This window comes from Antechinus flavipes, chromosome 1 (assembly GCF_016432865.1).
Source record: "Antechinus flavipes isolate AdamAnt ecotype Samford, QLD, Australia chromosome 1, AdamAnt_v2, whole genome shotgun sequence".
Classification (NCBI taxonomy): domain Eukaryota; kingdom Metazoa; phylum Chordata; class Mammalia; order Dasyuromorphia; family Dasyuridae; genus Antechinus; species Antechinus flavipes.
In genome coordinates this window covers 340581196-340841416 of record NC_067398.1, presented here as the reverse complement: position 1 = coordinate 340841416, position 260221 = coordinate 340581196, and the positions used below count along the sequence as shown (strand labels likewise).

Below are 260221 nucleotides of genomic sequence, written 5' to 3'. Positions count from 1 at the left end.
ATGTCAGTGGGTCCAGAGAGAATTGGATGGAGACTACTTATAGTCAAAGAGGGTTCTCAGCACAGTCATACCATGAGGGAGGTTTGAATTTTGTAAAATTTGTAAAATGAGATAACATCTGCACTACCTACCTCACAGAGCTGTTGAAAGAGTCAAAAGAAATCACATTTGGAAAATGTTTTCCATGCTGTAAGGACCATACAATTAACAGCCTTGATGTCTTCTTCAGAGGCTTCATGTATCCTCCAAAAGAATGAAACTTAAAAGGTGCAAATTCTCTCCAAAAGTACACATCACAGCCCATCTCTCATTCTCAGCAGTTTGTTTTCATGTTCCCCTGTAAACCTTCAATTGAAGATCTAACCAATGTTAGTTTATGTAGTTTATGTTAGTTTATGTCCTCTTGTTTATGATTATGATTATGATTCAGGCTCTGCATTCTTGGTCTCTATTTATCAATCTCTTGTTCTTACTATATGATTGACCTGCATCCTTTTCTAATCATATTTCCTGGGTGGTACTTTTTAGGCTACTTCCTAAAAAATAAATCTTTATTGATAATATGTTGCAGGCTTTATTTTGTGCTGACTAGGGGCCTCTCTAATGCTTTTTTGGGTCCCCAGTTCTGATTGTTTGGGTATATCTATTCTAGCATTTGCAGTCATATAGCATCACCAGAAGACTGATTGTATGAAAAATATGGGATTTTGTGCCATCGAATAGCCTGGGATCTGTAAAAATTCTGGGCACTTTCCCAAATGCAATTCAGCCCTTTATCTTCTTTCTGTTCATTGCTGACTTCAGTTGATTATTCATCTTCAGTGCCTATCCAAGCCTAAGGGCAGTATGGACTGATTACATATTCAAGGGATTTTCATCTGGTTGCATGGAGGAAGATAGACGTTCTTCATAGATTTACTTTTCCTGTGTGTGTTGTTAGTCTGATCTTCTATAAGTAGTTGTGAATAACATGAAGAGGGTTATTATATACCATTCTTAGGTGTAAACAGTACTTATTAGGAGCTCCTCTAGGACTTCATTTTTTCCCATTTGATCTCTCCTTTTCTCTTGTTTGATGTCCCATTTAATATGATAATCAGATGATCATTGAACAAAGTTATTACTTTATCTGTATGGATTGGTAGTTAGTGAGTGATGTCTCTTCAATTACTCAAGATTGGGAAAGGGATGCTAAAAAAAAAAAATTTTTTTCCAAAATCATTCAGCAACCTCTTAACTTTGAGATATCCTAAGAATAATTTCTTCAATATTTTGTAAATTACATTACCTCCAGCAGAGATTTCTTTTGTGTATATCTGATTTGGTCCCGATGCTCTTCTTATCATCATTTTCTTTGATGCCTTTGCTGTTCCCTCATGCAGCACATTGAGTTTTCAATGTTTTAAAACCTCCATCTGTGATTCTAAATGTGGATGATTCCACCCTCATAAAGGATGATCCTACAGAGTTCAAAGAGAAAAAGACAAGGTCTTCCAGGAGTTCCTATTGTTATATCTACTACAGATAACAAAAATATGCTCTTACAGCACTGTTGATAGGTATGTTTCATTTTTATTTGTTTCCTTACAACTGCACTCCTCCTCCTCTTTTTCTTCCTCCTCTTTCTCTTTTCCCCTTTTCCCCCTTCTTTCTTTTCTTGTAAATTTGTAGGATGAAAGCATTAGCAATCTTTCATCATGCTTAACTATAGTATTTTACAAATGAGTTGATAATCCAAACTAGCATAATTTTGGGTTGTCATATTTCTTCTTCCCTCTATCTAGTGATAGAGTATTTGCTAGCTGACATAGTTTCTGAGCTTTTTTGGCCTCCTTATTGTGGCAGTTGCTTTAATTTGGTTAAAATACTATAGAAAATGGTGATAGGTCATGCTAATATCTTTTCCTCAAAATGTTTCCAATTTTTTTAATCAATGGTTTGTTTGAATATTTAACAAAAGCTTTTTTGGATTTGCCATATTGTAATCATTCTAATTGAATTCTATACCTTCCTATCTTCAAGCTTCTAATTTGGTGGTGATTTTGACTTTTTCTTAAGTAGTCTTTGCATAGTAAAGTGCTTGGCTTGTAACAGGCACTTAATGAATACTTACTGATTGATTGAATTTAAATAGGTAATTCAGAAATTTCTTTGTGAAAGGGCCAAACCTCTTCCCACCTCCACCAAAAATAAAACTTTATCTGTTGAGATGCTTTTTTCATAATGTCTGATAATTTAAGTTCTATGACCCTATTTTTTAATGTGCATAAGAATATGGTTTAGTGTCTCAAAATATATAAGTACTTTCCTTCCTCATTTTGAGAAATGCAAATGAATATATATTGTATGTTATATACATGAATGAACAAATTTATACACAGTTATATTAATAAACAAGGCCTTTTTAGAATCTTTGCACGTATCAAAAATGTATTCTTCTTTCTGCTATGAAATTTTAGTATTTCACAAATACATTCTAACAGGAAAAGACCATAGGTACCTCTTAAAAGTCTTTGACTTCTCATTTGAAATAACAAGCCAAGACTACTTTTCTGGCATTTGCCATATGATTGGCACATATACCATAATTTATCTGATGCTTCTGGATTTCACCCCTAAAATCAGAGTTCTCCCATTCTTTTTCCAGTAATTTCATAGATGAGTTTCTGTCTGACTTAGATAGTACCTGACATTTTAGAAAAGATCCCCTCCCCATGCTTCCTTTGTTAGTTAACCTTGAATAAAAAAGAAAATATTCCAGGCTAATAATGTCATTCTCTTAAACAATTATTTTACTTAGAGATCTCTAGAAGCAGAGATAGAACCAGTTACAATCCTGGAACTCTTGAAAAGTAAGGAGTATCTCTAATATACATGCAAAAAAAAAAAAAAAAAAAAAAAAAAAAAAAAAAAAAAACAACAAAACTTTTCCAGTACAAAAAGGTAGAGTTAACAAGCTGCCTTTGGAGCTTCTAAACCATGCTTACTAGGGGGAACTGCCATATCATTGCCTCAAACTGTCCACAGGCTTATGGGTGGGGTAGCAGACTGCTCCTATCTCTAGCTAGTTATAAAAATTTCCTTTAATAAATCTCCCTGGGATGTGCAAACTAGTGCATGGGTCTTCTTTTAAGTTTCCTTGTAGATGTTTGTGTACCACATAAGCACTCATTTGAGGAGACATTTTCTCCCCAATTAAAGAATTGGAATGGATGGGAGAAACTGATCATATTTCCTCTCAGTTTTTGACTTCCTCAGACCCACGGAGTCCTTATGTCATTTTTCTACAGTTAGTAACCTTAATTAGTCCCTCATGTAGGTAATCAATCATCTCCTATTTTAAAATATATTTATATTCAGTTAGTTTTTATACTGTTGTTTTGTATTAGCCAAGTTATATCTTCAAACTATTTTTGAAATATTCATGATAGATGGGATTTTGCATCGTTTTGGTAGTCTTCATTATTTTTAGATAAGGAACTATTTTTGAGCTTAGGAAAGGCTGTGTGAATGTAGAGAAAGGAATAGGTATGAAAGATGTTATAGAGGAAGACTAACAAGATTATAAAACAGAAGGAACAGATTTAGAAGGATGAGGAAGAAGGAAGAATAGAGAAGTTGGGACAAAGTGTAGATTTAAGGGGAGAAGATAACAAGTTCAATTTTGTACATGTTGAATTTGAACTGTCTATAAGACATTCAGGTAAAGATTTGAGTTTGGAGTTTGGGACATAACAGGTTGGTTATGTGTATTTGTGGGTAATATGCTTAGAGATGATCACTGAATCCATAGGAATTGAGAAAAAAACAAAGGAAGCTGCAATGATCGCATATTTAAAATCAGCCGGAGTCAGGAACTCAGGTTAAGGGGAAAATCTTCAGTCTTTATTGAAGTGAAGAGGTGAAAAAAGATTGCGATAGCAATATGGGCAAGAAGGATTGCCTTAGCAATATGGGCAGCTGCGACAGGAAGCCAGCTAGCAGAGAAAGTGGGGCCTGAGCTCTCCCCACTGAGCCATCTCCTCCCCTTCCTCTTTCACTCCCCTGCCTCCACCCACCAGAATCGTCATTTCCTATACAACACATCAGGACTTGCATAAAGAGTGGGCGGGGGCCATTCTTTCTCCAAGCTTATATATTAATAGAGTATGGTCCAATTACTATTTAGCCTCATGTGCTTGGGACCTCAGTGCATCAACTCAAGCCTCAGCCCATTATATCTCCCGCTTTCTTTTGTTTTAGAACACAGGTGATCATGCCATCCCTGACTCCTCAGGGAGGTCAGAGCCCCCAAGAGGAGGTGATCATATCCTCCCTGACTTCTCAGGAAAGGAGGTGAAAGCACCGAAAAGGAGGTGATCATGACCCCCCTGACTTCTCAGGAAGGGAGGTGAAAGCACTAAAAAGGAGATAATCACGCCCTCCCTGACATCTCAGGAAGGGAGATGAAAAGCACCAAAGGGAAGTGGGGGTTGCTAGCAGGTTTCTGGGCTCAAGGATCTTATTATGTACAAACCCATCAGCATGGGAAGTATTACACAAGCACATAGCAACAACGCAGAGGTTATTAGTGATGACTCTTCCCACAGTCAGTGCAGGCTTGATGTGGTGTAACAAACATGAATTATTCACCCAATTAATGGTATAACAAACAATATAAATCAACATTGTGTTGTAAAAGATTGCCAGAAGTCCTAGAAGGAGAGTATGTAAACAGCAGTCACACATACACCTTCTTCAGCAGCCAAGAGATAGTAAAAAACCAATCTATTGTCCATTGCTTCACATGTCAGGGAATCCAATGATCCCCCCAAGTTTTTGAAGTCCAGCAAAAGTCTTTTTATGTCTTAGGGAATCCAATGATTCCAGCAGATTTTGACATCCTGTGACAGTCTTATAATTTCTCAGAAAATCCAATGATTCCTGAGGGATTTAAAGTTCTACAACAATCTAATGTCTCAGAGAATCCAATGATTTCTGAGGGTTTTGAAGTCCAATGATTTTCTATGTCCATGAGTCAAACGCCATAACTGCCACACTCTTTCAATGGTGAGTACAATCAGCAACAGAACCACCCGATGTTTCTTGGGTCTTCTCCTTCGTTTCAAGGGTCTGCTCCGTCTCTCTGAGATGGACAAGGTGAATACGGCTCGTTGGCACCCATCTGATTCCTTCTCCACCTGTAGAGATACAAGCAAACCCTCTCCCCCAAGCAGTTAGCCTATCTGGTCCCTTCCATTCACCACTTTCTGGGTCTCTCCACATCACCTGGTGATTATCTAAAGATAGTGGAGATGCTCGCACTGGACACTGACCTTCCAGTGGGTTATTAAACCTGTCTGCTGGAACCAGTGCATCTTTGTCAAAAATCAAGAAGTTAATAGTATAAAGAGCTAGATTTAGAAGCTCTCTAGGGTTACCTGTGGCTCCCCCTTTCTTTTGTTTTTGGAGCAGCGTCTTAATGTCTCTGTTTCTCCTTTCTACTATTGCCTGTCCTTGAGGATTAAAGGGTATGCCAGTGGTGTGTAAAATCTTATACTGTGCACAAAAGTGTGCAAAATGTTTGGAGGGGTATGTAGGACCATTGTCTATTTTTATTGCTTGTGGTACTCCCATAATGGCAAATGCTTGTGTGAGGAATTCAGTGACCACTTGGGCTGTCTCTTTTGTTGCTGGTATGGCAAAAGTGAATCCTGAAAAGGTGTCTACCACAACATGGATAAAAGACAGACGACCGAAAGATTTATAATGGGTCACATCCATTTGCCAGATTTCATTGGGTCTCAAACCACGAGGGTTCTTCCCTGGAGTCAGTGTAGGAGTGTGGAAAGGAAGGCAAGCTGTACAGCTTTTTACTATGCTCCTAGCTTCCTCTTTTGTAATCCCAAATTGTAAACGCAAAGCTCGATCAGCCTGATGGTATTTAGAATGGGATTCCTGGGCCTCCTGAAATAAAGGCGTACTGGCTAACATAGTTAAAAGGCTATCTGCCTTTGAATTCCCATCAAAAATAGGGCTTGGGAGTCCACTATGTGAGTGGACATGCAAGATATAAATCTTACCTGGATGTTTTCTCACTTGCTCCTGAAGTTCCTTAAAGAGCTGATATATATTAGAAGCTGCAAATTTTATTTGGGCTGTGACAATTCTTTGTACCACACCTACTGAATAGGCTGAATCAGAGATTATATTTATGTCGCCTGGATAATAAGTGAGAGCTAACATGATCGCATATAATTCGTTCTGCTGAGTGGACTGAAAAGGAGTTCTGACTACTCTCTTTATCATTAAGTCATGAGAGTATACAGCACAAATATTGTGTTTGGACGCATCTGTAAAGATAGTTGGTCCTTTAAGAGGAACTTTAGAAACTTTTTCTTCAAGAATCCATCGCCAATTATGTAAAAGCCTGGTTATCTTTAATGGAGACCCATGTGTAAAATTTGGAGCCATGGCTAATAAAATTTGCCACTCTGGGATGGTCTCACAACACACATTAATTTGTGTATTGGTGTAAAAGGTGTATATCTTATCAGGTCTTGTCCCAGATAATTGTACTGCTCGCTTAATGGCCTTTAACAAAATTCTAGCCACAAGCACTGGGTAAAGAGTAAGGCTTTGTTCTGGTTGTGCCGGGAGGTTCACCCACTCTATCACACTGTCTCCTTGATGAAGGACTGTTGTGGGTGCCTCTTGTGTGGCAAAAACTGATATTTCCAGGGGTTTTTGAGTGACTCTTTCAACCACATTGGATAAAGCCAGTTCAACTTCTCTCAAAGCCTCTTGAGCTTCTTTTGTAAGCTGGCGTGGTGAATTTAAAGCACTGTCTCCCCTTAAAATATCATGGTTGTAACTGATAGGTAGTCAAGCTAACACTGGTCGCATCCATTGGATATCTCCTATCAATTTCTGAAAATCATTTAAGGTGTTTAGCTTTTCTGTTCTTAAGGACAGTTTTTATACTGTAAGCACCTTAGGGTATACTTCATATCCTAAATATTGAAAAGGAGCATGTCTTTGAATTTTCTCTTCAGCTATGTATAATTTGCAGTATCTTAGTGTTTCTATTGTCTTTTGTAGACATGCTTCTATCATTTGTTCCTCAGGTGCATATCCCAATATATCATCCATATAATGTAATAGCATAACTTTTGGAAATGCTTTTCTTATTGGAGCAAGAGCAGCAGCAACATACATTTGACACATAGTGGGGCTGTTTTTCATTCCCTGTGGCAAAACTGTCCATTCATATCTTTTATAAGGCTCAGCTAAGTTAACGCTGGGCACTGAAAAGGCAAATCTTTTCATATCCTCCTTATCCAGAGGGATAGAATAGAAACAATCCTTAATATTGATGACCCAAAGAGGCCACTCTCTACAGGAAGCAAAAGGACTTCAGGACAGAGAACTTAACTAATTTATCCTTAAGAAAATGGAAATGAATGAAGGTAGTTCAGTGGATAGAGCAAATGACTTGCAATCAGAGGTTTGACCCCCATCTCAGATACTTAGTGATAGTATAATGCTGGGTAAATCACTTAAGTTCTATCAGCTTCATTTTTCTCATTTTATATGGTTGTTGTGAGATTTAAATGAGAAAAGTTATGAAATTTCTTGAAAACTTTAAAGCACTATATTAATATCACCTATGCGTATTATACAACAAAAGAAACTGAGAAGCAGTGGTCAGACAGGTAAAAGGAGAAACTGGAGAAATCAGGGTTATGAAAACCCAAGGAAGTGGGAGTAACCAGAGGGAGAGTCTGGTCAACAGGATCTAAAGCTGTAGTAGTAAAGAGGACTTCAATTCAATTATTAGATTTAATTATGAGAACACTGATAACCTTGAGGAGAGAAGTTTCTGCTGAATGGCATTGTCAGAAGTCAAGCTGTAAGATTTTGGTAAGAGTGGGAGATAGAGAGACAATGATTGTAGGACTTTTTTTTTTCCCTTTTCTTTTTCTGTAAGTGCACCTATGGTAGGAAAAAATGGTATAGAATGATAATTTGAGTGGTTGGTTTAGGTTTAAGATTGAGGGAAACTTACAGATGTTCATAGATACCAGAGGAGAGTTGGAAATTTCATATACTCGTTCTCTAACCTCATCAAAGGTGCCCTTAATTTTATACGAATAGGAAAGTATGTAGTATATAGTAGGATAATAGCATATGCATTGCTAACTGAGACTATTTTCTCATGATCATTGGAGAGAGGTGGTCAGAAAAGGAAAGGCAGCAAAGTTGCTCAGTAGATATACCTCTGGGTATGGAGTCAGGAAGATCTGAGTTCAAATATCACCTCAGACTATAAGAGCTGTGTGATTCCGGGCAAGTCATTTAATCTCTGTTTACCTTGATTTATTAGGGAAAGAAATGTCAAACCCTTCCCAGTATCTTGCCATCCAAGGAATGGGATCAGGAAGAGCAGAACACAACTGAACAATAGATAAAGAAGGGAGAAAGGAAGAATAAGAGAAATTATCAGTAGAAGGAATCAGTTTTGTCAACTGTTATAAAAGGAGGAGAGATTGGGGGAATAAAAAAATAACACAAGAGAGTTTTGAGGTTTAAATTGTGGAAAAGAGGAAGTTACTATGTATCTTCTTAGTAAAGTAAGTGTGATCCTCTGCTGATAGCAGGGCGGGTAGAATAAGGAGGCTCATAGAGAGAAAATAATATTTTTGAATTGCTCCCATGGGGAGTATGATAGACTTGTAGTTCACTCACAGCTAGCCACACAGGCAGTATAGCCTGTGCCTGTTGTGCCTAATGTGGCACTTGTATCTCCTTTTCTGTTCCTGGATTGATAGGTACCTCCAGACCTGAGCTTATACTAGCAGGTCTGGAATATTTTCTGGGAATGGGAAGGTGGAGGAGAGATGGCCAACATTACAACTTTGTGGCTGCAATTTCCCCTCAGAGTCCTAATGATAACCTTGATTTTGGGGGATATGCTCTTACTATTCTAAATTATTTAATCTTCTGAGCTCCCAGAAGTGTGCTTTCCCATTTACACAAATTCACTTACCATAACATTATTGATTTATATTAAATACTTATAAAATGGTAATTATTAAGAATATTTACAATTTGTTTATTAGAATAGAATATAATAGAATAGAAGATAAAGTAGAAATAATCATAACAGCAGAAGATAAAGAAAGGAATAGTCAAAATATAACAAGTTTCTGAGGCAGCTAGGTGGCACAGTGGATACAGAGTTGGACCTGAAGTCAGAAAGACCTGAGCTAAAATCCAGCCTCAGGCTTGAATACTTGTGTAACCCTGTTTGCCTTAATTTCCTCACCTGTAAAATAAGCTAGAAAAGGAAATAGCAAACCACCTTAGTATCTTTGCCAAGAAAACTGCAAATGGGAATCACAAAGAGTTGGACACAACTGAAACGACTCAGCAATAACAAGTTTACACCAAGGCACATGGATAGGGAAACCCATGACTATGGACGGAAGGCCTTAATGTCCTAGATCTCTGGAGGAAATTTGTATTATATGTAATGGCTTGACCAAGTCATTTCTCTGCTGTTTGGATATTTTTTTGGTCCTGATAACTCTCTTCCAGACAAAGCTGCTATTTTCCCTATTTTTGAGCTGATGAAACAGTGACAACTTTTTTTTTTAAAGCAATGACAAGCATTTTTATTAAGTCAGACAAGTGTCAAACTCCCCAGATTTTCTCTGGGGCTTCGAGGAGCTTCTTTTTCTCAAGTTATAGTTAGTGATGGGGCCATGAAATCTTCCCAGACAGATTTTCAAATAACTGCTTTGTTCAGTAAGTTCTTGTATAATTTTTTTTCCTAATTGTGTTCATTTCACTTTGTATTAATTCATATGTCTTCAAAGGGCTTTGAATCTGTCCCTTTTCTCATTTCTTGTGGTACAATAATATTTCTTAATATCCACATACCATAATTTATTTAGCATTTTTTCAATTAATGAGTACCCAGTTTGGTTCTTAATGATTTCAAATGTTTTAAAAATATGAATGTTAGTTTCTTAATTTTTTTTTTTTTTGAGAATTACCTGGGAGCAGCTAGATGGTGCAGTAGATAGAGCACCAGACCTGAGTTCAAATTCAGCCTCAGATATTAATTGTGTGATCTTGAGCAAGTCAGTTAACCCCCCCCCCCCAAAAAAAAAAAGAGAATTACCTGTTTATATTTTGTGATCATTTACTTATGAGGCTATGGTTCTTATTCTTCTTCATTAATGATACTTCATTTTGATTAGTCCAATTAGTTTTTTTAAAGACTAGTTTTTATTTATCAATTCAATGGAATTTTTTAAACTGAATTTTATTAATGTCTACTTTGATTTTCAGAATTTTTATTTCAGTGTTTATTGTTTTTTTGTGACTTTAAAAATGTTTTTCATTTTGTACTCAATTAAATGACACATTCTGTCTCTATTTCTTTACATAACTGTCCAGAGATATAAAATTTCTGCTAAGGACTACTCTAGCTGTTTCAAAATTTTTTTGTCATATTATAACATCATTTTAATTGTCTTTGATTAGTTTGTCCGTGCTTTCTGTGATTTATTCTTTGACTCACCAAATCTTTAGGATTAAATTAGTCTCCATTTAAATTAAATATGAGACTTTCTTTAAGGGCCTTTCATTTTACAATTTTTATTGCATTGTGGCTAGTAAAGGATATATTTAATATTTCTGTTTTTCTATACTTGTTTATGAACATTCTATATGTTCTCCCTGGACAGAATAGACACTACATTAATACCATAACATTGCAGTCACATAGTTTCTGGGAATGGGAAAGTGGAGGAGAGATGGCCAACATTACAATGATGTGGCTGCAATTTTCCCTCAGGGTCCTAATGATAACTTCTTGAGGAAACAAGAAATGGTGCTGGAGAAAATAAAGATAGGGGAAATAGTTGGACTAGATCAAGTACATAATGGAGGTCTGTAGTGGAAGAAATACAATTCTGGCAACAATGAGAAATTGATTCTCAGGCTATCTGAAGGACATAAAGATGATAAAAGTATGGGAAACACTCAGAGCTTATTTTGACATCTAAAATGGTCATGAGAAAATATTCTCAGCTAAAAATAAATATGACTACTTTCACATTTATATGAAATCTAGGGCATCCTTGATGAGACTAATGAATGAATGAAAATGCATTTATTAAATTCTCACTATGCACTAAGCGCTATGCTATGTGATGGAGATACAAATAGAAAAGCAAGACAATCCCTGTTCTCAAGAATCTCACATTCAAAAAGAAAAAGCAGTATTTTTCAGGGAACAGACAGATTTTGGGAAGATATTCCATGGCAGTCCATACCTTTACCATCACCTAATTTACTGAAATGTATAGATTACACATGATCCCACTCTGTTTATTGTTGGTCATTAACAATACCTATTTCTTTTGATACAAGGACAAAACCTGATTAGCTCTTTTCCAATAGAGCTTATTTATACAAGGTTGCTTAAAACATTTAATCAAAGACAATTTTCTTTAGCAATTCTTTGATTATTAATAAGAATTGGGTCATAAAATGAGTTTTGTGTTTCAGCACATAATGGAGTAGATCCAGTGCAGACATCAACTCATCTAGAGATGGTGAGGTCTTCTGGATGCTGCAGATGCAGATGGCATTGTGCTGATTGCTTCCAGTCCAAGATCATTGCAGAGGCAGTTGAAATGATTCATAGTCATTAAAAAGATTTTGGTCTAATTATCTATTCAAAGCAAAAGACACACAAAAACGTGGAGCAAGAATGCCCTTTTTTCAGAGTGTATGATATGTATCTTTATGCAGCCTTTAGAACTGATCTCTGATCTTTATGACAAATGAATATATTTTAAGAACTTGAAAATTGAAAAGGAGACTAGGCTGGATTGCCTTTGGGGATAGTGCAAATTATTTTGAATTATTCACCATCTTTCCCAGAAACAAAAACTCATTGTTTTAGTATTGCATCCTTTTGGCAATATTGTATGACTAGGAGTCCTGAAATGGCAGTTTCTGAAGAACTGGATCTGAGGCTTATATATAGGGTAATGAAGAGGTACATGATTAGTGTAAGGGATATCACTAAATAAATGTATGGACTTGGGGCAGGTAGGTGGTGCATTGGTTTAGAACACTAACCCTGAAGTCAGGAGGACCTGAGTTCAAATCTAGCCTTGGACACTTAATACTTCCTAGCTGTGTGACCCTGGACAAGTCACTTAACCCCAATTGCCTCAGCAAAAAAAGCAAAAAATAAAAAATAAAAAAAAGAGAAATGTATGGACTAGAAAAGAAAGTAGACTAGCCATATTATGAGAGCAAGGAATAGCCATTAGACAGATCTTATGCTCCGCTGGCTTCCTCTCACTGTCAAGAAACAGCAAAGAAGATTCTCAATCAATTGGAGAGAATCCTTGGGAACTTATAAAGAACATGGATAAGAGCTGTTTAGTATAGGCAGACATGGACAGTTACAGGGGTCCTCAAACTTTTAAAATAGGGGACCAGTTCACTGTCCCTCAGACTGTTGGAGGGCCTGACTATAGTAAAAACAAAAACTTTGTTTTGTGGGCCTTTAAATAAAGAAACTTCATAGCCTTGGGTGAGGGGGATAATCATCCTCTGCTGCCGCATCTGGCCCACAAGCCATAGTTTGAGGACTCCTGCTGCACTGTTGGAGGACTAACAATATGATGAGATTCTGCATCTCCCTGGAGTATTGCATTGGTGGTGATAGTGGGAATCCCCTTTAGTCCACCATAGAAATAAGAATAGTTTTGCATAATCAGAGATTGAGTATGTCTGGTAGATTTTGGGAACAGGTTTTTCCCAATATTCCTTTGGTAGGCAAATCCACAAGTTCATGTGTTATTAGGTAGAAGCCATTCCCTCTTTAGGATCAAGAAGGAATAGATGAGAATCATGATGGGGGAAGGTAGGCTTGGAATAGCTTTGTAGAATTGTCCAGAAAATTGAATAATTTACTACCTATGTGACCTTCAACAAATCATTTAACTTGCCTTGGACGAGGTCTCTGGGTTTTAGTTTTCTGATCTCTGACTGGAATTGGACAAGAAGTCTCTGAAGTTCATTCCAACTCTAACATTTTTGAACTTATGATCTTATTTATTCATTTATTCAATATGAATTAAATATTTAGTGTAAGAAGAACATTGAACTGCAATTGAGGGCTTTAAAGCTTAGATATTTAGATTCTTAGAGTTTACAATCCAAGAGGAGGAAAAGTCAGAAACACAGATAATTAATATTACATAAAGTTACATAATAAATGATTTTTAGAGGGTCAAAGGAAAGTGTTATGTAAATACTGAGGGGGAAAATACATGGTTGGGTTATAGTTCTCACAGATCATTTGACTTCCAGAATCGAGGATTAGAAGTAAGATGAAAATGGAAGGGGAGAGGACAGGAACATAGGCATCTAATCAGACTTCTCCATGCATTTCCAGCTCTACTTCCTCCACCTTCTTCATCATCCCCCTCCATTTTCAAGAAGAGGGCTGGGTTGACCCTATCCTCCCTCCCTCCTCTACTTCCTGCCCTTAGAGGATAAGTAGAGGGCTAACTAATGGGGAGGACACAATAAGGGAACTTGGACAAGGTAAGAATCCTAATCCTTTACAATAACCTGATATCTAAAACTCCACCTCCTAGCCCCACACTTCAGAGGAGCTTTAATTCAGCCCCTGGCATCCAGGTCTGCACTCTGCTGACTTTAGTTTCCTCTCTTTTCCTTCAGATGTTATGCCTGCTGTTCCTGACCCTTCCCCTCCTGGGGAGTTCAATCCCTCTGATTCAAGGTGATTTTCTCTGCCTGATCTTCAAGTACCTAGCCTTGCAATAATCTCATGACGAGGGAGACATATGAGGATGCTTCCATTCTTCCTCTAGGATGGGATGAGGAGTCCTCGGGGCAGTGGGAAACACTGGAAAACGGTGTTCCTAGCATATGGCATCAGAAAGGCACTCACATTCATTTCCCATCACTGATACTTATTAGCTGGGTGGCTCTGGGCACTTATTCTTTCTTTATGATTGTCAGTTTTCATATTTGTTAAATTACAATTCCTTTAATATCTATCTCACAGGGTTGTCGTAGAATCAAATGAGATTATATAGGTAATTCACTGCAAAACTCACTGAGCTATACAAGTGTCAGGTCCTTAACAAATGTTGTTGATCATATCATCATCATTAATATTGCTGATAGAATTCTTGTTATGGAAAGGAATGTGATCCCTCAGCTGAAACTCAGCAAATCATTTTGGAAGAAGAGGATGGTCCCTGCAGATGCGTGAAGCCTTTGCAGGAAAGCTGGATGTCCGAATACATCCTGGCACAGTCATTTTTCTCTCTGCTTAGACAGGGAACAAGTTGGCATTGTTGGAGGCCAGGAAGCTACAAAGGGGATGTGGCTCTGGCAGGTCAGTCTCAGGATTTTTGACGGTCTGTACTGGATGCACTTCTGTGGTGGCTCCCTCATCCACCCCCAATGGATACTGACAGCTGCCCACTGCTTTGGCACGTAAGTCTCCCCCTCTCCACTCAACTGGATGGATATGAATGAACCTATCATGGGAGGGAAGGAAAGTGGAGGCAAGCTGAGGGCTGGGAGTCAGGAAATCCAGATTTTCCTAGACTCTGTCATTGAGTCACTGTATAGCTTTGGATAAGTTGTTTACTTATTTCTTTAGATCTAAATTTCTTCCTTTGAATAACAGGGATAACAGTCCTTGATCTGGTTTCCTCAAAGATGAAAGTTGAGGGCTATGCATTTTTTAAACCAAAAAGCACCTTATGCTTGTGGGGTACCATCACTATTATTTTACTGGGAAACCCAGGAGAGAGAAAGAAAGGTGAGCTGGAAATCCTTAAAGCTTTAGAAGATTGTGGGAGGTCCAGAGATGCTCAGACCTTATGTCTGCAGGGATAAGCATCAGGGGATGAAGGTGAGAGAATTGAGTCCTGGGGTTGTTGAACTTAACTGTAGCTTCAGGTGTCTTGAAGGAACATTTCTTTCTCTCTTCCCCCAGCATTCCAAGGGAGCCTTCACTATTTAGGATCCAACTGAGAGAACAGCACCTTTATTATGAGGACAAACTACTGCCCCTGTCAAAGATTATTATTCATCCCAACTACACTTTTGTTAATCGGGGTTGGGATATCGCTCTGCTGAAACTGAAGAACCCTGTGGAGCTGTCCAGTCATATCAAGCTTATTAGTCTTCCTAATGCCACAGAGACATTCCCCTTGGATTCGGAGTGCTGGGTAACTGGCTGGGGGGATCTTAATTCTGGAGGTGAGCATTGAGAAGGAAATGGGGCTTCATGGGGCTTCTCCGATTCCTCTGTGCTGGTGCAGGACCAGGATCAAAGCTAAGCATGCTAATAACTGAGGGGGGGAAGGAGGGAAGGAGAAAAAGTTAGAATTCAAACTATTTCATAAGAATTATGGGTCCTTAGCTCCATGGACAAAGATGTCTCAGATCTGTGGTTCCATCTCAGACTCCTTGTTGTCTGTGTCCCACATCTCTCTTTTTAGAAGTATCTTTTTTTTTTTTTGTTTTTGTTTCCTGAGGCAATTGAGGTTAAGTGAATTGCCCAGGATCCTACAGCGCTAAAAGTGTGTCACGCCTAATTTGAACTCCTGTCCTCCTGACTCCAGGGCTGTGCTCTATCCAGGAGCCACTTAGCTGCCTCTTCCATGTCTCTTATAGCAGCAGGCTGAATGGGTTGGAGTTAAAAGAACCTGTGTTCAAATGTGGACTGTGCTACTTATTAGCTATATGAACTGATGCATCCTTTTCTGAGACCCAGTATCTTTGTTTATAAAACGAGGCTATTGAATGAATGAATTCATGAATGAACAAAGCATTTATTTAGCACTTACTAGTTTCCAGGACTGTGCTAAGCTTTGGGGGTTAAAAAAAAGTGAGACAGTCCCCCTCCGTGAAGAAATTACATTCTAACAGAGGGAGACAATACATTATTATCATAGAATTTACATAGCACTAAGCTTTGTGAAATACTTTACAGATATTTCATTTCATAGTCACAATCTTCATTTTACAGATGAGGAAATTGAGGCAGCCAGAAATTAAATGACTTGCTAGGGTCACATAATTAGGAAATATCTTAGGTCACATTAGCACAGTCCTTTCTGATTTCAGATACTATCCACTGTATCTATGGTGCCACCCAACTGTCTTAGATGGGTCAAGGTAGCCAGGGAAGAGACTTTAGGGCTGGAGAGTTTCAGGGATGGTGAGCTGATTAATAAGATAGTTAATTGACTCCTCTGTGACCTCCTATATGATCTGGACCATCACACAGACCTGATGATCTCTTGTCCCAATTTCTCATTCCCCTCTCCAATTCTTTCCAGAAGCCAGGGTAGTACTCACTCCTTTGCCCAACTCAACATAGCTTATTGTGCATCATGGCACTTGGGTACCAGTTCCCCCAGAATGGAAACATTGTCCCATAAATTGGGACTACCCAAGCTTACCCCTCCAGCACAGAGAAGATGGGCCTCAGATTTGGGCTCCATCCCAGCTCTTGGTTGCCTGGTCCTTAGACCCCAAGGAGAGATGCTTTTAATCCCTGGGATCTCTTCTTCCTCTCTGGACCAATATTCCACTGTCTCTTTCTTCTGCAGTACACTTGCCCCCACCCTACACCCTGAGGCAGGTGAAAGTGCCTTTGTTGGATACACATTATTGTGATGAAGAGTACCACAAGGGAACACGCACTAGCTCGGATATGAAGATAATTAAGGATAACTTTCTATGTGCTGGCAAAACCCAAGTAGACTCCTGTCAGGTGAGAGACTCTGGATGGCTCCCTCTCATCACAGCCTCCCCCTTCCCTTCCTGTTTCCACCTCTACCCCATTACACCTCAGAGTCCCCCCCCCCACTGAAAACTTTGGATCATGCTAACAGATGCTCTCCTGTTTTTTAGGGTGACTCTGGGGGCCCTCTGGTCTGCAAAGTTGGGGACTCCTGGAAGCAGGCTGGGGTGGTCAGTTGGGGATTAGGCTGTGGCATTGCCCACAGACCTGGCCTCTACACACGTGTCTCAAGCTTCGTGGGTTGGATCAACGAGCATATTTTCCCATGCTTCCCTACAAGCCCAATTAATGTCTAATCCCAGACAGTCCCATTAAGTCATCCCAGTTCCTATACTTCCCTGTCTCTTTGACCCTGTGTCTTTCTGAGCCTTTTCTCCTTGAAGCTTCCTTCTCCAAATCACAGTCTCCTCTTTGATTGCCTCAGAAGCTTCCCAGTCCTAGACACATGGGGTCTACTTTCCTGCTCTTTCCATGACTCCCTCTGTGACTCTGGACAAGTCCTTTCATGTGTCCTTCAGTTTCATCCTCTGAAAAAATGTGTTGAGAGTGTGATCAGTTTTCTGGGGTTCTGTCCTCCTGCGAGTCACTCCTATGAGTGGTCTTGTAGAGGTTGATGGATGGGGCAAGAAAGAAAGAGGGGAAATGGGTTCCTTTATATGCATCTCATTAAACTGTCTGCAAACCCATCTTGTTCTGGAAGCAGTACTTTCTTTGGGTGGGCTCAACCTGTGAGCTTGTTTTTCCACTGTTATGGGGTCCTCTATTAGGGAAACAGTTCTATCTCTTCTCCCTGATCAATGGGAATTAAGGGATATCAAGAACAACTTTCCACAATCAAAAATAATCTCATTATCTAAAAAAAAATACAACATATCTTTGAAAGATAAATCACATGTTGAGTGATTTCAGTCACGTCTGACTCTTTGTAATTTCATTTGAGCTTTTCTTGACAAAGATATTGGAATGGTTTGCCATTTCTTTCTCTAGTTCATTTGACAGATGAGGAGAGGCAAACAGATAAAGTGATTTAATCCAGGATCACACAGTTAATAAGTGTCTGAAGCCAAACTCCAGGAGAGACTTTCTGACTCCAGGCCCTGGAACTTTATCCATTGCACTATTTAGCTAACTTCTATCACATGCGCCTGCCCCAGATAACCCAGAGTACCCCAGGAATAATCAATATGGAGCCATGGCAAAAACTTAGCCACAAGAATCGACAAAACACCAATTGTAGCCACTATTCTTTATCAGATTCGCTAAAGAATTCAACTCAGCTAGGACCTCCTCAGCAAGATACCTACAAGCAACCCCTATATCTTCTACTCTATGTAGCTCAGCTCTCTGGACATAAATTGAACTGTAGCTAAGTCCTGCAGCTAAAACCTCAACTATCCCTAAGATAAAAGATAAAAAGAAAAGAAAAAAAATAAGATTTTTGAAAAGTTTTAAAGGGGGAAAGTGAAGAAGAATATGGAAGATATGGAAGATGTAGTAATGGATGTCAAAAGTTTGATTTGAAAGAGTTTCATGGAAAGGCTTGGCCTTAGGGCCTGCTTCCTAACTCGATGGCAGCCCACACAGCAAGGAAACCCATTTCAGGGAAAGGCTCCTGGAGAGAGAGAGAGAGAGAGAGAGAGAGAGAGAGAGAGAGAGAGAGACAGAGAATGAGACAGAGAGGGAGAGAGAGGAGGGAGGGGGAGAGAGAGAGAGAGAGAGAGAGAGACAGAGAGAGAGACAGAGAGAGAGAGAGAGAGACAGAGAGAGAGACAGAGAGAGAGAGAATGACTTGGGTAGGATTACCTAGCTAGTAAGACTGCGACGTAGCATTCAAATTCAGTTCTCCCTGATTCTATGTCTAGAGCTCTACCCATTAAATCACCCAGCAGCTAGTTATTGACCTCAGGGTAAGTTCTTAGCCTTTAAAAGCTCACTGTGGTGGAAGGTACAGGAGAAGTCCTAGTCTCTCCCCTTAGAGCAGGTAGGTAGGAAATGGAAGAGGATTGATGACCTAGGTCCTGCTTATGTTACAGTTACAGTCTGTGGGAGATAATCAGAGTATAAGATAGAAAAAGTCTATGCTTGTAAAAGCTTTGCGACCATAGGCTTTAATGGGCTGAGAAACTCCTGGGAACCCAGTCCTGGAGGAACTTTTTTCTTCCATCCCTTTCCAATTGGGGGCTAACCTGGCTAAGTGTGGAAAGGCTGTATCCTAGGAGATTAGTTGCCAAATGACAGACTGATCTGGGTCATATCAACTCATGAAACAATGGAAAAAAGAGATAACCCAGTTCAGAAATAATATACTCATCTATGTCAGCCATATTAAAATTATTTTAGATGTATGTGTATTGTATATGTGTATATATATGTGTATATGTGTATATATATATGTATATGTGTGTATATATAAATGTATACATAAATATATCCATGTTTAACTGTAGCCTGCTTGGGGAAGGTTTGGGGGGAAGAAAGTAAGTGGAAAAAAAGAATAAAGTAAAAAGTCCACAGCAGAACCTGTAAGGAAGCAAAGAAAAAATGGACACTTCTGAATATGTCTTCTATTATATATGTGCTTTCTTAAAATGGAAATTTATTGTTAGATATTTTGAATCCCCCTGATGTTCTGCTGTGTATCTAACAATATTTTTTCTTTTTATGCCTTTCTTTCTCTTTTGTTTTTATTATGTATTTGTTTTGAATAAATATATTTAATTAACAAAAGAAAGAAAAAAGGAAATAATATATCAAGCATTGGGTTATTAGAAAGGAGTGTTAAAAAAAAATCTAACTACTTGGTTCCAGACCTGCTGGTGCCAAAACAGTCTTTTAAAAAACACTATGAACTATTAATACTTGCAAATATTTTTATTACAGTTTACAAATTTATTTTGAATTATTAAATATTGAAAAATAATTTAAAATCTAATGCTTCCCTCAAGCTGCATTTACATCTACCTGGGTCTGTAAAAACCAGGTTAGAAGTTTGCTGGTTTCTGAAAGCTTTAAACTTTTTCAGAATACATAAAAATAAAATCTAATAATTGATTATATGTTTTTTATTTAAAGGGGAAAATGAAGAAGTACTTTTCTTTAAAAATTTCGAAAAAGATTTCAACTCTCTGAAGCACCCACCCACACCCATCTACCCACATTCACCTCTAAACCTTTCACATTTTTCACTGCAACTTAAAATGGTACCTGAACTTTTAAAGATACTGTTTCACTATATGTCAGATAGCTTAGTTTTTGACTCTAATAAAAAGAGTCAAATAGTCAAATGGTTCTAAAACTTTTGTTTTCAATGTCTTTATAGTATTAAAAATTATTGAGGATATGTCCAAAGAATTTTATGTGGATTATATTTATATATATTTACTATATTGAAAATAAAAACTAAGACCCTCTGAAAGGGTTTCAGAGACCCCCCAAGATTCTCTGAACCACACTTTGAGAACCAGTGTCCTAAAGAAATGTGAAATAAATGCTCACTAATGAATGCCTAACTCACTCTCTACAACCTGGAATATAACAACCCTCTGAAAGTATACAAGTATAAACTTCTCTATTGCAGAGTCACACAGCCCAGCCCTCAATCCGTTTCCTTGGTATAGGATCTGGGAAAGGGGAGAGCTGAGTATAGGTGGCAATACTCTTACAAAGCTACCTGGAGAAAAAATGGCTTTTGGAAGAGCAGTGAGTTTTAGGAAAACAGATGGCCTCAATTCTGAGAGAGGGAAGGATATTTAATTAAAATGAATTTAGACTAGATCAAGCTCTCTTTAAATTATGTATTGCGATTCCATAAGGGATCATGTAACTGAATATGGAGATTGCAAAATATGAAAATATCCATCATCTCTGAAAAACATTGAAGATGCTCTATGTTCTGTAGTATCAAATGTTCTACCAAGATTTAATTATAATTATATTATTGTCTGTCTGAGGTCAGATTTGAACTCAAGTCCTTCTGACTGCAGGGCTGGTGCTCTATCCACTGAGCCACCTTGCTGCCCCCTAGATTTAATTCTTTATATAAAAATAAACAAGCACATCCATTTCATTAGTAAGCAAATTTGCTTCCATTTTAAATAAATGTGTACCAAAAATTGTTTTAAAATAAATTTATGATTTATTATCAGTAAATCAATAAATGTTTGATCTGTATATTATTTTATATATCTATGTACCCTGGGATATATAAAAATTTCTTAGACAAAAAAGGGATCATGAGTGGGAAAAGTTTAAGTTGCCCTGGACTAGATGATTTCTAAGGACTCTTCAAATGCTAGTAAAACAATATTCTTGTTTAACATATTTTGGATTACTTGCTGGCTAGGGAGAGGGTAGGGAGAAGGGAGGGAGAAAAAAATTGGAACACAAGGTTTTGCAAGGGTGAATGTTGAAAATTATCTTTGCATGTATTATGAGAATAAAAAGCTTTATAAAACAAACAAACAAAAAACAAGGTTCTGGGCTGTCTCTCAGAGGTCCTCTTGTACATTCCCTTGGGCCACCATCTACCTACCCAGGGTTCTAGGGGTACACCTGAGGTGTTGAGATTATGATTCTGTAATACTATTAAACAGACAAACCTTCTATTCTAGTGTTTCATCACTGTCAACTTATAGTTATTGACACTCTAGTTTTATTTAACTAGCTTTTACAAAGTTAGTTACTACTAGCTTTCAGAGATAGAAAAACACAAAAGAAATAGTCCTTGTCCTTGAGAAACTTATATTCTACCAGGAGATAAAAACATATACACTGAGAAGCAACAAGATAATTGAGGAAGGAGGTAATGCTAAAAACTAAAAACTAGGGAAATCAGGTGAAATTTCTATTTGGAGGTAGCACTTGAGCTGAATCTTGAAGGAAGCTGAGGATTGAAAAAAGGAGGTTTAATTAAATAATTTCTAAAGTCTGCTAGCCTGGATACTTCTGGCTTTAAGTTCTGGTGGTGAGCTGGGGAGATGGTGATGGCTACTTTTATGGCCTTGGAGTCTATAAATGTACTTTGGTCCACATTGGGATAGTTCTCCCTGGCCATCTCCTTCTTCTCCTGATGACTAAATAATTCCATATTTATCCTAAGTTCAACTGAGCTTTAGAAATTGTTCTTCTCCAGCAGCAGAGTTAGCCAGGGGGTCTTTCTTGGGTTTATCTCATAGGGATATTGACTTATCATATATACTAAACAATCATGTTTATCATTTTATCCAGTTCAATCCAATCCAACCCAGTCCAAACATAGGAATTCAGTAAGCATTTGTGAAGTGCCCACTGGGCAAGGAGACAGATGAAATGAGTATAGTTCTTACCTTATTTAAAAAAATCTTACTTAAAGTAACTACAAGTCTTATACAATGGGCATATTAGTCAGCCTCATATAGTGGGAAGAGCCCTGGAGTTAGAGACAGAAAAATTATAGATTTGAAGTTGGAAAGGACTTTAGAGACCATCTGTTTTACAGAAACTGGACTCACTTAAGTGAGAGTAAAAGATTCAACCAAGGTCTCACATGTAATAAGTAATGGTGGAATTTGAACCTAGCCCTCCAGGTTCCATAGTGCTCACTCTTCAGTATCTTTTTTTTTATATTACAAAATTTATTTTATTAAAAAAAAGAATAAGAAAAAAGAAAAACAGAAAAGGAATACAAAACAAAATGAAATAAAACAAAAGAGAACATTGTCATGTGCTCAGGAGAATATCAGGGAGTATTCAAAATATATAGCAACAAATTAGCAGATCAAGAAAGTATATATATTAGTAGAAGAAATTATATTCATGAGTGTCCATCTTTTCTTTACTTCCTTGTAAATTGTTTTTGTTTTCTGCTGTGCTTCTTATTTACTTTATTCTTTTCCCTCCTTTTTCATCTTCCCCACTACTCCCAAGTAGGCTGTAGTTAAGACAGAATATATCTATGTATACATATGTAGATATATACATATATACACACACATCTGCCCCTTCCCCTCCCACATATCTTTCCTATCTCTGCTGACTTTTTGCTTTAATTCTGCTCCTAACTTGCCTTGCTATTAGTTAACCTTCTCCCGCACTCATGGATCCTTCCTTTGTCTTCCCTAATTTTTTGCTTCCTTGTCTTCCCATCCCCCCTTTTTCTTTATAGATTTTGGAGGGTGGTATATATATGCATATATGTAGGGCCTATTGAACTCATTCCCCATGTGAATAGGTTTTCAGAAATATAAGCCCTCCTCTCCCCTCAATGCCTCTGTGTCTATTCTTCCTGTGCACCTCATTTACATAATGTAATACTATTTTTACCTTAACTCTGCCTCAGTCTTTCTTTTGAGCTGCCCTGTTGTTGATGTCATTCTTTAACATATGGTATTCATTTTCCCTGTTAAAAAACACACAATTTGTCCATGTTGAATTCCTTGAAACTGATCTTTGATATTGGTTCCTATATGTTAAATTTTCTATTAAGTTCAGATTTGGTTGATAGAAAGTCTCGAAAGTCGGCAAATTCATTGAATGTTCACTTTTTTTTCTAGTTCAGTATTATAAGTAATTTTGCTGGATATGATATTTTTGGCCACAGATCTAATTCTTTTGATTGTCAGTAGATATGAATTCAGGACCTGTAGTTTTTTATTGTGATTATGATAAGTCCTGTACAATTCTAATTATAGCTCCAGCATATTTGAATTGTTTCTTTTCTTGTTTCTTGCAAAATTTTCTTTTTGATTTGGGAGTTTTGAAATTTGACAATAATGTTCTTATGTGTTTTCCACAAAGGATCTCATCGAGGTGGTGATTGGTGGATTTTTTCTATTCCTACTTTCCCCTAATGTTCTATCACTATAGGACAATTTTCTTGGATTATTTCTTGCATTATTGTGTCAAGATTCTCCTTCTAGTCACAGCTTTTAGGTAGTCCAATTATTCTTATAATTTTTCTTCTTGATCTATCCTTTAGATCTGTTGTTTTTCCTATATTTCACATTCTGTTCTATTTTTTCAATTTTTATAAACTATTTTGTTATTTCTTGTTCTCTCATAGCTTCATTAACTTCCCCTTGCCCAGTTCTAGTTTTCAGAGTTATTTTAATTTTTGAGACTCTATAGCTCCTTCTCTAATTGGTTAAATTCCCCGCCCCCTCCAATCTTCTTGTTTTTCCTGGATGGTTTTTATTTATTTATTTTTAAAAGTTTTTCCTCAATGTCTCTCATTTGATTTTTAAATTCATTTTTGAGTTCTTCAATAAATTCCCTCTGAGCAGGGAGCCATTTCACACTGCTCTTTGGGATAGAAGCTTTTTTTTACTCCTCTGAAGATGAACTCTGGTCTTCTCTGTTTCCATTGCATGTTTCAATATTGGTATTCTTTCTTTGCTGGTTCATTTTTAATAAGTATTAGTGTAAGCACCTCTAATCATGGAGTGGGGGGGGGAGGAATGGTATCTGGGGCTTCCCTTCAGCTCTCCCCTCTGACCAGGAACCCCAAATCAAGAGTTCCACTCTCCAGCAAGTGCACAGCATCCCTGCCCCACTGCTTTTGCACTCACCAGGTGCTGGTTCCTTCTTGCCCAGGGCTGCATCCTTGCAGCACAGCTGGATCTGATATTCCTAAACAGCCAAGGTTTCCTCAGTCTTCCCAGACCCAGACCCTGACTCCAGATGGTGAAAGTTTCTGTGGTTCGAAGGAGACTTCAGTCACACTCTGCTAGCTCCGGGGCTCCTCACTTGTTTCTACAGAGCTAGCCTGGAGGTGTTTGCACTTCACACAGAATTACCCTGACCTGGCACCTGGAGTACCCCTGTTCTGCCCAAGCTTCCTTGATTTTTCACCAGTCTAAGTTTGCCCTGAGGTGCAAATCTGTTCTATTTGTGAGGGAAATCTGGAAAGCTTGAAATTTACCAACCTACTCCATCATCTTGTCCAAATCCTCCCATTCACTCTTCAGAATCATGCTGTTTCTTTGTATTAATTTGACCCACGATTCAACCCTAATTCTGTTTCTTCTTAGCTGGTTGACCATGAGCAAGTCACTTCTTTATTGATCTTATTGATAGGTGAAAGACTGATTGTTAAGGACTAAATTGAACACATCTAGACCATCATTGTTGATGTCCACTTAAGGTTGAAGATTTGTTCAATTATTTGTTCTAAGAGATAAGAAACTTGTGCAAGCGTGCCAAGGGCTGGTGGAACGGACTCATATCTTGATTCAAATGACGTTAGGGACTTATCTTTCTTTTAGACCACTTGATGTACCGCTAAGAGGGTCATGACATTGTGAATGAAGATGTCTTGTTCTCTTTACTTGATGTATGCCCTAGTAATCATATAACTATCATGAAACTGTTCCATCTCATCATATCAAGTCTATAACTAAGATAAGAGCTGGATTACTCAGTTTTGGGTTCCATTTTGAGCAATCTCTTATGGAATAGATGCAGTGATATGGGTTAAATGATTGTATGTCTAAGTAGATAGAAGAATTAGTTTCCAAACAGGCCAAATGCCCAAACTCAAAAAGTAGTTATTAATTGTTCTATGTTGGTTTGGAAGGAGGTCTCTGTAGAGTCCTATGGATTTATGCCAAACATTTTTGTCAGTCAGTCAATAAGCCTTTATTAAGTACTTACCATTGTGCCAAATGCTAAAGATTCAAAGAAAGGCAAAAGTGGTTCCTGCCACCCAAGAACTTATGTTCCAATGGATGAGAGAATAGGTAAACAACTAAATGTACATGAAATATATGGAAGGTAGTCAGAGAGCAAAGGCTTTGTCATTGAGGGGAGGGAATGTGGAAAGACGTCTTGCAAAATGTGGCATTGGAACTGAACCCTTAGAAAAGGATAAAGAGGTAAAGAGAACATTCTAAGCACAGGGGACACTCAATCAAAGGCAAAGAGTTGGGAGATACAATATTGTGTTTGAATAACTACAATTAGGCCAGGTTAGCTGGATAGTAGAGTGCATCTAAGGGAGCAAAGTGTCAGGATACTGGAATAATAGGAAGAGTCCAGGTTAGGAAGAGATTCAAATCCTAAAAAAAGTGCTTATATTTGGGTTCTGAAGGGAATAAAGAACCTCTGGGGCCCATGAATAGGGAGTGACATGGTTAAGCCTAAGTAATTGAGTGGAGGATAGATTGGAGTGGGAAGGTAGTTGAGTTAGGGACACTAGTTAGGAGAATATTACAATGATCCCAGTGAGAGGTGATGTGGGAATATATATAGTTGTAAAGATGGAAAGAACAATAGTTGGCAAAAGGTTGGATATGTAGGAGAAGTACTTTCCCCCTGACATTATCTCCAATTTATTTTGTGTATATCATGTTTGTACATAGTTATATCTCCCATAATGTACTCCCTGGATATTGAGCTCCTTGAGATCAGGGGCCATTTTTGCCTTTCTTTTTAAACTCATTGCCTGGCACAGAGTAGGTGCTTAACAAATGCATGTTGACTTGACTTGGTGAGTGTGAATGAGTTGAGGATGAGGTTATGAAGCTGGGTGATTAGGAGGATAGAGTTGGGAAGGTTGGAAGAAGGGAGAGTTTGTTGGGAAAGATTATAAGTTCTGTTTTGGAAATGCTGAGTTTGAAATATTTATGGGGCATCCAGTCTGAGGTGTCCAAATTATAGCTTGGGAGAGAGAATACACGTGTACACACACGTGTGTGTGTGTGTGTGTGTGTGTGTGTGTGTGTGTATACACACACACTCACATATGTATATATACAAATATGTATGTAGATATGTGTATATATTTATTTATCTATCTAATCTGTGTGTATATATTTGTATGTGATAATCAAACCTGTGGTGTTCTCTTCTTTATAATATAATATGAAGCAGGTTTCTTGGGGAGGTAGCCCTAGTATCAGTTCAGATCAATAATCACCCCAAATGCAGCCAGGGATTAAAGTACAGTCTTTTATTGTATCTTATCTCCTTCACTTGGGACTCGGCTAGTTTTCTGGAGGCCTCTCTCTCTCCTTGGTTCCAAGAGCTCTTGCTGCTAGTCCTTTGCCTCTGCTCCCTTCAGCCTCCAGCCAGCACAAAGGTGGAAGATGGAATGAATCTCTCTTGCCTCCGAGAGAGGGACGCTCCCCTCTTAATTTTTTCAGCTGAAGTCACTTGACTGGCTCACTGAAGCTCTATTTATGTTCCTTCTCCGAGAGAGGGATTATGGGTTTCCTCCCAGAGTGCTCTCTGGCCCTAAGAGCTTCTTGCTTATATGAGCTCTCTAAAGGTGTGAACACAAGCATTGTTTCTATCAGTATTAGCGACTTATCATCTTGTAAGTATTCTCCCTAAGGTGTGAACCAATAAGCATTGTATCAATTCCATTGAGTTAACACTAGGATTCTAACATCTCCCTTGAGTTATCACCTTGTTTCAAGTTGAGTTAACACTAGGATTCTAACAAAACCCATGTAAATTGATGAGATCACCAAGTAAAAGAATTGATGGGGGAAAGGAAAAAGGTCTCCAATCAGACCTTTGGGATATATCCGTGGTTAATTGGTATGACTTGGTGAAAAAAAGCAAAGAAAACTCAGAAGGAGGAGTTAGACAGATAGAAGGAGAAACTGTTACAAAGTCTGGAAACAGCAGCCACTAATTAATTAGTTAACCAAAATGTCACAAAGCCTAGAAATGAAAGATAGGAGAAGGTGAACAGCAATATCAAATGCTGCAGAAAGGTCCAGAAGAATCAGGACTGAGGAAATACCATAGATTTGGCAATTAAGAGATCATTGGTGCCTTCAGGGAGGTTGTTTTCCATTGAGTGATGAATTAGGAAGCCTGAATTCAGAATGTTTAGAAGAGAATCATAGGAGAGGAAGCTGAGGCACTTAGTGTAAATGACTTTTTCAAGAATTTCAAAGATTTATTCCTAAAGATGAGAGATATAGGATGATAGTTACCAGAGATGTAGGATCAAGGGAGGGTTTTATTTTTATTTTTATTTTTATTTTTTTAGGATTGAGGAATCATGGACATGTTTGTAGGCAACAGGGAAGTTGATAGGAAGAAATGGAAGATTAGAGAAAGAGATTGAGGATTATAGTGGGAGCAATCTGGGAGAGAAATAAGGAGGGCATGGCCACAAAGGTTCAGGGGAATAAAGGAGCAGATAGAAGGAGGAGATATCTGAATGAAGAGAAGAGGAGAAAAGAAATCTCTCCATGAGTGGTCCATGAAGGCATCTTTATAACCATCCAATCCAATCCCTTCACTTTACAGATAAGAAAAATAGGGCCCAGAGAGATGAGTTTATTTGCCCCAGGATCATGCAGATGAATAGCAGTCAGGATTGGAACTCAGGTCCTCTGATGGAGGCTGCAGTTGCTGCTATCACTTCTCAGATTCCTAGAATTCTAGTCTCCCATAGTGCCCCTTCCCCAAATCCTGTTCTAATCAAATCAATGTGTTTGGAAACTCAATACAGTGGCCACATCTTCACTGATATTTCTGGAACCCATGCAGTGTGTGTGTGTGTGTGTGTATGTGTGTGTATGTTGATAGTATGGTAGCTATAGAGGAGAAAGTCTCTTCCCTAAAAACTCTCTCAGTACATATAGCTTTGAGGAGATAACTAATTCTACATTGACACTCTGTCTGACTGTCTTTGTCTCTGTCTCTGTCTCTGTCTCTGTCTGTCTGTCTCTCTCTCTGTCTCTGTATGTCTGTCTGTCTGTCTGTCTCTCTGTCTCTGTCTGTCTGTCTGTCTCTCTCTCTTCTCTGTCTCTGTCTCTGTCTCTGTCTCTGTCTCTGTCTCTGTCTGTCTGTCTGTCTGTCTCTCTCTCTCTCTCTGTCTTTCTCTGTTTCTCTCTCTGTGTATCTTTCTCTGTCTCTCTCTCTCTCTCTCTCTCTCTCTCTCTCTCTCTCTCTTTCTCTGTCTCTCTCTCTCTGTCTCTCTGTCTCTGTCTCTCTCTGTCTCTGTCTTTCTCTCTGCCTCTATCTCTGTCTCTCTCCTCTCCCCCCCCACCTCTCTGTGTCTCTCTGTCTGTCTCTCTCTGTCTCTCTGTCTGTCTTTCTCTGTCTCTCTTCCTCTCCCTCTCTGTCTCTGTCCCAGGAGTTAACTTCCTGGGAGGTAAGGGTACAGTGGCACCCCACTGTACAGACGACTGGGCCTGGGGTCAAAAAGACCCATCTTTCGTGTCCAAATCTGGCCTCAGATACTGAGGGCCAAGTCACTTAATCCTGTGTACTTCAGTTTCCTCTTCTAGAAAATGAGTTGGAGAAGGAAGTGGTAAAGCACTCCAGTGTCTCTTCCAGAAAAACTCCAAATGGGGAATTGGAGAGTTAGGCTAAATCTGAGAGATAAGACATAGTTCTCTGTTCAAATGCCATTATTTTTCCTTTCCCTTAGGGATGGGAGCAACTGGAAGCAGTTATGTCAATGACTCTAGGGAAGTTTAATTTCTGACTTGAGAGTGGTGTTTAGAGATAGAATCAAGATAAGGCAGAGTCAGAGATAAATGTCTTCCTATCTATAGGACTGTTAGAGTTTCTTGTCATGGGGTAGAGGGAGGGGCATGTTTGTAACTAGCACAGAATAAGTCAGTAGATAGAGAAAATGAAAAAGAGAGAGACAGAGAGACAAAGAGAGAGAGACATAGGCACAGAGAGAGACAGAGATAGAGATAGAGATAAAAACAAACACATAGAAACAGAGACAGAGAGAGATAGAGATAGAGAAAAATAAAGACAAATCAGACAAAAGGGAAAAATGAGAAAGAAAAGTAAACAAAAACAGAGAAAATAGTATGTTCCAGTCTGCATTCATTCTCCATAGTTCTCTCTCTGCATGCAGAGGGTATTTTCCATTTCAAGTCTATTGGCATTGTGTTGGATCACCATGTTGCGGAGAAGAGCTAAGTCTGTTTTAGTTGATCATCACACAATCATGTTGTTACTGTGTACAATTTTCTCCAAGTTCTGTTTACTTTACAGTGTCAGTTCATGTAAGTCTTTCCAGGAAGAGACACTTTTCTAAGGAATAATTGAGGGAAATTAGAGTAAAGTTCTCTGGTCTATCCACTTGCCATTTTGCTTTTCTATTTGCCTGGTTGTGCACTTGTATGTCTGCCTTTTCATAAAGCTGCCCATTAGTTACCTGTCTTTCTCTTCACTGACCAATATTACCTTCTGATTGCAGAATGGTCCAGAAGTATTGGGACTAAGAAAATGCTATAGACAATTTGGAACTATGCTCAAAAAGTTATCAAACTGCGCATACCTTTGATCCAGCAGTGTTACTACTGGGCTTATACCCCAAAGAGATACTAAAGAAGGGAAAGGGACTCGTATGTGCCAAAATGTTTGTGGCAGCCCTGTTTGTAGTGGATAGAAACTGGAAAATAAATGGATGCCCATCAATTGGAGAATGGCTGGGTAAACTGTGGTATATGAATGTTATGGAATATTATTGTTCTGTAAGGAATGACCAGCAGGATGATTTCAGAAAGGCCTGGAGAGGCTTATATGAACTGATGCTGAGTGAAACGAGCATGACCAGGAGATCATTACACACTTCAACAACAATACTACATGATGATCAATTCTGACAGAAGTGGCTCTCTACAACAATGAGATGAACCAAATCAATTCCATTTGTTCAATAATGAAGAGAACCAGCTACACCCAGAGAAAGAACTCTGGGAAATGAGTGAACCACTACATAGCATTTCCAATCCCTCTGTTTTTGTCTGCTTGCATTTTTGATTTCCTTCTCAGGCTATTTTTACCTTATGTCTAAGTCCTATTCTTCTTGTGCAGAAAAATAACTGTATAGATATGTATACATATATTGTATTTAACATATACTTTAACATATTTAACATGTATTAGTCAACTTGCCGTCTAGGGGAAGGGGTGAGGGGAAGGAGGGGAAAAGTTGGAACAAAAGGATTTGTAAGGGTGAATGCTGAAAAATTACCCATGTATATACCTTGTAATTAAAAAGCTATAATAAGAAAATGCTGTAGATTCAGCAATTAAGAAATCATTGGAACGTTGGGGAAGCTAATTTCTATTAAATGATGAGTTAGGAAGCCAGAATTCATAGACTAGAAAAGAATCAGAGGAGAGGAAGTTGAGGCACTTGGAGGCCCAATCTCTATGAAGAATTGCAAAATCTTGAGTGTCCCACCCTGCATTGTCAGGGACCTCAGAAGCCATGTAGTCTGTCCTACTGATTCCTGGAATAAAAGTCTCTTTGAAATATTTCCAACGAGTGGTCAACTATAACACTGTAACTAAAATACTTGGCAGATTGTGATAATGACAAGATAGATTTCCTGGCGAGACTGTAAGGAATATTCCCCTATTTAAATTAATACTATTTTAAGCCTGTGGGATAATTGAAAAGAAGCCATCGCTTCTCTTTATATTTTCCTTCCATTTAGTAGCAAGTGCCGTTCTAAATGAATGCTTTTTTACTTAAATCTGTGTCTACATGAGAAGGGATAAAGAGAAAGGATAGGTTCATAAATAGATAAGACCTTTGGAGGCTGGAGATATAAGTTTTGAGGTTCATGTGTTTGAGAATGTTCTCTACTAGCTACCTGATCTGTACAGTGTTAGAACAGCCTGTGGGGTATAGAGCAATCAATTAATAATTATTTATTAAGCACCTACTGTGTAGCTGGGAAACAAGTAACCAACATGGCTTCCTGATTTGTCCTGTTTATATAGGAAAAATCTTATCTGGATGGAAGGTAGCTAGGAGACATACTGGATAGAGTGGTGAACTTAGAATAAAAAAGGCCTGACTTCAATTCCTGTTTGGGATATTTATTATCTGTGTGACTTAGGGCAAGTTATTTAACTTTTTTTCAGCCTCAATTTAATCATCTGTTAAATGGGCATATTATTAACACCTACCTTCCAGGGTTGTTATGAGAATAAATAAGGTAATATTCATAAAATACTTAATAATACATAAAAATTAAGATCATTGTTGTTCAATTACTTTTCAGTCAAGTCTGACTCCTCATGACTCTATTTAGGGTTTTCTTGGCAAAGATACTGGAATTATTTGCCAACTCCTTCTCCAGATCATTTGATAGATTTGATAGAAAATTGAGGCAAACAGGAATAAGTGACATGCCGGGGTCACACAGCTAGTAAGTATCTGGATTTGAACTCAGGAAGGTGAGTCTTCCTAACTCCAGGCCCTGCACTCTATCTACTATGTCACTTACCAATCCCATTTATTATAATTTTAAATTAATTTATTAATTATTCATTAATGGTTATTACTGATAACTCTTTTTAGTCAGTGACATTTTACTAGTTTTCCTAGCATTTCAAGGATTCTAGGATGTTAGTGATTGTCAGGGAAGCAAGCAATAGTATTTTATACTATACAAAATTCTATTTAGTTATTAGTGTTAATATTTGTACTTACGATCCTTGTGTTTTGTATCTGATGAGACAAGGAAAGGAGAAATAGAAGGAGAGAACAAAGTAGGTTACATTCTAGATAGTTTTATAAATTTGTTGTGCTTAATAGAGATAGAGGTCTGTCCTTATGGCCTTTACTGGACTATGTAAAACATTTATCTGAGAAATTTCAGTCCAGAGGCTCTTCTTTCCACACAGGTGTCATTTGTTCATAAAGGCTTTCTTGGCAAAACAAGAAGAAATGATGTCATTGCTTTTTTATGGTCTGAATTTTTAATTTTGCTCATCTTTCCTAAATGTGTATGTCAGAAGTGAAGTATACAGGTTATGAATGACCTGTATATGTAGGTTATATTTGTTGCGGTGGATATAGTATAGTCCTGAAGTCAGGTAGACTCATCTTCCTGGCTTCAAATCCAGCCTCAGACACTTATAGGGATGTGGCTCTGGGCAAATCACTTACCCTATTTGCCTCAGTTTCCTCATCTGTAAAATGAGCTGGAGAAGGAAATGACAAATCATTCCAGTATCTCTGCCAACAAAACTCTAAATGGGATCATGAAGAGTCAGCCATGACTCAACAACAGCAACAAAATATGCGTTATAGTGTCTTAGAGTCCTCTCCCCCTTTCCTAAGATATAATGACAGAAAATTATTGGAGCCTAGAAGAGTCCTAAAGCACCATTGTAATCCTCCCTTCTAATGCATATATTTTCAGACTTTTTTCAATGTATCCAACAGTTGTGCTGTTTTTTCTTTCTAAAAAAATCCTACTTATCATATGGGGCAGGAAAGGGTAGAGAAAGGGGTATTATGGTGATATGAGAAACAAAAAATATCAGTAAAAGTTTATAGAAGATAAAACATAATAATCAGTTATAGGAAATTGGGAAGTTATCTTTCACATTGTGGGTAGAAAAGAATTTTCTACTAGGCACAGGGAAAAGAACATTTAAAAAGACAATAGAAAAGTAATATTCTTTAAAATTAGAAAAGTTTCAAGATAACCAAAATCAGTGCTACTAGAATTAAAAGAAAATATATGAATCACAAAAAAATCCTCAACAAAAATCTGATATCCAAAATCCATATGGAATTAGAACAAATCTGTGAGATTAAGAGTGATAAACAAGCAGTCAAAAGATATGAATAGACAATTTACAAAAGAAAAAAGTCAAACTGTTGGAAGTCACTTGGGAAATTATTCACAGTCACTAGTCGTCAGATAATATAAATTAAAACAATTCTGATATATTGCCTCACACCCATCAAATTGGCAGGCATGATAAAAAATGAACTAATTCAACAAGGGAAGGACTCTGGTAACTCATTACAGGTAGAGCTATGAATTGTTTCAATCATTTGGGAAAAAAATTTGGAATTATGCAAGAGAAAATTACTAAATTGTTCTTACCGTTTGATTCAGTGATTCCTCAATTAGATTTATGTCCCAGAGGAATGATAGGAAGAAAGGTCCTTTCTGGACCAAAAAATTCTGAGCAACAACTCGTTTTAGTGACAAAATTCTGGAAGCAAATGCTGTGCCTGACAAGTAGAGAATATCTGAGAAAATTATGGAATATAAATATGAAACTCATAGCTTCTGAGCTTATTCTCCCAAACTCCACTAGGACTTACATATTGGGTCCCCAAAAAACACTATTGTTTCTTTTCTCTTTTCTTCTTATTTCTTCTTTTCTCAGGAGTAGCTAGAAGAGACTGGGTGGTGGTTTTTCTAGTATTATACTTCAGAAGTACTAATAGTGTTCTTTCATTGATTATCTTTTTATATTTATTAGTCAGCTTGACTCAATTAGTTTTTTATAAACAGGTTCTAGGATACAGATAAAACTATATGCTCAGCTTTCTTCTCTTATATCACAAATTGTATTATGGAGTGGCTACTTTCCTCTATGGTTCCCATCTACTTTAGCAATGAACTTCTTATTGATGGGAATCAACTTCAGAGTAGGAGTTTGTTTTATTGGTTCCTCTATCTGATCTACTATGTCCCTAGAATCATAACCATGGGATATTACAGGCCAAGTAGCTACTCAGGAACCAGGGAGCTACTGTTCAGAATTTCTCATGTTTTGTGGTTTTCTTGATCTATAATGGTTTTCAAAAGAGAAGACTCTGTATAAGGTTGAGATTTCAGAGGCATCCAATACTATTTAAGAAGTTAAGCTGAGTTATGACTACTGACTATTGCATATTTGATGGGATTAAAATGGAGATATACAACCGAAGGCATGTGAAAGAGTTAATCAGGAACAGTGCAAACCAAACAAAATCTGGAGTCAGGTGGGATGAGGTGGTAACTAGGTCAAGTCAGGAGGAGCGAATCAGTGACTAGAAGGACCTGGGCTAGTTGAGGAACAAGAATCAAGTTAACAACATCTTTCTTCCTTTTTCTCCAAAAACCCCGCAGAGAACCATGTCATTGCCCATTTGCCAGTCAATCTTTCACTTCCTGTGTTTCCTTCTTTTGATTCATAGGAGAAAAGCCATTTTTGTCTCCTCACTTTTAGATGAATTACTCTTTGATTGCTTATTTTCAATGTCATTTAAATGTTCTATAAAAACAAAACAAAATTTTATGGTCATCAATCTGAGCTGTTTGTTTACTGAATTCTTGAAATGAGGGGAACCTGAAAACCTTAAAGGGAAAGGAAATTTTTAACCCTAAACTAAAGATAGAATGGGGACAGGGCCATTTAGGAAGCGAGAGAAAGAGAGAAAGACAAATTCGGATGAATCTATGCATGTTGTATATATTAATTACATATAATATATTGCATATATACATGTGATATATTAAAGATCATTTGAATTCTAGGTATTCCTTCTATTTCCTTTTAAACAATATACTCACTGTGAGAAAAAAAGGGCAAAACCATGATAAGAGATGAAAGCAGTCTTTTAATTGTGAAGGTATCTTAAGGATGACTAGGTGGTGCACTGGATAGAGTGCCAGACTTTATGTCTTCATTACACGTACTAGCTGTACAACTCTCTTTGCCTCAGTTTCTTCATCTGTAAAATGAGTTGGGTAAGGAAATGGCAAACCACTCAAATACCTTTGCCAAGAAAAACCCCAAATGGGGTCACAGAGACGAACATGACTGAACAACAGAGCTTTCAGGTGACTCCCACATGCAGCTGCCTAGCTGAAAACCTGGCCTGAGGTGAAGTGATTTGACTATGTTAGAACTTCTTCTAGGCCACAGCTTCTGGAACTGTTTGGAATTAATGAATTTCAATCACTGAGCTTGTGAGCTACAGAGTTTTCAGTGAACTATCTTTTAGTTCTCAGAGCTAGAAGCCTTATTACTCATACTTTCTCCCTAGTGGCTAGATAAGGACATTATCAATTTTTTAAAAATTAAATTTTTTAAATTTATAGAACAAAATAAGTAGTTCCATAACAAGTTTTTCCACAAAAAGGTGATTATGAAGATTATCATTAAGGACATTATTATCTTTATTTATTTATTTAATAATTTATTCCCAGTTACATTCAAAAGTTTTAAATTTTAAAAAAATTTTTGAGTTTTAGATTCTCTCCTTTATCCCCACCGACAATTAAGAAATCACATGTGAAGTTATGCCAAACATTTCCATAAAAGTCAAGTTATGAAAGAAAACATAGATCTTCCACCGTAATGAAAATAAAAAAACCCCAAGTTAAAAAAAAAGAGAGAGAAAGAAAGAATGCTTCAATCTATATTTAGAGACAATCAGTTCCTTCTTTGGGCATGAATGTGATTTTTCATCATAAATCCTGCAGAGTAGTCGTGTATGATTGTACTACTGAGAATAGCAAAGTCATTTACAGCTAGTCATCCCAGAACAGTGCTATTACTTTGTGTATAGTACATTTCATTTTGCTTGGAGTTCATGGAGTACTTTCCAGATTGTTTTTTTCCCGAAAGCATCTTTTTCATTATTTCCCATAGAACAATAATATTCCAAAATCAACACATGCCACAGTTTGTTGAGAGAGATTTCTAGAAGATTTTTTTGTGAAACTAACAAGGGACAATAGAAACTTATTTTCCCAGAGAGTGAATCTGATAAGGGGTCTTTAAATTGAAAAGAGGACAGGGGAAAATAGATGGTTTTGGTAAACCTCTTACTATGTAGATTAACAAAGAGAACAAGGAATTCATAAAAGAGACACCATCCAAGAAGTAATGGTGAAATTCATTATTCAATATGAAATTCTGCTAATAAACAGGGTGACTTAGACTTCTTAAGTAAAGGAGGAAAATTTGACCTCATGTGTATCATAAGACTTCATGAAACTGGATTTGTGACTGGGGGAGTTTATTCCATGAAGAAGGAACAGAATATGTGAAAGGGACAGTAGACTATTAAGAAGATATTGTCATCAGATGAAATTCAGAAAGTAAATGGATAGAAACTGGATGGAGAGTGTTAGGATGATAATCATCATCAGAAGAAATAGAAATGTGGTCTACAGACCACCTAAATAGAGGGAAGAATTAGATAAGGGGTTCAAAAAACAAATTACAAGCTTTGTATGAAAACACAATATTGTTATGGGATTTTCGTCTATTTTTTTTCCTAGGGAGGACAATCTTTGGGTTGGAAAGGATAAAATAAAAATGGTTAAAAATTAGTGAAATTCAAAATAAAGGAGATGGATTTTCAGCAAAATCTGCGATCCCGAATGGCCAAAGCCTAGCATATATTTCTGAGCATTTAGAAAAAGAAGCAGTGATCACTGAGAACAAGGTATAGCTTCATGTGAGTATCTGATAGAATCCGGATAAGGATTTGAATATATAGGTTTAGGACTGGTTATTATTAAGGTCTGCAAGTGAGAGCTAGCTAAACAATGATGTGGTAGTGCAGGTATACGTTATATGGGATGGTTTCAGAAGCAAGGAAGGAAACAAGTATTATTAAGCACCCACTATGTGTCAGGTCCTGTGCTAAGAATTTTACAAATATTTTCTCATTTGATCTTAATCATAACTCTATGATGTAGGTTATTATTATCATTTAATAGTTGAGGAACATCAGGCAGATATGTGTTAGAAATAATATTCTGAATCCCAAAAAGGGAGAAATGAATGAATAGACTTATCCTAAGTGAAGCAATTTAATCTTTTTAATATGATCCTAAAGACACAAGTGTGAAAACTCCATGTGGGTTTATATACACATTTTCACAGGTATCAGAGCCAATAGTTAAATCTTTTAATCCAACCCTAACTCTCTTCCCGTTTCTCCTTAGAGTTGGAGGAGATCCTTGAGAAGTTCCATATGCCATTCTACTCCTACTTCATAAACTTTTTAACACGTCCCCACTCTCTGATCACACATCCCTTGTTCAAAATTGGTGACTAATCCTGTCCTTGGGGTATGTCAATTAAAATGCATGGGATTTATTAATCATTTGTCTTTGCTAAAAGCTTATATCTTGTCATCGATCCCACTGAGTCAGTTTTGAGCCAGCTTGAGTCCTGATCCCCCTTATCAGAAACTTTTGTGGTTTAGCTAGCTTCTTGAGTCACAAGGTGATTGACTGGAGATATTTTAACAGGATGTTTCACTCCTCCACCTAGTCCTTCTTTGCAAGATTTGTGGGAACCTAACTTGTGAACTGACTCTCTCCCCTATCAGAAAGAAGCCCAACCAGCTATTATCAGGCTTTACCAAGTCCCAGACTATCTGTTTGTACAGAGTGATTATAAGGCGGGAACTCTTTATCAACCTCCATTGTCTATCCCCCAACTTCAGTGTTTAACAACCTTTGAGATATTGATTAGTGTATCTTTGGACAGGTATTCCATCTGGCTCCTCCTTGACCCCTCCTGAGCTACCAAATTCTTCCCATCTGCTCATGATGAAGATTTTTGCTAAGTCAGTCAATGGCATATTCCTTTTATGGATTCTTCCAAAGTCCTTTTCTTGATAATGGTAACCCTATTGCTCTCCCAATTCCTTTTCCTATTTGCCACTCCTGGTGCCTATTTTAAAAACTTATTTTGTCTATAGCCTCTTTCTCTAAATAAAGCTACCTTTTGACAGGGAGTTTGGCCATTGTGAATTTGTCACCTGTTTATTTTGAACCAGAAATTGCTACTCTGACCTCATCATAATTATCAATATTTCTTACATAGAGGTTAAGGGATTTGCCCGGGGTCACTCAGTAAATGTCTGAGGTTAGATTTCTACTTGGATGTTTTTGGTTCTGACCCAGACCATTTAACTACTACACAGCAATCCCTCCAATAGAAGCAGGTAATGGCTCATTGGAGAAAGGGATGTTTCTGGCATCTAGTAGGTGCTACATAAATGCTTATTTCCTTCCCCAAAACTTAGATTCTATGATTGATGACAATAATGCAGGAAGTGAGACCCAGAGAGAGGGATAGGCAGACACAGGGAGACAGAAAGGAAGAAAGTCAGGTTAGGGGAACAGATAGACACAGAAAAGGAGAAGAATATACAAGAAGGCACTTGAAGGGATAAGTAGGCAGACAAGTATATTGGATGGGGACATTTCTGAAGGTTGTTGTTTGTCCTTTGTTTTCAAAAATTACACAATAAAATACCTGTAAACCTTACCATATCCATAATGTTATTTTAACTAATGGAAACTATAAATTGTTGCTTCTCCTTCATTCTTGAAGAGGATCATGATAGGAAAGTGATGTTATAACATGCAAGTGAATTGGATTAAGTGAGGAAGGGCTGGGCAAGATCACCTGCCTCACTATCCCCTCCAGAGCCAGTTGGGACCAGTGGTCAGAGAGAGAGATCAGAATGACTGGGGAGATGGCTCTGGATGGAGTGGGAGACTTTGACCTTTAGGTCTCAGTTTGACCAAGGCCACACTCATTCAGTGATTACTTTATGGCTAGTTGCTACTGAGGCAGCGAAGCTTCTCTTTCACCTAGTTTAAAGAAAATCTAAATAAAGAAAAGAAGAAATCTGAGAGGGGAAGAGGATTTCTGGCAAAAGCAGGATTGATTGTCATTTACATTCAATTTGAATCATTCAGGACCCAAATAGACCAAATGGGTTTGGCCTGAAATTCTCTTTGTAGATGGACCTACAAACTGGTAAGCAGACAGAAAAGCAGGCTATTGTTCCTGGGAATGGAAAAGTACTAACTCATTTGGGCCACCCCCTTCCATAACTCCCTGCCCCAGCTGGGGCTCTTCAACCTAAGAAATGTCAGATAGTCTCTTTATCTATCTTCACCCTAGACTGTTAATCTCAACGGCTGTTCTTGAAAAGAATCAGACAAAAGGTTCCTATTTTGAGATATTTGCTAAAACCTGAATGAGGCTTCATAATTTCCTTCCTGGGCCACCTATGGATGGAAGTAGTAACCTAGGTAAAGACTATTACCAAGTTTTCCCTTCCCTCAGTGGGATTTTCTCTTTTATCTTCAATTCAATACTAATATTCTTCCCTCAGTCAACTCAGAGTAGACTAGGAGTAAATGATATTAGCATTATATACAAAGGATGAAGCATAATATTACAGAGCCTGGGATAGAGAGAATCATTAATAGCTAACATTTATAATTGAATTTCAAGGTTTTCAGACTACTTTATATTTATTATCTCATTGGATTCTTATTACAACCCTTTAGGGTAAATGCTACTATCCAGATTCTACAAATGAGGAAAATGAGATTCAGAGAATGTATCTTTACTGTGGTCACCCAACTAGTAAGTGCTAATAATGGTTTGGAGTAACTGTTAAACTTAGGTCTTCCTGATTCCAAGCCCAGCTCTCTGTCCATTCTGCCATGCTTTCTGGAGACAAAGAAAGTTAGGAAGATAAGTATGATTGAGTATAGCTTCCAGGAGAAGATAGCAGGAATCCTAAGACCCTCTGACTTAGAGTGCTATTGTTTTCATAATCTGTCTATCAATGATCCTAAAGTCTTCTGGCCTTAGAATAGCCCTTCAAACATTGCTGACTGTCAGATAGCTATCTGTTGGTCAGTGACAACCAAGTTCCTGAGACAACAGTGAACAGATCACCCCTCAAACCTACCTGTAAGCCATAAAATTAGTAAGTAAGTAACATGTAGTTCTGGTCTTTCTAACTTTGTCCTATAAATTTATCTTCTTTCTCCTGGTTCTTTTCTAAATCCTTTTGGAACTTGCCCTGCTTCAATTGGAGTTACATTTATAATAAACTGTGCTTCTTGACTTGGAGATGAGTTCAAACCTGCAAATTCTTTTGAGATACCTTGCGACACTAGTCTACAGCCCCAACCTTTTGGGGTCTCCTTTTGAACCTCAACAGATAGTCCTCTAGATAGAACTTAAACTTTTGACCCCTTTTCTCCTGAGAAATTTTTACACAACCCTGGATATAGAGGTATATAAGTATACAAATAAAGCATTTACGATAATAAATCATAATTTTGTGATGCTCACATTAAATTATGTGACTCCCTATGGGGTCATGACCTACAGTTTAAGACAGGCAGAAGACAGGTAGAAAGACAACCATAGGCAAGTAGAATTAGAGAATTTTAGAGCTAGAAGGGACTGCCCAGTTCAAAAGAACAAAAAGATAAATTCTGCAAATACTTGTTGCTGCTCGGCCATTATTCAGTTGTGTCCAACTCTTAATAACTTTTTCTGAGGTTTTCTTAGTAAAGATGGTAGAGTAGTTTGCCATTTCCTTCTCCAACTCATTTTACAGATGAGGAAACTGAGGCAAATGAGGTTAAGTGACTGGCTTAGGGTCACACAGTTAGTAAATGTCTAAGGGCAATTTTGAATTTAGGAAGCTGAGTCTTCCTGACTTCGGGCCCTGCACTCTGTCCACTGGGTCACCTAGCTGCAAATATAAACCTATACAAATCCCATAAATTAAAAAAGAACATCAACAAATCCAAAGACTGAGTCATACATTTTTCTTCTGCTTTGTTGTTACTGTTATTATCCTTGCAGTTATTTTTCTGTTGCCTTCTTCTGAGTGGATCAGTGTGGAGAAATCCCAGTGAATAGTCTCCATGGATATTGATCAATGATTCATTTAGGGCACATTCTGAGATCATGGGGCCCTGAGAAAATTGATGATTTGCTCATGTTTGCATAGCTAATGTGTGTCAGATCTCAGACTTGAATCCTGGTCTTCTTGACTTCAAGGCTATCACTCTACTCACACATATCTATTCAAATGAATGCTTCTGATTTCCCTTCAAATTCTCTCTGAATTTTTTTTCATGTACCTTGACTACATGTGCCTCTTACAAATATGTCTCCTCCTTCCCCATTCGTATTATCCAAAAGGGAGAGTGGGAGACGAACTTGGGATTTTTTGGAAGGAGTGTTCCACTGATGCTTTTTTTTTCTGGTTGTATTCTTATATAGTCTGAGTGTGACACAGCACCTCCATCTCGTGCTCTCCTGTCTGGCTTGCTTACTCTTCACTGCCTTTACTCTGGCAGGTTTGGCTGAGCATCCTAGAGAAGCATCGGTATCATGCAGCTGTGGGATAACCCTGTTGGAAAGGGGAATATTCTTCTACTTTCCATGGTAGCTTCTGAGCCTCAAACACAGGGCTTCCCATTTATACAAAATTTATATAAATTTATTATATTTAATATAAATGAATAAAAATAAAATTTATATAAATTCCCATTTGTACAAAATCATCTACCATACCACCAATGACTCTTAAATCAAAACTATGCTTGGTGACAAGACGAAAGAACAATCATAACATCATAGTTACTCAAAGAGAAGCAAATGTAGCAATAATGAAAGCATTAGAATCCATCCATAAATCTGGGTAGACTATCTCTCCAATGCATGTAGTGTACGTAGTGTAAAGGAGAGTGGTCATATACTTACAGAAACCGTGCAGGAAGTCATATGAGTGGGGAAACTCATGTGCTTAGGGCAACTGTGGACCTGGATGACATTTGGTGGCTTCAGAAATACTAAGTATTACAAAAAGCTTCTTCTCTTGCTTCTTCCCTTTCGATCCTTCTGATGGACAGAATTGCTTTTTTTTTTGTTTTAGACCTGATGAATGCTGTTTTCTTTCCCAACCATCCTTATTGGGGTGTTGAGAGAATGTTATTTTATTATAGGGATGAACAGTTTTCTTAAACCAGAGAATTACAAAGTTCCCCAGGCTGGCTCTTTGGGCAACAATGACAAAGGCAAACAATTCTTCATCCATCAAGATTTTGGTTTGTCTAATTATCCCCAAACATCTTCTCATAGTAAACAAATTTAAGATTTATCTTTTCTCCTCTGTTTCTTCCTCTCAAATTAAAGAAGGCAGTAGAGAATAATGAGGCACCTCTGAGAGGTTTCCCCTCAAATTGTAAATAGTGCTGGAAGGTGACAAACTGAAATATCAGATTCGTCTCTCTCCCAGTGTGCTTCCCAGCAACTGTTATCTTTTTTAAGCCAATGCATACACACCAAAATATGCCTCTTTTCTGATCATCAAGCTCCCAGCACAATAGCTGAATATTTTCTGTCAGTGGACTGTTCTACTATCTTCTTCATTTTTTAGTTTATAACAAACTGGCTTAAAAATATTCCCAAGGGGCAGGTAGATGGTTCAGTGGATGGAGCACCAGACCTGAAGTCAGGAGGACCTGAGTTCGAATCTGGTCTCAGACACATAATACTTCCTAGCTGTCTGACCCCGGGCAAGTCACTTAACCCCAATTGCCTCAGCCAAAAAATAAAATTCCCAATCTCAAATTAGAACCTCTTGGATATCAATGACATATTTTTTCTCTATGAGGCAAAACTCACAAAATCTTTCTTTTTGTCTGGCACAAACTCAGCAGTCCTTATTCCATTTTCTGATAGTCTCCAAGCAGCTATTTGATCTCATCAATTATAATTTTACAAAATTTCCAAACAACATATGCAAATAAAATGAAGGACCACAGTGTTTTGCAGCTATTAATAATAATAATCACTCAATCACTTCTCTTTCTTCAAACAGTGCATTGTTCTCAGGGCAAGTTCTGTGTGCCAAAGCTTCTTAAACTGTGGGTCATGAACCTATATATGGTCACTTAACTGAATGTGGGGATCATGAAAATTGGCAACGGTAAAAGATATCAACTATTCCACCAAGATTTAACTCTTTATGTAAAAATAAACAAGCATATATATCTCATAAATATGCAAATTTGCTTTCATCTTTAATAAATGGTAAAATCATATATGTGCTAAAGAATTATTTAAAAATAAATTTCTTTATGATTTATTATTGATAAATATTTGATTTATATACCTATTTTATGTACCTGGGGATATATAAAAATTTGTTGGACAAAGGAAAATGTTTCACAAGTTCTACTATGTATAGTCTTTCCAACAGTCTTGGTAGCTTTTCTAAGGGTCCCAGGATAGAAAAGGAGCTGCTATACAATATAGAAAGCAAAATTCAGATCAGGAAAAAAAAAAGTATATATATATATTTATTTTATTTTTGTTTATTTTTAAAAATAACTTCATATTGATAGAACCCATGCCAGGATAATTTTTTTTTTACAGCATTATCCCTTGCATTCACTTCTGTTCCGATTTTTTCCCTCCCTCCCTCCACCCTCTCCCCCAGATGGCAAGCAGTCCTTTACATGTTGAATAGGTTACAGCATATCCTAGATACAATATATGTTTGCAGAACTGAACAGTTTTCTTGTTGCACAGGGAGAATTGGATTCAGAAGGTAGAAATAACCCGGGAAAAAAAACAAAAATGCAAGCAGTTTATATTCATTTCCCAGTGTTCTTTCTTTGGGTGTAGCTGCTTCTGTCCATCTTTGCAGATCAGGAAAATATATTAACAGAAAACATGCTCAAAGCAAAACCTTCCTACACATGTGTGTCCACTGGGGTAGTGATGGTTTCTATATAGGAAGGCAGTTGGAAATATTCTCAGATGGGTGTCATAAATAGCTTTGTATTTTCCCCTTGGCACAGCAACCAGGTGAAGAAGACATTTGGGTCAGCTTCTAACCACCATCTCTTCCTTATTTCTCTTTGACCCTTCTTCTTCCAGCTCACTATTTCTATTTTTTTTTGTCCCAAAAATTCTCAGTTCTTTCTAGTAGCCACAAGTTTAAGATTCCCAGCAGAGGAAGGATGAAGTTCCATAGGGCTACCAGAGTTTGATGGTTTCAGAACCTCAAGTCTGTTATCAGAGGAGGGGGAGCAGGAAATCTCAAGGTTGGTGCCTGATAGTGTGATAAAGCAACAAAAAAGCAAGATAAGTCTTTGAACTCACAGCTCTCTCCTTTTTGCCTCTAATTTCCCTTTCTCCTGTCTCTTCCAAAAACTGCATCTCAGACCTACTGAAAGAAAGTCTATACCAGTGGTTCTCAAAGTATGGTCTAGAGAATCCTGGGGATCTCTGAAACCCTTTTAGAGGGTCTACAAATTCAAAAATAGTTTTTATTTCCAATATGGTAAATGTCTATAAATATAATCCAGATAAACAAAAACTCTTTGGAGAGATCCTCAATAATTTTTAATAGGAAAAGATACTGAAAACAAAAGTTTGAGAACCACTGGTCTATGCAATTAAGGTCATTTATTATTCCTGGCTGTGCTTTGCAGGTTTCTTGTTTGTTCAGTCATTTCTAACTCTTCATGACTCCATTTGAGGTTTTCTTGGCATAGATGCTGGAGTGGTTTTCCATTTTTTTCTCTAGCTCATTTTACAGATAAGAAAACCAAGGCAAAACAGGGTTAAGTGACTTGCCCAAAGTCACACAGCTAGTAAGTGCTACATTTGAACTCAGGTTGATTAGTCTTCTTGATTCCAAGCTCAGTGCTCTGTGCACTATGGCGCAATCTAATTGTCCTTGCAGGCTTCAAGCCCATCCAGATAGAGTCCATGCTGGGGCTGCATTATCACGCCACCTTACTCTTGGGCTATTCCAGAAGCAGCTACTAATAGTATGGTGATATCTGCTCTGTTGTGTCTTCTTTAAGAAGAAGTAATGTTAAACTAAACATATTGCCATTTTTTAACATAAATTTTGGCTAAATATTTTCAGTCTCCTGTGCACTTCTTGTGGGAAAGATGGAAAGCTTCAGGATAATAATTGTATGATTAGATAGATTCTGAGATGGACCCAAGAGTTCACTAATTATTTAATATTAATTTGGAAGGAGATCCATCTTCAATGGAGTGCTCTTGGTATTTCATCTAGGTCTTTAACAATTTTATTAGTTATTTGGTTGGTCTTATATGTTTACTAAATTTGTAAATGAGAAATCTAATATATCATGTGAGAGGCTTTAAAAAAATCTTACATGTTAGAACACTAGCTTGAATCTAATTAGATAGAATTGTATAATGATGAACATAAAAGCCTAAACATTTGGATTCAAAAATCAATTTTGTAAATACAGGATGGGAAAGAGATGTCTTTTCAGCAGTAATTGTGTGTGTGTGTGTGTGTTTACATTTTATACTGAACCTAACAAACACCAATAATGTGATTATATATATATATATATATATATATATATATATCAGAACATAGAAAGGGAATTGCACATGAAACTCAGCAGTTCTTTGAAAAGATCTGAGAATTTTACTGAACAGCAAGCTCAAATTGTTTCCCCTGTATAATATGGCACCCAGCATCTATGGAGTTAGAGGTTCTAATTCTAAGGATAGGCTCTCTGAAGAATTTCTTTGAACCTCCTTCTTCTAACTGTTACAGACTAAAAATCACCATATTATTATTATTATCTATACTTATCTCCATTTTTATCATCTCCATTTTATAGATGAGAAAACTGAGGTAAATGGAAGTTAAATCATTTGTCTAGGGTCACATATTAAGTGTCTAAGGCTAAATTTGATCTCCAGTATTCCTGACTCTATGTCCAGGATCTATCCACTTTAGCACCTAAGCTACCTCTTTCTAAGCGTTGCAAAACAAAGAGCTCTGTGACATCCCCAGATGTCCCTGTCCCTATTATGATGAGCCATACGGGTCCTTCCCCATCTTTCAGAACCCAGGAAATGGGAGAAAAAACTTAACCTCTGAGCACATGCTAATTAACTGATTGGTCCTTCATTCTCAAAAAGGACCAAAATATCATTACTATATTAGAGTCGAGTTACAATGTATTCAACTATGATTGATCAGACCAATATAAACTCAGAATGCTGTACACAGGTACAAGCCATGTGAACATTTGGGGTGGATTCTCAAATTTGTGCATCTTGCATTTCTTTTGAGTTACTTCCATTCTGCTTTGCTCATAGAGCACAGCACCTTTTTCCATGTAGATTTGCCATGTTGGGCGGTCCTTTGCTAGCATCTCCTATATCATGCAATCAATTCTAAAGTTCTTTAGAGAGACCTTGAGAGGGTCCTTGTAGCACTTCTTCTGACCACCTTATTGAGTGCTTGCCTTGTTTGGGTTCTCCATAAAAATAGTCTTTTAGATAAGTATACATTTGGCATTTAAACAATGTGATAGCTCATTGGAGTTGTGCTCTCTGCAGTAGAGTTGGAATGCTTGGCAGTTCAGTTCAAAAAAGGACCTCAGTGTCTTGTACCTTATCTTTCCAGGTGATTTTCAGAATCTCCCTAAGAAATTCACATGGAAGTGATTCAGTTTCCTGGCATGGTTCTCCTCTACTGTCCAGGTTTCCCAGGCATACAGCAATGAGATCAGCACAATGGCTCTGTAGACCTTCAGTTTGGTAGTCAGTCTAATATCTTTTATCCCACAGTTTTCTTTGGAACCTCCTAAATACTGAGCTAAGTCTGACGATGTGGTCACATTATCAGTGTGTCATTATCCCAGGGAAGTATACTGCCCGGGCAATCATATACGCTTCCTTCTTCCTTCTTTCCTCATCCCCACCCTTAGAGGAGAGCTGAGCTCCCCTCCTTTTTCTACTTCCTTATTTTAGAGAATAAGTAGGGTGCTGACTGAGGGGGAGGAGAGAGCAGAAGAAGCTGACCATGGTAAGTGGCTGCTTCTTTCCTAGCTTCTGACTTCCAGGTCTCTAGCTCCCCTGTTATGCCACATCGAAGATCTTCTCTGCTCCATCTATTGCCCTGACATCCAGTTGTCCACCTCCTCACTCTGAAGATTTCCATCCTCTCCTTTGTCCCATTCTTCCTCTAGGAGCTGTTTCTGCTGTTCCTGACTCTTCCTTTTCTGGAGACCTCAGTTTCTATGCCACAAGGTGAGCCATTTATCCTTTTACTGGTCCTTGAGGTCCCTCTGTGTCCTACTACCACACTGAACCATGATAGTAAGTTGCTCATGGGAGAATATGATAAGGCTACAGTTGAGTTCTGGGGAAAGAAAGAGTCTAGCTGCTAGTAGACTGAGCCCCTTGAACTGGTGGTAGCCTCTATGTGGATCTAAGGACTTGATCTCCCTCAACCTTGTTTTACATAGATGAGAGGAGGAGAATCGCAATGTTTACCTGTTTGGTATCAAGGGGGACATTTATAAATTCATATTTATAGAGTATCATAGGATTAAGATCATGGGAGAAGAGCTGGAAGAGGCTGACCTTAGAGGCCATCTGATTCAACTCTTCATTGTTTAAATGAAGAAACTAAGGTACAAGATTAAATGTCCAGGTTCCCCAAGAGTGATGAGAGGCCAGTTAGGTCACTTAATTCCAAAGCCTTTCCTATATACCGCATCATCCTATGGAGATGTCTATCATTGAAATGATGTCTATTATTGTTGTTGGGATGCTAGGTGGCGCCATAGTGAATAATGCTGTTTGTCCTTGGTTCTCAAGGAGGACCATGACTTCAGGGAGATGATGCTGTGAGACGCAAGTGAATTGGACTTACCTGAGGGAGGACTGGGCAAGGTCACCTAGATCAGTTTTCTTTCCAGAGCCATCTGAGTACAGGGGCCATCTGAGTATCTAATCTATATACACAATTGGAGTGTATCATGCACAGAGCACTGGACCTGAAGTCAGGAATACTCCTCGTTCAGAGTTCAGATTTGGTCTCAGACACTAATTGGCGGTATGGTTCTGGCAAGTCACTTAACCTTATTTTGGTTGCCTCCGTTTCTCATTTGAAAAATGAGCTGGAGAAAGAAACGGCAAACCACTGCAACATCTCTGCCAGGAAAATCCCAAATGGTGCCATGAAGAGTTAGACCACATCTGAATAACATCAAATTATTATTGTTATTTTATTTATAATAATAATCTCTTAACTGTAGGCTTAACTGTGGACCTCAGTATAGAATTGGAGGTTATAGAAGGGTGACAGGGGAAATAAATGGAAGGAAGTGGTCACTGAATTTGATATTTGAAGTCCAGGGAGGAGAGATAAATGCTTGGGTCTACAGGACTGCAGAGGCTTCTTCCATCAACACATCTCTCCTGGAGGGCAAGGGCTCAAATCATTGGGGGTGAGGAAGCCCCAAAGAAGGAATGGCCATGGCAGGTGAGCCTGAGGAAGCAGGAAGATTATGGGGAAGAAGCATTATGGAAGCATTTCTGCGGTGGTTCGCTTATTCACCCTGAGTGGGTATTGACTGCAGCATCCTGCTTTTTCAAGTAAGTCTGTCACCTGCATTTGGTTCAGCTGGATAATTATTAATGGATTTGGTGGGATGTGGGCTGGGAGGTGAGAGACTGGAGCAAGATGGGATTTAGGAGTAAGGTTTTGAGACCAGATTCTTACTGACTCACTGAGAGTAAGGCATTTCTGCTCTCTAGACTATTACTTTTCTTGTCAAATAGGGAAATGTGCTGAATTTTTCATTTGTGTGAGACAGACAGACAGATAGAGACAGAGACAGAAATACAGAGAGCCAGAGACACAGAGAGAAAGGAACATAGAGACAGAAAAATAGAGACTGATAAACACACACAGAGAAACAGAGAGACAGAGACAGAGAGACACATACACCCAGAGACAGAGATAGAGACAAAAGAGAGACAGATAGACATAGAGATGAAGATAGAGAGACAGAGAAAGAGAAACAGAGTCACATAAATGGAAAATTTTGCCCCTGTGTAGACAGAAAATGGAATAGTGAGTAAATCCTAGAAGACTTAAGTCCCCAAATCCATGATTGGGAGCTATTGTAGGCTAGGAATCAAGGAGTAGGGTTGTGTCCTGAGGCAGCCAAAGCCTTGCACCTCCAAGCCCGTTACCCCTAAGGAACTTTCTTTTACTTTCTCCAGTGAGGAAGAGGAACCTTCCAGCTATAGGGTCCAACTAAGGGAGCAACATCTGTATTATGAAGACAATTTGATGTCCTTATCCAAGATTGTGGTCCATTCCAACTTCACTTTTGATAATGAAGGTGCTGACATTGCCCTGCTAAAACTCACAGAGTCCGTCCAGTTTTCCAATCAAGCCAGGCCCATCAAGCTTCCTGCTGCCTCGCAGAACTTCTCCAACACAGAGTGCTGGGTGACTGGCTGGGGTAATACCGGTTCTGAAGGTGAACAGTCCCTACAGGAAGGATGCTACCTCCTGTATTTTTTCTTGTATTTCCTGTTTTTGGGAGCTGGTTCAGGGCCAAGACTCAGAATGCTAAGGACTAAGAGAAGGGAGCAGAAAAGTTGGGGGAAATCATTTCTTCCCCTTTTTTTATCAAGATAATGGTCCTGGGCTTGTGAATCTCAGGAGATTCTGGGGGGATCCCCTAGTGCTGCACCTATGTTTAGTCTGTTGGTTTGGGTCATTTGATATCTAAACAATAGCATAAGCCTCCAAGAATACAAACCCCATGCAAGTCCATAGGAAAGGTGCAAGGATTAGAAATAAAAAAAAATCATTTAATCAATGAAGCATTTATCAAATACTTACCATGTTCCAGACACTTGCTAAATGCTAGGATAAAACAAGAGGAAAAAAAAACAAGCACAACAACAATAAAATGTAGTCTGGATCCTGAAGGAACTCTTATTCTAACAGGCAAAATGCTATTTCTATTCAAGATACATACAAGGTAAAGGTAATATAATATTAGAGAGAAGACAACAGGAGGGAGAATTTGGGAGTCTGGGATACCTCTTGCAGGTCTCTTGCACAAGGTAGGATTTGAACTGAATTTTGAAGGAAGCTGGAACAGCTGGGAGGTTGAGGCAAAGCAAGGAGAACATTCTACATATTTGGGACAATCAATGAAAAGAAACAGAGTCTGATAAGATGCTCTCAAGAACACTCCGAGGCATTCCAGGAGGCGCCAGGGAATAGCAAATTTAAACAATACGATTTTTACTGACTCACCAACTAGAGCTATACCAGGGAGGGCCAATCAACCAATTAACAAGCATTTATTAAACTTAATATGTGCCAGGCATTGTGCTTTGGAAAATATAAAGACTAAATAAAAATAATCTGTGCCTTCAAGGAGTTTACATTTTAATGAGGGAAGAAACATGTATAATAGATGTGTATCCAATGGGGGAGACATGCATATATTAAATTTATGTTAAATATGTATACATCTGTACATATATACATACATAGATATATAAATAAATTTTTTGAAGGGTGCCACTGTCAAGGAAGGGGATCAGAAAAAATTTCTCAAGCTTTTTGAGGATAGGAATCATCTTATTTTTTGTGGATTTGTAACCTAGCAAAGGTCTGTCATTAAATAGGAATTAGTAAATGTTTCTTGTCTCTATATTCTGTGTATAATCAACCCACTGCACAGTATGGTGTGGGTATATATATATGAGTAGGACATTTTATTTGATTCCTAGATTCAAATGCCAATTCTGTTGCAGATTACTCATGTAATCTGTGATCAATTACTTCGCTTCTCAAGGATCATTCTCTTTCTTAATAAAATGAAAGGGTTGGGCTAAGTTAGCAGTTCTGACTTTTGGCCTCAGAGTCCCTTCACACTTTAAAATTATTGAAGACTTCACACAGAGTTTTTATGGGTTATGCCTTTTGATATTTACCCTACTGAAAATTAAAATGTCTTTAATATTATGAAAATAGCTTTGACTTTGAAGATCCTTTGAAAGGGTCCCTGAACCTTGCTTTGAGAACCTCTGGATTAGATGATCCCTAATGTTTAAGTAATAAGTCTATCTCCCTATAATTTCATGCTTTCCTTTATAGAAGTTCTGTCCCCACCATTCTCCCTGAAGCAAGTGCAGGTCCCCATTTTTGACAATCATGACTGTGAACAGCTTTACCATAAGGTTTCTACCATTGCTGAGTCCACAAGGATAATTCCTGAGGATATGATATGTGCTGGTAAAAAAGGACATGACATCTGTGAGGTAAGTTTCTTCCTCCCTTCTCACTGCTTTCTCCGAGGTGCCCAGATTGCTTGCCAAAGTTCTCTCCTTGGGCATCTCCTGTTTTTTTTTTTTTTTTTGGCTAAATCAGCAGTTTCTGTTTTCTCTTTTAGAGGGATACTGGATCACCTCTTGTGTGTAAAGTTGAAGACTCTTGGCTTCAGGCTGGTGTGGCAAGCTGGGTAGAAAATTGTGGTGAAAATTCCAACCGCCCTGGAGTCTACACAAATATCTTAAAATATTTGGATTGGATCCAGAAGAACATTCAGGGAACTTTGGGCTCAATTTCTCCTCACTCCCTTCCTAATCCTGGACTCTGAATCTATTGTAAAGCCAAACAAAACCCTTTCCATATTTCCCTGTTCTTCCTGACCCATGCTACATCCTAAAACCTTGGCTGGGAGTTAGAAACCTGAGTTCTAGTTCTTTGCCATGATGTAGGTTCCATGTATGACCTGAAGAAAATTCCTTCTTTGGTGTGATCCCCATTTTCCTCCTCTGTAAACCAAATTGTGGGAGGTTTTGGATCTGACATTATATGATTTAGTGAGCCTATTCAACTTGGACATTGGGGAATCTTATTTTTGCAAGGGAGTGATTTGGAGGACAAGAAAAAAGACGGGGAAGTTGGTTGGTCTACATGGCATTATGTATATCTCATTAAACTGTCTGCAAAATCTTTCTGTGCTGTAATCTGTATGTTTTCTTTGAATTGGCTTTGTCTTTGATGAAGATAGCCAGAAAGAGCCAGAAGTTAGAGGAAATTACTGAGATTAATCAAAGGAACATTCAGAGAGACAATTTTTTGTTTGACATATCCTGATAATCTATTTATGGGATATTTTGGGGAGCTGATGAGAGCTGTGAACTTGGTCCTCTTGGCCATAAGGAACTTTTCTCCAGTCCCCAAAGGAAAAACTGCCCCAATATGGTCCAATTTCTCAGTGCCACACAGTAGAAAAACAATATAGACTTTGATAAAGGTGCTAGCTGTGCTTTAGCAGGGATCATTCATTCTTGGGGCTTCAGTTTTCTCTATAAAATTAGGGGATGAAACTGAGGAGGCTGTGGATCTCTGGATCTATTTTTGCTAATGTGCATGGTTTCACTCAGGAGTGAGACTGCCTTCAGTCCATGGTCAGATAGATGTCTTTTTTTTTTTTTTTAACAGATTGGCTGAAGATACTTTTTCAAATTATTTTGGGACTTCTTCAGTTCTGAGACGTCTAGAACGGGAGGGTCCTCAAACTTTTTAAATAGGGGGCCAGTTCCCTGTCCCTCAGACTGTTAGAGGGCCGGACTATAGTAAAAACAAAAACTTTGTTTTGTGGGCCTTTAAATAAAGAAACTTCATAGCTCTGAGTGAGGGGGGATAATAGGCCTCAGCTGCCTTATCTGGCCCGCGGGCGTAGTTTGAGGACCCCTGCTAGATCTTAGGGTTTTCCTCTGGGAGGGATGAATTGGGAAGGGCTAACTGACAGATAATATTTCTAGCCTCCAATACCAATTAAAGATGGAGGAAATAATTGTGGATTATTCAGGCCTTTTGCTTAAAGGCTTCCTCTTCTAGGAATTTTTCTTTCCCTTAGTGTCCCAGACTATAGCGAGCTTTTATTCTTCTGATGCCATGCATTGTATCCTCCTAGCAACGGTGGAATGAGAAGCAAAGATCCATGAGGCATTTCTAGTTTTAAGGGAGGTCCCTTTTTCTGGAAAACGCCAAAGCCCTGGTATATTATGTAATGGGATTAGGGAAATTTATCAAGTTGATTCCCACTACATTATCTGAATTTAGTCCATCATACAATTAGCACCTTATTAATTTTTTCCTGATCACCAGGCAGCATGACAAAGGAGATAGAAGTTGCTGTTGTTTGTTGTTTATTGAAGGACCAATGACATTAGAAAGATGATATCTTGACTTGTAAGTGAATTGAATTTAAGTGATATAGTGCTGTGCAAAGTCACCAGCTTCACTCTCTCCTCCAGACCATCCACTGTCAAAACATAGATCAGGATGACTGGAGATGGCAATCTCCAGTGGGATACCTTGGTCCTTTCAAAATTAAGGTCTTTTCCAAATTTCAGTTTCTCTGAAGGAACATTCCAGCAGTGATTACAACTAGGCAATAAATGTGGCAAAAAATGACCTAATTTTATCTGCTCAAAAAAGAAAAAAAATCAATCTGGGAGGGGTTTCTTATCAAAGCCAGCAGGTTTTCTTGTCAAAAGAAAAACAATTGCTCTTCATATTCACTCTGAGGCATCAAAACCCTAATAATGACCAAGCAAGTCTTGGGCTGATACCTATTGGTGACCAATTAGTGAGAGCCTGAGTAATTTGGGTTTAAGGAAGAATCAAGAGCTCCATTGGAATCCTAATGGGCTTCATCAAAGAAAATGGGTTTTCTAATGCTTTATTTCAAGAAATCATAAATAAAATTACCTGGGGTAAACTAGTTAATTATCCCAGTTTTTTTTAAATAATTGAATAAATAAATAGGTAAAGAGAGAAAAAAGATCCAGTCTGTAAAATTCAAGATATCTTGTGAGGATTCAGCCATCAAAATTTATATTCTTTAGGGAAGAGTGCCCACAAGTAAGGGTATGATTCCCTATGTGGATGGAGGGAAAGGAGGAAGAGAAGGGAGAAAAGAGAGGGATGTAAAAGAAGAAAGGAAGGAAAGAAGGGAGGGAGGGAAGGAGGGAAGGAGGGAGCAATGTCTAAATGTAATATAGCTAGTTGGGTCCCCATTGGGAAAGCTACTCCTTCTCCTCACAGATTATTGTTCATTTTTCATTCTCCAAGAGGAGCAATGACATCAAGAAGGTGATATCTTGACTTGCAAGTGAATTGGATTGAAGTGAGGCTGGGCTATACAGTCTCTAGCCTTACTCTCTCTTCTGGACCCATTTTCTTGTGTAGCCATCTGGGTCCAGGGGCCGGATATAGATCAGGATGACTGGAGAATAGAAGTCTTAGAATCAGTAAGAATTAGTTCAAATTCTTCTTCAGACAGCTACTACCTGTGTGACCTTGGGCAATTATCCTTAGTTGTCTAGCCATCAGTTTTCTCATCAATAAAATGAGGGGGTTTACAGCCCTCTTGAAGTGTTCTAAGGTCCCTTCCAATTCTAAATCTATGACCAGAGCCTTGAACTTCATAATGTATCTTCTTGCTATGGATTGTACTGAGTACTTTGTAGCACTTGTTAATTTTTAAAAACCAAAGCAAATCAAAATGACGAAATGTCAGAGCTGGAAGGAGTACTAAAAATCACATAATTTAATCTCTTCATTTTATAGAAAGGAAAACTGATGATCAGAGGGCTAGCTAATCTTCCTTGGCCAAGATTACCCAGTAGGATTTATGTGAGAGTCAAGACTTAGACTTGGCCCACCCTTCTCCTTTTTTCAGGCTCTCTTTTCTCCTGTCCCCATAATATTATACTACTTAATGCTGTGTTATGGAAGATGTTGGCAGAAGCACAGGGACCCTGACTCTTCAAGATGCTTCAATAAGGGTAAAGTGTCATTAGATATGAACAACTGCAAACCTTAGGTTCTTTCCTTCTCAGTCTTTTCCTAGATGTGAGACCCCCAAGAATTATGCATATCTTTTCAACAACGTGGTAATTCAGACAATTCCAATAGACTCAAGATGCAAAGAGCTATCCTCATCCCAGAGAAACTATGGAGATTGAATGTGGATCAAAGCTTAGTATTTCCATCTTTTTGTTATTAATTTTTTTGCCTGTTTTTTTCTGTCTTGTACTTTTCTCCTTTTGATATGATTTTTCTTGTGCAGCATGACAAATATGGAAATATGTTTGGAAGAATTATATGTTTAACCTATATTGGATTGCTTGTCTTAGGGAGGGGTGAAGTGGAGAGAAGAGAAAAATTTGGAACACAAAGTTTTTCAAAGGTGAATGTTGAAAATTATCTTTGTATGTATTTGGAAAAATAAAATGTCAAAAAAGAGTTGTGTGTAAATTGAATTGGGATTTGCTTCTTCTCTATTCTTTAGATAATCACTGAGTTGGAAGGGAGAAAGGATCCCAGAGGTTACCTAATTCAGCTTTTTCTTGAATTTTTCTGTATCACTAGAAGCCTCTCTATATCACTGGAACACAGTGGACAAGTAGAAGGAAGGAAGGAAACAAGCATTTATTAAGTACTTACTATATGCTAGATGCTTTATAAATATTATTTAGTCCTCACAAGAACTCTGGGAGATAGATAGGTGTTATTATTCCCATTTTACAGTGGAGGAAACTGAGACAGATAGCAGTTTAAGTGACTTGCCCAGGGACTCACAGCTAGTGTCTGAAGTTAGATTTGAACTCAGGGCTTTCTGACTAAGTTCACTGTACTATGTGGCTACCTCTCATCTAGCCCTCACTTGAAAGTCTTTGAGGGATGATCAATCCACGAATTCCCAAAACAACCAATTCCTTTTAAGATAGCTTTTGTTGTTAGGAAACATTTGCTGCCTTTGCTATATAGTGGGAAAAGTGGTGATTTTGACTCAACGGGTCTGGGTTCAAAAACCAGTTTTGCCACATATTACCTGGGAGAACTCAGGCAAATTGGTAAACTTTTCTGGGTCTTGACTTTTTCATCTGCAAAGTGGGAGGGAAAAGGAGGAAAGAGTCAGATTAGATGGTCTTTCCAGCACCAAATCTATGATTATCTGTGTCTAAAATAAATTTAATATTAGATAATTTCCATCTGCTGTTCTTCACTCTAATCAATCATATATTTATGAAGTATTTACTATATGTGAGGTACTCTGGATACAAAGATAAATATCCTGAAGGAACTTATATTCTATTAAATGACATAACCTATACAGATAGAGTCACAGGTAGCATGTACAAGGTTGTGACAAGGTGATTTTGGGGAGAAGTAGCTTGGGGTGGAGGGGAGGGATGAAAGGCTGCTTCATGTGGAAGGGGATAATTGAGCTGAATTTGGATAGATGCCAAGTATTCTAAGAGGCAGAGAGGGAGAAGGAGGGAGCACTTGCCTTTTAATGGCACAGGGCAAAGGTACTAACATTAAAATTGGAGTGAGAGAGGACATATTGTAGATGTGTGAATGGAACATATTGTAGAATAAGACTGGAGAGGCTGCCTGGGGCCAGGGTGCCTTGGGGCCTGGAGTTGGGTTGAGTTCAAAGAGCTGTGTGCTCTTGGGCAAGTCACTTTATTCCATTTATCTGTTTTCTCAATTGTAAAATGAGTATTGTAATAATACCTGCTCATAGGAATGTTGTGAAGAAGAAATGAAATATCCATAAAAGCATACAAGGCCTAAATAAAATGCTTTTTATTTTCAAAATATATGTAAAGATAGTTTTCAACATTTATCCTTGAAAAATCTTGTGTTCCATTTTTTTCCTCCCTTTCTTCTACTCACCCCTTCCCCTAGAGAGCAAGTAATCCAATATATGTTAAACATGTGCATTTCTTCTATACATATTTCCACAATTATCATCTTACTAATAATTAAGAAGGCTTTGGTTTTCTTGATTTCTGATCAAGAATTCTATCCACTGTATTTCTATCCACTGTATCATCCAGTTTCTCTTGTTTTCTCTAAATCTTATTTTCTTTTTTCAGTGTTAAAATCCTTAGCTCCTTCATCTTGACCTCATGTGGTCTGACTTGGAGTCCCTTCATCTTTCTTGTTGCCCCTCTCAACATTTTCTTTAATTAGTCAAAGTCCTCCTGAAGTTTCCTATTTTGAGTAGGTCAGAATATGGTTCTACCATTATCTCTCTGGTCTTGGATACCATGCTTTTCCTTATTCTGCTTCAATTTGTATGAACTTTTCCAGCCACCATACCCAAATAACTGACTCAACTTGGGTCTGTAACCCTCTAAAACCTCCAGATCTTCTCAAGATTAATCACTCAATTGGTAAAATAAAATCAATTGGTCAAACTTCTGTCTAAGTAAGCCTTCTTCATCTTACCTCTGGGAAATAACTTTTTGAATTTACATGAGACTCCCCATTGACCCCAATTAAATAACTTTTGATTTGATGGTCAATTTTATCTTGGATCCCAACTGTCTTTCATATTGCTGATTCCTCCCTCACAGCTTTGTGTCATCTGCAGAATCTCTAAGCTAAGAATACCACTTTCTCTTTATTCACCCTAAAAACATTAATGGCACAGAGTAAGCATAGGTTTTTCTGGGGTATTTACAAGAGATGTTCTTGACATTGAGCCATTTGTGTCTTCTCCTTGCAATTTGTCATTCAAGCTATTTTGAAGCAATCTAATTGTTCCATCATATAGCCCATGGACATCTTCATCTTGTTAACAACCACAAAAGGCTTTGGAACATGCTTTGATAAGATCTAAGTAGATGTCTATACAATATCTCTAATCTATCATCCAGTCTAGTAAACTTATCAAAAAAGAAAATAAGTTGATCTTTTCTTTATGAAATAGTTTTGGCTATTTGTGATTACTGATGCTTTTTTGAGATGTTCTCTAACTAACCCTTTAGTGCTTCATTCCTTTTAAAAATTACTGTTTATGATTTTTGGGGATTGAATCTACCTATCTTACTTACTCTTCCTTTCTATTCCCCTCTCTCTTTCCCTGTCCCTCTCCCTCTAGGCTAGAAGTACCATGGCTTCTTGTAGGTTCAGTCCCTTTACCTATCAGTACAGGAACTTTTGACCATTTATGACCTGAGCTTATTTGCTCTATTAGGCAGCCTGCTTGCCCATTGATCCTCACCATACTGGTGCTTGATTTAGCACAGACACCCGAGTAATTTAGTGCATTGTAATCTGGTACCCTGAGCTTTAGTGATCCACTAGTCTCCACCTCCTTGGTCGCAGGGATTACAGCTGTGTACCATCATGCCCACTAGCCTCAACATTACATCAAAAACATTTTTAGGAATCCAAATAAGAATTGTTGGCTTACAGTTTTCAAATTATACGATCTTTAAAAAAGAGCTATTTACACTTCTTCAGTCCTCAAACATAGAATGCCGACAGGTGATTGATTGGTAATCATATCCACTAGTCCTTTCAATACCCTGGGATTTAATTTATCTGGGCCTATTGATTGGAACTGATTAAGGGTAGCTAGCTTCTTTTTATTCTTTTCTTATTTAGTTTGGGTTCTTTGAGAATGAAAGACAAACAACAACAACAACAACAAGAATTTCAATTATCAATTGGATATTTTTCTTCTTTCCTTCCTAAGAGAAAGATCATCTTCCATGGCAGAAAAAAGAGGCACAAAATAAGATTGGAATTCTCTGCACTTCTCTCTGCAATCTGTCATAAATATGTCATCCACTTTGAGATCAGGTCCTATCTTTTGTAGGACCTGGGCTTTTTATTCAGCCTTCACCACTCTCCTAAACTTTAGTCTCACATTTCTAACTGCTTATGGACATCTTGAACTGGGTGTCTTATTGACAGCTTCAATTCAACATGTCCCAAATTGAAATCATTATCTTACTTCTCCCTTCCCTCTTTCAAACTTACCTATTACTGTTGAGGATACTGACATCTTCCCAGTAATCCAGACTTGTAACCTGCATGTCATCCTTGACTTCTTGCTCTCTATTATCTAATCTGTCCATTGTATGTTCTTCTTTCCTTTTTCTGAACTCTGACACCACTGCCTTGATATAGGTCCTTGTCATCTCACATCAAGAATATTGCTCTAATCTTCTGATCGATCTCTCTGCTTCAAATCTTTCCCCATTCCATTCCATTGTCCATCAAGTTATTGAAGTGATCTTCCTAAATCACAGGTCTGACCATATTATTCCCCTAGTCATTCCCTCTTGCCTTCAGGTTTAATATAAAATTATCTCTTTAGCTTTAAAATTGTGTATAACTTGATCCTTTCTTACCTGTTATTGGTGGTCTTTCCTCTTCTATTATTATAATCATTGTGTAATTGTTTTCCTGGACTTGCTGACTTCATTTTGCATGAGTTCAAACACCAGGGCTTCCAGACATTTTTAGGTCATGGACCCTTTTGGCAGTCTGGCAAAACTGATGGATCTTTTCTCAGAATAATGAATAATGTTTTTAAATGCATAAAATAAAATAGATAGACTCTTCCCACTGACCACTTGGAAAAAATATTAGAATGTTAATAATATTAAGGAGTCCAGAGTCCATAAAAGCTGAGGAAAGGTTTCAGGCTCCTTCTATTATAAGTAGAATTCATAGCCTTGATTAGTTTTACCTACATTTCTTCCCTCTCATCCCCCCTCCCTTACAACTAAGGTCAGGAACAGAATTGGTCTTTTCTTGGGTTTTAGACAGGATTCAAAGTAGTTTTTTCCTCCCTCTTTCTAATCATAAGTTCCTCAAGGGAAGAACACGGGTTTATTTCTCTAGTTTTACTCTTCTAGACTTTGGGAATGGAAAGACTTGTTCTAATTAGCTCTCCATCAATAAGGTGCAAATGGTGGAAGGGCTGATGTTGAGTGAGAAATGATTTAAAAAAGAGCTAGACTGATGCTGAGTGAAATGAGCAGGGCCAGAAGATCATTATATACTTCAACAACAATACTATATGAGGATCAATTCTGACGGATGTGGCCCACTTCAACAATGAGATGAATCCAAATCAGTTCTAATAGAGCGATAATGAACTGAACCAGCTACACCCAGTGAAAGAACTCTGGGAGATGACTATGAACCACTACATAGAATTCCTAATCACTCTATTTTTGTCCACCTGCATTTTTGATTTCCTTCACAGTATAATTGTACACTATTTCAGAGTCCAATTCTTTTTGTACAGTAAAATAACTGTTTGGACATGTATGCATATATTGTATTTAACGTATGCTTTAACATATTTAACATGTATTGGTCAACCTGCCATCTGGGGGAAGGGGTGGGGGGAAGGAGGGAAAAAGTTGGAACAAAAGGATTTGCAATTGTCAATGCTGAAAAATTACCCATGCACATATCTTATAAATAAAAAGGTATAATAATAAAAAAAATAAAAAAGGAGCTAGACCTTCTTGAGAGAGAGCAGAGAAACATCTTCCATGAACAGGATTGGAACATACATTAGAACATGCATACTACATGTATAACAAAAATATCTATACTCTTTGACTTGCTAGATATATTCTTCAAGAAGGACATTGATAAAAAGAAAGGCTTCATTTCTCCCCAAATAGTTAAAGTTGTACTATTTGTGATTCAAATAATTAGAAATAAAATAGGGCAGCTGAGTGGCATGGAATCAGGAAGCCCTGAGTTCAAGTGTGGCCTCAGATACTTATTAGGTGTGTAACCCTGAGCAAATTGCCTCAGTTTCTTCATGTGTAAAATAAGACAGAGAAGGAAATGGGAAACCATTCTGGTATCTCTGCCAAAAAAACCTCAAATGGGGTCATGAAGCAATAGATATGATTGAAATGACTGAACAACAACAAATGCCCTTGGATTGTAGAATGACCATATAGCATATGAATGTAATGGAATATTATTTTATTGTGAAACATGTAGAAAATGGTGAATATAGAAAGTCATGGAAAGATATATAAAATAATGAAACATGAAGTAAATACAGCCATAATATAATCTATTCAATAGATACAAGTGGAAAGAACAACCACTACAAAATAATTGAAACTAAATGTTGAAAGAAGAAATATTAATCTTGACCCTCCCGGAAGAGATAAGAAGACAGCTCCCACCACTCTTCTGAGGAACTGAAGTCCATGATGTGGTAATTTTTTTCAGTGCAATAATTTTTGTTGATTTTTTTTCCTTTTATGGGAAAAATCCTCATAAAGCATGGTTCTCTGGGAGGAAGCAGGGAAGGAATACAAGAGAAATGTAGAAATGGAGGCAATGTAAAAATATGTCAACAAAGATCTATTTTTCAAAAGAAAGTCTAGCTTTTGTGTTATTTCTAAACATTCTCCTGGCCTTTGGGCATAATAATGCAGATGTGGGCTCATCAGGATAAAGCTCAATGGAACTGTGGCCTCTCTTTCTATCAGGGAGTGTCATCTATGTTTCTATTAGATTTTTTGGCCACCACATCACATGACTAACTCATATTTAGCCTGTCATCTGCTAAAGTCCCTAAATCATTCTCACATGAACTTTTGTCAGTTCATATCTTTCCCATCCTGTACTCGTTCATTTTATTTTTTTGAATCCAAGTATAGGACTCAACATTTATTCCTATTAAATTTCAACTTACTAGATTTGATTCTATATTCTAACCTATTGAAATTTTGAACATATCATACAATATATTGTCTGTCTCCCCATGATTAGCTGTTTTCCAGCTTCCTATCCATAGCAAACTTGGTGAGCATGTTCTTCCTATCTCCATTCAAGTCAGTGGCCATCCCCATGCAGAGTCCACTAGAATCTAGATTCTTTCCTAATCTTTGGCATAAATGTCCACTCTGACATATTTGTTATGTTATGCTTTGTTTGACCTGATGGGTCATTGTCTGCATTGGATGGAACCATCTTAAGCATTTCTTGGATGTTGCCTATTATCATATAATACCAGTACTGTAACAATAAGCAGTATTCTTAGGCTCTATACTTCTCATAAATATATCATGACTTATTTCCCTAGCTACTAAAAAAACACTTTCAGAATCCTTAGAACTTTGATGACTGGTGGATGAAGCCATCTAGGATCAGTCCGAGAATCAAGGCATCTTTGCATTAGTTCAATGTTCTCTGGGAAACTGACTCCCAGTGACTCCTTTTTCTAGAGAAATTAGATGATTTGTCTTGAGACTTTAGTGTTCACATTGTAGGATCTTCCTGAGAGGAATCTAGGAGGAAAGACTTGGGAATTAGAAGATGTGGGCTCCATTTTTGTTTCTGTCACTTATTAACTGACTTTGAGTTAATCTCTGGAGTTCAATTTCTTTTGCAAAAAAACTCCCCAAATGAAAAACAACAAGAGATTGGTTTATATAAGATTGATAGTTTTTTAATAGCTCTAACCTTCTGTGATTCCACCTGATGGTAGTACATCTGACCTTGAAGAACAGATAGAAATTCCATCAGAGACAGAAAACCTGTTGCTCACCCATTAAGGGCCTATCAGAGGTGTGGAAATTGGTATTTGAGGAGTAAGTAAAGACATAGACAGAAAGGGAAAACGAAAAGGACTAGCTGGTTGCATGTGCTGAAAATCAGAGCGTGGTAGAAGGAAAGCACAAGGAAGGAGAATGGAGAGACACAGGTGGGCCTTATGCTGCTCTTGCTCAGGATTCAGAGGGTCCTTATTCTGATCTCACCTCTTGCTATTTTGCTGGGATGCTGGGAGCTTTTCATGCTTTTCTTTACCCATTTTTTTTTTTTCCTCTAGAGAAGAGGGAGTTAACGTTTTGGTTAGGTCAATAGATAATTCATGAAAAAAAGTCTATTGTTCTGTAACTGTCTGTCTGCAAGTCAGATTACTTAACTCTAGATCTTAATTTTATCATGTGTAATGCAAGAGAATACCAGCCCCACTGACCTCACGTGTGTACTGCGAAGATTTCAGAGATAGAACTCAGAGTCTTGTCCAACTTCTACATGAAGCATGAAATATGCTTTCTACATGTCGGACAAATGGTCAAATCTCTGCTTGAATACCATGAAGGATGGGAAATTCCCTACTTTCAAAATATTCTGTCCCATTGTTGGGAAAATCCTCATTAAGTTGAGTCTAAATATGATTCCTGTAATCTCCATTTATGGTCTTAGGTTTTTCTCCAGTGCCAAGTAAACAAGTTTGTTTCCTCTTCTGTAGTTCTATAAGTATTTGCAATCTAAGGCATTGCTCCTAAATCTTCTTTTCCAGGCTAAAGATCCCCAGCTTCTTCAAATGATTCTTTTCTGACAATTTTGAGTTCTCTAAATTATTCTTCTCTGGTTACATGCCATCTCGTCAAAGACCCTATTAAAATGAGAAGCCCCAAAATGAACATAATGAATCCACCAACTATAACTTTCCCAGAGCAAAAAAGAGGCTTTCACTTCCTCAGCTCAGATTAGATTTTGTTTGATATGGACCAAGATCAGTGGAACATTCTTAGTTATATCACATCATTGAGTCACATTCAGCTTTTGGTCAATAAAAATCCCAGGTCCTTCACATATGAATTATTATCTAGCCCTATCTCTCCCATTCTGTGCTTGCATAATTGATTTTTTGAACCAAAGTCACAATTTACATTTGAGATAATGAATAGCAAAACTTTTTTACCAGCATCAGAGTTGACATCCATTAAACTTAACAAACATTTATTATGCACTTACTTTGAGCAATATTCTATATTAGGCATTGATATAAAGGTACATATAGCATATTTTTTGCACAAGGAGCTTCTAATCTAAGCTAAGGAAGGAAAATCTAAGGAAAAGATATGTGTGTATGTAAACATACTCTTACCCAGGGTGACTTGCCCAGCTAGGAAGTGTTAGGTGTCTGAGGCCAGATTTGAGCTCAGTCCTTCTAATTCCAGGGCCAGTGCTCTATCCACTGTGCCATGGCAAGCCTTCCAACTCTACTGCAGAGGCATGACTCCATTGGGCTATTTTCTTTGTTCAAATAACAAATGTATGCTTGCTAAAAAAAATTATTTTACAGAGAACTCACACATGGCAGGCACTCACTCTCAAGGTCTCTCTTAAGAACTTTAGAATCAATTTTATGACATGGAAGATACTGGCTCAGGACTACCCAGAATGGAGTGCTGGTACTGGGCTCTATGAACAAAACAGAAGTGAATTAGCTCAGAAAAACAGGGGATACGCAAAGTTATCTATTTGTCCAGTGGCAAAGCATTTCAAGCTCGTGTTGGTCAGTTCAACCCCAGTCAGTTACACATTGTAACTCGAGTCTAACATAGGGATGCCATTTTGGTGCTCTTTGAGAATGAAGGACACAAATACCAACCAGGTTACATGCTCTTTTTATCAATCTTTCTTCTAATGATCTATCCAAAAAACTATGATTTAAGAGAGAATGAAATAAATGCAAGAGGGATGCTGAAGAGGGATGAAAGTGAGTTACTGGTAATGGCAGGATATTAGTTCTGGGAGATTCCAAGTTTCAACACCCCATCCAATTCTTTCCCCACTTTACTCATGCTCATCCATGATGCCCTGGGATATTTATTTTTCCTGTTTCCTATCACAGGTATTTTTCCTTCTATCATTTGGTAGCCAAGGGTAGGGAGGAATTGCAAGCTGGTTCCACATTTTATCCCTTCAAATGGACTGGAGTCCTGGTGGAGAAAATGTTAGCTTAGCAGCTGCCAGGTCCGAGTGTCACAACTGCTTAGGGTCTTTGGCTGCCTCCCCTTCAGAAGCCATGTTTTATTGGAAAAGCCAGAGATATGAGTGAGAATTCCCAGGTTATACCAGGTAAAGCTTAGAGGTCGGCTTTATCAAGTAAGCTAGTAAGGTTTTTCTCCTGCCCTTTTCTACCTCCTAAAACTGAACTAACGTTCATTCTTTGGGGGTAGGATGGAAATGGTGGGAAAAGACCACAGGACCACAGATTTAGAGCTCTACGGAATCTTAGAGGTCATTCAATCCAACTCCATTTTACAAATGAGGGAACTGAAGCCTAGAGCAGTGACATTCAAGGTCATATAGTGAATGGAAGAGTTAGGATTTGAACATAGATCATCTGATTCTGAATTCATGGACAACCTTTTGCTCTTGTGTCCCAGCACTTAATACAGTGTTTGACACACAGTAGGTGCTTAATAAATACCCACTGGCTGACTTTCCACTATATGGAGTTGCCACTATTCCTTATGGTACTCTATACATGTTTGCTGATTGAATGAATCAATGAATGAATGAAAAATCCCACTTTTCTTAGATTTAGCACTTAGGTTTGGGACAGAGCAGAGACGACATCAACATTTTTAGCCAAGCCCAGGTCTGTGGGTGAACACAGGACGTCCCACCCTTTCAACTTAGAAATTCACTCCACACTTCCAGTTTATATAGTTTAATACATGTGAAACAAGATACATTTTTCTCGTTTGCATAATGAATGCATCAATAACAGACGGTACAAGGTGAATGCATGAATATGAGGCGTCTGGGGATTATTGGCAGCTGATGGCTGATTGCAGAGAGTACCATAATGCCAGGTGGATTATCATTGTGTTTGTCATCATTATGATCAGGTTCTTTTTCTTTTCTTTTTTCTTCTTCATAAAACAACAACTTTCTATAGGTGGAACCATTATATGGAGAGGGCTAGAATGGGAAGTAAAATATTTCTCCAAGGGGTGGAGAAAGAGCAGGACTAGGGCACACAGAGGGTAAGGTCAGCTAGAAGCTTCTTAGAGGCCCTATACTACTCGCCAATGCACACATGCATGGACACTTGTGGTCATTCTTGGGCATCACCTTCCCCCCCAATACTGGCGGGGAACTGTAGTAGGGAAGAGAGTGTGTGTGTGGGGGATGGGGCTGAGGTGGGGAGAGGTAATAGAGGAGAACTGGAAGAACCATTATCCATACCCTGCCCTCATTGTTGGAGAAGGCAACATGAGCTTAAATGCTCAACAAGAATGGAACCCAGGACAAATGTGTTCAACCTTTCCATCTGGTGCCAATAACTTATTGTGACTGCAGCAAACAAAATATGTTTCTTCAATAATTTAACGTTTATTCATTTCTATTCCCCCTTGCCCTGACTCCCCTTCTCCACCCTCTCATCCCCCCTCTACTTTCTCCAAAGTCCTTTGTCCCAAGAAACTAAATTTGAGTACATCTTTTCAGATTATTGCAACATTTAACCTGAATTGGTAGGAGGAGAAAACGTCAAATAAAATACCAAAAAGTCACACATACTATGGGAAGATTACTTGGGGATGGGGAAGGGACAAGAGGAGTGAAGGATGAAGAAGGAAAGGGATGATGCTATATTATTGCCCTAGACAGTAGTGGTTTGGTTATCCCCAGAGGGAAGACATGATGTGTCTCTAAAGTATGATAGCAAGAAAGACTTGAAGAAAGAAAGGAGACACTCAAAAAGGTCCCCTAAAGTTGAGAAGATGACAAGAAGAGAATGGGAAGGGCAAAGGAAGAAAGAGAAAATGAAAAAGAAATTCACTCCCACATTAAACACAAGGAAACACCACTTAGTTGTGGAAGGAGGTTAATGGCCAACATTTTGGATTATTCTCTATAAAAATATGTGCATTATGAAGACAGATTTTTTTTTATCATTTTCTTTTTTTTATCTCACAAATACATTATTTCTATTTATAGAACTGCTGATATACAGACACTGTACAGCTCACGTCGCCCGGGCACTTTCACATACTGTGTCATTTCTACACAATAAGGTGCCGTCTAGAGGCGGAAAAAAAAAAAAAAAAAAAAAAAAAAGAACCCAAACCTGAATCAATGTGATTGAGGCTTATGGGGGGCAAAAAAGCGACTTCCCTGTACTGTTTCCAAAAGAAAAAAATGTTTGCATTGCCCTCCCTGCCCCCTGGCTGGGATCGGCTCCAATGGTAGGCCCCACTGCCTGGCCCTCCTGCCAACCTACGGGGTCATAGCCCCGGCCTGGGCCCGGGCCCTGGGCAATCCCAGCTCAGCCCAGCTCTGCCAGAGTGGGGCTGCATTCTTGCCATCCCCTTCTCTCCCCCTCCCCTGCTGGGCATGGACCTAAATCTGAGCATCAAAGCCCTTAGTGACACCCATCCCCAAAGCTATACTGGTTCATCTATTTGGTCATCTGTAGTGGGTGTTGTGGGGGGTGGTCCTGACTTTTTCAGGGGGCTTTTGGGAACAGTGAGGAGGAGTTCCTGGCCTTTCTCAGGAGGGTCTCCGGAAGATTTGAAATGCTCTGTTTTTTGGAGTTCCATGGGAGTTGTTGCCCCCACGGGGGACTCTCCCGCATCTGGTCGGGAGTTGGCAGCCACGGACTGGCCACTGTCCAAAAAGTGACTGCCACTTGGAGAGCTTGCATCCGGCAGCTCAAAGGAGAAGTTGGGAACCATTAGGAGCTCCGCCCGGCACTGGGCAGGGACCCGCCACTCCCCTTTGGGGGGCATGTCAGCCCCACTTGCCCCACTCTCTCCCTGCTCCAGGGAGTCTCTGTGGGAGGCTGCGGGAGTCGGGGTCACCTCACAGGATGGTGTCCTCCTCCTCAGAGTGGTCGCACTGCTCTCAGACACCGGGGGACGGGGAGCCGGGGTGCCCTCATCCTCTGCGGGAGGATCAATGGAAATACAAGGGGGACTCATCTTCTTCTTCCTTCGTACCCCTGGAGCAGGCTCAGTCTCTGCTGGGCAAGATGCCCTGGCCTTTTTCTCCCCAGACTCCTCATAGATGCTCTCCCCATCACTGACGGATGAGCAGACCTCCACGGAGTGTCGCCGCTGGTCATCAGCCCAGTCGGGTTTGTCCAAGAAGCCCTGAGCGTCCACGCTGTAGAACTTCTTCAGGTCTCTGTCCAGCCCGCCGCCTCCCATGTGGCCCTCACTGGGGGAAGCCGAGGGTTTGCGGGCCGGGGAGGAGAACGTTGAAGCCGAGTGGCTCCGCGCTTCAGCCTGCGGCCTCCAAGCCCGCACCGAGCTGTTGATGTGACTCACCTCCTCATCAGCTGGGTCTGAGGTCTCAGGGTCTGTGGGGGGGTCTCCACTCTGTCCAGTGGGTCGCTTGGCAATACTTCGTTGGCCATAGGTGTGCTTACGGGTACGGACGCTGGCGGAGCGGGAGTGGGGGGAGGAGGTCGGAGAGCGAGGAGGGGTCCCGGGCAGGGAGAGGGGGCTGAGGCACATCAGGGAGGCACCCAGGGTGCCTGCTGGGCCCCGCTTTGGCTGAGTGTTCTCACTGGGCTCCCCTGTAAGGTTGTCCCTGGAATCTGCAATCTGGCCTTCAAGGGAATCAGTCCGCAAGGCTTCCTGTAAGTCCAACACAAGATAATGGGCAGGTTAGGGGATATCTTCCTGGGGCTGTCTGGGGGAGTCAAGGGGAGCCTCATGTATCAAAGCTGTTCTCTTCAGTTGATCCTGGGAGCAACTACCCGTATCCAAGATAAACTACCATCAGGGTCTCCGTAGGGTATCCTGCTCTGTAGCTGAAAGTTGCCCACCTCAACCTGTGATTCAGAATGTGGGATTCAACTTTGTAGATGCACAGACCCCCAAAAGAAAGCTGAAGACCTGGGGTGATGTAGGAATGAGTAGTATTTCTGAGGATCTTATAGTCAACAATATAATCTGGGGACAGATTCACTCAGAGTCCGGGAGATTTGGAATCTAGAAAAGCAAGTAATGCTAGACTGGGGATGAGTTGGGGAGGTACCAGGAAATCTGGGCTCTAGTCCCAGCTCTGCCCCTAATTCACTACTATAGAAATGTGCACTTCATAGAATCAAAAATCCTTGGAGACAAAAGAGACTTAAGTTACTTAACCTCCAGGGCCTTTAATTTCCTCATCTATGAAATGACAGGGAAATAAAATTGTCTCTTTCCTTTTCTCCTTCTCTCCCAGAACTATTGTGGAGATCAGCTGAGATACTTTATAAAGTGCTGGACCCATACATGGAATGAAGGCAACCCCCAAATCCCCCCCAAACAAAAAACTCCAACAACCCCAAAACTTTAGATTAGGTGGCTGGAGGGAGAGAAATCATAGCCAGTGGCTTCCTACCTGTCTACAGAGCAGTCTACTCAGGCTGGGTGACCTTGGAGTACTTTGTGAGGACCTTGGAACCTCAGCATTGGCAGAAAGGGAAAGTCCAGATGCAGCTGACACAGATGTATTTTCCACTGGGACTTGCAGGGATGAGCAGGATTCCACAGGCTGAGAGTGAACAGAAGTGACTGAACCTAGAAATGGAGGGGAAAAACAAAAAATGCCAAAAGTCATCCTACATGTACAGGAGCAAGACCCCAGCTCCATCTTTGAGATGAAAAATGTGAGAAATTAATATGGAGCCAGGGTAGGGCTGAAACTGGGGTTGAGTTAGGGATCAGTTTGGAAGTAGGATCAAGGTTTGAAGGCTAGTATTGAGGTTAGGTGGGGAACAAAGATGCAGTTGGATGTCTGAGCCAAGGTTGAGGGATCAATTAATTGAAGCCAGAAGACAACAGTGGTCTGAGTCTTTGAATACAGTGTCCAGTGCCCTGGCACTAAGGCACTTTACCTAAATATAATTTGGTCAGTTGCAACTAAGAAAGTGTACCTGCCATCTATGACCCCTGAATCATATTTTAAAATCTCACACATATATCATCTTTCCTTAGACTACTGTGAGCGCCCTTGGAGGCCCAGGCCTCCTTTTTTGTTACTTCTTGTCTTGTAAGCTCCCCAGGTACAGGGCCCAGAACTGCTCCTTCCTTTTTTTTCCTAATGGGGAAGACTCCAAATTTAGGGTCCGGATCTGTTTTTTCTGTATCTCCCTGATTGTGAACTTCTCAAGTCTGAGTATTGGGTTGTTTCTTCTTTCCACCTCCTCCAATATGAGCTGTTTGAAGGTAGAGTTTAGTTTTTCTCTCTCTTTGTTCCCAAAGACTAAGTTTTCCATAGTCAGGACCTGGGTCTGCATCTTCTCTGTCTTTCCCATGGAAAAGCTGAACGCAAAAATGGGTAGACAAGGATGGAGATTAAGTGTGATTTTATGAGTCTATTGACAAAAGAAGGTACTGTCTTCTCTGTGTCGAGAAGAAAGTGGATAAACATTGAGTTCCCAAAATTCTCTCAGAAATATATATGCTTTTTGGTCTTACCAACAGAGATGCCTCCTTCCATTTCGACAAATAAGCTGTTTTTCCAGGAAGAAAAATTGGGGATAATAAAGGAATTTGTTTGTTCAGGGAAATATTGCTTTTGAGGCCGGGTCTTACATGAAGGAATGTGATCAGGGCCTGGGGTCCTGTGGGGCAGGAAATTTATAAGACTCAAAGCCATAGTCAGATGTGCAAAGATTTATGGACAAATAATTTCAGATTCAAGTTCAAGAATTATTTGGGGATGGGGTGACCATCACGGGGTCATAGTTTATAAATTGTTATCTATAAACTCTTGATGTTTTGAGCTGATGAAACAACTGGATAAGATGTTCCCTTTCCTTTTCTTTATCTCAGAAGTTCTTAAAGTGTGGTCCTCAAGATCAAAACTTTTTATAATGACACTAAGATAGTTTAGTTTATAATATGGCAAATATCAGTGAAAATAATCTAAATAAACAAAGCTCTTTGGGAGGGTTCCCAATAATTTTTAAGAGTGTAAAAAAATCCTGAGACCAAAAAGTTTGACAACTTCCGCTTTATCAGAATGATAGGTCCTCTGATTTTGGTTATGTGGGAATGAATGGAGGAACACCCTGAATGGATGTAGTCTGGCATGGGATTGGAAAATTGACAAATGGGCTCTGGTACAGGGCACCTAGGAAGGCCAACCCATAACATTTCACTAAAAAGAAAGAGGTTATTTTTGAGTTGGGTCAAGGAAGAGCCTGAGAACAGAACTCTAGAAACTTAGAGAAATATAAAGGGTAGAGAACTTGATTCCTTCAGTTTGAGATATATTAAGAGAGATTAATAAACTTTATAGTAACCTAGCTTGTGATGCAGAAATTTCTTTCTATGTAATTTCTGTCATTTGTATCTTTTTATGTCTTAATATTTTTTCCTTTGAATCCTTAGAATTAACATACAGAGATATTGAGGTGACTGATGAGATCCCTGTTCAGTCACATCAATTTCTTTAAAGATTTCTCTTTTCTTGCTCTTTAGATTCATTTGCAATTACCAGATCAGAATGTCTTTTTCTGAGCTTCTCATTTTTCAAGTCAGCCTTCTCTTTAATAATTTCAGGATAGGATCCTATCAATCCTTTAGAATTATGTTTTCCCAAAGGCAAAGGTACATGTCAAACTATGTTTAGTATTCTTATGATAATGAACTATTAAAATGCCATGGTCATTGTGTCCCAAGGATTTTGTTATTTTTACTTCTCCAACTAGTTCTTCCTTATAGGAGTTCCGCTCATCACATTTTCCATCTTCTGGAATTTAAAGATATCAGCAAAGCAAACCAAAGATTTCTCAGCTGTTCTCATGGTGGCAAAAAGGGATCTGAAACAGGTCTCAAAACTCTATCTTGCCTTTGTTTCAGCTTGTTATCTGTATTGGAAACTCATTATCCATTTCCTCCATCTGGCTAGACAGTACATTTCCACTCTGTCATGTCAATTTAATCTTTCTTCTAACCATGATACTTCAGATTTGTGGATTATCATATTATTATATTGTTTTTCTCTAACATCCTACTCATTCTCCTATAGACTGTGTTTCTGACTTTCCTGGATATGTCACCATACCTGTGAAACCTCACCATGCCAGACCCCTTCTCCCTTTGATGAATTCAATTTAGAGGATTTTATTTTGGGATAGATCCAAGCCAGTTGTACTTCGTTTCCCTCTTGAATATGCTTCTGGCTCTCCTGGACTTTTCTACCATGCTGGTACATCCTCCCCTCCATCCTATCCCATCTTGTTTCCCCCCATTAGATGGCAAGCTCCTCGAGAGCAGGAACTATCTTTTTGTTTGTATTTGGGTTCTCAGTGTTTAACACAGTCCCTAGCACATAGTAAGTGCTTAATACATGTTGTCTCATTGCTTTACTGTGTATATATAATTTGCTGTCTATTTGAATGTCTTTCTGTGTTATGAAAATGACCTTGAGTTCTTGCAGTCTATGTCAGTGGAATAAAAAAGTCTGGCAGATCCTCTTCAAGATGAAAAAGTTTTAAATATGGGCCCAGACATGCAGATATCCCTATTTTCTGAGGAGCAGCCTAGCTAAATTTAGAGAGGCTTATCACCAGATGGATGAGTTCCAGGTGATGGAGTTTATTGGCCATAATAACTCATGAAAAGCAAAGACACGTGGATGAAATCCCAGATCCTTGTTTAAAGGACCTAGACTAGATGAAAGGGTCCTTAGAAATCAAGTATAACCCTTTAATTTTTACAAATGAGGAAACTAAGCCAGAAATGTGGTGATTTGCTCAAGATCACAAAGATATAGAATACTAGTCTGTTACTTTAATTGGTTAATCTACTTCTTCTGTACACGCTATACCAGTATAATACCCTATTATATCACAAGTTCTTTATCAACTATCTCTGATACCTATCAGTGAATTCTTCTCATTCAGATATTTAGTTTACTCCTGCCCCCCCCCGGCCCCCAGTCAATTTACACAGGATACTATCATATAGGTGTCTGAATGTGCAAGAACTATTTTAGTCCTTCTTCCTCGTTACTGATTTGTAGACAGCTATTATTATTGAGTCATTTTGGTCATGTCCTACTCTCCATGCCCCATTTGGGGTTTTCTTGGCAAAGATACTGAAGCAGTTTGCCATTTCTTTCTCCAGCCCTTTTTATGATGAAAAACCTGAGGTAAGTGATGTTAGGGTCACATAGCTAGTATGTATCTGAGGCCACATTTGAACTCAGGTCTTCCTGATACCAGGATTGATGCTCTATTCACTATGCCACCTATCTGCCTTCATTTCTGGGCAGATTAGTATTACATTGCTATTTTTCTTCTTATGAGAGAACGTGTGGTAAGGCATAATAATAATAATAATAATAATAATAATAATAATTAGCATTTATATAGTGCTTTACAAATACTATCTCATTTTATCCTCACAACTCTGAGAGGTAAGTGCTCTTATTATCCTATTATACAAATAATGTATAATTATACATTATTTAATACATTAATGTCTTAGTAAGACAAGCAGAGACTGAGTGATTTGCCCAGGATCACAGTAAGTAAGTGTTTGAAGCTATATTTGAACATTTGTAGATAGCTTCTACTTTTCCTTTCATCTTACTTCATTTCACCCCATTCAGCTGCTACTACTATCTGCTACTATCTCTTTCTTCACCCTTGTCTCTCATGAAGAGGCAGCCCTTCTTGCCATGGCAAATTCCGCTACATGAACGAGAAATTCAATTTTATTTCATGTTCTCCAGCAGATTGCTCCTTTGATTATGCTCTCTCTCTCTTTCTCTCTGTCTCCGCCTCTCACATCTTCAATACTCCCTGTTTATTGGCTTCTTCCCTACTGCTTACAAAATGCTGTCTTCCTTATCTTCAAAAAAGCCTCATTTGATCCATCCACCATTGCCATCTATCATCCTATATTTATTCTCTTTTATGGCTCAACTCTTTGTAGACAACAAAGATAGCCTTTGTAGGCTATCTATAATTGATATTTCTACTTCCTTTCCTCTTCTTAACCCTTTGTATATTAGCTTCCAACCTCATCATTCAATAGAAAGTCTCTCCAAATAGAAAACTCTCCAAAGTTACTCATGATATCTTAATTGCCAAGTCTAAAGGCCTTTTCTCAAATGTTATCCTTTTTGACCTTTCTTGCTTTCAACATTATCGAAAATCCTCTTCTTTCTAGGTGACATGACTCTTTCCTATTTCTCTTCCTTTCTGACATTGCTTCTCAGTCCGCTTTGCTGGATGTTCACACCACATCATAGCCACTAACTGTGGGTGTTCATTCCTTAAGCCTCTGTCCTAAATTGTTTTCCTAGTGAGCTTTCACTTGGTGAGCTTCCATGGATTCAATTATCATCTCTATGTAGATGATTCTGATATTTGTCCAGCCCTAATCTCTCTCCTGACCTCCAATATCACATTTCCAATTAGTGAACATCTGATAAATCCTAATGAACATCTCAAACTGGATGTTCTGTAGATGTATAAAATTCAACATATTCAAAACAGAACTTATCTTTCTCTTAAATCTTCTTCTCTTTCAAATTTCCCTATTACAGTCAAGGGATTCACCATCCTTCCAATCACCCAAAATTGAAAACTAGTGTCCTTTTGGACTTTCTTTCTTTCTCTCACCTCGCATAACCAGTATGTTGTCAAATCTTATTGCTTCTGTCTGTCTTTTTTAATCTTTTCTTTTCATTAGATTTGTAAAACTTAGGGTGAATAGTTTCAAAAAACCTCTTATGATATGTACTCCATTTTTGGTTAAGAGCCTCTCATTTCTATATTTTAATCCATAGGTCAGAGAACTAAATTCCATTCTCAGGCATCAACTTCTTAACCAGTTCTTCACCTTCTCTTATGAAACCTTAGTCTTCAATTGGCAACAGTGACAAACACAGCCCTGTGGCCCTAAGTTTGTTATGTAAGACTTCATAACCAGCATCAAAGCTTCTTTTATTCACTGTGTCCAAGGAGATAACAGTCATCAGAAGTGGGCATCAGTCATTAGATCTGAAAGTCCTGAGGGGATCTGTTTATAGCTTAGATATATACTCAAAGAGATGCAGATTTCTTTGTTATTAGTTAGATAGACAACCAATCCATCGCTTCCTCTTTTTTTCCTCTGATCTAAACAGATGCTTCCTTTCTTGATTGCTGGCACTCATGGAGCTCATCCCTTGGAGGACAAGCATCTACTTCGTCTGTAGGGGCTTCAGTTTCTTCCATTTTGTGTCATGCACATTATCTATTGTTGTTCAGTTGTTTGATACTTTATGACCCCATTTGTTTTGTTTTTGGCAAAAATGCTAGAATGATCTGGCATTTCTTTTATAAATGAGGAAATTTAGGCAAACAGAGTTAAGTGAGTTGCCCAGAGTCACACAACTTACTAGCTGTCTCTGAGACCAGATTTGAACTCAGGGAGAAGAATCTTCCTTCTTGATTTCAGGATCATCATATTATCTACAGCATCATTTAACTGCCCAAAATAAAGAGAATAATCAGGACTGCTGAATTTGTGGTGAGGTATGAGGTTTGCAGAGTGTTTTCCTCACAGTCTGCCTGTGAAATGAATGTGTGTGTGTGTGTGTGTGTGTGTGTGTGTGTGTGTGTTTCAATTATGTCTAACTTGCACCCTGATTTTGTGGTTGAATGATTGTGTTATGTGAGTGTATGAATAGAACACTTGCACTAGTGGCCATTTCTGATTGGCTGAAGGGGTAGCAAAACTTTTTCAATAGAGCAATGTTCATAGCCCATAGCATAGAACCCCAAGTTCCCTAATCTACCTCCTGGCTTTCTGGTCTGCCAAGCACAGATGCCTGTGTTTGGAATCTCACTTACTTTGGTTGAAATTTAGCTAGAAGTGACCCCACATAATGCAAGAAGCTATTGGAGAAAGTATCCTGAATGCCCTGGTCCCAGCATTGGCTTTTGCTTTAATATCACCTTCTCTTCATCACCATCCTTCCCTCAACTCTTGAAATGACAATATGTATTAATCAAAGAAATGCAAATTAAGACAACTCTGAGATACCACTGCACACATGTCAGATTGGCTAAAATGATAGGAAAAAATAATGATGAATGTTGGAGGGGATCTGTGAAAACAGGGACACTGATACATTGTTGGTGGAATTGTGGATACATCCAGCCATTCTGGAGAGCAATTTGGAACTATGCTCAAAAAGTTACCAAACTGTGCATACCCTTTGATCCAGCAGTGTCTCTATTGGGCTTATATCCCAAAGAGATACTAAAAAAGGGAAAGGGACCTGTATGTGCCAAAATGTTTGTGCAACCCTGTTTGTAGTGGCCAAAAACTGGATAATGAATGGATGCCCATCAATTGGAGAATGGTTGGATAAATTGTGGTATATGAATGTTATGGAATATTATTGTTCTGTAAGAAATGACCAGCAGGATGATTTCAGAGAGACCTGGAGAGATTTACATGAACCGGTGCTAAGTGAAATGAGCAGAACCAGGAGATCATTATATACTTCAACGATACTGTTTAAGGTTGTATTCTGATGGAAGTGGATTTCTTCGATAAAGAGAAGATCTAATTCAGTTTCAATTGATCAAGGATGGACAGAAGCAGCTACACCCAAAGAAAGAACACTGGGAAATGAATGTAAACGAATTGCATTTTTGTTTTTCTTCCCGGATTATTTATACCTTCTGAATCCAATTATCCCTGTGCAACAAGAGAACTGTTTGGTTCTGCACACATATATTGTATCTAGGATACATTGTGATATATTTAACATGTATAGGACTGCTTGCCATCTAGGGGAGGGGGTGAAGGGAAGGAGGGGAAAAGTTGGAACAGAAGTGAGTGCAAGGGATATTGTTAAAAAATTACCCAGGCATGGGCTCTGTCAATAAAAAAGTTATAATAAAATTTTTTTTAAAAAAATGACACAATGTGGGATCATGCTTTAGGAATCAGCCAACATCCATATTTCCCTGCCAAAATATGGCACTCTGGGCTTGGGACCTTTCCTATGTGTCCTCCAGAGTGCTGTGCCCTCCTAGTAGAGGCAGATCCTTTCCAGGATTGATCCAGCAAGGAAAGGGATTCCCATTTCCTCATTGCTGGGGAGGATCCCATTTCTTCATTTGTTGATCTTTACTGATATGGTACAAAAGACCCTGGGCCCTTGGGAGTTAAGAGACCTGGCACTCAGCTCTGCCACTAATTTCTTGTGTTATATGGGCAGGAAACTTTCAATAGGTCTCAGTTTCTCTTTTAGAATGAAGAGAAGAACTCCTACATTATCTATCTTCTTTCCAAGATTATTGCAAACAGATGCAAAAGTACTTTATAAACTAGAAAGCCCCGTGACGAGGGAACAAACTTGTGCAACATAAAGGAGGAACCTTAAAGATCTAATCTTATTCCTTCATTTTTTACAAACGGGACACTGAAATTTAATGAAAGTATGGGACTTGACCTGTCTCACATTTAGCAGAGGAGGGATCAGATCTTCCCAAACCAAACCAAGTTCTTTCCATCATTCCCTTCCCTCTTTCCTTTTCCTCCTGATCTGAACATCCCTTCCTGGTCTCCCATCCTCATAAGGCCGATGACTAGTCTCACTGATCAGGCCCTTCTTGACCTGCTGGGGATGATAGTGCTGCTGGTAGTGGGTGAGATATTGGGGTCAGTCCTCTTCCCATACCTGTTGGGGCTTTTGCTGGATATGTCTCCATCTCCACTTCTTGCAGGGTGTTTGGGGCTGTGGCTGGTACCACAGGCCGGAACATATAGCTGTCATTGGGTAGGGAGTGCATCCTGGACACAGCAACCTTGTGCACCATAAGGAAGTTTTGGGACTCCCTGGAAGACCCAGCTCCTTCCTGTAAAGACACAAGTTAGTGGGCTCCTGAATCATTCCAGGCTTACATCCTGGGCCTCTCATTCAGTTTTAAACTCTGGATCTGGGCATGTGGAGCCCCATGAAGATCCATGACATCTTCCAAATGTCCTGAGTCACATGGGACTGGACCTTACCAGAAGCAGACCAAGCTTAGAGACTATAGTAGATCTGAACTCTTTGTGTGTGTTATGTATGGACCACTTTTAGCAAGAAGCCAATGGATTCATTTTCAGAATAGTGTTTTTAAGCGCATAAACTAAACTATATAGGATTACAAAGGAAACCAATTATATTGAAATAAAGAAATAATTTTTTCCTCACCCAAATTTACAGACCCTGGTTAAGAACACTTGGTCTACAGGATTCAACTGGAGGTTGCAGGGAAAGGCCCCCTATCCAGAAATAAGTCTGGCTGTGCTGGCTCCCTGCTGAGGAAGCAGGGAGATAACCCAGGTGTGCTTACCAGGACTTGCTGCTTCATAGACAGAGTGGACTCAGGGCTCCCAGTCCGGCGATTCTCTCTGGATGGCCGGCTGTCTGGAGCAGGGGGCGGCCCTGGGCCTCGGGCCAGAGCAGCAGGAGCCGTACTGCTCTGTGCCATCTCCAGCTCAATCTCAGCGTCCATCTCAGCATCTTCCCGGGCCTCCTTGTTACTTTCCTCCAGGTGTTTCATCAGTACGGCCACCACCACATTGACCAGCACAAACTGGGCAACCAGGACGAAGGTGACGAAGTAGACAGGAGAGATGATGGGCAGGTAGCTCAGGCAGTGCTTGTCCTCTCGGGCACACTCCCGTAGCGTGTCCTAATCACAGAGACAAACCTGGGATGGCACCCAAGCCACCCTTCCCCTGCCCTGCAGGCTGGCTTGGGTTACAGGCAATACTTCTGCTGGCCCTAGGTATCCACTTATTTTAACCAAGGATCCCAGGGAGTTAAGCCAGATAAATCCTGCTTCAGATTTACACTGAAAGTCCTTTATCCATTGCTCTCCAAACAGCTATCTAAACTTACCCTCTCCTACTAATGCCCATCTACCCCCTTTCATTCAGCTAAACCGGGCTCTTCATGGACCCCTTGCACCCAACACTCAAATCCCCCTCCTTCACTCATGCTATGCTCATTCCTGGAACATCCTCCCATCTCTTCCAAGGCTACCCAAGCAATCAAGAGCTGACATTTCTGAAGCACCTCAAGAACTGCAAAGTACTTTACACATGCTATTTCATTTGATGAAATCCTTACTCAAAGAGGTAGAAGTTATTATTATCTCCATTTTACAGATGAGAAAACTGAGGGTGAGAGTGACTTGCCCAAGTTCACACAGTTAGTCATATCAGCGGCAGGATTCAAAGTTAGATATTCCTGACTCCAAATCCAGTGTTTTATCTATTATACCCCCTACTTGCTTTGGGAAGCCTTCTCTGGCTACTTGACCTTACTCAGAAGTCTTTCTAATCCTGAATCAGAAACAGATTTTCATTGATCCTTGTAAAACCTGTCTTATCCAATTCTTTTTTTATTGTGGGCACCAGGAGGGTAGGACTTGGGTCCTGGTCTGCCTCCCTTTGAGGGCAGGGCAGGGCCCGGAGTTCTGTCCCTCCCTTCTTCCCCCAGAAGATTAGGGGGTGGAGGTGAGGAAGAAGCATCAGCAGTTGGCCACTGTATTACCTGGGAATGTTGGTTGTGGGCACTTTGGGGCATCAGGGAGATACCTTCATGATTCCGTTCCAGTTGTCCCCCGTGGACACCCTGAAGAGGGTGAGGAAGGCCATGCCGAAGTTGGTGAAGGTAGCGTGTCTGCTCAGGCCCTCACATGGGTTATCTTCACTGCAATCTAGGAAGCAAGAAGAGACCACCGGTCTGGTCAGACAGCCCAGGACTTTCCTAAGAGACAATTCACTCCTGGCCTTTCTTTCCTGGGGGAAGGAAGAATCCTCCCAAGGATCTTGTCCTGATCAATGAGTATAAACAGTTGTGTAGAATGAATAAACAAGTAATGGTACAACAGAATTAAAATCAGGACAACTGGGCTCAAATCTTGACTCTTACTGTGCAAATTTTATTGCTTTTAGTTTCAGTTTCCTTATCTGTAAAATGGAATGATAATATTTAGGAGCACAGTATCATCGAGTTGGGATGTCAAGAAAGGGATCATACAACAGACCATAAATCTAGTGATGGAAGGAACCTCAGAGATCATCAAATCCAACTCTTTCATTTTTCAGATGAGGAAACTGAGGCAGTAAGTTTCTGAGGTGGGATTTGAATCTTTTGCATTTACATTATCTATTTTACAAGATTTTTGGAAGGAAAGATTTTTGGATTTTTTCATCCACCTTTGCAGAGCAAAAAAAAAAAAAAAAAGCTAAAGAAATGCATTATTTATCTGTAGAGTTAAATCTAGTAGGACAGTTATCTAAATCTTATCCACTCTGTGGCTGAGCGCACAAGATTTCTATAATAAATGAATGAATGAATGAATTTGTTTAGTCATCTTGTACAGGAAGGGGAAGCCAAGGTAATCTGAGCCCCTGGATGCCTGGCTTTGGTATCTGGCTATCAGCAGCTTTTGATATAGTGAGTCTTACCAAATGCCCCACCCTGGACTTTGTATTAGAGATGGGATGGGTGTAGGGGACTTTGTGGCCCAGGGGCAGCCCTTGGAGTCCCAAACCCAAGGAAAGTCTTATAGCCCAGCAATAGCTGGGCACCTAAACCTCAGCCTTCCATCTTCAAAATGGGTTCAGACTTTGCAGCTCCTCTCCTGTTATTGTAGCCTGAGGATTATTTTAGGAGAAGTTGGTGTCCTCATATGAAACTCACAGTTTCAAGAGAGATTCCAATTATTTCTAGTTTTCGAATAACAAACTGGGGATCTGACTTCCAGATATTTTCTTACATCCATCTTGGTTCTCTTTTATGTCTTCATATCTCTTGATTCACTAAGTTTTTTTCCCATCCCTGTGAAGTCAAACATCGTGTGGGTCTTTCAAATCCCCTTTCTCAAATTTGCCACTGAGTAATTGTCACTGTTTACCTATTTCCTATTTGTGCCTATTTTGGTACCTCTCAAGAGCTTCTTCCCTATAAAACCTCTAATCATATTTTCATGAAAGCCTCATAAGGGAGGCAGGGGAGGATAAGGATTGATATGCCCATTTTTGCAGATGAGAATACTGAGGCCAAAATAAGTGATCTTTTTTTTTTTTTTTTTTTTTTTTTTTTTTTTTTTTTTTTTTTTTTGCTAAGGAAATTGGGGTTAAATGACTTGCCCAGGGTCACACAGGTAGGAAGTGTTACATGTCTGAGGCCAGATTTGAATTCAGGTCCTCCTGACTTCAGGGTTGGTGCTCGATATATATCCATGGTGCCACCTAGCTGTCCCGAGTGATGTGTTTTTTAAGGTCAGGTAGTGATTTCCCATCCAGAGCTCTCTCTTAAACATTTCACTGTTTCTTGTGAAATGCAAATTAACATTGGGTAGAGAGAGATCTATTCATCCAAAATATATCATAAGGTTTAGATCTGGAAGAGCTAGTGTGGCTTATTGGTCCAACCAGCTTCTTCATTCTATAGGTAAGGAAACTGGGGCCCAGAGAGGAGAAAAATTTTGCCAAGATCACACAGCTCCTAAGCAGTCGATAGAGTTCAAACCAAGGTCCTTTAATCCCAAATTCAGTGCTTTTTCCATTAGACCATATTAATAGATGGCCACCTGTAAATGGCATCTGAATTTGAAGCCATTTCTGTTCATGGCGTTAGTTCTGTTTTATATAATGGGGAAGGAGGCACTTCAGTGCATGTAAGTCTGGGCAGGATAAGGATCAGGGATGAAGATGCCTACTTGACATGGAGAAGGCCACTCTTTTTTTGACAAGACATTTCAAAGGCTATTAGAAATTAGGCTAATGAACATTCAGGTAATGTAAAAGAAAGAGCTTTGCATTTAGCATTAGAAAACATGGGCTTAATCCTACCCTAGATCCTTAATGATCATTTCCATGAGCATGAGATAGTTTTCCTGTTAATAAAATAAGGGTAAAAGTACTACATTCTTTGTAAGCCATACAGTGCTATAGAGAAGTATTATGGGCCCTTACAGAAGGATACTTTGAGGGAGGCTTCATGATCAGTTTTATGGAATCAGTCTAGCTTGTTCTCAATTATCTAGAGTACTGACACAGATAATCCAAAATCTTGGATAATCCCCAAGCTATTATCTATTTAATGTAAGGTCTATATAATAGGATTTCTTTCTGGTACCAGATTTTTCTTCCCAGCTATTTTTGACTTAGGCTTCTATAATGGTGTGTTTGCTTTCATTCATCCCATACCCAGTGGAGGTGGGGACAGAGGGCTCTGGTCATTCTAAAGAGTCCCCAGGGGAGTTGGAACTTTTACCTTTAGTAATGTGGGCAGTGGTGGCAGTGGTTCCCTAGGAAGCCCTATTTCATTAGAAGAGCCTCTTTCCAAAGAGCCCTAGTTCTGGTCTACCCTCCCCCCTTGCCATGTAACCTTGAGAAAAATCACTTTCTCCGTTCCCCCATGTATATGATAAGGATTATCTCTCTTGTCCAAGGCTACTCAGATAAAGTGCTTCATGGGAATGAGTCCCATAGGCATGAAGAAAAAGCATGATGACCCCTAGCATGAACTTTGGAAGCCACATCCCGGGTGCCTAACTGAAGGAGTCTTGTCTGAGAGGCAGAAAGATCAGGGTTTCTCTTTCCTTATTTGGTAGATAATCAGATATGCCATGTGGCCAGGAAACCCCATGAGACCAAGGGAAGGAGGAAGTCAGCTGCTGATGGATGGGGCCAGAGGACATAAGGAGAATGTAAGTTCCGGCTAGCTCAGAGCTCCCGGGACATGCTCTGATATTTAAAGATTAATTTAATGGTAGAATTCCCTAGGGAACTATGCAGATGTATATTCTTGGGGCAGCATATACGCAGGAGCCTCTGCATAGTAGATGTGGGTGATTACGCGTGCATACTTCTGACAACTGAAGCATTCATGTGCGTGCATGGGCATAAGCATCTGCAAATAAACACATCATGTCCATTCATATTCATCTGTATGAAGCCAAATCCCTTGTTTACATACTGATGCTGAGGGAAGATGGTGTGATAGAAAAAGTAAGAAGGTTTAGTACCAGAGAATCTGAATTCATAACTCAGCTCTGCTACTTAAAATCCATATGATCTTAGTGATGTAGTAGGTAGATTGTTGGGACTCAGGCTCAGTAAGATCCAAGTCTCAAACCTTCCTCATATTCCTATTTGCTGTGTAAACTGGAGCAGTCTCAGTTTCCTTATCTGTAAAATGATAATAATAGTCCTACCCTCACAGGGATATTTGTAGGGATCAAGTGAGATAACATTTATAAAGCACTTTACAAATTATAAAACATTATAGAAATGCCAGCTGGGTAACCCCAGTTTCTTCCTCTGTGAAATTGGATTGTTGTTCTGCTATGTTCTTTCAAGACAAAGGATGAACAACCACAATAGTTTTTAAGAAGAACACCAGGGGGCATCAGGAGCTCTGGGAAACCCAGCTCTTCTCATTCCTTATGTGATTCTGGGAAAAGTCCCTTCCTCTGTCTGAGCCTCGGTATCCCCATGAGTCAAATAAAGGCGCTTAAATTAAAATTTGACACCATAGACAAACAAATTTAGGGCTATGGATCTTTGATGATGAAACCTATGTGTGTGTGTGTGTGTGTGTTCATCCAGAGATGGTGCTGGAGGTAGTAGGTATGAGAAGGGAAAAGATTGAAAGTAAGGATGGTGGCCATTATCCATTCCATTTTCTGAGCTCAAATGTCCTCTTTCATCCATAGTAAAATAAGTGGGGGACAGGAATTTTGGGTTCTGGAGGATGGGATCCATCAGCTGGGAGAGGAGGTGCCAGGCTACTGGCTTCAGAGACACAGACCTTGGCTGCTACTTACCCAGCTTTCCAAACAACTCCACTCCCAGGGCAGCATAGATAAAAAACAGGAGCATGAAAAGCAGGCCAAGGTTCCCTACCTACATGAGAAGAAAGTAGAACAGGGGTCAGGCAGGCTGGCATCATGCCCTGGTGTTTCCCATGCACAGCCTCCACACACGCCACACCACGCCTCCTGGGTGCGCCCCAGCCCCCCGGGACCCTGCAGGCTCAGGAATCCCCCACGGGGGTCATCCACACACAGACTGGCCATATCCCCCATGCTTCTTACCCCTTGTCACACGCCAGTGTCGAGGCAGCCCGAGCCTCCTCCCTTCCCAGGCTCACCACATCCCATATGCCATGCATACTTCACAGAGCCAGGACCTACAGCATCAGATGTGCTGGCACTGCCCATGGCCGATACCCATGCACAAGCTCAAAGGTAGCCTTGGAGGCTCAGCTCCTTTAGGAAGCCTCTCCTGAGCCCCTTAGTTTCTCCCTTCTCCCTCTCTTAATTATCCTGTTTTTATTTATGATTACATATTGTATCCCTCGGTAAAATGTGAGCTTTTTGTTTTTGTTTCAGGACCTAGCATAGTTACTTGCACAGAATAGATACTGAGTAATGTTTGTGAAATTGAATCAAATCCGTGGGTACATCCTTAACCAGCTTATCCTTGACAGATTCATTCAGAAAGGATCTAGTTACCTTGTATCACTGCTTTGGAAAAAAGCCTTCCTTTCCTTTCTCAAACATAAAACAGGGTTATTTCTAACTGCTGTGGCCATACAGATGTAGCCTGCAGTTTTGGGTAGAACTGGTTTTTTCAGGCACTATTTTCTGTATTGCTTTGTCCCCTAAAGACCAGAGTAGGAAATTCATTGGAGTCCTTGCTCTCTGAGCTTGCTGTGTTCTTCTGGTTTCCTCATACTGGAGTCTCCTTTTCTCAGTTTCCCATTTTCCCAATGTCCCCATTGGTCAGATTCTCTCTAGGCTTACCTTTAAAGGACACTGCTGAGCCCTGGGGCTAACTGGGAGTGGGGTACTACATTGAGTTGTTAGAATTCATTGGAAATTCTAGGAACATGCAGGGCTTTTTTCTTGAGTGGGAGATAATGTTAGGGAGCAGTGAGTATAGCTTAGGGAAGTTTTTTTCCCATAGCTTTATTTCACTGATGTTTGGCTGGGAAACTCTTAATCATATGTAGAGGAATTTAACCTAGGGGTCCTTAACCTTTTTTGCATCCTAGATTCCTTTGGCATCCTGATGAAAACCTTGAATTCTTTCTCAGAATAATGTTTTGTTTTTTGCTTAAATTTTTAATTGGAAGATATACTAAATTTCAGTTAGAGTTCACGAATACAAATATGTATTTTTTTCTTACCACATTCATGGACCCCCTAAAATCTGTCAGTGAGAAAGCCTTAGATTAAGAACAATTAGCACCAGCTGGTAGAGCTATCTCCTTTTTCAGTGATTTCCCTGCTCTTCACTCCCATCCCTGCCTACAGCCCATAGATTGTCAGGGAGACCACACGAGTGTGGGACGATGGGCCCTCATGGTGGTTATAAGTCTATGTCTAACCAAGTACGGGCATTTGATGGTAATTAACCTGGACTCTGTGAAAATTTTTTTAGGAGATCCATGAATTTGAGTGGGAAAAACTTTGCCTCTTTATTTTCACTAACCTCTAATTGAGATCCAGCATTTCCTTAAATTATGAATAAAAAAATATGACAAAAAGTCTATTGGAAAAGAAACACAAAAAGTCATGAAACCCTAGTGGCCTTTATTACTAGCTTTACTGCACATTTCTTATCTCCTAGATGGGAGTTTTAAAACATCTTTTCTGTCACTGCAATTGCTCTGTGCAAATCTCACTTCTCAAATCAGAATGTGATTTTCAGGGTGACCCTTCTTTTTTATCTTCAAACTGTGAGATTTTTAATTTAAGGGAGCAACCTGATCAACACTTCGAGGAAGGCAGAAAGAATTAAAAAACTTGAATTCAAATCTTAGTTCTTCCAATTGCTAATTATGTCATATAGACAAATCCCTCAACACCACTGGGCTTTAGTTTCTTTATCTTTAAAATGAGAGGATTGGTCTAGATCCAAGCTTCTTAACTATTTTGTGTGTCACGGGCTCCTTTGAAGTTTGATGAAGTCTATGGATTCATTATCATAATGACAAATAATTGAAGGAAATGCTAAATTTCAGTTAGGAATGAGTGAAAATAAATATAAAAATTTTCCTGTTATGTTTACAGAATCCCTAAGATTCATTCATAGATCCCTTGGTTATAGTGAGCTCTAGGTTGAGAACCTTTAGCATAGATTATCTATAAGGAATCTTCTAGCTCTAAAACCAGGTTCAAGAATCCCAGTTTGTCTCTCACACAGCCAAACCACACACAGAGTTGACATATGAGATGATTAATAAATAATTGTTGAATGAATGTTTTAGGTAGATGGATGGACAAATGGATGATCCTAGTGACTCAGGTAAAGTTGCCACTGGACTTTTGAGTAGCATCTGGGATCAGAATGGTGTATACTAGATCCTGAAGATTGGTAAGTAATTGGAGAAAAGGCCATCTTCAATAGACGGGACCCTACCCTAGTTCTAGAGATCTTCTTCCACCACGTATTCAAGGGTATAATCACTTCATTATTGGCATTTATTTTGTGACTCTAACCCAAATCTGTGATGTTCAGTGTAGATTGGCTTCCTTAGTTCATGTCCTGTGAAAGTTAACATCTATGCCTCTGTCAGAGACAAGAGACCATGAGGACCCATCCCATTGCCCCTTCATAACTTTTTTCTCTACTGAGTCCACAGCTCTAAGTTACAGGCAGCCCTCTGACCAGTGGGCTGAGTTGACCAGGGCATAGAGACAGAGTCCTAGGACCTACCTGGGGTAATGCCTGAACCACAGTGTCCAGTAGGGCCCGCATCCCAGTGGCCATTTTCAGAAGCTTCAGTACTAGGAGAGAAACCAGAGGTAGAGCATAGATTTACAGAGTAGGAAGTCAGCCCCCCTAGAAAAATCTGGGCCAGGTCAGAGTCTGAAGGAAGGGGAAATTGAAGAGGGGAGGCAGAATGGTGGGTTGGAAAGGATGTAGCATTCAGTCAGAAGCCCTACGGTTTTAGCGCTGGTTCTGTAATAATTCACTGTATGGATTACTTAAGCTCTTTAGGCCTGAGTTTCTTCATTGGGATCATGGGGATGGTAAATCTGTTTACTTCATTGATGGGATGTTGGCACTGAGAAAAAGAAACAAGACAACTAGGGCTACAGAAAAAAGCCCTATTCCAGGTTCCTGGATTTTAATCTCAGTTCTAATACTGATTTGGTTCCTATCCTTGAATGTTTAATTTTTTTCTTAACCTCATTTAGTGAAAAAATAAATGATGTTCTGTGATTCTCTGATAATTTTGCAAATGATATTTTAACCTCTTTGAGGATTTTTAGATTCATGAAGGCAGGGGCTATGTTTTATCCACATCTTGGATCTTCCCCAACACTTAGCATACAGATATTTTATGAATGTTGAATGAATGAATGAATCCAACTATTCTCTCATTTGATCCTAATGATACCTTCCATTTTATGTGGAAGAAACTGGGGACCCTGAGAGGGGAGGTGACCTAGAGCCACAGAGCGAGTGAGTAAGTAGAATAGTAATCCATATCAAGAACTTAGGTCTTATAGTCCATATCTAGGGAGTTTCCTGAAAGGTTCTGCCTTTGCTAGAATAGGCTTATTAATAGAATTCTTCTCTCTCCTCCACCAAACTCAGCATGGCACCTTTCCCCACCACCACGGCTTCTTCTCCCCACCTCCCAGTAAATGACAGCTCAGTTATGGTAGGTTATCTGGTGGCAGACAACATTCTGGGCCCCAGGTACTGCCTACCTCGAGCAATGCGGAGCACACGCATGATTCGGATGATGGTAGGGTTAATGGGTAAGGCTGCATTCATCTCGATTTCCTCCAGGGTGATGCCCATGATGGACAGAAGCACTATGGCCAAGTCGAGTTGATTCCACCTGAGCAAAGGAGTGCCTGGAGTTCATTGTATCCCCTAATTCTCCCTTCTTCTCTCAATCTATCTCTTTCCCAAGAGGACATTAAGTTTTGGGAACTTCCTGACTTTGTTTCATATTACCCAAACTCCTTTGAGGAAAAGCTCAAAGTTTTAAAGCTAAAAAGGCCTTAATCTTACAGAAGGCGAAACTGAGACCTAGTGAAGAAAACTGATTTTGCCAAGGTTATCAAAGGATTTGGGATGGAGATGTCTCTAGATTCTCAAGCCAGAGCTCTTCCCACTGTAACACAACATAGAATTCTCCTGCTATCAGGGCAATCAGATGACTTTCCATGAAGTCACTGGCTCCCATAATTTTTATTTCATCATTTCCTGTCCAAGGATCCACTGCTTCTAGAGGAAAGGACATATCCCTTACTTTTTATCTTTTAGTTTAGCTGGACTCCCACTATTCTACCACCTCTTCTTCTTTCCTTCATCTTCATCCTTGTCTTCTTCCTCTCCCCAACCCCTCATACAAATATGCATCCCACCTAGCCTCATTCCCATTTCAGAACCTTCCTTCAGCCTCTTGCTCCACTTAGAATGTTTTTCCCTCTCCTTTCACCCTATCAAAGTCTCAACCTGTCATGTAGAGACCAAGTCCTCTGGGAAGCTATTATGACCACTAGAGGTCGCAGTGATCACTCCTACTTCACATCTCTCATTAGCACTTATAGTTACTGAGTATGGACTACTCTGTCCTGTTCAAATCAAGGTTTTCAGGATATAGATCTTGTCTTTCCTCAGTCTGTGGCTTTATTTTGAATAATTATGTCCTGGACTTTTCTCTATCTTTCACCACAACTGTGTTCCCTGAATACAAGCCTGGGTCTGTTTCTCCTGTTTCCCCCATTGTTCATCTGAACTGATCAATCAGTCAAACAGTAAGCATTTGTTAAATATATACTACAATATGAGGCATTGTGCTAAGCCCTGAGAATATGAAGTCTCTGGCTTCAAGAGCAGCATGGCTAATTGGATGGAGTATTGACTTTGGAAGACCTGAGTTTGAATTCTGTCTTGAATACTTATTCACATTTTGGATGAAACACTCTTGCACCAGACAGGGACTTTTTAAGCCTCAGTTTTTTCATCTATAAAATGAGCATGTTGGAGTTGATCTCTAAGATTCCTTCCAACTCCAAATCTATGATTCTTGGAGTTTACCTCCTAACAATGAGAGACAACCTGGAAATGAATGAATTCATACAAGGTAAGTACAGGGTAGTGGGCTAGAAACCTTAAAGGGGGAGACTCTGGATGTTGGGGAGATTGGAAAGACAATTCCTTATGCTGACCTTATTTAGAGAAGTCAGAATAATGACTATAGTTGAGTCCATTTTTTCAAATTTTGCAGTTATAAAGTAGTTTGTCTTTAACCTTTTATCCTTTTTTCCCTATCCCATCCCTACTTTAGGGAAATAATCCTCTCTCTTCCTTCTTCAGTCTAGGGTCCCTTCATCCCCACCTTCTTTCCCCTCATCACACACCTGTCCTTGAAGAATCGACGGAACCCAAAGGCCACTAGTTTCAACATAGCCTCAAAGACGAAGACGATGGTGAAGACATAGTTGCAGTACTTCAGGGCTTCATCCAGGGACTGAAAAGAAGCTCAGTAGTTAGTTCAGCTCCCTTGACAAAATGAGACATTATAACTGCTTAGAGGTCATCTCAGGCCTTTTCTGTCATTCACTTGCCAGGGCTGTACAAGAAGGGATTTATGCTCACTAGAAGATTGGACTATATGACCTCTGAAATCCTTTCTTAGGGATTTCAGATATTAATTCTGTGATTTAGTTCAATTAGTTTTATTGAAGATGAAATGATTTGCCCAATACAGTAGACAGTGAGTGGGGGAGAGGCAGACAGTGACTAATGAACTTTGTTTTACTGTACATGGCTCTTATAAGGTTATAGGATCCCATGGCCCTTTCTTCCTATGGCCAGATGCCATTATATGTACAAATTAGAGCTTCTTTTTTTAAATTGAAATTTTTTACATAGCTGATAAACAGAAGAAAACCACAAAATATACTTCCTGAAAACATAAGTAATACAACACAAAAGGCAGTTTTTTCAAAACTGGGAATGGACTCATTGGAGCGGGGGTAAGGAGGGGACTTGACTTCAGAAGCCCCTTTCAGTGTTGATTCATGATTTTTTGGTCTTTTACCATTTCACACAAGTATCCCTATGTTTCATTTATTTTCTATGTGCTAAAGGGATGGAAGGTTGTATACTTTAGCAAGACCATATCAAGTTATCCATAACATTTAACCTGAATTGCAATAATGTCTCTTTCATCAAAATGGTTGTAGTCAACATGCATGTTGTTCTTCTGGTTCTGTTTTTTTCCCCTTTACATCATTTCATATACATCTTTTCATAGTCCTTGGATTCTTTTTATTTTCATTCTTATGGGGAAATAACATCTCATTACATTCATATTCCATTCTCCCATTCACATTCCATGTGGCATATTTTATTTCCAAACTTTGCTACTACATATAGTGCTTCCATAAATGTTATTTGTATCAATAGGTCTTTTCTTCCTGTTCATAGCTTCCTTGAGGTATACACCTAGTATTTATATCATTGGGTCACACAGTAGGAGTAATTTTATTATCTTTATTTTATAATCCTAAATTGGTGTCCATAATAGTGGAAATAATTCATGGTTCTACCAATAGTGAGTTAGCATTTCCTTTTTTCCCCCCACAACCCAACCAATACTGATAATTTTCATCTATTAGTATCTTTGCCAATTTGCAAAGTATAAAGTGATAATAGAGAGTCGTTTCAATTTGCATTTTTCCATGCATATTAATAATTTTGAATAATTTCCCAGATGGTGGTTGATTATGTTTCTTCTTTTGAAAATTGCTTATTTATGCCCACTTACATATTGAAGGATGGCACTTAATCTTATAGATTTATGTAAACTCCTTGTAGATTATAGATGTCAGACTTAGCTTGTTCATAGCTTATTTTTATTTCACTTTTATTTCCCAGTATATCTTTTCCCTCCATGTAAACACCCTTTGATACAAGGAATGGAAAAGCAAGATACAAAAATAGTTCAGTAAAGCCAACCATCGTATCAGCCAAGTTGGATGTTCTATGCCAGGTTTTATATTTGCATTCTTCCAACTTTTGCAAAGGAAGAATGGAGGTAGATTCTCATCTCTCTTCTTTGTGGCTTAGTTTAGTCATTTAGATTTTTCACCATTCAATTTTGATTTCCATTTATATTGTTGTTGTCATTTTTATATTATTTTCCTGATTGCTTCAGTCTGTATCTGTTTATATAAATTTTCTCATGCTTATTGTTATTTATCATATTTACCATTTCTTATGCCATAATAATTCATATAACACAAACCATTCATATACCACAAGTTGCTTAGGCATTTTCCCAATTAATAGGTCTCTACTTTGTTTCTAGTTTTGTATACTACAAAAAGTATAGGTGTCAGATTTTAAAAATCAAATATAATACAACAATTTCCCACATCCTTTATCTTTTCTTCTAGCAGCAGTGCTTTAACTGGTGAACATTTTATTTTAAATATTTCAAAAACATGTGTAAATCAATCATCAAACATTTATTGAACACTCACTACATGCCAGACTCTGATCTATAAGCTGAGAATAGAAAGAAAGGCAAGATCAGTTCCTGCCATGAAGAAGCTTATAATGGGAGAGACATATAAAGAAACAGGTACACAGGAGATATATTCAGAATAAGTAAAAGGCAATCTTAGAGAGGAATTATTTTGTCTTTTATAATTTCTTTTCTGCTTGGCTAATTAAGACTTTTTCCAACTTCCTCATTTGTAAAATGGGGATATTAATAGTACCTACCTTGCAAGGTTGCTGTTTTGTTGAGTTATTTGTAGAAAGTGCTTAGTGCAGGGCCTGGAACATATTAGGCATTATATAATGCTTATTCTCTTCCCTTCCTTTCCTGTTAAAAATTTTTGCAGCTCCAGCTAGGGTCCTACAAGCTTTCAGTGCTCCCAAAGTACAATAATCCAGTTATGGGTATGTTCACTGCCCTCCTGCTCTGAGTTCTAAAAATTTCTGATTCAGGTTTGGGTTTGTCAACTTGTTCCTAATTGGTAATTTAAATAGACTACTGCTGGGCTCAGTCACTATTAGTCCACTGGTAGGTTAAGAATAATTGAATTCTTATGTCTCTTTTTTGCTCTCAGATGCTGAGTTCTGCTTCTGGAATCAGAGCCTAACAATTACCATTTGCTTCTTGAACTTATTCCTTCCTCACTACACAGCTAAAACCAAAGTTTATGACTGCTCCTCTCTGCCCTGGATCTGTGACATAGTACTGGGTAGTGGTTGATGGAGCTTCCAGATGGTATTCATTCTTGTACCCAGTGCTTGTTCAGGGATCGCTTTCGGTCCCAATGTTTCTGCCCTGCTGCTCATCTGGAGGAGGAGCAAAATAACTGTATCTATTCACAAATGTGTTAGAAATTGTTTTCTATAACCTTTTGTTTATTTCTGTACAGATTAAATCTTTTACTATTATTCACTGCCTAGGTCTTTTAGCATGGTTAACTAGAGAATTCCTTAATCTGAACTAATTTAGAAAGCTTCTAGTTTTTAATATGGAGAGAGGCAACTGAGCCAAGGTAGATAAATTGTCATTCTACTAACTTAAGTCTGAAGAGGAGCTATAGAATATAGGTACCTATGTGTTATGCTTTATTTTCTACAACCAGGTCTTTTGGGCAAAGTCCCTTCTTTGTTATTGAAAATAATTTATGTATTAATGGAAATTGTTTTTTAAAATAACTAACATAATTCATTTATAATTCCATCTGGTTCAGTATTTTTTACTCATTGAATTTCATTTATAGCTTGCTTCTCTTTTTAAGATATAGAGATTTCAGGTCTCAATTTCTTTTCCATTAAATAGGATACTTTGTATTATATATATTCAGCCATGTCATTAAAACGCTGTTCTGTTTGCACAGAACTGAATATATTGATTTCTGATTATTTTCTTTTTTGTATCTCCATTTGCGATGATATTCTATTGTATAATTTAAGATAATTTGGTCTTCCTTTCTCTTTTTTTACTCATTAGCTAACACTCTATCACTTTTATTGGTATTTTAAAAATATGCCTCTGGTTTATTAAAATCAATTTAATTTCCATTTTTGATTCTATTTGAGCTTTAATTCTCCAAATTTCCTCCTTCATGCTTTTTTTTTGGGGGGGATTATTAATTTGTTAGATTTCTAATAAACAAATGCTCAGTTCATTAATTCTATCTTTTGTTAATGTAAGTAGATAGAAATTGCCTCTAATGACTGTTTTAGCTGCATCTCAGAAATATTGATATGCTATTACTGTTAGCATTCATTTTGATGTAATATTTATTGTTTTTTATACTTATTGTTTGTTCAAAATTTTTGTCTCTGTAACTTTAGGTCTGTTAATTTCATTTATGTTTCTTTTATTGCTTACTACTGGGCTGCTGTCTGTAAAAGATGTTTAAATTTTATGCCTTTATTCATTTTATTTCATATTTCTTGTTTATTTAGGAGGGCTTTAGAATATGATAGATTTTTGTGAAAGTAGCATGGTTGCTCCTCAAACGAGCACATTAAAAATCACATTTAATGATTTTTATATAGGTCTTTCAATTAAGTTTTTCTGACATTGTTCCCAATCTGCTTTTTTTCTTATTTAACTTTGTTAGATTTATCAAGTTCTTAAACTAACATCTTCATCTTAACTGTTAATTATTTTCATGTTTACCTTACTATCTGCATCTTTCATATTTCAGTTGGTTTTTCCTTAAATACTTAATTGCTAAATCAAATATATTTCAAATATACATAGTCAATATATTTATTATTACTATTATTATTATATTTGTATATTTCTTTGTTTTACAAAATGCTTTGCATTTTATATTATCTCATTTGATTCTCACCATCTTGTAATGTAGGCACTATTTTTAGCTTACATTACAGATGAAGCAACTAAGGCTGAAGAGACTAAGTCACTTGTCAAAGGTTACATAATAAGCATATGGGGCAAGACATGAACTCAAATCTTCCTGACTCCAAGACCAGCATTCTATCAGATATGCCAACTAGCCATCTTGATATTGTTTTATATTATGTTATGACTTCAAGCATGAAATGGTTTTTCTATTTTTTAAGTTATTTGTTTTAGCTTTTGTCTTATCTGAAATTATGACTGCAATTTCTGTTTTTTTTAATCAATTGATCCATAATATATTTTATCCAAGAAATCCATCATAAGTTTACAGATAGCCCTATTTCTGCTATGTTTTCTGGAGGCTATATATTGTTGAGCTGTTTTCAAATCTAGTCTTCAACTCTTTTTTTCCCTTGTAAGTATGCTAAAGCCATTTACATTCAAGTTTATGATTATTAAGTTTTCTCTCCATAATATCCTGCTGTAGTGCATTTAGTGCTGTTCTATGTTGCCTCTTTTTGGGAGGGCTTCATTGGGCATATCTGGAAGGTTTTCCAGATAGGACGGGCTCCAGGAGACAGTCAGGGACTAGGAGGAAGAAGGTGCTATTCAGCCAGACAGCTGGGTTCTAAACTGGATTTAGGCAATTTTGGTCCATTATAGGATTCTGTGCATATCTTCCTTCCACACATTACAGCTTTCATGACTGCTCTGGCCTATGATGATTTTCTAGAATCTGCACCTCTCCCTGGTTCATGGTTTGGTCTCCTGAGTCAGACCATGGTCTACCTGAATACAGAGCCCAGGTCTATCCCTCTCACAGAGCCAAGGCTATGAGTAGAGCCAGGTCTACTTCTTATCTCCCCCAGCACAGCTAAACAACAGCTGAGACAAAGGGGACAGGGGAAGTAAGCAACATCTGTTACAATGGGATGGAAATGGAGGAGATCTTAGAAGGCAGCAGAGGCCCTTTAACTCAACAGCCTGTTTCTCTCAGGTTCTTGATTAAGTCCTGCTCCTTACCTTGGGCTGGTTATAATGTTCCATAGACATGGTGATCACATTGATCCCGATGATGAAGGTAATGAACAGGTCCAAGTAATGGCTAGTGCACAGACTGTGGATTGATCTCCGGGTGGGTGAATAGTCAGCATAGTACGGCCTGCGCTGGGCTTCTGTGGAGAGGAAAGGGAATGCATAGGGGCTGGTGAGTGTGCTGGAGACCAGCCATAGCAGAGCAGGGATGGGGTACAGCCGCTGACGTTTCCTTCCTGCCCTTTTCCCATGGCTCCCGATTGGGGAATCGGGGCTTGATATCTATCCTCCAGGAGGCAGATCGGGAACTTCTGAGTGTCCTGGACTGGGTCACGCTCCATGCAATGCTTGCCCATCCAGCACCACCAGCTCCCAAACTCCCTGTCCCAATGCTGAGAAATGCCCGATCCCCATGCCCAGGAAGCGTCTGGGAACACATTTCCAGATACAGTGACTAGAGGATCCTGTGAAGACAGCCTTTTTCCTGGGGATTTCTGAGCCGTCCGGGGACCGGCCTGCATTGGAAAGTGCAGAAATATAAGGAAAAGGACTAGAGGAAAGAACCGAAGGGGCAAGTATAGGGATGAGACAAAATAAAGAACCAAATGTTTCCACGCATCTGGCCTGCATGGGGTAGCACAGGAGAAAAATCATCTAAAATTTTAACTGTGTCAGCTTTCTAGCTGAAGTATGCATTTGGGTCAAATGGGTCTCCCAATAGTGCCTTTGGAAATGGCTTTTTTTTTTTTTAACTGTATATCCCTTGTTCAATCATTTCATTTTTGTCTGACTCTTCATTACCCCATTTAGGATTTTCTTGCAAAGATAATGGAATAGTTTGCCATTTGTTTCTCCAGGTCTTTTTACAGATGAGGTGTAACAGTATTAAGTGACTTAAAATTACACAGCTAACAAGGTTTCCTTTGAATTCAGATCTTCCTGATTCCAACTTCAGCATTCTATTCACTGTGCCATTTAGCATAGTATATAGAGGATAATATAGTATCCTTACATACTGAGTAATATCTATAAAGATAAGTACCCTCTGTGTAGTCAGCTCTCAGTTAACCATGCTAGAGTCTCTTCTCTAGGGATTATCTAATTTTTTTTTATTTTCCACCTTTTCTTTTCCACTTTCCTACTCAGTGCTTTCTGCTCAAGAGGGAAGCTTGGTCCCAGGGGAAGAAACAATAAATTGGAGCCAATTAAAAGGTGAAAATCTAGTTCAAATGGATGTTTGGATTTCAGTGACACCCTGTGGTATTTGCACCTCTCACTAATACAGATAATTGAGAGATGGTATCTTTGACCTACTATGATTGCTATTTATAGGATCATGTGATTATTGATTTAGAGTTGAAAGGGGTTTCAAAACCACTACCCAGATATTAGGAGTAGCTAAGTGGCATAGTGAATAGAGTACAAGGACTCATCTTCTTGAGTCAAATCTGGCTTCAGACACTTAGTAGTTGTGTGAACCTATTTGCCTCAGTTTCCTCATTTTTAAAATGACTCAGAGAATCAAATGGCAAATCACTCAAATATCTTTGTCAAGAAAACTCCAAATGGGGTCATAAAGAGTCAGACATGACTGAAAACAACTGAACAATAACAATAACCCAGCTACTAGGTATAGAATCATAATATTAAAGCTTCAGCAAATGCTATTTCCCTCATTTTACAAATGAAGAATTGGAAACCTGGATTGGTTAAATCCACAAGTAGGTATTGAACCCAGGAACTGTGAGAAAATCCAGTGTTTTTTCTTTAATCTCTCCACTATGTAATCCATGGTCAGTGCCAATAAACCTAGTTGTTGTTCAGTTGTGCCCAGAAAAAGGACATGTGGGGAGACTGGGAACCTGTGCCTGCTTATTCAATAGGTCAGAAATATAATTCTAGGTCTAGCCTAAACATCAGTTTTGGTTTCATCAAAAGAATTTGGTTAGATTTCAAAGTTGAGAATCGAGAAAGTGGTTTGTCATCCAGGTGGCCTAGTAGATAGAGTGCTAGACTATGTAAGATCTGAGTTTGAATCCTGCCTCAGATACTTACTCAGATACAGTCACTTAACATCTCTTTGTCTCAATTATCTCAGCTGTAAAATGGGGTGAATAATGGCACCTACTTATTGGGAAAGCAATAAAATTTTAAAGAAATATATAAATATTTTATTGTGAAATTCAGGGGATATGGGGATTAGGTAGAAATGTTGTGGTGTTAAAGTAGATCTTCTTAACCTAGGACCCATGGCGGATTTCAAGAGATCAGGGAACTTGAATAGGGAAAAAAAAATTTTAACTGTATCTTCACTAACTTCTAAATGAAACTGAACATTTTCTTCAGTTATCAGTGTGGGCAATAAAATATTCTTCGGAGAAGGGAGAAGTCCATAGACATCACCAGACTTCCCAAAAAGGTTTCTGACATAAAAAGTCAAGCTCTTTCATATTAGAAGTGAGGGATGGGGAATAGGAAAGTTCTGTCTTCTTTTTCTTGGCTGTGGATGGAGATAAGGGAGAAATTTCTAAGTAGATGAATAACAAACACAAACCAGTCATTCAATAAAGAGGTCTCTTTTCAGACTTAAGGTGAGCCTCAGATAGAAGAACTGACAAAGTCCACTAGCTTGAAGGCTGATAAAACATTGATAAGTATTCTCACATTGAGTGAATACAATAATCTTTTGAAGGAGAGAGAATTGTTTCAAATGTCCATTTTACAGATAAGGAAACTGATGATTAGTAAAGTTATATGACTTCTCCAGGGTAACATAGCTAGTAAGAGTCTGAAGTAGGATCCTAAGTTCAACAGTCCTTCCACTGTGTCATTTTCCTCCCTGGGAAATGACTTCCCCAGAGTCACACAGCCAGTAAGTATGATAGCTAAGTTTTGAATTCTAGGAGATATCACTATAGAAGGGGAGAGGACATTAGTATAGTCTCCTCAGGCATGGCTGAGTAGGGCAGTGGTATGATAAGGGAACTACAATTTGGAAACCCCAAGAAAGTCAGAGGGAAACATTTGATAGTCACAAGGCACTCATGTACCATGGTCATACAGGGCATCATCACACACATGCAGCATGCATTGCATGCTGGCAGGGGCTAAGTGGGAAGGGGGAGCTTATGCAGAGGTTATGGTGGGAAGGGAGATTGCTGGTTTGGAGCCACAATTCTGGTTTTCTGATTCATGCATTAGCCATTTGCTGTGGATAAAAAGTCAAATGCCTGTGTCCTTAATCCAAGGACACCTGATATAGCAAAAAAGCTTAGTCTAGGGAATATAGCAGAGAACAGGAACTTTGGGGTTCCACACTAGACCAATTCAAGAACTCCCCATTAAGCATGGCCTCTAAGACTGAGAAAGACACATCGTACTTAATGCTGCACATGCCACTTGGGACTCTGATGAGCATGCAGAAAGACCCCAGTTGCTGAGCAGAAGGTAGGATATGAGAGATAAGGCTAGGAGAGCATTCTGAAGCAGAATAGGGGTGAGTCTAGGGAAGCAGGCAGAGGGAAGTGATCAAGCACGTCCTCAGTGATGCTAGGAGGCCAAAAATTGAAGGCAGGGGCAGCCTCTTCTTGTCTCTGCCCTAGCCTTCACATTGTGAGTCAATAGAACCACAAAACTCACTTTTCTTTCTTCACCCAGGCCTGAGTAGAATGGAAGTTCTCCAGCTCAAGACCCAGCTTCATAGTAGGTATGAAAATATCTGTCAGCTGACTGACTAAGCTCTCAGTGGCAGCTAGAGCTGTGCTGAGGTAGACAGGGCTAAGGACAGGCTAGAGAGGAGAAGCTAGCGGACTACCCCTCTACATTTTCCTTGGGTTTCTTGTTTCCCCTTCCACATTTTAATACTTTTCTAACAGCCCTGGAGGGTGGCTCTCCTTGAAGCCTCCCTTCTCCAGAGGTTCATTTCTCCTGCCCTACTCTGAGTGAAGAAGGGTCAGGGAAACTCGTGGCTTTCTCTCAGAAACAATGGCCCCTCTGGCCTAATAGCACCGGCTGAGCTGCTCCGATATTTGCCTCTTTAGGGAATGCTAGAAAGCAAAGGAGGCAGAAAAGTGAGTGCCCTACGAGGCCAAGGAAATACCTGTGTTAGGGAGAATGCCTGGAAAACAATGGAAATGGTTTTTAGCTTTCAAAGGGAAATACAGATGTTCTAAAAATCTATCTATCTATCTATCTATCTATCTATCTATCTATCTATCCATCTATCTATCTATCATCAATCTATAGAAAAACACAATCTTTCAACTCCCTTTACATTCTTCACAGCTTCCAACCTCTTCTCAAAAGTTTTCCTACTCACCCATATTAAGCTGTTGTTCCCTTGACTTTCTGCAATATGACTTGCCCAACTCTTTATCACAATTTGACACTTACTGCATATTGTCCAATATTATCCTCTAAATCATTCTTTCCTAACTGAGAACTTCTCAAGGCCAGCCTTTCTTAGTCACTTCCCCAAAATCCCTATTTGTGAAATCTCTGAGAACAAAACATTCATCTTCCATTCTCTCTTCCTAGAGAATCAACTCTTTGGGGCAATGCTCTGGGTGTGTTACTTCTCTTCCTAGTCCAGATTGGGAGTTCTCTTAGAGCAGGGCATGGGACCCTTTGGTTTCCCTCAGAGAATGAGCTTCTGAAGAATGGGCTTGGATCCTCTTCTTTATCTCTTCACATCCAGCATGTCATCAGAAGTCTCAGTCATTTTACTTACTTCCCTTTTTCCTTCCCAGCTCACTCTGGTCTTTCCCACTTATACACCAGCTGCCTTGCCTCCCTAAGGATAACTATATTTTTGGGTCCAATTAGATGACTGATGAGTCTTTTCCTGGATCGCCACTGCCTTGCTGGCTCACTCCCTGTTATGTCCAACCTATATACTATATGCCTTGGATCCTACATTGGATCTGTCCATTACAGATTAATGATGGCAACAAGCTAATACATATATGCCAAACTCTAAGCAATAAATATAGTACAGAAAAAGTCCTGTGTCCTGAATTTCTAATGTCTATTAAGAGGTCCAAAGACTAGACATTTTCTAGAAATTCATTCTCTGCCCTGGTTAATTGTATTAATTAGAAAGATACTCTCCTCCTTTCCCTTCTCCCACTTTCAATGTCTCTTATAGGTATTGTCTGCCCCCATTAGAATCTAAGTTCTTTGAGAATAAAGACCTTACTCTCTCACTTTTATATCCCCAGAGCTTAGCAAACCTCCTGGAACAGAGTAAGTCTTAATAAATGCTTTATTTGTCAATCTAATTATCTGCCCCAAATTGAGAGCTTCCTAAATGGAAGGTCTATACATTTTCAACCTCTCCAGATGGACCTCCCTGAGGACAGCATCCTAATCTTTCCTTTTCACTTATCTCCTTGACAATGTCATTTCTGAGCTGAGAAAGGGCTCTTAACTCTGAGACATCCCAGGGGTGAATAGTCAGTCACAGATTCTCATAATTAGAGGGCACTGCAGAAACCAGAATCTAGTCCAGTGGAGTCCTCTCTATGACAATGCATCACCTAACTTCTGCTTAAATATTTTCAGTGACTGGGAGCTCACTATTTCCTGAGATAGTCCATTCTATTTTAGGGCAATTCTAACATGAGAAAATCTGTTTTTTTTATCTTTTTAAAAAACCCAATCTGTAATTCTATTTGTGTAGGGAGCTCCTGGTGAAGAACTTTTTCTACTGACCTATAATCTATACCTTCTTGGCAAGTTATTGTCTTCAAGACTTGCCTGAGGGCACTAAATTAAGTGACTTGCCCAGAGTCACAGTCAACATGTATCAGATGTGAGATTTGAACTGAGGTCCTCCTGATACCAAGGTAATTCTTTGTTTACTGAACCACTCTGTCTCTAACTTTTTCTTTATTTTAAGTCAGATTTTTTAAAACTTTCACTCTAGTTCTGCCTTCCAGCACTGAGCAGGACAAGTTTCCTGTGTCAGCCATTCAAATACTTTATAGTAGCTATCATATCATCTCCCCCCTCCTCCCATCCCAATTCTTCCCATCTCTAGGCTAAATAAGCTCAGGTCTTTCAATTCATCATGCCCACTTATGGCATGATTTGTATCCCTGCACCTTTCTCTCTTCTCTACTGGAGACTCTTTCAGCTGTCAATGTCTTTCTTAATCCTTGGCCTTTAGAACTCAACTTCAGATATATTCTGATCAGTACAAAGTACAATGGGATGCTCCTTTTTCTCATTCAGGACACTTGGCCCTTCTATGTAGTCCAAGACGGAGGTCATCTTTTTGGCTGCTTCTTTATGCTATTGCCTCATATTAAGCTTGTTATCCATTAAAACTTTCAGGTCTTTTTCTTCCTACTCTAGCCAGACTACCTTCAGTCTCAGTAATTAAATTTTTGAATGCAAATGGCAGCGGTAGTTGTTGTCCTTTGTTGTCAAAGAGGACCAAAATGACATCATTATGTTAGTGACAAGTTGCATTGTTTATGACAATGACTGAGCAGACCAATACGAGCTCGGAATGCTTTACCATAGGTTGCACACAGATAGTCCATGTGCACATTTGGAGTATATTCTCTTACCAAATTTGTATTACTTTTGAGTTATTTCAATTTTGCTTTGCTCATGAAGAACATCACCTTTGACAAGATCATGCCATGTTAGGTAGTCTTTTGCTATTGTCTCCCATGTCATATAATCAGTTCTAGAGTTCTTAAGAGAGACCTTGAGAATGTCCTTGTATTAGTTTTTCTAATCACTGTGTGAGCACTTGCCCTGTTTAAGTTCTTCATAAAATAGTCTTATCACAACATTATCACAAAAAGAAAAAAAAAGATATCACCCATATAATTTTACTATGCAAATGAAGGACTTTACAATTACTTCTATTACCTTCATTTTTTATCGGAGCTCTAGCCTGTTCTAGCCTGTCAAAAATATTTTTCAATTCCATCCCATCACCCAATGCATTAGCCATCTCACTCAGTTTTATGTTATATGTACAGTTGATAACCCTATGTCTATGTCATTACTAATATGTTGAACAGAACAGGGCCAAAGCTTCAGGGAATACATTTCACTTATATCTTGGTATAAAACTTCCCACCTAGCCTCTTTATATGTTTGGGCAGATAAGCTTTCTCTTAGGATTTAAGGAAGTCACTTTTATTACATCCTGGAAGAGAGGGCATTCTTCTCAATTTAGCCAGTACTTTTCATCAATGAGTGAGATTTTATTTACTTAAAGATACAAAGAATCAACCTTGACAATAGATACACTCACAATACTGGAACTTGCTAATGTTCTTCCCTACTATAGCCAATAGTCAGAATGTTTTTAGTCTATGTCCTACCAGGAAAAACTGCATTTATGTCTTACCTCCCTGGTTTTTTGTTTTCCTATGCTGAGTTATACTCTTTATTACTCGCCCCCTCTTGTCCACATCTTAGTTTTCATGCCAAAGTAATTAATCTGGTAAAGGGAAATAAGAAGCTGGGGGTGATGACAAGGAGAAAAAGAAATGAGGGGATGAAGAAGAAAAAATAGAGAGGAGCAAGGAGAGCAAAAGGAAAAGAAGAAGAGGAGGGGAATAGAAAGGAGAAAAGGAAGAGGATCAAAGGAACAGCAAGAAGCAATCTTTTTTGACCCTTTCATTTTATACAAAGAAGTCGAGGCTCAGGGAAGTTAAGTGTCTTAACTAAGTGTCTTAGTCAAGTATGAGGAGGAGAAAGAAGAGAAAGAAAGAAAGATGAAGTAGAGGAGGAAGAATAGAGTAGTTAAAGTAGGAACAATAAAAGAATCAGGGAGAAGAGTAGAAAGAAGAGAACAATGAGCAAAAAAAGAAAAGAAAAAAGAAAAAAAGATGCCAAATATGCTTTATCTGAGGGACTTGAAATTGCTTTCTGTGAGAATCACTTGAAAACTTTAAGGATGTTTTTAGCAGGGAGAAGAGCAGACTGAGAGAGTTCACAATCATTTTCTTTGGATAGGTAAAGGGTCCTGGAAGGCAGAACTAGTAACAATGGCTGAAAGTTATAAGGAAGCAAATTCTGGCTCAATATAATGAAAGTCTCTTCCAATAACTAGAGCTATTCCCCCAATGGGATGAGTGTTCTTGTTAGATAAGGAAATCCCTGACATCAGAGGTATCCTTACAAGCAGAGGTGGATTACTGGATCAGAGAGGATCACTGACTTTGGGTGATAGCTTTGATTAGCTGACCCCTGAGGTCTTTTCTGGGCCCAAGATTCTATGATTATTAATATTTGGTAGACTTAAAGACTATGGGGAAATCCAATTTCTCTATCACAGGAACTCCTCCATCCCATCTTTTCTTCTTTACTCCGCCACTGTCCTGGGCACCATGGGTCATCTTTTCTAATGGCTATTCTGTGCTCAGCCATATCTTGAAATACACTCTTCTCCACTCTAGGGTATTGGAGGCATGCGGGGTCATGCACCGACACTCAGAAACTGAAAGACATCGCAACTGGTTGGGAAAAGGAAGAAGGCAAACAGGGCCAAACCGGAAATTTGAGAGAGAAAACACAGGCTACTCTAAGTCCCAGGGCACAGAGGTCCCCCTGGTTATCCTCCAGGGAGGGAGGGAATCCTGATGCCTTTGGAGGCCCACTTGGGCCCATATTAGGCTCTGACGGTCAAATACCAAATGTATTTGCTATCATACACGACACCGCTTTTCCAAGGCCACAAGCTGACTCAGCGATCCTAAGCACCTTACGTGGAGACCCCACCAGATTCAAGGAGGATAACGTAGGCTTGGGGAAAAAAAAAATCCGGGCTTTCCAACCGTGGGTGTGGTAGGTATGCCAGGAAACACGGTTTGCGGGGGGGATCATTCCACAGTTGTCCTACAGGCCACATGTGGACATGGCTGGAGTCTCAGCGAGGCTTGTCCAGGGAATGATCCAGTGGCCTGTGACTTAGAGCCCCACCGCCCCCAAGTCCACAAACCAAGACAAGGTGTTTTTTTCTCAACAGGCAGGGCTCAGAATGAGTCTACTTGGTAACGCAATCTACCGACCGGACACGTATATCGCCTTACTCCTACGCTTCTTCTCCAGCCTGCGGAGCCTCTTCTCTTCCCGCCGCCGCGCCTCCTCTGCCTCCTGGTGCTGCCGGCACTTGTGGAAGTTCTCCACCACCACGCCCACAAACATGTTCAGGACAAAGAAGCTGACGATGAGCAGGAAGGAGATGAAGTACAGCAACATCCAGGGATTGTGGTTCTGGATGGGCTGATGGCCCGCGGGGTGGCCGGCAGAGGAAGGAAGGCAAAGGCCAATGGGTCATCGTCCGAGCCAGGCACCGAGCAGTGCCCGATCCCCGGAGCCATCGACCCGGGTCCCAACCCAGTCTGCATTCTCTGGGCCCCGCCCTCTTCACCTCCCCCTATCTGGCTGTCTTCTGCTTTCCTCCCCCGGGGTGGGCTCTATATTCTTAAAGTGGACTCAAAGGAAGGAGATTAGAATTTCAGGCCCCAGTGAGAGAGATTTTGGGGCTGGAGGCCTTTTTAAGGGCTGCACGTACAACATAGGTGTTTACCTAGGGGAGGTTGGCTCCATTTCCCGGATGTCAGCAAAGACTACCTTAAGAAGTGTGTGTGTGTGTGTGTGTGTGTGTGTGTGTGTGTGTAAGAGAGACAGAGTCAGAGAATGTGTGTGTGAGAGAGTGTGAAAGAATATGTGTGAGTGTGTGTATGTGGGAGAGAAAGAGAATGTGTGTGAGAAAGTGTGTGTATGTGTGTGTTTTGTGTGAGAAAAAGAAGGTGAGTGTATATGTGTGTATTTCACAATTTCACTGACACTCCTGGTTTGGAAACCCTAAATCTGACAGAAAAGGGAAAGGGAAGACATTTGGGGGGCAATAAGAGTGAGGAAGACCTTACTTTTCTAAAAATGCACTGGGATTCATGCTGTCCCATGGAAAACTCTGCCACCTTTGACCCCCTAGGTACCTGTTGGTTGATGCCCACGGCATCCAGGCCATCATACATGATGTTCACCCAGCCATCCTTGGACGAGAGCACAAAAAGGGACATAAGAGCCTGGCCCAGGAAAGACAGAAAGAAGTGGAGTCATGACCCCTGGATGCAAGCAACCACTCCCAGAACCTCCCACTCTTTATTTTTACCATCTAAGAAGAGGAAAGCTAGGGATTATTGGAAGCAGCTAAGAATTCCAGCTTATTGTGCTTCATCAAGACTACAGCCTATACAAAGATGTCATAGATTGCTAAAGTTAACAAAAATCCTGAGGGGTAAAAGTGAGCATTCCTGGTTTTACAGTCCTAGTTTTCCCACCAACTTGCAGGGCAATTCTGGGTAAGTCATTTACTCTCTGGGATTCCGGTTGCCCCTTTGTAAAAATAGCATTGTGTGGAATGCTTTCTATATCCTTCATTTTTGCTCTGGCAGTCATTTTGCTAGCACTCTGAGTCTTATATGTCACATGGACATTTTGCAAACTTTCTCATTTCTTGGTAAATAAACAGATCTGCTTAAAAATTAGCATTTTGCATGTTTATAAAAGGAAAGAGAGACAGGTATATCAGAACTCAAAGCACCCGGGTAGTGCCATTGTCAGGAAGGGAAGGAGCCAACTGGGGGTCTAGAGTGTAAATGAAACCTTCAGCAGAGGGCAATTGCAATGTACTTTAATTTTACCAAATATTTATTAATGAATCATAGCAGCAGATCATGGGTTTAGAGCTGGAAAGAGGTTCAGAAGTCTTAGTTCAAACTCATCATTTTTTAGGTAAGGGAACAGAAGCCTATGGAAGTGGATTATAAGGTCCAAAGTCACAGAGGGAGTTGTAAGTGATAGAGATGGGATTCACATAAAGGTCTTTTACTTCAAAATCCAGCACTTTAGGGATTAGAGGATCATAAATTTGGAGCTAAAAAGGATGTTAGAAATTCTCTATTCTAACTCCATGGTTTCTCTGATGAGGAAATTGATAGGTATTCATTGGCAATGTTAGGAACTGAATTCAGGTTGTTGGAGTCCAAATATCAGCACTCCTTCCAGTGTTTTTCAGAAAGTGCCTATTCTGTGAAAGTCTTATACTGAGTACTGGGGAGAGCCAGACCATGATGACACAGGCCCTTCTCTCAAGTAGTTTACAATCAATGGGAAGAAGAAAACATACACAAACAATAATCTAAAGAGGGCGAAAAGATGAATAAGACTAGAGGTAAGGAGAAGTTTAGGCAAAGTGCAAAGAAAAATTTGAGGAGGGGAAGATAATTTTCAGCTGGGGAAATGAGGTTAAGAAGGGCTAGAGAAAGGGAGAATCTAGACAGGGTCTTGAAAGAAAAAAGAGGAATCTATAGGTAGAGATTATTATTGTGGTAGGGGTGGAGGGAATACATTTGCGGCATGGGACATAGTGTGGGCAAAGATACAGAGGTAGGAGAGCACAGTATGGGATGGAGGAGGCTAGGAAAAAGGACAATAGAGGCCTGCAAAACAATGATGCTGGACCCAGATGTGGTTTAGCGATCTAGCACTATTTGCATTCATAAATAACACTCACTAAAGGAGTGGTATACAGTGGATGTTAGGGATCCAAAGATGGATATGACAGAAATCTTATTCTCAAGGAAGCTTAACAAATATAATTGGGGGGTAGAGAAAGGGAGAGACATATCTACAAATATAAATACAAGAGTGAGTGAAATGCATGTAAAGGAGAGGGTACAGGAAAAATTCTAGGATAAATTAGTTTTTGGAGGTAGGGGTAGTCAAGGAGGGCTTCATAGATAAATACAGATAGAATCTCAATCAGAGCTCTGTCTCTTTATCTTATCAGATAATCCCAAAAACATTTATTAAATGCTTACACTGTGCTAAGTGCTGGGGATACAATTAGAAGAAAGACAGTCTCTGCCTTCAGCAGGCTTATAACCTAAAGCCACATGATCAACAGTGGCGGAATATAAGCTTCTCAGGAGTCTGGCTTAACTCTAAGGTTATTTGATGTTATTATCAACCATAATAATGGTCCCAGCTTCTAGCAGTCTTATGGAAAATTTTATTGTCAATATGATTACTACTGCTGATAACAGTTATATGTCACTTTAAGAATCTATATAATTCAAATTTTACATAGATTATCTCATTTGATAATAACAACAACCCTATGAGGTGGGTGATAATATTATTCTCATTTTACAAATAAGAAGAGAAAGCCTGAGAGGAAATAAATAAATGCCTTTGCCCTGGGTTACACAGACAATATGTATCTGAGGAAAGTCTTCTTGACTTTAGGTGCAACATTCAAGCTATCTATTATATTACTTAGCTGCTGCTGAGTCAATTGTGTACAATCTGTACTTCTTCAAGGGACTAAGACAGTATCAACATCATAAAGACCTGCTGGCTGCTCAGATCCTATTTCTGCCTGGCTCTGGCCACAGAAGAAATATTTGCTTGGGGACCTTTCTAGACATGATATTCTGTTTAGGGGAGGAGCCAGCTCCAGATGGGACAGGAAAGAAGGTCTGCACACAGTGGGAACTGTGAGGTACGCCTGATATCAGTGGACTTGGTGTTGGCCCTGGCGTGGCCTGGCATAGTGCTCACCTGACCCAGGTTATCGAAGTTATATTTGCGCCGGATCCAGCGGTAATGGGCTGCACAGCAGTCAGCTTTGGTGGTGATGTTTCGAGTGTCTGGACCATCGCAGTAATAAAACTTACCCTTAAAGAGCTAGAACAAAGAGATGACAGCTTATCTCAACCAATATTTGTCAATAACAAACACTGATGAAAAGCCTCATATACAATGGATGTCAGGAATCTAAAGATGGATATGACAGAAATCTTATTCTCAAGGAAGCCTCACAATATAATTGGGGGATAATGGAGAAAGGGAGAGACATATCTACAAATATCTATGATACAAGGGTAAATGAAATGCATGTAAAAGAGAGGGTATGGGAAAAACTTAAGCACAAATCATTTTTTGGAAGTGGTGGTGGTCAAACAAGGCTTCATAGAGAAGTGACAGAGGAGTTAGGTCTCCAGGGAAAGAAAGGATTAAAAAATAGTTGTAGTTGGGGCAAGGAATTTCTTTCAAGAATGGAGGGACAGGAAGAGCATGGGCAAAGGTTTAGAGATAGTTCTGTATTTTTTCCAGACCCCTCCTGGTTCTTTATTTTTTTCATCCATCAAATGGAAATTCATAAATTGAGCTTTATTTTCTCCCAGAAATAGAATCACAGAATGCTAGATCTGTGAGGGGACCTTAACTTTTTTTTTTTGTCATGGACCCTTTAGATAGTATGATGAAGTATATACTGAGTACTGGGATACTGAGTATATCTTCTCAGAACAAAGTTTTTATCTAAATATTTGCATCTAAAAATACATGGGAATACAAATGAAACAAAATAATATTGCAGTAAAGATGCCTTCCCTCCTTCCTCCATCCAAATTCACAAGCCTTCTGAAATCTAACCACAGATCAGATTAAGAATACTTACTAAAATCCAACTTCCTCAGGAACTTAGATCAGCCAGCTCTTTTATAGATGAGGAAACTCAAGGCCCAAGAAAACTTAGTAACTTTTCTTTTTAAAAAATACTATTTTATTTTTCTCCAATTATAGACAATTTTTAGCACTCAGTTTTTTGATAATTGAAAAAAATAATTAAAAACAAAATGAAAAAATCTTTAAAGCTCAAGCTCAAGAAATGAAAGTGGCCAAAGATGCAAAACAAAATTTCATGTTTAACTACTTAACATAACATTCATCTAATGTTCCAAATTTTCTCTTTTCCTCCTTTACATCCCTTTCTCCCTAAGACAGTATCAAGAAAATTTAGTGACTTCAATTGTATTAAATGTAAGATTAGCTGAAGCTTAGGGAAGATAACAGTTTTGGCCAAGATCACATCCTGAGTTTGTAGCAGAACTGGAGTGGAAGCCATGCCCCCAGGTTTCCTTAATAGTACTTATAACACTACACAACTAGGAAGTGTAAAGAATACTCTTACCTGAACCCCAAGAATACCAAAGATTATAAAGAAGGCACAACAGATGAGGACAATATTTCCAATGGGTCTGAGGGACGATATCAAGGTCTCCACCACCAACTTAAGGCCTGGGGCTCGGCTGATCACCCTGGGTTGAGATATTATAACAAACTAAGAAAAAAATTTGAACATCCATCTCTGGCATCCTTGTTGGAATGCAGTTTCCAACCTGATGGCTACATGGTAGCCCTGATAATTACAGTCATCAAGAATCTGTGCTAGAGATGAATAGATGAATGAATGAAAACACATTTATCAAGTGCTTACTAGTATAAGTGCTTTGTTAAATGGAATCCAATGGAAGAGCACTTTTGTTGCTATTGTCATTCCTCCCCCACCCCAATCCCACCAGTTATATCTATTTTTCTATGAAGCCAATTTTTTTTTTTTTTGAGCAAAGATACTGGAGTAGGTTGCCATTTTCTTTTCCAGAACATTTTACAGATGAGGAAACTGAGGCAGGGTTAAGTGCCTTGCCCAGGATCACACAGCTGAGACCAGATTTGAACTCAGGGAGATGAGTTTTCCTGACTGCAGATCAGGCACTCTGTGCACAATGGCACCCCTTAACTGCATGTATACAGCGCTTTCTAGATCCCAAGATCCATGTGTCTGTGGGTTATAAGAACTGCCACTAGATGATACTGTTGCTCATTTTTGGTAACCCTAGTTCAGCAATTCAACTTCTCTGATACATTGTTTGGAGAATAAATTATATATCACTTTGATAATCAATCTTCAGTGGGATTATGCAAACTCATCGCCACAACTTTATATATATCATCAATCAACCAAGCAATTAGCATTTACTAAGCATTTAATGTGGTAGTGGCAAAGGTATGTTGATAAGTATTTTATAACCATTTCTTTGGATTTCCATTTTATAGGAACTGGAATGTTTTCTCTTATCTCACTCACTGGCTGAGATAACAGGGAGTTCAGCTCCTCCCATCATTTCCCTGCTTTTGTCCTATCTTGTGTAAGATTCCTTGCAAAGCCACCTCCATGGGAATCAGTCACATCCATAATTGGTATGGTGACAGGTTTATTAATCTGTCTTTTATTTTTATTTATTCATTTACTTATTCATTCATTTATTTATCATCTATCTCATCTACTTATTTATATATTTTGTAATATAAATATTTATTTATATATTTTGTATATTTCACATTTATTTTTTATTTTATTTATCATTTATTATATGTTATTATATAATTATAACACAATAAATTTGTATTTAAATAATATACAATTATTATTATATTATTATTAAATTTTAATTTAATTCAATTTTATTTATTAATTAAAATTAATTAATTTTAAACAGGGTTAAATTGACTTATCCAGGGTTACACAGAACGTAAGTGATTGAGGCTGGATTTGAACTCAAATCTTTCCGAACAGGCACAGCACTCTAATCATTGGACCACCTAGTGTCCTAGTTATTGCTATTGCCTTATGATTCATACTTGAACACTGATTGGTTATCCTGTTAGATTAATGCATTAACTACAAAGAAAATTCCTTTTTGGAGAAAGATACAAAGGACAAAATACTTATGTGCTTTTTAATATCTCTTAACTGTTTTCCTCTTCCCAATTTCAAAATTTTGAATCAAATACTAGTATTTGCTGGTTCCTTTATAACTCATCAGACCTTTCCTTGAGGATTCAAAAGTGCAGAGCAAGAGTTTCCCGTTAAAATAAGGATTTTTTATTAGACCTTTAAAGTCTTCTCTATGGTCTGCCATCCTATACTCTTGATTTTTAACAGATGCTGTTTGTGTCACTGGCCATTAGGCAGGTGTGTGCTGGAAAATATTTAACAACCACCTCTCCAAAACAAAAAGTATTCATTGTTAGGATTCTTACAAGGTGCTAAGTCAGCTGTCTAACTTTAGCATTGTGCTTAGCAGTTCTCTGGTTCACTAATGTATTTAGTACTCATTGGAGTTCTATAAGATTCACAATCTAGGAGATTCACAAGTTCAGTGGAGGAGATTCACAAGTCGCAGCTCCCACAATCCCACTTTCGGAGGAGGAGTCAACCTTTGAGTTCACACCTTTAAGAGATCATATATAAGGAGCTCCCACAAGCCAACTAGAGACTTTGGGGTGATTGAGAAGTTGGGATTCAGTTGGGCAGAACGAAGGATTCAGAGAGAGCGAGAGGCTGAAGCTGGAAAAGGCAACAGATTAGCAACAGGAGCTCTTGGAACCAAGGAGAGAGAGATAGGCCTCTAAGAAAACTAACCGGCTATTTTGGAACAGACAATAAAGGATCTGAACTTTTAACAGCTGGCTGCATTAGAGGTGATTATTGATCTGAACTGAAACTAAGGCTGCCTCCAGAAGCTCCCCAAGTAACCTGCTCACAGAGAACAATTATATTTGAGAAAAAAGAACATTACAATTCATGATATACATTTAAGTTTAACCTACTATATTAACATTTTCTTCATCATTTGCTTAAGCCTGGACAATCATCAAAATAGTAATTCAACTCTATCTGTAGCATTTGCTGATTTCTGAGGTGTAAAAACACATTCTGAAAATTATATTTCAATGTGGCTTTTACAATCACATCCCCACAATTAGGGACATTAACCTCTTAGAGCTCAACTCAAGAACTCATGATTTGGAAAAGGTCTTTGGAGATGAGTTAAATATTTCAAGATGGCCTTGGGGATTGGGCACAGAGTATAAGGCATCTGTCTCTTTCTACAATGCCCATCCAGTATTTTGTTCATTCATGTGTTCTCCTCTCACCTGGCTATCAAGTAATCCCTGCTAGGGCATGAACCAATAAAGACTCAGTGGTTTCCCTTATTAGGTACAACTACACGCTCATATTGGTCTACTAGAGGTGAAAATGCCTTTGTAACAGTAAAATTTCAGTCCAGTTGAGGAGATATTTGTAGAAGAGGAGGCAGGCCTAATATCTCTCATATCAGTATCTTATTCCATTTACATGTAAGGCCGACCATTATCTCAATTTCTTGGCCTTGTCACTGGGCAGTCAACTGACCAATGAACATTTATTAAGCATTTATTATGTAGTAGTCACTGTGCTAAGTGTTGGGGATTCACAGAAAGGCAAAGCATCTGTAGCTGCTCTCAGAGAGCTTACATTCCAGTGAATCATACAACATATAAATAAATAGGCATACAGAAGCTGTATATAGCATAGATAGAAGGAAGGTTTAAAGAGGATAGATCTAGCAGTTGGATCTAGCCTTCTGTAAAGGTAGCATTTGAGCTGGTTTTTGAAAGAACCTAAGAATGCTAAGAGGTAGAGATGAGGGAGGAGAGAAGTCCTTTGGTTAGCATTGTCAATGAGGATGACTAGCAGCAGCTGGTGGCAGAGAGTATAGAATATAAGACCTGAAGTCTGGAAAGATCAGAGTTCAAATCTTGCCTCAGATATTATGGCTCAGGACTTGTTTAAATCTCAAATTCAGTTTTCTTATCTATAAAATAGGGATACTAATCATTCCTATTTCATCAGGTTGTTGTAAGTTAATGTATGTAAAACATTTTACAAACTTTAAAACATTACATAATTGCTAGCTATTTTAGTGAAAATTCTGTCTTAAATAATTTTACTTCAGGAAAATGGACATGAGCTTGACCTTCTTTTATTTTACTTCTTCTGATGATCTTTAGAGGCTCTAGATTGGCTAAGAGTCAAGTAGAAAATGGAGATGATGTGAAAATCCTTGAATAAATCTTATAATGGGCTATGTACACTTAGATAATTGAGAGCTGGTTGTAGGAAGAACCCTTTTTGGGTATCATCCTTAATAGTACACCTTCATCCTGTATCTGGTACTACTCAGAAGGAACAGATTCCAGAATGCAGTACATACCGAAGTGGTCTCAGTGTCCTCAGCAATCGCAGGACCCGGAGGATGCCTAGGATCTTGGCCCCACCAGCTGAAGCCATGGAGACAATGATGTCGATGATGGAGACAAAGACTAGTAGTCCATCCAGCACATTCCAGCTGCTTTGCAGGTAACTGTTTTCCCCAGAGAAAAAGCCCAGAGCCACCATCTGGGAAAGGAACAACAGATGTTGTCAATTCAAGAATACTATTGAGGATGTACTGTGTGCACAGCCTTGTGAGAAGCAATTTACTGGATGCTAGCTGTGTATGCTGGCTGTGTAGACAACCCTTATTTAGCTTTTACTTATCTTTGTATCTCCCTTAGGATCTAGTGTGGGTTCTCACCCATACTGAGAAAAAATGTGATGGCCAAAAGAGCTTTGGACTTGAAGACAAGAAGTCTGAATTAAAAGCTTTCACAAAAATAATGGTGTTTGAGCTGGAGATCAAATAGGATTTTTTTTTTTTAGCAAGGCAATCAGGGTTAAATAACTTGAATTCAGGTTCTCTTGACATCAGGGCCAATACTCTAGATTCATTGGACCACTTAGCTGCCCCTCAAAATAGAATTTTAGTAGACAAGACATTCTGTGGGAAGGAAATTTCAGGACAATGAATAGTTGGGGAGTACTAGACCTAGAGACTTGGAAAAATATATGGAAGTTTTGGCTTTTTCTATGGGCTATTTTCTAGAATCTTTTGAAATCATAAGCCATGTTTATTAGGTCTCTGAGCAAAAGCCATGTGAAAGCTTCCCCACCCCCTGCCACTTCCTTCTCTGTGCCCTCATCCAAAAAAAAAAAAAAACCATCTTGATGTCAGATACCTTCACCATCATTTCAGCCACAAATATCGCTGTGAAGATGTAATTGGAAACACTCAGGAAGACCCGCTCCTGTAAGGAAGGGACATGACATGAGAGTTCCACAATGGGAACCCAAAGCATTAACAGGCTGGAGCTATGTACTTACTACTCATAAATGATTAGCACTCAGTATATGAGGAAATTGGGAACATTTATAGCTTATATGTCTAAGAGTAGAATATTTTCAAGAGGGAGGGTGTAGTTGAAAAAGTCCTATACTTTGATCTGGGAGATTTATATTAATTCTGATTTTTTCCAGTGAGTTGATTTAGGGTGATCCCTATTCCCAAAATGTCCATTTCCTCATTTGTAAAATGAATGTTAGCATGTTTAATTAGAGAATATTTAAGTCAGTTTAGACTTCCATTCTTCTGATCATGTAAGTTGCCTTACTGGTGATTTTCAGTAAAGCCATCAGCTGCAGAACCATCTCTGTAGAGTGACAGAGACCTCTATGCAGTGGGGACTATTAGTGCTGGCAAATCTGTCTGTGTCATTCAGGAATAGTTCTTTATATATGATAGCTTGACCATGCCTAAGCCACTTGCCTGGATAATTCAGACAAGCCAAAACCCAATTTGAGGGAAAGTCCATTTGTCTGTGTATGTGTATTTTTGAAGAGAGAAGGAAGAAAAGTGTCTACAATGTGCCAAATACTGTGCTGGGGTCTGGTGATACAAAGACAACAATTAAATAGTGTCTGTCCTCAAGGAATTTATATTTTAACCCCTCGATCTTTCTCCTTTCCCAAAACAAAGAACTGTTGTATGGCTATTTCCAAGGTTACTTTAAGGTGAGTTATAAATTGAGCCCAGAGCTGAGAACTCTGTGAAAAAGGGACCATTGCAGTGAAATGGGGGTACTTACTGTGCTATTAGGATCAATGTCAGGTCTCTCCAGGGCTATTGTGATGCAATTGAGAAAGATGAACACCAGGACCACATGATCAAACATCTTGTGGGCAATGACCTTCTGACATGTGACCCGAGCCCTGGATACAGTTAAAAAAAAAAAAAAAAGATTCAGGAATCAAGGAAGAACATATGGTTTCAAGAGCTGATGTTGCCAGTAAATGAGCACTTTAATGGAAATGACTCTGGATTGGGGGTTACCGGAGCTGCATTTTACTCCTGGTTTGTTGCTAACTGTGGAGCTTAACTTGAGTCCTTCCCCTTGCCTGAGCTTAAATGAAGTTCATCCATCTGTACAAGAAGCATAAGTAAGCCAATTTGCTTCCTTCCAGGGTGGTGGCAGTGAGACAATGGCTCTGGAAAATGTAAAGCCTCATCTCACCTTGGGAAATAGTGCAGCCAAGGTTTGAACCCAAGTGGCCCAGCTCCAAGGCTTTCTCCATGATGACATGCTAACATCATAGCAATGGCTGGATTTCAGGCACTGGTCAGCAGTAGTGAATGTGGAGAATTTGGGGGGTAATATGAGAGCCTTCTTAGAATTTTAAAGGTGTGTTTGAAAATGGTCAGATTCATTGTGCAAATTAATCTTTATTTTAGTCTAGCTTGCTGATGTTATTATTTGTCCTTTTCCCTGAAGAAGATCATGATATCAGAGAGATGATGTCATGATGTGTGAGTAATAGGGAGGGCTGTGCAAGGTCAAATTTCATAGTTTCCCCTCCAGAGTCATCTGGCTCCGGTGGTCAGATATAGAGCAGGATGAACTAGAGATAACCCAAGATGCAGTAGGACAGGTCTCCTATCACTGTCTTTCTGTCTCTGTCTCTGTCTGTCTCTGTCTCTGTTTCTCTCTGCCACTCTCTCTGTCCCTGTTTCTGTCTCTGTTTGTCTTTCTGTCTCTCTGTCTCTGTCTCTGTATCTCTCTCTCTCTCTCTGTCTTTGTCTTTCTGTCTCTATCTCTGTCTCTGTATATGTTTCTCTGTCTCTCTGTCTCTCTCTGTCCCTCTCTCTGTGTGTCTCTGTCTCTGTCTATCTGTATCTCTTGACTAGATAAAGGAGGAAAATCTCTGTCTCACTTATTGCTTAATAACTGATTGGCCATTGCCTCCATTAAACTGAAACTTATTAAAGTCAGCTCTGTCACTATAGAAGAAGGGGAAAAAGGAAGTGGATAAATATTTACATAGTACCCACTATGTGCCAGGCACTGTGCCAAGTATTTTACAAAATATCATCCCATTTGATTTTCATAACAACCCTGGCAGGTGGGTGCTGTTATTATCCTCATTTTAAAGTTGAAAAAACTGAGGCAAACAGAAGTAAAGTGTGTAAGGCTGACCTTAAATTCACAGCTTCCCAACTTCAGGCTTGGCACTCTATCCACTGTACCACCCAGCTGCCTTCCTGACCACTAATTTGTGGTATAACTCTGGGGAAGTTCTTTCCCCTAACTAGTACTATATATTGTTGTTGCTGAGGCTGCTTCAGTCATGTCTGATCCTTTGTAACTCCATTTTTTTGGCAAAGATACTGGAATGGTTTGCCATTTACTTTTCCAGCCAATTTTGCAAAAGAGGAAACAGAGGTGAAACAATGACCTGTCCAGAGTCACACTGATAGTAACTCTCTGAGGCTGAATTTGAACTTGTCTTCCTGACTCGAAACTCAGAGCTTTATCCACTGTGCCACCTAGTTGCTTCTAGTGCTATATATTCTTGACTCTATTATAAAAGGGGTAGATTTAACAATTTCAAGTTCTCTTCCACTTTTGACAACTCATGTTCCTTAGAACTGTAATTCCTTCCAACTTTTTTTTTAATTCTACATTCTGGGGTTCCTTCTACCTCTAATCTTTGATCTATGATCTGAGTTCCCTTTCAGCTCTGACATTCAATGTTCTCTGTCCTGAAATTCCTCTGAGCTCTTACATTTTATGTTTTATATTCTGAGGTTCTTTCAGTTCTGACATTCTTTGTTCTTTGATCTGAATTCCCTTCTGACATTCTACACTCTATGTTCTGTTACTTCCATCTTAAAAACCATATTGCATTCCATGTTCTAAGTTTCCTTTTACCTGTGGCATTCTATGTTCTATTTTCTAAGGTTCTTTCATTTCTGATATTCTATGTCCAATATTTTGAGATCCAGTCCAGCTCTAATAGTTTGTGTTCCAAAGTCTAAGTTCCTTTTCATTCTCAACATCCTATGTCTGATGTTCTCATATCTCTTTTAGACATGATGATTTACAATGTATATGGTTCTTTGTATTGTTATTATTATAAATAAACATTTAGGTATCTGGGTGGTATCATTATAGGAAAATGTTTGGGTGCAACATCAATTAGTTTTCTGAACTATAGAAAGAAGAATTAAGTAGGATTAGGCTTCCTTCTCTCTCCTATTTGCCTTTGATTAGAGATGGAGTACAGTATCATAGAGGGTGATATGGGAACTTGTGGAAATTGGCAGTGTCCTATGTGAGGCTTAGTGGCACAAGGTGGTGAACCTGGACATGGGTTTGACCAATGCCACTTATGAGATCTTAGAGAGTTGGGGCCACACCTGCTTCTTGAATCATATAGGGCTACCTTTGAAGGCTGATGCTGCTATATACCCAAAGGAAGGCTCACCAACATCTGCAGCTGATGGGAACAACTTCTTACCGGTTCTGAGGTGAGAACAGGTAGAAAGACCAGTCTTCATGGGTCTTACACCATTCTGGCTTGTATGGCTCTAACATCTTTTTCAATCGGAAGCAGTAGCTCTGGAAAAGAAAGAAGATCAAATGATCATGAAATTTAGAGCTGGAGAGGATTTAATGGCTATTTACCCCAAAAACCTTATTTGTCAGATTGGAACCATTGCTAGTAATCTTGACCTATGCCTTGATATTGCACCCAGATGGCTCTCGATGAGGATGGTTACATTCTCTGACTGCACAGTTCTGCCTCACTTAAATGCAATTCATTTGTAAATCAAAGCATCATCCCTTTCCCCTTAAAGTCATTGGTCTTTAAGAATGAAAGATGGACAAAAATATGTCACATGAAACCAAGAGAGCACAAAGAATTTCCCCAAAGTTACATACTTTGTAACAAGGCTACCATTTGAACCCAAGTCTTTAGACTTCAAATCTAGTACCATTTCCATTATACCACACTTCCTTCCATAAAACCGTTTGCTATTGGGGATGAGAGGAAACAGTATTCCTTTCTCTGCATATTGATCACAAACCCTATCCTGCCAATATGTAGCCTCTGTACCAACTCTTGGAGAGCTCTTTAAGCTAAAGAGTCTTCTTCTGAGTCCTTGGGAAGTTAGAGAAGTAGATTGTTCCTTTTACTAGTGAGAGGCAACATGGTGTGGTGGAGGCAGTACACGAGAGCTGGCTCTCCCAACTTTACTACAAATTTGTGGCTGTCCTTAAGTCCCCTCTCTAGGCTTCTACTGTCTCATCTGCAAAACTAGTAATGAGTCCAGATGATCTCTGAGGCTCCTTTAACTCATACAATCCATCATTTTAGTTGAGGCCCTAGTGCTTCTCTCCTAGACTACTGCAAAAGTTTCCTAATCAGCCTCCTTAGAGCAATCTCTCCCTGCTCTAGTCTGTAACAACATCAATATGAATAATAACAACTATCACTTATATTGTGTTTTAATGTTTGCAAAACACTTTACAAATATTAACTTATTTTATCCTCACAACAACCCTGGGAGTATTTTTGTCCTAATTTTACAGATGAGGAAACTGAGGCAAACAGGTTAAATGATTTGTCCAGAGTCACACTAGTAGTAAGTGTGTGAAGCTAGATTTAAATTCAGATCCTCCTGTCTTTAGGTCCAGCTCTTGATCTGTTGAGCCATAAAGCTGCTTATCTACCACATAGATTCTTCTTAAGAACAGACTTGACCATGCATTACTCAGTAAACTCCAGAAGCTCTCTATTTTCTCTAGGATAAAATGTAAACTCCATTTGGTTTTTAAAAGCTTTTCGCAACCTTGTTCCAATTTTTTTTTTTAAGCTTCAATCTACATTACTCTCACTAAATGTGGATTGAAGCACAGTATTTTCACAATTTTTTGTTGTTGTTTGTGCTTTTTTCCTTTCTCTTTGTTTTTTCCCCTTTTGATTTAATTTGTCTTATACAATATGACAAATATGGAAATATGTTTAAAAGAAATGCACAGGGCCAGCTAGTTGGTGCACCAGATAGAGCACCAGCCCTGAAGTTAGTAGGAGCTGAGTTCAAATTTGGCTTCAGATACTTAACACTTCCTAGCTGTGTGATCCTGGGCAAGTTACTTAACCCCAATTGCCTCAGCAAAAAAAAAAAAAAGAAAAAGAAAAAGAAAAAGAATTGCATATATTTAACTTATACCAGATTGCTTGCTGTCTTAGGAGAGTGAGGTAAGGAAAGGAGGAAGAAAAAGTTGGAACACAAAGTTAAAAAAAAAAAAAGAATGTTGAAAACTATTTATACATGTATTTTAAAATAAAATACTATTAAAAATTAACAATTAAAAATTTTAAAGAACTACATTATTCCCAAACTCTTATCCTATAATTTAGCCAAACTGGCTTTTCTTCTGCATCCAACATGGCATTTCATTTTCAGACTCTGCATCTCTGCACAAATCATGCCTCCATTTCCCCCACTCCCTCAGCCTACAATTCCTCCTTACTTCTGCTTTACAAAAACCCCTTTTTCCTTCATGACTTGGCACAAGAACTATCTTGAATGTGAAGCTTTTCTTGATCCCCTCAACTGGAGAACCTTCCCTTTCAAAACCTTGTATTAAACTATCATATTTATTTGTATTTCTACTTTTTGCATTAATTTGCAATATAACTAAGTCCCAATTGTTATGACTAATGAATCCTTTAAAATGGTTGTATTCACATTATTCACATTCACATTATTCAAAGTTATAATTAAATAAAATGGAAATCAGTTCCAGCCCATATTGAGTACTAATCTAAATAATGATGGCACCTAGATGGGACAATGGATAAAACACTGGACATGGAATCAGAAAGACTTATCTTTGTGAGTTCAAATCCTCTCTCAGACATTTACTAGCTGTGTGACCCTGCACAAGTCACTTCACCATGTTTGCCTCAGTTTTCTCATCTGTAAAATGAGCTAGAGAAGGAAATGGCAAACCACTTCATTAACTTTGCCAATAAAACCCCAAATGGAGTCACAAAGAGTTGGACATGACTGAACAACAATAACAACAACAATCTAAATAATGAGAACAATTCAAGGAATTTATTATTGGCACTCATTGGGACCTAGCCAAAGACTTATATCTGTACTTTTTGTCTCCCTGCTAGAATGCAAGGTCTTTGAGACAAGGAATCACTTCCATCTTTGTATTTGTCTTCCCCATGCACTGTAGAGTGTCTGGCACAGAGTAGGCACTTAACAAATGCTTGGTTAATTTGAAACATTTTTGGGTTCTCAATGAGACAAGGGAAGGAAAAGGCTTCTAGAAATGATGACTATTATGATTTATCAAAGCTATTGTGGGACAGTGGAAAAAACATTGAACTTGGAGTGAAGAGACTCCAATTCTAGTTCAGAGATTTCGTAGTTGTAGGACTTTAAGCAAGTCACTTAAAATCTCTGAGCCCCCATTTTTTAAATCCATAAAACGGAAAAAAAATGTCTCTGTGGATGGTTTTGAGCAGTGGTTCTCAAAGTCTGGTCCAGAGCATCCTGGGAATCTCTGAAATCCTTTCAGAGAGTCTACAAATTCATAATTAGTTTTTAGTTTTAATGTGATCAATATCTATAACTATAAACCATATAAACAAAAACTCTTTGGACAGATCCTCAATCATTTTTTAATAGGATAAAGATATTGAGAACAAAAGTTTGAGAACCACTGGTTCTGAGGAAAGTGCTTTGCAAATCTAAAAGTACTATAGAAATGTGAATTGCTACTTTGATGAAAAGAATAGTATCAATTTCATCATCTTTTCATCAACTTCAACATCAACATTAGCATCTTCCCCTCACTTCTCTGAGAGAGTCAGAGACTTCAGGAAAGGAGACATTCTCATTGCTCACATCCAAGTGACTTAATTTGTGATCCAACTCACATCATCCATGTCATCATCATAATCTGAAGGGTCCTCCTTGTGGTTGTCGATGCGTAGGAAGAACTCACTGGGCATGTGCACCATCTGGCCATTGCAGTCCTGGTACTCAAGGGGCAGCAGAGTAGTTGGGCGTGGGGACAGCCGCTGGAGCCCCTCTCGCAGGTCCAGCGTACTTCGGTAGTCCAGGGACTCGGCTCGGCGCAGTTGGGATGCTCGGCCTGCTGAGCCTGGTTTAGCATCATCTGACTCGTCATCTGTGCTGCCTTTGCCCTCCCCGGAGAGTAAGGACTCTCGCTCCCCACATTGGCTCTTCTTCTTTAAGCTGGGCGCCCGGCCCAGGCTGTTCCAGCTGGAGCGCCTGCTGCCCCATGTACTATTGGGGCCCCAGTTGGCACAGGGAGAACTGCGTAGGCTGGACTGAGAGACAGTCAGGGAAGGACATGACATGAGGGAAAATAATAAAAAATCAGTGACATATGAAGTCCTTTTTAGTTTGCAAAGTGTTTTAGATATTATAAATCTGTTCACAGTTTACAAAACACCTTGCTATCTTCAAAAGGTTTAGGAATGTAAGATGATAGAATTTAGACACAGAAGGAACCCAAGAGATTATCTAGTCTAGAGGTTCTTCAGTGTCTTTTGTCCTGGACCCTGTGGTAGTGTAATGAAACCAATGGAGCACTTCTCAGATTATTTTTAAATTTATAAAGTATAATGAAAACCAATTATACTGAAATAGTTTTCTCTGTCTCTTTTAAACAAGTGCATGGCTCCCAGATTAAGAACCCCTGATCTAATTTCTTTATTTTATAGATAGGAAAATTGAGACCTATAGAGGGAAGATGACTTGTCCAAAATACTATATGATAATAGTAGAACTGAAATTAATTCATTTTCTTAACATGAATTCATCACTCTTTTAACTACACTATAGTTTGTTGTTTCCTTGATGGTTAACAAAATTATTTTTAATTTACTAAATGTTTTCATATCTACTGTCTCATTAAATTCTCATAACAAGGTTTAAATCTAGGTCTTTTGAGAGAAGCAGAACAGGAAACATAATTTCTATTCACTTTGGGAGGGAAAGCTCAAGGTCAAATAATGAATTAATGATAGAGTTAGGGATAGAATCCAGGGCAGATCTCCCAGGCAAAGCTACTTTAAATACAATAACATAAGAATACGTGACCTTCAGAGATCAGGCTTGACCTAGGATCTCAAGTCAGACAAGAACACTAAAGAATAGTTTAGGGAAGTCTGTGTTTAGGGGAAAAATATGGAAATAGAACAGAATTGTAGCTACTGGGAGGATTTGAGAAGTTTAAGGAAAGAAAGATTAAAACTGAATGACAAGAATATGTAGGAAAGAAGAAATTCATAGGTTTTAGGGTAAGAAAAAGGAAGAAGAAAGGAGCAGGAGGGAAAGAAAGATAGGAGAAAAGGAGAGCTCTAGCCACAAGAATCAGGGAGAGTTATGATGAAGAGAGGGAGAACTCAAGGAGAAGGAAATTGGTAAGACACAATAAGTTGGTAAATTGGCTACTAGGTGGATATGGTCGATAGAGGGCTAGATCCAAAGTTTGGAAGATCTGAATTAAAATCTGACTTCAGACATTTACTAACCATGTGACACTGGGTAATTATATCATCTAACCAATCTTTGTCTGCCTTAGTTTCCTCATCTGTAAAATGGGGATAACCACAGTGCCTACATTCCCCCTTCCCCAGATTGCTATAAAGATAAAATGAAATATTATATTAAAGAATTTTGAGACACTAATTATTTTTGGCAGCAGTAGTGGTAAGAGAAGGGAAGGGAAGGTGAATGTGGCTGTTAAGGAGCTAAAAATGGTAAAGAGCTACAAAAGAGAGAAGGGAAAGTAACATCTGAATTAAAGATAGTCACTGGCATCTCACAATTGTATAAGATCATAGATTTAGTGATGGAAATCATCTTCTCCAACTCCCCCATTTTCAACATGAAGACATTGAGGTCTCAAGAGTTTAAGAAAATGACATGGTCACATGGTTGATGTCAGAGTGGGGATTGGAACTCAGCTCCTCTGACCCACCTTGCCATGCGGTTTATCCTATCTGTCTCAGCCAATTTTCATGGAAACATTTAAGAACCACAAAGAGATTAGTATCCCCCTTTCAGCAAGGATGCAGACTAGAATGAATTTTTCAGTGATCTGCAAAGAATGTGTGATGCTTTTATTTCTGCTATGACCAAATGACTTATCTTTGCTCAAAGAAGTCTTTTTTCCTTCATAGAAAAGAAGGTTAAAAAAAGATAAAGGTATTTTAAGCATATTTCTCTATTCTCCAGGCTATCAAGGAAAATGTAGTACTTAAAAACAAAATAAATTATAAGAAAAGCTTTTGTGTGAAAACAAAAAAAAATGCAAAAGATCTTAAGAGACTGAAGGGAATCCTGATACATTTCTAGAGTTTGAAGTCCCAATGATAGAATATGATACAGAGAAGAAAGAGAATTAAAAAATGTGTTTTTATGTGGCTCAGCAATACATATGAGTCTCTTCTCGAAGAAGAGGGAATCGTATCCTTTAAAAAGGAAGGCATTTCTTATTAAAGAATGGCATGTATCCACAGGATGAATAAACATCCAGTAGGGTCAGAGGAGGAAGAGATGAGTAGAAGCACTTGGTGACTCTCTGATGAGAGATGATGAGGAAGATGTTTGTCAGTTTGACAGTAATAATAAAGAGATTTCTCCCTATGGCATATATTTTGAGTGTTATGGGGAATTTCTCAAGCTTTGCCATACCTGATGATTGTTACATAAATTCGATGATTCATCTAGGCACAAACTTAAAGAATAAATTTAGAGAACAATGTTGTAGATTATGAAGTCGTCAGCAAAAAGCTGAAGCTTAGAGACAGAAGAAAGAAGCCATCCACAGCTTGGAATAATACTATTAGCACTTTCAGGAAAATGGCTGAGAGAAATACTTGATTCTGGACACATGCCAGGAGAAAATCAGTCACAAGCATTTACTATGTGTCAAGTGCTAGAGGTACAAAGAAAGCTAAGTTAACAAATATTAGTTAAGTGCCTACTATGTGCCAGGCATTGTGCTGGCAGTCCCTAGCAAAAACAGTTCCTGCCTTTAAGGATTTCACATTCTAAAGGGAGAGAAAAAGCTCAAAATTGTACATGTAGTAATCACTACTTCCAAATGGAGACAGATTCTGAAGGAAAAGGCATTTTGGGGTCAAATATTTGGGATGTGAATAACTGGTTAAAAGAATGGTCTTTAAGAACAGGATTTAATAACAATAATAAAATGAATTTGGACTTAGGATTTAAAATATTTAAGGATGACAAACTCATTGACAGGGATCAAGTTCACTTAATGAGGGCTTATAAGAATGGCTTAGCATAACTTGCTTTTTTCAGAACATGACTAATATGGAAATAGATTTTACATGATTGTACATATATAACCTATATCAAATTGTTTACCATTTTAGGGAGGGCAAAAGTGAGGTAGAAAGGATGTCCTCTACCAACATAAATTAAAAAAAAAAAGATACACAGAAGGAAGAAGAGATAACGGGGTGATTATAAAAGGGACATAGTTCTGTAAAGATAGTGATAACAGTACTGAGACACAGAATGAGGTCAGGTTGGCAAGGGAAGTTAAAAACAGCAAAAAATGTTTTTAAAACTATACTGGGGTTGGGGGAGCAGTTAGGTTTCACATTGGATAGAGCACTTGCCCTGTTCACTTACTGGGAGGAAGAAGAGGAGGAGGAGGAGGAGAGGAGGAGGAGAGAAAGAGGAAGAAGAGAAAGAAGAGAAGGAAGAAGAGAAGAAGAATAAGAAAGAACAGGAGAAGGAAGAGAAGAAGAAGAAGAAGAAGGAGGAAGAGGAGAAGTATACAGGGGAAAAGAAGAACATCAAAGAAGGGTCAGAGGATTGGGCTTGGAGATAGGAAGACTCATCTTCCAGAATTCAAATCTGGCCTCAGACACTACTGATATTCAGAGACTAGATATGTGTCCACCTTCTCCTCCTTAAAGAGGGGTCCTTGTCTCTTGTGGTAAGGCCCAGATAGGTGTCTAGCAAGAAGTGAGTGCTCTGTAGTATGCCATGGCACAGGTGAGAACAGAGAATGCCATGGGCCTCCGAGGGAGAAGAGAAATTTATTCCTCCTTGATGAAATTAACACTAATTTGCAATTTTTGACTAAGCAGATGGTATGGGGATAGAACTTTTATCTTCCATTAACACACTTTGTCTTCAGAATGCAAGGTAGCGATAGGGTTGCAAGAAGGGGGAGATTTTGAAGTTTTGAGGTTTTAGGCGATGAACTAGTTTAGAGTTAAGATTAGGCTAGTTTGAGGGTTAGGATTATATCTCCATTGAAAGGAGTAAGATCAGGGACAAAGTTAGGATAGCATTAGGGACAATGCTAAGATTAGGAGCTTACTCAGGTTTGCCAGAAATGGTCTTTTTCATTTAAATCAGTACCTTTCAAAGCATTAGGGGTCCCTGGAGGATTCTTGAGACTTTTTCAAGGTATCCATGAGATTAAAATTATTTTCATAATAACTCTAAAAATGTTTTAATATGTAAAATGTAACTCTTAATAGATAAAGCTCACATAAAAGTGCTTTGAAGGATACTCAATAATAATTAAGAATGTTGAGTTCTGAGACTAAAAAGTTTAAGAACTGCTAATTTGGAGACCTCCCTATCCATGTTTTCAATTTTTCCCTAGTATTCTGTGCAGATGATGTTTTCAATCCCACACAATAGTTCCCCTTTAGATCTCTAATGATTATTGGCACACCTGGGTTGCACAATTCCTCTTTTCTACTTGTGCAGTTCAGGCTAATATGGCAGTGATTTTGTTTACTCTTAGTTTCAGAGAAAGTAATTAAAGCAGTCTAACATTTTCCTTGGAGTGGTGGTTAAGATGGGAACAAGGTGTCCTAGTATCTATAATTTCTTGTGAAAATAGGTAGCAGAGAAGTCAAATAGTTTGCAAGTGAAGCAGTTCTGGATAAAGATTTATCACAAGCCTAATATTGGCACTGGGTCTGTGGGCAGGAAAGTAGAAAGTGATGACCATGAAGGCAGGAGAGAAGAGAGTGATGGGCATGTGGGCAGTAGAGAAAAGAGTGATGGGCATGTGGGCAGTAGAGAAGGGAGTGATGGGTGTGTGGGCAGTAGAGAAGAGAGTGATCTAGGGGCAGTAGAGAAGAGAGTGATGGGAATGAGTGTGGGCAGTAGAGAAGAGAGTGATCTATGGGCAGTAGAGAAGAGAGTGATGGGAATGAGGTCAGGAGAGAAGAGAGAAGTACTGTGGACAGTAGAGAAGAGAGTGATGGGCATGAGGGCAGGAGAGAAGAGAGTGATGGGCATGAGGGTAGGAGAAAAGAGAGCAATGGGCATGAGGGCAGGAGAGAAGAGAGTGATGGAAGTGTGGGCAGTAGAGAAGAGAGCAATGGGCATGAGGGCAGGAGAGAAGAGAGTGATGGGAGTGTGGGCAGTAGAGAAGAGAGTGATGGGCATGAGGGCAGGAGAGAAGGGGGTGACCTACCATTGACTTCTGATCATAGTGCTGGGGGTCTACAGAGACACTGCTGCCTCTGCGTGAGTCCAAGAGGTTGGGGGTGGAGTCCACATTGGGAGAACTCTTGGGCGTCAGCATGGGTGTAGCTGCAGTACGCATGATGAGAGGTGGAGGCAGACTGCCACGGCCCTCCAGATGCCCATTGGGTGTCATTGCCAGGGAATACATCTTCATCTCTGTACATGGGAAGGATGGTGAGAATCAGGGTTATAAGCATGCCAAGAATTCTGCATAAATAGGGATGTGGAAGGAGTGATGGGGCAGTTAATGAAAACTAGAGAATGGGAACCACACCATTTCCCTGTTTTCTCTGAGTGCCAGGTTGTCTTGACTGGCAATGACAGTGCAGTGGTTTCAGGATTTTGTGTGCATTACCAGCTCTGAGTATTGACTCCCTTGCTGAGCATCCCACCTGGGGTGGCACTTGTACAGTCATTTCAGCCATGTCTTACTCTTTGTGACACCTTTTGTGGGGGGGTTTCTTTAGCAGCAATACTAGAATCGCTGGTCATTTCCTTCTCCAGTTCATTTTAGAGCTGAGGAAATTAAGGCAAACAAAGTTAAGTGACTTGCTTAGAGTCACACAACCAAGAGCGTGAGACCACATTTGAATTAAGGTCTTCTTGATTCTAGGTCTGGTGCTCTATCTATTGTTCCAGCTCACTGCTGGTGTTCATAGATATGCATGTATAAAAAGACACGGTGGAGCAGGAGGACCCTGGCAAGTGGGGAGATAAGAAATAGCTACAAGTAGAAGGGATTGCTGGAGCTGAGTTTTGAAAGAAATTAGGGATTCTGAAAGTTAATAGTAAGCACAGGATGAGGGCCAATTGGCCTGGACCACCGAGTGAATGAGTATGTATAATAATGAATGTATTAAGGTTGGGGCCAGGTTGTGTCCCATTGTGACCTGTCTAGGTATAGCATGACAGCTTGATCAGCCAATGTGAGGGTATGTGGTAATGCAGACACGTGTTGCTTTTCTTCCCTGCTGCTGACTCCACACAAGAAGTAAATTCAGCGCAGAGTGTAGATGTCTATACATGGAAATGTGCCTGGAAATGTCAGGCCCCCTGGAAGCCTCATAATTCTGTTTCGTGTTTCCTTGGGCATACTGTAACTAATTTGGAGGAAGCTTCCAATTAGGACTCAGAGTGAAAAAATGTCCTTTCCCTGTCATTTGGGAAGAATGTGGGTGGGCAGGCCTATATTTGATTGTATGTGGAGACTTGCAACCTAGAAGGGTCTCTGGATGAACAACTGTTTTAGTTGGGAGAAGAGGAAGGAATCATTCTGATCTTAAAGATGGGAATAGAGCCTTATACTTGGGATAAACTGATGATGCCTGAAAGTATGTCAGAAGGGCCACTATTTTCCACCAAACAGTAACTAAGGAGCTAGTTTTGACCCAGACATAGCCAAATTTTTCAATAGTATGTTATACAATCTACCTATGAATAGAGTCATGCAAATTTAATTATATAATTAAGGACAGGAATAGGTACTATACTCTTGCAATTTCTTTGATATATGGCATTCCAAGATGATCTCCCTCTATCATATATATCAAGCACTTTCTCTGCCTTAGTCTCCCAGAACACTGAGTGACTAAGGGATTTGTCTAAAGTCATATAGTCATTAGATGTCATTGACAGGATTTCTTGAATCCAAGATAGGTTTTCATCCATTTTATCTCATACTTGCTATAATTAATCATAGGGATTGGAAGATAGGAATTGGGCTTGTAACTTCATAAGTACACGGATGCTTGAGTTTCAGTGTTAGTCAGCACCTTCTTTGCCACTTATAGCTGAGAGTGAGCATGGGATAATCCAGCATCTCAAAGGCACTATGTGTTAGAAGCTGATTGAAGTTCAGGTTTTTCTATCTTTGATGATGCCTCTAGGGTGGTATTATGTGACACTGTCTCTCTATTAGTCATATTCACTTTTAATTAACATTGTAGAAGAAATAGCCCTGTTCTTAAGCCCCAAAGACCTCTTGGATTTGAATTTTGGCTTTGGCTTTTAAACTAGCTGTGGGCTAATTAAGTGGGTCTCTGGTCATCGTGCCCATCTCCCACCTCCAGAACCTTGAGCAGCACCTGAGACAGAAGACTCTGATAGATGTACTTACGTTTATCTTGTCTAAAATAAAAGCCTTTTCCACTTCCTAGCTATCTGTACATCATGACCCTAAGCAATACCCACTTTTATGATCTTCCTACTTCTTAGCTTTCTCAACATTATGCCCAAGGCAAGTGCCCCCTTTTCTATTTTCTTTGTTTTCTATCTTTCTCCCAGATATGGTCTCCTCCCCTATTAGAATACAAATTCTTTGAAAACTGTGCTTGCTTGTATTTGTATCCCCACATTTAGCACAGTTCTTGATTTTTAATAAATTATCTGCCCATCTACAGGGAGATTTGTGTTTGAAACACACAGGAAGTAAATAGTACTATGTGAATTTGAATTCAGGGATTCTTACTCCAAATTTGGGGTCCTTTTAAATTAGCTGCCAGACATAGTTCTTTCCTTTAAAATGAATGCATATGTGAAGGGAGACAAAAATATTTATTAAATATTTACAGTGTTGTACTCCAGGCACTAGGCTGTTTGCCCTGCTTGCTAGTTCAATTTAGTACATAACTGTATGTTACAGGTCTCTGTGCTTATGTAATTGTCTAATAGGCGATAAAGTTCTCAGGGACAGATATTGAATTTTATTTAGGCTTTACTATAATTTTTTGTACATATTGGATGCTTGAAAAACATTTTTGTCTTTTTGTTTTTGTATTTTGTAGATCCCAAGGTCTAGCACAATGACATGTATATATAGAATTGGTGCTTAATAAATGAACTGAATAGAATTAGGCATAGCTCATGATAAGTACCTGAGCCTCTGTGTCTCAATAATTCTGGTATCTTTCCATTTTGTCTTTTTTTGATCTTTGTTACCAGTAAAATTCTTTTGAGAAACCCGTCAGGGAAGGAAAGTGGTAACTACAGAGCGAAGATCTAAAAAGATCTTGACAGGCTAGAATATTGGCCCTAATCTAATAAAATGAAATGTAACAGAGACAAATATAAAGTCTTACGCTTGTGATTTTAAAAAAATTGCTTCACACATACAAGCAGAGAGAGGTATCGTTAGCAGTTTGTCTGGAAAAAGAGTTGGCATTTAAGTAGAATGGAACACTCCAGAGATGAGGCAAAAACTGATAGGTAGAATTGAAAAAGCTGGGGAAGGGGCTTCTTATCCCCCTCTCACATAAGTGTTAGGAACTTGGAAGTGGATATTGAGTTTAGAAGAGAAAAGTAGAAAAATCCTGGAGTCCTTTCAATCATTCTTGGTATCTCTCTCAATGGATCAGGGTCTTACAACCTTCAACTGAGAAATATCCAAACAAATAGGGAAGGGTTCAAGATTGGCTAGAGAGCGCAGTCCTGATCTTATGACATAGCACTATCATGTCCTGAATCTTTGTTTATCCTGTGTTTGAGTTCTCTGGCTGTTGCATATAACTTTCCTGGGAACAAACATCACATAGGAATACAAAGAAAGCCCCTGGGGTAATCAGAGTCTTTATGGCCATGCTGTGCTTCTACAATGGAGTTTCTCTGGTCTCTCTTGTTCCTCCTGCTTCTGAAACACATGATCTGACCATGGCAGTGGAATAGCCTAAAAATCAGGCCTAAATCCCTGCTGTTAATTGTAAGTCAGGGACTTTGGAAACTATAGGCTAGTCAATTTACCTACTGGTGGCTTCCCTGGCGGAGTTTTACAGGGAGAGATGTGAGGAATAAGGGTTGGGAACAAGTAGATAAATCCTATATTGAGGATATCTACATATATAACATCAGAACTCTAATTGTGTGGTTAACCATTTGGATTAGTAACCTAATCCTTGACTAGGATTGGGGATCAGGGCTTAATATGGGATTAGGCAGTCTTAGAATGAGAGAGATGGGTGTCCTCACTAGGGCTACTGGCCACCACCTGTTGTCTTCCTTGTCTCACTAATTAAACTGTCCATTGCCAGTGATACGGACCTATGTTTTGCCACTTGACCCAGGTGACTCAGGAGGACAGAGTGAGGCTGGTGACAGTTCTGTCTCACTTAAATCCAGTTCAAGACATCATCTTCCCCTGATGTCACTGGTTCTCTTCAAGAACAAAGGATGAACAACAACAAACTGATCTGCCTCCTCCAATAGGGGTAAGAGCCTTAGAGAAAAGTCAGGAAGTCCTGGTGGCTACTCATTGCTGGCTCAGAAATGATCACCTTAAGGCTTAGGCCTTCCTGGATCAGAATTTCACTTCTGTCTCATAGACATAGGAAATTTGGGTTAAATGGGGTAATGGATAGAATGTTGGACTTAGAGGCAGGAGGGCCTGGCTTCCTGATCCTGCCTAGCTTCTATGTGTGTGACATTGGGCAAATCCCTTACCTCTCTAAATTTGTAAAATGATAGGTTTGCATTTGCCGACCTCTAAAACCCTTTCCAATTTTATATTTATGATCCCATAATCTGATGACATCAAGACTTTTTCTTGCTTAGTATTAATGATCTAGGTTTAAAATTAGCTATAAAAGAGGTTTCTTATTAGTTAGGAAGAACTCCACCCACTGACACCAGTAAGAGAAGAAGAGTCCTCTTTTACAAAGTAGCTCAGACAAGTGAAGCCAACAGCCCAGGTTACAAACTATATGAGTTTCTGATTTCAGGAAATATTTAGATGTAGAGTCTTCCAGATTTTCATTTAGTCCCACAAGATATTCTACCAATGAAAAATTACTTTTCCTAGGATGTTTTGGATTTGAGACTTAGCTCTGTCACTAATTTATAATGTGATCCTGGATAAATAGCTTTCTTGGTCTTCAGTTTCTCTTTCTGTAAAATCAGGTGATTGAGCTATATGATGCCAAATGTGCCTAAATCTGAAATTCAAGTTTTTGTGTTCTAAGGCCTTTCCCAGCTCTGATAGTCCATGTTATATGTTTTAAAACTCTTTTGCATATTTGCTATTCAATGAGTCTATCAATTGACTACTTTCACTGCCACCAGATCTTTTTATCAGAAGCTAATTTTGCCTAGAAATATGCTGAGCACTGTGATGGAGATAGGGCCTTTTTCATTTTTCAGAGTCCCTCACTCATAGCTTCCCATGCCTCTCTCCACATCTCATCAGCCTCTAAAGAAATATACCTGTGGCACGTAAGTCTCTCAGTTTTTCAAAATCCTCTTCAAAGTTGGCTGATGTCTTGTCCTCATCTGTGTCAGATCTATTTGCATCCCCCTGCCAACCAAGAAAAACAGGAGTTACTAACTTTATACTTTGTTTAGAATATCAAGGAATGGGAATGGTTGTATAGATAAGATGACTTTGAATCTAGCAAGTGTTTTCTAAGCACTAACAGATAGTTAAGATAAGTTCAGATTTAGCTCCTGTCCTCAAGTAGTTTACATTTTGGCTTTATCTGTAAAGATAAAGCCAACCATCTTGGCTGTAGAGCAATACATCTATAAAGAGGTAGTTCAAAGGGGAGGAGAATCAGAAGTTATATTATATCTGTAGATGGGGAAGATGGGAAGAATGGACTAGGAAGTTTACTGGAGGAGGTGTTGTAAATCCTTGACACAGCCTCAGAATGAATCCCAATTACATCCCCAATCAAGGACTAGTCCACTGGTCATAGGGTTCCCACATGCAGCACGTGGCCACACCCACACACATATCTATATAAATATACACACACATTTATATCTATAGCTATATACATACATATATCTATATCTATTTAGAGATATATGTAGATATGGGGCTCTAGAATGGGATATGTCTACGTGTCCCCATCTTCTGTCCCTCACCTCTGCCTGGAAGCCCTCCACTAGGATGGCCACCAGTAAGTTGAACAGCACATAGTTGCCAAAGGTCATCAGCGCCACAAAGTAGAGAGCAGCCCAAGAGGAAGTGGAGGCCATGCCATTATAAAGCACAACATTCCAGTCTTCTTGAGTGAGAATCTGTGAGAAAACAGAGAGTGATTTTCCCCATTTCCCTGTAGCACAGAACCAATGGATCACTTTTTGCACAAGTGGTATTCAAACCATCCCGATGAAATGACTTTGAACCCAACAAGAATATTTTGAGGTCCCACAGAAATCTTCCTAAATATGAGGCAATACTGCTTTAGCTACTGTCTCTCCAGATCAAAAAATATTCCCCATCCCCATTCCACTCCCACTATGAGCTGCTGTGGATTTCCTATTTAAAGTAGAGCTAATGAGTTAAAAAGAAGTTAAAGAATTGTTAACAATGCTTAATCAACTGATTCACATTCATTCAATTTAACAAAAATTTATATGTTCCTATTTTGGCTAAGGCACTGCTCTAAATGTCATGGCTGCGAGGAAAACAAGTTAAACAATTCTTTCCTTCAAGGAGCTTATATTCTTCTGGGAAGAAAAATACACATATTATTTGAGGGTGGGAAAGAATCTCAAAAACTTTGTGGAGGGGAAGATTAGGGAAAATTTTCCATAGGCTGTACCTAAAGTGAGCCTTGAACATCCTTAAAAGGAAGGTAAGAATTTGGAGAGGGAAAAACAAGAAGACAGTAAGTACCAAGTACCATAAGGGAGAGAGAGAGTCTGTGAAGATATGAAAATGGGAGATAGAATGCCAAGTTCAGAGAATGGATAGTAGCTTAATTTGGCTGAAATGAAAAAAGCATGAAAGGAAGAAATGGTCTGGAAATGTAATAAGGTCAAAGGAAGGCTTTAAATGCCAGCCAGAAGAGTTTATATTTCATGCATGAGGAAGAAAAGGAGCTACTGAAGGTTTTTTTTGAGCATGGAGTAATCAGATTTGGGAAATTATTTTGGCCCTATGTAGAGAAGAGATAGTAAAGAGGTGATGAAGAGCAGAGAGGGACTGGGCTATTGCAATAGTGCCAAAAAAAGGTAATAAGGACCTGAGACAAATGAACAGCTATGAGAATGGAGAGAAGCGGGCTAAAAGACATGGAGGCTGAAAGATAAGATTTGGAAACAGAGGGGAAATGAAGGGTAAAGGAGAAGGAAGAGTCCAGGATGACTGGGTGATGAAAACCTGAAATACTAGAAGAATAGTCACATCATCAACAGGAAGATGGATGTTTAGGAGGAGAAGTAGATTTAAGAGACAAGAGAATGAATTCCATTCTGGTCATATCAAATCCAAATAATTAGTTAGAATAATAAAGAATAATGGCGCACAGATCAGATAAATAAAAGGGTATAAATAAACAATTTATACCTTCTTAGGCCCTATATTAGAATATTTCTCCTTGCAATTCTAAATCCTTTTTCTCCCCTTTTTTCCTCTCCATTTTTCTCTTTCTATCTTTTTTTGTGTGATTCCTGTTTTTTTTTTTTGGTGTGTCTCATTTTCCTTTTCTATAGCTATTTGTTTCTGTCTGTCTATCTATCTGTCTATTGCTCACTTTCTCTTCTACTGACTTCTTCTGTGATAGAAAGAAGATCAGGACCCAAGGAGATCTAGCTTCAACTTCTTATGTTAGTTTGGTCAAGTTATTTGAATTTTCTGTCTCAGATTAGGTGATCATTAAGGTCCCTTGCAGCTCTTGATATTTTATGATTCTTTGTCTACTGAAAGAAGAGATGACATCTTCTTTCTCCTCCTGGTATCTAACACAGAGTTGAAAGCAGGAATATCTTGTTGGCGTGTTCTAGCTGAACAGGACTTTAGTTTACAAAGTTATTCACCATAGAGAAAACATTTTGTAGTTTATAGTTTAAATTTTACAAACATTAAGTTATCTATTACAGTGCTAAACACAGGAAATACAAAGATTTTAAAAATGACAGTTCCTGTCCCCTAGAAACATATATTATCTGAAGATATGACATGTTCACAGATAAGTATAATATATCATTGGGAGTGGAAGGGTTGAAGGAAAGATCTAGGCAAAATACTCTTGGAAAAGCTGAGATTTGAGAGAACACTGATTTCTAGAAGTACTGTGTCATGGGAAGCTTTGAAGAAGATCCATCATCTACATGAACATAAAGAAAGAGCTGCAAAGTGGAGATAAGGATGAATGCATTCTGGGAGAGGGACACACTTTCCAATTACAAAACTTTTCACATGTTCTCTTTTAACAATCTTGAAAAGGTAGGCTCTACATGGATGAAAACTTCTATTTTAGAGTTGAGGAAACAAAAGCCCATGTGGTACATTTAAGGAAGAAGCAAGACCAAAACCAATCATTGTCTCCAATTCCTTTCTACTATTATGCATCACCACCTTCACTTTTATTTCATGCCTTTACTGTAGTGAATGGTGGTGGCTAGGATAAAGAAAGATGAGTCACTTCCCTAGATGTCTAGACATGTGGCTAAAGTATGGCTCTCACTTGCTGTTCAGTGATCCCAATTTCAATAGAGTCCAATTTGCCTTGTGGGAAGATACCCCAGGATTTGCACAAAAGCATAGAATCTCAGAGATGGAAGGGACCTTGGAACTCATCATCTTGTTCATCTAGGGCAAATAGAAATCTTTCTTATGTTCAAAAGTTAGACAACAACTTGTCAGGAATGCTTTAGAAGAAGTTCTTAACCAGGTATTGGTTGTATTTTATGACCTTTGTTATGCCTCTCAGCTCTGATTATAATCACTCAGATTCAGCTTGAATGCTTCCAGAAAGGGAATTTACTATTTCATTAAATCACTTGTTCTATCATTACATAGTTCTCATTATTAGAAAGTTCCTCTTTATGCTGAGCCAAAGTTTTCCTCTTTATGATTTTCCTTCACTGTACACTGGTCATAATTCTATTCTTTGGGATCAAGAACAACACATCTGTTCCTTTTCCTCCATGACAGCTTTTTAGATATTTAATGACTAAATGTGTCTTTACCAAGTCTTTTATTCTCCAAGATAAATATTCCTAGTTCCTTCAACTATTTTTATATCACATGGTTTCCCTTCCTCTCAACTGTCTTCACTGCCCATTTCTAGCTTATTAAAGTTCTTAAAATATGGAACTCTAAATCAGAACAATGCATTTAAAATCCAAGTTCCTTATGTGAAAAGTTTTGTATATTGTTGGTGAAAATTTTACACTAATATAAATTTAAGCTAGGGGAACATTTTTCTATGGAAAGCCATTGAACTAATTTCTCCATGTCTGTATTTCCCCCATCAATAGAAGGTCTCATTAAAATTTTTATTTTATATTTTTTCTATGTCTCTAGAAAAAGTTTATATTTCCCACATTTTAAACAGATATATAGGAACACAAAACATTTTCAATTACAACAAATTTGAACAAATATATTTTCATTAAGTTTATGATTGATTAACTCAAAGAACAGATGGATGAGAAAAATAGGGGAAAGGAGAGAAACAAGAGTGTAGAGAGAATAAACAAGAACAAGGAGAAGGAAAGAATAGTGCAGGAAGCAGAAAAAGAGAGAAAGAAGTAGATAAAGGAAGGAGAGATATGGAGGCAAAGAGAGAGATAAGAGAAATAGGGTGAGGGACATAGGAGTAGACAGTTTTTTATCCCATAGGCATCACATTGAGTTACGAATAATAGTAACAGTAGGTTATCACTGATCATCAATGCCCCATTGAAATACAATGTTACTAATTACCTATTATTCCTAGCTCTACAGCAGCTATAATCCTTAAAACTAGAAGTACCCTTCTGAGGGGAAAAACCACAGCAGCCTACTATAAATGGGGATTTTGCTCTAGGCTGAAGCTGTGAAGGTCTTGGCAGGAACACCCTTGAGGAACAAAGGAAGTCAATCAGAAAGCTGCATGTGGGGATGGCTATGACAAACCTACTCCTGCTAAGGTTCTAGACTTTACCTGGAACACAGTGACAATGGCCCAGAGCAAGGAGTCAAAGTTCTTCCTGTCGGGGACGGTATCTCCAGTGTCAGTTTTCAAGCTGAATTTACACCCGAAGAGGTGCATGCCAAGGATGCTGTGGGTGAATGAAGTTGAGAGAGTTAAGGAGCCATGAATCAGTGTGAGATGGAGGGAAGGAAAACACTGCTCCCCCACCCCCCACCCCCAACCAGGGACACTAAGCCATAGTGGAGAAGAATGGACTTTCCCTCCCAATCTTTAGCTCTTTTTCTCTTTTAGCATTTAGGATTGACACACAATAGAATTTCAATAGGAACTGCCTTGTTATCTCACTATTTATAGCTGAGACTTCTTTCTCCCAATTTCCCAGGAAGGCTCTCTGCTGTGGACCTGCTCTTTCTGCTTTCCCTAACCATATTTACTCAGCACCATGGACAGCGAGAGGCATTGGTCCCCTTTCTTCCCTCCACCCTTTGCTGAGCTGCAGGAAGTTGTGTGCAGGGCTGAGGTCAAGGCTGTGGGGAGAGGTTACCTAAAGATAAAGATGAACAGCATCAGGAGCATACAGAAGGTGGCCACATTGTCCATGGTTTTCATCAGCACCACTAGCTGTCGTCGAAGGGCTGGCATAAACCGAACCAGCTTCAGCACCCGAAGGAGCCTAAAGGTCCGGAGTACTGACAGGCCCCCATCTGACTGTCCGATAATTTCCCAGACACTTTTGGTAAAAGGCACAGGAAAGAACATGTCAGAAAATTAGGTTCCTTTTCATCTATCTATCTTCAAGTTACAGTTTGAGTACCTTTCCTCCAAAAAGCCCAATTGGATTAATCCAGTCTTTCCTTTGTCTCCAATTTTCCACCCTTGGGCATCCTCATAGTATGGGAATGGTATATTTCTGTATATTACATGAATATTAAGGGAGTAACTTTCCTAAGCTCAAAGGGGAATTAGAGACAGAAATGGGTCTAGAACTCAGGTTTTCTGACAATTACTCTTGGTTGTTACATTACATTGCCATTCCTATCAATAGATTATAAATACCTTGAGAGAAGGGAAAGGACTTCCTTCTAGTTTTGTATCCCCAGAACCTAAGAGAGATATGCACAACCCATATGGTACTTAACAAAGAAGGCATCTGATAAATTGTTGAACTGTATTGGATTGTTCATCCCCTGATAGCCAATGAGGAAAAAGTCTACATCTTCGGGGTGGACAGGTTTTGATTAACTAAGAATCCTTTTGTTTAAGCAAAGAATGAATATCTTTCTTGCCCTGCAAAGATTATTCTATGGCCCCTGGGAAATACTCAGGCTTAGCTAACATATCACTTCCTTAAAAAATTCCAGTTTCACAATTCACAGAAGGTTAGAATTAAAAGGTTCACTTAGGTATCCTTTAATGCAACTACATTATTTTTCAGTGAAGGATACCGAATTATAGAAAAATTAAGTGATTTGCTCAATGCCACACAGCTGACAAATGTGACAGCCAGAGTTTGAACTCATATCTTGTGATTCCCAGTTCAAGACTATCACTATTTATTTTGTGTAAATTACTTTCCCCCCTCTATTTCCTTAATGGCAAAATTGGGATAGGACAAGGTCTCTTTCAGCTCTATGTCCTGTGAGCCCATGGCCAAAATTTCTGGATTGCTACCCCAACTGAGTTTGGGAAATATTTAAAGTTTCTCACAGATTTCAGCAGCCCTATGCTTTCTTAGCTGGGTGAATTCTGGAAAGGAAACTATCTGTTTTTTGTTGATTCAGCTTTCAGTAGAAGTCTTCTGAGTCAATGTTTTTCACCTGCCTACCTATTTCAAAGGGAGAGGAAAGATCTAGTGACCAGAATAAAGTTTTATACTGAGGATTGGACGATGTCATAGATTCAGGCATTGAAGCTACTCTAAGCACTTAGAGCTGTACTCCTTGGTGTCGAAAGAGGCACCATTGGATTCAGATACTCCTGGAATCTTCCTCAAGTTCATGGCATTCTCATCTCTTGTCCCATTCCCCAATCATACATATAATCACCTGATAACAACGATGATACCATCAAAGATATTGTAAGGATTCCTGATGTAGCCCAGAAGCCCAAAGGCCAACAGCTTCAGCAGCATCTCCAGGGCAAACATGCTGGTGAAGACGATGTTGCTGATTTCCAAGGCATTGGTCAGCTCTTCAGGCTGGGGAGTACAAAAGACAGTGGGTCCCATTGCTGCCCTAAGAGCAAACAAAGGCCAAAAGGGCCAATAGGATAGATCTCCACTATGAACCAAATGAGATAATATTTATAAAGTACTTAGCACAATGCCTAGCACATAATGGAAATTAAATTTTTCTTCCTTTTTTCCTTCTTTCCTTCCTCAAATGACTGAATGAAAAAGCATTTATACATACACTATGTGAGAAATACTGTGCTAAGTTCAGCTAAGACTTTGATGGCCCTTCTCATCTGCACCACACAATCTTTCCCTTCTTCATCCAGTCTCTTGCTATCCTTTGATTGTTTCTCCTGTAAGCATGTCTCCTAAAATAGAGAAAAGCTTTCTAAGAGCAGGTATTGGCTCTTCTCTTCCTCTTGTCTATTCCATTCTGTAGTCAAGCTCATCCCTGGGAAGGAAGCTACTTCCCAAGAATAAAGGCACAAAATGATCATGTAGAAGGGTACCTTGGTGGTCAGTTTTGCTGAACAATTTCCTTTTCTCTTTTTACCCTTTGTCATACAAAATCCCTGGGATGGGAGGGATCTCTTGGACCACAGGAAAAGGAATAAGCATTTTTATAGGATCTTTTTGTTCCAGGCATTGTGCTAAATACTTTTTGCTTTTTTCAAAAAAGAGTATTATCTCATTTGATTAGAAGATCTTCAATCTAGAGCTGGAAAGGATCTCAGAGGCCAGCCATCTAATTCAAGCCTCTTATCTTGCCGATGAGGAAACCAAATAGGGAATGAAGACTTGCTCCAGGATCACGCAGTAAGTATAAGAGGAAAGATTCAAATCCAATTCTTGCTACTCCAGTTAGCATTTTCCCCCCCCCCCCACTGTCTCACACTACTTCTAGCAAGTACTTAATACTTGCTGAATAAATGAATGAATGAACCCTAACCCAACTTTAGCCTGTTTGACCCAGACTATATCCCATCCAAAATTTTTAGTAGAAACTTCTTAGTTAATTAACTACCATACAAAAACAAACAAGCTGATGCTAGGTGACATGAGTTATTATTGGATTAATTGAAAGTGAATGCAATTAATCATATAATTAAATTCATATGACCTTCCCACATGGATTTTTGACCATATGGCTTACTATTGAAAATCTTAGGGGTTCAATCTTCTGATTTTCTATGGGGGAAAATTCAGACTCAGAGCAGGGGAGTAACTTGCTCAAAGTTAATGCCAAAAATACCACAAGCAGCCAGATATCTCAATGGTCCTCATTACTCACTTATATTCTGAGAGTACAGGCTTCAAAACACCAACCATAGTGCTTCCAGGTACTTGTCAAACAGTCTCTGGGAAAAAGGTGTAGGTGAGTTGTGTTTTCTACACTTTAAGAATCCATGTAAGCCCCTAACCATTGACTAGGTTGATCCATAGTAGGCCATCAATGGTTAGTACCATAGACTCAGAGGTTAGAATGGGTCTTGGAGGTCTACCTAGTTCAACTCCAGCAATTTTACAGATAAGTTTCTGTACACCAAAGTGATACAGACAGAAAGTAGCGAAGTTGAGATTCAAACCCACTTTCTTTGCATCCAAATTAATCAAATTGAACCTTCTTCAATAAGCGCTCCCCTTAAGCTCTGATGGCTTGACATGCTCCAATATTTATCCTAAAGGAGTTCAATCCAAGGCTCTTCAAAGACAGAGGGCAATGATATTGGGCTCAATATAAGCCCAATGGTGAGTGAGATGGCAAAGCACTTTTGATAAGTTTTCTCAGTCTCTTCTTTAATTTCTTCCTTTGTAAAATCAGGGGTTGGATTAGTTGAACTAAAAGGTTTCCTTTAGCTGTGTATCCTCTGGTTCTATGATCCAGTAAAGTTATTAATTTCATCTGGAAATCTCAGAGCACTCTTGTTCTGTGGATGAACACTGATGATATTTGCATTCATTAGTACCAGAAGCTATTTTAAAAATTCAATGGCACATGGATGCTCTAGATCAGGGGTCCTCAAACTATGGTCCGTGGGCCAGATGCAGCAGCTGAGGACGATTATCCCCTCCACCCAGGGCTATGAAGTTTCTTTATTTAAAGGCCACAAAACAATGTTTTTGTTTTTACTATAGTCCGGCTCTCCAACAGTCTGAGGGACAGTGAACTGGCCCCCCCTATTTAAAAAGTTTGAGGACCCCTACAGATCATAAGGCAAATTCTCCACCTTTCAGGGCACACTATATGAGTATACAAAGACGGCCATTAGTGGGGTGAACTAAGGATAGAGGTCAGGTTTCTGTCTTGTCCATAAACTACTGCAATCCACTAGGCTATATTGAGTAATTATGAGGATTTCATTATTTATGTCCTGTTCTTGAGCTGGGATCTCTTCCAAATCAGCTCTGTTTATCCAGAACTTTCGGGATTAGAAATCAAGCTAGAAAGCATTCAGAAATATACTTCTCCAGAGATATTTCATAAATCTGACTTCAGTTATTCTCTAATCATGTAAAAGTTAGGCCTGGAGAGGATCCTATTCCAACTTGCATTTAAAATAGTTTGGGAAGCTTTGGAATCTAGAGTGGCAAACAACAGGAGTAAATAAAGGGAAGTCCCCAAATGTTTTTGAGTAGAGGACTGCCATAGTTTAAGATCTATGCAATAGGAATACTAATCTGCCAGTGTGTTAAGACTGGATTGGTGAGGGGAGGGGCCAGAAGCAGAGAAACCAACTAGGAACTTATAATAGGTATGAGAAGGTGAGGGCCTGAATAAAGTGGGGCCCATCATGGGGAGAGGAGAGGATGAGTAACAGATGATTTGAAAAAAAATGAGAGAACTTTGTGAATGTTCTATCCTTGAAAATGGGGCATGAGGGAGAGGTCATAGACCACTGAAACTTTTAGTCTAGCTGCCTGGGAGTATGGTGATGAGCAATGCTTCTTTTTATGACCTTTTCCAAAATTCTCAGTTCAGAAGTCTCACCTGCCCCTTAAAAAACTCACTTCCTGAGATCACAGATAAACATAATGGGTGATGCTCAGATACTTTGTGCTTCCCTTGCTGGAGGCAACTGAGTTTCACACATACACTCACAGAGATTGGGGACCGAGAGGAGGTGGAGCAGGTGGTGTTGTTAACACAGCTTGTCCTATTCAGTAGTTTGAATTGTTTCTCCTGGGTGTATAAAGACTGAGTCTTCCTGAGCTAAAGAGGAAGGAAGCCCTGCCTCCAAGCAGGGACAGACCTAGAGTGCAGTTAGCTTCAGCTATATGGATAAAATAAGGGTTAATTTTTTCCTCAATTGCTTTCCAACTTGAAGACATTTCCTAGAAGGCTTTGAAACACTTGTTAAGTGAAAGCAGAGGAATCAATACTCCTGTTAAAAGCAAATCTAGAATTCATAGTTCAGGAAGTCCAAATCTGCTGAGGTAGTGAATTGTATTCTCTTGCTGATAGATTTCTCCAGTTTCTACCAGCCAACGCAAAGGCAGTCAGTACCTGGATCACCTAGCCCATCCCTTCCCTGTCCTGTCTAAGATCCAAATCCAGATTTATCTGGCTTATAATATCTCTTGTACAAGGCCATCTCACTCCTGATTTCCTCACTTGGATTCTTCTTTATTTCTAATGGTCTAGGAGTATCTTTATCAGTGCTCCCCTTCCATTATTTCTCCCTCCCTTCAAATCCCAATTGCTGAAAAAAAAAACCCAGGCTTTTTGGTGTTATAAAAAGAACTTTGAACTAGGAGCTAGGATCCCTAAATTTGGAGTTCAATTCAAGCTCTGACACAAGTTTTTGGTATGATTTGGGACAAGTGATCTTCCTTCTCACACATATTCACATTTAAAGGTATAAGGGGCTTGACCTGAAAGGCCATCTTTTGAACCTTCCCTTCCCCAAGTAACAGATAAGGAGGCTGTAGTCCAGAAATAGTCAGTGTCCAGAAAGGGCAATTCCAGGTTCTGGATCCAGGTTCCTTGACCCCAAATCCACACACTTTAGAGTCTTGATTTTCCTCTTTAGTAAAATGCAGAAATTGGATGAGCTGATGTCAAGATCCTTCCTGGCTTTGATGTTCTCTGTTTCTATGTACATTATCGACACAGACTTCACACACAGACAGACTCCAAGCTGATTTTAGCCTCAGAAACTGTGAGTTATTTGACTTACAAGATCCCTCCAGGCTCTCTGATACTGAACAGTATCTATTACCAGGATGGGGACATTCTTGAAAGCCTTTAAAACCGAAATCTTAATAGAAAAAGGTTTTATAAGAGCACTTTTTACAGTCAAGGAAGAATTAGGATGGAGTTATATCTACCTCAGAGCTTTGATGATGCAGGGCACAATGTCTGGGAAAGGAATGGATGTCCTTATTATTAAGAGTTTGTTAGCCAAGATGATTCCTTCCCTCCCAATGCAAAGTGACATTTTTAAAGATAAAAGAATCATAGAATTTTAGAATGTCAGAATGTAAAGGACTTTAGAAGTTACCTAATTTTACAAAGGTGAAAAATGGGGCTCAGGGGTGATAATGACTTCCTTGAGGTTATATGGAAAGTTAATGACAATGTTAACCTCAGTGTACTTACTTCCACACTATGGCTTCAAGTTGAATTTATGACAAATACTAGGTGGCACAATGGATGGCCTTGACTAAGGAACACCTTCCTTCCTGAGTTCAAATATAGCCTCAGACACGTCCTAGCAGTGTGACCCTGGGCAAGTCACTTAAACTTGGTTGCCTCAAGTTTCTTCATCTGTAAAATGAGCTGAAGAAGGAAATGGCAAACCACACCAGTATCTTTGCCAGGAAAACCCCAAATAGGATCATAAATGGTCAGAGGCAATTGAAAAATAAATGAACAACAAACAACAATAACACATACATGTTCTGATGTCAAGCAGGTATTCTTAAATCTAGGTTATGATCTGTGAAACTTGCACTGGCTCTGCTGTATCTTGTGCCTTTTTGATTTTCCTTCCCCCCCATTACCAACTTCTAACTATTTGGATTTTCTACCTCACTCCTCTCACAGAGCCCAAGCAGCTGCTCAGTCAAGCTAGGACTAGGCAATACCAGAATGACTCTCTAGAGAGTGGGCCAGCAAAACAATGTTACTTGATCCACTCCAATAGTTGTCAGACTAGGACCCTCTAGACTGTGTGTGAGTGTGAAAATCTATAAGTTTTGTGGGTGGTCTGATGATTGATTTCCTATTACCAACATTTTCTACTTCCTTGTGAAGCATCTCATTTTGGAGATGCTTTTACCTCTTTGGCCTTTTCCTTTGATTGGTGAATTCAGTTCTGGGAACACTATTTCCTCAAGTGCCCAGGCTATCTATATTCACTTCTCTTCTGATTCCATTCCTGAATATTTTGAAATTTTTACCCATTCACTAGCACTCTTAGTTCCTTTTATTCCCCTACTCCCTTATCTTTTTATATCTGTTCTTTTTGAGGATAGAGATTATCTTTTTTGTTTGGATTTATATTGCCAGTACTTAAAACAGTGCCTGGCATTGGGAATGTGCTGAATAAATCTATCTATTTATCTATCTATCAATCAATCAATCAACACTCTGGCCATCTGGAAATCACCTACTCAGATGTTCATTTATGCAGAATCCAAAAAGAAGTCTCCCTTCTTCCTGCCTAAAAGAAATCTCTGACCATCAACATTAGGAATAGAAAGCCCGTGATCAACTGTATTCTTAAGATCCCCTCTTTGTCCTATTAACACTAATTTTAAATAAAATCCTAACCAGTTTGAAGATCTAATTTTCCAGTCTACTATAAATGAAAAAGCCAGCAACAGAGCTGCTAGAGGCAGATATAGTGAAAATGAGAGGCGACTTTTGATAGCTTGGAAATAGAAATAGAAAACGATATTCAAAAACAGATCCAAAAACTCAGAAAGCACAGCCATTATTGAAGGTTACAGATGGTCCTTCCCACTTTAATAGCCAATATTGACAAGGCTTAATATTCATTATGAGATACTAGGTCTCTACAATGGTTTATGATTTATAAAGGAATCTTTTTCTCTGTTCCTCAAGTAAGACACTTCTAATTCCTAATTCTGGGCATAGTCATTACCTATTCCCCCTTCCTGGAATTCTCTCTCTTTCCATGTCCACTCCTGGCTTCCTTCAAGTCTCAGTCTTCTGCAGGAAGCCTTTCCACTCCTCCTTGATCTTAGTATCCAGTATTTGAGATTAATCCCAATGTATCACATCAATTTCTTATTTGTAGATAGTTGTTTACATGTTACCTCACTTGTTATATTGTGAGCTCTTTGACAGCAGAGACTATATTTTACCTTTTTTTTGTTTCTTTTTGTATCCCTATCACTTGGCAAGGTGTCTTATAAGTAATAGATACTTAGTAAAATGCTTATTGACTTGCCTAGACTTTCCTTGCAACAACTTTGCTAGGTAGGTGAGAGTAAGTGTTAGTTTCCCCATTTTGCAGATGAAGAAACTGTTTCAAAAAAGATGAACTGATATGACCACAGTCACACAGAAAATAATAACTAATATTATATATTCTTTCCTTCCTTCCTTCCTTTCTTCTTATCTCCCTCTTTCTCTTCCTTCCTTCCTTCCTTCCTTCCCTTCCTCCCTCCCTTCTTTCCTTCTTCCTTCCCTCTCTTCTTCCTTCCTTCCTTCCTTCCTTCCCTTCTTCCCTCCCTCCCTTCTTTTTTTCTTTCTTCCTCTTTCCCTTCCTTCTTTCTTTGCTTCCTTCCTCTCTTCCTTTCCCTCCTTCCTTTCTTCTTTCCTTTTTTTCTTCCTTCCCCCTTTACATGATTATCTCATTTAATCCTTACAACTAATGTGAGAGATAAGTGCCATTTTACAGATGAGAAACTGAGTTAAACAGAGACTTGGCGAAAGTTACACAGCTAGTAAAATGTCCTACCCTGGGATACTATGAGGCTCAAATAAGACACTGGATTTGGGGATGCACTTTGGAAAGCCTGATTATTTTAGCAAGCAATGGACTTGATAGAAATGACTAGAGTGAGCTGATGAGTTGAAAACTTTAACAGGACAAAGTCATAAGTCTTTAGATCCCGGCACAGATTAATGTTTTCATCTTCTCCTCTGTCCAGCATCCCCTTCCCCCCAAAAGAGTGGCTTGCTGCCTGATTTTGTATTGAATCCAGGCATGAGGGATACAGCTTATTATCCTGGTTGCTTAAGTTCATACCCCTGTTCTTTCTCTTATTTTCCTTCTGCGGGCTTCCTGGAGAATAAGGTCTGGGAATAGGCCGTGCCCTCTGTCCTACAGACCCGCTGTGACTCAGTTGCTCTGGAAACAATCACCATACGGGGCCTGTTGGCTACACAAAAGAACTATTCACAGGCATCCCGCCTGGGGCCGGACACACAGAACAGTTGTCAGCTGTGAAAAATGTCCAGCCAAGAGCTTCCAATTTAGGGCTGTTTGCTGGGAATAATACATTTCAGGATCACCATTGCCTATGTTTCTTTTGCCTTCCCCGATCAGGTTGGAGTCAAGCAGAGAACAGAAATCAGAATCTGCTCAGATGCAGCCAATTTACCTTTGAAACGAATGCCCTGGCTCCTTGAATGAACAATGGCCCACAACCTTCTAATTAGCATTCTTTTCCAATACAGTGGGACGACAGAACTGGGTCATTCAAGCCCATACATCTGCCCTGGGAGGACATTTGACTCAGAAGATGGCCTTAGATTCCACAGAAACTCCATTCCCTTTATTAGCAAGTGGAGGCCTCTTCTCTAGTCTGGGCTCTGATTCAGATCTGGCTCCATCCCAAAGGGTATGGGGCCAGTGTTGCTCACTATGTGGCTAACAACTGTGACCTGAAACCTCAAAGAGGCCAGATCCTGGCTTGCTGAGCCATCCTGAGGAAGCAGGACTGCCCTTAGAGGAATGCTGACCTCTCAGACCCAATGCCAGATTACCTGATGGACAGTAGGCATATGCTGGGAGTTCCCAAGAGTTTCAACCATATTGACTTCCATTCTCTGAAACCTACATCACAGATTACATGTCAAACCACAGTGGAGTCATTTTGTTCTTTGTACACATCACTTTTGTCACAGCTTTGCGACATGAGCCTTCATGTTCTGACCTAATGTTGAATGTAATAATGGGTATTATTGCCATGGGTAGGGTAGTAAGGTTTTTGGTAGTTATGATCTCTAAGGTTTTCTGGCTCTTTATCAGACTGAAATTTAACACCACTTCCATGAGTTTTAGGGCAACCCAGACCGTCTGTCCCAACCTCCTTCTCCCTTTCTTACTCTCTTCCTTATTTCTCTTCCTTCTTTTCCTTCCCTCTCTTTCTCCCTCCCTCCCTTCCTTCCCTTCTTTCTTTCCCTTCCCTTCCTTCCTTCCCTTCCCTTTCCTTCCCCTTCCTTCTTTCCTTCCTTCCTTCCTTCCTTCCTTCCTTCCTTCCTTCCTTCCTTCCTTCTTATCTCCCTCTTTCTCTTCCTTCCTTCCTTCCTTCCCTTCCTCCCTCCCTTCTTTCCTTCTTCCTTCCCTCTCTTCTTCCTTCCTTCCTTCCTTCCTTCCTTCCTTTCTTCTTATCTCCCTCTTTCTCTTCCTTCCTTCCCTTCCTCCCTCCCTTCTTTCCTTCTTCCTTCCCTCTCTTCTTCCTTCCTTCCTTCCTTCCTTCCTTCCTTCCTTCCTTCCTTCCTCCTTCCTTCCTTCCTTCTTATCTCCCTCTTTCTCTTCCTTCCTTCCCTTCCTCCCTCCCTTCTTCCCTTCTTCCCTCCCTCCCTTCTTCCCTCCCTCCCTTCTTTTTTTCTTTCTTCCTCTTTCCCTTCCTTCTTTCTTTGCTTCCTTCCTCTCTTCCTTTCCCTCCTTCCTTTCTTCTTTCCTTTTTTCCTTCCTTCCCCCTTTCCTTCTTTCTCTCCCTTCCTTTTTTCCTTCCTTTTCTCCCTTCATCTTTCCCAGAATTATACATGGGTAGGTTGGGGTCAAAGAAGAAAGTACTATTCTTAATTATAAGCAAGGGAAAGATTAGCATCACCATATAAGTAAATAGAAAATGAACAACTCAAGAATTAAAGCAAGAATTATCCCAAGGTAGCATAATTAACGATCAAAGTAGTCATTCTGAATTCATGCAATGAATTTCAAAAAGGGAGGGGTTCAGAAAGAGAAACTTGTGAGTGGAAGGGAGATACAATGCAGACCTTGGGGTCAGGATGAATGCAAGTCTTTCCTCAGACACTTATTAGATGCATAATCAAGTTTCCTGGGACTCAGTTTCCTCCCTTATAAAAGGAGTGAGTTGGACTGAATGACCTCTAATGGAAAGCTTCATGGGAATATAATTCACAAGCTAGCCTTGTGGGTGCGTTGTGCGTTGTGAGAGACAGGGTGGTATAATAGATAGAAGGCTTACTGTGAAAGCAGGAAGAGGTGAGGGTGAGTCTGGTTTATAATAATTAGTAACCATGTGACCCCTGGCAATAAATCACTTGATTTAACAGTCATTTAAACTTTTGGTGACACCAGGCATCTCTCTAAGACTAAATTACAAATTAAACTTTCCATTGTATTGCTGAAGGGAATTTCCACACTAGTTGTCCTTTCATACCCATTGAAATAACAGGTGAGCAGCAAAATGAAGGGGTTATAGAGTGAGGGCAGGGAAAAGTATATGGGAAAACTTAAAAGTGGAGTGATGAAATGCAACAGCTATAGAGATGGCTATTATATGGGCTTTATATGGGTAAAGAAAAAGGTGGGGGACTGATATCAAATTATTGTATGAGGAACTAGATATTAATATAATGAGTTGGTTTAAATCTAGGTGGCAGTGAGCAGTCAGAAAAACTTGAGTTCAAATCTGGCCTCAAAGACCTACCTACTAATTGTGTGCCTGAGCAAATCACTTAATCTCTATTTACTTCATCTATAAAATAGGGATAATAAGAACACCTACCTTTGTGTTGTGAGGTTATTGCATTGAGTTGTTATAAAGACTAAGTGAAATGATAATTATAAATTACTTAGTATAGTGCCTGATATAGGGTAAGCACTATATAAATATAAGTTATTAATTATCATTAAACTGAAGTTCACTCATATAAGAGTTACACAAGCTAGGGTTTATAGCATCATAGATTTAGAGCCAGACAGAATCTTAGAGAGCATCTTTCTGATCACTTTACAAATAAGGAAACTGAGGCCCCCAACTGGCTATATAACTGACTTAAGGTCACAAATTTTTTAAGCCTTGAGATAATAAATTTAGTGGTAGAGGAACCTTAGTCATACACAGGTTGTAAGTTACAGAGCTGGATTTAAATCCAGATTGGTTATTTCCCCGCTAAGATGTCACATTAATTCTATACTCTAATAAGCTCATGGTTTAGGGGAAAGTGGATATGTGGATATGTATGATAACTCAGCTTCTGCCCAAGTCTCAGTTATTACCCACTGAGAGGCAGAGTAAGATGATATAGAGTAGTTCTGGGACATAGCTTCTAGTTTTGGCTCTAATAGTAACTTGATTTCTGAGTTTGAGTAAGTCACTATATCTTTGTTGGCCTCAGTTTGCCTCTCTCTGAAATGGGGATGATGGTCTCCGCCAAATTTCCTTTACGAGGCTCTAATGAATAAATGTAAAGGTGTTGTCCGGAGGCTGCAATAACTCCATTTTACCACAAGGGGGAACATTGGTACAGCAAAATTAGTTAATTGCTTGGATATCAGAACAAGACTGAGATTTGGCTGCCCTGGTAAGACTGAGGATTGTTAGCCTGGAGTGCTGCTAGAAAGGAGGACTGAATTCTTCCTTCCTTCCTATACAAAATACCACAAGGTGGGCTTAGACATTTCCATTGTTTCCCATTCTAAAACTCTTTTATTTGGCATGGCTGAGATTTGGACCTGCTCAAAGTTAGGGGATGATCTAGTTGATTTTCCCTTCTTGCTCCAGTACTGTGCATGGTTTATAGACATACCATGTCATGAGCTTGTTTTGAGTCAGCCTTAATGTGATGATGCAATAGAAGAGGTCTCAGAATAAGCCCGGGATTTAGAAATGGCCTTGCCACTAAACCCTTCGGTAAATTATGCCCCTTCTCTGAACCTCATTTTCTCATCTCTAAAATAGGGGAGGGATTAAATTAATTCAACTTTACAAGTCTGTTTCAACTCTATTGCGAGTCTATAATTTTATGATCATTTATTTTCAAAACATTTGCCCAGAACTTATTTATAGAGCATGATGGACATCTGGGATGTTTGCCATGCAGGTCCACGAATCTTTGCACAGTGGGTGAGTGAGGGTGCAGAAGTAGAAAGGACTACAATCAAGCCAAACTCCTGCCATTTCTAAAGTGTCATTGTCGTCGTCGTCGTCGTCGTCGTCGTCGTCTTCTTCTTCTTCTTCTTCTTCTTCTTCTTCTTCTTCTTCTTCTTCTTCTTCTTCTTCTTCCTTTTCTTTTTCCTTTTTTCAGAGCACTTTCCCATGTTATGCTCCACCATTTCACCCCTTTCCTATTTCATTATTTACTTTCAATACCAGAACATCAATGAGTAGACTCAATAGATTCAAATTGCGAGCTTCCCAAAGTCAGGATTCATATCTCCTCATTTTTTATCTCTTTATAGGCCATAGTCTATAGACTTAAGCTCATTGCTTGGGTCTGTTCCTTCTCTTATTTGCTTTCCAGCATAATGTTGTATAGGGCTGGAGACCTTGTATACAGGTTAGGGCATGGTGGCGAGGGGTAATATCCATGAAGACTTATTGAATGACTTTTATCCTTTTTGAATTCTAAATGAATAATAATAAATTCCATTAAAAATCCTAATTAAACATAAATAAATCCTATTTATTCACCTAAGTAATCTGTTCATTCCATTTTGCAGAAGGGGAAAACTGAGATGAAGAAGAAATGAAGTGGCTATTCAAGATAACATAGTTGATGATAGGGCTAGAACCTAGGTGTCCTGACTCCTGGAGCTGTATCTTTCCTCTGGAACATTGTAACCTTCTTTCTGGATCATGTTGCTCACAATTGAGCTGTTTGGAGTAAAACATTATCTCCTTTGGCTCAGTCTTCAGTCGTGTCCTCCTCCACCTCAACATACAAAGATCTAAGTAACCATTCCTCAGTTTATCTGGGAAGACAGCGTCTTTGGAAGGGAAGCCATAATTTGCAGCTAAAGCAAGTCCAGGATTTTGTGAGGGAAATGAATGAGTCAATATTCTTTTCCCCTTCATCCACCTAGAAATTTTTTTGAGTAAGGAACTCCTAGTATAATGGCTGGCTAAGTGACTCATCACTCCCATTGTCTTTACTCAATCCACCATTAGCTGAGAGCCAATTGACCAATTCAGAGAACATTCTGTCCTGGACTTGAGGACTATTGTTTCATTGTTGCCCTGGATTGATCTGAATGGTAGGCCTTGCTCTTCAGATTTCCTCTCTTGAACAGTCCCCCTTTCTTCTGTGTACTGAAGGATTCCTCTTAGACCTTCAGCATCAGGGATGGTGGTAGACTTGAAGGGGGAGAAACTCCAACATCATTAAGCACACTGAGGAAGAATCAATTCTGTAGAATTTTAGGGTTGGAAGGAAAGACCCATTACAATCCATCCAATAAGTAGCTATCTAGCTTCTGACTGAAGGACTTCAGTGGAAGGAAGGAAGAGTCAACTGAGGAAGGCAGAGATGAACTGCCTTATACAAGGTCACAAGTGATTGCCTCACTAAGCAATCCACCCAATTTCTGGTTGACTCTAATCCATGGTAATGGTAAATTGACTATTACTAAGGTAATCCTTAGGACAGCTGATGTTACAGTGGATAAATAGCTGGGCCTCAAGTCAAGAAAATTCATCTTCCTGAGTTAAAATCTGGCCTCAGACACTTAATAGCTGTGTGACTCTGGGGAAGTGACTTAACTCTCTTTGCCTCAGTTTCCTCATCTGTAAAATGAGTTGGAGAAGGAAATGGTAAAACCACTCCAGCCTCTCTGCCAAGAAAACCCCAAATGGAATCATGAAGAGTCAGAAATGACTGAATAAAATCCATGGTAAATTTTTTCCTGACTTTAAGCCTAAATTTGCATCTTTGAGAGTTCTATCCATTGCTCCTAGTTATGCCTTCCAGGGCAGACAAGCCCAATGAATCTATTTCCTCTTCCACAGCCTTTCAAATGCTTGCATGTAATTATCAAGTTCCCCAAGCCTTCTCTTTTCCAGTCTAAAAACATCTCCCTTTTCTTCAACCCATTTTTGTCTGACATGGATTCAAGACTGTTCACATTTCTAATGGTCCTTCTGGACTTTCTCTACATTATCAATGTGATACCCAGAACTGAAAGGAATAGTTCAGATATGTTCTGACCCATGCAGAGTACAGACGAGTCAGTGCCTCCTGATTCCTAGAAGCAACCCTGAAGATCTCAATAACTTTTTGGATTGCTGTATCACGCTGAAGAAAAAGGACGAGACGAAGCATTTATATGGCACCCACTGTGTTCCAGGCATTGTGCTAAGCGCTTTACAAATATTATCTCATTGATGCTTACAACAACTCTTCGAGGTAAAAGCTGTTTCATTATGCAGATGAGTCAACTGAGGCAGGCAGAGATGAACTGCCTTGTACAAGGTCACAAGTGTCTAATACAAAATGTGAACTTTGGTTTTCCTAACTCCAGGCCCTATGAAATTTGGTTTTCCTAACTCCAGACTCAGTGCTCTAACCACTGTATCACCTAGTTGCCTCATACTGAGCTGCTGATTCATATGGAACTTGCAATCCACTAAAAACCCTGAGATCTTTTTCTGATCATATATTCTTCTCATCCCTGAATCTTAAACTTGTAAAGCAGATATAAGATTCCCTCAAAGAATCATAGATTTAGAACTGGTATTTAAAAAATGATTCAGCCCAACCTGTCATTGTACAAGGGAGGAAATGGAAGCCTGGAACAGGCAAGGGAAATACCAAGGTCACACTCAGTGAAAGATGGGCAGATCAGGGCTAGAACTTTAAGATCCTGATTCAAGCCCAGAGCTTTATTTTATAATAGGCAAGTTCTTGGGATCAGAGGCTCTTCTTCTTAACTACAGTCAAGCCCTAGGACAGGAATTCTAGACTAAGAATACTTTCTTAGGAAATCAGAGATGGACTAGGCAGAAGATTCAGGAGAAAACTCAAAAATCACAGATTCTCAGAGCTGGAAAGAGCCTTAGTGGTAGAGGGTATATTCAGATATTCCCTTTACACAATTCATGACAAATGGTCCTCAAGCAGTCTCCAGTGATAGGAAATTCATTACATCTTGAGGGAGCCTATTCCTTTGTTGTATTGCCCTGACTGTTAATAAATTGTTACTCATATTGAACTGAAATTTGCTTCCTTTTTACTTCTTTTCTCTGGTCCCAATCTTGTCCCCTGGGTCCACACAAAAGAAAGCAGATTCTTTTCTATGTGACAACCTTTTAGCCACCTGAAAACAGGGAGCCTTTTGTTTTTTCCAGGTTCCAAGTTACTAATTCCCTTAACTAGTATTGGTATGGTAGGACTGAATCCCTCTTGGATACACCCATTTTCTGATGTCTCCAAGACCTCACTTTTTATCTCAATCTAGGTTCTCAGGGGACAAATGACTATCTCTAGTGACAAGAGCTATTGTGTTTTATCTACAGAGATAACCAAGGTGAAGGCAGTGGATAATGGAAGTCCACAGCCCAGACAAGAGCAGTCCCAATGCAATTAAGGAACATAGGATTCCTCCCTGTCTTGTCCCACATCTCCAAGATCAACTTCCTGAAAGAGAAAGTCCAAGGGATGCTCCAGTTAATTTTTCCTGAGCACAGTGTTTGCTGTGAACCCTATATTTTTCCTGGAAGGAAAAGGGGGATAAGATAGTTGAAGAAAAAAACAAAGTCCACATGCATGTTTGGGTCCCAACTCTTTGCTTCCTTTGAAGGAAGAAGAGCCAAAGATGCTTCTGGTCCAAAGGCTTCATCCTTATACTTCTAGGCTGTATAGATCCCCAACTTCTAGGCTTAAATACCTGGGGAGTCCAAAGATATTTGAGAGTCAGAGAGACCAAGCTGAAATAGCTATATGATTATGGACAAGTTCCTTTCCTAAGGCTCAATTTCCTCATCTGTAAACTGGAATTACTAATATTTATTATGCTTATCTCACAGGAGTATCATGGAAAAATGCTTTGTAAATACAAAGTACCACAAATTGAAGACTTACTATTGTTCAAACATATTTCTTTTGTAAGATGGTTTTCTATGTGGCCCGGGGGATGGAGTAGGGAAAAGACTCCAGATCTCAGAGGAGCTGCTGTACCCAGCTCTGTTCCCAGCCCGGGATCCCTAGGCAATGGACCCTCTCCAGTCCTTGCTCACAGTGCCTGAAACAGCTGGTGCCAGCCTTACCTGCTCATGGTGTTCTATGCCCATGCTGAGGGTGTTGATCAGGATGGCGATCATGATCCCTCGGTTAAAGTACTTGCTTTCCACAATCCGCTTGAGTTTGTTCCCAAAGGCTGCCCAGAGACAGGCCACCCCACTGCGGTCCCCCACCTTCTTCCTGGGGACCCCTCCCCGCCGCCTGGACCCACTCTGCGGTGGGGCCTGCTGGGGCTGCTGGATGGGGTCTCGGTGGTCTCCATGCCGCAGGTCTTGTGTGAACTCATAAACACCATTGGTGTCGGAGTCATAGCTCTCCAGCTCACTCAGTTCAAACTCAGGATCCTCCAAGATGTTGGCACAGTAGGGACAATTCTGCAGTTCGCATGTCAGCATAGCTGCTTGGGGACTGGGTAGGGAGCAGGGCACGTTCAGGCCTGATAGCCTGCTGGGAGCCCTGCAGAGACCTATGGAGAGAAAAGCAGGGTTGGGGTCAGCACTTTGCAATAACCCATGTACAGCCAGGTATTCATACCCCTCGAAGTGGGTTTGGTAACCATGGTGGTTCTGTTTATGGCCTGGCCCATCCCACAGCTCACAGATAGGTAGAAGTTCCATTCTGCAGTGGATATTAGTGGTCTAGAATCATGGGGTTTAGAGCTGGAAGGACCCTTGGAAATCAACTAATTCAATGGTGACAAGCTCAAATAGAAACTGCCGCATGTTGATTTAGAAAACCACAGATCCTTATTATCTGTGTTATATTTTTATTTATTTATGTTAAACATTTCTCAATGACATTTTAATCTAGTTTGGGCAACGCTTGGGAATTTTGCATCAGAGTTTGATGCCTTTGAGGCAGTTTAATATCTTCATTTTAAAGATGAGGAAACTGAAGCTTAGAAGGAGTAAGTGATTTTTTCATTTATTATTTTTGCTGAGGCAATTGGGGTGAAATGACTTGCTCAGGGTCATACAGCTAGAAAGTTTTAAGCATCTGAGATTAGATTTGAACTCAGATCCTCCTGACTTCAGGGCTGGTGCTCTATCCACTGCACCACCTAGCTGCTCCTAGGAGTAAGTGATTTATTTAAGGACAAAGGCAGATTTAATCGAATCCCACAAATCTGTGACATTTCCACTGGGCCACACTATTGAGGCTAGAACTGAGGTGTCCTCAAGCCCCAGTAATGGGTAGAGAGGATAATTCCTGGGCACACAAAGGGCCATGTCAATCATGTCCAATGGAGAAGTCTATGAAAGAGATAGGGCAAGAGTGATTAACCCCCTGTTCAAAAGTAGAATCTGTGTTCCAGGGACATGACCTCAGGTAGCTCGTTTATAAAATAGGTAGATATTAATTTCTGAAAAGGATTTTGTATGAGACTGAGAGTCTGGATAATGGTTTGCCCAGTTGGTTGAAAATGCATTTCAAGAAGAAACAAGAAGGTGGATGTTTTGATGCTGCCCTGGTCACTGACTTTCTGTGAGACCTTGAACAATTCAATTCTCTCTGAGTCTTGTGAAATGGAAGGGCAGGAGGGGCTGGGACATATGGTCTTGAAGGTTCATTTTTCACTCTAGGATTTTTTGATTAAGAGATTCTAATCCAATTCAATTCAGTCAAAGTCTCTGGAGGCTTCTCTACGTGCTGGGCACCATTCTTCAGCACTCTCCACTCTGACCTTGCTTCCTTTCCCTCCATCTGCTACCAACTCAACCGAAAATAAACACCTGGGTCGGCTGTCCCTGAGTTCAGCCCTCTGGCCTTGGGAACATTGTGTTCTTGTTTATTTCTGTTCTGTTTCCTGGCTGGACGATGCCTCCTCCTCTTCCTCCCCTGCGTCTCTTTCATTTTTGGTGGTTTCTCATCCTTTCCTCTCAGTTCTAGGACTAGGGAGTCCTAAAGGCTTGTCATCTTCCAGGGTTTGGATTAGAATCTCTGAGGATGACCAAATGGGTGCCCAACATCTCTTTGGTATTCTCCCTGATCCCAAAGCCTCTTGATTCTCAACTTTCTCTATCATTTCTTACACCCTAGTGTGAATATAGGTCACATACTCATTTAGTGGTAGTTGGAATATAGTGGAGAGAACACTGAATTAGAAGCCTGAGAACTTGTATTTAAAGTCCAATCCTATTACTTTTTTAACCATAGGAATTTGAGCTGACTTGATCTATCAGGTCTTTAATTTTCTTATCTCTGAAATAACTCAATTGAAATCAATGATCTTCAAAATCCTTCTAAGACAAATGATCTCCATGAAGAACCAGATATGATCACAGGAAGAAGTTGACCTTGTACACCTGAAAAAAAAAGTGTTTGGCATACTTCCTATTCATAAAAATTTTAGTCATCTACCTAACTCTTAGGCAAACCATGAATTCTTAGAATCATACAATTCTTAAAGATGGATGGGTCCTTGGACACTATTTGTTCTTAATAGATGAGAATTCAGAAAGGATCTCATTGCCCAACATCTCATAGCAAATAAATATCAGAGCTTGATTCTCAGTAGTGGAATAGTGTTAAAATTACTTTACATCATCTTCCCATAGGAAATGATCTTGCAAGGTCATCAAACCTAATCCTCTACCTCTGAGCAGAATGGGATCAAAATGACCCCAGATCTATTTAAGAAATCCCTACAGCCCATCAAATCTAATCACATCATTTTATGACTAAGGAAACTGAAGCACAGAACACAGTTACTTATCCAAGGTTATCCAGAAAATCAGTGGCAAAGTTGGGGCTGTATTCAGATTTCCTGCTTCTCTACCCAGGATTTTATTCAATAATTCAGTTTTATAAACATTATTAAGTGTCTATTCTATAGAAACCATTGGGTCAGGTATAGAGGAAAATGAATGCACTTTTCCCTTATACTGAACTGTTCTCCTCCCACAGAGGAATTTGTCCCAAATATGGCACCATCACTCCAGGAAGGCCACTTCTCCTTAGTCCTAACAAAGGACTCACTCTTTCTCCAGGGAGAATACAGATTGTAGGATCAGAGATTCATGAACGTTACAAGCTTGGAAGGGACCTTTGAGAGTCTCTCTGAAACGTAGTAAAGGAAGCATTTAATAAAGCTTGTTGACTTCTTGATATTTAGACACACCTCTTAATCATAAGATGAAACCTGTAAGATCTCACATCATTGAGAGGTTGAGATTGGGCACAGATCAAAGAATCACTAGAATGTAACTCTACAAAGCTTCTCTCAGGAATAGGGAAGAAAAAAGAGAGTTTTTGTGAAGATGGGGCAGCTAGGTGGTGCCATAGTGCATAGAATGCCTGGCTTGGAATCAGAATGACTCATCTCCCTGAGTTCAAATCTCATCTCAGACACTTATTAGCTGTGTAATCCTGGGTAAGTCACTTAACTCTTAGTTTGCTCATTTGTAAAATGAGCTAGAGAATGAATGGGCAAAGTTCTTCAGTATCTTACCAAGAAAACTCCAAGTGGGGTCATAAGGAGTCAGACACGACTAAAATAATTCAATAACAACAAAGATGGGGGCTTGGTGACCTAAAGTTGGAGGAGTGATTTGTGCCAATTGCTTCTCTCTTTGTTCTACCTCATTTCAATAACTCATTGAGATAGGTCAGGGATTGTGATCCTCCCTCCTTCCCATCTCTTTACCTCTCAGTCTCCATTCTCATCTATTTATTAGTTTTCACTCCTTCAGTTTTTCTTGTTTCCTTCCTAGATCTGGAGCTAGAAAGGGACTTTTGGTTCAAAACTTTCTTTTCCAGATGAGAAAAACCAAATCCCAGAAGAGCAAAGTGGTTTGGACCAAGGTGTGGCAGTAGTAAAGGGCAGAGCCAGAATTCAAACACTCTTAGTTGAATATATATTGTACTGTGTCTTCCTCCTACCCCAGCCCCTTTTAGAATGATAGCTCCTTGAGAGCAGGAACCACTGTGTTTTTCCTTTGTACCTCCAGTGACTAGTATGCCTCCTGGCACTTACAAATGTTTATTGACTCACTGAATGATCCCTATTTGATGGAGAAAACTTAGGCCCACACAGGGGAAAATAGTGAGTGAAAAGCAGAGCTGACTATGACCCAGTTCCCCCAACTCATTACTGGGAAGATAGTACAGGGATATTGTGGAACAATAAAAAGTTAGAAGATTTGTATTTGAACCAGATTTCTGCCACCTACTACCTGTGCCACTTTGGATCAAAAATTATAGACTCAGTTTCCTCATCTGTAAAATGAGAGGGCTAGATTTGATGACTGCCAAGGTGCCTTCCAGTTCTAAATGGATGAGCCTATGATCCTATAATCTCCCAGCTCTGGGCTCTCCTCCATATGCCATGAATTCCCAGAGCTGAAGGCATCCCCCCTTTCCTTACCATGTTCCCCAACCAAGTGTTGCAGCTTCCCATAGGCGTCAGCACTCAAACTCACAGAGCTGTTGTTCACTACCGGGACAGGCGGCCCACTGCCCTTCTTCCCCACAGGACCCAGAGCCAAACTACCCTTGCCCCCTGAAGCTGAAGGCAGGATGGTGGGGTAGTTCATGCTACCAAGTCCAGTGGCCAGTTTGAGCCTTGCAGCAGCCCGGGACACTCGGCCACCCTGATCTTGTGGGGCTTCCACGTGGCAATCGGCATGGTAGATGCTGTGAACTGACTCAGCATCATGAGGTGGGGATGGGAGTCCCTGTGGGCCTGGGGACGGGGGAGGCGGCAGCATGAGCCGGGTGCCAGGCTTCCCCCCTCTGGGCTCCACATCCCCGCGGACCTCGGGGCTACCGCAGGGGCCCCTAGGGCTCCCGTTGCTGATGTGGTAGTGATGATGGTGGTGGTGGTGATGGTGGTGAATCAGGTGGTGGATGGAGGGGACCCGTTTGCGGCCACGGCGCCCGACCCCCTGTCCGTGGAGGGCACCGTTGGGGTTGACCTTCTCCCGGCGCTTCTTCTGCCAAGTGGCATACAGCCTCAGGGTCCGGCGCTTCACTTTTCGGAAGATGTGACCAATGTATTTGAGGAGCTCCTCATAGCAGCTGCCTGGTTCGGAGAAGCTGGCAATGGTGCTGTCATTGGAGAGGTAGCGAGCCCGTTGCTCCTGCATCAACTGGTTCTCCCGCTGCTTTGTTTCTGAGAATTGTGTGGCGATCACCACCAGGCACAGGTTTATCATGAAGAAAGAGCCCACCTGCCCATGAAAGGAGAGAAAGAAGGAGTCAGTCCAATGCACATTAGTGCTGACCACCTCTGTGGCAGCCCAACAGCCTCATTGTACCAAAAAGAAAATGAACCCAGAGAGGGAAAGGGGGGCTTAGAATGGAAACTCAGATCCTCTGGCTCTACAGTGCTCTTTCTATTTATTACACTACACTAAATTTTGAGACCTCAGTTGCCTCACTTGTAAAATGAAAGTGTAGACTTAGAAGACCTCTGATGTCCCTTCTAGTACTAAACTTATAGTCCTCAACAATGCGGGCTTCAAAGTACATCTTAAATGTCATCTCTTCCAGGAAGCCTGAATCAATTCATCTATCTCTCCCTTTCTGGGATCTCCTAAAACACTGGTTGTACCTCTTTTGTATTATAGCGATGTGTTTATGTGTGTATAGTGATGTTTTTTATTCCACTGCCCCCAATCCTATTCCCCATTGGATTGTAGATTCATTAAGGGGAAGGATTATAGTCTATGTTTCCTGTTTCTCTGCACTGAGTACAGATCTTGGCACAATGGGAATATCTATCTATCTATCTATCATCTATCTATCTTGCTGAGGCAATTGGGATTAAGTGATTTGCCCAGGGTCACACAGCTAGGAGATGTTAAGAGTCTGAGGCCAGATTTGAACTCAGGTCCTTCTGACTTCAAGGCTGGTGCTCTATCCACTGCACCACCTAGCTGCCCCACAATGGAAATATTTAATAAAATATTTGTACGTTGAAATCTCCCCATGTGGAAAGCCCTCTCTATTTAGTTACATTGCTGGGGAGACAACAATAAAAAAAGACTTCATTCTCAAAAATCCAGTATGAGATAGGTGCTATTACTATACTCATTTACAGACAAAAAAACTGAGGATGAGAAAATTTAAATGAATTGTCCCCAGTCACAAAATTAGGTGAGTATATGAGGCTGGCTGTGAAGTCAAGTGTGTCTGACTCCAAATTTAGCACTCTATCCACAAAATGTTTGCAGAAGAGGAAAAAGAAGATGTCCCCTGAAAAAATGCCCTCAGGGGATAATTTGGGTGATCCAGTTTTAATTCCTGATATCCCTACTGAAGATAACATTGGTGGAGTTGTTTAAAACAGCTATTGTTAACTTAAAAAACAAGTACTGTAGAAAAGAATAATGAAGACATGAACAATAATGGAAACATGGCTTTATGGTAAGAACACTGAATTTGGAGTCAGAACCCCAATTCAACTATTTACTACCTATGTAATCTTGAACAAGTAACTTCTCCTTTCTTTGCCTATTTGTAAAGTGAGAGGTTGGACCAGGTGACCTCCAGAGTGCCTTCCAATTCAAACATTCTTTGTTCTAAGATCTCTTCAAGCTCTACATCCAATCAATGTGAGTTATTGCTATTATAATTACGCTAAGTTCCAAGTAAATGGCCCGGACCAGTGGTAAAAGACTCAAAAAGACATCTTTGCAACAGCATATTGACTTAGAAAGCCACAAATTAACATTATTGCTGTTGTATTGCATTTTTATTCATTTTGTTAAAACATTTCTCAATTAATTTGGTCCAGATTACAAGTTTGATAACTTTGGGAATAAGTATTATGGGAAAAAAAGAAGGTAAATAATGGGCTAGAAAAGTTGGGGAAGACTTCCTGAAAGAGGGGGTTAACAGCTTCCTAAGGTACAACAATGACATGAGGCATTCTCCTCCCCAGGACTAAGGGCTCTCTCTCCATTCAGGTACTAGTGATTTATTACATTGTCCAGTCCATGTAACATTCATTTTAGGTACACATTTCTATTCTTTCTTGGACTTTTTACCTCTGGAGTTTTTCACTGGTTTTCTCCAGGTTATCTTCCAAATACCAAACATCATTTAAAACTTAACTCCTACAGGAGGCATCCATGATTACTCAATCCTCACAATCTCTTCTTCCTCTAGGATTCTTTAACTTTGGAAGCTGAATTATACCATTCAGCACTTGATTATTCACTGTTGGCTCACTATCTTAGTGTGAGTGCTGGCTCCCCTCCAGGTATGAGCTCCTAGAGAGCAAGGCCCAGATTCATTCCTTTTCTGTCTGCCCTACCTCAAGTATTTAACTTCCCTAAGGGCCGGGTCTTGATCTGCATCCTCAGGTTAGGGACTGGATGGGAACATAGGAATAGTGGTGATTTGTCAGGAAGAGGAGAGAGCTCAGTAAATGCTTGTTCAATTAAATTGAAATTCATAGAACTTTAGAACTGGAAAGGGATGCAAACCACCACTGAGTACAACCCAAAACTAAACAAAAATCCACTCTGAAGCATAACTGACAAGTGATCTTCTAGCCTTTGAAGAACATATCAATTACCTTTGCCTTTACCTTTTATTTAATACATACATACATACATACGTGTGTGTATATGTCTATATATACATGTATGTATGTATGTATGTATATATATATATTTTTTTCCAATACCACCTTCCAATGAGTCCCAACTCACTTTTAGATAGCTTTAATTTCTAGGGAGTTCTTTTGGTTACATCAAGCACAAATCTGCCTTTTGGCAACCTAGCCAAGTAACCCTTTTGAAAAATAAAGATTACTAACTCACTAAGACAAAATCAATCAAGAGAAGAGTGAAAATTTAAAAAGGCTACCAAATTCATATTTTGTTTTCAAGAAGAAAGATATATAGATAAGATTTCATTTGGTTTTAAAATTAAGAACTAGGATATGAATAGTTATTCTCCAAATGAAACTGACATCATAATCCCCCCATTTCATTCCATCTTGAGGAATAAAGAAGTAGATGAGGAACAGATATGGGGGACAGGATAATGGCAAAAGAGCAAAAGGTATACTTAAGTAGAGAAAATTATAGGAATGTTCAGAGTGATCTGATACACTAGGGAATAACTTTCTCACTATTCAATACCCCGTTGTTTACTTCAGTGTTATCACTTGCTATAGCCACCATTTGAAATGTTAACTGCTGCTTATAGCTCTTTGACTTCTCTTTATCTTTAGGACTGCAGAGGTTCTATTTTTGTGTGAGAAAATCACGATACACTTAAGAGAACAAGTAAAGGGGTGGTTTTGTCATTTTTCAGGCTGAAGTGGTCATAGCAATATCACTGTGGAAGGATTGGATCTATCTGGCATGGACAGAGTTTTTCTATCTCTACCTTACCAAGTAATGCCTTGGTCCCTATTGGGAGCCAGGTTCCTGTTGCCTCTTGTGGGTTCTTGGAACAATTCTAAGTCTTGGCCCAATGGGACTCATGGTTTTAATGCCTGAACTTGCCACTGGGTTGGGATGTTTGAATAGCATGTTTGATATCAGAGGACATAATCACAACTCATACTTACGATTATTAGTAATATAAAATATATAAAATTATAAAAAGAATGTGCATCCATGACATAATACATGATGTCAACCCAGCCTTCCAAGGTTATAACCTAAGAAAGAGAGAGAGAGAAGTAAGAATTACTAAGAAAGCATATCTGTCTGAGAGAATATAGATTGTCTGACCTTTGGTCCTTCTCCCATCCAGCCCCCTTTCCCTACAACTTTCATATGTCTCCACAGAGTCTTTAAATTGGGATGTTCTTTTTCTTGTTTGGCCCTACAATGTAGTTTGATACAGCCCCAAAGAATAGTGGTGCATCTAATTATAACTGTCTCTAAGATATACTGGATTCTGAACTACTTCAGGAGTGGTGGGAATGGGGCCTGGGGAACTATACAATATACAATATCACACTTATACCAAACTTTTCATCTAGTACTACTTCCCTCCTCACCTTCAGGAGTCTTTTTTTATACAAACCAATGTTAAACCATCTCTTCCAAATCCTATAACTGATTTTTTTGGACTCAAGGGCAGAAATTCACATTGATTCTTTTCAAATTCACTTTGTTGGCTTTAGCTCATCCTTGCAATCTGAAAAAAGATCTTTTTAGATTCTGATTAATGTTCTATTCCTTTAATAAGCCTGAGGTAGGGAGCAACCTGGGGGAAGGAAAAGTAGGGGGAGGAGTTCCTGGCTCCTACCTTGATATTACCTGAGTTACTGCTCAGATTCTCCTCTGGATATGGGTACACATATAGTTAGTAGAAAATGTAGCCTCAGCCAATTCTGTTCCATAAATTTACCCATGAAGCTTTTTTGGGATCAGGAGATCACAGCATTTCTCAGAGAAAAAATCTCAGAGATCCTATAATCTGATCCTCTCTAGTACCTTTGGTCATCCAACCCCTGCTTGAACTGCTCTAATGCTATATCCCCTCAAGGTAGCCTCTTCTATTTGTAAAGAGTCAGTATGGAAAGTTGAAAGAGCAATGCATTTGGATTCTGGAAATCTTGGTTCAAATCTCAGCTCTGACTAAAAGTAACTTAAGTGCGTCACTTCTTTCTGAGTCTCAGTTTTCCTAATTGTACAACAGGAATAATTATAGTTGTATTATTTGCTTCAAAGGGCTATTAAGAATGTATTATTGTAAAGCACAATAGAAATGGAAACTGATTTTTTTAACCACTTAGATTTTTAGGAAGTCCTTTTTTAGTTTAAGTCAGATTCCATTTCATTCTACCCTGGCCCCATCTGGGCTACCAGAATTGGAGGCTATGTGACTGCCCGGTGCTCACAGGCAGACAAGACACACTTTTGAGAAAATGAGCCAAAACTCCCACACTCAGCCTTCCTCCACAAACTCTTTCTCAGAAATTATTCTCAAGAAAATCTAAATTGCCCTCATCACAGATAAGTTATTTAAAACAGAAAGGGCAAATTGCTTTGGCTAAGAATGAAATTGTTATTGCAATTGTTAATGTTATTATTAATAATATCATTACTCTTGACAAGAGTAGATGCCCTGCCTTTCTCTGTTTCAGCATCTTGGGATGCTCCTATTCTTTAGAAATCCCATGGGCAGGTGCCCAAGTGACATTTCTTAATAAAGACAAAGAATTTTAGATCAGAAGTATTTTATTCCAATGTTCTCATTTTATAGATGAGCAGGTCTGGGGAGGTCAAGAGACTTGTCCAATGTTTGTAGGCAGCTCCTAAGCCAATGTTCTTTCCACTATATCACACTGCCTCAAAATTTCTGTAAATTTCAATATTGATCATATAATTGGAGATTAAGAACTGCAAGGGACTTTCAATACTATTGATTTCAACCCTTCTCCTTTCACAGGAGCGGAAACTGAGAGGTTAAGTTTTCTGGGGTCACCAGTTTTATAAGGTTCTCAAGAAAGCTTCCCAAGCACAAATCAAGTCCACAGGCAACCATGTGGATTGTCATGGATAAAGCTCCCCTAGCCCAACTCAGCCAGCTGGAAGAGAACATTTTTCTGCTGCTCACAACATCATGGTCCCTTTCTTTCCTCCTCTCCAGGCCCCAGCATGATATTGTTTTTGGTTCACGCAGGCATCTGCTCTGTGGTTTTTGGGAAACTCATAATCACATATCAATTCAGGGATGGTTTGGAGGATAAGTCCTTTGTCTCTCGTGTTATAACTTCCACAGTACTGCTGTGCCAAATGGCCTCAGATTCACATGTAATAAAAGGCAGACACTCCTCCCCAAACCTCCCAATTAATTTCTTGGCTTCTTTCTGCATCTGTCCACATAAGTTAATGAGAATGCACCATTTGCTATGGGATAAGACGGACCTGGCAGTGGAGACATGCCCTTGTCTGCTGCCCAAGAAATATGCTATATTCAATGCCACCTTCAAAGGGCTTGGTGACTCACTCCTTCTCTGTCAGCCATACTTTGTTAAGTGGCTCAGCATAGGAGGCAGCATGGTATACTGGGAAAGGAATGATGGATTTGGACTTAGAAAATCTGGGTTCCAACTGTGACTGTCATTATTGAGCTATGTGACCTGGACTAAGTCTAGCTAAGTCTAAGTTCTTTGGTGCCTCAGTTTCCTTCTCTATAAAAATATAGAATTGGATAAGATTATTCCTAGGATTCCCCTTCTAGTTCTAAAATCTCATTTCCTTTAAACTCTTGGCAGCTTATTTAGCTGTTTCTGAAGCCATAGGAACACCCCCTCCCCCCAAAAAAAAATCTGAGGTGAAACAATAGGATTGGTTCAGGCAATATTTCACATTGGGTGTGAAATAGTTTGGAGCCAGATTGTGGAGGTTTATCAATATGCCTACATCCTTCCAGGACTTAGAGGTCACCAGTAGTCACTAATATCTGCTCTAATTTCGAGCCTCTTTTGACATTGTTGCCCAGAAAACCTGAATATTTGCAAAGAAAGATGCATCAGCACACATTCTGTACTCCATTCATTGCCAGAATCAAGTCCTTAGAGAGCATTTAGCCCAACACCTAATTTTAAAGATGAATTAGCTCATCTTTCTGGCTCTGTAGCTCAGAACCTCTCGAACATCTTCATCTTTCCTCTTCTTTTCTCCAGTCTTTGAGGATGATGATGAGGTCTTTCTCCTTGCCAAGATTAGCTCTTCTACTTGTGCCCTTGATCCTCTCCTCTCCCATATTGCCCATATCCTCTAAGAATGTCATTCTCTCTCTCTCTCTCTCTCTCTCTCTCTCTCTCTCTCTCTCTCTCTCTCTCTCTCTGTTTCTGTCTCTCTTTTTCTCTGTCCTCTCCCCTCCTCCTTTTCCTTTTCTCCTCTCCATTTTTGTCCCTTTTCCTCCCCTCCTTTTCTTTCTGCCTCCTTCCCTCCCTTCCTCTCTCCCCTCCCTCCCTTCCTTCCTTCCTTCCTTCCTTCCTTCCTTCCTTCCTTCCTTCCTTCCTTCCTTCCTTCCTTCCTTCCTTCCTTCCTCTTTTTTCATTATATTACATCTTGATAGGACTCTATGATTAAGCTGCTCTTGGGGAAAGACAGAAGAATAATAGACCATTCTTATCCTAAAAAGAGGTATGTAATAGGAAAAATTGTACAGTAATCCCAAATAATTAGAATGTCAGGATCATGTGGTAACTTCTTTGAGAAGTGAAAACATGATGATATTGACGTTTGAAGAGAGAGAGAGAGAGATCGAGAGAGAGAGAGAGAGATCGAGAGAGATCAATTCATGATGCCTGGGAATGTGGAAAAGGATGGGAAAGGATGGGAAAGGCTTCATAAAGGAGGTCTAATTTTGGCCTAGAAGGATAGGGAAATACCGTTTTAGGGAAAGGGTCCTTTCAGCCAAAAGGACCTGTGTGAAGAAAGGCCTGGGTGGAAGTGTGACAGTGTGGGGCATGTACTGTGGAAGGTAGATAGGTCTCTTGGGTCAGAAGGTCCTAGGGGGAGAGAAGACTGGGATGGTGGATTGGCATCAGATTGTGGGGGCCCTTGAATACCAGGCTGAGGAGTTTAGACTTCGAACTGTGACAGTCATGATAATGATATCAAACATAATCAAGACAACAACAATGATATTAGGACCTCTGATCTCACTGATAATGGGAACACCCAGAGAATGAAACTTTTACAAATAAAGTTTCATTCTCTGGGTGTTCCCATTATCAGTGAGATTTTTTTTTTTTACAAATTTTTTACAAATAATTTACAAATAAAAGTCTTCTTGCACTTATTAGACTCCCCTCAATGTACTCTGTATTCTAGGTACACACTGGTCACCTCATTTGTTACACACAGCATCCAGAATCCATGCTGCGGATGCTTTATTCCTCTTCACCTCAGATTCAGAATTTTCCTAGGTCCCTTCAAGATTTAAATCAAATCCTGCCTTCTGCAGGATGCCTTCCCTCTTACATCTGCCTCTCCAACCCTCCTAACATTTGGCTAGTTCTTTCTTTCTAATAATATAACAATTTGTATGTTGTTTTTCATTAAAATTGAGCTTTTTGAAGACAGAGACCATTTTTTTTTCATTGAATTCCTTAGTGATTAGCACAGTGCGTAGAACATAGTAAGCACTTAATAAAATGTTTGTTGACTGACTAACAAAAGAAGAAAACAGTCTTTTCTTTTTCAGAAATCTTCCTGTCTTAAACTTTAAGGGCCCTTCCTTATTTCAGCATCCAGATTTTGAGCAATCTTTTATAGAAAGTCTAAATTCTTTAGTTTGTCATTTATAGTCTTTTACTATCTGGTTCTAATCTACATATTTTGTCATGATATTTTCTTTCCCATGTTCACCTTCTATGATTTTAAAGCAGCCTTGCACAGTGGAAGGCTCACTGTGCTAGGGGTCTGGAGGTCTGAGTTCAAGTCTCAGGTCTGGCCCTATTTAATTACTTTTACCTGTTTTCTGCTTTTATAGTATCTCAGATGCTGCCCATGCATGCAAGACATATATACAATGGTTTTGACAAGAGATAGACCAGTCTGACCAGTATATACCAGCAATGGAGGGAGTGCAAGATTGAATTAAACACCATGAGGGCTTTGAATTAGACAATCCCTTAAGATCTCTTATAGCACTAAATCTATAATACTAGTCTTTTCCTAAACTAGATATGGTTGGAAATCCAGAGATACAAAGATATAGGAGAAAGAGCAGAATTTGGAATAAAAAAAGCTGGATTCTGATTTTAATTCTGCTACTTATAAACTGTATGATATGGGACAAATCATGGCATCTATCCTGCCTTAGTTTCTTTAGGTATAAAATGAGAAGGTTCGGCTAAATGATCTCTAAGCTCTTCCAGCTGCAAATCCTATGATTCTTGTAATTTCTAGCACACTATCTCAGATGTATTTATCCATTCCCACCTCTACTGCTGATATCCTTCCTCATCCTGAGGACCCCTTATTCTCTTAGTCTTGTCATTATAATTTTTCTCAAATCACTACAAGGTGTTTTTTCAAGTTATTGATCTTCCCAATGATTCCAAATGGAAGGGGGCTGGAGAGTCACACCTGGAAGATAGCGATCCAGGCATAGCCAATGTTGTCAAAGTTGATGGCTCCGTTGTGCGGGTTGAGGTCGCCTGTCCTGCACACGTTGTAGTACTGATTCCAGTTGATGCAGGAGTTTCTTCCACCACCATCAAGACTCTCCAAGGAGCGGCCATAAGCCTCTAGGCCTAGTGTACACTCTACTCGTAGCTCCCGGCGGATGGGGATGTGGGAACACTTCTGCATGCCGTTGTCACGGTGTGAAGAACAAATGAATGGGTTCTCCTCACCTTCTTCTGTCTGGTAATAGGGGTTCAGAAAGGTCAGGTTGTTATTCCTGGGTCAGAGAGAAAACAAGGTTGGTAGAATTGTTATGAGATATACAATGATTTCAATAACAACAATGATAATGATAACTCAGACTTAGAGAGCCCATAATAATCCCATGATTCAAGTTGTGATGGCATGTGGGGCTAATAAGATGACTACTCATTATTGATAATAATAACATATAAGTCATTTAAGTTTACAAAATGTTTTATATATGTATATACTATGTTACATATATTAAATTATGCTATGTGCAGACATATATATTTCATGTATTTTACACAAAATATTTTATGTGTATATTATATGTATTAAATTATACTGTGTACATAGACATCTATTTGCATATATGTATATATTCTCATTTGAGTCTTCCATAGCTCTGTAAGGTAATATGACTATCATCATTTTACCAGATAAGAAAACTGAGGCTCATAAAAGGCCTAAGAGGGAAATGACTTGCTCAAGTTCATCAAGCCAGCAAGAACATGGAGCAATGTGCAAACTTTAAATATGAACCATTGCTATGATTAAAGTGATTATTATGATAATGATACACCAATCAATAAGCATTTACCAAGCACCTACTTTGTACTAGATGCTGTGGTTTCAAAGACAAATCTCTGCCCTCAAAGGACTTACATTCAAATGGTGGAGACAATAACACATATATGTAGGTAGAGATAAATATATACCAGAAAGACCCATGGTAATTGGGAAGGGTGGAGAAGAAGATGCTAACTGCTGAGTGTATCAGGAAAGGCTTACGACAGAAGTAGTCCTTGGATAGAGATTTGAAGAGGCAGAGATAAGGAGGAGGAAAATGATGACAATGATGACCATGAGTCCCTTTTATCTGCCTCACAGTGTTAACCATAATATTATGCTTTCAGTGTGTCTTATTCTTCTTCCCTGCTTTTCCCCTCTTATCTCTCCACTTGCTAACTCCTGTGGAGGAGAAGTTAGAGTCATTGGCCAGTCGGAATGAATCATTTTCTTCCTTCTTCCAACTCTGCCATACTGAAAACTACAACCAGGAAAGAATCTGGATTGGGAAATAAGTAACATCAACTAATAGTAGTTCCAGAAAATACTAATTCATTCTTCAGGCAAGTTTGGAAAAGCTGGGACAGACTTTCCTAGATTGGGGAATTGTCAGGTTTGTGGTTCAGGCAAAACATGAGGAATGACTAATCGGGTCAAACTCTGAGACAAGGGATTAGAGTTGTATCTCATTGGTATTATGGAGCCAGGTTCAGGAGCTGGGGACAGGTCTGGGGCAGATAGGCTTAATTCTATGAGCCTTCTGGATAATGGACCTCCATATTTGCTCACTGTAGTCCAACCTTGGAGTCAGGGCAACTACTGGCACAAGTATCTATGGTGGCTCTGTCCCTGGCCCCTGTCTGCTGCCTTAGGTTACATATTAATCACTAATGCATTTATTAATCACTTACTATGTTCCATATGTTAGACAAAGTGCTTGGGTTACAAAGAAAGGCAAAAATACCATCAACCTAGAAGGGAACCTTAGAAATCCTTTCTTAGGAAAAGTTCACGGACTTCAGAAGGCAGAATTCTATCCCTTTAGGGAAGAGAGAAGTCTTAGGAGAGCAAGAGGGAAGGGTGCATCAGGTTCTAGGTTTAGGATCTCTCCCCACTTGGATCCTCATTCACTTGGAGGAGCCTCTTTGTAGAGACACTCCATTAACTTGCATCCAAAATCTTTTTATCTATGCCACAAAATCAGATTAAGGTTTATGTTTCAACGTTGTCTCTATATCCTGGAATTACCAAGTTACTACGCTTGTTTGAGGTTTTAAAATACACACACACACACACACACACACACACACACACACACACACACACATCATTAAACATCTTCCAGGGCCAGATGAGGAGAAAATGTTACTAGGTTACGGCCTCCGAGTGGCAGCCCACCAGCCTCCCCCAGAGCCTTCAGGTGACCTATATTCTTTTCCTGGAGGTGGAAGAGTTGAGCAGAGATGGGGCTGGCCATCCATTGTGTTACCAGCCATTATATTCACAACCACTTGACAAAGCATGTAGAACTGCTTCAGATGTAGCCCTCCCCCAAACACTATCTATACACTTTAACATAGACACAAGATGGGGATGTGAGTTTAAATTTGGAGCCCTTAGTCACTAGAGAGCAGTTGTGATCACTGCTGGGATGCAGAGGGTAAGCCCGTGAGTGGATATGCCATGGACAGTCACACTGGGAACCAGGATCGGATCAGAGGAAGCACCCCTAGGGATAGTGGGACATATAAGATCTTCTCCTTTTAAGGAAATTTTTTCTGGCTTAACCTGTTTTAGTCTATGAAACTGGGCCAGGATCTCCCCCTGCATTGCCTGACTTAGGGCTCATGGACTGTGGCTTGCTCCCTGGGTTCTGTGCTCCTGATCCTGAGATCCTGATCTGACATCTCTAAAAATATCCTGGAGATCTGAACCTAACTCCTTTCGCTTCTTTTGTTAAATGATTTGATATTGGTGGTTTTCCTGGACCTAAGTCTATGTTTCATAGCTTGCTATCTCTTATAGTCTGCCTAATAGAATTATTTTCCATCTGGGGAATGCCCTTGCTTTCAGTACCAGGATCCAAAGACCCATGGTAGGACAGGAGTTGGAAAGTATTATCAAGGATGAAACTGTCAATGGTTTTACGCCATTCGGCCATCACTCTGGTCTTCTTTGTGCCCATGATGTTGGCATTTTACAGCCTGATGCCCAAGAGTTTTCTCGGGACATACATCACAAAGTAGAGCAGAAGTCCACATAGGGAAAACCCCTCAGGATCCCCAGACCTCCTTAGATATGTGGTTCTATCATTAAGAGATCTTTCCCTTATTTTCACACTAGGTCAGATGTTCTGGCAAGTTTGAGGGTCTTCCCTTCTGGACTGATATCTTTGTGATCATAAGTTGTTGGGTTTTTTTTGACTCAATTCTTATCTAGCCCTTAGCCACTGAATGGGCAATGCCTCAAACAAACTGAGAGCTAGGAAAGATCTTAATTTAGAAAGGCCAAGATCACCAACAGCATCCCAGGTTATTGCCAGTCATCTTGACTTGCCTTGCCATTGCATTTTGATGACTGTGGAGGACAGATTCTGGAAGATGACAATTTTGCACATTTCTGCCTCACTTAAATTCAAGTCAAGACATCATTTGGATGTCTTGTGATGTCGTTGGTAATCTTTGAGAATGAATGTCAAACAACAACAAGAGATTCTGCCTCTTCCCACCCCTCTTATTCTTCTGCAGGCACCCTCATGGTGACCCTCCTGAAGGCTGTGGTTCATACACTTAGTAGCCCTGGATTGCTTGAGATGGAAGCAAGTGATATGATACTAAAGAGTTTTCCTTCAAGTCTTTAACCAACTACATTTAGTAGATGCTACTAAATTTAGAGGCACAGAGACTGAATTTGAATCCTAGCTCTATCATTTATCACCTATATATACTATCTACTTGAGTCAAGTCACTCAGCTGCTCTGGGCTTGATTCCTCATCTATTAATAAAGGGATTATAACATGATCACTACAATTCTTCCCAGTCCTTGGTTTTTGTAAAATTCTATGATACTTTTTCAAGAGAGATTTCAGAAGTTTTTAAATTAATATTGGCCTTAGCAAATGTTTAACTTTTTCAGTTTATATTATTATTGATGATCTGATTAAGGGTATTTTTATATTTTTAAAAGATTACTTTTAAAAATCTGTTTTAATCTACAGAATGTGAAATTTATTATGATCAATAATTAATATTCAACAGAATCAAATAGGGAATAACATGGTAAAGCATAACATATTAAAGAATGTATCACAATAAATTGGTAACATTATATCAGTACTTTATACCTGTAATACCTTATAGATTCTAAAGCATTTTATAAATATATCTCTTTGACTTCTTAAACACATCACCATAAAATGAAGTATGATGGCTCTCTTTTTTGTTGTATAGTTGTTTTCAGTCATGTCCATGAGGGCAGAAGTTGAGGAGAAAAACACAACCAGGCACTGAACTCATGAGGAAGCATAGAGAGTATTATGGAGGTCTGCAGATGACAGCCATCAGAATTTTGATGGAGTGATAAATATAGATTGAGGCAACCTCCAATAAAGAGAGGTTATTGAGTGATGCTGATAGAGGAAGAACTTAGCAGTAGCAATGGGGAACAGAGAGTATTCCAACTTCCCCAATCATGACCAGTGAGTTGGGGGCAGGGTAGTAGTGGAATAATTGAAAGGACAGCCAATGTTGGAAAGGTTGGTCAAGGAAGCTGTGCTATCATGAGGAAGCCAGGTCACAGTGATTGCAAAAAGATGGAGGGAGTAAGAAAGGAAATGGTTTAAGATGAAAGCAAATTTGTTTCCTATGGAACAGGCATTCCAGAGAATACAGTAGAAGGTCACTAATGGAAAGGGGATCTTAACAATATATGAGGATTATCTGAACATTGGCTAAAGTGTTTCAAGTTATATATAACCCTAGAATGTTAATTCCAGAATGGACATCCCTAAAAGGTCATCTCATCCAAACCCCTCATTTAATGGATGGAAAACTGAGGTCCAGAGAGGGCAAGGGGCACAGAATGAGTCAGTAGCACAGCTGGGATCCCAGTGAAACGATTTAGAAAGGGGACTCCAGCTTCATAGAAAACCTCTTTTGATCTGACTAGAAAGAAGGGAGGGGTGGAGGGTGGGCGAATCTGCATTTAAATAACACATTTTCGTTTTGCGCAGTGGTGACCTTTTAAATAAAAAACATGGGATTTTGATAGCTAGCGAGGGATGTATAGAAATTGCTTCTCTCCTCTGGCATGTGCAGGGCGGAGGGGGTAGGGGTAGTCAAATGACAAACAGGCTAGAGAGCACCTAAACCCTGTGCAAAGGTTTGAAGGTTTAATGCCTTAAGGATTGGAGGGGTGGGGTGTGAGGAATTGGCAAAGAGAGATTTTTGTTCCAGGCTTGACACTGAGAAAGCAGAAACTTACTTTTCAAGGAACCAAAATTTAATAAGAAGAACTCTAGATTGAGAGAGTCAGGAAACTTGAGCTATTTTCAGGTCTGACATTGATTTTTTTTTTTTAAGTGATCTTGGACAAGTCAGTTATATCAGTGTCATCATCTAGAAAATGCACAAAATCCCAGCCTTGTGAACTGTTATCATCTGGATGGTTTTGGTATAGCAAAGAGAGCAAAAGCCATTACCATCAGAGTTAAAACTTGAGATAAGGTTTACCAGTGAGCTTGGCAAAGCTGATAACATAGTACTGATGTGCCCTATGAATCAGCCACTGCTAATTCATCACAGGTTCCTCCATCCTGCTCTGGACCTTGCTTTCTATGTTCATGACACTCCAATTTTTTTCCCTACCATTCTAAGCACCCACTTTAAATCTCCTTTCAAGGCTCATCATCCAAATCATGCTCCCTCAGTAGGGATGTCATTTGAAGATCTTTATATGAATTCTCTCCTTTCCCTTCCCCCTTTCTCCCTACTTTTCCTTTCTTCTTCCCTCTCTTCCCATTTCTCCCCCATCTTTTTCTTCTTCCCCTCTCCTCTCCTTTTCTCTCCTCCTGAGTGATTTCTCTTGTCCCCATTGGTTCAACTGTCTTTAAGCAGATGACTCTTAAATCTGTATATCAAACAATCAATCAACAAGCATTCATTAGTCACCTACTATGTGTAAGTGTGATACATGCAATATGCTTCTTAGTATAAGTCCCCTTTAGAGCTCTTAATATCTTCTGTACAAACTCTGTCCACTCTCCCTTTGTAATTTCAGTAGCTTCCATAGGCTTAATTATCTTTAAGCAGATGATTCTTGAATCTATTTATAAGAAAATCAGTCAACAAACATTCATTAAGCATCTACTATGTATCAGTCACTGTACTGGGTGCTGGAAATAAAAAGCCAAAAGTAAAACAATGCTTTTCTTCAATTACTTTCTATTGAATTCTGATTCCTCTCCTACACACCAGGACAGGGCATTCTCAGTTGATTGGTGGATATCTCCAACTGTATTTCTATTGGTATTTCAAATTTAAAATGTCCAAAATAGAACTATCTTTTCCTTCTCCCCTCCAAACCTACCTATTTCTGATAAGTATGTCCATTTTCCCTGTCATCTAAGTTTATAAACTTGAGAATCATCTTTCACTCATTCTCTGTCACCTCTCACATTTAATTGACTGCCAATTCTTAAAGATTCTTAAAGATAACATGTCTCAGTTCTTTTCCTCTTCCCTCCACTTCCTTGCCTGAACCACACTAGTCTCCTAACAGGCTTCCTGATCTCTAATCTCTCCCTTTTTTCATCCATTTGATGTGACTATTACAATAATATTGCTATGGCTCAGGCCTGATTATTACTTCTACTCAAGAACCTTCTATGGCTCCCTACCACCTTTAGGATAAAATAGAAATTTCTAAACCTAGTATTTAAAGGCCTCCACAATCTGGATCCAACCTGACTTTCTAGCTTCACATCATTACAGTTCATGAACTCTACATTCTAATTGAATTGGACCAATAATTATTCCTTGAACTCAGCATTTTGTCTCCATCCCCACCAGGTCGTTGAACAATCTATCATCCAAATTTGGAACACAATATGTCAAAACAATGACTTCTCAGAATCCTTCCTCTTAGCTTACAAGTTACCTTCTATAGGATGCCTTTCCCTGTCTGTGAATAATTAATGCTCTCATCTTATTCACATTATTTTGTGTTATTTTCTACACAGAAGTACTGACTTCCTTTAAGTCAACTCAGATGCTACCTTCTGCAGGAGGTAGATTTCTTTCTGACTCCCCCAGATGGCAGAGCCATCCCTTCTAAGTCTATCTTCCACTCACTCTATAAGTAAATATTTACATGGTGACTCTGCCATTAGAATATAAGCTTCTTGAAGGAAGAAACTGTTTTCCCCCTTTGTTTGTAGCCAATACTCAATACAAGTTTATTGATTGACTTAAGCAATCCACTAGTATCTATTAAATACCTAATATATACCCCTTATGCTGGGTCCAAATAATGAAACAATCTCTACTCAAAAGAAGCTTATGTGCTCACAAAAGAGACAAATACACATGATATCTGTCTGTCTGTCTGTCTGTCTATCTCTCTCTATATTCTCTTTCTTGGCTTCAATTGACAATCAGGTGGACTAGGCCCTAGGTTGCTGACTTGCCTAACATTCATGCTATAGAGAAAGCAGTTATTAGTTATTAGTTAACTGGAGAAGAAAATATCCTTCTTCTTGTACATTGTTGGTTTGTCATATTCTAGAGAAAAGATTTTGAACCGCAACCTTGACTTAAGAACTAATTGGAGAAAAAGAAGTATTCAAGAAAAGGCCATGGAAAAAGTCTCCTGAATGCAAGGCAGTGTGGAGCTGGTGGAAAGCCCTCCAAACATGTTTGAAATTAGAGTCTATTCAGGTTTCAGCCATATCTCTAACTGGCCCAATCGGACTCAAATCACCTTACTTCTATTAGCATATGGAAAGAGTAATCTTTGTTCTGTTCTCTCTTCTTCCCAAGCTTATTGTGAGGATTAGATTGAAAAAAAGATGGGAAAATATTTTTTAAATACTGCAGTTACTGTACAACTATATTTGCCTCAACTTCTCCATTCCGTCTTTCTTCCACATTTGTTCTTCTCAGCCCCCAAACTCTAAAAAAAGCAAAAACAAAGCAAAACTACTCCTGACATTGATGACCTTGGGAAACTATGTCCTGGGAGCAGTCTGGTCTGTGGGCTAAGAGAGATGCAGAAAGTCCAAGTTTTATTCCTTTCATTCCCTCCCTATCCAACTTTTGCCAGTCCTATGAACTGCTTGCTTCTCTTTACCCTGTATTCCTTGTGGGGCCCAGCCTGTGGGAACAGGGAGAATCATCCCTCTGGGAGAAAGTGCCCAAATAAGTGACAGGCTCTCCAAATGCTATACACTCATCTCTGCCAAGATTACAACCCACTCAGAATTCAGGGCTCTGGCATTTCAGCTGAACAGAAAAACTTCCAATCCTCTTGTTATTATTTTCTTTAATTATGGGCCAAGCACAACGTTCACACTTTAAGAAAAGAAATGCAAACATATCAAGGACGATCAGAGACAAGTTTTACCAAACACCACTTAAAAAAAAGGGACTTATGTGAAAATTAAATCCCACAGTGTCTGGGCTATATTTCCCCTTAAACTTCTCCTTCTGTGAAAGCAAATGTGTACAAGGAGACAACTTATTTGGGGGTTTTCCTGGGCTTCCAACTGTCTGAGAGCAATTCTGTGTGACAAGCTTTGGGAGAACTTGGATTACCCGTCTTGGAGGGGAAAACTGCTTGTTGGCAAGCTGGCAAAAGAAAGACAAAATTTAAGAACTGGAAGAGGCCAAGTTCAATTCCAGCATCTAAAGGTTGGCAAACTGAGGCCCTGAGAGGGGAAGTGATTTTTCCAAGGCCATTCAGCAAAGTAGCAGCAAACTGAAAACTAGAATCCATGTATCTGGGCTCCTGGTACATGATTCTTCCCTGTGCATGGCTAAAGATGTCTGCTGTTGTTTCTTTTCCAACTTGCCCTCTTCTTCCTCTCCAACTTGGTTTTCATGGAACAGATTCAAAATACTGTGCCAATTGGTTTCTTGAGCTTTTGGGCCACAAGGAAGAAGAGGAGGAAGAGGAAGAACTTGATTCTTGGGATTCCTGCTAGAAGAACCTAAAGAAGGACTATTGGACCTTTCCATCTGATTTAGAACTGACCAGCTTACATATATATGGGGGGACCTTCACAGTTAGGATTATCTTGTTTTTCTATTTGTATCTCCAAAGTGTAGCATATAATAAGCACTTAATAAATGCTTTATCTACTTTTCCTTCCTTCCTACCTTCCTTCCTTCCATTCATCAGCAAAATGGGGGGAATATTGCCTTAGTTGCCTCAGTGGCTTGCGGATGAGGTCAAATAAAATAATAGATTTAAAGTGCTTTGTAAACGCGAAAATATTATATAAGGAGCTATGATAATTATGAGTAACAATAATAATAATTCCCTGTACTTTCACTTGATTACAAATGGTACATAATTTGTTCCACCTGAGCAATACTTTGCTGAACAGTAAACACAAAAGAATCACTGAAGGAGAGCATCTTTTCTAGGTACTGTTTGTAATTGAGTTCCATCTAAGAAGAGAAGGATGAAATAATGATAATATTAAGCATGAAAGAAGTATAGCACCCTCTGTGGAGTACTATGGAGAAGAGAGGATACTTACCTTCAAGGAACAATTAGTTTAGTATGGGAGATAAGACTTGTACATGTGTTAAGTCAGTACAGAATCAAGAATTAGACTGTGTTGTTCAAATAATAAGGGCAAAAGGATTTTGGGGAAAGGTGTGCTTAAGTGTGAGTATCAGAGAAAGTTGTTATAGATCCAGGAAGATTCATAACAGAGTTAGAGTTAGAGGGATGGCCAATCACTTCATTTGATATAATCATATGATTTGTTAGTGTGGTTTTTGATACAGTCAATGATATTAATAGTTTTACTGATATGCAACCATCCCTGCATTCCTGGTATAAATCCTACTTAGTCATAGTATATTATCCTGGTGATAAGTTGCTGTAATCTCCTTGCTAATATTTTATTTAAGATTTTGCATTAATATCCATTAGGGAAATTGGCCTATAATTTTCTTTTTCTGTTTTGGTCCTTCCTGATTTAGGTATCAGCACCATATCTATGTCATAAAAGAAATTTGGTACAACTCCTTTTTCCTTTATTTTTTCAAATATTTTGTACAGTATTGGAATTAGTTGTTCTTGAAATATTTGGTAGAATTCACTTGTAAATCCATCTGGTCCTGGAGATTTTTTCTTAGGGAATTCATTAATAGCGTGTTCAATTTCTTTTTCTAAAGTGGGATTATTTAAGTAATTTATTTCCTCCTTTCTTAATCTGGAAAATTTATATTTTTAAAGTATTCATCCATTTCACTTAGATTGTCAGATTTATTAGCACACAGTTGGGCAAAATAGCTACTAATTATTGCTTTAATTTCCTTTTCATTGGTGGATACTGATAATTTGGTTTCTGATACTGATAATTTGGTTTTCTTCTTTCCTTTTTCTAATCAAATTAACTAAAGGTTTATTTTTTTCATAAAAATAACTCTTAGTTTTGTTTATTAGTTCAATCATTTTCTTACTTACAATTTTATTAATTTCTCCTTTTATTTTAAGAATTTCAAATTTGGTATTTAATTGGGCAACCACCTCATTTGACAGATAAGGATACTGAGGGACAGGGAGATTAAGTGACACGTCCAGGATCACACAACTAGCCAGTAAATATCTGAGGCAAGACCTGAATCCAAATCTTCCTGACTCTAAGTCCACCTCTCTCTCTTTCCTTTATGGCTTATTGCCTTGTGTGAAATGGGGTTAGAGCTAGGGTTTGAGGTTTGTGAAGAAGTCCCCCCAGAAGGAAAAGATTGCTGGAGAGATAGGGACAGAATCACTCCTCAGGATCATCCAGGAAGTATGTTTTCACCTGTGTTTAACACAGGCAAGTGAAGAAAGAAAGTCAGTTGTTTTTTTTAAAAGAGAGATAACTTGTACACAGCATTTTTTTTTTTAATAATAGCAGTGAGAGATCCTTGACTATTAAGAGGAGAAAGAGAATTTAATTTCAGTCACATTTTCCTAAAAGATCATAAGCATGTGAACACAAAGATTGTTTTTCACAGAAGAACATGCCTGAAAATATGAAGTCTGTTCATGGAACATCCTTCTCTGCCTTTCCAATTCCCTAGCTTTCATTGAGTTTCTAAGCCTTTATGTATCAAGGGACTACTGTTCTGTAGCAAGCCATATCTTGGAGTACCTCAAAGATGTTGGGGACTGAGGTATATAATAACTAACATGGATTAAGGCTCACAGAAAAAGAAATATTTAACAAAATATAAACTTCTTGAAGGTGAGAACTTTGTAATTTTTGTTTTTCTACCTCTAATACAGGGCCAAATGGTAGGTGCTTAATAAATGCTGATTGATTCTACCACAGTGGATAAAGTGCTGGCCCTGGAATCAGGAAAACTTGTCTTTCCGAGTTCAAATCTGACCTCAGACATTTACTAGCTGTGTGACCCTGGGCAAGTCACTCAGCCATGTTTGTCTCAGTTTTCTCATTTGTAAAATGAGTAGCAGGAGGAAATGGCAAAGGATTCCAGTATCTTAGCCAAGAAAGACCCAAAAGGTTTCACAGAGAGTTGGATGTGGCTGAACAACAATAAAGCTCCAAGCAGAAATTAATCAAGGCAGTGAATATGAAGGATATGCTAAGATATCTATGAAATCAATATGGCCTTTAGGAAAATGACTCTAAGCATACATTGAAGAAATCTCCCTTGTGAAATGGGCTTAAGTCACCTTGAATGTAGAGGGACAGATCAGGAACTTGTTTGGAATCCTAACAACTTGCATATGTTATAATTCTATAAGAACATAAAGACCTCTGCTCCCAATGATCCTATTGGGTAGGTGGAGTAAGTACTCTTAAAAATCCCCATTTTACAGATGAGAAAACTAAGCTATAAATGCCAGAGCTGCAGTCTTATTCTGGGTCTCTCCTGGTTTCATGATTATCATTTTTCCCACCATGTTGCCTTTCTAAAGAGGGCAACTTTTCCCCAAAGGGTTCTGCCAACCTGGATTCTCAGAAGGGGTCATGACTGCTCCTATTCTCTGTGTCCCTTAGGGACATGACTAGTTGGTAACTGCCAGAGAGGGCAGCCCAAGGTCCCCATCAGGACATTTTTAGCTTTAGCAACCAGACGGCCCCTCCAGGTAACCAAGAGGCAAAACAAACACTGTCACAAGCTTCTTCCCAAGCCCTTCCTGACTCCAGGGCCTGCTAACATGGCCCAATCATAAAAACCTAGCTAGCATATAATAACAGCTGATATTTATTTTGTACTTTAAGATTTGTAGAGTGTTTCTCCATATATTATCTCATTTGAGCCTCACAGAAACCCAGGGAAGTAGATACTATTATCATCCTATTTTATAGATGAAAAAACTGAGGCTAAGAAAATTTAAGTGACTAGATCAGGCCACACATCTGGGAATAAGTAACTGGGACTTTTGGAGTCCTAGATCTCTACCTGGTCTCTCATAATCACTGGCATGGCCATAGAGCATTGAAGTTTGTAGAGCATTTCCTTTTATTACCTCATTTGATTTTCATAACATCCCTATAAAGGGTGTTATTGTTATCCCCATTTTATAGATAAGAAAACCGAGTCTCAAACTATTTAAGTTATCATAGCCACAAAGTTTCTGAATCAGTAGGCTGGCTCCCTGCTCAGACTGGTAGCCACTTGAGCCAATAGCTACAGCATTCCTCCTTGGTCTCTCTAGTGGGGCTCTGTCCCCAGGCCTTTTCAGGACATGTGGGAAAGAGCTCTGGGTTCTACCTTGGTCCCGATTCTTATTAGATGAGCCACTTTGGGCAAGTTTGCTGGTTATTAGCACTGGAAAGAACATCACTGCTATCTCCCCATTTTACAGCAGAGAAAATCAAAGCCCAGTACTGTTAAATAATTAGCCCCAGATCACATAATTGTTGGGGAAGCTATTGGATAGACCCAGGTTAAAATTTAGCCTCGGACACTTACTAGCTGGATGATCCTGGGCATGTCATTTTATCCTGTTTGTCTCAGTTTCCTCATCTGTAAAATGAGTTGGAGAAGGAAATAGCAAACCACCTCACACTCAGGTGTCTTTGCCAAGGAAACCCCAAAGATTTGGGGCTCTGAGGTCTGGGTTCGCAGTCCACCTTTGGTGTTTACCACTTGTGTGATCATGATTCTGTTCTTTAACTTGCCTGGGTCTTAAATGAAAAATGAGCTCCTCCCCTTTCTAGACATGTATGATTCAATGACTTCAAGCCGTATTCTTTCTAATTATTTAATACTAGAGTGGAATCCAGAATACCTGATTTAAAATCCCACCTCTTGATTCAGATCAGTTGCAATGATCTTGTGATGGAGAGAGCCATCTGCACCCAGCAAGAGGCCTGGGGGGACTGAGTATGAATCATAACATAGTATTTTCACTCTTTTTTAATTGTTTGCTTGCATTTTGTTTTCTTTCTCATATTTTACTTGTGCAGTATGATAATTGTGGAAATATGTATAGAAGAATTGTACATTTAACATATATTGGCTTATTTGCCATCTGGGGAGGGGGGGAGGAGAAAGAGAGGAAGAAAAAAATTGAAACACAAGATTTTACAAGGGTGAATGTTGAAAATTATGTATATGTTTTGAAAATCAAAAAGCTTTTAAAAAAGTAAGTAAAAAATAAAATTCCACCTCAAACACTTACTAACGATGTGTCTTCTATGTGCCTCAGTTTACTCATCTGGAAAATAGGGACAATAATACCTGTGGTACCAACCTCACAGGATTGTTAAGAAGTTCATATAATATATGTGTAAAATACTGTATCAACTTTAAAATGCCACATGATACATTTATACCACATTATTCTTCTCTATGAGCTTCAATTCTTGCATCTGAAAAATGGGAATGATAAAAGTATCTGTATAATTACCTCACAGGCTGTTGTGAGGTTCAGGTGAGATTATGATGGAGATGAATGCTGTCTGATATGCAGAGGCTCCTGGAAGCCTCTTCTGACAAAAGCTGTCTCTGTAGCTTGTGTGCGCCTGCACTCTACACTCTAGCCCTAAGCATGGGATCTGACATCCGGCTGCCGGGCACTCACCTGGCAAAGTTGTTGTCCAGGAAGCATCTGTTCCTTAGGAGTCCAGCCCAGAGCTGCACCCCCACGATGCCAAAGATGAAGAAAACAAAGAAACAGAGGAGCAGGACGTTGCCCAGCATGGGCAGCGTGTCCAGCAGCAATGTCACCAGGATCCGCATGCCTGTGCAGGAGAGGGCAGAGCACATGTTACTTCAGGGTGGGAAGGAGGGCGTTATACGTGGTGGAAAGGATGAGGGTCAGGGAGCTAGCTTTGGATCCCAACTCTCCCACTCGTTAGCTATGTGGCCCATCATTTTACCACTCCCTATCTCAGTTCCTTATCTTTAAATTAAGGAATTGAACCAGATGGTCACTAAAGGTCCCCTCCAACTCTTAAACTATGATCCTAGGACCATGGTTGTCCATATTAACCTCTGGATATGATGGCATGAGAAAAAGCCATTTTTCTCTGCTTGTGCTCTTGGTTAATTGGACCCTTGGGATGTTGGCTTTGGGACCAATCACAGCTTTGATTATTGGAGCCATGAGCAAAACAACAAACCATCAGTGATTGTTATTTTTCTCCCATCTAGTCTTCAATGCTATCTATAACCTATCTCCAACCTACCAATCACAAATGATTGAAGATTATTCTTCTTTCCAGTCTATCCTGTCTGTCCTAGATAAACACTATCAGTTACTCCCCAATTTCATCCCATTTTTCTGCAGGCTTTTCCTTGTGTCTGGAATGCATTTCTTCCTTATTATTATCTTGTGGAAGCTTTTCCTTTGACTATACTTCAATGATGGCATGATTTCATTCTTATTTGAGTAGATGTCCTATAAAGTCCTCTCAATCCTGACCAATTTTCTACGTTGGATTATAGAGTCCTTAAGAAGAGAAACTATCAATTGCTATTTTTGCACCTTGCCCCAGTATGGATGCTACAGAATAGGTGCTCTAGTAAATGTTGACTGAGTTTGTCTGTTGGACTGATCACCTCTGTTATCTACTGGCTGTGTGACTTGAATCATTCATCATTCTAAGCCTCCGTTTGTTCATCTCTCAATTGGGAAAAATCATCCATCTTTTCTCATTCTTAGGACTATTGCTTGGAGCCAATAAAAAGAATAAACATAAAAGTCCTGAGAAAATATTCATTTTTTTCCTGTGAATTTTCCTTGGGATTTTCTAAATTCCATGAATTGTTGTATAGAGCCCAGTAGAGATCAACAATGACTCACAAGCTTAGTGATTTCAGGATCCCATGTTTATGTGTAAGGTAGGTGGACCATGCATGATTATTAACCAGTTTTACAGATGAGGAAAATAAATCCAAGAGAAATGAAGTGACCTGACTCAAATAATATATAGCTTTTTCCTCTGGGGTTGTAGTAATAACTCAGTAATAAGCCTATCACAAAATGCAGAAAGTCTCGAAAAATGACTCTTCTTTTTCTTTTTCTTTGCCGTTGGTGCCATAGGCATGGGCACAGCCTAATCACCAGAATGTCCAGTAGGGTTCTTGAAGGGTGTTTCCAGGACCCAAAGCAGGAAACAGACTATACTTTTGTAGTGGTTGAAGGTGTACAAGGTTCAAAATTCCTATAGGGATATATATACCCCATGGGAATTACTACCTATATTTTACAGATTAAGAAACTAAGCCTTATATATGTTAAGTAGCTTTGTCCAGGTCATATAGTTAATGAGCCTTAATCTCCAAACCCAAATCTTATGAAAGACCAATGTTCTTTTGTCAATACCAAACTGATTCTCAGAATATCAGTTCATCAATCAACCAAGAAGCATTTAAATATCTACTCTATGATGGGCCCTGGGCCAAGTGAAGAAGATACAAAGACAAAAGTAAAACAATTTCTTCCCTCAAGGAGCTTATACTCTAATAGAGGAGACATAAATAAATATACAAGACATCAAAAAATTCTTCATGGAGAAAATGGTGCTTGAATTGAATTTGAAAAGAAACCAGAGGTTTCAGGAAGTGGGGATGTAAGAAGGAAAAGCATTCTGGGTATGGAGGCCATTACAATAGTCCAGGTGAGAGTTGAAGTTGAACTAAGGTGGTGACTGACTAGAAATAAGAGGAAGGATGGGAGATTCTCTGAGGATCTAGAAATGACAAGATGTGATAACTTATAGAAATCTAGGCCTATATTGCCACTCTTGGCAGGAGAGACAACTGGCATAGATACCAGAGAGCCCAGGACCACTGGGAACTTTAGGGAGTGTAGGAATGAGAGAGGAGGGAAAGGGCAATAAAAATGCAGTATCTCCAATCTAATGCTGTTCTTGTGGACCCAATAAGTTCATTTTTATGTCACCTGGGCCCCAAATCTCAGTCATCTTTGACGTTTCCTTCTGTCTTACTTCAACTACTTGCATAAAATAAACAACCCTGTTTATTCTATTTGTTCTTGCTTTTTAAAAAATCTCAATCAGCCCTTTTCTCTGTTTTCACCATCCTGGTTATGGCTGGTCAGCTTTTACCCAATCCCTCAGAATTCTCTTCTAGTTGCCTTTCAGTCCATCCTGCATATGCTTCCAGAGTAATTGTAAAACAATTTTCATCATGCACAACCTTGGACACACATGATATGCTTTTTGAGCCTCCTGTATCAAATAGGAAAGACAGATGTGGTCATAAGGTCCCTCCCAGGCTGCGAATTCTTTGGTTCTAGATCATTATTCTAATTTGCAGCCCACAATATGTTCTTACAGAGTCAAAGGTCAAAGGCTCTTTAGTACAATAGACTTCATAAGTGGATGAAACTTTTTCTCCTTTTTTCCCTCCCTCCTTCTTTGTTTCATTCCCTCCTTCCTTTTTCATTTCTTCCCTACCTCTTTCTTTACCTTCCTCCCCCTCTCTATCTTTATCTGTCTCTCTTCATTCTAACAAGAATCATTATGAACCCATTACCTGCTCCTTTCTCTGGCTTGAGCCTATGTGTATCTCCTTAGGCAGTCTGGTGGCTGTCCAGTCATTTGGAGGCTTATCTCACTTGCACTGGACTTAGTACAGATGCCTGACTAATCTTATCCTGACTGCAGTTATGAACGCTCAAACTCAAGGGATCCATTAGTCTCAGGCTCTTCTAGCATCAGGGATAACAGACGTGTGTCACCACATCCAGTCTATTTATTTGGTAAAAATCATTATTTCTATAGATACCAATGTAGTGCTGAACCCTCCCTTGTAACAGAGCAAAAGAGTTAAGCAAAATAAAATGATATACTGGCCTCATTAATGTAGTTTTCTGTCCCATAGTCCCCATTTCTTTACTGAGAAATTCAGAGTTCAAGTTCTATTCACTATTCATTTCATTTACATTACTGCAATTATGTAGAATGCTCTCATTTCTGCTCAATTTACTCTGTATCAGTTTATACAATTGATCAATAATCAATTAGTTAATGTTGATTAAGCACACACTGCAGACCACTGTGATAAGCACTGAGGATACAAAAAGAGGCAAAAGATAGTCCCTGCCTTCAAAGAGCTTATAATTTAATGAAAGTCATCCTATGCACCTCTGAATTTCTAATTTTGAAATTTCTTATCATAAAAATTTGATTTTAGTACCATTCCACAGTTTTTTTTTTAAATTTCGTCAAAGGACACCCACTTTGTTTTGAGCTTTTTGTGACCAACAAAAGCGTTACTAATTTGATTTCGAGTGTGTATATCTAGAAAAAACATTACTGGGTCAAAGGGAATGAACAGATTAATGACTTTTCCATAAAAATCAAAAATGCCTTTCAGAGGCACAGCTCAATAGGCAGTGTACTCTTATATCTATCCTCCCATAACTCCTTCAAAATTGGCTCTTTCTGTCTTGCATCATCGTCACACTTTTGATGACTATGAGCTAAAACTTCAAAGTTGTTTGAATGAATATTCCCTTATTATTGGTGATTTGGATAGTTTTCCAGATAGTTACTGACACTGTATTTTTTCATTTGAGAATTGATTGAGAATTGAGAATTGTCCATGTCCTTTGACCATGCATCTATTATGGGAAGAGTATTGGTCTTTTAAATATTGGTGTCAATTCCCTATATAATAAAGATATTAGGACTCTTATCAGATATTTGCTATAAAGCTTTCCCTGCCAATGACATTTTTCTTTTTCATCTTAAGTACATTTGATTTTGATTTGAAAAACAATTTAATTTTATGTAATTGAAATGACCTATTTTGTCTTTTATGAAAAGCTCTACCTTTTTTTGCAATGACAGTTGTGCAGTGGTAGAAAAAAGATTCAAGAGACCTTAATAATCACACAATTTTTAAAATGTCCATGAACCCAAACTTATCTATAAATATTCTAATTGTTAATTTGTTTCCCAAAGACTATTGGATCGACATACTTAGTGGATAAAACAAAAACCACATAAGGAATATTTGAAAGTTTCTGAGTGATTAGACAGTAAGATTACATCTTAGTGTGTGAAGAATTAAAGAGAAATCAAGACTTTGAGAAACTTTAGGTCTCTATTCAGAGATTATGTAAATAATAATTATATTAGATAATATTTGCATAAAGCTTTAAGATTTGCAAAATGCTTTATATATACCTATATTAGGATATTCACACACACACATATATATATAAATACATGTATGTCATTTGCTCCTCACAACAACCTTGTTGTTGTGTTATTATTAACCCCATTTTACAGATGAGGGGCCAAGAGAAGTGGACTGATTTAGGTCATGAGGCTAGTATTTGAAGCAGGATTGGAACTCAGACTGGGGGTCAGATTCTAAAACCAGCATATTATCCACTATTCCATTAAATAGATATTATTTAGAATAAGAGAAAAGATATTATTTAGAATAATCAATATAATAGAATAGATATTCCATTAAAGTAGATATTATATAAGAATTGCTATTTCTGTTCAATGATCCTCTTCTTAGTTCCTCTCACTGATACCTTTTGATTCATGGTAATAAACTAACTTGTGTAAAAAGTCACCTTTTTTTATGTTGAAATGCAAGGGCAAAATGAGTTTCAACTTTATCAGGAGAAACTTGAGTTTGAGATCCAGCTTTGACACTTATTACCTATATAACTCCAGGTTTTTAATTCTATTCTATTAAGTGAATCTATTAATCTCTTAACAATCTTGGGTCTTAATTTCTTCTTATAGAAAATTAGGGGACTTGGATAAGATGAAAGTCTATTAAAACTTGAAATCTATGATCCTATGACATCCTTGAAAATAAACAAAATGAGAAAGCAATAGAGAAGTCAGTTAAACAGAAGGATATCTTGTAATGTCTTGGAGAAGTGAGCATCTGACAGACCTGATTTTATTATCTAGAAATAGGAAGAAACCTCATTCCAAGGCATACTGAATCATCTCATCCTGGAGTACTCACAATGAGCATAAGCAAAATCAATCAATCAAACAAACCCACAAAGGTAATTACAGATCTATGTTTGTATATCCCCATTTAGGGAATTTGTTTTGCTTGACTATACATATTTGTTAGAAGATATTTGTTTTTCTTTTTTTCTAATTGGGTAGAGGTAAAAAGAAGAGAAGACAGATTGCTACTAATTTTAAAAGTTAGAGAGGTAGGGGGATTATAGAAATAATGCATGCAGTTTTGGTTGAATATATTATTAGTTTGATTAGTATTAAACTATAGTTTTAATTTTACTTTATTGGAAGAGATCTTTCATGGAAGGGGAATAATCTGTAAATGTTTGTAATGTAAAAGCAAAACAATGCATGAGATTGAAAAAAAAAAAAGACAATTACAGCTTCTGTGCCAACATCTGTTGTAGAAGATGAAAAGACTGAGAAATCTCAGAAAGAACCTGATCTTCCAAGCCTAATCAACACATGCTTTGACACTGTGACTTCAACGTACAAGTAGCACAGGGGAAAATTTAAAAAAATATGTTGGGAAAGACATCTTAGGTTTGAGAAACAAAAGAAGCCAAAGGATTGTTGAGTATTCAGAAGCCTCACTCTTAAATATTATGAATACTTTCTTCTAGAAGTAATTTAGAAGATATCGAGCATGGCCAACAATAAAAACTGCACAAAAAATGAAACTTTCTCTTAGACAAAAAATGACTGGTCGATATCATATCAGAATTAGTTATCCAAGCAAGTCATTGATCACTCAGAGCAAACTTTCAAAACAATATTAGATTAGAAGAAATGATAAATATGAGGAGAAACAGTCAACATTAAATTAGAAGAAAGAAAAAATGAATACTGCCAACAATTACAACAATGTTAATCTAATTTATGGACAATGATATTGAAAGACAAGAAATGGGAAAAGACAAAGAATTAGGCTTTCAGTATCACAATTTCTTGTAATAGATAAACTGATAATGAAAAAGTTCTCACAAGGAGGAGTCCAAAAGAGCCCCCAAACCATTTTAGTCAACTAATAGTTTAGCACCTTATCAGTGAACAGTATATGGAAGCCCAGGCAACATTGATTTATAATACAGATTCATTTATGTACTCTTACAAAGTAGGATGGCAGAAACTTACAAGCATCAACACTTCATAAAACATTAAAAGAAGTGGAAGCAATAACAAGTCTTCAAAAATGCTTGGCACAAGATCCAGCTGAGCCACATCATACTGAGATCATTCATAGATAAAACAAATAGAAAATGGAACAAATTTGACTATTTCTAAAAACAAAAATCTATTTTTATCACCAGTTATAGTAGAACCACCAGATTTGGAGTCTTACTCCCATGAGACCCATGTACTTGTTATATGAGATTGAATTGGCACTTAAGAAAATGAAATCAAGAATAGCAACTAGATCAGATCAAGTACACACTGAAGAAATCTGTTCTGGATGTGACAAGATACTGAAAGCATTGAGAAGTCATTTTATACAATACCTTAGGGAAATAAAGATAACTAGAAAAAGAGAAAAGATCTTGGCTACATTATTACTCTAAAAGATCATTCAGAAAATATTAATACCTACTGATCAATATGGCACTTATGTGGTATAGTGCATAGAGTACCAGACTTGGGATCAGGAAGATTCAACTTCCTGAGTGTAAATCCAGCCTCCAACAACTACGAACTGTGTGACCCTGGACAAGTCAATTAACTCTCTTTGCCTCAGTTTCCTCATCTGTAAAATGAGTTGGAGAAGGAAATGGTGAATAATTCCAGTATCTTTGCCCAAAAAAACTCCAAAGGGGATCAAAAAGAGATGGACACAACTGATCAATATTCTCATTTTTATAAAAATTATGAGAATGATCTACACATATATAAAAGGTATCCTTGGTGAAAAGGGAGGAGAAAAACAGATTGGCTCTCACAAATGACTTCCTATAACATATTCCATTTAGTAGTCACATAATTGATTGAAAGTTATAAAGAAGATCCCACTGTATTTAATGATTAAAAAAAGGATTTGAATTAATAGAACAAAATATAGCTTTAAAGGATCCCTCCAACAGGGGTTTTCTTAAGGCCACACATGGATCCTTTATAAATATATGAAACCAGAGATAATTTAGAAAGATTTTTTGAAAATTTTGAAAAAGTCATAATGATACCTTTTGGTTTTTATACATAATTATTTTCTTTAAACTTTCCCTGCTATTAGATTTTCCCTTATAACAAAGAAAAATATTTAAACAAAATAAGTAGACACAATTTGATATTGTATTCTGTATTCCATATCCATAGTTCCCCATCTCTGTACTGAGATGAGGGTAATGTTCTTCAGTCAGTTCTATGATTATTTCCATTACATCAGCAGCAAAACATCTGAAATTAGTCATTACAATTAACCAGAATTTTACTGCCCAAATTGGTGTTTTCATTTACATTGCTGTAAATTTGACTTCCCCATTCAAAAAAAAAAGTCATTGTATATACTTGCTTTTTACTCTACAAATTTTCCCATATTTCTTTGGATTCCTTGCATTCACCTTATCTTACAGTATAAAGAACCTATCATTTTAATGCCAAAACTGTTCTAGTGACTCTTGGAATGCGATAATCCAAGGAAACAAAATTGTGGTCACCAAAAGGCAATGGAGAGATGCATTTGTGATCAAAAATAGACCATGGCATGTTACCAATGGTAAATTATATACAAAAGGCAGTATAAAAATTTCCAAGAGATGAATGGACAAGGAAGCAGGTTAGTCATCATGTAGTGACAGGGGTAATAGATGTCCAACCTATGTGGTTTGTTAGAATCCATTTAATGTTGGGACCTAGTGAAGAGGTAGGAGAAAAACAGATTGGCTCTCACAAATGATTTCCTATAACATATTCCATCTTAATAGTCACATAATTGATTGAAAGGTACAAAGAACATCAGCTAGATGTCCTGCTTCCTCCCTTCTCTGTCCTGTCTCACCCCACAATATAGAAGAATACACACAAGAGTCCTCCAAGGTGAGCAGGCATGGAGAAGTAACTGTCTGCATCAGGGCACAGTGGATAAACCCTATCTCAGATACTTATGAGAAATGTGAGCAATTGCTGAATCTTTCTGAGATTCATTTTCCTACTATACAAAATGGAGATAATATTAGTACCTACTTCTCTGGGTTGTGGGAACCAAAGGAGATAACATGTATCTTTTTTTATTGTTGTTGTTCAGTTATTTCAGGTTGTCAAGGTTTTCTTGGCAGAGATAATGGAGTGCTTTGCAATTTCCATCTCCAGTTCATTTTACAGATGATGAAACTGAGAAATGGTTTTCCCAGAATCACAGCAACTAAGCATCTGAGGCTAGATTTGAACTCATCTTTCTGATTTTAGGCTTGACACTCTATCCACCGAGTCACCTAGCTGCCCTTAAAGCACTGCTATAAAAAGTTAACTATTGTTTTTGTAAGATTATCCATCATAAGGACTTGGTTCTTTTCAACAATGCAAAGATTCAAGGCAATTCCAATAGACTTGTGGTGGAAAATGCCAATCACATTCAGAAAGAGAACTATGGAGACTGAAAGTGGATTGAAGCACAGCATTTTCACCTTTTTTTGGTTGTTGTTTGTTCGCTTGTGTTTTTTTTTTTTTTTTTTTTCTTTCTTCCTCATGCTTCTTTCTTTTGGATCTGACTTTTCTTGCACAGTATGAGAAATATGGAAATATGTTTAGAAGGATTGCACATATTTAACCTGTATTGGATTATTTGCTGTTTAAGAGAGGGAAGAGAAAGGGAGAAGAATTTGGAGTATAAGGTTTTGCAAAGATGAATGTTGAAAATGATGTTTGCATGTATTTAGAAAAATAAAATATTATTGGGAAAAAAGATTATCCACCATAGGATTAAATATTTAGAATTAGAAGTGACCTTAGTGATCAAATTTAGGTCCCTCATTTTAAAGATGAGGAAATGGAGGTCCAGAAAAGCTCAAGTGATTTGTCTAAAGTCATGTAAATAGCAATTAGAGTAATAGTTTGAATCTAGGTCTTTTGACTTGAATGCTAGTTTCTTTCCATGATACCCTGCTGCCTTTCTTGTAGTGGTCCACTGAGCTAAAGGTTCTACTTTTTCTAAGAAGGTTTCTCTGCCCTCTTCAATTCTTATTCATATTCTCCCTTTAATTGTTATCACAATTTAGATGAATTTAGCCTTAGATAAGGATCATCTGATAGTATTCTGTAAGTGTTCTTCCTTATTTCCCTGAAGACAATCCTCACTTCTACCCTTTCTTAGCTGAGGCTATGGTTTCTTCCAGGGGTAAGTGCCTTGCCCTATTCCTCCTGTCATTGAACTCAACTAACCATGAACTTAGGCATCCAGAGGCTTTATTCTGAGGGAATGACACAAATGCCCTGACTTCCTTAAGGCAGAAGGCCTGACAAGAGCTAGCTCACATTAAGATCAAAGAGATAAGAATAAGAATGAGGTTACCATGTACTGCAGGAGAAACACTCATCTCAGATTTTACAGCAACCACTGATGTTCATTTCCCAAACTCAAGTTGGGGAAGCTAATGAAATGTCTATTCGGCTTTGAGTTTTTGTTTTTGTCTTATTTTTCTTCAGATATTTCAAGGATATTTTCTTCTAAGTCTTTACCATTCACTGGCCAGTTTGCTATAAAGCCAGTCAATGGTTTGGTTTGGAAGGTCACAGGAAATCCTGGGAAGATTCAGGTGCTCTTCGGATCTTCTGAGGACTTGTTTCCAAAATGGGGATTAGATTTGGTGATTCATAAGATCCCTATTCTGTATCATTCTGAGGGAATTACAATGGTCTGGTTTCTGACTCTGTGATTCCAAGGACCATGGCACAGCAACACCTTCTTTTCTTTACTTTCTGTCAGTCTGTCCAAATTCATGTTTGTTGTTTCCATGACACTATCCATCCATTTCGAACTCTGCCATCTCATTTTCCTTTTGCTTTCAATCTTTCTTAATATCAAAGACTTTTCCAAAGAGTATTTAAGTATTTGAATTTTTAAAGTTTTTTAAAAAGTATTTTAAGTTAGGGTTTCTGTATTTGACCTTCAAGAGAATAGTCTGAATTAATTTCTTTAAGTACTGACTTATTTGATCTCTTTGCTGTCCAAAAGTCTTCCCCAGCACCACAATTTGAAAGCACCTATTCTGTGGTGCTCAGCATTCCTTATAGCTCTCACAGCCATACATTGCTACTGAAAAAAAGCATAGCTTGATTATATGAACCTTTGTTGGCAAAGTGACATCTCTGCTTTTTAGTATGCTGTCCAGATTTGCCATAACCTTCCCTCTAAAGAGTGTCTTTTAATTTCATGACTGTGTCGCTGTCTGTAGTCATCTTTGAGCCCAATGATATAAAGTCTGACTGCTTCCATTTTCTTCTCCTTCTATTTGCCAGGAAGCAATGGAACATTTGCCAAGATCTTAGGGGCTTTAAATTCGTTTTTGTTTTTGCTGTTAAGCTTCAAACCAGTTTTAAAATTCTCTTTTCTCACCCTCATCAAGAAGCTTTTTAATTTTTCTTTAGGAAGATTGAAGTTCAAACCTAGCCTCATACACTTACTAGCTGGGTAATTTTGGATGTCTCTTAAATGTTCTATATTTCAATGTCCTCATCTGTGAAATGGAGATAATAATAGTACCTATCTAGTAGGTTGTTGTATGGATTGAATGGGTTAAAATATATAAGGCCATAGAAACGAACTTATTGGATAAGCCCTGTCTGACTCCATTGCATGATGGCAACTTGGTGACCTTGAAACAGATTTCAATGTCAAGTACATTTCCAGTAAGTGAGATGGCCCAAGCTAACCATAGTCAATGGATCAGCTTCACCTCAGATATTTATTAGCTATGACTCTTGGAAAATCACTTACCCCTGCTTGCCTCAGTTTCTCATTTGTAAAATGAGCTGAAGAAGGAAAACCCCACATAGGGTCATAAAGATTAGACACAACTGAATAATGAAACAGAAAAATAATAATTTCCCATCTTAGCAATCTTCTTTCAGAGCATCATTAAGAGGGAGCTGCCAGGTACAGAGTACTAATTGCCTCTTGTATAGTTTCTTCCATTTGGATGGGTCCATTGGAGAAAGCTGATCATTATTTTATGCTGAATTTGACTTCTCTGCCACTTCTATATCCTGATCTTAATTCTTGCCTGTGGAGCCATAGTAATTAAATTCCTCCTGTCTGTGAAACCCTTTCAGATACTTGAAGACAGATATAATGTGTATATGTACACATTTATGTATGTATATGTACATTTATGAATATATACACATATACATATATCCTGTCTTCTCTGCCCCAGACTCACCATTTTTGGTTATTTCAAATAATTTTTTCATGATTTCATTTCTCAACTCCCCATCATTCTAGTCACCCATATACTAGCACTTCTAACTTGTCTTTCCTAAAAATATGTTGCCTACACAATGTCTCAGATAATATCTGAAGAGGACAGAATATAATGGGACTTCCACATTTCTTCTTCTGGATGATATGGCTCTGTCTAGGAAGCTGAAGATCATGCTAGCCAGATGAGATCAGAGGTCTATGCAAATAATAAGGAAGTTTCACTTGCTAATTTTATCCATCTTTCTAGCATGCTTTGAATCTGACTAGCCACTCTCCTATAAGTAGAGTATATTAGAGAGAGACCTGGATTTAGAATGCATAGAATTGAGTTCAAATCCCAGCTCTGTTATATACCCCCTATGTCCCTATCTTCCCTGGATCCCAGTTTATCTTTTAAATGGAAATGGTAGTGATGATTTTTAGGACAAAATCTAGCTCTGAGAAATGCAAATTAAGACAAATCTGAGGTACCACTTCATACTTCTAAGATTGACTAAGATGACACAAAAAGATTATGATAAATGTTTGAGAGGATATGGGAAAGCTGAAATATTAACGTATTGTTAGGGGAGTTGTGAATTGATCTAGCCATTCTGGAGAGCAATTTGGTCTTATGCCCAAAGAGCTATCAAACTGTGCATACCCTTTGATCCATCAGTATCTCTACTGCGTCTGTATCCCAAAGAAATAATAAAAAAGGGAAAAGGTCCACATGTACAAAAATGTTTTTAACAGCCTTTTTTGTAGTGATAAAGAATTGGAAATCGAGTGGATACCTATCAGTTGGGGAATGGCTGCATAAGTTATGTTATATGAATGTAATTAGATATTATTGTTCTATAAGAAATGACCAGAAGGCTGAAATTTCAATAAAACATGGAAAGACTTATAGGAAATGATGCTAAACAGAGTGAGTAGAATCCAGAGAATATTGTACACAGCAACAACTTGATTATATGATGATCAATTGTGATAGATTTGGCTCTTTTCAATAATGAAGTGAGCCAAGGCAATTCCAGTAGATTTGGACTGAAAGGGTCATCTGCTTCCAGAGAGAAAACTATGGAAACCAAATATAGATTAAAGTATACTTTTTTGTTATTGTTGTTATTTATTTGCTTGTTTTTTCTCATTTTTTTCCTTTAATTTTTTTATTTGATTTTTCTTTGTGCAGCATGATGAATATGGAAATATATTTAGAAGAATGGCACATGTTTGGATTGCTTCCTATGTATAGGAGGGAGAAAAATTTGGAATACAAGGTTTTGCAGAGGTGAATGTTGAAAACTATCTTTGCATGTATTAGGAAAACTAAAAAGCTATTGAAAAAATCTAGCTCTGAATCCTATTACCCCCTGACCTTATATTTGTTCCCTCTCCTTCCTCAGTAACTAACTGACTGTAGCATCTAAAAGACTTTGAATCAAAGCTGCACACTCTTACTGAGCTTATCCTCTTTTACTTGCTACTTCTCTCAGCAATGTTGAAATCCCTGTCCTTAGGAGACCAGATAGCAATGCAGGTTAGGGAGCCTGGAATAATTTTCATTCTGTTCTGACTATTTTGATTAGGTCTTCATTCTTGTGAATGGCCAATCCATCCACCAGATTAACAAAAAATAATAAAGCTGATAAAACTGTCGTTGCTCTTTGAAATGATGACTTAGAAATTGCCATTTAAAAATCCATCTGATTTATTGCTTTGGCAGAGAAGGCATAGCTTGCTGTATGGGTTGCCTTTTTCCTGATACAGCTCAGTACGCTTTGTCAGTGCGATTTAAACAGTGCGCACACTGGAAGCAAAGAAAAATTATACTCCTCATTTTCCGTCTAAGTGGCACTAATAATCTTCTCCCTGGGATACTTGACATTTTCTGGAGTGTCGTCCAGAGTACTCAGAGAAGATGGCTAACAGATGGGGTCTGTCATAGGCACTGTGGCACTAGGCAACCCCAAATGCCAAAGGGAACAGGAAGGAAAAGTTGTCTTGGCAAAAGAAGATAACAGTCCTGAACAGGGAAAAATATGTCCCTTGTTTACTGGAGGTGATGGTTAGCTCTTTGTTTTTGTAAGGTAAGAGATGTTTCTCAAATAACACCCTACGAAACACAGGATTTCAGAGGGTAAGGTACACTATATTTATTGACAAGATGAATGAATCAGCAGTTAGTTTCCAATTTTCATTTTAGAGTTTATTCCCCAACTCAGACAAAATTATCTAACTCTCAGATAGTCTTAAGAAAATCCATTTAAGCGACCTCCTGTTTTGTTGTTTGGGGACATATAACCTGATTTTTAATTGCTTTTCCAAATAATAAAAATTAGGACTAGAGAGTAGAAAAGGATGCTTTAGGTCACATTGTAGTTCAAAAAGAAATAGGTTTCCTATCTTAAGATAATAGCTTTTAGAGCAGAAAGGAACCTCACAAGTATCAAATCAAATGAATTCTAATCTTGCATCTTTTAGCATGTGATTTGAGGCTGGTCACATTCCTCTTTGAGTAGGTCTCAGTTTCTCCCTCTGTAAAATGAGAAATTTAGATTAGATGACCTCTAAGCTATCTAAAATATTGATTGATACATCCAAAGATGCCTCTTTGGAGAAATCTGTTTTTTATCATGATTTACAACTTGTTTGCCTATATTTAATCTGTATTGGTTAGGATTCAAACTAGCACAAACCCTTTAAAAAAGTCATTTTGCAAAGTCACGCCCCCAGAGACTACTGGGCAGGAAGAAGGTTAATTAGAATCAACTGAGGCAGAGCAGCATCTCCACAGGCCTCCAGTATATAATGGTAGTTGGAGCTACTAATGAGAGAATGGAACTTCCCTCCAACAAGCTGTTGAAGCATTAAGGTTGTCACGAAAATACCAGAGAAAGAGAAGACTGGCTATCCTCAGAATTTGTTGTTTTTTTTAGTCACGTACAACTCTCCCCATTGGAATCTTCTTGGCAATGATACTGGAGTAGTTTGCCATTTCCTTCTGAAATTTTACAAATGAGAAAACTGAGGCAAGCATAGTTAAGTAACTTTTCCAGTCACTTCTGGAAAAAAGTGACTTTTCCAGTCACTTAACTGGTATATGTCTGAGAGAGGATTTGAAGTCAGGTTTCCTAACTCCAGGGCCAGTGTTCGGTCCACTGTGCTACCTAGTTGCTCAGTGCCCTGAGAATAAGAGAAAGTGATACATTATAGTTTCTAGAAAATTTATGAATTGTGAATGATATCAAAGATCAAGATTTCTGCTGAGGATAGAATGAGAGAAGTCATTGTAAGTCACATAAAGGAAAAAGTAGACTCCTTGTACTTAATGTTTTTTTTTTTTTCTTTGAGAATTGCTTGCCTTCTATTTGCTTGGCAAGATTAATACTGTTATAAGTAATAAACTACATCTTGTGACCTTTTATTGGATAATAGACTCATAGAAGAGCACTAGAAAAGATCCTGATGTTGGGAAAAATTGAAAGCAGAAGGGAAAAGAGGACAGCAGAGGATGAGATGGATAGATAATGTCATGGAAGTAATGATCATGAAATTGGGCAGATTTTGGAAGACAATGGAGGATAGAAGAATCTGGCATAGTGCATGGTATCACAGAGATTCAGAAATGACTGAACAGCTGAATAGCAACAACAATATCCAAGAGCATGGATGATGTATAATTTCGTCTTCCTATTTCTTCCATCATTTAGGATATGCAATACATATTAATTATATTGAATTGAGCATGTAAGTGAAATCGGAGCGGTAGATCATGATATTGTTAAATGTGTGTCCAGGGTGTAAAAACAGGTGAATGAATGCTGACAGGTTTCCTTGTCCTTTCACCTGTCCAGGCCTAAATACCAATGATGGCTACCATCCACTCTGTGGTCTCAAATAGGGAAAAATGGTTCTGAGCATGATTTTCTAAGACCCACGAAGATTTGTTTCAGTCTTCAGACATCAATAAATACTTGATGTGTGGATAGATGGATGAATGGAAGGATGGACTAACAAAATGGATGGATTATTCCTGCAAAACTGTCATCCAGCCATACAGGCTGTCATATACAGGCCAGTTCCTGCTGGCCCTCAGGTTGACTATATGACCAGATGCCTTCCTCTGGGAACCTCAGCAGAGCTGAGATCTTTTTCCATAGGGTGTATATTCAAGGTCCAAAACCTCAAGTTGGCACACATTGTAGTGGACGTGGTATTCTGTCAGTCATGCAACTGTCAGAACAGAAAAAGTATATCAGCTAACAAATCAGGCACAAAAAATGTAAAACTTAAAAACAGAAAAAAAGAACGTTTCATTCCACAGTGTTTATTGAGCACCAAATAACATGCTCGATCCTGTGCAGATATAATGAGAAGAAATACACCAATGAGTTCCCATTTTGTTTGTGCAACAAACTCATATATCAGAAAGAGCAATCAACATTATATGGAATTGTGAGGTGCAGATAATAAGGACTATAGAAGGTCAGTTCAGGGTGAACTGGAGCAGATGTAGAAGGCTTCCTGAAAGACATAGAGCTTGAGTTGAGCCTTAAAGTTCAGGTAAGATCTGGCTAGTCAATTTTTCACCCATGATATAAGGCTCAATTAAAAAAAAATTAAAAAGCCACAACAAACTTATAAGCCTGTGATGAAAGACTATTACCTCCAGTTTAAAGGGAGCTCATTTGAATTAGGATTTTCTTTAAAAAGGGGAAAAATGAGGAAGGAATCCCTTACATAAGAGAGCAAAGGGAAGGTAAGGGACCTTACGTTAAGCCCAGCCTGAAGTGATCTCTCTTGTTTTTGAACTTCTTTAGCTTCTTAAACTGTGAATTTTGTCCCCATATAGGGTTTTGTAACTAAATGTGGGATTCACAAAATTACCAGTAATGTTTTTCTATATACCTATTTTATATGCCTAAAACTGGGGTTGCATAAAAATTTCTTAGGGTATTTTAGCCTAAGAGTTTCTGTCTTTCTCTCCATTCCCTGTTTCTGTCTCTGTCTCTGTGTATCTGTGTCTGTCTGTCTGTCTGTCTTTCTCTCTCTCTCTCTCTCTCTCTCACACACACACACACACACACACACACACACACACACACACACAGCCCTATCTGTGTTCCTCACTGTTTCATGTAGGTGAAGCTTTTTTCCTCTGCTATATGGTGAACTGTAGTCCTGGAAGACTCCGTGAGACTATCACTTTTTTGTCTTTTCCAAGTGAGGAAGGCATGACTTTTGCTTTCTTCTTTTCAATATCCCCCTTATTATAAGCTCCTTAAGATAGGTCTGGGTCCCTTCCTTTTTGTCCCATCCTATTTCATCTTAGACTGGCTGAACACAGAATTGAGTAAAAATGAAGGCTCAGTAAACACTTAATGGATCGATAGATGGATGGATAGAAGGATGGACTAACAGATGGATGATTCCTGCAATCTTGCCATTCAGTAATATAGGCTGTTATATTGTCATATTTCCCATTGCCCTGTAGTTCCTGCTGGCCTTCAGGTTGACCAGATGCCTTCCTCCGGGAACCTCAACAGAGCTGAGGGTGTATATTCAAGGTCCAAAATCTCAAGTTAGCACACAGATGGAATGGTATTCTCTGTCAGTCATGCAACTGTCAGAACAGGGAAGGTATATTAGCTGACAAATCAGGCAGCAACTATTTTTCTCTGGAACCCTGGAATTCTCTGCTGTGTGGGGGATGCTTTTAAAGAAAGCAGTTCTTGGAACATTAGCTCCCACTTCCTTATTTTTATCCTTATGACTAGACTTCTAATCTTGAAAATGATCTAATAATAATCTAGTAATATAGATATAATATAATAATATAGATATAATAATAAGAGATATAATAGTTATACAATATCCAAAATAATTTAAAAATTATCTAATCTTAGAAATTTGAACTATGAAAGATATATGTTGTTTAGTCAGCCCAATTCTTGGGCATCCCATATGAGGTTTTCTTGGCAAAAATAATACTAGAATGGTTTCCTGTTTCCTTCTACAGGGGATTAAAGCAAACAGAAACTTGTCCAGGTTCACACAGTCAGTGAGTGGCTAAGGTCAGATTTGAACTCAGATCTTCCTGACTTCAAACCTGGCATTCTATCCACTAAGCCTAAACACCTAACATGTTTATAGATTGACTGACTGTCTTTTTCTGGAATGAAGAGAGAATATGTTGACCATCTTTTAAAATATATTTAAGAAGAAAAATGGAATGGCTTATCAAATACATTCAAAATAACAATAATCATTCATGGAACTAGATATTTTGGGGAGAAAGTCATTGAATTCAGGAGAAAGGACATGTCTCTTTTCCAAATAGCCAGTTATATAAACTCTGTTTTTTTTTTCTTCTAGACTGATTTGTCTGTGAGTAAGTTCTAACTCTTACAAAAATAGGAATTTAACCTCAAGCTTTAGGAAGTTATAGAAAATGTGCCTTCCAATTCCACTCCATTCAGCTCAATTACTGTATCCTGAGAGCCTGCTGGGGTTTTCCCAGACCTGAAAAAACCTTGTTTTAGATTCTAAGTCATTCGATGAATGGTGTCTTGCCTGCTACTAAAGCACAGGTTTTTCTACACTTTGAATGCCATTCTCTTGACTGATGCAGAACTCTGTGTCGGAGCCTTAGCTTTCTTAGATGTATCCTAGAGCCATAAATTTAGAACTAGAAGAGATCTAAAAGTTCATTTCCCACAATCCTCTCATTTTATAGATAAGGATACTGAGGCATAGAGAGGTTGAAGGAATTGTCCTAATCACATGTAGAAGTGGTACAGGCAGTATACTAATTCATGTTCTCTAACCTCACAGGCAGATTACCTTTAAAGCAGGAGAAAGGGCTCTTGGCTTTTCTAAGAACTGACAATCAGAAACTTTCCATCATCTCTTTCCCTATGATGCAGACAGTATAGGTTATTGGTACTGCCACATCTCAAAATAGGCTTGATGATCTTGACCTGGGTTCCAGTTTTATATAAATCCCTTATTATATGTGTGACCCTAGGAGAGTTATTGCCCCTCGATGTTCACAGGTGTACGATGTGGAGGTCTCCTCAGGTTCTGATGTTCTTTGGTCCCATATTGCAGCACACCTGTTTCAGCCAAGGTCTCTTAGATGATGCTGTCTCGGTCTTTTCACAGAGTGCCTACAGTGAGGGTGGGACCCCCAGGAAACTTTTTTCTAATCCAATGACTCCATTGGGATTATTGGCTGGGATAATTGAAGAGCATGAAGCAAGATCTTGCTGAGTCTCAGAAAGCAAACTAATACTTGAGGGGTTGGTCTAGTGTGTGACACAGTAGAAAGGAGATTAAATTTGTCTTCACAGGAGTTCAAATCTAACTCCCACAGAGTTCAGTATAAGTTAAGACAGGAAAGAATGGAGCAGAGAACAGCATTCACAACATAGAAGGACTTGTGGTATAATAGCCATGATGCTATTCACTGAATGGATTAGAATCTCTGATAAGTATTTACTGAAGTGGGGCAAGACAGAGTGGGTCTTGAGGACACAGTAATTGAACTAGATGGAATGAATTTGGAAGGCTATCTATAACTTTGACTTTGACTTTGACTTTGAAAAATTTACATAAATTCCTTGGACCTGAATTTCCACCACTGTAAAATGACAGGGTTGAATTAGTCTCTAATGGCCATCCTCTGACTAAATGATATGAACATTTTCCAGTCTTTTTTCTATGATAAAGGATATAGACTCAAAGGCTGTCTTTGCCCATATAATTCCTCAGACCTGGGTAGAATATATGCATATAAGTCCTTCCTCTCTCCACTCCCTCTTTGGGTAAGCCAGCCTTCCTTTGTTCATAGAAAACAAGTGAATTTATGAATATGATGAGAATAAAATTAAAGATATAAAAGGGAACTTGGTCTGTGAATTTAGGCACTAATGTTGAAGTCAAAGGCCCCCATAAGTGAACACAAAGATATAAGGAGTACAGAAAGTAGGAAAGAATGTACAGTGGGGATTTTATTTCAGGATCGGTAAGGGTATTTTTGGGTAGAGATTTTAATGCAGGAACTAGTAAGGTTCTTTGACCCTGGAACTGTAGAGGACAGAAACAAAGAAAGGCAGTACAGTGTAGTGAAAAGAGCAATGCATTTAGAGTTGAAAAGACTGATTCTAATATGAATAAATGGCTCTGTCCCTTACTACTTGTGTGACTTTGGTGGAAGGGTGTCAGTCTCTGCCTCAGTTTCCTCCTCTGTAAAATGCAATAGGCAGACAAAAATAAATTCTAAAGTCTTTCCAACTCTAAAATCCTGGGCCTAAGTGGACTTCTGTGATCTGTTAGACCCTGCCTCATTGTGATAAAAGCCAGCAGGGTCCCATGTGGGGTTTATTCTCACAGAGAAAGGCTGGCATTTGCTCAGCTATGAAATGTAGGCAAACATATAGCTGTCTGAGAATGCTCTCCATGGAGCTGAATCTGCTTGACTTTTTTTAGTTTAAAGGCCATCTTTGACAAGGTCTCTATTTATTCTTCAGATAGAACCAGAGGGCTCTAGAAGGGGCCTTCACACACCCACTTGAAAGTTAATTTTCTAACTGTATAAGGCATCATTTCTGTGTCATGAAGTAATTGCAGGACTGAGCCTTGAGCTTGGAGTTAGGAGAGCTCTGGGTTTGAATCTTGGATCCCTTATTCACTGCTTTGGGACTCAGGCTAAGTCATTTTATCTCCCTGAGAGTCAGTTTCCTTATCTATCAAACAGATAATAATAAGCGGGTTATCTATAGTTACAGGGGTTTTGTGTGAAAATCATTTTATCAGTCTTAAAATGCTACAAATATATAGCTGTTACTGTGTGATAGTATAGACATAGATGATATTCATATAGTAGTTGAAGCACTTTGAGAGAGAGGGTTAGCAATGGATAGAGAGTTTGCTTTGGAATCAGGAAAAGATCCAGGTTTAAGTGTCACCTTTGGTGGTACTGGCTGCTATTATATGGTAACATAATAATAGCTCATATGTGAGACTCAGAAGGCAAATAAAACACTTTTTATGATTTAATTCTTATAACAATTCTACAGGGGAGATATAGTTATCTCCATTTTACAGAAGAGGAAATTGAAAGGTTAAGTGACTGGTTGTGTATCACATAGCTAATAAATGTCAAAGTAGTGTTTTAATCCAGGTTTCTTCTGATTCTAGCATTCTTTTCTCATCTGGGGACCATGGCTCAAAGGTACCCAGATAAGAAGATGAAGATCTTAAAAACCTGCAAAAGGAAAGCTATTTCTTGTTTTGGAACTCTTTTCTCCCTAATCCATTCTGTCTCTTTCTCTGCCTCTCTGTCTGTTTGTCTGTCTCTCTGTTTCTGTGGATGTGTCTCTCTCTGTCTCTCCTCTTTTTCTATCATTTATTCTGATTCTCTCTCTTAATCTCCTTCTCGGTCCCTTTCTTCCTCCCCCTCTCTTTTTCTCTGTCTCACTTCTTCCCTCCTTAATCCCCACTTTTTAATCTTTTTGTCTTTTCTCTCATTCTCTTTTTCTTGTTTCTTTTTTTCTGTTTCTATCTTCCTTCTTTTCTTTCCTCTCTCCCTTCTCCCTCTCTCTCTCCCTCCCCCTCTCTTCCTTTGCCATTCTCTCTTCTCTCTTTCATTTCTCTTTCTCCTTCCCTCTCCCCTCCACTTCCCTCCTTCCCTTCCTTCCTCCTCTCTCTCTCTCTCTCTCTCTCTCTCTGACAATTGGCCTCTGAGGTCTCTTCTAGCTCTATATCTGTGATCCTACGAGCCCAGAATTTGGCTGTCATTGAATAGTGCTCCAAGAGCAAGAATGAGAAAATCAATATACATTATGACTGCAACAATGTAAATGGAAAGAACAAGAATAAACTTGAATAAACTTGTTTGTCTAATTATGACATAACCAAGCTCAGCCTTGGAGAAGAGTTGAGAAATTGGATCATGCTTTCATCTTTGCAGAGGTGGGGGAATATGGATGTGGAAAGCGGCATATGCTATCAGATACTTTTAATATATCACTAGATCTCCCTCTCACCTGAACTGTTATTTTTCTTTTAAAATATTTGTTACAGGAAAAAGAGAGGCAACATGGTATGGTGGATACAAAGCTGGTCTTGGAGTTGGGAAGTCCTAAGTTAAACTCAACTTTTACTACAGGTAAGTCGATTGAGCTCTTAGTGTTCTGGGCAACTTTCTAAGACTAAGAAGTACCGAGAAATTTTTGCCTTGTGTTGAGAAGGGAGCTTCCTCATCTGGGAAATCCCTATAATCACTGAAATCACAGTCCCTGCTCCTATTACAGGAGATGGCTCACTGGGAAGGGTAGGGAAGACGGACAGATTCAGAGATGAAGAGGATGTAAAAAAAATGGAAATAAAATAAGATTTTTTTTTAAAAAAAAAGAAAAATCTGTTCCATTTACCAGGTTGCTTGGCAAGCACAGACTTAAGTTCAGATGGAAAAGAACTAGTTTTTTAGAGTCTGTCTCCTTTGAAAATTATGTCTTGCATGGCACCAGGCTTTCCTTTTTCTCTGTCTCCAGCTGCTCCATCACTATCTTTACATTGTCATGATAATAGTCTGGACCACAACAGAAATACTCCATGAACTTATAACAAAAGCAAATTCTCTCTCTCTTTTTAATTGCAAAAGCCATAAATAAGTTTTTTAAAAACACCCTAACATTGATAATACGAGATAAAAGTGATGGAGAAGGAGTTAGGGAATTGCAAGACTAAAGGGTGTGCTAGCAGGGCCACCAGAACATCAGTTTTGCACCCCTGTATACTGTTTTTAAGCTGCTATAGGGCTGAGATTTGTTAACTCTGGCTTTGTTAACCGGAGCTATTCAGTTCTCAAGTCTGACCTATGGTAAGACATGGTAGACTTACTTGGCACCCTGTTAATGGCTCTGAGTGGCCGGAGAACGCGAACAGTCCGGATGGCAGAAAGGCTGACGTTGTGTCCGTCCAGAGAATACTCCATCATGCTGGAAAGAAAGAGACAAAGAGAGATCAGCTCAAACTAGAAGATATAGGCAGAAGTCACAAAATCTCTGAGTAGACACAGCCCCCACAGTTCTAGTTCTATGGCAAATCAGTGCTGGACAGTGGTACAGGGTAAAATTGAAGAGGTGGATGGCTTTCAAGTGATTAGGACCTTAAATACTAGGCTGAGTAGTATGGACATTATCCTTCAGTCCATGGGAAACCAGGATAGATACTTGGGCTTGACAATGAAATGATGAAAGTGGTGTTTTAAATAACAATTTTGTAATACATATTAGGTGCAAAATGAATTATATACAGAAGAGAATGAAGGCGGGTGACTGGTTAAGAGGCAACATGTTCAGGTAATGGGAAGAGGAGGAAATAAGAGTATGATAGTGGAAACAGTAAGGAGGAAAAAGTCATATTTATTTAAGTCAAGATCCAGGAAAGGGTATTTGCCAATTTGGCTACAAATAAAGAGATTTAAGGAAAAATCTAATCAAGGCCTCTAAGTATGCTCCAGAACTTCTCAATATTTTTGAGCTTTTTAAGTATAGGGCATCTAGATGACTCAGTAGAGGGAGAGAGACGTAAACTTCTTGTGGAGAATTCTCTCTATTTGTATCTCTAATATTAAGCACAGTGCTTGGTATATAGCAGATACTTAATACTACTTGCTGATGGACCAGTTGATCCAGGGTTCTGAAAGTTTCTTGGCCCTCTGGGGAAGGAATAAGGTTGAAACACAGGCAGGGAGATTAGCAATGTGCATTAGCCCACAGTGCAACCTGGTGATATTACTAGGAAGCTTGGTATAATCTACTCATGACCCTAAGCATGACTACACTGATATAGCAGTATTATTCAAAGGTGGGAAAGATAAATGCTTCAATAGAAACAGTAACAACCACCACTACTACCACAAAACAAAAGCAAAAATACTTGGTTGTAAACAATCAACTGCTTGAATCAACTTCTGATCCCATGTGAACTTCTCTGATTCTGCCATTATTCTTGTATGATAATGACCTGTTTCCCTTTTGTCTTGGCTCCTTGGATCTTGTTTACAACCCATTGCCTCCCAATTTGGAACCATACTCCATGTTTCCTTGCTGAGCTCCATCCTTGTACTTATTTAGGAATTTCTTCAATCACTGGAACACATAAATCCTTCCAATTCCTCCAACTGAATATTGCATTTCACAGAATTGAAATCTGTGAATTCACAGAATTCCAGATGATTTGGGCTAATTCTCTCATATTGTAAAGAAGGAAACTGGAGGGAATTCAACATGTTAAAAGTCATACAGATCTTGGAAGTAATACCAAAGTTTCTTGTTATCTCCCTACCCGTACCCTGGACAAGCTTAGATCCCTCTCCCAACAACAGATGCCCAGAGAAGGAACCCTTGAGGAGCAAGCCATTGGTAGACTGCAGAAGAATGTGTTGTTTTCCCATCTCCATCTCTGATTATCCAGCTCTGTCTCCCATCTTTTGGCTTAGTACCTAGACCAAGGGCAGATATTCTGAGCCTCTGTCCAAACCCTGGGACCATTTGGGCGGTGCTTATGCTAAACCTATATATAGTTCTCCAGCCTGGCTTTCATACCTGAGTCTTGATAAATGAAGAACAAGACCCCAAGAGGTTTCTGAATTTTTTATTTGGTCTGGCTATTCCTGATATCTAGTGTCAGAACCCCCATTTCCTGATTTTGGTCTTAACTTTAGGATGCTGCCCTGTGGCTCATGACCTCAGTCTAATCAGTCACTGCTCCTATTATTCCTAACTGAACTCTGGCAGCTGATCTTGGGAACTTCATGGTCCTGACAGGGACAATGGTTCTACGAATACCTATTTGTTCCTGGTATCCCTCCAGCAGAGCAGGATGAAAACATCAGAACAAGGTGTGATTCCTAATTCATTAACCACCTGCAGGATCTGGACTTTCTTTCCTTTTATTGGCTCTGCAAGGACTTTTTCTGGTCCTTAGTCATCTGGGAGAGAGATCAGACTTATTCTGCCTTATCCCAGAGGGCAGAGCAGGGAGCAAGGCTAGAAATGATCTTCTGGAGGAGAAGCCTCCTCCAAGACTCTGCGGCTGGCTTAGGAGGGCACAGCATCATGACAACTCAAAACCCAAAGGATGAATCATCCTCAGGGACTCTTTAAGGAAAACTAACTCCCAGCTGGCCTGTTCTAATCTGCAGAGATGCCCAACTGCAGTCCTGGCATCCTTAATGGATACATCTCATAAGACATAGAAATGTGCCAAGTGAGTAAATGTTCCCATTTTGGGAACCTTCGAAGGTGTGTGTTACTGAGAGAGATTCCCTCTAATTGGATGGATTTACTGGAGCCAGTCCAGGCATACATAGCACTAACACATATCTTCTCTTCTGAGGATGACATCGTTAGAGTTGAGGCTGCCAGCATGGAACACCGAGCCCATGCATAGAAAATAGTGACTGAGAAGCCTAAAGAGAACTGAAATCCTTACTAAGTGACATGCATTAATTACAGTGATAAGTCATAGACCAAAAGCTCAGCTGTCAGGGTGTTATCCTGTGGATTGGGCTGTGGATGCACATGCTTTCTGCAGTGACCCCCATTGCAGAGCCCACTGCAGTCCTGGATGTGTGATAGAATCTAGAATTTTAGAACTGGAAGGACCTTTAGAACAGAGAACAATGACTTTATAAAAGAGTTAAAGGGGGCTTTGGAACAAACATAGAGCAGAGAATATCAGAACCCAATAATGTCCTTAGAAAAGGACACAGGATGATAGAACTGGAAGGACTTTTAGAAAATAGAACACGGGATGTTAGCTCTGGAAGGGTTCTTAAAACAAAGAACAAAGAATGCAGAACGAGAAGGTATATTAGAGATCATTTAGTCTAAAATTTATGTTTTGCGTCCCCTTAGAGGCTGCCAGCTGGGATAGAGGTTAGAGTGCTGGACTTGGAGTCAGAAAGACCTGAATTTTGAATCCTGCCTTAGAAAACAACTGTATGATGTTAAATAAGTCACTTAATTTCTGATACTCTTAGTTTCTTCAGCTGTAAAATGGGGATAACAACTGAATATAATACATGGATTCATGTGAGTAGTAATGACACAATATATATTATATAAAACAATTTAAAAACTTAAAAGATTATTGTTTGTGACGATTAGTAATGAAAATAGCTAAAATTTATATAGTGCTTGCTATATGCCAGGTACTCTGCTAAGTACATTACAATTATTATTGCATTTCTCATGACAACAATGGAAGATAGGTACTGTTATTCTCATTTTACAACTGTAGAACCTAAACAATGCTTTATCCTCTGCCCACCTACCTTCAGGGAAGGAATAGATAATATTACCACCTCTTTTTCCTCCCACAATATAGCCCCAAATTTGCTTTTACTCATCCATATTATTTTTGTGATAGCAAGTTATGTTAGCATCCTAGCTTTTCAAACCTGGGAGGGATCTTTGGCATCAGCTGGCCTAACTTTCCTAGTCTGTAAATAAATAACTAAAAATAATCCTGAGAATTGATCACTCATTCCCTCTTCAGTTTGAATAATTCTGGAGAAAGTGAATTTACCACAACCCAAAGTGACCTCCTCTATCCCTGATGAGCACTCAGTGTTAGGGAGGTCTTCCTCAGCCAAAATCAGTGTCCTTTGTAATTTCTGCCTGCTACTCCAAATCCTTTTCCCTGGGGTCAAGTGGAGTCAATCTAATCTTTCATTTCATCTTTGGTGATTTTTCATATACTTGCTTAGAACTATCATAATCCCTTTCCATTTTCTTTCTCCAGGTTAAACATGCTTTCCATTTCCTTCCTAATTCTTGTCATTCTTTGGCTATTAGTTTCCTTATCTGTAAATGGAGATCATATTACTTATACCACAACGTAAGAGCACTTATTAAATAAAATGACACAGTCGTATTCCTGAGTAGTTAGTGGTGCCTTAATGCACAAAGCACTAGGCTTGGAGTCAGGTAGGCTCATCTTACTGTGTTCAAATCTGACCTCAGACACTTACTAGTTGTGTGACCCTTGGCAAGTCACTTAACCTATTTGCCTCAGTTTCCTCATTTGTAAAATGGGCTAGAGAAGGAAATGGCAAACCACTCCAGTATCTTTACCAAAACCCAAATGGGAAGCTAAGTGCAGGGAATAGAGCACTGGCATGGAGTCAGGAAATTCAAATCTGGCATCAGATATTTATTATCTGTGTAACCCTGGCTAAGTCACTTAACCCCAATTACTTCTAAAAAAAGGAAATTTTAAAAAGAAAACCCTAAATGGGATCACAGAGATTTAGAAATGACTAAAAAATGAATGAATAACAAAAACAAACTGTTCCTATTAACATGAAGATGTAACTTTAGGGTGTATTAGCCACTATACATTGGGGTGCTGTGTAGGCTTTTGGGCTCAAAACAATATAGTTTATAAATGACTTCCATGTGGGCAGAGCCAACTGGTCCTGCAGGCAATCTTAAGGTCTTTCCCATGCATAGTCTAAGATAGCAACCCAGCCAGCATCCCTGAGGCAGAGGATGAGATGAGTCTGTGCTATGGATTTGCTGGTAGACCATTTCCCTCTCTTCTTTGTGTTCCCGGTGGACATGGGCCATGGATTAAAATTTCTGCTGTTTAGGCAGAAGCAATTTGCTGCAAGAAAATCCTATGACCATCTGTTGCAGTAGCTCACAGTTGTAGCTTGGTTTGTTGTTGTTGTTTTTTTTTTTTTTTTTTGCTTAATGCTTTCCTCCCTCCATAACTCTGTTATTAGTATAATCAACTCACTTAGGAAGGCTGGGCCAGGGATGGACAGTGTATATTTGATCCTCATTCTGTGGCTTATTGGAGTGCCCGGAATAATTCCAATGTATCTCTAGTTCCAGATGGAGGAGAAAGAGACTATACTGGACCTCAAGCTACTGTGACTTCCATTCTCCCAGAAGGTTAGAAAGAGCTTCCCAAAGTCTTTTGGCAAAGAAGTCATCCCATGGTACTCTGACTGTCCAAAGAAAAGAGCAGGTAAACCTGGAGAGACAATAAGGTTTCTGGAACCCAAACTGATGGGAAAGGCCAGTAAATAGTAAAAACACCATGTTAATTCTAGGAAGGACTCTAGAGATTAGCTGCTCTCACCCCTTTGTTTCGTGTCCCATCTTATCTCCTTATTAGGTTAAGCTCCTCGAGTGGCAGGCAAGGGTTAGCTAGATAATACTTATCTGCCTCCCAGACTCTTGGGGACAGCACAGACCTATACCCAGTTGGTACTCATGGAATGTTTGTTGAAAAAAATGGATTAAAAAAAAAGCAAAACAAGAGAAGTTACTCTCTCCTTTTGGCTCAGTTCTCTTTTCTATTTCACAGAGACTTTTGCCCAGATGAAGAGCAATTTATATGGAATTAATTTCTTTGACCAAATCTTTCTTGGGCTAGCATTTGTAGAGTCATTTTTCAGTCATGCCCGGCTCTTTGTGATCTTTTGGGGGTTTTCTTAACAAAGACAATGGAGTGATTTTCTGTTTCCTTTTCCAGTACATTGTACAGAAGAGGAAACTGAGGCAAACAGGATTAAATGACTTAACCCATGGTTGCACAACTAGTTAGTGTCTGCAGCTGTGTCTGGACTCAGGAAGATGAGTCTTCCTGATTCCAGTTCAGGCTGCTCCTGACACCTGTTAGCTTCCAGGAAAACTGCCAAATATGATTCTGAATGGATAATAGGTGTGTGACTCAGTTTCCCTACTGTGTGTGCATCTATATATGTTTATGGTAATGTGTCTGCTTGCATGTCTATAATGATTACTTATGTAAGTGCATAGGTGAAAGGATGTGAGTGGATATGGGTCCAAGTTTGTTTGTACATGTGCTCATAGTAGCATAAGCTCCTTGACAGTAGAGATCATCTCTCTTTTTGTCTTTCTATTCCTTCAACATATAACAGTGGCACATAGTGGGCACTCAACAAATGATCATTTAATGGATGGATTTATTCCAGCTCCCACGAGATCTATGAGTTTTGGTTACTAACCCAGCCATGACGATGAAGAAGTCTAGACGATTCCATGTGTCTCCCAGGTAACACTTCTGGCCGAAGATCCCCAAGGCAACCATCTTGATGACCATTTCCACAGCAAAGAAGGCAAAGATGAAGTCATCAAATGCCTAAATTGGTAAAGGAAAAGAAGAGACCAATGTGAGTAACCTCCTCTTTTTACTGTGACAGAGGAGCATATATTCCTACACATATAGTTCCTACAATCATTTTATGTTTGGACCAAGATTGAAGGACTGTCTATGGAAAATTTTGTTTGACTTTATTATGGGACCCTCCTTTCTCTCTGTCCTCCCCTTATGTATCCCATTTCATATTTTGGGTCTATTAAAAAGATGCCAATTAATTTGACTATTTATTAAACACATGTGTGATAATTGTGCTAATTTATTAAAATTAATGCACATGATTGATGAAGAAAAGTCACATTGGGACCCAATTGCCATACCCTAGTATCTTTTGTATGGTCTCAGAGTCTATAGCTGTTTGTCTCTCTGTTTACAAGTGCTTCAGATAAGAATGGAAATTGTTTTTAAAGCTCAACTTAGTAGATTACATCATGGGGGTGGGAAGCTCTCTGAAAGAGTGCTTAGGGATCTGAGGTCATGGAATCATAGGATTTGGAATTGAGAGAGGTTACTATAACCTTTTTATCATATAGATGAGGAAATGAGACCATAGAAGGGAATAATTTACCCAATGTTGCCTAGTTACAACTAGCAAAGTCTAAAATTTGAATCTGGGTCCCTTAAGCCCCATTCTTTTCACTAGACCCCCATCCTACCTCCAGGATATTGCAGCGCTCTGATTGGCATTCCACATCCTCACAGGGCTGGAACATGCCCAAAGTCACGCAGTTCAGAAGGATGACCAGCATGCTAACATGCTCGAACCAGGTACAGGTCAAAGTTAAGGAGAACAATAGTTGGAAACAGACCAAGTAATTATGACATTCTGTACCTAAGCCCAGATGAAAACAAGGAAGAAAAGATGTAGGAAGTATTTGAACCCAGGGTCAGTCCTAGATCCAGATAATGAATGTGGCTGTTTATATTGCATGAAGATATGGAAAGACATTCCTGCCAATCAATAAGGTTCATCACATCATCATCATCATCATCATCATCATCATCATCATCATCATCATCACCACCACCACCACCACCACCACCATTTCTTTAACACTTTAAGATATGCAAAGCACTTTAAATATAATATAATAAATAAATATAATAATATAACAATAGTGAGCACTTATATAGCACCCACTATTTGCTAGACAATATGATAAGTATTTAACACTTATTTCATTTGATCCTTACAACAATCCAGACAGGCAGGTGCTATTATTCTTCCCATTTTACAATTGAGGAAACTGAGGCAAACAAAAGGTAGGTTACTTGCCCAGTGTCACACAGTTACTAAGTTAGATTTGAATGCAAGTCTTCTCTACTTCAGGTCTAGTTGTCTTTCCATTGGATCACTTCCTATCAATTCTTCAAGATTTGGCTCAAAGGAAGTCAAAAGTAATCTTTCTCTCACCTTTTTTTTTTTTTTTTTTAAATCATCTTTCATTCATTTTCCTTGCTCTGGAATGTATGATTTCTCCACATCCAGCCTTTTAGCATCATTAGTTTCCTTGAAAGCTCAATTTATGCATTATCTTCTACACAGGTTTTTCCTGAACCCCACCAATCTCTACACACAATCTCCTGTATCTATTTTATATCAATTTATATGTACAAGTTGTCTTCTTTGATAGAATGTAAGCTTGTGGAGGTCAGGGAGAACTTTTTTATTTTTGTGTCTTCCCTATCTCATCATCACAGAATAAGATTACCTGATCCCATAGCACAAGGGATCATGTTCTGACTTGTATTAGCATAGTAGCAATTCACATTTCCATGGCACATTATGGCTTTACAAACAAATCAATTTATCTCACAACTTATCCTCTAGGGAATGCAGTGCAAATATGACTAGCCCTGTTTTACAGATGAGTAAACTGAGGCTCAGAAACTCTAAATAAAGGACTGGTCTCTTATCACACATTCAATTTCCATAGTTCTTTTTCTGGATGAAGATGGCATTTTATATCCAAAGTTTATTGAGATTGTCATGGATGGATATATATTTTTAATGGTTTATTATTAACAATATCAAGCCACTAAGGATAAGGAAAAAATAGAGATCTAGGGTTGGAGTCAATAAAATTGAATTCAGATCTGGCCTCATATACTACATACACAAAGAATGTGATCCTGGGTTAGTTACTTAACCTTTATTTGTCTCACTTCCTCATCTGTAAAATGGGGGCACACTGGAGAAAGAAATCGTAAACCACTCCAGTATTTTTGCCAAAAAAACTCCATTTAAAGTTAAACATGGCTGAACAACAATGCATTGTTGGTGGAGTTGTGAACTCATCCAATTATTTGGAGAACAATCTGGAACTATGCAAAGGACTATAAAACAGTTCATATCTTTTGACCCAATAATATCACTGCTAGGTCTGTACCCCCAAAAGATTAAAAAAAAGTAAAAGGACTCATATATACAAAAATATTTATAGCAGCTCTTTTCATGGGAGGAAAGCATTGGAAATTGAGGGGATGCCCATAAATTGGGAAATGGCTAAACAAGTTGTTGTATATGATTGTGATGAAATACTACGTGCGATAAGAAATGATGTAGGGGTTCAGAAAATCCTGAGAAGACCTGTATGAAGTGATGTAAGTAAAGTGAGCAGGAGAATGCTGTGTGCAGAAATAGCATATAATTATGATCAATTGTGAAAGGCTTAGCTAATTACATCAATGCCATGATGTAAGACAATTCTGAAGAACTCATGATGAGAAATGCACTCTATCCCCAGCTATAGAACTGATGAACTCAGAGTGCAAACAAGTATATATTTTTCACAATTTCACATGTATAATTATTGAAATCGTATTGTTTGCCTTCTCAGTAGGTGAGGGAGAGATGAGGAAAGAAGAACTGAACTGAACTGAAAGTTGAAAAAAAAAACTAAAATAAATATTTTTACAGCCAGTGTTTCTGATAAAGGTTTGATTTCTAAAATATATAAAAATGGTGTCAAATTTATAAGAATACAAGCCATTCCCCAATTGATAAATAGTCAAATGATACGAACAAATAGATGATGACATTAAAGCCATCTACAGTCATATAAAAATGCTCCAAATTATTATTGATTACAGAAATGCAAATTAAAACAACTCTGAAGTATTACTTCATATCTCTTATATTGATTAAATGACAGGAAAAGATAATGACAAATGTTGGGGATGCGGGAAAATTGCTTATTTTCTTTGTTGGTACATTGTTGGTGGAGTTGTGAAATGATTCAACCATTCTGGAGAGCTGTAACTATGCCCAAAGGGCTATCAAAGTAGGCATGCCCTTTGACTCAGCAGTGTTACTATTGGGTCTGTATTCCAAAGAAATCATAAAGGAGAGAAAAGTACCCACATATGCAAAATGTTTATAGCACCTCTTTCGTAGTAGCAAAGAATTGGAAAATGAGTAGATGTCCATCAATTGGGAAATGTCTGAATAAATTGTAGTATATGAAGGTAATGGAGTACTATATTTCTATAAAAAATGATGAACAAGCTGATTTTAGAAAGACCTGGAAAGATTTACATGAATTGATGCAGAGTGAAACAAGTAGAACCAGGAATATGTTGTACACAGTAACAGCAAGATTGTGCCATGATCTGGGTAAGTTATTTATTATTACTTGCTTTTTTTTCAGTGGTTCAATAATACAGGGCAACCTAATAAATTTTGGATAGAAAATGCCATCTGCATCCAGAAAGAGAACTATGGAGATTGAATATAAATCAACACATGCTATGTTCACTTCTTTTTTGCTTTTTTTTCTCTTGTGGTTTTTCCCTTTTGTTCTGATTTTTCTTTCCCAACATGATTCGTAAAGAAATATATATTAAAAAGTTAATATATATGTATAACCAAAAAATAAAACAATAAAAAAATTTAAAAATAATAATTTTGAAAAAAAATCATTAAGCAGCAATACACCTAATTAAATATACTTTGCCACATTTAAACAAAGTCCATATAATGCTAGATGTGTCCTGCCTCTGATAAATGTACTGCCTGGGCTGTGAAACTCTGGCCAAATCACATAACTTCTCAATACTCTTAATTAACTAAGATATTAAGCTGAAAAATTAAAAGGTGACACTGCACTGGTAAAAGAAGGTTTGTTACCTGGCAGTCCCTTATATTAATGAAATCATATCTAGTCCCTTTCTTTGACCTTCTCTCATAAAATGTTATTATAGAAATTTCTAAGTTACTCTCTCCAAGCCCTAGTTCACAATATTTGCTTATCCATTCACCTTCATTTATTTTAGCTCTTAAAAGGTCACTTAGCATGTGCTCTTTTCTGGTTTTATTATTATTATATTTTTACTTTTCTTATTTCATCAAGGTTTTTCCAGAATTCTTTATATTAATTATATTTGTCTTTCTTAATTGCATTATAGTATTCTATTCTATTAATGTACTGCAGCATAATTTATTTATATATTCTCCTATTGTTGGACCTTTAGGTTGTTTTCAATATTTTTTTCTTTTTCTTCTTTGCAATCACAAATAATGTTGCTATAAAAATCTATGAATAGATGGCATTTTTTTGTTTGTTTTTGATAACACTTGAAAGGGTATATTCCCAACAATGGGATTGTTGTGTCAAAGGGTATGATTATATTTGTAACTTTTACTTCATGCCGCCAGATTGCTCTCCAAACAAAGTCTATAAGTTTTTTTCCCGTGAATATTTTTATGAGATCATTCATTGCTTTATTATTATTCATGCTGGCTGTCTTTCTTCCCCACCCCCATTCTTTCCTACAATTTACTTCTTGGGCATTTGTTACATGAGGGATCATTTCTTTCTTTGTCTTTGCATCCCTAATGCCTAGCACAGTGTTTGGCATGTATTGGGTTTAATAAATGATTGTTGGTTGATTGATAAACTAATCAAGAGCTGGAAGGGAATGTAGATACTGAGTAATACAACTCCTTCATTTTAGAAAGCACATAATCAATCAATCAGCAAGCGTTTATTAAGCATCTCTCATGTGCCAGGCACTGTGCTAGATGCTGGAGTTACAAAGACAGAAAAATATAGGAAAAACATGAAGATTTAAAAAGAAAATGACTTGCTCATGGACTGAAAGGATGACTAGGAGCCAGTTTTTTTTTTTTAATGAAATATCAGACAAAGGATATCCTGGGAATTGTGGATAAATGTGTAGTTCTGCACCAGCCTAGGCTCTCTGCAGTACAGACTAGAAAATATCTCCCCCTTTCAATTATCTGGGTAACCATGGCAACTAAGGACAAATAAGGTGTGCTTTTCTTGTAAGCTAATTAAATACCAAATGATTATGTGAAATATGAGTCAATTGCTATTTATCATCCAGCAAAATCTCAGCATATGCATATATATACACATATTTTTACTCAATAGTATTTTATTTTTCCAAATACATGCAAAGAGTTTTTAACATTCTTCTTCTAATTTTTTCTCCCTCCCTTTCTCCACTCTTCCCCAAGAAGCAAGCAATTCTATATTAATTAAATGTGTGCAATTCTTCTAAACATATTTCCATATTTGTCATTCAGCCTATATTTTCAATCACACATCAGCTAATCAATCATCGTTTAATATGGTATGGAGTTCAACTTCCTACTCTTCATGAGAATCCTTCTCAAAGTTCTTAGTTCTGTGCCCTGGATGTCCCTTGGTGACCTCACACCCCCTAAAAGGGCAAGGGTAGAAGCCAGTTGATGTCTCAGGAAGAATTTTATCCAGGTTTCTCTTGGGTTAATTGGATGGCTGACATCTCCCTGTCAGGTGCCCCTCTGGGGCACAGGTGTACTCTAATAATACCGAGAAGAAGCATCTCTAGTTGAAAGTCACAGATTGTCACACATTCTTTGTATTTGTTGAACCTAGACATATGGGAACTTAGGGTCCCCCTGAATTGAATAATAGAAGGAGTCCTAGGCTGGCTCTTAGGATGACTGGGTTACAGTCCTGATTCTGCAACTAATTGTTTGTATGAACCTTGGTAATTCATTGTATCTTTGCATATTTGTTTTATCTCTAAATAAGCAAGTAAGTAGCACAGTGAACAGTGTTGGACTTGGAGAGAAGAACTGAGTTCAAATTTGGCCTTAGACATTTATTAGTTATGAGACCCTGGGCAAGTCACTTAATTTCTTCCTGTATCCATTTCCTCATTTATAAAATAGGAATAATAACAGTACCTGCCTCCTAAGGTTGTTGTGAAGATCAAATGAGATATTTGTAAAGTTCTTTGCAAATCTTATATGTGATGTCACTGCTACAGAGAACATTCAGGGGAATAATTTCCTTGAGCATATTGACACCTTTGCTTCAACTGGTATTCTTAGAATTGCCTAGAGCACTGAGGATAATTGACTTAATCGTCTCATAGCCAGTATGTATTAGTCAAGACTTAAATCTAGACTTTCTTAGATTTGAGACTGTCTCTATCTACTTCATCATACTACTCAGCCTTGTCTTGTTCACAGGATGTTTTCAGGATCAAGTGAGATCATGAGTGTAAAACTGATTTTTAAACTATAAAGCATGGAATCTATGAGATATCATTAGATCCAATTACAATCATTTGAGTGAGGGACATAGAACAGATTTCACTGTCTTTGGTGATAATACTTGAATAGGCTTCATAATGGAAATATTCCTTGAACATTGGCTCTTTTTTTTCTTTTTCTTCATTCGAATTTCTCATTTTGTCTCTACCTCCATGTCTCTGTGTTTGTCTTCCACTATGTTTCTCTATTGTTTTCTTTAGCTGCCTCTTCTCTCTGTCTTCCTCTCCTTCCATGTTCTTATCTCCTTTCCCTACTCCTTCCATCTCGATCCCTTAACTGACCATAGATTAGGCTGAAAATCACCTTGTATAAAGATATTTTTACATGTAAGATATTTGGAAGGCTCTTTTGAGTCCAGGGTTATTGGGAAAAAAAGGAAGTTTGGAAAGTTAGGGTATCATTAATAGCCAATGTGATCACTAGAAGCACTAAAGAGGCAGTCAGCGCCATTGTCTGAGATTATGGAAAAGCTTTGAGAAGTAGGCTGATTCAGCACTGGGGCACTGGAAAGCGGTGAACCCATAGCAGATTCATATTGCACTTAGGTAGGACAGTGTTAAAGGGAATAGTTAAGAAGGAAATGGGAATTACTGATATGGGGTGATTGAATAAGGCTAGCTGACTTTGGTGAATTAAGGAAGTTTGGATTTTCAGAGACAAAAAATTATGACCCAGATGAGTCTTTGGAGTATGGAAAGGTTAACACATACAGCTTTTGGGATTTCTCAAGGAGAAAATTTCCTGATATATTTAAACTCCTCTGGCTGTCTTTCATGATGCTCCATGTCTCTTCCCCAGTGTTATAACTGAAAGGCAAATATTCAAGGGTGTGTTCTTATCTAAGGGTCACTCCTGTAAATATTCAGCATTTTATAGCAATGATTGGTTCCATTTCTACATGACTGGGAAATCAGTCTTTCCAGAAAGGGGTGAGTTTGTGATAGGGAGACCTTTCAGTGCAACTTCAGCTACATTTTTGATATGGCAGTTGTTTTGAGACTCTGCCCCCTTACCCTACAGGTGTATTTTGAGAGCCCAGATGTCCTTGTCTGAGGAATGCACTTAACTGCAGATGGAGTGCCAATGATTCATGACCCACGCGACAAATGACATTCAGCAGGTATTTTGGTTAAGCAGGCTCTCAAGTGGCCCATGCAGATAAACCCCCTAAGTCAGTGCTCATTAGGAGAAGTAATGAACTTGGCTAGTGATGGATAAGGAAAGCTTTATCAGGTGGCACCCAGTGACAGCAGCTGAGAGCAGAACTATTCCTGACTATATAGGGCTAGGAGTCAGGTACAGTGCTGCAATAAATGGGTCTAGCTGATAGAATGACCAGACTATCTCCTTCCCTTTGAATTGCCCAAGCTGGGGCCACTTCATTCTCCTTTTCGGGCAGTGTGCTGTGCCAAGCAGACAATATAGAAGGGCAGAAGTACAAAATAAGTGTTTAATAAATGCTTTTTGATTTGTCTTGATCTGAAGAGGGAAAGAGGATTATTTAAAGGCACACAGGTAGGTGGGAAGGAAACAAACATTTATTAAATTCCTACTGTGTATCTGGCACTTTATGAATATTATTTAATTTGATTGTCAACCATGGGAGATAGGTGATATTATTATTCCCATTTACAGTTGAGGAAACTGAGAAAGAAAAAAGTTAACTGCTAGTCAGGGTCCTTTAGCTAGTAAATGTCTGCGCTGGATTTTTAATTAGGGTCTTCCTAAGTCCAGGTTATACTCTCTCTACCACTTATGAGCCCTTTGAATATATAAATTAATCATTTACTATGTTCTATGAGAGTACAATGCTAGGAATTGGTAATACAAAGAGTTCATATTCTAATAGGAAAAGACAACACATATAAAAGATTTCAGTTGCAGGGCAGATGGAAAGTCCTGGTAATCCTTGGGGGGCTGTGGCAAAGCAGATGGAAATCTATCTTCTTTAGTGTCATTTCCACTGATAAAATCACATGAGTTTCTGATGTTGAACAATTTGACAGTGCTATGTTCCTACTGCCAAAATACTAATGTATTCTAATACCAGCGTCCCAACTCCTACATTCTGCAAGAAACCAGATACTTTGCAGACTTTTCAAATCACAAAGATAGGTCACCAGAAGGGTCTTCATCTTTAAAACATCTTCCCTATCACTATCTGCCCAGATACGTGAAATTTTACCATTAGAATGATAGGTACCGCACATTTATAATATACCACTAAGGAGCTATCATTACAAACTCCCTTTCTTTGGGCCAAAACTATTTCCTTTTTAGGACATCTTTTGAGAATCCAAGCCTCCTGGAGGGGAGCATATTTGGGACCCAATATCTCAGGGTGACTGAACTTATTCCCCATAAGAAGGTCAAAAGCAGTCTTAGAGCCATAGAACCTAAGGAAGAAGGTAGGACAAAGACACAGAAATGAGAAGACAGAAGATGACCAGTGCTACTTCCATGAAAGAGAGAAGTGGGTGCCATTCCCATCTTCTCCATAATCCAAGTTAACCACATTCTTCTTTGGTAATGTCAATGTCATTTTCTATAAGATATGGAAAATAACCCATTTCTATCTCCCTTTGCAGGATTGTTGTGAAGTCAAGTCAGGTAATAGAAGATGCTTTGAAAATTCTAAGGAGAGTGAGTAATAATGATGTAGATCACCTCTGACAAATGGTCTCATTATTCATTCATCTAGTATCCTCTAGGCATCATTATCCCCTCCAACTGTAGAGGAGGTCTTCTGAATGAGAGCTGAGTAAAGTCCTCCCCAAGACAAACTGCTCTGACAGTGAAGTTTGTGGTGAATATTTGCCTCAAGATGGTGCTTTCTGGGCCACTTATAGTCATATGAAAAAATGCTGTAAATCACTATTGATTAGAGAAATGCAAATTAAAATAACTCCAAGGCACCTCTTCATATCTAGCAGATTGGCTAAGATGACAAGAAAAGATAATGATAAATATTGGAAAGGATGTGGGAAAACTGGGACATTAATGCATTGCTGGTAGAGTTGTGAACTGATTCAACCATTCTGGAGAGCAATTTGGAGTTATGCCCAAAAAACTATATTGGAATATTTTTGTTCTATAAGAAATGATGAGCAGGCTGATTTCAGAAAAGCCTGTAAAGACTTACACAAACAGATACTGAGCAAGGCTAGCAGAACCAGGAAAACATACATACTAACAGCAAGATTGTATTATGAACAAAGATGATAGACTGGGCTCTTTTCAACAATTCAGTGATCCAAGGCAATCTTAATAAAGTTTGGATGGAAAAATGCCTTCTTCCAGAGAGAAAACTATGGAGACTGAATGTAGTTTAAAGCATAGTATTTTTACTTTTTTTTTCTTTCTCATGGTTTTTCCCTTTTTTTCCCCCATTTTTCTCCTCCAACATCACTCATGTGGAAATGAGTAAAAAAGAATACATATATAATCTAAAAAATAAAATTTAGAAAAGGTGATGCTTTGTGATTGTCTATTCAAATCATGGTATGACATCAACAATTCAGATATTGGAATTAGAGGAGCTGGGTTTGAATCTTGGCTATTCTATTGATTCATGTGACCTTCACCAAATCACTTAATTTCTTTTCAGTTTCCTTATCTGAAAAAAGGGCTTGAATTAAAATAATTTCTAATTGTCCTTTTAATTCTAAATCCCATGAAATCTCTTAATCAGATACCCTACCACAATTCTCATCAGAAACTCCACCATATGATTCAGCTTTCCCTAGAGCACTCCCTGGATTTGCTGTTATATGTCTTGCTAAAATATAAAGGAAAAAAAGCCCATACAATTATAGAAATATAACCACCAATTAATTAGGAAGATCCCTCAAGGTCCTTGCTAGAATGCCATAGCCATTATCATTAAGACCCACTCCCAAATCCATGGAGGGACCTCTGTAGTCATGCTTCTGCTGGGGCTAGAAGTAAAGTCTCCTAAAGCATTGAAGATAGCATGGGGAGAGGGGGATGCTGCTGCTGTGTTTGTCTGGGTAGTCATAGGAGAGACTGGGATAGAAGTATTGACTTAAAGACCTGGTGGTTGATCTTCAGATAACAATAAGAGAAGGGAGGGGTGTGTGTGTGTGTGTGTGTGTGTGTGTGTGTGTGTGTGTGTGTGTGAGACAGATAGAAAAAATGAGAGAGAGAGAATGAGACAGAGAGAGAGAGAGAGAGAGAGAGAGAGAGAGAGAGAGAGAGAGAGAGAGAGAGAGGAAAGGAGGGAGGGAGAGGGAAAAGGAGAGGGAGAGAGGGAGAAAATAAAAAATATTCTTTTTGTACTTCCTTTCAACTGAATTCTCCCAGGGAACCAGAATTCCTAGCTATGGTTTTGCCTCACTGGATCTATCTCCCCACTTGTTACCTGGAGGTAAGATAGGGAGGGGATGTGATTGGCTAGATGATCCAGAAAGCTCCTTCCAGAATTGAAATTTTGTGGTTATATATAAAATGGTGTTAGAAGAAGGTAGAGAGATACATGGAGCTAGATTCGGGGATGTCCAAAGTCAGAATGAGGGGTTAAAAATAAAATGGGTGAGGTCTGTAAGACCTCTGTGTATGGTGGAACAAAGGGCTCCCTACTATTTACTCTAAGTCATATGTTGCTGAGACTTCTCCTTCCCCCTACTTCTTTCAAATGATTCACAGAAATTTCTCCCAAATTCATCACAGTACCATGTTGTGTATTCTATATGGGCTGGGGGCCAAAAACAACACCCGCTCTTATTTTCAATTCTGTAAAAACATTTCATCAATAATGTTCAGCTGCTGTTCTTGGGAATAGCCACAGGGGTAGGGGGAGGGTCCATCGTCCATACTGAGCTGGCATGTGGGCATCTCATTTGCAGCCCCTCTCTCTCTCCCACTTTGGCAGCATCTGCTGAAATAGTATTACACAACTGAAAGTGCATTTTCCTGGGCATCAGGATTCCTAAGGTCCAGGCCCAGCTCTGCTGCTCACCTGTCTGAGATTCTATGCAAATTTCTTCTCCTCTCAGGGTCCAATGGCTAGAAAGGATTCCTGTATTTGAGGACCATAGTTTTTTGTCTTAGGGCATCAAATCTTGGCTCTAACAGTTACTACATATGCCATCTTGAGTGGGTCACTTAGGATTTAACTGGTTTTTGGGTCTCTTGACTCCCTGATCCAGGGCTCTGTTTATTATAACCAGAACAAATTGATCAGATGCCATCCCTTCAGCAGCTGCATATCCCCAGGCCTTTGCCCGAGATGCCCAGAACAGATCTCCCCAAGAGGTTATACCTCATTTTCACTCTCAAAGCTTGTACTCTGTATGGTTTCTGAGTATTGCTAATTGTTGGGTGGTGGTGGAAATTTGTGTGTGTGTGTATGTGTGTATGTGTGTATGGTAGCGAGGGTCACATTTTTTAAAATGTCCTTCCCTTCCCATTAGTCTCACATCTAAATATAGGGATTCATTTAATGATGATGATCAACAATTCAATTGAGCTCAATTCAGCCCATATTTATGGAGTATTTACAATATAACACAAGACTGTATGCTAAATTTGGGGGCAATACAAATAGACTTATGTAAAGTAGATATATTACAGACCACAATCAAAGCCTTTCTGTCTTGGCAGGATTGGGCCTTTCCTTGCATGGACTTCTCCAGACTATGAAGACACATTACATCAGAGGAGAACTTTTATGTAGAGTTGGTTAGTTAAATCTTAGATGTGAGTTGAATGAATAGAATAGAAGCTCCTCAAGGGCAAAAGTATAATATTTTTTTGCTCTTTTTATCCTCAGCAGTTAACACAGTATATGGTAAACAGCATCCATTTAGTAAAATCTTATTGAATTTAATTGAGCTGTGCTGAATTCAGTTGAATTATTATGTAGCATCCTTTATATGCTTACCCTCAAGCTAAGGATGAGGAGAAAGGAATTTTCTCACTCTGTTCATCCTCCCAAGGCCTCAGGACATCAAATTGGGCATGGGGCATGGGAAAGGAAGGAGTTGAAAAGCAGGGGCATGAATGTGTGAGGATGTGAGTCTCACAAACTTCATCCAACGTCAACACTCAGAGCTGTTTGTTGTATTCTCCATCTGTAGAGGAGGAAGTACAAGCCCAGCCCAATGGCTTTGAAGTTGGAGACTGAATGAAAAGACAGGCTAATTGCATAGAGGCTGGCCACAAGGGCTGCTGGAGAGAAGAGATTGGTATAAAATAGCTCTTCAGGTTCCACCAAGTCTGACAATTTATACACCTAATTCTGACACTTCCCTTTTCACTCCATCAGAAATTCAATGTGAGTCAAGATTGCTGAGTTCTCTAGGGGGTTTCTTTTTTCTACTCTAGGTCTGAGATTTTGTATCTCTTCCTCAAACTTCATCCCCCAGAGTGATTTAACAGTGAAAACCCTCAGCACTGATTGATTCAACAAAGCATGTCAGAACTCAAAAGGGTCCTTAGAAAATACAAGCCAGAATGTCAGAGCTGAAAGGAGAAATAGAACATAGAATGTCGGAGCTGGAGGACCCTAGAGATCATTTAGCCCAAAACACTCATTTTGTAGATATATAAAGTCCAGAAAAGGGGAGGAATTAGTTCAAGATCAGACAGTGAATAGTTGACATAATCAGGACTGGAATCCAGGCTTCCTGACTCCCTGATTGAGCCTCTTTCCATTATATCATGCTGCCTCGTATTGATTAGCAGGTTATCACAAATGGGCTCACAACCTCTAAATGGTAAAGCTGTTACACCAAATGAAGTGGGCTTTGGCCAGGTTCTTCTCTGACTCCTACTAAATCAAGGTAGTTTATAGGAATTAGGATTAAAAAGTACTCTTAAGACAAATAGCATAGTGGAAAATTATATGAAAAACAAAACTATAAAATAAGGAAGGATGAAGAATACAGATACATACAGGTTCAAGTTGCCTTAAACTACATAGGCCTTTTTGACTCCTGGATTAACTTGGCACCCTGAACTTTTGTGTATAAAAACTTTCTCTGGAAAGGGGTCATCGTTCCTCTGACTTGGCAAGATCCTTTTGAAGGATGATGTTTCTCCTGAGATTGAGGACATTTCTTTTGTGAAGAATGAGGGAGGCTAAAAAGACCATTCGGCTGTCAACCTATGCAAAATTTCACCATATATTCTTATTTGCTAATGTCCTTATATTCTTTTAAATTTTAATAAAAATATAATTATTTATTTTTTTTAGCCTGAGTGCTCATTCCAACCACATTTGGAACCTGAGACCACTCACTATAACAATGACAAATTACTATAGAATATCCCAACCTCCAGGGTGTCTTCTTGGTTAACAACAATGATCAAGAGAAAAGATTAAAAAAAAAGTTCACATAACTTTGGTCCATAATTGTATGTACTTAATGACTGTTGTGCTATTAGAAATGACATGCAATTTTGTTTTCTTTCTCATTTTTTCTTTTTTGATCTGATTTTTCTTCTGCAGCATGATAATTGTGGACATATGTATAGAAAAATTACACATGTTTAACATATATTGGATTGCTTGCTGCCTACGGGTGGAGGGAAAGGAGGGAAAAAATTTGGAATACAGGGTTTTGCAAAAGTGAATGTTGAAAATTATTTACACATATGTTTTGAAAATAAAAAACTTTAGTTAAAAAAAAGAAATGACATGAAAGATGCTTTTAGAAAAACCTAGAAAATCTTACATGTACTGATACAAGGTGAAATGAGTAGAACTAGGAGAACATGGTACACAGTAACAACAATATGAGGTTCAAGTGTGAATGACTTAGTTATTTTTAGCAATACAATAATCTAAGACAGTTAAATGAAAAATGCTATCTACCTCTAAAGAAAGAACTGATGAAGTCTGAGTGCAAATTGAAATATACTTTTTTAAAACTTTATTTTTCTTGGGTCTGTGTTTTCTTTTACAATATGACTGATATATTTTTCATGAGTATACATGTATAATCTATGCCAAATTACTTATCTTCTTAATGAGTGGGTATGAGAGTAAGGGAGAGAATTTGGAACTAAATTTTTTTTTAAAGAATGTTAAAAATGATGTTTACATGTTATTGGAACAAATGAAATATTTTAAAAAGATCATTCACTTCATGGAGTATATTGAAAATGGGATGTATTTTCCTACCTAAATCTTCCTCTTTCCCTGGATTTATTTTGGTTCTTAGGACCATCATCTCAGTTACCTGGGCTCAAAATAGAGAGAAAATTTTTAACTCACAAGCTCATGGGGTCATAGATTTATAGCTGGAAAGAATGTCAGAGATTATTTTGTAAAATATCCTCATTTTAAAGATCAAGAAATTGAGTTTCTAAGATTAAGTAACTTGCCCACAGAGACAGGAAATGGCAGAACTTAGGCCAATGAATTCTGAATCCAGTATTATTTCTTTTGTACCATACTATATTCAGGTATTCTTTCTGTCCTGAGCTAGAGTCAATCTTGAAAATGTGGGAAGATCAATCTTCATAGTATTCTGGAATCTCAGAGCTGGAAGTGATCTCATAGATCAGATATGCTTAGATATGTGTTAGAACAGATGATGTCTGAGTTCTCCCCATCTTGACAGGTCTGAATTTCCATTATTCCTACTCCTTTGACTTCTAAGGTCAAGGAGGAAAGGCAATTCCAGGGAAAAAAGGGTGAGATAGACTCCTATCTGGCTATTCTCATTCCTCTCCCTGCATCAGTACAGAGGATTAGCAGTCTTTCAGAGGTTAGGCATTGGTGCTTAATTTTTGAGAGCAAGCCTTTCCTGATCCCATTCTATCCTGTTCTGCCAGTTAGAGATTCATAGACATAGACTGCCCAAACTAGATGTGACCTTAAGAGTTTATAGCACAGCTCCTTATTTCACAGAGAAGGAGTATGAATAACAGAGAAAGAAAGTGACTAATACATGACTAACTTGAGTTAGTGACAAGGGAAGGACATGAAACTAGATTGCCTAACTTCTAGAATTACTGAGTTTCGAGTTCAATGGGCTTTTGCCATCATCCTAATCAATTCTTGTCAGAAAGCATGGATCCTTTTCATATTATCCTGGACAAATAATCATCCAGTCTTTATCTGCAGTCTTGATGAAGAACTAAATACCTAAATTCCATTGTTGAGCATCTTTTTCTACCTCATTCTACTTTATCTGGCTAAGTATTGTTGTTGCTCAGTCACATAAGACTTTTTGTGACACTTTTTTGGTTTTATTGGCAAAGATACTGGAAAGGTTTTCTATTTTCTTCTCCAGATCATTTTACAGGCAGGAAAACTGAGGCAAATAGGAAGAAGTGACTTACTCAGTTTCACAAAGTTAGTCAATGGATGAAGCCAGATTTGAACTCAAAAAGATGGAAAATTACTCCAGTTTCTTTGCCAAGAACATCCCAAATGAGGTCATTAGAGTGAGAAGTGACTGAACAATAGCAAATGCAACTACCTTCTGGGAGGTTTAAACCTTTTCCTTCCATTCCTACTCCTTTTCCTCCTCCTCATTCATATTTTCATAATAATTATTTTTAGCAAAAATGTTTTCCTGGAAACATGGTAGGTAGTACCATTATTATTAGACCCATTTTAAAACTGATGACACTGAGCCTCACAGAAATTGTAATATGTCCATGATCACATCACTACTAAGTGTTGTACTTTGAAGTAGGATTTTCCGTCTATACCACAATCCCTTGTAGAAAAAGTTGTAACCTTCAGGGTTATATTGAGACCTTTCTATGTATGATAGCCTCTAAAGGATTAGTCAACAAACCTATTATAGTAGGGACAAATTGGTAACTTTTTTCTATTCCTTCCATAATGAAAGGTTCTAGAGGATCATACATATAGAACTGAGATGATAGATACAGAGGGAACTAAGAAATCACTTAGTCCAACTACATCATTTTACAAATGTAAATTGTGGCCTTGAGAGGTGAAGTTGTCCAAGGTCATACAGACAATAAATATCTGAAGTAGGATCTGAGTCCTTCTAACTCTTAGTACATCATATTGGTACTCATTCATGGTCCTCATTAAAGCATCTGGAAAGGATTACAACATAGAAAAAGAAAGGAAGGAAATAGGCAGTAAAAATCCTATTAAATTTCCAACACAGTCCATAGACAGACTGAGGACTTTCCTTAAGGAATCCCAGATTGGAATCAAGAGAACCATTATCTGATCCCAGCATCAATGCTCTAATAACTCCAATTGCCCATGGAAATGTCACCTCCATCTCTATGTCTCAATTTCTTACTCTGCTTAATGGGAATAATAAATTGTATTCTGCCATCTCTGAAGCTCAGAGAACAAAAGTCACAAAGCTAGGAGGATATGATGGAATCAGGACTAAACTTCAGATCTCTTGATTCCCAGTCTAAGATTAATTCAATTGATATGACCTCTCCATCAATGCAATCTCTTTAGATTGCATCGAGGGGGATGTATCAGCTCTCACCAGAGCATTGATAAATTGCTCAATTAAAGTAAGGACAAAATAAAGAAATCAGCAAGGTTTAAAACCAGTTTATAGCTGTTGATAGCAGTAAGTCAGCAAGCAATTATCAAGCACTTAACTATATGCCAGGCGTTCTAAGTGTTGTAAGGAACTTTTGGATGTACAGATCCTTTATAGATTCTCTTGTTTTGCTGATTACCAGGATCCCCCTTAGTTTTCCATTGTTTCATTCCAAATCAGTAGTTTATCACCGAAATTCATCTCCCTCTCCACCAGTTCCCATACTCCAGTGCTCAGCCCAGTCTGTGCTGACATAGACAAGAATAGGAGACATATCCCCTGACATATCTCTTTTCATAATTTCTTAGAAAGGGTTGAGATTTTATGTCACCCAAATCTTCTAATTTTATGGGGGAAGAAGCTGAGTGTTAGCGGAGGTCACAACAGTAAGTGGGAGAGCAAGCACTTGAACCTGACTGGGTCTTTCAATGTCAAATCCTGTACTTTCAACACTAGGTCCTGACTTCCCCAGCCTATAGAGAAGGGGATGGCTAAGTAGGAACTTTCATAGATGAGGAAACTGCATCCAAGAGAGGTTGTATCAGGTTTCTGCAGCAAAAACAGGGTGGGAATAGATTGTAATTTATTCAGACACTTCGCTCTCTGTCAACTAGGATAAGGATGCTTAGGAAGAAGGAAAACAAGCAAATAAACAAACCCGAGCAGACTTTGATAGGAAGCACATGGATTTCTTAATCACATCTGCCTCCTAGTATTTGTTGTCTTTACAATCACATATCCCGTTCTCTCTGTAGAAATAGCCACTGCTCTAGATAGGCAGGAATGAGCTACTTACTCTTCTGATTCTGGATCTTTGCTCTCAAAGACCTTCTTAGTAGAAATACTTTCTTCTCTCACTTCCCCAACCCAGCTACATTTTCATTATTCTTCAAGGTCCAACTCAAGCTCTCCCTCTTCTAGAAAGCTTTCCCTAGCAACTGTGGCTCATTCTGAATTTGTTTCCATTTCCATTGCTGTCAGCCTAATTCACACTCTAATCACATCGAGCCAGGACTGTTGTCAGAATCTGCTTTCTGGTCTCTTGGCCTCTAGTCTCTCCCCATTTAATCCCATGTGCATGCTATCAAATAAAGCTTTCTAATTCATCACTGTCTGATTTGCTCATCCCTCGGGTCAGAAACTTTCAGGAGCTTCCTACTGCCAACAGAATAAAGGAGCTTGTACCTGAAGGCTTTCTATAATCCATCTCCCACTGACCTTTTTCAATAGTACCTCACTTTTATGCATTTCAACTAAAGTAGACTAGTCCCTGTTCCTTCTTCTCATTTAAGCAGGCCAAGTGTGGGTTTCCTGACCCATCTCTACCTATTGAAAAAATTTTTCCCTTTCTCAGGACCCAGATCAAGTGCCAGGTCCATGAGGCTTGTCCAATTTACTTTCTTCCTCTTTCCCTCCCTCTCCCCACCCATCCCCACCCCAGTTGGGATATGTTCTTATTTAGATCTCTTAGTTCCCTTTTGTTTACCTCTCCAAAAACACTTGAGTATCACATTCTAAAATGCATTATAATTAACATGTCTCATGGAGGTCAGGGCCTGCGTCTTGCACACTTTAGGTACTTAAGGAATTGCAAGTTTTAGGTACTTGTTTGGATGAATTAGCACTTACAGTCTGAGACATACACAGTCCATGTCATGAACACCTAAGATATCAAGTTCTGGACTCAAGAGCACGGGTCTATATCTCAATTCCAAGCTTTACAATTGTGGACTTTACAGCTTGGGGGGTTGGATACTTTCATATTCTCTCAAGATAGCTCGGCTTAATTCTGGCTGTTGATGTTGAAGATGTCTGGTCCTTTCCTTCAGGGAGAGATGATGGAAGGAAGTTTATATTCTTAGCATTCTACTTCCTGGATTCTTTCACTTTTGCCAGGGCCCCCACAAACATTGTCAAAGGAGTCAGGTTTCTAGTTTCTTATTTTTTCAAAGAATAAAATGAATTTCTTAGCAACAGGTGTGTCTGGAAAACCTTATCTCCCTTCCTGAAGGGGAGACATCATTTGTCCTTCTAAGGAAACCTTTTGCTTTAATGCCAGAGAAGGATGGAATGCTATCTATTAGTCCTATGGAACAAAATGAGATTGACCTGGGAAGGCTGCCTCAAAGAAGTGATTTTAAAAAATCAGTTCTTGAGATAAGAAAAAGAGGAAGCAGTTCCTGCTCCTTGACTCCCTTCTCCCTCATCACTACTTCGCATTCTTTTGTTTATATTTTGCATTTATGTTCATATATGTTGTCCTTTCTCCTAGTAAAATATAAATTTCTTTTGCTTATTTTTATATCTCTAGTGCCTATCAAAGTATTTGGTGGATAGAAGGCATTTAATAAATGTTTATTAAATCAAACACAAATGAGGTTTGAAAAGAGAAGAAAATAAACTAGATTCATTCATTTGAACATGATTTGTGCATTCACAATAAATTCTACTTCCCTGTGATCATTTTTATCTCCCTTACTTGACTTTGAGTTTCTTGAGGTAAGGAATGCTTGTCTAGTTTTTATATATTTCATCTCAGATCAGAGAGCATAGCATTCTGCACAGAATACTTATCTGTTTGCTGAATGAATGAATGAATGAAGGGCTTATTTTCCTGACTAGCCAGTTCATGTTGGAAGAGCCAAAGATAATTAAGATTGGTTCCTCCTTTAGAAATCTTATATTCCTTATAGCCTTGTGGATGAAATAAAATAAGAGGATATAAAATGAGGATATTAATAACTATAGAGCAGGGTAGAATGTTATATGGGCTCTAGGTGGTACAATCAATAAAACACTGGGTTGGAATTTGAAAGCCCCATCTTTATGAGTTCAAATCTGACCTCAGCCACTTACTAGCTGTGTAACCTTAGGCAAGTCACATTTCCCTGTTTGCCTCAGTTTCCTGATATGTAAAATGAGCTGGAGAAGGAAATAACAAACCACTCCAGTATCTCTGTCAAAAAAACTCCACATGGAGTAATAAAGAATTGGACATGACTGAAAACAACTAATGAACAATGACAATAAACACAACGGAAACTTATAAGGGCTATAAGAGAGGTACAAATATATATGAAGGCAGAGAAGTGATGACTCTCTTCTGGCCAGAGTTGTTCAGGGAAGATTACAATTGACAAAGAGGGAAATTGAATAGAGAATATTTGAGCTGAACTTTGAAAAACAGGGAGGCATCAATAGGAGATGGCATTCTGTTTCAGAGGGAATATTCTGAATAAATTGAAATGTGGAACAAAGATGGAGAACAGTTTAGTTTGGTTAAAGTATGGATGATGTTAGGGAGAACAGTGAGAGACAAAACTATAAAGATAGTGAGATGCCATGCTATGAAAAACCTTGAATGATACCCTAAGGATCGTGGACTTTATCTGTAAAAGATGAGGTGGATCTAAGAAGTCTGAGCGAAGAAAGTCTTGATAAGACTTTGTGGGGAATAGAAGGGAAGCTGGTTTTGAAGTCAATCAAAAGGTTTAAAGTGTACTTCTGATGTTTCATGACTGTAAGGACACCTCTTGGGGTCCCCAAGCAACTCTTTTTTTAGAGAGAATTTGCTTCTTTTCGTTGGCTGAGGGAGTTTCCTCCCTGGGGAGTTCCCTGGGAGGATAAAATCAGAGGCCCAGCACCACAATAATATATTACATGATCATATAATTTGAATTATAAAGTTTTGTAGAAGTCATCCAGTTCAATATGACTCAAAAATCAGGAAACCTGAATTTTAGCTCCATCCTTGATACCAATTAAGTACACTTATTTCCCCACTGTGTTTCAGTTTCTGTGGTTTTATATCTCATTTCCTACATTTTGCAAAATGAAGAAATATCTTCTTTTTCTAAGAGGGCAGGGAGATGCCCTGGATAGACTTAGACCTTGAAGGGACTTTGGAGAACACCAACCAGTAGCCTCATTTACAGAGGAGGAAGCTTAGAACCAGACAGGTGAAATGCTTTGACCATGACATCAAACACATGTCTCCCAAAAAATCATGTAGCTCTTTGAAAGCAAGGACCTTCTTTTGCCTTTCTTTGCATTGCCAGAGCTTAGCATAGAATCTGGCACACAGTAGGTTCTTCATAAAGGTTTCCTGATTCCAAATCTAGTCTGCAATTACTACATCACAACCATCTCTCAAGTAAAACTGGTCCCTGAAGCCTTTCACGCACTAATCTTCTGTGAATCTTTCAATCCCCCAAGACTGGAAGGGGTGACATAAACCTGTCTGGCAAGAAAGAAAACTCATACTTTTAGACTGAAGGGCCTGCTCTGAAGAGGAGGAAATTGTGCTTTTTTAACTGAAGAAGCCATCTGGTCTTGGCACAGAAGGAGGTCTGCATTATGCTTATGCATGAATCAAAATGATTATTCTGTGGGTTGAGTTAGCCCAGGAATAACCTATTTCACAACTTTTCACTTAAAAGTTATTAATAATGCCTTATAGACTCTTGGGTCTTGGGATTAAAAGGATGGCTAACTAGATACTTTTCCCAGTTGCTAGTAACTTTCAACTCCTCCCCACCCATTCCCACTCCACCAAAGGAGAATTATTCACCAGATGTAGAACAGTAATAGCTGAATCCACAAAATAAAAACAGAGAAACCTAATAAGTTTAATTACCTATTAACATCAAATTAACCAATTGAGGAAGGACTAAACATATGACTGAAAGAATATTACTTTACTATAAGAAATGACAAGCAAGATAGTTTCAGAAAAAGATGGAAAAACTTTCATGAACTGATGCAAAGTGAAGTGAGCAGAACCAGGAGAACATTGCACATAGTAATAGCAATATTGCATAATGAAGAACTGTGTATGACTTAGCTATTCTCAGCAATACAATGATTCAAGACAGTCCTAACAGACTTACAATGAAGCATGCTATCTGCTTCCAGAATGGGAACAGATATTGACTGAATGCAGACTGAACCATGCTTTCTTTTTCTTTCCTTCCTTCCCTCCCTCCCTCCTTCCTCCCTCCCTTCTTCCTTCCTTCCTCCTTCCTTCCTTCCTTCCTTCCTTCCTTCCTTCCTTCCTTCCTTCCTTCCTTCCTTCCTTCCTCCCTCCCTCCCTCCCTCTCTTTTTTCCTCCCTCACTCTTTCCCTCCCTCCCTCCTTCTCTCTCCCTTTCCCACTCCCCCTCTCTTTCCCTTCCTCCCTCCCTCCCTCCCTCTTCCTCCTTCTCTTCCCCCCCCCTTCTTTCTTGTTCAAATCTTCTTGTACAAAATGATTACATGGAAATGTTTCACATGTTTGCACATGTATAATCTATATCAGATTGTTTAATGTCTCAGGAAGGATAAGGGAAGAGAGGGATAGAATTTAGAACTCAAACTTTTTAAAAACCAAATGCTAAAAATTGTTTTCACATGTAATTAGGGGAAACTGAAACATTAGAAAAAAAAAACCCAGCAAATTAGAACACACTCAGCTTTCAACTCACCCTACTCTACCAGTCTTTAGCCTCTAGAACCAAAACACAAACCAACTTATGACCTTATGCTTAGGACCAATAATGAGGTTCTTTCTTTTCTTTTTGCTGACACTTTACTGATACAACTACCTTCCCCCTGCCATTTTCCATGAAGCAACAAGTAGCAAACACTGATTTTATTGTAACATGTGCTGACTTTTCTCTGGGACAGCTCCTAGACTAGGGACTCTTAAGATTTCCGAGACTCTATCTAGAACATTACCTTACCCTACTATGGGGAAAAGTAGTTAAAAAGAGAAAGGAGGAGATTAAAAAAAAAAAAAAAACTGGATTAGGGAGGCAGAATTCAGCTATACTAAGAGGAATGAAACCAGTCCTGACTCTTAAGGGGCTATTTTATGCAAGGACTCAAGATAAGAATGGTGAAATGTAATCCTTCACCTTGAGAAGTAGCTAGAAAATCTTTGCTTTCCAGTCCGGGGGTGGACCCATTATCAAAGGAGGAAAAAGAAAGTGATCAATAGGGTAAATAAGGGAAAAAAGGCTGAAATAGCAAAGATCTCAAAAAGAGGAAAATTCAATAAAAACCTAGAGCACAAACATATAAATCAACTGAGAAGATCCTAAAACTAGAAGGAAAGATAGATACTAAATCTTCAAGTAAATTACTAAAATGTCTTCAGAAATGTTACAAGATGAAAGAAAGTGATCCAATGCTTAATGAAACACAAAATCCATTGAAATCTCAAGAAAATAAGAAAAAAAATAAATTTCAGAGTGAAAGAGAAAGTAAACTCATAAGAGGCAAAATTAAGAATATATGTCAGAATATATTTCAGAAGTCATAGCTCTCAGTGCAAAAATTTAAAGGGAAAAAAGCCCCAACAGTTCAGCTGGCAGATTAGAAAAAAAAAATTAATCCACAGTGGAAAGTTTCTTCAAAGAAGCAAAAGAAAAACTTCACAAATTTGGAATACAAAATTATTCAAATAGATAAAAATCTGTCAGAAAAGAAACAAAAGGCAGCAATGTTAAGAGTATGCATGATCTCAATACAAGATAAAACCACATAGAAGAAAAGATTCATAAAGATAAGCTAAGGATCACAAGTCTCTATTTCCCCTCAAAATGACAAATAAAAAATTTGAACACTAAAATACTAGGATAAAGCAAGGAAACTGTTCAGAACTTCTGAATGTAGAAAAGAAAAATTAATGACTTAAATAGAAACTTCAAAGTAAATAAAAAAGCTGACAAATGGAATTTTAGGTTAGTCAAAAAAGGTTAGGAAAAACTAACTATAGGGAGAAAGTGTTTATTTGAAAGAGGAAAAAATTAAAATATTATGGGAGATAGAGATGTAGTAAGACTCAAGCCTAATTCTCATAACTTTAAATATTAATGTACAATCCAATAAAATGAAAGAGAGGTGAAGATTGGATAGGAAACAAAACCCCATAATTTACTGTTTACAAAAAATACATTTAAAAAGCAATGAATAAATAGAATCAATCCAAAAAAGCAGAAGTGGCAATCAGACTATCAGGCAGAACAAAGATAAAAATTCACAATGCCAACAGAGATGAATAAGGAAATGACATTATGTTTTAAGGAACCACAGACAAGGAATCAATATTGTTCTTATACATATCTGTACTGCCTATATAACATATGCATCTAATTTAGTTCAGGAAAAATTAAGTAAATTGCAAAAAGACATAGGTCCAAATACAATAATAGTAGGAAAAGTTCAATGTTCCTTTATCAAAGATAAAGTGTGATTTTTTGTAAAATAGAGAAACAAAAGGGAAAATATTGGGCTGAACAAACTTAGAAGAGTTAGAACTAAAAAATTTTTGGTATGTTCTCAATGGGAATATATTTAAAGAATATGTTTACTTCTTAGGATCATGTAATAACGTTTACAAAAACATACCATATATTAAGGCACTGAAAAATTATAAATGAATGTAGGAAAACAAATGCTAAATATACTTTAAAAAAATCAAATAAAAAGTCACCAATTCAGGAAGCATAAACAAAAGACAGAAAACTAGATGGAGACTTAATGAAATCCTAAATGAGCATGTTAAAGAAGAAATTTTAGAAAGAATTAGCATATGAAAAACAATAATAATGACAACATATAAAAATTTCTGATTTGTCAACAATGCAGTACTTAGAAGAAAAAAAATATCCCTAAAAACATGCTTTTAAAAAGTAGTAAAACAGGAATAATGAAATAAATATGCAATTAAAAATTAGAATATCAGCAAATAAAGCCAAAATATGCACAAGATGAATTCTGGAAAATTAGAGGAGAAATAAATTGGAAACTAAAATGACTTTAAAACCTATAAAACTAACAACTGATTCTTTGTAAAAACAAGAAGATTGATAAACATTTAGCCAACTTGATTAAAAAAGGACAAAAAACCAAACTAACAATTTTTAAAAATAAACAAAATAAATTCACAAGTAATCCATAGAAAATAAAAATAATTGTCATAGTCTACTTTCATTTATATGTCTGCAAACTGAGGATTAAAGAAATAACAGATTATCCATTATATATTCATATATATGTATTTGTAATATATATGTTTGTATCTATTTGTATACCTATTTGTGTGTGTTTATGGATACATATACATATACACAGAGAACAGAACATGAAACAGGGATTTTAAATAATTCAATTTCAGAAAAGAGGAACACTGTGTGTGTGTGTGTGTGTGTGTGTGTGTGTGTGTGTGTGTGTAATTCCTCGTCCAGATTGATACACTGGAAAATTCTGACAACCTTTCAAAGGCAAGTGACCACACAAAATATCACCCAAATGGAAAAAGAGACAACTTTCCCAGATTTTTAAAATGAGATATATAGTCTTAATACTTAAACTCTTAAGCATAAAATAAAGAAAACTATAAGCCTATATCATTAATAGATAAAGATCTTAAGTAAAATCCTTGGGGAAAGATTACAAAAGAAAAACTATTAATATAACCATATTAAAAGCTAAAATGTTCAAAACCACATCATCGTATTGATATAGAAAAACCTCAACTAGTCTAAAAACTCTTTAAAGTATAGGCACAGATGGATCTTTTTTATGTGACAAAAAGTATCCATCTAAAATAAAAACCAAGCATTATATTTAATGAGGAAACACTAGAAGGTTTGTAAAGCAAAGACACTCTTTTTCTTGGCAGTTATTTGAAATGGTTCCAGAAATGGTAGCAACAGAAATAAGACAAGAAAAAGAAATTAGAGGCATAAAGATAGGCAAAGAGGAGAAAAAATGATGATGATATGAGGATTTACTTAGAAAATTCTAGGGAATCAACCAAGAAAGTAATTGAGACAAAAGCTTCACTAATGTTGTAGTCTACAAAGTAGTTTCCTCCACCCCCAATCAACAGCATTTTTGCATAGCAATAAGAAGGTAATAATAGAAAAGGAAATTCCATCCAACAACTACAAAATACATAAAATCAGTAAGGTAGGTCAACCTACCAAGGTTTCTTTAATATCTGTATAGCTAAAATTATAAAACACTCAAAAAAATAAAGAATAGTTAAGTAACTTGACTGATTTAATGTTCATGGCTGGACCATATCAATATAATAAAAATGGCAATAATAATTAAATTAAATTTCAGATTTAGTGTTATTCACTAATCAAACTACCAACAGAATACTTTTCTGTTAGACAACATTCTTTTGGAGCTATCAATCAATTAATAAACATATGTTAAGCTATGTGTCAAGATACTGTGCTAAACAAATGCTGATACCAAAAAAAAACCCCACAAAAGACTGGTCCTCAAGGAGTTTACAATCTAATGGGAGAGACAACATATAAACAAATATATACAAAGCAAGTGATATACAAGATAAATAGGAAAAAAGATGGAAGGTAATGGAATTAAGAAGTAATGAAGAAGGCTTCTTGTAGAAGATAGGATTTTGGATGGGATTTAAAGGAAATCTGGTAGGTTAGTAGTCAGATCAGAGGAGATAGACTTTTCTAGGAATGAGGGATAGTCAAGGAGCTGAAAGATGACCATTTTGTTTGTGGAACAGGCAGGAGGCCAGTGTTACTAGATCAAATAGTATATATCAGGGAGTAAAATGGAAGAAAACTGAAAAGGTAGGAGGGTGCTGGGGAGAACAGGTTATGAAAGTCTTTGAATGCAAATAGGGCACTTTGCTTTTGATCCTGGAGGAGGGTAACATTATTAGACTTGTACTTTAGGAAAATCATTTAGGCTGGATTGGGATGGGAGTAGGGGAGCTGAAGATTTGTGGCTGAAGGCAAACCCACCAGCAAGCTATTAAATAGTCCAGGCATTTGGAATATTTTGGAATAACAAGAGAAATAAAGATAAAATGTAGAAATGAAGGGTAAATAGCACTTTTATACCTCACAAACCATAACAAAATAGAAATCATAACAAAAATTGGCACTTGTTAAAAAAAAGAGAAAAGTAATTCAATGGAACAGACTAGAAAAGGGAAACATAACTAATTGGGCTCAAATAACTGAACTTAGTATTTTTATCTAGGAAAGAACTCCCTATTTGACAAGAATTTCTGGGAAAGCTGGAAATCAATCTGATAGAAATTAAGTTTATGACTTACTTATTTCCACATATTACAATAAACTGAATATGGATATGTGAACTGAATATGGAAGATTATGTCATATAAATATTACAAGAGAAGCAGACCATAGATTTTTCCCACCTATGAATAGGGGATGAATTCTTAACCAGATAAAGTTTAGATTTTATTACAAAAGATAAAACACATGATTTCAATTACTTGAAATTGAAAATAAATTGCATGAGTAAACTAATGCAACTTATATAAAAAGGAAAGGGCTTGAAAAGGGAAATCTTTATATCAAACATCTTAGAAAAGCATTAGATATAACAACATATGAATTAAAATAGATTCTCCAATAATTATAATTTTTCAGATTATATATACAAACTTCTCAAAACAAAAATTGTGAACTATTAGCAAGAATATAAGAATATTCTCCAAATCATTAATAATAAGAAAAATCAAAATCAAAATTACTATTAGGTATCACCTCACATTCAGCAGTTTGGCAAAATTGATAAAAGATGGAAATAATGTTGACTATAATCCAAACCTCTTATAAGCATTATGAAATGAAGGGTATGCTAATACATTTTGAATGTCTCAATTTGGGTGAAGACAGTGACTAACTTTGACTCAAAGATTCCATTGTCTGACACATATTTCAAGAAAATAAATGATAAAAAGACAGTTTCTAGGTACACCAAAATATTTATAGTGACACCTTTTATGTTAACAAAGAATTGGAAATAAAGTAGATACCCATCAACTGGGAAATGGTTAAACAAATGAATGCAATGGAATGATACTTTGTCATGAGAAATGATGAATATGATGAATACATGGAAATGTTTATATGAACTGACACAAAAGAGGAATAAGTTGAACCAGGAAAAACAATATGCACAGTTACTACTACAATGTAAAGGCAGCAAAAACAACTGGAAAACGAATGCTGTAAAATTATGATGACTAATTTGGCCCCAAATAAGAGACATAAGAATCAGATCCCCTATTTTAATGTTGAGTGTGGAATACTGCATACAACATCAGATTTTTTTTTGATACCTTGGAATTTTGATGATTTTTTCCCCTTACTTTCTTATTTATTTTTCATTATAGGGAATAGTTCTCTGAAAGGGGACAAGAAAAGGGGAGGGTGGGAAATGTAAGTCACACAAAAATAACAGATAGCCAAAATTATTTTTAATGTCAAAATTTGTAGGCATTTTTCTAATTGTTATTATGGAAAACGTTCTAGATTTGGAATCAGAGGCCATTTACTACTTACTAAGGAGGTGATGGGCAACTTATTTCTTCTCTAGGGCTCAGTTTCTTCATTTATAAAATTAGGAATTTGGATTAGAAGACTTCTAAGGTCCCACCCAGCTCCAAATTTATGATCCCCCAATCATTGCCATTCACAAATATGATCGTGATTAACTTTAGATGCTTTTTCCATAAATAAAAGCAGGGACAGAATTAGGTCTAGAATCCCCAAGATTCTATCCACCATATTCTACTACTTAAGCAAAAGTTTCATAAGCTACCTCATATTTGAAATGCATACACAATAAGAAAGAATATGGAAGATTTGAGTTCTGGTCCTAGTCCTTAACTTATTGTTTACTTTGGTCAAGTTATTTTCATTTTCAGACTTCTGATTTCTCCTCTATACTTTATATGCCACAAGGCAGCCTAAGTTTAAGTTCATTGTATAAATATTGCATAAATTTATTTATAAGTATTGTATAAGTTTAGATTTTCACATTTCAAACTTCCTTAAATTGTAGTGTACCAGTATGTCTAATCTATTGGTGAGTCATTTAGTAAAGTGAACAATTACAGCCTCATTAAGGAAGCCAGGTGCTATCAGGAAAAGGGTAGAATACTAGAAATCATGAAACCTGAATGCTAACAATGGCCCTGTTTAACCCTGGACAAGTCCTTTTATTTCTTTGTGCCTCAATTTCTACAACTCTTGCCTCTCAATATGATGGTATTTCTAACCAGTACCCCTTGAAATTAAATTAAATCAAAGCCTTTCCCTTTCTGGGTAAGAAATTATTACTGACACTCCACTGAACCTTCTTCTTCATCTCCTTCCAATAGGTGGTGGTAGAAGGCGGAGTGGGGGTGTGTGTGGTTGGAATGGAACCGTGTGTTACTAGAAGAATAAAGAGAGTATAGAAGACAGGTCCCCTAAATTATAGTGGCTTCCATTATACTCTCTCCAGCCTTGACCTGTTCTTAGAAGGGTCTGCTGGTTTGACCAATAACATGGGGGCCAGGAGTTACTAAGTCTGCACTACTTTTCTGGTTTGCTGTCTTTTAGACTTCATGATGTTTAAACTTCATTGTAAATATTACTTCACCCTGGAATCTGCTTTCCTCCTCCTCTTGGCTGTTGGATCCCTGGAGCAGAGGATAATGAGAGCTAAGTGAACAGCCAGTGTTCTGTTTGCTCAAACAGTAATTAGTATTAGGATTCCATTAGTGCCTGAGATTGTATGGAAAATGGTACAGAAGGAATAAAAATGAACTTCTCAGTGCTTGAAGGGCCCCTACAGCCTCCAAGATATCACAGAGTCCAGGGAGTCCCTCTCTTCAAGAAATTATGTGCTGTTCTGCATGAAGGATCTGGATGATGAAGGGGATTCAGTTAACTGATAACTCACCACCTGGGACTGTACTACACCCCCTCCTCTTTTAACCTAACCTGGGTTGCCTCTAATGTGAAAGTTTGAACCTGGTGTTCCAAATCTCTATGCCTTCAACCTGGAAATCCTCTCCCCTTCAATCTGGAATGTCCCCAATCTAGAATCCCTGCTTCAATTTAACTGCTTTATCTGTACCTCCTCCTATCCAGAGCCCCAAGTCCTGAACTACCTAGCTTAATGTCTGTTTTCTCCAACTTAACCCAAGATGCTACCAAGTTGGGAACCACCTAATCATGGGCCCCATTCTAATCAGGATATCGTCTGCCCACCCCAGGAAAACTCCTACACCTAATACCTCCTCTTTAACTCAAGAACCATTCTCCCAACACAGAAATTCCCTTTAATAGGATCCCTTCCCTAAGTCAGAACCTCTCTAGATTTTCAACTATTTTAGAATCCTTATCCCAAAAATACCCCAACCAACTAAGCTGGTAATTTCCAAAGGACTCTTTGAACTTAGAATTCCCATATCTTTGGATTACTCAATACAGAATTCCTTTGCTTTAAACTAAGGTTTTCTCTTTAACATAAGAACCCTTTTCCTCAATCAGGATGACTATCAACCCAAAGCTTCTAACTTAGGACTTTTCTAATGAATGAACCGCCCCCCTCCAAATTTGGAGTCCTTGATCCCAGGAATCCTACAATGATCTAAAAGGGGTCTCTCCTAGGGTGAACCCTCTCAGGATGCCTGGTTTAGGTGAAAAAAGAGCCCCTTGGGAATGTATCTGGGGGTAAGTACAGATTCATTCCCATCTACTATACTACATTATCCTCTTCATTCACATCGAGATCTGGAGACTAAGTGCTGTTTCGTAACACTGAATCCCCATCCCTGTGAGAACCCAAAAAAGAGCACCCCTTAGGCAGGGAAAGACTGGATCCCCAAGCCCAGCCTCAGCTTCTGCCAATGTTTGCTTGTTCATGGCTTGTACTCTCAGAGTAGTTTGGGAGTGGGAGGAAGGAAAGAAGGGAATATAGTCACTAGACCCAGTTTGAATTATTTAATATTCAAGTTTTCCTTTATTTCCCTAGCCTAGCAACAACAAAAAAGTAAATAGCAGGAAAAGCACTTACTCATCAGAAATCCTGGGTTCAAATCTTGCTTCTGGTGCTTACTTCATCTGAAAAATGAAAGGCTTGGACTAGATGACACCTTTCCAGTTCTACAAAGATGATCCTATGATCTCTTTTTCTATTCAGTTCTCTCAAATAAAACTGAGGGTTTTTCAAAAAAAAAAGATAGCAGGAAATGAAAATGAAACAGATCATGGGATTCAGAACAGCTTAGCTATGAAACATGTCAATCTTATTCTGTAACTAGGATAGGACAAGTGGTACTTTGTCTCAAGATTATGAATTTGAGAGTGACTTCATCAGAAATAGGGATGTAAGGAAGTGAAGTGAATTTGGATGGTGGGGGTCAAAGATAATGCTTTCCATTTTGGATATTTCTAGCTTGAGATGGCTTTCTGTCATTGAAACACATCGAAATTATTGATCACAAAATTCTAAATGGAAACCCATTGTGACCATTGATGATAGGATACTAAATTTAAATCTGAAAGGATCCTCAGAGGTGGATCACAATAATAATGAAGAACTGCATTTATGTAGTGTTATAGCTGATAAATTTTTTCCTTTACACCCACTCCTTGAGGGAGTCAGAACAGGAGCTCTCCATGTTACAGAAGACAGAACAGTGATCCAGAAGTGATGTGACTTGGATGTGTTTAGCAAGTGACAGAATGAAAACTCTGAATCCTTCTGACCTCCATATATCCAATGAGCTAGTACTGAACATACCTCTATGGATAGGCAACACAGTAGAAAACTCCTATCCTTGAAATCCCGGGGCTAACTTTTCTGTCTAATTTTTGTCAAGGAGAACAATACTACTAACAATGGCTCATCTCTCTACCAAAATGTTAAAGTTTACAAACTATTTTCTTCTCAAGTACTATGAAGTAAAAGCAAAGTAATGGATGGTGTCACTGATAGATCAGTGTCATGACTTCCTCAAGACCACAGATAGGAGTAATTATTAGAAGTAAGAGGTAACAGACAACTAGTCTCTTCACTATAAGTCCAGTTTCTTCTCTCTGCCATAACATGCTGCCTTTGGTACTTTCAGAAGGAGCAGGTGCATCAACTGACTGCATGAATTTTTCCTATAATTCTTTTCATCATCTTATTATAGTTTCTCCTATCTGAGTAAATGCACTTTAAATATAAATAATCACAAGCAGATATTACAATTTTATTTTGAAATGAAAATTTTCGTCATAGTCTCTCTTGTACGTGCAAATGTGCCACATCAATCGAAACAGCTGGGTTTTTTGATGCTTTCTTAAATTCTAGTCCTTCTAGTAAATTGGAATGGCTCAACCAAATCTCTAAACTTTTTTCCAGATGTCCCCATGAAATCCACAGATTTTAGTTCAGTTTTCTCTCTCTTTCCAAAGTTCTGAAACTCCTCGCTTCCTAGATAAGCTAGGAGGAGAAAGAGAGGGCTTTGAGGTGCATTGACTTGGCCAAGGAAATCAGTGCCAGGACCCATGTCAGCAAGTCTGGCTTTTTACTTCCTTGGTTCATACTTCCACCATGACATTGGGAGGGCTATGGGCTATTGTATGCGTCTACAATCCATTTATCAAGGAGGATTCATTATTTCCCGATCTTTTAGTGTGATCTAGTAGATAAAGTATAAATCCTGAGTTAAAAAATTTAGATTTAAATCCTGACTCTAATACCATTCTCTCCTCATGTGACTCTGAACATTTAAACTTCACCTCTGTAAAGGAATTCATGATCTTTCCAGCTTTGAATATTATGATCCTTGGCAAGGTTGGCAGTCCAGCCTAAGCAAACCAGGAAAATTTCAAGTTCATACCATGAAACTACTAATTCCTGGAGGTTACTGTTTACTCCTAGAAATGACAATCTGCTGGAACTGCCAATCAGCAGGCTTGCTGATGGGAAATTCACCAACCATGTGCCTCTTTACTAGGTTGAGTTAGAGCAGGGTTCCACAGGTTGCAAGTCACAATTAAGGAAAAATGGGGAACACAAGGAGAAATATTTCTTGCCCATCATTATGCCATACTTTTAAGCCTGGGATACAAAGAGCTAACTGGTGCCCAGAGTGCCTCGCCATACCCACACATGGGAATGCCAGAAGTTACTTAACAAATGCCATGTAATCACATGCTAATTACATGTTCCTGGAGGCTTCCTAATAATTATACTTAATAGGTTCAGTAGTAACAAGTGCAGATGCTGTAATTTGGGTGAGAAAACTAGAAATCATCATCCTTATACATTCGCCTGTGCACAATGGTTCCACTCCTTCACATATAATGTCTCTTACTTCCCATGCCAGCCCTAGGGAGTGGGTCCCCTGGTGCTAGCACCGTAGTATATGGCTGTAGTATAGCAGGTTCCCAGATCTCTGCAACATGAGACTCAGCCAACCCCAATTCCAGCCTCAACTTACTTCCTAGACAATGTTCTGTGAGCATAGGGGATACTTGGCTCCCTGAAACCTTCTTTGAGAGAAGAGGGCTAATAGGGCCTTTTTTAGTAAGGGGAGGGTTTTTTGCACACAGTATACACCTTTTCAGTGATTTTATTTGCCTTGTATTTGAGTTCTCCCACAAACTAGCACAGAATTATTTACTTCCTACCACATACTCTTTACATTTCAGCCAAAGGAAACTGCTTGCATCTTTATTCCCATCCTGCCCTCTCTCACTCTCAAGCTTCTGCTTCTAACAGCCTCTAGGCTGAAATAGTTTTTTGTTTCAACCCCTTCACTGATTTTGCCTTTCTTAGATATACTGATTGATACATGAAAGATATTAAATGCTTGTTGACTGACTTCCCTTCCTTCTGGGTCTAATTCAGGTTTCAAGTACCTTTCTTTTCTCATAGCTTTCCTTTCTCTCCAAAAGTGATGCTTTCTTTTTTTTTTAAAAAGAATGTCTCCTTGTATTTATCTCACCCTTCATCAGAGTTACTTAAATATTAGACTGCATGCTTCTTGAGATCAGAGTTTCCACCCTTAGAACACAACACAAGATTTTAAACATAAGTACTTAATAAGTATTTGTTGAATTGAATCAGATTGAAGAAAGCCAAGAACCATTTATAAGCTCCTTTCACTGGGAATCTCAGCCAACCAGAAAGAGGATGACCATAATGGTAAAAAAAAAAAAAAAAAAAAACAACCCAGCCTGGGAACTAACCAGAAAAACATTTAAAATCTACTAACAGCATTGACTGGGGATTAGAAATTGTGAATCTCGCTACATTTCTCTCAGACTGGCTAAGATGACAGGAAAAGATAATGATGAATGTTGGAGGGGATGTGGGAAAACTGGGATATTGATACATTGTTGGTGGAGTTGTGAATGGATCCAGCCATTCTGGAGAGCAATTTGGAACGATGTTCAAAAAGTTTTCAAAACTGTGCATACCCTTTGATCCAGCAGTGTCTCTACTGGGCCTGTATCCCAAAGAGATCTTAAAGGGGGGAAAGGGATCCATATGTGCAAAAATGTTCATGGCAGCCCTTTTTGTAGTAGCAAGAAACTGGAAACTGAGTGGATGTCCATCAATTGGAGAATGGCTGAATGAGTTGTGGTATATGAATGTTATGGTATATTATTCTGTAAGAAACAACCAGCAGGATGATTTCAGAGAGGCCTGGAGAGACTTACATGAACTGATGCTGAGGGAAATGACCAGAACCAGGAGATCATTGTACATGGCAACAAGAAGATTATACAATGATCAGTTCTGATGGACATGGCTCTTCTCAACAGAAAGATGATTCAGGCCAGTTCCAATGATCTTGTGATGAAGAGAGCCATTTACACCCAGAGAGAGGTCTGTTGAGACTGAGAGTGGACCAAAACATAGCATTCTCCCTCTTTTTATTGTGGTTTGCTTGAATTTTATTTTCTTTCTCATTTTTCCCTTTTTGATCTGATTTTTCTTGCGCAGTAAGATAATTGCATAAATATATATACACATATTGGATTCAATATATATTTTAACATGTTTAAAATACTGGATTACTTGCCATCTAGGGAAGGGGGTTGGGGGAAGGAGGGGCAAATTTGGAACACAAGATTTTGCAAGGGTCAATGCTGAAAAATTATCTATGCATATGTTTTGAAAATAAAAAGCTTTAATTAAAAAAATAAAGATATAGCTTGTCCTGTTCTAGATGAGAAATAACCTTTTTTTTCCCTCTTTTTCCCCTCAGTCAATCAGGCTATTTCTCTCTCTCTCTCCTGCTCGCCCTCTTGTACCCATGTCCAGGTCGGTATATCTGAGAGGAAAAGGCAAGATATAACAGAATGGCATGAGGGAAAAGTTCTGAAGACTTTTGTCTTTGAATTTTGTGTTTGAATTCCAGCTCACAGTGTAACTTGGAAGCTTTTATTTTTTTCTCTAAAATATCAGCAGTTTGGAATAGGGCCTCTTATATCTCTAAAGCTATAGAATTCTCCAATTCTAAGTCATCTTGTCCTGGATTGATGTGTACCCAGCCCCTAAGTAAATACTACTTTGTCATTCTGTATTGTAAGAGCCCACCTTGCTCTTTTACTTGCCTAGTATCCAACTAGCCTCCCTCCCTCCTTCCCTTTCTGAGAGATCTTCTCCCAGTCCCTTTTTCTTATGGCCAAACCACATCTTTATCCTTCCTGTGCTAAGACCATGTGCCAACACCACAGATTTAGGGGAATGTTGGCCTTCAGCCTGCTCCTTCTGTCCATGGGAGAGAGAGCCTTTGTCTCCTCAATTGTTGCAAATGGCCCCTTTCTTTAGGATGAAGGGAGATGCTGATGGGATCCTCTTTGTAATCCTCTCCAAAGACTATAATTTCCAGGCTTGTTTATTGCTTTTCCTGGTTAAGCAGAGTATTTCTGCAGGAGACATAACACAAAGGCTTGTCATGAGAGAAAATGCAGAATGTAGAAAGGAAACATATGAAATAACCCTACTTACCCATAATAATAAGGAAGAAAATGTCAATCTCTCTTTCCAAAACAAAAATATCTGTGTTTTAAAAGTCAACAGCCCGTGGTCTATCCTCAGAAGGGCAAAAGACTTCAGAGGAAGCTCAAGGTCAGAGTTCCAAATGTTTTAGTCCTGTCTAAGCTCCTGCTGAGAGTTGTCCCTGCGCTAATTTTTCTGGCGCTGAGGAGATGGCTTCTGGGTAATGACAGGACAAGCCATGCATAGTTTGTGTTCCTAGGCATGAGAGTACAGGGTTGGGGAGGAAGAAGGGAGGGAGGATAGAGCTTAAATGTGGGAGGCTCCCTGTCCTCAAGATGTTCACAGTCATAAGTCACATTGATAAGGTATTTTACATGTATTGTTTCAGATGATCCTCCCTAAACCTTTGGGATTATCCTTTTCCCCCTGAGATTACCACACGTTTATTTTGCCTATATATGATATGTAATAATTGTTTATATGCTATCTTCCCCATTACATTGTAAGCTTCCTGAGGACAGGGATTATGGTGCTCACCATGCTACTTGTCTCATAATAGTAAATGCCTATCGGATCAATACTAGATGAGGAAATGGGTTCAGAGAAGTTTTCAGATTTGTCTGAAGTTTTAGAATCATTGAGTCATTTTGAAGAAGTGGACAGAGTGAACTTCAGAAAGAGTGAGGTGTACCTCTATGTCTCACAAACAATTCTGAGCATATATCTACTCAATGACAAGAAATTCTCATACCATGGGCTCCCTAATACAGATAGAATAACAGATCGTTTGCTTATCCATGATCAACTTATCCAACCTTATTTCCCAAATAAAGATACCAAAGTTCAGAGAAGATTAATATATGTTGATAAATAAGAAAGTTGGCTTTGCCCACAACTTTTTAAAGTCCAAAACACTGTTTTTTTCTATTATGACAATAAGATAGTCATTCACTTATCTCACATTTTTAAAATGCCATTTGCCAAAAATTGTGCTTGGACCTGAGGAAACTACAAAAATAACTAACACCAAATATATTATCTCAAGGAATTTATCATCTAGTAGGAAAGATAGGACTCACATAGATAAACATAATGCAGTTTAGAAGAAATTAAAAGGATATATGAAAAGCACATAGTGTGATGAGAATAGATGAGTTAACAATGATGTCAAACAAATAGATTCAGATCTCTGCAAGCTATATATCAATTTAAAAAAAAACTACAAATTAACAAGATCTATTGTTGTATTACTTTTTTATTAATTTTGTTAAATATTTCCCAATTATATTTTAATCTGGTTCAGCTGCAACCAGATGATTTTATTGGGGGTGGGGATGGGATGAGAGAAAGGCTACTAATTTGATTCTGAGCCCGAGATAACTTTACAGATGTCTCAGCTCAATGAAGTTCCATAGCTGCAAGTACCACAGTCAGAATTTTTTCCCCTACATCATGTTTTCCACAGTCCCTCTCTGTCTCTCCTTTTGGGGTAGAATGATGACACAATGAGAGAAGAGACAGATTCCAAAATCTTTCTTATAATTATTGTTCAGTAATGTCCAAATCTTCATGACCCCCTTTTCAGGTTCTCTTGGCAAAGATACTACAGTGGCTTGCATTTATTTCTCCAGCTTGTTTTGCAGATGAGTAAACTGAGGCAAGTAGGATTAAGTATCTTGCCAAGGATCACACAGTTAGGAAGTGCATGAGGCCAGATTTGAACTCAGGAAGAGGAATCTTCTGGACTCCAGGCCTGGTACTCTGCTCACTGCATCACTCACCTTCCCCTCTACTATAATAGCTTCCATGGGACTTTCTACAGCATACTTTCCCAATTTCATCAATAATATGTGTATTTGACTTTCCACTTCTGGAATCAGATGTTATAAAATACAGGTCTTGGACCTAACACTTACCAGCTGGGTGTTGTTGGACAAATCACTGTCCCTTTGTGACCCTGAGTTTCTATTTTTTAAACTTTTTTTGGATAGGCAATTAGGATTATGTGATTCACGCAAGGTCACACAGCTAGTAAGTGCTAGGTTTAAACTCAGGTCCTCTTGTCGACTTCAGGTCTACTGCCATCTAACTGCCCCAATCCTGAGTTTCTATAGCAAGAATTCTAAAGTTAGAATATAATGGTGCACCTAGTTGGCATAGTGGATAAAACACTGGTCCTGGAATCAGGAAGATCTGAGTTAAAACTGATGTGTGTGATCCTGGGCAAGTTACCCCCCTCTCCCCATTGTCTCCAAAAATCTCTACAAAGAATGTAATGATTTGTATATCATGAAGTGCTATAAAAAGGTGAGATTTCAAAAACTATTCTCTTGCCTTGTGAATGCAAGGATTTTTAGAGCTTGAAGGCTCATTAAAGAACACAACCCACTTATTTACTAGATGTGGAAGCCAAGACTCAGAGAGGGAAAGGGATTGGCCTGAGCCTATGGGACCACTTTTCTAGACATTCCTCTCTGGACAAGCAGAATGAAAAGTGAGGACATTGACTTTTCTTTCTGCTAGGTCAGAGAAAGTGCCTCATTCTCTACAAAAGTAACTGTCTCGGTGGGCTCTGGCCATAAAAGGGTAAAGAAGAGTGGGGAAGATGACCTTCTGGATTTGATAACTGACCAATTAGGAAAACATCAACCCCTAAAAACAAAATAGATTCTCTAAATAGATTCTTCCCTTTTTCTAGAAACCCAAGCAAGGGGACAGTTGCCTGGCAACAGTGGTTTTGGCTGAGTCATGAAGACGAATAAGGAAAGAGTAAGCAGGTAAAGGTAGGAGTCCAAAATCAGACGGTCTGGCTGTCATCCATCCATTCATTGTCTCTCCATCTTTCTTTCTCCTTCTATTCCTCCCTTTCTTTTTCTTTCTTTGCCCAGAAAAATAACTAATGATATTTGCTGTTGCTCTACCATTTCAGTCATGTTAAACTCCTTGTATCCCCATTTTGGGGTTTCTTGGCAAAGATACTAGAGTGGTTTGTAATTTCCTTCTCTAGCTCATTTTACAGATGAGGAAACTGAGGCAAAATTGTAAGCCTGGTACTTTGTCACACAAGATCCAGGGTCACACAGCTAATAAGTGTCTGAGGCTGGATTTGAACTCATAAAAATGACTTCCTGATTCTAAACCCAGTGCTCTATCCATTATGCTACCTAATTGCTCTTAAGAACCATTCCCTGAGCCCTAAAAATAAGGAATAAATCTCATGACTATATGAACCCTCTGGAGAGGGGGTTATATCTTCCTGTCAGAGAATCTCTTCCAGGTGCTTTGGAAGAGAAAGAAAGATTCAGTGCATCCTAACCCAACATCTACTAAAATCAGTGATAAAAATGCTCAGAGGCAAGATACCACTCATACATACTTAATGAACGTTTATTGGATGCTACATCATTGCCAAGACCCTATTGTCAGTCTGAGTATGAGCAACATTAGCTATAAATTCTGGACTTATTTTGTTCTCACTAACTTTTCTCCTCACATACAATTATAACAAAGCAAACAAACAAAAACTCCTATCTAAACTATTATTGCAGTTTTAAAGTCAGGACAATTTAGCTGTGGGAGCTGGAAGGCAGCATCTATTATCAATAGGATCAGTAAAAGCAACGATCTTTTTGCCATTCTAACATTGGGTAAAGACAACTCATAAAGCAAGGAGAATCATAATATATTGGTAGTGATCAACTGCAAAAAGATTGAAAGAAACTTGGGTTAAGTATTACAATTGGGGGCAATCTGATTACCTAGATCACTTCTACTGTGTGTTCCTATTATGGAAGTTCTCAAGAAAATCTTATGCATTGGTTTGTGCAGTTAGCTGCCAGAAGCCTTAGGCACAGAGTATACCAAAGAAATAAGCAATGCTTTTGTGCCACAAGGTTAGCAATGATTACAGAGAATTATCAAGAAAACTTTTTGAGTCCTTCCCTATTCTCTTGGGAAATGTGTGTCAAAAGTCATGGGCTTCTTATAGAGAATCAAAGATGATCCTGATTCAAAGGACAATCATTGATAGACACAATCTTGACCAACCAAGGTCAGTTTAACTGGAGAAATGATGTGAAAATTGTGTTTCAGAATTTTTGAGTGCTAGCTGGATTTTTAGAGATCATTTGATCCAATTCTCTCATTCTAGAGAGGGAGAAACTCAGGTCTAAGATCTCAAAATGGCAGACATATTCTAAGTACAAATCAAACAGCATTCACAGTAACATTAAGTTTGTGTTATTTCTCAACTAACAGTAACATTGAATTTGTGTTATTTCTCAACTAAAACACAACACACCCATAAGAAAATCTTTCTTTGAAATGAAAGGTTCCATGCTTGGCCTCTGTGCTGCATTGTAAAACTGTTTGAAGAAAAAAAAAATGAGGCCTCTCAGCTCAGTGTCACGGATTCAGGAAGCTTAATTGTTGTGGAAAATTTCTTCTGGACTTTTTTGTATATGACCAGGAGCCAAGCTTACTGATTGTTCCCCCTCCCAGCAAAACAGACAAGTCCTCTTACATGTAATCTTTAGCTCTGTATTTGAAAGCTGAGGACCTCAGTCTAAATCTCCACTCAAACACTTGGTGCTTTAGTGAGATCTTAGAGAAAATAATTTGAACTTCTGGGTCTCAGTTTCGCCATTTGTAAAATTAAGGTTTAGAGTATATGATTTTTAGGGTTTCTTCAAGTTCTAAATTCTACAAAATACCCTTTTAAGTATTTTTAGGCTAACCATTTCCAATTTCTTCAACTTATTTTTAATACTACAGGGTTACTAGGTCACTCATTGTTCTTAATTTGGGCCTTAACATATTAAAATAGAATTTCTTTTCAAGGAGCTTGAAGAGAAGTGAATACACTAAGGGGCAGCTAAGTGGCTCAGTAGATAGAGTGCCAGGCTTGTAGTCATCTTAGTGAATTCAAATATGATCTCAGATACTTTCTAGTTGTGTGACCTTGAACCAGTCACTTAACCCTGTTTGCCTCAGTTTCCCCTTCTGTAAAATGAACTAGAGAAAGACATAGTGAACCACTCCAATATTTTTGTTAAGAAAACTCCAAATAAGTCAGATATTACTGAAATGACTGAAGAATAATACTAAGTAAGCCCTGTGCACTGCATACACATATACATGCACAAAAACTATAGCAAAATAAAGCATGAAGAGAACTACTTGGAATGTGCAGATCTATGGGGAGATTTAGGGCATGTGTAGAGGAGGCAAGGATCATTTTTACATGTTGAAAGATCAGGGAAGACTTCATTGGGGAGGCAGCATTTTATTTGATCTCTGAAAAATACATGGAATGCCAACAGACTTAAAATGGCAGAAAAATTGAGGATGAAGAAGATGGGAGATGAGGATGAAAAAGAGAGGGAATTGGCTGGGCTGCATAGAGTAGTAGTAAGAGGGTCCAGATCTTAGGAAAGAATGGGGTGGGGGAGGGAAGAAAAAGGGGGAAAAAAGAAAACAAAGAAATTTGCATAACTTTATTACATATTTTAAAAGGAATAACAAGTTATTACTTAAGAGATCTGCAGTTTCATGTGTAATCATCTTTCTATTATACTATCTTGTAGAAATGTTTGTTTTATTTCATAAATTAAAATAAATAAGTAAATGTGGGGTAAAAAAGAAAAGGGAATAGAAAAATAGGAGAAACAACTGGAGAAGCTTGTAGGGAGAATAGGATCTACTACAGAAAGGAATCCACTTCTAATTTCATATGGAGATCCAGCTTCCATGAACTGAAGAATAAAAGGGATCATATTCTTATTACTAGAAGGAACCTTAGAGACCAAGAGGATGTTTGAATCTTATTATAAATCTTATTATATTCTTGAAGAATCTGTGATCTCCTTATGAATCCTTCTGTGAATATAGACCTACCTTTTTATTCTTGTTTTTCTGTAACTCCTCCAGAGGGGATCTGTCCAGTAAAATAGAAGTTCTTTGTCTTTCTGTGTCTGTCTTTCTGTGTCTGTATCACTTTCTCTCTGTCTCTGTTTTAAGTATTTCCTGAATACCAACATAGCTCTGTACTATGGATCTATTATTTCTCACATGCTAGAGCATCACTGGACCATCTATTTTTCTGGTCATAAATGTCCTAGTTATATCTTTTCTCTATCATTGCATCATCACTGGGAATGGGAGCAGCTTGCCTAAGTCCACCATGTAGCTCTCCAGTGTCCTTGAGATTACCCCAAATTTTGATTCTTTAGAGACTGTGGTTCTTCATCATTTGCAGCCATTTAGCATCCCTGGGAGAATGTGAGTGTAAAAATGACAGGCTTCTAAGAAAGGGTATAGTTTGGGATCATTGAAAATGTTATACAATTTTCCTACATACTATTAGACCTGCTTTCCTCTTCTTATTCTGGGATTAGTTCCTTATCCAGATCCTATCCAAGATATATACTAACAGATTAACTCAATGGCCTGCCCATCAGAATGAATCTCATCAACTGGACAAGAGGCATATGTCCTATTATGTAATGGGGGTTGTTAATATGATAATAGTTCGTATTTATATAGCTCTTAACTTTATCCCACTTTCACATCTAAAAATCTCATTCATTATCTCATTTGATCCACAGTAGTCCCATGAGAGAAGCTGGGCAGAGATTTCTATTATATAGAAAAACAAAACTGCTTAAGAGATAGAGGGATGAAATGATCTGAGTTTTATCTCTTTCCCCTGCCCAGCTTATTCCAAACAGAGGTACTAAAGGGGGCATCGGGCTTCCCATGATGCTCCTCCTCTATAAGTCCCAGGATTACTGGTCAGGAAACCCCGTAGCCTGGAGGCACTGATTATTGTCTCAGAGACATAATCACTTTTGCCTATAATTAAGGACTACCTTCATTCCCCTCAAGAGTGTCTATAACTAAATAGGTGTAATGGAAAGACTGGAAGGACTAGAGCCATTTTTAATCCAATTGTTGCAACATTACTTGTCTCTCCTAATTGTGTTTTCCCTAACTCTACTCGGCAGCCAGTCAGTTCTGGTTATCTTGGGTGAGAACAGCCTCACGTGTAATCACTTAGATATCCTTGAACCTCACTCTGCTAATTGATCTGCAATATATTCACTTTCCCAGAATCTCTTATGTTCCCAGAGCCTTCACTAATTCACCTGTAGTCCATGTCAGTGGCGTACTGCAGTACTCTAGATTCTTCAGAACAGATTAAAACATGATTGGTAAATATTTAACAAAATAAATAAAAATACGATACAACAAATAATTTTATATTTAAAAACTAAGTCCATATGTGGCCCAAAGGAATCCTTACATAGAATCCTTACGTACTTTTTGTTGAGTGACTTCTGTTTCTATTTGAGTCTGCTATGACTGGCCCACAACTTTCAATCCTCAGACCCATGCTACAATTTTGCCTTCCTCATGATGGAGAGACTAGATACTTAATGGGCAAAAGGGTAGACATCAGAGTTACAGTATATTTATTATTATATTATTATATTTTCTGTGTTTGCTTTTCTGTTATATTTCAACCTCAGGAGAACAGGAGCTCCCTGAAAGCATAGATTATTACACTTTTATATCCCAATATTAGACAACTAATAAATGTTTTTTGATTGATTGACTTATTCAGGGGAAAGAAGAGAAAGGAACTAAAATGGGATATCAAAAAGAAATCTGATTTGGATTTAGGGATCCTAGACTGTAAGTCTCAATTCTGTCATTACTATATAATCCCAATTAGGCAAGTCCCTTGGTATCAAGTTTCCTTCCTTGTAAGATAAGATTATACTAGATGCCCTTTGAAGTCACTTTCAATGCTACCAGTGCTAAGAACTGGTTCCTACATACTTTTTAAAAATGATTTCCAAATCTGTCTAGCTCTGTCATTCCATGATTCACCAGGCAATTCTTATTAGCCCGAAAGAGGGCTGGTCTGGAGATGAGGAGGAGGACCACAGCTACAGCAATTAATCAGTTAGGAAGCCTTAGGAAGAGAACTGACTGACTAACAGACGATTGGGTCCTGGGTAAAGCGTACTTCCTCACTACTCACTCCCCCAAGGAAGACTTGGGTGAAATCCCATCAGCAATAAGTGGTGGGTTCTGTCCAGGGAAGCGGGGGAGGGAGGGGAAAGCCCACTGGGCTGTAAGTGGATGTAGTTGCCACGGAGAGGGAAGCTTTCATACAGGTGGCCTCATCAGGGGGCTTTCATGGGAGAAAGCACGGCCCCCTCAATGGGCAATCGAGTGCATTGAATGTGCTATGGTGCAGGGATGGGCTGACTGCCTCTGAAACTGTGCTGAATTGGATTCTGATTATCCCACAAGCATCAAAAGGGAGGGGAAGCAATTGAAGCAGCACCTGTGACTGGAACCCCACAGAGCTGGCAGGGAAGATGGACCCACTGCCACCCTACTCTCTAATTGCCAGGGTGTGGATTTAGTGATCCTGCAGGTCTGGCTGGAGAAGCAAAGGAGAGCACCCAAAAACCTGAATGAGGGCCAGAAAAGCACTATGGTCTGCCTGCCTATAGCAAGTTTTTGCCATTGGGAATTTGGCTATTAGTTTGCACAGTGTTTATGAGAGTCATAAAGACCTGAGTTCAAATCCAGACTTATACACTTACCAGTCATGTGACCTTGGCAACTTTTGTTTGCCTCAGTTTTCTAACCTGTAAAATGGGGATAATAACAAGCATCTACCTTTCAGGATTATTTTGAGGATCAATTGTTATAATATTTATAAAGCACTTAACAAAGAACTGGAGGAATCCAGTGGCCAAGAGGGAATGTGGTCTAGGGGCAGATCCACAAATGGTATGTCCCTAGAATCGAACATACCCTCCAGCTATGTTCTGACAAGAGCATTAGATGAGTATACAATAACTCCCTTCATTTTGCTCATTATTAATTATCTGTTTTCTATTAAGGCCAGGAGGGATCTCTTCTTTCCTCCCTCCCTCTTTTCTTCCTCTCTCTCTCCCTCTTTATCTCTTTGTCTCTCTGTTTCTCTCTATATCCCCCCCTTCTCTCTCTTCCTTTCTCTTTTGTCTCTCTTTCTCTAGTCTCTTCCTCCTTCCCTTCCCTCCCTCTTCTCCCTTTTCCTCACTCATCTGTCCCTTTCATTCTCCCTCCTTCTCTCTCTCCTTTCTGTCTCTTTCTTCTTCTCTCCTTTCCTTCATCCCCTCCCCCTCCCCCTCTCCCTCTTCACCTCCCTCCCTCTCTCTCTTTATTTTCTCTGTCTCTGTCTCTCTGTCCCTGACTCTCTCTCTCCCTCCCTCTCTTCCTTCTTTGTTCCCCCACTCTCTCCCTCTCTTCTTTCTTCTCTCCTCTCTTTCTTCCTCCCTTTCTCCCTGTTCCTCTGTATCTCTCTGTTTTTCTCTCTTTCTCATTGCCATGTCACACTCTTAATTCATATTAAGCATGTAGTGTACTGAAATTCACTGATCTTTTTCATATGGGGCCCTTTTGTCTGAAGAGAAGACAGAGCCAAGAGCTCTGCACAGACAGCACCTGCCTTGCACAGTCTGGGGAGCTCAGTCTCATTCATAGGGTAGCTATTGCCTATTAGATCAATTCCAGCCAGGTATGAGTAAGGGGGAGGGTACAGGAATGAAGAGTGAGAGTCATAGAGAGTCATAGTGATGTGTATCTGAGACCAGGAATGGGCTCCCAAAGCTCTTAGCAGAAATGGCAAGAGTAATTTTTTCTGAAGAGAAGTTAAATATAAAGAAGTTTGAGGTCTCACTTCACCATTTCTGGGACTTTCTTGCAGATCAAAGTCTCTCTTCAGGAGAGGATCTCTTCTGGATAGGATCAGAGCTGGTCTAAATGACTCAGGAAAGAATCTGTATGTGGGAAGGAGACCCAAAACTTGGAGGGAAATTTCAAGAGCCTAGGAGTAAGGCTGAGGAAGCCTGAAGAAGTCCCTCCTAAACCCCCAAAGTCTGTCTTTTTTTTTCTTCTCAAATTCTTCAAGGCCTCAATGAAGAAGGCTTCCTGATAGAAAAGAGCTTTCTGATCGGGAGTATCATGGCTGGAGGCCCAGGACTTTGGTTTTGACACTTAATAACCTTGTGACTTTGGGTAAATCAACTAACCTCTGATCTCTAAGGTTCCTAAGCCTTAGTTCATTGTCAGCAGAATAAAGGGGCTAGATTGGTTAATGTCTGAAGTCCTTTCCAGTTCTAAATCTATAATCCTGTGGTCCTCAAGACAAAAGACAGACTACTACAGCCCTGCAGGCTCTGTAGAACTCTTAGGAAAGCCCACATTAGCTCCAACCCACTCACCTGCAACAAATGTTCTTTATCCTCCTAGAATTCTGCTTTAGATTCTTTAATACCTCTTGCCCTGATTTTTGCCCATATCCTTATTTCCTTAGGCTCCCAGTGATCGCTTCTTTAGTCGGTCATCCCTCTCTTTCTCAGTCTGGCAGCAGATAGACTTAGACTCAGGGAAGAGTCAGGGAAAGACTTCAAAGTCCCCTAGGACTCTATGGGCCCCTATAATGCTAACCTCCTTTCCCTCCCTTTAGGAAGGGAAGAAAGACTCTTTCAAAGTCCCTTAGAGCTCTATGGATCATTTTCACTCTGCCATTCCTATATAAGGCTAAACTGCTTTCCCTCCTTCCCTCATCCCTTCCCTTCCTCCCTCCAGAAAGGGGTCCAACAATAAAGGATGCTTGAGTGGTCCACATTCAGGGAGACAGGAGTGGCGGGCTCTCACTTTTTCTGGTCCTTTTTCTCCTCAGGCCTTTCTTCTCTTTCCCAGCAGGTTTCACAATCATATTATGAGTCTGTCACAAAGGACCCTGCTGCTTAATCATGTCAGATGATTATGAAGAGAGGATGGAGACGATAAACTTGAGTTAATTTCCATAGATTTCTCCTTAACCCTCTGCAGTTGGAGTTTCTGAAGAGGATTACATGACTTACTAAGAAAGAAGGCAGATTGGAGTGTCTAATAAGAAGGGGTGACAGCCTTTGTGTCTTTTCAGTCCTGATATGGGAAGCACTGGAGTGTTTTGGAAAGGATTCTGGATTTACAGTCAGAAGACTTGAATTCAAAACCCAATTTGGTACTTATGTGACAGTGGGCAAGACAAGTGATCTAACTTCTCTGGGCCCTGGCTTTGTCATTTGTAAAATGAGAAAACTGGACTAGACAGTCTCAGAGTTTCCTCTTCTAGCTCTAACTTTGAGATCCTAGGATCCTAGGGCTTGCAGGTAGCTCCATCCAGGAAAAAGAGACTAGACATAAGCTCCAGAGACCTTGATTTGAATCTAGCTTCCATTTCTACTTTACTATATGAGCTTGGCCAAAATAGATACCTCTTTCATAAGCTTTACTTTCTCTATATTTATGATGAAGTTTTTGACATCCTATGATCCCATGTTTATTCCTTTGCATTATAATAATGCAATATTTGCATTATTATAAATTGCATTTATCCCTATTGCATTATTATTGCAATACTTATTGCAAAAGTATTTGCAATATTTTTATTGGGGAAATAAGGCCTTAATGAAGGATTGATAGGCTCTGGGGAAGGACCAATGAATGACGTAGTTTTGGAAGTGAAATCTATCATTTGTCTTTACTTAGGGCTGATCTTTCTCAATAGCTTGGGAAAATGGAGGGTTTCCTGTACACTGGGCAATCAGAGAAGGACTAAGAGAACATACTTCTTCAGGATCCCCATTGAGTTGTGCTAATCCAGAGAACAGAGAACAGGAAGGAGCTACCTGCCCATCCCTAGAGAGAAAGAACTATCTGACTACTCAAAGGAGGGACTCAGTTCTCTATTGCTTTGTGGGTTATTTTTCTCAGGATATCCTTAGGTTAACATCCTGTAAGAGCCAGTGATACCTGTTAGTCCAAGTAAGCACTCACCAGGAAAGAAAATTCTGTGCCATCCATTTTAAAGGTTTTACTGTCATTATCATCAGGGATACTAGCGCTTTGGGAGCCCTCTTCAGCAGCAGACATGGCTCAGGGATGGAAATCCCTTTTTGAAAGCACTCAGCTTCGTGCTAAGTAGGTTGCTGGCAACGAAACATATGATTCTGAAGACACGTTGGCAATTAACTATGAGTAACTGCAGGCAGGATTTTCCAGCTTAGCCAAGTAAGGTTCTAAAACATAGCAGATGTGTCAAACCACTAGGTTACCTTGTTCTTTGTAATTTGGAAAAACATGTCTATGGGTATTTGTTCCTTTACCCATTATACCTTCCCATCCAAATTCCAAAACAGAAATTAATGGACCACGTTTTCTCTCTAAACCCGTTCTCAGAAAAATCAACCAAACTACTGATTAGCATTTAACAGTTCCTTCCCAGTGTCCAGCCAAAGAGATAGAAGAAGAAGAGGCAGAGACTCCAGGACTCTTAGGGAATTCTTACTTTAGTTATAGAGACAAGATTCACCATCTTCAGTATATCTGAACAAACTGTAACAACATTAAAAGAAACATTATGAACAATATAGTAGGATGTAGAGGAGAGCTCTGAATCCTATAGAGGGTGGGGGAAGGTAGTTCTAAGCTTGATAAAAGATGGCTTCATGGAAAAGGTGGGCCTTAATATTGATCTTGAAATATGAGAAATATGATTAGATGAAATTGAGTCTTATTATTTTATATTAAATTTGCTTATTAAGTGAATGCCAGAATACTAGAGATGGAAAGAACCAGTGAGAAATGTTTTACAGATAAGGAAACTAAGGAAAGGAAAGGGAAATTGATACATAAAATGAGTGGCATATTTGAGAATCAATTGATCATTCAAATATTTGTTTAATACTTATGTATGAGGCAGCGGGGACATAATGACCTTCCTGCATCCTAAACTAGCACTCTTTTCACAGTGACACACTATTTCTATTCTGGTTTTCATAGTAACAGAATCCTGGGATTGAAAGAAGCTGAGAGGTCATCTAGCATTGAAAGAAGCATCATCTTGGCAAAATTTCTAACTAATGCCCTCCTGAAACTTCTAATGATGAAGAATTTCCCATCTCTTTGAGGCAGCCTATTTCAATTTGGGATAGTTCAGTTTGTTAGAACTTCTGTTTCCTAGTAACAACTAGGGCTTGGATAGTCTCTCCAATTTGGAAATTTCTTTACACAGGTGACTCATGAATCATGGCTGAGCCAGCTGGATGTGGAATTCTGGAGGATTCCTAGGCTACCTCTGTAAGAGAGTGGAGGGTCTCAAAGAGAGATTTCATTTTTCTCCAGTCCTGTCTCAGATAGATATTGGAGACCTTTATGCTAGATGAATGATTGATACAAGTGCTAAACATGACCCTATGGATGGGGATTAGAGGAGCATTTCAACAAAGCAATCTGTGCAGAAAATAATATTCTAATGAGGGGTTTTCAGGCAATGTGGTGATTTCTGAAACCTCTTTCTACACAAACCAGAAGTCCAACCAATCCCTTGCTTCTTTCTTCACTTTGCCGAAAATTAACCTCAATACCTTCCTTCTAAAGC

The 260221-nt window shown here is 38.7% G+C and overlaps 3 protein-coding genes across 4 annotated transcripts; 2 read left to right on the top strand and 1 right to left on the bottom strand.

Annotated features, from left to right (window-relative positions):
• The first annotated feature begins 13757 nt into the window (after positions 1–13757).
• LOC127543367 (tryptase beta-2-like) lies at positions 13758–17559 on the top strand. Its single transcript, XM_051969396.1, has 5 exons — positions 13758–13822; positions 14385–14547; positions 15056–15321; positions 16680–16843; positions 16984–17559. The coding sequence occupies exons 1-5, from the start codon at positions 13762–13764 to the stop codon at positions 17167–17169; spliced, it is 840 nt and encodes a 279-aa protein (XP_051825356.1). The 5' UTR covers positions 13758–13761; the 3' UTR covers positions 17170–17559.
• Positions 17560–47394: 29835 nt separating this feature from the next.
• LOC127543366 (tryptase-like) lies at positions 47395–52246 on the top strand. 2 transcript variants are annotated; one of them, XM_051969395.1, is made up of 5 exons: positions 47395–47494; positions 48637–48847; positions 49481–49743; positions 51384–51547; positions 51679–52246. In XM_051969395.1, exons 1-5 carry the CDS (start codon positions 47485–47487, stop codon positions 51883–51885), a joined length of 855 nt encoding a protein of 284 aa, XP_051825355.1. In that variant the 5' UTR covers positions 47395–47484; the 3' UTR covers positions 51886–52246. The 2 variants fall into 2 exon arrangements, with proteins under 2 accessions (XP_051825355.1, XP_051825354.1); XM_051969394.1 differs by lacking the exon at positions 47395–47494 and having other exon boundaries at positions 48184–48847.
• Positions 52247–65558: 13312 nt separating this feature from the next.
• CACNA1H (calcium voltage-gated channel subunit alpha1 H) lies at positions 65559–211607 on the bottom strand. Its single transcript, XM_051969392.1, has 33 exons — positions 211501–211607; positions 210693–210826; positions 204542–204639; positions 181848–182007; positions 167714–168029; positions 162220–162312; positions 158056–158860; positions 153716–154155; positions 138153–138304; positions 136652–136837; positions 136117–136234; positions 132104–132259; positions 131441–131531; positions 126198–126406; positions 120622–121038; positions 117175–117275; positions 114465–114588; positions 113559–113627; positions 112715–112899; positions 108805–108931; positions 107391–107516; positions 104762–104851; positions 103847–104042; positions 94779–94945; positions 89269–89378; positions 87604–87737; positions 86600–86670; positions 83701–83779; positions 79457–79578; positions 78205–78546; positions 77544–77721; positions 69243–69421; positions 65559–68491 (listed from the first exon to the last, which is right to left on the bottom strand). The coding sequence occupies exons 1-33, from the start codon at positions 211591–211593 to the stop codon at positions 67295–67297; spliced, it is 7065 nt and encodes a 2354-aa protein (XP_051825352.1). The 5' UTR covers positions 211594–211607; the 3' UTR covers positions 65559–67294.
• Between the last annotated feature and the right edge of the window lie 48614 nt (positions 211608–260221).

What these genes read in the sequence shown, in the direction of transcription:
- LOC127543367 (XM_051969396.1), top strand. Translation starts at nt 13,762, where the DNA reads ATGTTATGCCTGCTGTTCCTGACCCTTCCCCTCCTGGGGAGTTCAATC. An exon ending in TTCAATCCCTCTGATTCAAG is followed by an intron (nt 13,823 to 14,384) that starts GTGATTTTCTCT and finishes CTCTCTGCTTAG; the next exon opens with ACAGGGAACAAGTTGGCATT. An exon ending in GGGGGATCTTAATTCTGGAG is followed by an intron (nt 15,322 to 16,679) that starts GTGAGCATTGAG and finishes TTTCTTCTGCAG; the next exon opens with TACACTTGCCCCCACCCTAC.
- LOC127543366 (XM_051969394.1), top strand. Translation starts at nt 48,621, where the DNA reads ATGCTTGGGTCTACAGGACTGCAGAGGCTTCTTCCATCAACACATCTC. An exon ending in GCAGCATCCTGCTTTTTCAA is followed by an intron (nt 48,848 to 49,480) that starts GTAAGTCTGTCA and finishes TACTTTCTCCAG; the next exon opens with TGAGGAAGAGGAACCTTCCA. An exon ending in GGGTAATACCGGTTCTGAAG is followed by an intron (nt 49,744 to 51,383) that starts GTGAACAGTCCC and finishes TTTCCTTTATAG; the next exon opens with AAGTTCTGTCCCCACCATTC.
- CACNA1H (XM_051969392.1), bottom strand. Translation starts at nt 211,593, where the DNA reads ATGCTGGTCATCCTTCTGAACTGCGTGACTTTGGGCATGTTCCAGCCC. An exon ending in TGGAGGGCTTCCAGGCAGAG is followed by an intron (nt 131,532 to 132,103) that starts GTGAGGGACAGA and finishes CTTGGTTGGCAG; the next exon opens with GGGGATGCAAATAGATCTGA. An exon ending in GAGAGACTTACGTGCCACAG is followed by an intron (nt 126,407 to 131,440) that starts GTATATTTCTTT and finishes TCCCATGTACAG; the next exon opens with AGATGAAGATGTATTCCCTG.